The sequence below is a fragment of the Microcaecilia unicolor genome, chromosome 14 (assembly GCF_901765095.1).
Source record: "Microcaecilia unicolor chromosome 14, aMicUni1.1, whole genome shotgun sequence".
NCBI lineage: Eukaryota > Metazoa > Chordata > Amphibia > Gymnophiona > Siphonopidae > Microcaecilia > Microcaecilia unicolor.
The window spans coordinates 42,226,826-42,515,183 of record NC_044044.1 but is presented as its reverse complement, the minus strand read 5'-3'; the positions used below and the strand labels follow the sequence as shown (position 1 = coordinate 42,515,183).

General features: G+C 44.8%; 3 protein-coding genes across 7 annotated transcripts in view; all 3 read right to left on the bottom strand.

Moving 5' to 3' along the window:
- Positions 1–27,749: 27,749 nt before the first annotated feature.
- On the bottom strand, positions 27,750–36,604 carry SF3B4 (splicing factor 3b subunit 4). Of its 2 annotated transcripts, none has more exons than XM_030188030.1 (6): positions 36,486–36,604; positions 35,601–35,729; positions 31,800–32,339; positions 30,684–30,869; positions 28,831–29,001; positions 27,750–28,228 (listed from the first exon to the last, which is right to left on the bottom strand). In XM_030188030.1, the coding sequence occupies exons 1-6, from the start codon at positions 36,517–36,519 to the stop codon at positions 28,041–28,043; spliced, it is 1,248 nt and encodes a 415-aa protein (XP_030043890.1). In that variant the 5' UTR covers positions 36,520–36,604; the 3' UTR covers positions 27,750–28,040. The 2 variants fall into 2 exon arrangements, with proteins under 2 accessions (XP_030043890.1, XP_030043891.1); XM_030188031.1 differs by having other exon boundaries at positions 36,414–36,496.
- Positions 36,605–62,322: 25,718 nt separating this feature from the next.
- MTMR11 (myotubularin related protein 11) lies at positions 62,323–211,733 on the bottom strand. Of its 4 annotated transcripts, XM_030186969.1 has the most exons (19): positions 211,629–211,733; positions 211,283–211,417; positions 178,072–178,138; positions 131,224–131,360; positions 96,264–96,333; positions 95,888–96,030; positions 95,678–95,756; positions 95,020–95,167; positions 94,563–94,650; positions 93,510–93,598; positions 92,516–92,640; positions 91,775–91,847; positions 87,873–87,943; positions 87,559–87,731; positions 76,546–76,716; positions 72,019–72,264; positions 70,810–71,091; positions 63,697–63,860; positions 62,323–62,503 (listed from the first exon to the last, which is right to left on the bottom strand). In XM_030186969.1, exons 2-19 carry the CDS (start codon positions 211,337–211,339, stop codon positions 62,491–62,493), a joined length of 2,196 nt encoding a protein of 731 aa, XP_030042829.1. In that variant the 5' UTR covers positions 211,340–211,417; positions 211,629–211,733; the 3' UTR covers positions 62,323–62,490. The 4 variants fall into 4 exon arrangements, with proteins under 4 accessions (XP_030042829.1, XP_030042827.1, XP_030042831.1 ...); XM_030186967.1 differs by having other exon boundaries at positions 211,283–211,733; XM_030186971.1 differs by lacking the exon at positions 70,810–71,091 and having other exon boundaries at positions 211,283–211,733.
- Positions 211,734–242,272: 30,539 nt separating this feature from the next.
- OTUD7B (OTU deubiquitinase 7B) overlaps positions 242,273–288,358 on the bottom strand; it is a 147,854-nt gene continuing 101,768 nt past the window's right edge. Inside the window, 12 exon segments of the mRNA XM_030186934.1 lie at positions 242,273–245,941; positions 245,944–246,229; positions 246,231–246,410; positions 246,412–246,456; positions 246,458–246,547; positions 246,549–246,602; positions 246,604–246,939; positions 265,819–265,842; positions 265,844–265,903; position 272,266; positions 272,603–272,717; positions 282,438–282,587. Coding sequence (XP_030042794.1) covers positions 245,658–245,941; positions 245,944–246,229; positions 246,231–246,410; positions 246,412–246,456; positions 246,458–246,547; positions 246,549–246,602; positions 246,604–246,939; positions 265,819–265,842; positions 265,844–265,903; position 272,266; positions 272,603–272,717; positions 282,438–282,587 — 1,625 coding nt within the window. The 3' untranslated portion in view covers positions 242,273–245,657.

Sequence of the window (288,358 nt, the reverse complement as noted above, 5' to 3'; positions counted from 1 at the left end):
CAGGCAAGTCCATTGTGAGAGGCAAGGAGGGGGTGAGGGCAGGTCCACCTCAGCAAGCACTACACCAGGGGGAAAGCAGAGCAAGAAGAGCACTCTGAGGACTGCTGCTTCTTCTTTCTTCCTTTTCTTTTAATAAAGAAGGAAGATTAGCAGGATCCGCAGCAAGGCGAAAGGGCTTGGGAGGGAGGTAAACATCCAGGAGTTGACAGCTTTCATTCCCTCTTACCCGATCCGTGCTGCGGTTTAACCCTCTTCATTGAAATGCACTTATGGAGCTGAACGTGACTAATGATGTATTATTAGGCGCTCTCAGCTGACAGCTCCCAGTGGAGGGGGAAGAGGACAAGGAAGGCAGGCAGGCACATGGAGAACAGGGAAAAAGGAAGAGAACTGGAAGAAGCAAGAGAAAAAAAAAATTCAAAGATCAGATAATACCAGTAAAACTCTTTTTAATTTTTTGGAGAAGATGAATAATACAATGATTCCAGAATCCCTGCAACCTAGTGTAAATGATCTGGCTAAATGTTTTGAATCCAAGGTAAATAAAATTAAGGTGCTTTGAGTCCTTTTTCAGATAAATCCAATTGCATCTCTACAGATAGGTTAATGGTGTAGTTTAGAGCAGGTTTCAATTGAGCTGATAAATAAAATTGTGGTTAGATTAACAAATCATGTATCTTGGATAAATGTCCTTCTTACAGGAAGCAGCAGACAAAATCATCACGTAGTTGACAGAGTTTGTAAATACTTATCTTCAATCAGGGAGATATCAGAACAGTTTGACTGACCTGTAGTGTTGAACCCCCCCCCCCCCTTTCCAAAATTAATAGGTGTAGATTTAGCATTAGTTGAAAATGATCACCCTGTGGCTAGCATCCCTTGGATGGCAAAATTACTTGAATTCACAGTGAATGAACAATTACAGAGGTTTATTGAATCACAGGATGTTTTGCATAAGGCACAACATGGATTCTGATCTAGACATAGTATGGAAACACTTCTTGTCCTCACCTCGGAAGTAAAATATTATCTGAGTAGAGGACAACAGATGGTTTTGCTTCAGTTCGATATCTCTGCAGCATTTGATGCCATTAATCACTTGTTATTATTGCTTAGATTAAGTGAATTAGGAATAGCAGATTCAGTGTTTAATTGGTTTGAACAGTTCTTGGTTTCCAGATCATATAGTGTAAAAGATAGACTTGGGAAGTCTTTTAGTTGGAATCCAGGTAGCGGTTTCCCACAGGGTTCTCCAATTTCTCCTTCTCTGTTTGATGTTTACCTGAGATTGTGTAAATATCTTACAGATTTGGATATTTTTGTTTTATCTCATGCTGATGTTTTTCTTTTATGCCCTGCTTCAGGAAGCTTCTCAGAAACTATTGCTATGATACAAAGTTATATCTCAGTTATTGATGAATGGGCAACTACACATTTATTAAAGTTGAATAAACAAAAGACTAAGCTTTTATAGTTTGGAGATTTTGATCATCTCTCAGATAAAATAGTAACATTAGCTTCTGGAGACAGATTGATAATTGATAATCATTCCAAGGTTCTAGGTAATGTATTAGATTCCAAACTATGATATGAAAAACAAATTAATGTACTTAAAAAAACTTTCTTTCAACTTAAACAGTTAACAGCAATTAGGTCCTCGTTATCTCAGAGCAGTTTTAGAATTATAGTTCAGACAGTGCTGCTTCCTCAACTACACAATTGCAGTTCTCTTTGTAATGATATTTCAATTGGACTGTAGAGACGTTTACAGTTTCTGCAGAATATGGCGGCAAGATTGATCTTTGGTTTGAATAGATTTGATAGAATTACCCCTGTCTTGCATGATTTACATTGGTTGACTGTTCAGAAATGTTTTCATTTTAAAACCATTACTTTGATCCAGAAATTCTTATATAGATTAAATTCTGAGGGAGTTGGGGAATTATTGCAGTAAACTGCTTCTCTGGGACTTTTTGTCTGGGTTCATTAAAAAATGTATGTTGTAAGTCTATTCATGATAGTTTACTTACAGTCCAGGGAGCTAGATTTAAAACAAGTTATATCACCTTTTCTTTTCTGGAAACTTTTAAAAACTTAGTCTCTCAAATAACCCCTAATTAGCTGGAAAGTAAACACCTAAATTTACAGTTTATAAACATTTAAGAATATAAGCCATATTTATTAGCCATTTTTACAATAATTCCAAAGTAATGTACAATACATCAGTACAGAACAAATAAAACAGTGCCTTATCTAAGAAACCTGGACAGGTGATCAACAGTTTAGTACCCTTTCCATGCCTGCAGTTTGATGACGGTCGCAACTTTATTGTGCTCCATTTGTTCACACGTTATCCCCCAAATTCTATATAGTGAGACTTGAGTTGTGCGCACAAATCAGCTTGTTTTCTGATTAGCAGGTGCAACTTCATTATCTTAACAAGCAATTATTGACACTAATTGGCATTAATTAGAATTTACATGCACAACTTTCTAAGCATATCCTGTAAATTGATGCGCATAAACTCTAAGACACAGATTGGAAAAGGGGGAGTGGCCACAGGCATTTCTAAAAAATATACGCACTGTTACAGAATACACCCATTCCATGCCTAGCTTAGGCATAGGAATTTACGACTAAATTTAGTTGTGCAGAGAGGCGCTAGGCATATTCTATAAACTGTGCCTAACGAGGTGCAGTTTATAGAATACACCTAGGCAGTGGCATAGCTATGTGGGGCCACGGGGGCCTGGGCCCCTGTAGATTTGGCCCTGGACCCCCCTGCCGACAACCTTCTCGACCCCCCTCCTGCCGCCACACCTCCCCCGCCGAAGCCGTCGGCTACCTTTGCTGGCGGGGGACCCCAACCCATGCCAGCTGAGGTCCTCTTCTTCCGGCGCAAGGTTTTGTTCTGTTTCTGTGAGTCTGACGTCCTGCACATACAACGTGCAGGACGTCAGACTCACAGAAACAGAACGCCTTGCACCGGAAGAAGAAGACCTCGGCTGGCGGGGGTTGGGGTCCCCCACCAGCAAAGGTAGCCGACTGCGGGAGAGGGTTGGCGCCAGGAGGGGGGTCGTCAAAGTTGGTGGTGGTGGTGGTGGTGGTGGCGGCGGTGTGGGGGGGGGGGTAAAATGTGCCCCCTCACCTCAGGCTCTGGACCCCCCCTCCTGTCGAAGTCTGGCTACGCCCCTACACCTAAGTATATATTTTTTTCAGTGCCAAATTTTAAGATGCCATCTATAGAATCTAGCCCTAAGAGGGTAACTTCAGAACTGGTCATGTAAGTGGACAAGGCCGGTGTACATTTAAAAAGCAGCAGTTTTAGAAAGGGAAAATGAACGTATACTCTCCCTGCTATATTGTTGCTTACTGTGTATCTAGTGGTGGCAGGCACACATGTTATCTGCCAGGATTTCCAGGTGTGTATTTTATATAAAAAATGCTATATTGGGTCAGACCAAGAGTCTATCAAGCCTTGCATCCTGTTTGTAACAATGGCCAATCCAGGTCAAAAGTACTAGTAGGATCCCAAAGAATCAGCCATTCCTTGCTATTTATACCCAGAGATAAGCACTGTCTTTCCAAATTGTACCCAGCTAATACTGATTGATTGACCTATTTTCCAGGAACTTTATCTGAACTCTTTTAAAACTCTTTCAGAGTTGTCTGAGAATGGATCAAGTTGTCAGTGGGAATTTTTTTACCATATATTGTTTGGATGTCCTAACCTAAAGTGTTATTGAGATTTGATCTGGAGGAGGTTTACAGAAGTATTTTAAATTCAGGTAGAGCTTACTTATAAAATTGTTATAATGAGGTCTACAATCTTGACCCATCTTTTGCATAAGGCTAAATTGTTTGATGTACTTATGGGGTTGACTATTCAACTTATTTTATCTGGGTGGAAGGATAATACTGAGTTGTCCTAAATTCCACCCAACTCAGCTACAGGAGATACCCAGTAGAACAGCCTAACGCAGTATTTATTTATTTATTCCACTTGCTATACCGCGCAAGGCCTGCTCGTAGATATCTAGGCGATTCACAAAGGTAAGATCAGGATAGTGTAAGAGGAGAAAGAAGAATCAAAATAGTAAAGGAAAAAGGTTGTCATTTAGTCGTGGGTAGGGAAGGATTCAGAGAAAAGATGGGACTAAAGAAGTTTTTTATGTTTCAGTTGTGTTTATTAAATAGTTACAAACAGAATACACATCTTTAGTCCAACATTTCAATAGCTCAAACAATAACCAATCCATGGTGCAGCTAAAAAAACACCCCCTTAAGTTTACAGAGAATGACAACCCCACCCAACCACCCCCCACTCCCCCATATCTACATGATAAGGTTAAGAAAGGATTTATCAATTCAAGAAACATCTATGGGCTGTTGGTGTAAGTGTTGATAACAAGTATTCCCAGATATGTTGAAAAAGTATACCTGGTCTTGATGATAGATCCTGTATTACCAAGCGTTTCATCCACAGGAGAGTAATCATAGTGGAGCACCAAGCCTAAATACTGGGTGCAGTGGGAGTGAGATTAGTATTGTTTTTTTTGTGAGGGGGGTTGCCATTAACACAGGTATCAGGACAACAATAATAAAGCTGTTAACAATAGCAGTGGCGAGAAGTGAATGCATTGAGACCACCAAGTAAAAATCAAAGTCACCAAACCAGAAATAGGCAAACCGGCCTGATGTGTATGACGTGGTGATATATAAAGGCAAACACAAATTTATATTGCAGTTCCCAGCACTGAATTTGCAGACTCCCAGAACACAAGATTTGAGATGCACATCAGTTACAGATTCTTGCAATTCTCCACTCTATGTCCGCCATCCTTACATGATGAAAAGCCAATGGAATTTTAATTTAACAGCCTAAGGTGAGAGCAGTTGATAAATTATCCTGAGCAGCCTCATACAAATCTTCCCATGGTAAACTAGGCACATAATATTTGAATTGAGCATAGGCAAAAAGATCTTTATCAGAGATATTATACTCAGTTTTTAGATCCAAAAAATACTTGACCTTCCTCATTTACTACATGAAATAAATAGTGTATTCCCTTTGCAGCTATCACAGCCTGGCAAAAAATTGTGGATTGTGATGGATAGACATGAAAGGGGTAACTGCAGAAAAATTATGCCTCCTCCAAAGCCAGCATCACACCAGGTGATAGACCCACAAGAAACCATAATCACACAAAATGGCTGGTGCCTTACCCCCAGAAGTATGAAGAAGCCAATTGAAATGTTCCTTCTCTGCCAGGTGGGTCTCAAGAGTAGTGAAATCACTAGTATCTTGGAACCAATCATTAATATGACACATTCCACAGGCTACAGTCAAATATTGAAAGTTCAACAGGCGTAATCCCCCCTGCTCCACTGAAGTTTGAATAATGGCCAAGGGTAAACGTGCGTAAGAAGTTTTTTAAAAGACGCAACTGTGGTTTGAACTTGTTTGCCCCTGGCCCTTTCCCTAGTACACAATCTCCACCCACCTTTTCCTCATATTTGCTGCTGCCATACCTCCATAACAGTTATTCTGTTTACTATCTGTATCACACAATTCAATACGTTTGAGCTATGTGCTGCCCAAATTTCCACCCTATCCTCACATGACCACCATGCAGTTCATACTTACTGCAAGCTATGAGTGCTGGAAGAAAACAGAATTGCTTGTTCAAAAGGGGCACCACCATCAACAAGCCTCTAGAGAAAGTATGAGCCAGCTTGAAGGAGTTGAAAGTGGAGACAGGATAGTGGAGGTTGACAAGGTGTCTGCCACTTTGGTGATGGTCTTGGCTCTCACATTGAACCTTTCTTTAAATAAACTGTCCCCTGCTTGAAAAATAGCTAAGATCTTTAGCCTAATGATTAGAACAGGGAAGCCCAATTCAAATTACACTGCCATTCCTTGGACAAGTCACTTAGAAGCATAAAAAATGACAGCAGATAAAGGCCATATGGCCTGTCCAGTCTGCCCATTAATATCATCCGCTATCTCTTCCTCCCCCTAAGAGATCCAACATGCCTGTTCCATGCTTTCTTGAATTCAGATACAGTCCTCGTCTCCACTGCCATGTCCATGTTCCATGCATCCACCACCCTTTCAGTAAAGAAATATTTCCTTAGATTACCTTTGAATCTACCCCCCTTTAACTTCATTTTAGGCTCTCTCTTCCAGAGTTTCTTTTCAGTTGAAAGAGACCTGCCTCCTGTGCATTTATGCTATGGAGATATTTCAATGTCTGAATCATATCTCCCATCTCTCGTCTTTCTTCCAAGGTATACATATTGAGGTATAATAATGATCTCTTTTATACTCATTTACATGCCTTGCAGTTCATTATTATTTAATGTGTGTTGCATGAAAAAAAAATCCCTCATTAAGCTGCTATTACCAGCAAACAACACACATCACTTCCAATTAATGTGTGTTTATTGTTAAATAATGTGCATTATTAATATAGTGCTGCGTAGTAAATAGACCCCTGAATCTGTAGTGCTCACAGGACCTAATACAGACCTCAGCTAATCACCCTCTTGTCTGAAGCAAAAGTCTCCAGCTATACTCTTGCAGCAGTGGCCAGAGGCCATCCTGGAGCAAGATGGCTGCTGTGCCCCTGCCTGAGGAAACGAGAGCGCTCTCCATAACCCCCTGTCAGATTAAAACTGAGTAACCACATCCAGAGACTGGTATGAAATATTTGGAGCCAGAGCACATCAGTTTTGGAGAAAGTGCCTGCCGCTGCTTTGTCTAAACAAAGCCACATACTCTGCCAAATGTTCAGGGCCTCTGGGGATAGCTGGACACATCGTGTGAAATGCTGTGGCTTTTTTGCTGAGTGCTTAAAGCAGGATTAAGGAAGAAGTAATTAGGATGAAATTATTAAAGTTTAGATGGAACCAGCTCATTAAACTGTTAAGAAGGCCTTGCCAGTTAATCACCATGGAACAAGCCACCAGCTATAAGGCAAGAAGCGATAGGCTGCTAATGTCTTATCAAGAGGATCTGCTCCTTTCAGTGAGATGAAGATCATCATGAATTAATGTGGCAGGAACTCTCAACCACACCTGTATTAAGAAGCGCACTAGCAGTAAATTTAAAATCTTATCCAGCATTCCCTGGTTTAGAGTTTGGTTCATTCATGTCAAGGTATGTAACAAAATAAACCCATCTGGAGAAAGTAGCCTCCTTTGCCGATTGTAAACTCTCCAAGGACAGGGAAACTTTCCTACTGTATCTGAATGTAACTCACCTTGAGCTACCACTGAAAAAATGCATGAGCTAAATCCAAATTATTTTCTTGTATTTTCATTTACATTGTTTCTTTTAAATATGTGTAGGATCACCACTGGCTTTTTGTATGGAAAGACTCTCTGCTGTAATAATCATTGGTTTCAGCATAATAAAACTAGTAATTTTGAACATGATTTCTCCCAGGTGATTTACCAGTTATTATGACATCACTAAGGGCATTTCATACCATCGTGGCATCACATCAGTGAATAGATGGTTTCTCCATGGACAGCTCGGATCCAAACAGCCACACATATGGTGACATCACCGCTGATGGCACCATTGTCGGATTAGTACCAGAATTAATTTGTTTAAAAATGTACTTCTCCTTTCATTATGAAACCTGGGTTTAAAAGAAGCATAGTCTGTGATCGAAAGATGGTTGTTATAGATTCTCATGACCAGTATATCTGATAAATGGCATTTATGTTCTTGTGTTCAAGTTTCAGGTTTATTGGGAATTTACTATCCCGCTTACAATCTAAATTTACAAAAAAATGGGAAAGGAAGGAAAATAACAGGACAGAACAAATAGGATAGGAGGGAATGAACTAAAATTTGAATAGGATAGTAAGCAACAGTACATAAAGAAGAGGAATAAGGTCATTGATTCCACCCAGAGTCATTGAAGACATGTTCAATGAACCAGGGCTTCCCCAGCACTGTCACTCAGTGCAAGGAATGCCTGTTGCTTTGACACTGACTCTTTCTGCACTGAGGGGGAGAAGTTCGATACAAGTATGTGGTTGGAATCACCCTTGAGGAGGTGCTGAAGCAATTCTACTCTCTCTGCATTGACAACAGTTTCTGCAACTAAGAATTAGAAACTGATTTTGAAATGGCATTTGACAAAGGTACCTCATGAAAGACTCCAGAGGAAATTGGAGAGTCATGGGAAAGCAGGTAGTGTCCTATAGTGGATTAAAAACTGGTTAAGGGATAGAAAACAGAGAGTAGGGTTAAATAGTCAGTATTCTCAATGGAGAAAGGTAGATAGTGGTGTTGCCCAGGGGTCTGTGCTAGGGCCGCTGCTTTTTAACATATTTATAAATGACCTGGAGATGGGAGTAACTAGTGAGGTAATTAAATTTGCTGAGGACACAAAGTTATTAAAAGTTGTTAAATCGCGAGAGGACTGTGAAAAATTACAAGAGGACCTTACGGGACTGGGAGACTGGGTGTCTAAATGGCAGATAACGTTTAATGGAGCAAGTGCAAAGTGATGCATTTGGGAAAGAGGAACCTGAACTGTAGCTATATGATGCAAGGTTCCACGTTAGGAGTCACCGACCAAGAAAGGGATCTAGGCATCGTTGTTGACGATACATTGAAACCCTCAGCTCAGTGTGCTGTGGCAGCTAAGAAAACAAATAGAATGTTAGGAATTGTTAGGAAAGGAATGGAAAACAAAAGTGAGGACGTTATAATGCCTTTGTATTAGTCCATCGTACGACCGCACCTCGAATATTGTGTTGAATTCTGGTCGCCGCATCTCAAAAAAGATATAGTAGAATTAGAAAAGGTACAGAGAAAGGTGATGAAAATGATAAAGGGGATAGGACGACTTCCCTATGAAGAAAGGCTAAAGTGGCTAGTGCTCTTTAGCTTGGAGAAAAGACGGCTGAGGGGAGATATGATAGAGGTCTATAACATAATGGAAACTGGAACGGGTAGACATTAATCATTTGTTTACTCTTTCCACAAAATACTAGGATTAGGGGGCATGCGATGAAGCTACAAAGTAGTAAATTTAATAAAACTCAGAGAAAACTTTTCTTCATGCAACGTGTAATTAAACTCTGGAATTCGTTGCCAGAGAATGTGGTAAAGGCAGTTAGCTTCGCAGGGTTTAAATAAGGTCTGGAAAAAGTACGTAGACCATTATTAAATTGACTTGGGGAAAATCCACTGCTATTTCTGGGATAAGCAGCATAAAAGTTTTTGTACTTTTTTGGACTCTTGCCAGGTATTTGTGACCTGGATTGGCCACTGTTGAAAACAGGATGCTGGGCTTGATTGACCTTTGGTCTGTCCCAGTGTGGCAATACTTATGTACTTATGATTGAAGCCCTGTAAGAAGTTTGCTGTTTTCAAACATACACTGAAAAGAGGATTAATCAAAGCTCTGTGTCTTGTTCCTCAAAACGTTCTAACATTTTTAAGGACTTTAAAGGATTTTCTTAAAGAAAGATATGCCACACTAAATATCCCAGTACCAGTGTCTGCAAGTCATAAGAGAAAGAGGATGCACTCCCCTGAATTACTTTCTGGTAGATCTTCACCACTACCAATGCTGAGTAAGCATATCACTTCCAAAGAAGAGGACTCTGACTCTGAGGATATTGCTGCTCAGGGAACCCAGTGTTTCCCTTCAGCTACCCTTGGAACATGTGAGTCACCAGGATTACCATCTGATCCTTCTACACCACTGCCATCTCATGGTTCTCAGCCAGAAGACACATCATATCCGGTCTCTAATTTTGTTGCACTGAAAGGCCAGGACAAACCTGATCCTTGTTCCAAGTTTCTAGGAGCTCTGAAATATTTGGATGCTCCTAAAGAAGAATATATCAATTCCTATTCACAAGACTCTGCTGGATTTGCATAAGATTTGGCAAACTTCTTTATCATCTAAACCAGTGCTTAAATGATTAGAAAGCTAGTAACTGTGACAATTTATTTGGGACGGTCTAAGAAACTGTATCCATGATTAAGGATAATAATTTAACTATGCAATCCTGGCAGCAGATAATATTGATTGATCTAAAGTTTGTCCCTAGCAACAACAATCTTATATTTACAAACATCCATACTATTATTATAGATGCTTACCAGCTCTATGATAATCAATTTAAAAGTCAGGGGGCTGAGTATGGTAGGCCACCTCACCAATATCAACAATCACAAAGACTGAAAGAGAAAAAGTCTCAGAGACCTGTAGCCTTTGCACATAAGGCAGATTTGGGATCCTGACTATGCCAAGAAGATGGAGTTGCTGGTAGGAGGCTGCTTATCACATTTTCAGAAACATTGGAAGGATGTACTGACAGAAAAATAGGTGCTGGGTATTATCAAGCATGGATAAAGGTTGAGACTGGAATGTCTTCCATTAGTAAGGTCCAAGTGCGTGCACTACCCCCTCCTCTGGATCAAAAACAAATTCTTGCAGAAGGGATCAATTCTCTTCGCCATGCGAGTGCAATAGAGAAAGACCCCTCTCAAGACAGAAACAGGAAACTTTCTGATACCAAATAAATCAGGTGGCCACCATCCTGTTCTATATCTTCGGACTCTAAATAAGCATATAAGAAAAGTCAGAATAAACTCCCTAGGCAATGTTCTTCCTCTGATTCAGAGGAACAATTGGTTAGTGTCTCTGGATATAAAAGATGACCCCCCCCCCCGCCCACAACCCAAAAATGTGAATAAAAATATGACTTACCAGCCTCTATGACAGCCTCAGATGTTATAGCCAGGTCTATTAGAGCAGCATGCAGGTCCCTGGAGTTCTTATAATGGCAAAGGTTTCAGAATTGGTGTTTTGGGAATTCTGAAAGCCCTCTCTCTTGTAGCATTCCGATTGTCCTCAATTGTCTCCTTATGTTTTGGGGGCTAGCTGTGTCGTCAGTGAGAGTTCATCTATGTTATTTAGCATTTAAGCATGATTATGTTTCAGACCAGCCAATCTTGAAACAGGCAAATGTTAGTACCTGAAGATTGGAGGGAGGCCAATGTAATGTCAATTTTTAAAAAGGGGTCTGATCCGGGAAATTACAGACCAGTAAGCCTGACTTCAGTGCCGGGCAAAATAGTGGAAACTATTATAAAGAATAAAATTAGGGAACACATAGACAAACATAGTTTAATGAGACAGAGTCAGCATGGGTTCAGCCAAGGGAAGTCTTGCCTCACCAATTTGCTTAATTTCTTTGAAGGTGTGAATAAGCATGTGGCTAAAGGTGAGCCGGTTGATGTAGTGTATCTAGATTTTCAGAAAGCTTTTGACAAAGCTCCTCATGAGAGACTCCTGAGAAATTTAAAAAGTCATAGGATAGGAGGCAATGTCCTTTTCTGGATTAGAAATTGGACAGAAAACAGAGGGTAGAGATAAAATGGCCATTTTTCTCAATGGAGGAGGGTGAAGAGTGGAGTGCCAAAGGGATCTGTACTAGGACTAGTGGTATTTAACATATTTATAAATGATCTGGAAATCAGAATGACAAGTAAGATGATTAAATTTGCAGGTGACACAAAACTATCCAAAGATGTCAAAATACATACGGACTGTAGAAAATTGCAGGAAGACCTTAGGAAACTGGAAGACTGGGCATCCAAATGGCAGATGCAATTTAATGTAGACAAATGCAAATGGGAAGAATAATCCAAATCATAGTTACCTGATGCTAAGGTCCACCTTAGGAGTCAGCACCCAAGAAAAAGATCTAGGTGTCATTGTGGACAGTACACTGAAATCTTCTGCCAGTTTACAGCAGTGGTCAAAAAAAGCCAACGGGATGCTAGGAATTATTAGGAAAGGGATATTAAATAAAGACCAAGAATATTATAATGTCTCTGTATCACTTCATGGTGCGACCTCACCTTGAGTACTGCTTTCAATTCTGGTCACCGTATCTCAAAAAAGATATAGCAGAATTAGAAAAGGTTTAAAGAAGAGTGACCAAAATGATTAAGGGGGTGGAACGCTTCTCATATGAGGAAAGACTAAAGAGATAAGGGCTCTTCAGCTTGGAACAAAAAATATTGATGAGGGAGGATATAATTGAAATCTACAAAATCCTGAGTGGTGTAGAACAGGTAAAAATGAATTGATTTTTCACTCTTTCAAAAAGTACAAAGACCAAGGGACACTCAATGAAATTACATGGAAATAGGAGGAAATATTTTTTCATTCAACAAATAGTTACGCTCTGGAACTTGCTGCTGGAGGATGTGGTAACTGGGTTTAAAAAAAGGTTTGGACAATTTCCTGGAGGAAAAGTCCATAGTCTGCTATTGAGATAGACATAGGGGAAGCCACTGCTTGCCCTGGAATTGGTAGCATGGAATGTTGCCACTATTTGGGTTTCTGCCAGGTACTTGTGACCTGGATTGGCCACTGTTGGAAGCAGGATACATGGCTAGATGGTCATTGGTCTGACTCAGTATGACTATTCTTATATTGATTCATAAAGGGCCTCACATATTAAAACCCATGTTGTCATGGGATCTTTAATTTGAGGCTTTACAACTTGGTTCTGCAGTACATGACAGAAGAGGCTTTTCAACCTTTGTGGCCTGCAAATCAGAGGTTTTTGGCATGGAAAACATTGTTCTTCATAGCAATCACATTGGCAAAAAAAATAAGTGAACTGCATGCATTGATTTATTATTTACCTTATACTCAACTCCTTCCTAATAAGGCAATTCTGAGAACACATCTAAACTCCTATCTGGACATTGATACATACCTTCACAAAGCATTACTGTCTAGATTAGTCTGTAGCTTCTAATTTTGGACAAGCAGTTCCTGCAAGCCTTAGCTAGTAAATAGTCAAATTTGTGGCTGCTCAGATCCTAGCTGTCCATGGAGAAAACAAAGTTGTATACCTGTGATGGGTGTTCCAGGGGCGTAGCCAGACAACAGATTTTGGGTGGGCCTAGGCAAGAAGTGGGTGGGCACCAAATGTTATCCCCCCCCCCACCACCAAAAGACATCTCAGCTGACAGGAAAATGCTTCTTTCCACCTTGGCAGTCTACAGCAGGCATGCACTCAAATCTGAACATGCGCAGGTGCCAGTATCGTGGAGAGTAGCGTTTTCATTACCATTGGGGGAAGTCTTCAGCTGGTAGAGCTTGGGATCTCCACCAGCTACTGCTAAACGTGTGCTGCAGTTGGGTGGGCTTGAGCCCTAAGTGGATGGGCCCTGGCCCACCCAGGCCCACCTGTGGCTACGCCACTGGGGTGTTCTCCATGGGCAGCAGGATACAACAGCTACAAATCCTCACCCATCTTATCCCGGGTTGAAGCTAGGTTTTGACTAGACTGAGCTCTAATGGCTGAGATAAGTGGCTCGAGTGTAGCCATAGAGTTTCAAAATGTAGTTTTAAATACATTAATTCTAGTAGTGACCTGAAAATGGTGCCATTAACATCAGCATATGCGTGGCTGTTGGATCCTGCTGTCCACAGAGAACATCCATTACAGGTATACATGTTTGTTTTTTATCTGGCTGGTATAGGCGTTATAAACATTCTCTCCTCTATTTCTGGAACTCCTCAAGTTTAGCTCCTAAAACTGTTATCAGAAACCCACTTGAATTTCCCACTTAATAAAACCTTTCAGTACAAAGGTTGCCATGAAAAATAAAAGCAAACAAGAAGGGCATTTTAATAAGTGCTCAAATGGAGAGCAATGTCCCAAAGGACCGCTCAAAAGCCTTCACAATTGTACAGGGTTTCAGCCTTTTATTAAAAGGTATGACCATTCTATATATTCCTGTTGGTTATTTACGGCACTCTCAGGAGTAGCTGAGCGTACACTCCCATTATTACATTCTATCCTGCAGTGCTGTCACCAAGCCTGCAATAGGACAGTACATGCTATGCCACACAGGGGTGGGGAGCAAATGTTACATGATTTTGTGTTGGAATTCAAAAGAGAACGTAGTTACAGTTCCTGTCTGACGGTGGTCTTCTTTCCAGACCCAGAGGGAGATTTAGGATAGAATATACCATTTATTTTCCCTCTAGCCTCTAACTAAGCAAACTCCATGTAGAAAATGTCTCTGAGGATATCAGTTATTGATTACACTTTTCTTTTTAGTCTGCATTTAGTTACTTACAAACACACACACACATATATATATTTTTCTAATGAATTTTACTGAAAAAGTTTTTGTTAATAAACAAATACATAAGTAATAACATAAACATACAAAACAAACCAATAAAGGAACCATGCAATGCATAACAAATCAATAATGAAACAGGTCATGTGATTATAACAAGGAACTTTTCGAATAACCTCCCTCTGAAACACAAGTTCAGACAACTACCTGAAATTATGATTATAATTAGGGCCTATATTCTTAGATGTTTATAAATTGTAAATTTAGGTGTTTATTTTCCAGCCTTTTAGGAGTTCTTTCATCATACTAAAAAGCTGTGTTTTTCAGTGCAGATGTCATCGCTGGGTACCTTTTCCAGTGCAATCAAATACATACATTTGTGTAGTTGAGGAGTTGTCAATGCATAAAAGATAGAAAAACAGAGTGGAGGTTCCAAGACAAGCAAGGGAAGCGATGAAAGAGTACCAGGGACATGTTTGAACTGGAGGTATTTTATAGGGATGGCTTGACATTACACATGGAATGTTGCTACTAATTGGGTTTCTTCCAGGTACTTGTGACCTGGATTGGCCACTGTTGGAAGCAGGATACTGGGCTGGATGGAACATTGGTCTGACCCAGTATGGCTATTCTTATGTTCTTACATTTAGTATGTACTTTTCCCGCTAGGTTGCTTACACAATTGTGCATGTGCGAACCACTGCAAATGCACATCCTATCAGGAAATAGTGTGCACTAAGGGGTAGATTCAATAAAGCCAGGCACCCAGATGATCCTCACTAAGCTAGTATTTTGTAAAGGGCGTGTCCGTACTAGCTTAGAGTACATTTAGGCGTGAGCATTTACACATGCCAAAGGTTGGTGTAAATGCTTGTGCCCAAATGATGACATGTAGGTATTCTATAATATTGCATCTAATTTCTGGGAACATCCCTGACCCACCCATGGCCACGCCCCTATTGGAGTTCCACACTATGAAATAGGGCAGATCTGCATGTCAACTCTTAATTACTAATAGTACACAAAATTCACTTTGGGATACATGTTTCACTATTCCTCCTTAAATTATGGCCAATACACACTAAGAATAGATTTTTTTGATTTGTAATAAATGGATGCGCTAATTATTACTCCATAGCTTCATTCTTACAAATTACAAATTACATGTACATATACTTATCAGCACTATTGCCAAACCATTAGAATACCCAGTCGATATTGCTTCGACCAGATATTCCTAATACTCAACCATTCCTTCCGTTGTGCTCTCTGTATTGATCACTGCTGTGTCCATCCAAATCCTTTTAAAATCCTTATAGCTCTTTATGATTCAACATTTTTTAATGATGACAAAACAAAAGAAATACATCCAATTATCCGGATACACATAGACTGAAAATACACATGTACTCCTTAAACCACAATGGTACAATCCGTCATCAAACTTTTTTTTTTTTAATTTTTTGAAGTCTTTATTGATAAATGTTACAAAACGTCTGGTACATAATACATTATGCAAATCGTGTTACAAGCCTTTTAAGTAAGCCAGAATGATCTCAACTATTCACGGTTATGCAACATAGAACACAACAACAATTTCTTTGTATATCAAAAGGAGAAAAAGAAAAGAATACAATATTCTTGTTATGTTGAAATAGCAAATAAAGTAATCAGACTTGTGATTTCAAAACTTCACTTTTCCAGTGTTTTCATTTATGTTCCTAGTCCCTTCCTCTTAACCTCTCTTAACACAGGTATACCCTTCCCACCCTCCCTCCCCATCCCTCCCACCCTTCCAGCACAACCTTAACAAGGAACTTTGGTCAAGTTATACATGAAGAAGAAAAGGGTCCCAGATTTGATGCCATCTGTCTAGTTGGTTACGCCTCTCCGCTAGAAGCCTTTCCATTTCACAGGTGTATCTCAATTTCTGGACCCATCTAGTGATAGGCGGGATCACCGGCCGCTTCCAGTACGCGGCAATTATTACTCTTGCGGCGATTATGGCTTGTCCCACAAATTTATGCTGAGCACTGGGAAGACTCACCGCCCCCCCATGAAATAGAAAGAAAGTTGGGCTCCATGGCAATGGGCTGCCCGTCCACCGTTGTAGCCTGCTATGAATCGATCTCCAATAGGCCCTGACCTTCTTACAGGTCCACCAGATATGACCAGCTGTGCCCCTTACTCCGCAACCCCTCCAGCACAGCCCTGACAATGTGGGATAGATATGCTGTAGACGTTCAGGCGTCAAGTACCAACGGTACAATAGCTTCACAGCATTTTCCTTAAAGGGCACATGAGACGACACCCTCGTAACTGCCCGCTCCATCCTCTCCCATGTTGCCTCCTCAATTACCATACCCAGCTCCCTCTGCCAACTCTTCCTGTGGAGCGTGTAGCTCGGGGAATATCTATTAATAATGCGGTAGAGGCGAGAGATCACCCCAGCCGTAGTGGGTGGGCCGCGTCATCAAACTTTTTAACATTTTAACCCATTTGTTCCCCTCTGTTTTGTGTTTATGTTTCAACGCTTTTTTTTCTTTTATTGATGACAGTTCATAATACATTTAAGTGCAATCAAGATGTACGAACTCGCAGGTATATCAGAACTATCAATTAAATCAATGAACAATAAGCCATCATCAGATTATTAACATGTGCCCCCCTTCCCCACCCCCCATTACTCTCTATTAATCCCCTTATCTATAAACTCTTCTTCAACTAATCTACCCCCCCATTCCCCCCTCTACCTTCCCAACCCTCCCAAAATGGCGATAGAATGCGAGAATTGTCATAATATCCGCCATTCTATTGAATCTATATCTGTGAGACAGACACCCCAAGGAACAGCTTCCCTCGACCTCCTCTGGATGACACTCCGTTTATCTGGCCAGTGCTTAAGTGTGTCACTTCGCAAGAGGCTTTGTTTCTGATAGCCTCCTGCATGCCCTCCGGACCTGGTATCTGCTCCTTGAGACAGGACAAGTATTCCAAAAGGGGGGTTGACGTCTCGCATAATAAGGCCATTTTACCCAAATAATTCCCAAAAGAAAAACCCCCCCTCATTCTGCCTTCTAAGGAGAAAAAAAAACCCATCAAAATCCATTTAGTACCAAATTTTGCGCTTTTGGTGACAGAGATTGAATATAGGGTCTCCAAATTTCCAGAAACCGAGCTCTCCCCCTAGGGGAGGGTCCCACCGCCTTCCTCTCATGCCACAACAGATCATGTAGCCAATTTCTCCATTGCCAGTAATCTGGAGGGGTCACATCCAACCATTTGTTTCCTTATAGCTCTTTAATAACCATGAATCCTTATGATGTTAAGCTCTGTGATTCCTGATATTGTAATGTTCATACATCCATTTTATCCATTGTTACTGTATTGACTGTTCCTCGGAAGTATAAAAGATCAATCTGATGCACTGTTTCTGCTTCCGTCTCTCATACCGCTACAAATAGCTCTACACATACTACTACTACTACTACTACTACTACTACTTAACATTTCTAGAGCGCTACTAGGGTTACGCAGCGCTGTACAAATTAATAACTAAGGACGGTCCCTGCTCAGAAGAGCTTACAATCTAAAGGACGAAATGTCAAGTTGGGGTAGTCTTGATTTCCTGAGTAGAGGTGTTGTGATTAGGTGGGCTTTGAGCAATGATTTGAAGATGGGTAGGGAGGGGGCCTGGCGTATGTGCTCAGGGAGTTTGTTCCAAGCATGGGGTGAGGCGAGGCAGAAAGGGCGGAGCCTGGAGTTGGCGGTGGTGGAGAAGGGTACTGAAAGGAGGGATTTGTCTTGAGAGCGGAGGTTACGGGTAGGGACGTAAGGGGAAATGAGGGTAGAGAGGTAAGGAGGGGCTGCAGATCGAGTGCATTTGTAGGTTAGTAGGAGAAGTTTGAACTGTATGCGGTATCTGATCGGAAGCCAGTGAAGTGACTTGAGGAGAGGGGTGATATATCGGTCAAGGCGGAAGATAAGACGTGCGGCAGAGTTCTGGATGAACTGAAGGGGGGATAGGTGGCTAAGTGGGAGGCCGGTGAGGAGTAGGTAGCAGTAGTCAAGGCGAGAGGTAATGAGAGAGTGGATGAGAGTACGGGTGGTGTGCTCAGAGAGGAAGGGGCGAATTTTGCTAATGTTGTAGAGGAAGAAGCGACAGGTCTTGGCTATCTGCTGGATATGCGCAGAGAAGGAGAGGGTTTAAATTGTACAGCGCTGCGTAACCCTAGTAGCGCTCTAGAAATGTTAAGTAGTAGTAGTAGTAGTAGGGAGGAGTCGAAGATGACACCGAGGTTGCGGGCAGATGAGACAGGGATGATGAGGGTGTTATCAACTGAGATAGAGAGTGAAGGGAGAGGAGAAGTGGGTTTGGGTGGGAAAACAATAAGTTCAGTCTTGGCCATGTTAAGTTTCAGGTGGCGGTTGGACATCCAGGCGGCAGTGTCGGATAAGCAGGCCGATACTTTGGCCTGGATTTCCGCAGTGATTTCTGGTGTGGAGAGATACAGCTGGGTGTCGTCAGCATAAAGATGATAGTGGAAACCATGAGATGAGATCAGGGAGCCTAAGGAAGAGGTGTAGATTGAAAAAAGGAGGGGCCCAAGGACAGATCCCTGAGGAACTCCAACAGAGAGCGGGATAGGGGAGGAGGACGAACCATGAGAGTGTACTCTGAAGGTACGATGGGAGAGATAAGAGGAGAACCAGGAGAGGACAGGGCCCTGGAACCCAAAGGAGGACAGTGTGTCAAGAAGTAGGTTGTGATTGACAGTGTCAAAAGCGGCGGATAGGTCGAGGAGGATGAGGATGGAGTAGTGACCTTTGGATTTGGCGAGGAACACACAGCCTGTGTTTCGCCACTGGCATCTTCAGGAGCTATTAACATGTACCATCATAGCACACCGGTTATTTTTTCATCTGTAGTAACAGTCTCAACACTGCGTGTAGTGTGTATTGGCAACTCTTAATTACTAATTTGAAACTCTAAAACACAGCTTCACACACGCTGTGTATTACAGTGGATACAAGACCAGCTCTACACCAAGCAGTATCAGTGTTTGTTCTTTATTTGTTTTATCTTTTTATCTTTTTAAAGTGGAGAAAAAAGGCTTCAGTATTGCCACCCAGCCAGCCAGAACTCAGCCGACTATAAGGCGTGGGCCTGGCGCACCATCATTTCTCCAAAAAAACTCCGCAATAGTCAATGTATACAAAAGATACTGCTGAACGTTTCTTGTATCCACAGCCCACAGGATTAATGTCAGTATATTCCTTTACAATCAAATGATTAGTGATTACTGCCAGTTACTTAACTTAAATTCTCCTCAGACGGGCCCTGTCACATCTGTCTTCATCCAACAGAGAATCCCCGTTTTTTTGGCTTGCGGTGATGGGTGTGAGTGACTACGTTGCGTATGATTGGTCAATTCAAAAGATGATGTAGAGGTGAATGAGGAATTTTGATAGACCAATAGTTGGAGAGGAGTGGAACTCGCTGATTGAAAAATGGAGGCGTTCGGTAGTGAGCAGTGTTTTTCGTCTTTGGAGTAAAGCAGGCAGAAGTGACACAGGAATGTATAGGTGTCTATGAGCGGCAACAGACAAAAAATATGTAAATCTTTACAAGAATAATGAACCCCTGAAGCAGCGATAGCGAAACGGGGATTCCCTGTTGGGTGAAGACGGATGTGACAGGGCCAGTCTGAGGAGAATTTAAGTTAAGTAACTGGCAGTAATCACTAATCATTTGATTGTAAAGGAATATACTGACATTAATCCTGTGGGCTGTGGATACAAGAAATGTTCAGCAGTATCTTTTGTATACATTGACTATTGCAGAGTTTTTTTGGCGAAATGATGGTGTGCCGGGCCCATGCCTTATAGTCGGTTGAGTTCTGGCTGGCTGGGTGGCGATACTGAAGCCTTTTTTCTCCACTTCAAGAAGATTAAAAATATAAAACGAATAAAGAACAAACACTGATACTGCTTGGTGTAGAGCTGGTCTTGTATCCACTGTAATACACAGCGTGTGTGAAGCTGTGTTTTAAGTTTCAAATTGATAATAATACAAGAGTTGAGTGTATCAGCAACTCTTAATTACTGCCAGATAAGTGCTTTTTAACTCCAATAATTGATTGCTAGCACCTAATTGGCTAATTAGTTTACGCGCGGATCTGGGATTCATGACCTAGACAGAATCCGGGAGTTAGTAGACCCTCTCTGGGAAGAGTGTACATTATTAACGACATTCATGGGAAACAAAAAAAAAAATCCAAACAAAATCAACACAAAAATATTCTGGGTGCTCATTCCCGGTCTTTACTGGTTAAAACCTAGAATCAGAAGCCCTGTGTATAACCATTGCTCTGAGAACAAGAAGGCTATTCAGACCTCACACATGGGCTATATTATCCAATGGAGCCTAGGCTGGAGAAATATGAACAAAGCTCTAAGACAGTGGTTCCCAACCTGTCCTAGAAGACCCCCAGCTGGTCAGGTTTGCCCATAGTGAATATGATTTGCATGTACTGCCTCCACTGCATGCAAACTTCTCTCATGAATATTCATTGCAGATATTCTGAAAACCTGAGAGGCTGAGGTTTGGAAACCACTGTTCTAACAGCTTTCTAGAACAGTTCACGGAAGACATGGAGGACTTACCATAATAGCATTGATGCATAGCGTAATTCAATACTCCTCTTCGTGTGGAGCCCAACAGTTGCCATTTCTTATGCAGGTTTGAACCTGAGCATTATTGTGTTAAAAATTGCTTTTGGCATCAGAACTGCCATTTCTCTCCTATCTTCTTTAGAGAAAATCTATCTATCTATCTATCTATCTATCTATCTATCTATCTATCTATCTATCTATCTATCTATCTATCTATCTATCTATCTATCTATCTATCTATCTTTAGCATGGATGCAGCCTGCACTATCTGTGTATTGAGCAGTCACTGGTTGAAGGGCAGATTGCCTTTCCTATCCACTTTGAGGGGGTTACTTTCTCCCCTGGCTGCAGGTCCAGGACAGAGTTCTCAGTAGCAGGGATAAAAGTGGTTTGTCTAGAGAGTAAGGACAACAACTAGGTGCATATGAAATCCTCTTTTCTCACACACAAATTTAACAAGTTTTGATCAGGTTTCTAAAATGAGACCTAATGAAAGTCAGGGAAGTTACAGTTTTCTTACTTTACTCAAGTGGCATCACTTCACTAGTTAAGGGCCTCTAAAACAAACAGTGTTTATGATTTATAATTAGTTGTCTTAATTAAAAAAATAACAAATGAGAACAGTAAATAACAGAAATAATTTGATGTAGCATTAAGAATTTCTAGATATTAGTGCCTAGTACATCCTTCTCTTTTTTTTTTTTTTTTACTGATAGCATATGAACAGCAAAACACAAAGCCCTTTGTCAGGACACATCCAAATCAACCAAGTTTTCAGGATATTCATGATGTGGACTTGCATATAAAGGAGGTACTGTATGTAAATCTATCCTGCATATTAATTGTGGCTATCCATTGCAAGAAGTCTGTCTAGCTGTGTCCCAAGGACTGGGTTGAGAATCTCTGCTCCAGACAGGTAATGAATTTTATATTTTTATTGATGTATTTAATTCTTGCATTTTTGCTGTAAACCTATTTGGGTTGATGTTTGTTCAAGGAAGGCAGTCTATAAATATAGCATCATGTGTAATTTTGTGCCTTTGGCCTGTTGAAACTCCATATGCGGTTGAGAATCTTGATGTTCATGGGGGCAAAAATCGGCTTAAACTTAGCCAGATTTCAGGGTCACGTGATGCTGTGAGCGGCAGCAGACACATCTTAGGCTGGCTGCTTGGGGAACCTCTCCCTTTATCCCTTTATTGCACTCTAACAATGGTAATTCGATAGCCCATCAATTCCTCCTACCATTTTGGAGTATATGGACACATTTCTAACTAGACCGGAGCACCAGATGTCATCTAAACCACCAAGATGGGGCCAAGATCGGACGCACCTGGGGGATAACAAAATGGCAGCTTCTCCACCCGCGCACTCTCCCTTGGATTTCATTCCAGAGCTGACCGAGGCTGTGGTGAAGGCGCTAGATCTGAGATTTGTACAATTATCTGAACAAATTGCAGGGATTGCTCAAATTACTTCAGAGTTGACACGCAGGACTGGAGAACTCAAATGTCGAGTCTCCGATTTGGAAGAAATGCTTCAATCCCACAGCGAAGGTATGGAATGCTTGGAGGCTTTGATATGCGCTCAACAGCTGAAGATCAAAGACCTGGAAAATAGAGCTCGACGGGACAGTCTCTGATTTGTTGGTTTTCCAGAATCAATCCAGGAATCTTCCCTACCGTCATGGCTGGAGACTTGGCTTTTGGAGCATTTCCCCACAGCAGGGGTTCAGAGAGTAATTCACTTGGACAGAGTACATCATGTGGGGCCAGCTTGTGCAACTGACGACAGGCCTAGAATGGTGATAGCAAAGTTTCATCGCTATTCCCCAAAAGCCTAAATTCTTTGCCTTTATAAAAGCAAAGCAGAGGAGGTACAGTTTGAGGGCTGCCAAATCCAGATCTTTCAGGACTACACTGCAACTCTCTCAACTAAACGACGTGCATTTACTTCAGTTTGCTCCCAACTGGTAACAAAGCACATGTGGTTTTCTCTGCAATATCCAGCCACGCTTCAGTTTCAGCATAATAATTGCTGGCATTCCTTTCCTGCTCCAAAGGAGCCCAGTCCTAGATACAATCTTTGAAGGGCTCCTGAGTCCTGAGTGCCTGGCACAATTTGTTAGTTCATAGAACACTTAAAGACTCTGCTCTTCTGCCTAGATGGTCTTTAGCCTAGGCACTGTTATGGAACTTTATAGTTTGGTAAGAGGATGGTCTTTTGTTGAAAGTTGAGTGAACTGCTCAATTTTATTATCTTGCCTATAGCATCGGTAAAGACATATTGTCCTCTCCCCATTCAGGATTCTGCCGTGTTTTGTTCGAGGGGGTGAATTTGTGGATGAGAGCAATGGTTGAGAAGGAGGGTATGGGGGGAGTTGTTTTTGGGGGGTATGGGTGGTATAGAGTGAGAGAACGACTGTGCAATTTGCGGCTTATCGATGGACAGGAGACGTTGTTTGATGGTTCCTCTGACAAGTGGGGGCACGCATCTCTGGGAGGAGGCTGGGCTCCTGGGGAGGTTTTGTCTTGGCAGGGATAGCTTTTTACTTTTTTCTCTCCTGAAAAGTGACTTTGGTGGGTAACTCAAAACTTCGTATTTGAATTCAGCTCAAACATCATAGAGCTACTATTGCCTGCCTCCAGGAGACTAAATTATCAGATGTGGAGCATATGAAACTTTGGCAGCAATGGGTGGGGGAATGTTATTTTTCATCTTCTGGGAACATACGGAGTGGAGTAGCCATTTTATTGAAGAAAGGCATACCATGCCAGTCTCAGTTGGTGTATACGGATTCTGAGGGCTGCATTGTTTTAATTCATCGTAACTATCAGGGTCAGGAATTTTACCTTTGTGCAGTGTATGGCCCCAACCCTTACAATTCTCATTTTTTTTCAATCACTATCAGCTTTGGGACTCAATTATGCAGATGCTCCTTGGGTGTGGGTGGGAGACTTTAACCAGGTGCTGGATCCAACTTTGGCTAGATCATCCCCCAGGGCTTGTCCAGAGGGGGGAGGGGCCTCCCTTTACTGTGTAAAACTTTAAAATTGGTAGACCCCTGGTATCTCTTGCACCCTACCCTACCCCCCCCCCCCTTTTTTTAAATTAATTTCCAATATGATTTAACAAAGAAAACTTGGAGAAGAGACAGCTGAGGGGAGACATGATAGAGGTATATAAAATAATGAGTGGAGTGGAACAGGTGCATGTGAAGCGTCTGTTCACACTTTCCAAAAATACTAGGACTAGGGGGCATGCGATGAAACTACAGTGTAGTAAATTTAAAACAAATTGGAGAAAATGTTTCTTCACCCAACGCATAATTAAACTCTGGAATTTGTTGCCGGAGAACGTGGTGAAGGCGGTTAGCTTGGCAGAGTTTAAAAAGGGGTTAGACAGTTTCCTAAAGGACAAGTCCATAAACCACTACTAATTGGACTTGGGAAAAATCCACAATTCCAGGAATAACATGTATAGAATGTTTGTACGTTTGGGAAGCTTACCAGGTGCCTTTGGCCTGGATTGGCCGCTGTCATGGACAGGATGCTGGGCTCGATGGACCCTTGGTCTTTTCCCAGTGTGGCATTACTTATGTACTTATGTAGAGTACACCCCTCAATCCAAGTCTCATCAAACTTGGTCACATATTGACTATATTTTTCTATCCCAGGTTTGTTTTTTTCAAGCACGTTGAGCATCTATAGGACCGATGGAGATATCTGATCATGTTCCAATTTGGTCAGACGTGGAATTGGACTCTGCCTCTCATTTTTGGCATTTCCCTTCTTATTTATACCATGATAAGGCCTTTCTAGCTCACATTAGGGAACGCTGGAATTTCTATTAGAATACCAATGAAGGATCTTGTGATTCTCCTATTATTTTTTGGGAGGCTTCTAAGGCTGTACTTCAGGGAGAGGTAATAGCCTTAATGAATGCTTGGACCAAGCGCTTGGCAGTGGGTATCCTTCGGTTGGAACAGGCTTATTGTGTGGCCAAGAAGGCCTTCCTTTCCAACCCTATCCAAAGTCATAGAGACATGTCAGCCGCATTGGTAGCCTTAAATTCCCTTATCCATGATCAAACCAAAAAACACCTACTTGTTTGACGTCTTCAATTTCAACGTTTTTGCCAATAAGGCAGGGAAACTTTTAGCGCAGGTCACCCAGACATGGTTGCCTTGTCAGTTTATTTCCACGCTTACTACGCCGATGGGGGCACGTCTTCATCATTCGGAAGAGATAGTTTCAGCGTTTCATTCTTATTTTGCAAAAATGTATTCCTCGGAACAGAGAGTGCAAGGCCCTCGATTCAGGATTACTTGGCAGATGCTGGTCTGCCAAGCCTGCCTCAGTTCAAACTCAGCTCTCCTTACCTTTGCGGGTCCAAGAAATACAAAAAGTAATTAAATCACTTCTCTTAGGGTCTGCCCAGGACCCAATGTTTTTTCTAATGAATATTACAAAATTTTATCGCTTCAAATTTGTGGCCTTCATATTTCTTTTGATGACTCGGTGGTTGAACGGGGTTTTTTTTCCCCTGACTGAAAATAAGGCCCTTATTACTCTCATTCCCAAACCGGATAAACCGCGTGACTGTGTAGAGTCTTATAGACCAATCTCATTGTTAAATGTTGATTTAAAAATTTTAGCACGTGCACTGGCCGACCGCTTGACTCAGCATATTCCCTTCCTGGGAGTTTAAGAGATGCCTCAATTAATCAGACCTAGAGGGGCATAATCAAACGCGGATGCCCATCTCCATGGGCAACTATCTCCGAGGACGGGTATGCGAAGGGGCGGGACAGACCGTATTTTCAAAAAAGATGGGTGTCCATCTTTTGTTTCGATAATACGGTTGGTGCTGGGCAAATGCATCGGATTTGGGCGGATTTGAGATGGGTGGTATCGGTTTTCAGCGATAATGGAAACCGAAGCCACCCAGCTCAAAAACAAACACATCCAAGGCATTTGGTCGTGGGAGGGGCCAGGATTCGTAGTGCACTGGTCCCCCTCACATGTCAGGACACCAACCGGGCACCCTAGGCGGAACTTGTAAAAAGTAAAAAAAAAAATTAAAATACCTCCCAAGTCCATAGCTTCCTTCCCTTGAATGCTGAGCTCCCCAAACCCACTCCCCACAACTCTACACCATTACCATAGCACTTATGGGTGAAGGGGGGCAGCTAGATGTGGGTACACTGGGTTTTGTAGGGCTCCCATTTACCACCACAAGGTGGGGGTGGGGGGCCTGGGTCCACTTGCCTGAAGTGCAGTGCACCCACTAAACTGCTCCAGGGACCTGCATACTGCTGTCATGGAACTGGGTATGACATTTGAGGCTGACATACAGGCTGCCAAAAAAAATAGTTTTTAAAGTTCTTTTTTTTTTTTGGTGGGAGGGGGTTAGTGACCATTGGGGGAGTCAGGGGTGGTCATCCCCAATTCCCTCCTGTGGTCATCTGGTCATTTAGAGAACTTTTTTGGGACTTGGTCGTGAAAAAAAAAGGGTTGAAAAAAAAAAAACAAGTGGTCTACATTCTCGCTAAAAACGCCCTTTTTTTTTTCCATTATCGGCCGACGGCGCCCATCTATTAGGCACACCCCTGTCCCGCCTTCGCTACCCTTCCAACACGCCCCGGGAACTTTGTTCGTCTCCACAACGGACTGCAGTTGGGGGTGCCCAAAATCAGCTTTCGATTATACAGATTTGGGTGCCCACGAGAGAAAGGCGCCCATCTCCCAATTTGGGTTGGAATATGGGCGCCTTTCTCTTTTGAAAATGAGCTGGCTAGTGTCTCTGTATGGCGATATGTAACACTTCTTGAGCACAAGGGGATGTTTAAAAGTATTTGTAGTTTGTTAATACCAGGAGGGGGCAACACAGTTCAGTAGTAAGGCTTTCTGTATACTGCCAAGCTTATCCTTAATCAGTGCTGTGTATGACTGAATACATAATCATGGACAGTGGCAGCTCTGATTATTTATGAAGAATTGCACATCCATGTGAACTGTCAAATGGAGTGTGAAAGTTTCCTTACTGGAGAGGAGTCTATGATACTTTCCAATTAGCAGATCTGCATGTGTGATACCACTGAATTAGCTGGATCCAGAAAGCTTGAAAAGTGGATGCTGATATTGCTGCACAATAGCACACACACACATCAAAACCTCATAGCAGAGGAGTCAGTGCGAAGCCCAGGGAGATCATCAACGTGCAGCTTTAGACTAAGGACAGCATGGAGGCAGTTTGATAAACTGGCACTTACAGTTACAAGCATCACTGCCAAGAAAATGGGTAGTAAGATGCATTAAATGAGTTAAATAGGTGTGTAACTGGTTTGGTGCATAAGTGCTAGGGGACACCGGACTCTTGTAAGATCCTTGCACATAATAACATTCCAAAAATTAGACCATGTCTAGGAGGCATAACTCATAGCATGTTACATTTTTTTGCATGCCAATGGTAGTGGGCTAGTATTCTATAACAATCTTGGCACCAAGGCCCTGTTACAGAATTGGTGCTCAGCAGGTACCATGGGTGCCAAAATTGCTACACAACTTTATAGAACTATTTTAAAATTCAACTTTCCCCACTTCCTATCAAAACTGTGGTCAGAACTAACCAGTGAAAACACATCTAGTGGCTTTTTTTTTGTTGTTGTTACATTTGTACCCTGCGCTTTCCCACTCAGGGCAGGCTCAATGCGGCTTACATGGGGCAATGGAGGGTTAAGTGACTTGCCCAGAGTCACAAGGAGCTGCCTGTGCCTGAAGTAGGACTCAAACTCAGTTCCTCAGTTCCCCAGGACCAAAGTCCACCACCCTAACCACTAGGCCACTCCTCCACTGCTTCTTGAAACAGCTACATCCCAAAAAGATAATAGAAACAGAAAAAAAAAATTTCAAGGAGGAATGCTGTAATGGCTTTATTTCTTTTCAGCTAGCCTTTCTCCATTTACATAAAAAAAATAAATCTTACTAAAATCCTTTCCTAGTCTCTTATCAATTAGCCAGATAACAAAACAAGCTCCCTGCATTTCTCAAAGAATTTTTATTTTCAAGATGAAATCCATTCAACATTCTACAGTTTCCTTGTCTATTCATAGGAATGTAAACCCTTACCAATATAAAAATATTAAATAAAAAACCTAAAGGACAGAGAGCATGGCAAAGTCTTTCACTGTGGAGATCTTGGGACTTGATTATTGTGGCATAGGTCCTCGGATGGGGCCCCGAAGAGGTGCTGGCATCCTCTGGGCAGGGCGAGGTGGCAAGGGGAGGCCTCGCTGGTAACCATATGGTGGTAGCCTTGGGGGCCCATTGTATCCATGGGGAGGCATCAGCGGAGGAGGACCACGCATCCCAGGGTGTGGCATGTGACCTGGTGGACCTGAAGAAAAGAAAAAGACAATATAATGAACTTGAACATAAAAGGTAACAGGATAACTGTCTTTGATTCAGAGTTTTGGGGTCCACAAATTTCTCTGACTGCATTAACTTGTTATCTACACCCGTTTTAGCTGAAAGTAAGTGGCAATTCTCAAGACTTCTGTTTGGGATTTTCACAATCAATCCTTTCTTCCCAACTGTTCTTAATCTAAGGCTGAGAGAGATCACTGCTCCAAAGCACAGAGACTAAAAGAAATTAAAATATTTCTAAATCCTGTTTTGTGCCATCCAGAGAGTTACCAAGGTACAGTTACTGCTATTTACCTCATGGGCTGTTTGTGTAGAAAGGCCATGTGCAGATGGGGATAAGAGAACACAAGTCATCTATAACATCACCATTTAACTAGACTATCTGTCTGAGAGTGGCTTGTTCTGAAGTCACTAGCAGAGGTCACATTACAAATTGCATTTATCTTTTCCTCTACTTGGGAGAAGGGAACCAGCATGCAAGGGCTGCTTCAGCAAGTTTTGGCACGATATGACATTGTGTAATTCTGCAGCACCTTTCCCAGAACATACTGGAATGTACATGGAATTGCTTACCCATGGGAGATCCAAATGGTGCTCTTGGCGGCATGCCCATAGGTGGAGGACCAGGATGTGGCATCCCAGGAAGCGGTCGTGGTGCAACTTGCCCTCCAGCCCCTGGAGGTCCTGGATGGTGCAGTCCCATTCCTGGGGGCCCATGATGCGGAACGGACATTGGTGGCATTCCTGTGGAAACATTTTTGGAATGTTTTAAGTACAAAATGGTTATAAAGGGAAAGGGACGATATACCACCTTTCTGTGGTTTTTGCAACTACATTCAAAGCAGTTTACATAGTATATACAGGTACTTATTTGTACCTGGGGCAATGGAGCTGCAGTGGGAATCAAACCCAATTCCCCAGGATCAAAGTCCACTCCACTAACCACTAGGCTACTCCTCCACTCCAAGGGACAAAATACATTAAAGCTTCTGGGGAATGCAATGAATTAACACAATGGGCTCAGAGGGAGAAGACGGCCACAAAAATTCAACACAGTAATAGGATAATTATTTGCACTGGATGCTAATGAAAACCACAGACCCTTAAAAAACTTTTCTGCGAGCCTGGAAAGTAATAGACAGCATCATGAAAACACTGAAAATGACAGGAGAGAAAGATCATATGGCCTATCCAGTTTATCCATGCATACCAGCTACTCTACTACCCCTTCCTCTCCCTCATAGATCTTGGGTATCTGAATTCAAGAAAGCATAGGACTCGTCTCTACCATCTCTACTGGGAAGTTGTTTAAAGCATCCATCACCTTTTCCGTAAAGCAATATTTCTCTTGATTACTTCTGAGTCTATCCTTTTTCATGTTCATCCTATGCCTTCTCGTTTGTACATTTATACTATAGAAAAATATAAGAGGATCTTTGAAAATTTAAAAAGTGAGGTGGAAAACCGGATGTTCATTTGTCACAGGGTTTGCTTGCACTTTTGTATTTATCTTGTTACTTTGCACCAAAATGTCATTTGTTAAAAAATGTTTTAATTTACAGAGGTTTATTAGCTACAATTCTGTAAACTAGGCACAAATGTGTAACATTTAGGAGGGTGTCTGCAGATAATGTTGGCATATACACACATAACTTACATAGCATGTATTTGCCAGAGGAGTGTACGTGGGGATGGGAGCATGGCGAAGTTCCAAAAATACACTTACAAACCACTAAGGGTACCCTTTTACTAAAAGGCGTCTGGGGTACCACCGGGCTCACCCAGGAGCCCAGCGGTAGTTCCAGGTCTGCTGCGTGCTGTTTCCAGTGCTAGAAATAGAAGGCGGTAAGGGTTCCAGCAGTAAATGGCCGTGTGTCACTTTTAGCACATGGCCATTTACTGTCTCCTTGGGAAATTCTACGTGCCGATGCCACCACGAGCTACCTCGTAAAAGGGCCCTTAAGTTATGCACATCCATGTGGCACTTGGGCACCTACACCAGCTCTCCTGGCTAGTGTTAAGCGATTGCAACTAAATGCTAGGCGCATTAATAACCAAGTTGGGCTACTATTCTATAAGGAACATGAGCGCCTACAAGGTGCCCTGTTAGAGGATTACCCCTAAATATCTATCGCTTCTCCCTTCTCAAAAAATGTACATAATTAGAACTTTAAGCCTCAAGAGTTCTGGGGAGGAGGTATAAAGCAGAGATTAACAGTTGCAAAAAAATTTAAGATAAACGCTATTATTTTTTTCCAGTTCCACGATTCCTTATACTTTTCCTAACCTGATAGCTTGATTTCATTTGTTTTTCCCGCTGCTCAAACACTATCACTTCTAGGATCATAAAAATGTTAAAAATCGCCACCTTCCCCAGCAGTATCTTGATAGTTATGTTTCATCTCCAGAAGGCCTCAACATGTTACCTGGGTGCATGCCTCCGGGTGGGAAGTGGTGAGGCATTGAGGGGTGTCCTGCTGCAGCAGCACCCTGGGGTGGTCCTGGAGCACCTGAGACTGGAGGCATTGGTGGGGGCGGCATTGCAGGAGGCATTCCTGGGGGCATGGTTCCTGGTGGTGGTCCAGGAGGAAAGGATCCATGTGATGGTACACCTAAAGGAAGAATGGAAAACAATGTTACTACTCAATAAGCATTGAGTAGGGGCCAAGCAGAAGATCTGAATTTCATTGCATTCAGGTCTAATTGGTTGTTCCATGTAAAGTTAACTCTCTTAGCAACACATGTACATAAAGCAAGGGCACAGCCATGGGTGAGCCTGGGTCCTTCCAATTTGCCTCAGGGCCACCCAGCAGTTGGGCACACCATTCACGTAGCTGGCAGAGTATCCAAGCCCTGCTAGCTGAAGAAAGCTAGAGCTAAACCCAGTCAAAAAAGCTTAGCAGTTAGTGGCATCATGCTGAGCTGCTGATGCAAGCACCCCAACCATGCTCAGTTCTTGCAGAATTGAGCATGCTTGGGGTACCAGTGACAGCAGCTCAACGGGATGCCGCTGACTGCTGAGCTTTACTGACTGGGGTGGCTCTAATTCCTTCAGCTGAAAGAGATTGGAGATCTCTAAGGTTTTCTAAATTTTATTTGAAAAGGAGGATAGGGAAGGCAGAGGAAATGGTTTCCTGAGGCAAGCTTATCTCCTTAGAGCTATATATTAAGACCCCTTGTTGCAAAATCTTCTCTCACTGAAAAAGGATCATCTCTTATTCATCATTAATACCTTTCAGGTGTCTGAATATCTTCTCTGGCTCTCTTCTCTCAGTTCTTAAAAATCTAAAACATTTTTACCCATATCATAGGACTTTTTGTAGTAGTTCTCTGGACTACCTCTACGCTGTCTATAGCATCCAAAAGGATAGGCAAGGTTTCTGAACTTCTATTATATGTAGATTTTTCAGCTTGATAAATATCCTCAAAGATCAATACTTTTTTTCTGATAACTTTTCACAGCTGTATATAAATAGCACTTACAACTGCTGCACTGTGCTGTGTACACTGAAGATACTTTGTACAAAACTCAGTTTGCTTACCTTGAGGAATGCCAGGTCCCAGGGTTGTAACAATGGGAGCAGGGGCTGATGGGGGAGGTGGAGCATCAGCAAAGAGCTGATGTGGCCGGTCTGCTTGTGACAGAGGATGCTGTGCGGCAAGCAGCCGCTCTGCTGCTGAGCCATGCCGTTCCCCTTTGGAGTCCTTTTTAAAAGCATAAGATACTGTGATGGGCCTGTTGCACAGGTACTGTCCATTCATAGCTTCGATGGCAGCATCTGAGGCATCAAAACTGGCGAAGTTGATGAATGCATATCCCTTTGAATTGCCTGTGTCTGGGTCACGCATGATCTTGGGGGTCTGGAGGATGACACCAAAAGCACTGAAAGTGTCATACAGCAGCTTCTCATCTATCTCAGGATCTAGGTTCCCAATGAAGATGTTTGCACCAACATCCAAATTCTTGTTGTGGGCTGAGGCCTTGTTTACCCGGATAGGCTTTCCATACAATTTGATCATATTCATAATTTTTATAGCATAGTCTGCATCCTCTTCACTAAGAAACTCCACAAACCCATAACCTATTCAAGGATAAAACCAAAACTTAGTAAATAGTAAGGGGGTGGGACAGCATGGCAAGAGTACCACACAATATGTAAAAAAATACAGAAAGAGAAAATGATGGCACACAAAGATGTTATGGCCTATCCTGTCTGCCCATCCATTTACGCTCTACATTCCTCTTGCAAATTTTCCTTATTTACTGAGAATTTTTTATAACGTCTTGTCCGATGAGTAGGTCCAGGTGGCATATAATCTTAAATTAACCACTCTTACCTTGTATCTAACCCTTGTAACTATCTTAACTCACGTGTTCCACCTCCACTTACCCCTATGCCAGTGGTTCCCAAACCTGATCCTGGAGGCACCCCAGCCAGTCAGGTTTTCAGGATATCCACCATAAGTATGAAAGAGATTTGCATACAGTAAAGGCAATGCATGCAAATATCTCATGAATATTCTTGGTGGATATCCTGAAAACTTGACTGGCTGGGTGGGGTGCCTTCAGGACCAGGTTTGGGAATCACTGCCCTATTCTGTTTTAAGATGTTTTAATCTGTACTGTGTTGACATTGAGGCATATTTTCAAAGCACTTTGGGAGGCTAAGTTCCATAGGTTTCTATGGAACTTTGGGAGGCTAAGTGCTTTGAAAATGAGCCTCATTGTGTACTAATTGTAAATGTCCAGCTTATTCTTGCTGTACACTGCCCTGGCTGAATTTCTCCAAAAGTAGGTAAATAATCCTAATAAGTAAATCCCTTCCTTTCTCACAGAGATTTTCTGTGCCTGTCTGCTCCCATCTTGTTATACAGATATGCCAGTCTTAAATGCGGTTAATTTTTTAAAAATTATTTAAAACAATTTTTACTGAACTTCAAGTGTAATACAAAACAACTTTCGCAACAAACAGTTCAATATTACCAATTAAAAAATTTACCACCCCTAAGGAAATGGACATTGTGATTATGAGTGTACTTATCTTCAAAGCAAGTTTTAGTACAATATCGCTCATTAAAGCAACTACTAAATACCAGAATATGGTCAGGAACCCAAACCACTGCTTTATATGTAACCTATCCCTCCTCCTTTCCATATTCTTGAGGGGGGGGGGGGGGGGAACGGGACAATGATATTGAGTAAAATACCAATAGAAACCCATTTTAGATCTATCACTGCCTCCCTCTCACAGTTCAAAGACTGAATAACTCCCTCCCCCACCACTTCCTATATCCACTACAACCCCTATCCAACCACTCCAGTCAGGATGCAGTTCATTTACTAACTGGCCAGTCTCTGCCATGAGCAAGGTGACCTTGTTTCTTACAGCCCCCAATGCTCATCTTTTCCTCCCCCCACCCTTCCCAGGTACCATATTAGAGTGAGGCCATCATGCTAGTTAAGTATGTAGCCATCAATTCCCACTTACAGCTCATTCATGAGCACACTTCTCACTGTTGGGTTCCCAAATGAGAAGAGTAGCTCTGTACACTAACATACCAAGGGGGACCCAAGTGCAATTCTTGGGTCTGGTTTTTGGTTCCCAAGGTCAATCAGCCCAGAAGACATTTTGAGGTAGATCTTCAAGAATATTCACTAGCCTTCCCTTAACTAAATTTTCCATTAATTTACCAACTCCCACATTTACCTTAATTGGCCTGTAGTTTTTGGTGTCTTCTTTATTACCATGTTTTATGAAGAAGACAGATAACATCTCCCCTCCCCAAAGGTCAATTGAACAAATGAACCATCAGACTTGTCAGAGCTTACGAGCACCATTCATTTCCTAGACCATATCTTATGTAGGCTTTAGTTTTACCTATTTTGTTTTGTAAATGGCGCAGTATGTACCTTTGCCAATTAGCAATGGCTCATTGCTCCTTCTTTAGTGAACGCTAAATAAATGTGTTTAATATTTCAAATACAAATCCCTCATAATGCTTAAACTGTATTAGAGTTGCTTTCACTCAATATCCCAGGCAGAGTGCTCAGAAGAGGTCTTATGTTCTGAGTCTAAGACAGAGATTCTTAACCTAGTCCTCGGGACTCACTTGGCCAGCATGGAATGGAAGTAGTGCATGCAAATTAATCTCATACATATTCACTGAGCACATGTTAAGTGGATCTGAAGATTTTTGCTATTGATGATATATTAAACATTTAGTGTGTGCTATTCCTGCTTTTTGGTCTTCAGTTCAACTGTGGAAGACTAATTTTTGCTCTAGTTTTTAAGAAGGGGGTGGATTAAATTTGATCTGGGAGACTGTTTAATAAATAGGACATCATGAGTCAGTGTTTAAGCTAAGTATTTTGTATTGCTGCTTTAATTAATGCATGATGATTTTAGAATTAAGGCACTGTGTTTGGCTTAATTCTTGATTGTGTATATCCGGGGGTGTATGTGTTTGAATATGTTTTGGTATTGGTGGGGATTTGTGTAGACATTGTTATAATAAAAGATATTAAGTTTTTGGTACATGTATTATATTATGCATATTCTTATATAATTTTCAACACTGTTATATTTCATTCTATAAGCGTATTGTTGATTTATTTTGTTTTTGTAGTCCTTTTATATCTTTATACATATTCATTGTGGGCATCCTGAAAACCTGACTAGGTGTGTCCCAAAGACTAGGTTGAGAGCCCCTGATGTAAAATATACCAGGCTGAGTGACCTAAAGTCAGGTCTAAGTCTGCAGATGAAGAGGAAGTGACCCAGTGTGAAGTGGATCACCTCCTACTCCTGCTGCACAGTCTGTGTGGGGGTGGGGAGAGAGACTGAGCACAGACCTGATGGTGGCTCCTTTGCAGAATTCTGCAAGTTCTGTGGGGGTGGTGAATTATCCACTGAACAGAATTCTCCCAGGAGTAAAAGGTCCATCAAGTGTAGCATCCTGTTTCTCACAATAAGCCACTCCATGTAACTTAAAACTACCCTGCATATCCCGAAGATTAGAGCCATTTCTTGCAGTAGCTTTCCAAGATCTACTTGGCTAACAATTGTTAGGCCAAATTCCTGGAAGAAAGCCCATAAAAAGCTTCTAAACTCGAATTTGCTAAATGCCTTTTGCCATGGCTTCTGGCAACAAATTCCGCAGCTTGATTGTTGTGTGAAAAAAAAATAAGATTGTATCCAATTTGTTTTACGTTTCCTATAAATTAGATTCATGGAGTACACCTTAGCCATAGTATGGTCTCACATACCATGGGCCCATCAAATTCACAAATGCCCCTTTTGTTAGTTCCAGGAGCACAGGAAGCGGTTAGTGTAGAAGCTTACCTTGGTGCTGGCCTGTCACTCTGTCTTTGGGCATGTGTGTGTTGACCACAGGCCCTGCCTGGAGGAAAAGCTCCCATAGTAGCGGTTCACTCACTTTCTCATCCAGACCACCCACGTACACAGTGGCATCTACAAAAGATAAAATGACTAATCACTGTTTTTACTGTTGTATACATTTTGAATGGGCGTATATCAAATTAAACTTAAAAAAACAAAAGGACCTCAGCAACATTTTTTATTCTGCAGTGCTGATATTGCTGAGCCCCACTTTTTTAAAGCATTTAAGGGAAATACTATGGCGAGACTAGCGCATGCAACAGTTTGTTGACTCAAAAACCTCTCTTTTTAACCTAACCATGAGTCTGGCCTTATTTTAAGCCCAATTTTCCTAAAATGTTACATCATAAACAAACTCATAAAATCCCTGCCCTCAGGTTTGGATTTCAGGCTCTCTGAGGCTTGCAAAACAACTAAACCCACCTAACAGTCGTGTTGTAAAATCAGAACCATTTGCAACCCTGACGGACTGAAACTGTGCACATCTTTCTGAACTGGCGGAGAAAGAAAACCCCTATTTTTCGCAGGTTGCTTTACCAAAAGAAAATAATAATGTGTGAGAAAGATAAGATCATCCTTTTAGATAATGTTTGTTAGTCAATAGAGCATATCGTGGACTAGGGGAGCAGACTGTTGAAGTGACAAGACAGGGATATCCTTACTTTCCCTCTCCCACCTCCGGCCTCACTTATTATCGGGGCTCGACGCATCAACGGGGCCCCAGTTACTAAAAGAAAATAGGGCAACATTACATACTGGGAGAAGCCAACGATTTCCCACCATGCCCGTTTCGTCGTTACCGGTCGCTCCCTCCCACTACCTTCTCACCCTGATTGCGCTCCGAAATCGGACCAGCCGCCATCTCTAAGCCGTCCGGAAGTGTCCTGGAAGCGCCCCCGTGATGACGTCACGTCCGCCGTCGGGCGCGTGCCACATCCAACAGCATCGCCAGCTGCTCGCATACGCAATAAGCATCCCACGTTGACGACCTTTTAGAACTAGAAGGAGGCGGGAAACCCAAGGCGAAGCAACTGCTTTAAACTGACGACGGCCGTTTTGGCTAAAGGGGGAAGAAAAAAGAACAAACAGAGGTACTGAAAAAGAAACATTTAATGTTTTTTTTTAATACTTAGAAAACATCAATATGGGATGTAGTTGAAAGATGCAGTGAAGAGCCACCAAAGCGATAAAGAGAGTACAAATAAGTACCTGAGCCGCATTAAGCGGGAAAGCGCGGGGTACAAATAAAAAAAAAAAATTCCTTTATGAAGAGAGGCGAACCTTGCTAGGGCTCTTCAATTTGGAGAAAGCACAGCGGAGAGGGAAAATAAGAGGTTTATAACGTGAATGAGGAGAACACGTGAATACGGCACAACTTGGTTTAAAAAAATAAATTACAGTGAAGTTACCAGAAAAAAAGTGAATGAAAAATGCCACCAAACTAACTGCTTGCAGATTTAAAAAAAAGACATTTTTCAGTTAGCGGTTGCATTTTGATACCAAAACTGTTCACGGTACTGATGAAGTAAAAAATTGAGGTTCCGATAGTTTGTAGATGCCACCGTGCACGTGGGCAGCTCTCCAGGGAGGCCCTATATGGTCAACACACGTGCTGCTGCTGCTAGTGCTAGACCGGCACTACTACAGTAAGCTTTACTACCCCAGCTGCTTCAGCTCCCATGATGACCAACGGGAAGGTGGAGAACGGATTCTTTTATGCAGCTATCAAATTTGGGAATTTCGTACAAGAGGAAGGCGTGAAGGTCAGTAGTGTTACTCAGTTTAAATGTTTAGGCAAATTTATTATTCTCATAAATGGCTCTTTATTTTAATTGTCTCTCTCTACAACTGCTTGATCAAATCCTCTTCTCGTCCTTGATTTCTTTGTAACATCAAGTGTATATTTCATCCTGATATGGCGATGCCACATCAGGTCTTTGTAAGCCACATTGAGCCTGCAAATAGGTGGGAAAATGTGGGATACAAGATTCAGGGTTTGATTAAATGCATTAAAAATGAAATAATACTTCAAAAGAGGAAGTTATTACAGAAAACATATTACTGTATTCATGGGCTATTTGAAAAGTATTGCTATTTATTTATTTGTTACATTTGTATCCCACATTTTCCCACCTATTTGCAGGCTCAATGTGGCTTCCATAATACCTTTGAGGCGTTCGCCTCACCGGTAGAGAAACAAATGCAAAGAGTTGTTGTCTAATAAGGTTCATGTGTTATAGACACATTGGGCATTCGTATAGAGGAAGAGTTGTTTTCACGGCTTTTGGTAGTGCGTTCCACAGTTGTGTGCTTTTGTAGGAGAAGCTGGATGCATAAGTTATTTTGTATTTGAGTCCTTTGCAACTTGGGTAGTGGAGATTTAGGTATGTTCGTGTTGATCTGATTGTGTTTCTTAATGGTAGGTCTATGAGGTCTGTCATGTATTGTAAATCTCTTTTGATACTTAGGGCCCTGTTTACTAAGGCGTGCTAGCAATTTTAGCACACACTAAATGTTAGAGACACCCATTTATTCCTACGGGCGTCTAGCATTTAGCACATTCTAAAAACACTAGGACACCCTTAGTGCAGCTAGTAAACAGGGTCCTTAGCCTCTTGCCTGCAAAGTTAGTAGCTTTTAAACTAGAATGTACTAAGACTAGGGGACACTCGAGGAAGTTGCATGGCAATACTTTTAAAACAAAAGGAGGAAATATTTTTTCACTCAATGAATAGTTAAGCTCTGGAACTCTTTGCCGGAGGATGTGGAAACAGCGATTAGTGTACCAGGGTTTAAAAAGGGTTTGGACAAATTTGTGGAGACAGACATGGGAAACAATTGCTTGCCCTGGGATTTGTAATATGGAGTGTTTCTAGAATTTGGGTTTATGCCAGGTATTTGTGACCTAGCATGGCCACTGTATGGAAAACAGGATACTGGGCTAGATGGACCATTGGTCTGACCCAGTATGGCTATTCTTATGTTCTTATGTATTTTGAAGCCTGGTATCTCGTATCTAAACTAAACTTTAGTCCTCTTAGTTATTTTTTTTTGGATCTCAAGTCCTTTAAGAGAGACATGGGTGAGTTACTGTTGAGTTTAAAGGGGGTCTGGACAGATTCCTGAAGGAAAAGTCCATTGATCGTTATTAAATGTTGGGATTTTGCCAGGTTCTTGGGGCCTGGATTGGCCGCTGTCGGAGACAGAGTGCTGGGCTTGATGGACCTTTGGTCTTTTCCCAGCGTGGCAGTGCTTATGATTGTAATAAATTAATCTAGCAAATTAGAGGGTACAGATGATACAAAAGTGTGGAGGAGTGGCCTAGTGGTTAGAACACTGGTCTTGACATCCAGTGGTGCCCAATTCAAATCTCACTTCTGCTCCTTGTGATCTTGGGCAAGTCACTTGATCCTCTATTGCCTCAGGTATAAAATTTAGATTGCGAGCCCTCCAGGGACAGGGAAATACCCAGTGAACCTGAATGTAACTCACCTTGAGCTACTACTGAAAAAGGTGTGAGCAAAATCCAAATAAAATAAAATATGGCAGCTGGAGTGGTGTTGCTGTCCACCATTTTACTTTGTGTTTTCTTCCAGTTCAGAGACAAGTGATTGTCATGTTAAACCAGTTGGATATTGTTGAGCTACTACTGGAAAAGATGTGAGCAAAATCCAAATAAAATAAAATATGGCAGCTGGCGTGGTGTTGCTTTGCTTTGTGTTTGCTTCCAGTTCAGAGATAAGTGATTGTCATGTTAAACCAGAGGGAAAGTAATACCTCTTTTATTTACTAACTTAATGTATCACCTGCAACTTGGTTGTTGACCTTTATTTCTCCAAGGACAAGCAGGATTATTTATTCTCACAAGTGGGTGACGCGGACCTGTGTTTCCCGGTCCGGGACTTATAACAAGTATAAGTAGAGCTTTGTGGAGTGCAAGACGTGCTCCACCGCGCATGCCTTTCTGCCTGCCGCAAGAATGCAGTTTTCTCAGTTCTTTTTCTACTGTGGTGAGGAGAGGGTGTGTTTTTTTACCGTCTCCTCACAACGCTCGGTTCTAAAGAGCTTTTTTGTGCCTTTTGGCTATTTCTTTTTTCCATCCAAAATTGTTTTCCCAGTTGTGGAACCCCCTTTTATGTCTTATATTTCTAGTTTATTTTGCCCGGTTTTAATTATCCTTTCTTTTATGTCATTGATCGACTGTTTTTAGACCTTGACTTTGGCTGGGCATTTTCTCTTGGCTTTTTGCTGTGCCTTGCTCTTTTTCATGTCTTTAAATGAGATCAGTTCAGTGGACTCTGGCTTCTCAGTGGTATCAACCTACAGGGAGCTTGGACGGTGTCATCCAAGTGTCCCCAGAGCTTGGAAGCTTCCTTCAGTGGTGAACCATTCGATCCAGTTTGACTCTGAGACTTCCATTCCAAATTCCTAAGCCACAAAAAGAGCTGATGAAGGATGCTTCTTTCCTTGGGGGGGGGGGGGGGGGGGCTCATGTATATGGGCTTCACACCCAAAGTGTTTAGTCCACCCAGGAAACATCTTCAGATCAATCTGGTGATCTGGAATGTTCTAAACTCTTTCAGAGATTGTCTCATCAAATTGTACTCATTCAAACAGACAGGTTGCAATGTATTACATCAACAAACGGGGAGCACTGGACCACACCCTCTGTGTCAGGCCGTCCGGATGTGGCATTGGGCTCACCACCACTTCAAGTTCCTTCGAGCCACTTATCTGCCGGATGCAAACAACACCCTGGCCGACAGGCTGAGCAGGATAATGCAACCGCACGAATGGTGTCTGCATATGGGCATGGCCTGTAAGATCTTCCGAGCGTGGGGCACCACCTCGGTGGATCTTTTTGCCACTCAGATCAACCGCAAGGTCCCTCAGTTCTGTTCCAGGCTTCAGGCCCACTGCAGACTAGCATCGGATGCCTTCCTCCTCAGTTGGGGGCAGGTCTTCTGTATGCATATATTCTCCCTTACCTCTAGTGGGAAAAACTTTGTTGAAACTCAAGCAAGACTGCGGAGCCATGATTCTGATCACGCTGTACTGGCTGCGGCAGATATGGTTCTCATTTTTTCTGGAATTATCCTCCAAAGAACTGTGGAGATTGGAGTGTTTTCCGACCCTCATCACACAGAACAAGAGGGTCCCTTCTACATCTCAACTTCCAGTCTCTGGCTTTCGCAGCTTGGATGTTGAGAGCCTAGAATTCACTTTCTTGGGTCTTTTGGAGGTTGTCTCCTGAGTCTTGCTGGCTTCCAGGAAAGATTCCACAAAGAGGTGTTACTCTTTTAAATGGAGGAGGTTTGCCATCTGCTGTGAGAGCAAGGCCTTAGATCCCCTTACTTGCCCTAAACAGACTCTGCTTGAATACTTTATACACTTGAGTCTGGTCTGAAGACCAACTCCGTAAGGGTTCACCTTGGTGCAGTTAGAGCTTATCATCAACGTGTAGAAGGTAAGTCCATCTCTGGACAGCCTTTAGTTGTTCGCTTCATCAGAGGTTTGCTTTTGTCAAAGCCCCCTGTCAAACCTTCACCATGCTTATGGAATCTCGACATCATTCTCGCCCAGTGATGAAGCTCCTTTTGAGCTACTGAATTCTTGCCATCTGAAGTACTTGACCTGGAAGATCGTTTTCTTGGTGGCTGTTACTTCAGCTCGTAGGGTCAGTGAGCTTCAGGCCTTACTAGTGGATACACCTTATACTAAGTTTCATCACAACAGAGTAGTCCTCCACATGCACCCTAATTTCATTCCTAAGGTGGTATCGTAGTTCCATCTGAACTAGTTGATTGTCTTGCGAACATTCTTTCCCTGACCTCATGCCCATCTTGGTGAAAGCAGTTTGCAAGAGAGCATTGGACTACTACATGGAGCTGACAAGGCCCCACATACGGTCTGCCCAGCTTTTTGTTCCTTTTGATCTCAATGGGATGGGGGTCGCCATCGGGAAGTGCACCATCTCAGTTTTACTGGCAGATTGCATTTCCTTCACTTATGCTTGGCTGGGCTGTCCTTAGAGGGTCATGTCATGGCTCATAATGTCAGAGCCATGGCTGCGTCGATAGCTTACTTGAGGTCTGCCTCCATTGAAGAAATGTGCAAGGTAGCAACATGGTCTTCAGTCCACACATTCATGTCTCAGTACTGCCTGAAGCGGGATACCCGATGCGACAGTTGGTTTGGGCAGTCATAAGTACATAAGTATTGCCATACTGGGACAGACCGAGGGTCCATCAAGCCTAGCATCCTGTTTCCAACAGTGGTCAATCCAGGTCACAAGTACCTGGCAAGATCCCAAAACAGTACACTTCATTTTATGCTGCTTATTCTAGAAATAAGCAGTGGATTTTCCCCAGGTCCATTTTATTAATGGTCTATGGACTTTTCCGTTTAGGAAGCCATCCAAACCTTTTTTAAGCCCCACTAAGCTAACCGCTTTTACCACATTCTCTGACAGCAAATTCAAGAGTTTAATTAGACGTTTAGTCCTAGTATTTTTGGAAAGAGTAAACAAGCGATTCACGTCTACCCGTTCCACTCCATTCATTATTTTATAGACCTCTATCATTTCTGCCCTCAGCCGTCTTTTCTTCAAGCTGAAGAGCCCTAGCCGCTTTAGCCTTTCCTCATAGGGTAGTTGTCCCACCCGTTTACCATTTTCGCTGCCCTTCTCTGTACCTTTTCTAATTCTACTATATCTTTTGAGATGCGGTGACCAGAATTGAACACAATATTCGAGGTGCGGTTGCACCATGGAGCAATACAAAGGCATTATCACGTCCTCATTTTTGTTTTCCATTTCTTAATAATACTTAACATTCTATTTGCTTTCTTAGCGGTTGCCGCACACTGAGCAGAGTTTTTTAATGTATCATCAACGATGATGCCGAGATCCCTTTCCCGATTGGTGACTCCCAATGTGGAACCTTGCATTATATAACTATAATTTGGGTTCCTCTTTCCCACATGCATCACTTTGTACTTGCTCACATTAAACGTCATCTGCCATTTAGATGCCTAGTCTCGTAAGGTCCTCTTGTAATTTTTCACAATCCTCTTGCGATTTAACAACTTTGAATAACTTTGTGTTGTCGTCAAATTTAATTACCTCACTAGTTCCATCTCTAGTTCATTTATAAATTATGTTAAAAAGCAGCGATCCCAACACAAACCCCTGGGGAACCCCCACTATCTACCCTTCATTGAGAATACTGACCATTTAACCCTACTCTCTGTTTTTTATCTTTTAAACAGTTTTTATTCCACAATAGAACACCTGCTATCCCATGACTTTCCAGTTTGCTCTTGAGTTTTTCATGAAGTACTTTGTCAAATGCCTTTTGAAAATCCAGATACACAATATCAAACGGCTCATCTTTATCCACATGTTTGTTCACCCTTCAAGGAAATGTAATAGATTGGTGAGGCAAGATTTCCCTTCACAAAATCCATGTTGGTTTTGTCTCATTAATCCATACTTTTGAATATGCTCAGTAATTTTGTTCTGTATAATAGTCTCTACCATTTTGCCCGACACTGACATCAGGCTCACTGGTCTATAATTTCCCGGATCACCTCTCGAACATATTTTTAAAAATCGGTGTTGCATTGGCCACCCTCCAATCTTCTGGAACAATGCTTGATTTTAAAGATAAATGACATATTTCTAACAATAATTCCGTAAGTTCATGTTTCAATTCTATCAGAACTCTGGGATGAATACAATCCAGTCCAGGAGATTTGCTACTCTAATTTGTCAAATTGCGCCATTACATCCTCCAGGTTTATAGAGATTTCATTCAGTTTCTTTAACTCGTCAGCTTTGAATATCATTTCTGCCACCGGTATCACTCCCAAATCTTCCTCGGTGAAGACCGAAGCAAAGAATTCATTTAATCTGTCCGCTATGGCTTTGTCTTCCCTGATTGACCCTTTTACCCCTCGGTCATCTAGCGGTCCAACTGCTACTGTCCTACTATGCTTTCTACAAACTATCTGTTATTGCTGTGACAGAAAATGTAGTTTTAAAACTATGGGGTAAAGGGTTGTATACTATGCACCTTATAATCGAAAGAGAAAAATGCCCATATTCCGACCTAACTCGGGAGATGGACGTCTTTCTTTCGCGGGCGCCCAAATCAGTATAATCGAAAGCTGATTTTGGGCGTCTTCAACTGCACCCCGTCGCAGGAACGAATAAAGTTGTCGGAGGCGTGGCGAAGGCGGAACTGGGGCGTGGTTATTGACAGAGGAGAGATGGGCGTCTTTAGCTGATAATTGAAAAAAAAAAAAAAAGCGTTTTACCACGATTTTGGGTCACTTTTTTGGACCCTTTTTTTTCAAGAACAAGTCCCAAAAAAGTGCCCCAACTGACCAGATGACCACTGGAGGGCATCGGGGCTCACCTGTCCTGACTCCCCCAGTGGTCACTAACCCCCTCCCACCAAAAAAAAACCCACTTTACAAACATTTTTTGCCAGCCTGTATGCCAGCCTCAAATTCCTTACCACCTCCATGATAGCAGAATGTGTTCTATCCTCTGACAGCCTTTCCCTGGTTCTGATGTGGGTCTCGGGTGAGTGTGACACCTTTTCTGTTAAGGGCACTGCAGAGTCACATCAGCAATGCATTGTGATGGGTGTAGGGTATTGGGCTTCGTGATTCCACTAGCTTCTTTTAAATGCTCACGATGTTGGTAGTTGGTAGGCTATACTCCCATGGTGCTTTTCCCTCTGCTTACTGGGTCAGAGTGTGCCCTGTTTTGTTTCCGGTAGTCCATGAGGTAGTGGCCATTTTTGTAAGCCAGTTTTAGATCCTGTTCATGTGTTAGCCACATTATAGCACTTAGTTCTTACCTTGAATGTTGCTGAAAGAGGGCATTGTACACCATTCTGCCAGCTCGGACCTACTGTGAGACTCGTTGCCAGTGGGGCACAACCTCTGATCTGCAGTTAACTGTGAGTAAACGTGCTTATTCAAATAAAGGACATTTTCAGCGAGATTAGTCTTCAGGTGTCAACTGGTGTGCCAAGGTTATACAGCAGCAACAAGCCCTGTCCCTGGAGCACTTTTAGTGGGTACTGCAGTGCACTTCAGGCAGGCAGACCCAGGCCCATCCCCTCCCCCCCACCTGTAACACTTGTGGTGGTAAATGGGAGGTCTCTGAAACCCACTGTACCCACATGTAGTTGCCCCCTTCATCCCTAAGAGCTATGGCAGTGTTGTACATTTGTCCCAAATGGCTTGGATTAGGACGTTTCTGAGCTGGACATTTTTATTTTCTATTATCGCAAAAAAAAAAAAAAAACGCCTAGCTCAGAAAGGACCAAATCCATGGCATTTGGTCCGTCCAAACCATATTTTCGAAACAAAAGATGGACGCCCATTTTTTTCAAAAATACGGTCTGTCCCACTTCTTCACGTACCCATTTTCGGACATAGACGCCCATGGAAATGGGCGTTCGATTATGCCCCTCCATGGAAACTAGTTAATAATGCTTGCTTCTCTCTCAATGCTGTGGCAGAAAATGTAAGTTTTAAAACTATGGGGAAAAGGGTGTGGAGACTAGCAAGTAAAGTTTGCTTTTTTTTTAAAATTTTATTTTTTAATTCTGTATTTTATTCTGTGCTTAGTAACTTAAAGATTGGGGTTAAAAGAGGAAGCCTACCCAAACGACACAATTTAATCCTCGAACTTAGACCACACCACCAGTACTACCCACACTCCAATTTTTTCCCCACATCTTTTACTATTGTCCCACTAGCTATGTTATCTCTGTGATACATTGTACCATACTTTGTATTACCTCTGTGATACATTGTAACATACTTTGCACTGTCTCTGTGATACTTTGTAACATACTTTGTATTGTATCTGTGTTACTTTGTACCATACTCTGTAAGCCGCACTGAACCTGCTATCGAGCGGGAAAGAGCGGGGCATAAATACTACAAATAAAATAAAAAATAAAAAAATGTCACTTACCCGCAGAAACGTCCTTTCATCTGAGAACTTCTCAGAAAGAAAGTTAAGTTGGACCTTTCTTCTCTATATAGTTTGGATTCTAAGGAGAGTGTTTCAAACAAACCCTTTGAAACTAGCCCAGTAATCAGGTTGCCCTTAGTAACTTTTGCAAATGTTCTACTTCCTCACACCTTAATTAACACCTATTTCAGGTCGGTAGCAGTGCTGCCTCTCCAGCAGGCAAGAACGGAAAATAACTTTCTTTTAGGACAGTTTAAGCCTTGCTACTATCTTTTTTTATTTTTTATACTATTGGCAGTTTAATTTTTATCTCTAGAGAATGTTTCAGTTTAAAACTATGGGGAAAAGGGTTGTGCAATATGGAAAGTAGTTAATAATGCCTGCTTCTCTCTTTTATTTTTATTTTTTTTAAAGACTTAACTAGGTCCTACTGTGCCTTCTAGAAACTATCTGTTAATGCTGTGGCAGAAAATTTAAGTTTTAAAACTATGGGGAAAAGGATTATACACGATGGAGCTCATTTTCGAAAGAGAAAAACATCCAAGAAGTGGCATAAACCTGCATTTGGACGTTTTTCTTACAAAAACGTCCAAATTGGTATTTTCAAAACCAATTGTTAGACTTTTTCTATGAAGTCCATCAGAAGTGCTTTCAAATCACAAGGGGGCATTTCAGGGGTGTGTTAAAGGTGGGATCTGGGTGTTTCTAACAGACAGCATGCTGCGGCGAGGAATGCCGCTGGCGCTCCCCAATTGGTGCCTAGTGGTGACAGATGCCCAGGGTCTATGGACACCCGAGGAGTCGGAGAGGTCCATCAACCGCCTAGAGTTGAAAGCGGTGTTTCAGGCGTTTCTGGCTTTTCAAGTGACCCTGGAAGGATTGGCTGTCAGAGTGATGTCGGACAACACGACAGCAGTGGCCTACATAAATCGACAAGGCGGCACTCAGTGCAGAGCTCTAGCCGCGCAGGCCGAACAAATTTGCCACTGGGCCGAGCTGCATCTACAGTTTCTGTCGGCAGCTCACATTGCAGGTCAGAGCAACATGCAAGCCGATTATCTAAGCAGGCATCAGATCGATCCAGCGGAGTGGGAACTTGCAGATGAAGTATTCCTGCAGATATGTGCCAAATGGGGCAAGCCCGTGATGGATCTAATGGCGAAAAGCATCAATGCCAAAGTCCCGTGCTTTTTCAGCAGACGGAGAGATCCTCGCTCGGCGGGGTTGGATGCCTTGGCTCAACCCTGGCCTCCGGGCCTACTGTATATGCTCCCTCTGTAGCCCTTGTTAGGGCGAGTGCTCCTGCGGATTCGGCTGCATCCAGGAGAGGTGGTTCTCGTCGCCCCGGATTGGCCCAGGAGGCCTTGGTATGCGGACCTCCGACAGATGCTCGTAGAGGATCCCCTTCAGTTACCTCTGGTTCCCAACCTGTTGTCACAGGGTCTGGTGACCATGGAGGACGCCGGCCGATTTGGTCTTATGGCCTGGCGATTGAGAGGGTGCAATTGAGAGATAAAGGCTATTCTAATAAAGTAATTACCACTCTCCTGCAAGCCCGCAAGCGTTCCACTTCCGTGGCTTATGCCAGGATTTGGCGCCAGTTTGAAGTCTGGTGTGCTTCCAAAGAGATCACACCCCTGCGGGCTCCTGTCTCGCCGATTCTGGACTTTTTGCAGGATGGTGTACAAAAAGGCTTGGCCTATAATTCCCTGCGGGTGCAAGTGGCAGCTCTGGCCTCCCTGCGTGGCAAGGTTGAAGGCATGTCTTTAGCTGCTCATCCAGATGTGGCACGGTTTCTTAGAGGGGTGCTTCGGCTCCGTCCTCCCGTGCTTGGAACCGGGGGCTAGTGCTGAAAGCCCTTCAGGATGCTCCCTTTGAACCGCTTCGGTGTGCTTCAGAGACAGATTTGACACTGAAGGCCATCTTTTTAGTGGCCATTACTTCGGCGAGACGGGTGTCAGAGCTCCAGGCGCTGTCCTGTAGAGACCCTTTTCTGCAATTTTCAGAGTCCGTGGTTACTGTTTGGACCGTGCCTTCCTTCTTGCCTAAGGTGGTTTCAGAGTTTCACCTAAACCAATCTATTGTCCTTTAGGAATCCGTCCAACCCCTTTTTAAACTCTGCTAAGCTAACTGCCTTCACTACTTTCTCCGGCAACAAATTCCAGAGTTTAATTATACGTTGGGTGAAGAAACATTTTCTCTGATTTGTTTTAAATTTACTACACTGTAGTTTCATCGCATGCCCCCTAGTCCTAGTATTTTTGGAAAGCGTGAACAGATGCTTCACATCCACCTGTTCCACTCCATTCATTATTTTATATACCTCTATCATGTCTCCCCTCAGCCATCTCTTCTCCAAGCTGAATAGCACTAGCCTCCTTAATCTTTCATCATAGGGAAGTCGTCCCATCCCCGTTATAATTTTAGTCGCCCTTCGCTGCACCTTTTCCAATTCTACTATATCTTTCTTGAGATGCGGCGACCAGAATTGAACACAATACTCAAGGTGCGGTCGCACCATGGAGCGATACAACGGCATTATAACATCCTCACACCTGTTTTCCATACCTTTCCTAATAATACCCAACATTCTATTAGCTTTCCTAGCCGCAGCAGCACACTGAGCAGAAGGTTTCAGTGTATTATTGACGACGACACCCAGATCCCTTTCTTGGTCCGTAACTCCTAACGTGGAACCTTGCATGAGGTAGCTATAATTCGGGTTCTTTTTTCCCACATGCATCACCTTGCACTTGCTCACATTAAACGTCATCTGCCATTTAGCCGCCCAGTCTCGTAAGGTCCTCTTGTAATTTTTCACAATCCTGTTGCGATTTAACAACTTTGAAAACTTTGTGTCATCAGCAAATTTAATTACCTCGCTAGTTACTCCCATCTCTAAATCATTTATAAATATATTAAAAAGCAGCGGTCCTAGCACAGACCCCTGAGGAACCCCACTAACTACCCTTCTCCATTGTGAATACTGCCCATTTAACCCCACTCTCTGTTTCCTATCCTTCAACCAGTTTTTAATCCACAATAGGACATTTCCTCCTATCCCATGACCCTCCAATTTCCTCTGTAGCCTTTCATGAGGTACCTTGTCAAATGCCTTTTGAAAATCCAGATACACAATATCAACCGGTTCCCCTTTGTCCACATGTTTGTTTACTCCTTCAAAGAATTGAAGTAAATTGGTCAGGCATGATTTCCCCACACAAAAGCCGTGCTGACTCGGTCTCAGTAATCCATGTCCTTGGATGTGCTCTGTAATTTTGTTTTTAATAATAGCCTCTACCATTTTCCCCGGCACTGACGTCAGACTCACCGGTCTATAATTTCCCGGATCTCCCCTGGAGCCTTTTTAAAAAATCGGCGTTACATTGGCCACCCTCCAATCTTCCGGTACCACGCTCGATTTTAAGGATAAGTTGCATATCACTAGCAGTAGCTCCGCAAGCTCATTTTTCAGTTCTATCAGTACTCTAGGATGAATACCATCCAGTCCAGGAGATTTGCTACTCTTCAGTTTGCTGAACTGCTCCATTACATCCTCCAGGTTTACCGTGAAGTCAGTAAGTTTCTCCGACTCGTCCGCTTGAAATACCATTTCCGACACCGGTATCCCACCCAAATCTTCCTCGGTGAAGACCGAAGCAAAGAATTCATTCAGTCTCTCAGCTACGTGTTTGTCTTCCTTGATCGCCCCTTTTACCCCTCGGTCATCCAGCGGCCCAACTGATTCTTTTGCCGGCTTCCTGCTTTTAATATACCGAAAACATTTTTTACTATGTTTTTTTGCCTCTAATGCTATCTTTTTTTCGTAATCCCTCTTGGCCTTCTTTATCTGCGCCTTGCATTTGCTTTGACACTCCTTATGCTGCTTCTTGTTATTTTCAGACGGTTCCTTCTTCCATTTTCTGAAGGCGTTTCTTTTAGCCCTAATAGCTTCCTTCACCTCACTTTTCAACCAGGCCGGCTGTCTTTTGGACTTCCGTCTTTCTTTTCTAATTCGCGGAATATGTATGGCCTGGGCCTCCAGGACTTTATTTTTGAACAGCGTCCATGCCTGTTGTACAGTTTTTACTCTCTCAGTTGCCCCCCTAAGTTTTTTTTACCGTTCTTCTCATTTTATCATAGTCTCCTTTTTTAAAGTTAAACGCTAACGCATTTGACTTTCTGTGTACAGTTACTTCAAGGTCGATATCAAAACTGATCATATTATGATCATTGTTATCAAGCGGCCCCAGTACCATAACGTCCCTCACCAGATCATGCGCTCCACTAAGGACCAAGTCTAGAATTTTTCCTTCTCTCGTCGGCTCCTGCACCAGCTGCTCCATAAAGCTGTCCTTGATTTCATCAAGGAATTGTACCTCTGTAGCGTTGTGCACTTTTGTTTTGTTCCTTTAAACAGAGTTTAAAGGCGTATTGATGACAATCTTTTCACATTTCCTAATGTTAAAGGGAGGAAAAGGGCAGGTATTTTTGATGGGTTATTTGCAGTTCAGGGAATGCGTCTTTGGAAAGATGTCGCTGGGCTGTCTTTATTTTTAGCTCAATCTTATGTGTCATTTTGAAACCCTGTCTCTTTCGAAAATGTTGTATTTTCACTGTTTTTAATTTAAACTGTTTTGTTCTGGCTGCTTTGTCTGGAACCCGCTTAGAACTGTTGAGGTGTTAGTGGGTTATAAATCCTGATGTAATGTCATGGTGTATCTTCAAAGCAAGGGCAATCCCCAGTGGCTGACATTTGTGACATAGCCTTTCCAGTGTGAATAAGAATATGTTGGTAGGTTGTGCTACTTGGTGTTCGTCTATCATCAATCCTTTTATATATGGTGGCTCTCTGGTCATCTTACTGAAGCAGAATGCGTGACAGACAATGCAACTTAAAAAAGAATAGCATTTTCTAGTGATGTAATTTATTATTCATCTTTCAAAAAAACTGCTTTAGATACTGCTCCAATTTCAAATCTTGCGGTTAAAAATGCACCAGGCAAAAATTGTGTGTATTGGTTTAATGGGTCTTCAAATAGAAACATCACTATAAAAACAGAGTATAAACATTTGTCACACAAAATGCACATTCTAATCCTATGGCAAAATATGCATCATTTTATATGAAAGTAATTGGCATATACTGCAGGTCATCTGTGCCGATAAGTATAGGACATTTTGTTATGCTGCTGTCTGCTCCTTTGCAGAAGAGAATTAAGCATACAGTATACCACAAGCTGAAGCTTCTTTGAAGAAATATGCAAGGGTATTTCCAGGAATATTAAAGCATAAGCCAAAATAGGACCAGCTAAAAAAACAAACAAACTGCCGAATATATAAAACACGGCGTAAAACAGTTTATGAAAAAACAAGAACTCTAGACGTTGAGTTAAGAAAAAAATAAATCCAGGGGCACCCAATACCACAAATGTCTGAATTTATATATAAAAAGTTTCCAGTATTCAGTAACAATTAAAAACATCATTTCATGCTTACATTCAGAATACATAGAGCTAATTATACTGTTTTAAGGGTGTCCACTTTTTGAGCAATGAGATGTTTTCTAGCATCTCCCTATATATAGTAATTTGTAGCCTATGCATGGCATGTTTGTTTTTAGAATTCTTTTTATTGGGTACAGACCATCAGATAGACAATTTGAGTGGAATCTATCAAAGCTTTAGCGCGTGTTAAATGCTAACAAGCTCACAGTTATAAAATGAGCCTCTTAACATTTAGCGCACGCTAATTTCATTAGCTTGTGCTATAACTTTGATGAATTGCCCCCTCTGTGTCACAAATACTTGATGAAAACCAGTTCTCCGAGGACAAGCAGGCTGCTTGTTCTCACGATTGGGTGATGTCCATGGCAGCCCCAGGAACGGAAATCTTCCTAGCAACAAAAGGTTTGCTAGAGCCTTCGAGCGTGCGGGCGCAGCCATCTTCCTGCCTGTCATGTGAGAGTCCCGCTTCAGTTCTTTTTTCTCCACGGTAGAGAGTGACTGCTTGTGGTCTCTGTGTGCCCTGAAAGAACCTTCACTGATTTTTCGGTTTTTGTCTCCTTTTCCCTTGTTTTTCTTTTCATTTAAGTTGTTTCCCTTTAATATAATTAAAAAAAACAAACAAACCCTTTATTTCTTAGTTTTAGGTCCTGTTAAGTTTTCTTTCGCTTCCGACGTGGCCCTCTCATTTTTTGTGCCTTTATTTTTGGCACAATCGAGAATTTTGATTTTGACGCCCCTCTTTTTCCATCCATGTCATCAAGGACACCCAGCGGCTTCAAGAAGTGTACTCGGTGCAACCGGGCGATCTAGGATACTGACCCTCACGCGTGGTGTCTTCAGTGTCTTGGGCCCGACCAACGCCCAGACGCATGTAAGTTGTGTCTTAGCTTGAAAAAGCGGACACAGGCGTCGACACAAGCTCTTCGGGATCGTCTTTTTGGAGCGTCGCCCGGTTCTTTGACGTTGAGATTGGTACCGCAGTCGGCGGCATCGACATCAGGAGCGCAGGTAATGGCTGTCCTGACAACACACGCTGGGAGCAGTGAGCTATCGAGTGGGTCTCCACCTGTCTGGAAGACTCCTGCTAGACAGGCCCACCGGGACCGACCACTCTCGGACCCGACCTTGAGGAGGCGTGTGGATTCCATGTCCTCCTTGTCGGTACCAAGGAGTATCAATGATGTGCTTCGAGCGAAGGCGAAGAAGCTTCCTTATCATCAACAGCAGATGAATCCATTAACTGATGGGTTGTATCCGACTACCCACCTCCCCACTCCCCCTGTTTTCTATTTCTGTTGATGGCTCTCTCATTCTCCCTGTCTCCTCGGCTCGAAACCTTGGGGTCATCTTTGACTCTTCTCTCTCCTTCTCTGCTCACATCCAGCAGACCGCCAAGACCTGTCGTTTCTTTCTTTACAACATCCGTAAAATCCGCCCCTTTCTTTCCGAGCACTGTACCAAATCCCTCATCCACACCCTTGTCACCTCTCGTTTAGACTACTGCAATCTGCTTCTTGCTGGCCTCCCACTTAGTCACCTCTCCCCTCTCCAATCGGTTCAAAACTCTGCTGCCCGTCTCGTCTTCCGCCAGGGTCGCTTTACTCATACTACCCCTCTCCTCAAGTCGCTTCACTGGCTCCCTATCCGTTTTCGCATCCTGTTCAAACTTCTTCTACTAACCTATAAATGTACTCACTCTGCTGCTCCCCAGTATCTCTCCACACTCGTCCTTCCCTACACCCCTTCCCGTGCACTCCGCTCCATGGATAAATCCTTCTTATCTGTTCGCTTCTCCACTACTGCCAACTCCAGACTTCGCGCCTTCTGTCTCGCTACACCCTACGCCTGGAATAAACTTCCTGAGCCCCTACGTCTTGCCCCTTCCTTGGCCACCTTTAAATCTAGACTGAAAGCCCACCTCTTTAACATTGCTTTTGACTCGTAACCACTTGTAACCACCTGCCTCCACCTACCCTCCTCCTTCCTGTACACATTAATTGATTTGATTTGCTTACTTTATTTTTTGTCTGTTAGATTGTAAGCTCTTTGAGCAGGGACTGTCTTTCTTCTATGTTTGTGCAGCGCTGCATATGCCTTGTAGCGCTATAGAAACGCTAAATAGTAGTAGTGGAGATAGAGAACACTAAAAACCATAGTGACTCTGGACGGCCAGCCCCTTCTGCCTCAGTATATCTCTATCTCCCAGCAGGTGTGGATGTCGCTTGATCAGCTCCTGGATCCCTGCCTGGGGTGGCTCCTGTGCTTTGCCAGTAGAGCGGGGGTGTTGTGGCTGGTGGTGCCCACTTTGAAGGCATACTTGGTTTTGTTCCCTGTCCCTGCCTTACCCCATCCCCCCTCCTCCCGGAGTCCCTCGTTTGCTGCCTGTCTCCAACTTTCCTCACAGTGTAAAAGAGTGCGCTTATTCAGCGTGGCTGTTCTGAGGCTTTCTCCAGAGATTCTGGTTCTGTGTAGCTTGACCGGAGCTCGTTGACTCGGTCTTTCAAGGTGACAGTGATGCCCAGCTCCTCTGGGGAGGTTCCCGCGGACAGCGTCCTGTGCGGGGTACGTTGGTGCGAGGCCACCATTTTATTTCTATATTTCCGTCCGGTTGGGCGATGGCTGCTGAAACAGTTAAGCGCGCGCCCGCTGTGGTAAACACAGGTCAGCAGCGGGGCTTTGCAGTACGTGCTGCTTGGATGCTCGTTCTAATACGAGCATGGCGAGCGGTGATTGTTCCCGCTCGATGGAAATGGTAGTGGGCACCATTTTGGAAATGCTGAGTGGCTCGACCCTCGCTGTTGCGGAGGAGTCTGAGTGTGGGGGAATGCCTCGTTCTGAGGCTGCTAGAGAAGCTCCTTCCCCCTCTTCTCCTAATTTGGGAGCGGAGGGCCAGGGTGAGTTTTTCTCCCCTGAGTTTGTGCTGTTGATGCATAAGGCCTTTATGTTAAAAAGAGCTATGCCGGAGGCGTCTGACTCTACGATGCGGACGGGATTACCTCCAGGTTTGGATAGCCCTGTGTTGGCTGCGGAGCTTACTTCTTCCCCCGAGCGTTTGACTGACGCTAAACGTAGATGGGTAAATTCTCCGTCTGAGAGTAGCGCATCTCCTTTTTCCCCCCTGTGGTCAGGATGTGGGGAGTCTGACGGGTTTGGCAGGCCCTCATGGACGGATGATCCAGATGAGGGTACCTGTTTGCTCACTGTGAGGAAAGTTTTTATGTTATGTTGCATTTCTTTGTCACTGCTTTGGAAATTTCATTTACTGAGGCAGAAGGGGCTGGCCATCCAGAGTCACTATGGTTTTCAGTGTTCTCTATCTCCACCTGCTGGTAGGCGGGTACAACCCATCAGTTAATGGATTCATCTGCTGTGACTAAAGAAAAGAAAATTACCAAGGTAAGAACCTAATTTTCCCATCGTCATGGGTCTCCTTCTAAGCACGGTACCGGGAGCTCCAGGGCATCAAAGGATTCGGCACCCATGAAGCGCCGACGCTGGGAGGAGCGCTCATCCTCCATTCAGTAGGTGTCGGTGTGTCGGTCTTCAGACAGCCCAGTACTGCCTCCTCGACCTCAACAGATTCTGGACCCGGTTCCTGCACCGACCCCGCAGCCTTGCTAGACAGCGACTCTGGACGAGCGCATCCGAGCCATTCTTCCCGGTTTGCTGGAAGGGTTGCTGCCTCATTCTGTTCCGGTGCCGGGGGTGCTTGCGCCTTCGGCACCGTTGGTGGAAGCGGCAGCTGGCTCTGGCCCTGTGGTGAGGTCTTCGATGCCGGTACCGCTTGCGGCATCGGCGTTGGCTGCCACCCAGGTCGACTCCCTGTCGACATTGATGGAGGGAGCTTCATCGCCGCCAGCACGGGAGTTGCCTTCTCGGCTATTCCCTTCCCTGTGGTATCTGAGCAGGAGCCCAGGACTGAGATGCTTGAGGTCCTTGACTATCCACCACCTACGGAATCATCCACTGTTCCTCTGCATAATGTCCTTTAAAGAGACATTGCTGAGGAACTGGAAGAAACCACTAACTAACCCCACCATCCCCAAAAAGGCTGAGTCCCAATATCGGATTCATGGAGAACCTGAGTTGATGAGGTTGCAGTTACCTCATGACTCTATAGTTGTGGATTCCGCCAGTGTCATGGGATCTCAATGTCATCCTCACCCAGCTGATGAAGCCTCCTTTTTGAGCCACTGGACTCCTGCCATCTGAAGTGTTTGACTTGGAAGATCAGTTTCTTGGTGGCGGTTACTTCAGCTCGTAGGGTCAGTGAGCTTCAAGCCTTGGTAGTGCATGCTTCTTATCTCAAGTCCACCAAATATGCAGAAATGACCCCTTTTGTGTCCCACACCTCCAACACAACCCTGTACCCCCCGGGTACATTTTCTGTAACCTCTCCAGTGTGTTGTACCATCTTGTTAAAACCTTTTAAGCATTCTCCTGTACCAATACACATACTAACGCTTTATACACTTCCCCACAAATGGTCTCCCACTCTTGTTCCGAGAATGTATAGTGTAAATCTAATTCCCACTCACCCTGAAAACTAAATGGCCTAGGATCACTGCCCCTGAAAAATGTATAAAGCACCAAAATGGGTCTGTGAACTTTTTTCAACAAATTTTCCATGCTTTCTCTTTCCTGGAGATTACCCCCCTCCCTCCAACCCAAAGACCCCACAAAATGTTGAATCTGTATATATGAAAACCTATCAGTCTTCAAAACTCTTCACTTTACCCCCAGGCAGCACACTACGAAAGCTTATTAACCCCAAGCGCTCCCACCTCCCAAATATGTCATTCTCCCTTCCTGCCCCAAATTTTGGCTCCCACCTCAATGATGTTAAAGTAGAGACCTGATCCCTCTGCCCCCACCGCCTCCTAACTGCCTCCCACACGCCCTACAAATGTCTCATAAACGGATTCTGAAACTCCTCTATCAGCCTTCTTCTCCCTTCCGTAGTCCACAAAGATGAACTCAATGATCTAAGAGGACTATATGACTGCTCCACCTGACAAACTGACTTATTATGCCCTATTTCCCAATCCAAAATCATCATCACTGAGCTGATAAATAATACCACTCAATATTAGGGACCACTCGACCCCCCCCCCCCTCCTCAGGAGCACCCAACAAAACCCTGCCCGCAAGCCTAGGATGCTTACCCTCCCAAATAAATTGTGTCACCATCCCTTGTAAATGCCTAATCATTTTTCGTGGGACCTCCAACGGAAGTGTCTGAAACAAAAACAACAACCTTGGCAAGATATTCATCTTTACCACTGCCAACCCCCCCCCCCCACTAGGAAAGCCACAAACCCTTCCATCTCGACAATTCGCCCCTTATTTGCCCCACCAGCTTCCCATAATTAACACTAAACACCCTACTCAGGTCCCTGGGAACCTGGATTCCCAGGTACCTGAGATTGTGCTTTGCCCATTTAAAATCAAACCTTTCGGCCAACCTCTTTTCCTCCACTCCCGATAAGGAAACCCCCAATAACTCACTTTTGTCCATAGTAACCTTCAAGCCTGCTAAACTCTCAAATTCCCTCAAAATCTCCACTATCTTAGTGCGCGTATGCTCCGGATCCGTCACATACAACAACACATCATCCGCAAACAGGGCAATTCGATGATCCCTCCCTCCAACCCTTATTCCCCACACCTCTGGATGCTGATGTATCATCTCTGCTAAGGGTTCCATGTACAAAACAAACAGAAGAGGGGACAACGGGCACCCCTGCCTGGTCCCTCGCCCTATTGGGAAAAAGGTTGTATATCCTCCATTAATTCTAATGCGTGCCTTAGGCTGATCATACAAGGCAGCTAGCGATGCACAAAAGGTATCTCCCAGGCCCATTCGCTGTAACACCGCCCGCAGAAAATGCTAACTGACCCTATCAAAGGCCTTCTTCGCATCAATCGCCAACAAAACCATGTCATCACCCATCCTTTGAGCCTCCCAGATCAAATGCAGGGTGCGCCTGACATTATCTCCTACCTGCCACCTGGGGATAAATCCCGCTTGATACATGTGTACCAATTTCAGAAGTACCCTGGCCAGCTTGTTAGCTATTGCCTTAGCCACTATTTTAACATCTACATTTAGTAACGAAATGGGCCTGTAAGATCCACACAGCGCCGGATCCTTCCCCATTTTAGGTAGGACCACCACCCACGCCTCCGACATAGACTCTGGAAGCTTATCCCCCTCTAGCACTCCATTACCCACTCTCACCAGCAAATCCCCCACTTCTCCCACAAAGCTTTTGTAGAACCTGGCCAAATATCCATCCAGTCCCTGCGCTTTCCCATTAGGCAACCGCCTAATCACCCCCTGTATCTCTCCTAATCGAATAGGCTCCCCTAGGCAAGCCTTCTCCCCCTCCTCTAACCGTTGTAATGGGATACGATCCAAATATTGAACCATATCCTCCTCCGGAACGCGCTCAGAGGTTCTATATAACTCTTTATAATATTTCAAAAAACATTCCCCGATATCCATATCAGTATACTTCCATCCCCCCCCCCCCCCCCCCCCCGTCCCTTATTTTCTGTATATGGGAGCGCCCTTTTCGTGCCTTCAAGTATCTAGCCAACAACGCACTGGATTTATTCGCAAACTCTGGTTCTCATAAATTCAACCTCCTCCATCTGCAGCTGCTTCAAATCCTCTCTCACTTGTTTAAGTTCCTCCCAAAGCCTAGCTCCCGAATTGCATTTATGTTGCTTTTCAATGTACAGCAATCGCTGTCACAACTCCAGTGATCATTGTCCACGCTCTCTCTTCCTGCGCGCCCTCCATTTTATCAAGACCCCCCCCCTCACCACTACTTCAGTGCATCCCTTAATATACCATCTGATACCTCCCCTGTATCATTAAATTGCCTATAGTCTTGAATGGTGCGTCTGATGTCCTCCTGGATGATCTTGTCCCCCAACAAAGTCTCATTCAATCTCCAACTTCCCTTACAACCCTCTCTCCCCCCTTCAGTTTAACCCACGTTGGCGCATGATCTGAAACACTAATTGTTTCTATTTCCGCCGCCTCCACCCCATGCCAATCATTACGAGATATCCAAATCCCATCTATCCTGGAGTAGGTCTGTGCTGCATGGAAGTAGAAAGTATAATTCCTCTCTGTTCCATGGAAAAGCCTCCAACAATCCACCACCCCCAAACTTTGCATAAACCGCCTCAACGCTCCTCTCCCAGGCTTGCTCTGCATCCCTCCACCCTTTGAATGATCCAATCGCGCATCCGGCGCCAGATTGAAATACCCCCCCCCCCTACTATCACCTGTCACCCCACAAATCCCATTAGGTCCTCCAGCTTACTAAAGAAATCCTTCTGATTCCCATTCGGTGCATAAACAGTAATCAATGTCATTTCTTTACCCTGCAACCACCCTCTAACCGCTATACAGCGCCCTTCTTTATCTCGGAATACTTGCTTTGAGACAAACCCACAATTATGTTGAATCAAAATGGGCACCCCACCCATCTTCTTGGACTCCACCCCTTGATGCACCACCACCTCTTTATACTGTTTGCGTTGTAACAAATGTGTATCCCGCGGCCTCAAGTGGGTTTCTTGTAAAAATGTAATCCCCCACTGCAACCTACCCAACTCCTTAAACACCCTACTCCGTTTCCCCCTGTTATTCAGTCCATTCACATTCCATGTTCCCAAAACCAAAAACTCCCCTCTCCCTCTGACCCCTCTCCCTGCCCCTGTCTTCCCCCTATAATCCCCACCTTTCCCCCCTTCCGCTAATTTGCCCGTTCGCAGATCAGCCATATCCAAGAAAGTGACTCACCCCTCCAGGGCTTTTCCCATGCTTTCCACCATTATATCTTTTATTCCCCACTTGTCCCTCCCCCTTCTTCCTCAAAAGACCTTCCATAAAGCATACCCTGCCCATCCCCCTTAACTCCACTCCCCCTCCCATAACTAACACCCCTCTGCTTTCCACTCTTCCCCTCCCTACCTAAATCACCACAAGATCTCCCACCCTTCAGTCAATACAACGTCCAGCCCTCTGTGACAAGAGCCTGCCAGCCTCAAAACCTCTCCATTCTACTGGCAGACATCGCACTGGCCTCTTCCGCTGTCAGCTCCTGGACTTCCACCCTCCATCATTCTTGAACCCTTCTAAGTCCCTTGGCCTTCTCTCGCTCCTGCACCGGAACGGGAACCTTCCTGCATCCCAGTGCCCGCAAGGCTAACCACACTTCTTCTGGGTTCTGCGACTTGCCCTGTACAGTTAATCACATGGCAAAGAGCAAAAGCCATCTATATCTTATCCCCTTAGATCTCATAAACTGAGTGACCTCTCTGAAGGACCTGCGCTTCTGCAAAGTTGTCCAGGCCAGATCCTGAAACACTCCAATCTTGCAATTCTTCCACTTGATCTCCCCCATTTGTTTCGCCTTGGCCAGTATCCTCTCTTTCAAAGGAAAATCTGCAGAGCATACCACAATGTCTCTTGGATTAGAATCCCGGTGTGGCCCCGCCACTCGATGCGCCCTCTGGATATTAAATTCCTGCCTTGCACCTTCTCCCTCAGGGTGTAGTATGTACCCACACAGCTCTTGTATTACACCAGCACAGTTTGCAAAGATGTCTAGCTCAGGGATCCCTTTGAAGCGCAGATTGTTCCTGCGGGACCTATTTTCCAGGTCCTCCAACTGATCCTTCACCCCTTGCCAGTCCTCCTCCTCCTTTTTGAAATCTGTTTTTAACTTCTACATGTTTCTTAAGGCTTTCCACTTCCTCCTCCATTTCTCCAACCCTGTAGCCCAAGTCCCTCAGTTCAGCACGGAAATCCTTCATAGCAACCTGAATGTCCCTCTGGACCCCTGCAAATTCTGCCGTTACGTCATTAAACCATTTCTCCATTTCCTTGCCTGCCATGTCTTCCCTCACAGGCTCTCTCTCCACCACATGCATCTCTCCTTTGCTAGGCCTCGCCTCCTCCCTTCCACCTGTGCGCTCCTCCAACCTGCTCTCCACTGATAGTTGCACTTCCTCCATAGCACACAGCACCTCCATCACGCTGGCTCCTTCCTCCTGATCGTGTTCCACTGCACACTCCGCTCCTGCGCTGCTCAGAGGCGCCGCCATCTTGACCGCCACTCCACATTCCGCTCCACCTCCAGCCCTCTGCTCAGCTCTGGTGCCACTATCTCCTTCCTGGGACTCCCGTCTTTCTGATTCCGCCTCTCTGCACTCCCCGTTCTCCGTTCCGCCTGAGCCTCCACCGTCTGATCTGCTCTCCGCTCCGGCCCCGCCACCTCCGCCACTTTCCTTCCCGGAGTGGCTGTAAACTTAAACTTTTCAAGCCCCTTTTTCGCGGGCATGGTGTGGCCGGTGTCCGCTCACTTTTCCTCCCTCTAGACAGCGTTTGCACTGAAGATATTCGCTCTTTTAATCAGCGCCCTGATGGAGCTTCATTCTCAAGCTGCCATCGCGTCTTGTTACGTCACTTCCCTCACATGCTCCTTATCTCAAGTTTCATCACAACAGAGTAGTCCTCAGCACTCACCCTAAGTTCCTGCCGAAGGTAGTGTCGGAGTTCCATCTGAACCAGTCAATTGTCTTGCCAACATTTTTTCCCCGTCCTCATACCCGCCCTGCTGAACGTCAGTTGCATACATTGGACTGCTAGAGAGCATTAGCCTTTTATGTGGAGCGGACAAGCCCCTTCAGACAGTCCGCCCAAATGTATGTTTCTTTCGATCCCAACAGAAGGGTAGTCGCTGTTGGGAAACGCACCATTTCTAATTGGCTAACAGATTGCATTTCCTTCACTTATGCCCAAGCTGGGCTGACTCTTGAGGGTCATGTCATGGCTCATAGTGTTAGAGCCATGGCAGCATCGGTGGCCCACTTGAAGTCAGCCACTATTGAAGAGATTTACAAGGCTGCGACGTGGTCATCAGTCCACACATTCACATCTCATTACTGCCTCCAGCAGGATAGCCGATGCGACAGTCGGTTTGGGCAGTCAGTGGTGCAGAATCTGTTCGGAGTTTAGAATCCAACTCCTGTTCCAGGCTGCACTCTCAGTTAGATGTTCTGCTTCGTAGGTCAATCCTTGTTATGTCCTCGCCGTTGCGAGGTCCAATTGACTTTCTTTGTTGTTTTGAGTGAGCCTGGGTGCTAGGGATACCCCAATCGTGAGAACAAGCAGCCTGCTTGTCCTCGGAGAAAGCGAAGATGCATACCTGTAGCAGTTATTCTCCACGCACAGCAGGCTGATTGTTCTCACAAACCTGCCCGCCTCCCCTTTCGAGTTGTCCTTTTTATTTGTTATTGCTTTATATTTAACAGAAGCGGGACTCTTGCGCGACAGGCGGGAAGATGGCCGTGCATGCACAGTGCGCGCGCCCACGTGCTCGAAGGCTCTAGCAAACTTTTTGTTGTTTGGAAGATTAACGTTCCTGGGGCTGCCGTGGACATCACCCAATCGTGAGAACAATCAGCCTGCTGTCCTCGGAGAATACCTGCTACAGGTATGTATCTTCGCTTTCCTGAAGGGAAACTTTTATCTGGCCATGTGGGTTATTTATTTATTTTTTTTAACTTACACCCCAGTGAAATTGAAGTGCCTGTGACTTCCATTTGAAATTAGCCACAAAGAATACTAGACTGGATTGGGAGAAGATGGGAAAGGATATCGGCAATTCAAGGCTTGATTTAAACAAAACAAAGCAAAACCTTCCCTGCATGATCTGTTTCACTATACCTCTATCATTCTAGTGGAAAACCTAATAACAGGCCATTGAATCCCCTACAGTCCTATCCCTGCCGCAGCCTTTGGACAAAATGTGGCCGTGTCAGGTGCTTTTCTTTTTAATAAACCGCACTGTTCTTCAGGTCTGCTGGTCTGTTCTTTGTTTTGCTGTATTTGTTGATTTGCAGATCACCGCCTCTTCTTGTTTTACCCAAAATGATAGGAAATATTCCTGTATCCTTCTGCCAGTTCAAGGACACTGATGATTTTGATTTCTCTGTGATCTTGACACCGCACTCGGAAGGAGTACGATGGAGGTGCACTCTGGTGTCTGTCTGATGTCCATCATCTTTGTTCCTTGATTTGATGAAGATGAGCATGTATCCTTCCTCTTCCTTGAAGGTTGAGGATAAGTTGAGTGATTGAAACACTCTTGATGTTAATGTGTTCCCAGTCTTCGATGCAGCTCTGTGAGCCATGGAGGCTGATGCCTCTGATGTTGATGGTCCAGACTTATTGGTGCCAAAAATTCATTTGTGGTGCTTCTTATGACCATGAATCCCTCTCCCTTATTTATTTATTTATTTATTTTTGACATCTGTGAAAACAGAACATGACAAGAGGGATCGTGATCAAGACTCAGGCACTGCAGGCACCATGACTGGGTATCTGTTAAGGATGTGGTCATGCCACACTGGTAACACTTCTTAAAGCTATTGGGAACTTTTTTCTGGGAGATGTCTGGTAAAATATCTGCAGCAAAATAAACAATTTGATGATAAAAAAATACTTGACCAAGTGCTTGAGGCCTCCTGGCTGGCACTGAGCCAATGAAAAAAGAAAAAAAACTTAAAACCACTGCAATACTAAGGTAGCTATTGGGAGGGAGAGAGGATACCACTGCATGACAATGACATGATTTTCTCAAAGGAAAATAGCCAATCGGGCTAAAAGAACACTTATTTAAAATTTTCACAGGTCATGAGCTGGGGGAGTATACAAGAAAGTGTGACCACTTAGCTCTGTGTAAAAATGGTGCCTGGCTAGGTCCTGCACAACAGCAGTAGACGGGAAGATGTGCGTGCATGCATGACGAACTCAAAAATTTTTACAAAGCTTGGAAAGCTGTTCCTGCGCAGGGTCTGTCAGATGACATCACCCACATGTGAGAAGATGATATCCTGCTTGTACTCGGAGAACTACATAAGCCACCACTCAAGCCAGTACCATTAGGAAATCAGAAGTATAGCTAACACTTGTCTCCTTTAGGGATATAGACGGCATATAATGTCAACAGAAAATGAAGCACTTTCAAATGGTCCAGTCAAAAACTGAAGACATTCAAGCATGGCAGTTAACTAGACATCTGTAGCGGAAAACTAGCATTTGTATGACTGGCTTTTCACTGTCAAATTTCTGTCATGCTCATCTTCTCCTTTTGCAAACAATACAGGACCCCTTCATACCAACTGATATGAATGGGGTACTGCAGTCTCCATATAGAGATCAGCACCAGAATTCTATGGTAAGTGTGATCAGCACAGGGTTAGAATACTGTGAATTCTTTGCAGTTCATTCAGGACCCAGGAAATGGATTATAAAATCACCCAGTGCTGGCTTCTGTTTTTCCCCTAGCCCATAGCCAGTCGTTGTGGGCTATGGTTTGTTAGTGTATAGAATGTCAAAAAAACCCAAACAAACAAACAAAAAAAACAGTGGCATTGATGGATAGCTATAAGGTGGACCATACTCATTGGTTGCCTACATATAAGGTAGCAGGTGTTTACTTATGTCCGTCCACTTTTTTCAGTGGGATGGCAGGAAGGGACTCTCTGTTTTCGGCTGCTGCATCCTGTCTGGGTGTGATTTCTAGTCGTGAACTCATGACTCATCTTTTCCTGGAGCAACTTCAGTTCCTCAGCAAGACTGCTGACAGTAGGGGCACAGATCCCAACCTGGCAAACCACAAAAGGACCCAGAAGTTACTCCTACATTGCCTACATTATATTATTCCTAAGTAGTATAATTTGACCCTCTAACTTTTTCTGCCATTCTCATTCATGAAAGAAGTATAGTATAGGGGGTGAATGTCATCTGTGCTTGAAAGAAGAGTGGGGCCTAGGGGTGATTGTATCTAATAGTCTTAAGGTAACAGCAAAAACCAGGATGCTTGAGTGCATAAGGAGAGGAATGGCCTGCAGGGTTTTCCTGTCGGGAGTTTTTGATGGGCTGTGGATAAGTGAATGTTGATTGTTTGGCGATTATCAGAGAAGATGTGTAGTTTTTTTATAACTTTTTCTTTATTAATACTTCATAGCCTGTTTTGAATTTTTCCTGTGTTTTTTTTTTTTTTGTTGTTGTGTGATTACAGCTTTACACTCTGCCTGTTAAAGTATTGTAGTGGAGTTGTTTTCTTGACCTGTGATGGTGGAAGCCTTTAGCTCTATACGTTAAGAGTATAAGCGTGACTACTGAAGTCTTTTTTTTTCCTCTCTTTTTCCCCTCCACGTTTTGTAATTCTACTAACCCTTTTTTTCCTTGTCATCAACAGGAGATGAATCCATTAACTGATGGGTTGTATCCGCCTACCAGCAGGTGGAGATAGAGAACACTGAAGAACCACAGTGACCCTTGGACGACTAGCCCCATCTGCCTTCAGTATTTCTCTATCTCCCAGCAGGTGTGGACGTAGCTTGATCAGCTCCTGGATTTCTGCCTGGGTGGCTCCTGTGGTTTGCCAGTTGAGCAGGGGTGTTGTGGCTGGTGGTGCCCACTTTAAAGGCATATAGGTTCATCCTTTCCCTGCCTTACCCATTCACCCCTCCTCCCGGAATCCCTCTCTTGCTGCCTGCCTCCAACTTTCCTCACAGCAGTATGCATAAGATGGCCGCTACCAAGAGGTCACGGAGCAACTAGCTCCGAAGACCCTGGCCAGAAAAAAACAGCTGAAATCTAGCTAGATACTGGCCGAAAGATCACCAAATGAACTATCGGCTGACAGGGAAGAGCTGGGATTACTGCCGAACCTGGTAGAGACGGCGAGACTCTCACCTGGAGCACTGAATAACCTGAGGAGTCCTCCCGACCGGGTCACAGATTGGGTTGCGAGCCGCAGGTCACAGACCGGGCTGCAGAAAGCAGCCTTGAGTAGACCACGGCTTCCTCCTGGTCCTTAAGGCCAACTGATTCACTGCCGCGACCCATCAGTCTAATATCGCCCTCGAAGCCATCGGAGTATAGAGGCCGCAATAGCAGCGCACCAGAGGGTCGGAAGGACGACCCGAGCCACACCTGGATAGACCGTGGCTTCCCCATCGCCTGGAAGGCCTAACGACTCACTGCCGGGCCTTGTAGCTCAACATCGCCCTCGGAACCACCGGAGTACACGGGCTCCTGAGGCAGCGCACCTGAGGGTCAGACGGAGAAGGAAACGTCCCGAGTCATCCAGCCGATCCCCACCATCCACGGACAGGTAGCTAATTGTCTCCGGGAACGGAATACAGTGGAGGCTGTAGTTGGGGAACTCGGCGAGACCGGTTACTCCGACCGCAGTGACAAAGCAACGGAAACCAACTAATCTCAGCCGCACCGCCACATTGGCCTCAGAAGGAGCAGCAGCAGATAGACATCAGCTGCGGAGACGTCCGAATTACGTGAAATCACCAGGTCCGAAACCCCAACCCGCGGAGAGCCACGTGGAATTCGTCGCGAACAATTTGCCACATTCACTGTGGTAGGAGCGCAATCAACCCAGTGTACAACGATCGCATACTGAGCAGACCTCACGAGACACCTGAAGAGATCCAAGGTGGAAAGTTACCACCTTATACAATCCCAGCCCCGCACTGAAAGCAGCAGGTAGTGAACAATAAAAGGATTTATAGTCTTAGATACTGACTCTTCGCTATTAGGCATATGATAGCACTATATTGAACTGTAGCAGGTCTCTGTGCCGTGCACTCTATCTCTATGCTTTCTATGCAGCTCATTGCAGTATGAATGATGACTCGTCGCTCACTCTGCATTTGATCACATTTTAATGAACTGTAATAGATCTCACTGTTGTGCATGCTCATACTATGCTTGCTAAGCAGCTTGTAGCAATTTATTGAACTATAGTAGGTCTCATTGTTGCGCTTGCTCATACTGTGCTTTCTATGTAGCTTGTAATCAATTTAATGATAGAACCTACAACCTACTACCCTGTTGGCTGACTTTATGCTTACAATGTATCCATAGTTCTATAGCAAACTGTAATAAGACCTTCTGTCTTGTTCACCCTCAAGACATCCTATAGAATTATACTGAACTGTAGGAGAACTATATTACAGACCCGGATGCCGGACGCACTGCTTGCATTGCTTTACTAGTGTACTGCTTGCATTGTACCGATTGCATTGCTCTACTGTTGTATTGCTTATCGAAACGCTGAACGAATCTTAATCTATAAAGCCTTCAATTGCTTTTATACATCTCATAATACCTTACCAAATCACCCTAACCACTCTCTTAACTCCACTCTGCACTACACTGAATAACACTACAAAGTGTAAGCATACACACTGACTACAATCCTATCAATCACCACTACAGAACACAGCTAAACACTAATATATACTAACGACATCATGAACCACAAACAAACTACTCCTAATTATCTACTGCCTCTCCCTGATCCATCACGCACTGACAACTCCTCTTACAGAGAATAATCTACCCACAATAAAACACCATGCACACATCCCATAAACAACACACCAACCCAAAAGATCAAAAATGGTATGGAAAAACCACCACCACGGAAACAACCAACAGAAAGAAAAGAGGGGACAAAACAAAATCAAATATCAAGAGGATAGACAACTAATAAAATCATCACAACCTCGAACCCTACTGAACCACACCAATCAATGCGATTGGATTATGTAAATGCCAGATCTGCAGTTAACAAAACTACTACAATCACAGATTGGATCACTATAGACAACCCAGACTTTCTACTTATAAGTGAAACATGGATCCATGACCCCAAAGATCCCATAATCTTAGAACTATGCCCCCCAGGGTACGAAATCACCCACTGGACAAGGAATGGAAAAAGAGGAGGAGGTATAGCTATAATCTACAAAACCCAATTCACCGTCACAACAACAGCCGAATCAATACTCCCCCAACTGGAAATCACATCAGTTAGAGTCAGTCACCCAACCCTACAAGACCACCTAAACCTTATCCTGTTCTATAGACCTCCAGGCAACTGGCAAGACTGCCAAACACATTTATGGACTTCATATCGAAACACATGTCTCTCTGCCCAAAACTTGCTTATAGCAGGAGATATCAACCTTCACCTTGAGGATAATAACCTAACAAATGTAACTGAATGCAAGGACTTCCTCTAACTATGGGAGCTCTAACGGCCAAACACACAACCCACTCATGATAAAGGACACACACTAGACATCATTACATACAAATTCTCACTAGAACTAAATATCACACTAAAAGACATAACATGGACAGCCATACCATGGTCTGATCATTACAAAGCAAGCCTCTCCCTCCACTGGCGAAAAAAAAACTTCTCAACACAAGCAAGAACAACTAATCTATATCACGAGAGGCAAAATAGACCCACCAATGTTTTGGCAACAACTCTATAACAACGAATGGACGACACCAACAGAGTCAACCCAATTTCTTCACGAATGGGATAACAGATGCAGAATCATACTAGACCACATAGCACCACTTCAAACCAGAACCTCACACAGGAAAAATTCAATACCATGGTTCAATGAAGTACTTAAAGAATTAAAAGCACAAATTAGAAGATTTAGAGCGTGCCTGGAATAAGAAAAAAAATGACTCTGCATTCAACGACTGGAAACAATTACAAAGAAAATACAAATACACCATCAGACAAACTAAAAGATCTTATTATAAAACTAAAATTGGACCAGGCTATAAGGACACAAACTCTTCCAACTCGTAAACAAATTACTGAATACCACTCCGGTCACCGCTAACGACACAGACACCCCATCAGCAGAAAACCTCGCAAACTACTTCAAAGAGAAAATTATAAAGCTACGACTCGCGATACCCAGCAACACAACTGACTACATTAACCTTCTTGATTGTTTAGACCCAACACCTGGGGAATATCCAGCAGATCGATCATGGACTAACTTAGACATACTACCGCTCGACAGCATTTCCCAATTGCTTAAAAAGTACGCCAAATCGCAATGCAAATTAGACATTTGCCTGAGCAATCTTATAAGGTCTGCCCCTCCACAATTCAAAGTAGACCTCATGAGGCACCTGAACTACATGCTACAAAGGGTCTCTTCCCAAAACATAAGGAAATATCCTACTCACTCCTTTACGCAAAGACGCAAATAAAACTGCAAGTGACATAACCAATTATCGCCCAGTAGCATCGATCCCGCTGACAACCAAATTCATGGAAGGCGCAGTGACGAATCAGCTCAATAACCACCTAAACAAATATTCAATTCTACATAAATCTCAATCAGGATTCCGATCGAACTACAGCACCGAAACAGTACTAATATCTTTAATGAATAAAGTTAAACAACTAATTCTCCGAGGACAAGCACGCTGCTTGTTCTCACTGATGGGTGACGTCTGCGCAGCCCCTTGAATTGGAGATCTTCACTAGCAAAGACGTTTGCTAGCCCTCGCGCGCGCATGCACACCGCGCATGTGCGACCATCTTCCTGCCCGAACTCGCTCATGTTCGTCAGTCTTCTTTTTTACGCGCTCGGGACGGCTGTGTTTACCGTCGTTCTGTGCCCTGAGGAGACCCTCGTGCTTTTCTTGCGTCCTTCCGCGTCTTTTATTTCTAGTTCGCTTATTTAGAAAAAAAAAGAAAAGAATTCCTTTATTTTTGAGTGTTTTTCCCGTCAAGTTTACTTTTGCTTTCGTAAGCGGCCCTGTTGGCCGCCCATACAGCTTTTATCCCTTATTATTTTTGGTGCCTTCGCCATCATCGCAAATTTTGACTTTGCCTGCGTAATTTTTCCGCCCATGTCATCGAAGCCTCCCAGCGGCTTCAAGAAGTGCACCCAGTGCAACCGGGCTATCTCGCTCACTGATAGGCACGCTTCGTGCCTTCAGTGTCTGCGGGCTGGGCACTGTCCTCAGGCCTGTACTCTCTGTTGTTTGTTAAAAAAAGAGAACTCAGGCGGCGAGATTGGTCCAGTGTTCTGTACGGGGCCTTGCCTGGTGTTTCGACGGTCTCAGTATTGAGGTCATCGGCCGGTCTTGCTCATGATGTAAAAAGACTAGATGTGGTCCAGAGGAAGGCAACAAAAATGATATGGGACTTGCGCCGTAAGACGTATGAGAAAAGACTGGAAGACCTAAATATGTATAGCCTAGAGGAAAGAAGGGACAGGGAGATATGATATAGACATTTAAATAATTGAAAAGTATTATTGTAGAAATGACTCTCTTCTAGCGAAGGGGAAATGATAAAACTAGAGGACATAGCTGAGGTTGCGGGGTGGTAGACTTAGGAATAATGTCAGGAAATTCTTTTTCACGGAGAGGGTGGTTGATGCCTGGAATGTGCTCCTGAGGGAGGTGGTAGAGACAAAAACAGTGATGAATTCAAAAAGGCATGGGATGAACGCAGAGGAACTCTATTTAGAAAATAGATGATAGAAAAGAAAAATAAATTTTAAAAAAGCCTTAGATGGCTGCAGGGGGGTGGATATGTCAGTCACACTTGGACGACTACGCCAGCGGTAAAGAACTAAGGCTGGTGCCAGGCAGACTTTGTAGGTCTGTCTATATATGGCAATCCGGTTTAGGATAACCTGGAAAGGGCTTCAATGACAACTTCAGTAGCTGGAACCAAGGACAGTGCTAGGCAGGCTTTTATGGTCTGGATCCTGCAAATGATAAGACTGATTTGGATAGGCTGGCGTGAGCTTTGATGGCAACTCCAGTAGGTGGAACATAAGGATAGAGCTCAGCAGACTTCTACGGTCTATGTCCCAGAAACTCCAAAGAGAGACTCGTGTTAAATTATATATCACATTCATTGTTGATTTAATCATGAATTGATAATGAGTGTGATTGTTGCGCAGACTGGATAGACTGTTCAGGTCTTTATCTGCTGTCACTTACTATGTTAAGATCTTATATGGTTTTTGTCCTAATTATATGATGGTCTTTAGTCCCATGTAGACCCAGGTGGCATTTGCACACTTCTAATTATGCAAAATATTGTTTTCTTCCATGGCACCTACCTCTGGAATTTTCTGTCAGCGGAAAAGTGGGTTTAACAAAATTATACTAAGTTACATAAATTACTGAACTCAATGGTTGTTCAAATATCTATCTTTACTTTTTAGTTCTTTCTTGTAAACTTTAAAAACATTTTTATTGTGTAATTAGATGTCATTGATTTGTTGTAAATCATCTAGAACTCATGGTTTTGATAGTATTTAAGACTTTTTGTTATTAGCAAGCTCTTCAGGAAGAGAAATTTAGCCTATTGTACCTGAATATAAGTTGCTTTCAACTATGATGTAAAGGGATGAGCTGAATCTTTGAACTACTACATAGGCAAGCATATATGATCTGTGAAGGAGAGGAAGAGATTATACAGCTGATTAGTTGGTGTAGTTGATCAGACTGAATAGGCTATATGGTCTTTATATACCATTATGCTCTATGTTTCTACATATGTGTCTGTGAGCAAGAGACCTCGGTTAGGTTCTAAATGTGTCTCTTTGCATACATTTTATATAAACTCATGCTCATGCTCCTGAAGATGAATTGCTGATGCGCCTCACAATAATCTGATTTCTTGATTCTGTCTATTACTATTTTGTGTACTTTTGTCATAAGAACAGCTCATCAGACCTGATTGTATGAGCTACACCGGAGATAGCATCGGTGCCAGAGATGTATCCAGGGGCCCATGAGAAGGGGTAGCAGCTGTTGCTTGAAGGATCTAAGATGGGTTCTGCCAGATTTGCTGCTGGTCAATCTCTCTGGTTCTACCAGACTTTCTGAGGACTGGGCCCTGCGGGTGCCTTTTCTGAGGGCTGAACTATTCTTCCAGGGCAGGAACTGGGTCTGCAGTGTAAGGAGCCCTTTGCTGAGGAGATACACACTGACATTTGCTGAAGGAGTAGGATCTAGCTGAAATAAAAGAGAGATGGATGATGCTGGGATCTTCTGCAGGTAAAGAAGTAAAGCACATACTAACCAAACACTTGCTTTAAAGAAAGATCATTTGCACTACATTCTACAGTCCAGGATCTTGGTCTTGGAAGAGGTGCCCAATGTCAGGAAGCATACTTAGGAACTGTGTACTTAATTCCTGCAACAAGCGGTACATATTTTTAAACAATCCAATGCAGTTTTATATACCCCCTTTTCCCTGAAAAGGTCAAAGTTGTTAGTGAAAAATCAGGGTTATCTTTATCTGATATACCGCTATATCTTTAAATAATGTCAAAGTGGTTTACAATTAAATGTAATAGAAAAAAAGATGTAAAGAAAGGAGAATGAAATAAAAGAAAACTTAGGTTACACAGTCATAAAAGTAATAGTTTTAAAAAGTTAATTAGATAAAAAAATTAATACCTAAAAACAAAAAAGGGAGGTAGGAATAAGCAAACATCCAACACAAAACAAGACAATGCTGGTCACCATAGGTAAGAGAGAACGCGAGAGAAGATCAGCCTAGAAAAACATAAAAACATAGCATATAAGCAAGATTTGCATCCGGAGGGCATATGGTGGCAGAGAGAAAATATTATGAATCCATTTCAGAATCCTGTATCATGGCCCTTGAATCAAAGGATCAGGTGTTCCCCCCCCCCCCCCCCCCCACTTAATGAGGACCACCGGAATACACTGTTTCTGTAGCTTCTCCAGCTGACCCATGGTGCAGAAGGCTGTACCTGGGAATTGAATCATGGACCTTTCCATGTGGTAGTGTGAGCTACTGGACCAAGCCTGCCTGCCTGTCTTTAGTGAACTATGGTTCAACCTTCTGTCCGTGCAGTAAGTATTCATATGCACTGAACCTTTCATTCACCAGCAATTGCTGGCTTCCCTTACCTTGTCTGTGGTGTGAAGAATGGTGTAGTTGTTTAGCACTGCATGGTTGCTGCAGCTGACATATACTGGGTTCTTGAACTGTGCTTGTTGTTGGTGGCTGTAGTGCAATGACCATTCCCAGATGCTGGGAGGGTAGGTACTCTCTTCCTGTATTGCTGTAGGGTACATCCCTTTGAGCAGGTGCTGTTCAGTAATGAAATCACGCCAGCCGTTGACTGGGGTATAGGTCTGGCTGAGTGACTTATGCTAAAGACAAACAGAAGAGCATTAGATATTTGGGCAGACTCCTTGGGTTAATCCTGCATGTATGGAATGTTGTCCCTCCCTCCTGTGTTTGAAATAAATGTAGTTTGTCCTTTTTATAATATCATAAATGTCATGCCCTGCTGGCAGTCTTCAAAGGAAAATTATAAGGGTATTCAGTCTGTTGCTTTTCTCTAAGCAGGTTCTGCTATACCTGAGGCAGATGGATATCAAATCTGATTTTACAGAGCAATGTTATAATTATTATTCTCCAATGCGGAACGCTTTTATAGCGTAGTATATCTTTGAGCACAGGATAATGCCCCTGCCGCGCATGTGTGAGTGTCTTCCCGCCTGCTTAGAGAGCACAGGACCACCAGTCTCTCTTCATCTGCTGATCGCAGCTTCTCACAGTGTCTGGTGCGTCAGATTTTTTTGAGGTTTTTTGTGCCTTCCCTACAGTCATTTTTATCCTGTTTTTTTTTTTTTCTTCCCTTTTTTTCTACTTTCTCTTTAAAGTTTTAGTTCATTTTTCCCTCCGTTTAAAGTTTTCTTATTTTTTCTCATGCTCACGAGGCACTCTTAGGCCTGAGCTTTGGTTGGGATTTTTCCCTCCATTTTTCTTGGTGATTTGCCCCTTTTTATGTCACCATTGAGTCGTTTGATTTGGCCATGTCTGTTTTTCTTTCCTGGTGGCTTCAAGCGCTGTGCTCAGTGCAACCAGACCATCTCTGGGATTGACACTCATTCCTGGTGTCTCCAGTGTGAACTGTGTTCTTTGCTTGCATATGCAAAAAAGAACTTGGCTATCCAGAGAGACTTGGAAAGAGAAAATTTTTGGAGCCAGGTCCGGATTGTCGATGTCTGCATCGACATCATCATTGGCGCAAGCTCCAGCATTGGGTGCATTGGTTCCCATGTCTGACACTGGGAGTGGGCATGCATCGAGCAGTCTGCACCTGCCTTGGAGCCATCCGTTGTGCAGGATCTGTCAATATCTGACCCAACACCGAGGAGGCGTGAGAATTTGACATTGTCTTTGTCAGCACTGAGGGATGTTGAGGTTCAGCACTGGGTAAAACCCTAAAAACACAAGCATCTTTCCCCTTCAGTGCATGGTGCTGGGAGTACTGGGGCACTGAGAGGTCCGATACCCGAGAAGCATCGGCACTGGGAGGAACGCTCCCCCTCCATCGAGGAGGTGCCGATACAGGGGTCTCCATGTAGCCAGGACCAGGGAGCGTATCTGGACCATGCTCCAGCAGCATGCATTGGTATCAGGGGTGCTTGTGCTAGCCACGCCTTTATCTGCTGACTCACATGGCCCTCTGCTTATGGTGAAGTTACACATACCAGTGCTGTGTGTGGTATTGGTGTCCACAGCCTCCCATGCGGGTACCCCCTCAACGTCGATGGAGGAAGCTTTGCCGGAGTTGAGGGTGGAACCTGCATCTCAACGCCATTCCAGGTAAGAACCAAGTTCCTCATAGTCAAGGCAGGTGGTCACAGCCCTCCCTTGAAGAGCTCTTTGCTGACACTGATATGGAGCACTCATGGGCGTCTGAAGATTCAAGGTACTTATTGGAGAAGGAATCCTATGGCATTCCTTCAGACCCCTCCCCACCAGAGGAGAGGTGAAATTCTCCACCTGAGAGCTGCTCCTTCCTATTCATTTGGAGATGGAGGACAAGCCCAGCTGAGATGTTCGAGGTTGGGGCTACGACTCTTCTCCTAGAGAGGCTGTTATTGTCCTGCTTCACAAGATCGTGCATGATGTTCAGGTGAAGAACTGGGAGTACCCTCCGTCTGTCCATCCCTGTCCTCTCCCCCCCCCCCAAAAAAAAAAAAAAAAAAAATTATTTCATGTATCAGATCTAGAGTTCCCCTGGATTTAATAAGTCACAGTTGCTTCATCATTCCCTGGTTGTGGAATCTGTGCTTAAATGAGCCAGAAGTTCCAGAGACTTTGGTTCGGAACCTCCAGGCAGAGAATCTCGAACTCTGGACTCCTTTGGGCAAGAGATGTATCGGGCCTCAATGCCCATCTCCCGTATACAGTCATACCAGCTCTATACGAGCCTCTACTTGTGGACCCTGGTGTGCAATATGACTGATTTGGTGGATTCTCTCTCACCAGAGCAGGCCAAATCTCTTCACCAGCTAGCTAAACAGAAGGTGTGTTGTAAATTCCTAGTCAGGGACACTTATGATGATGATACTTTTGATGTGGCATCCATAATCTTTTGGAGAGAAGGTGGAGGAGGTCATGGACCTCATAAAAAAAGCACACTGATACCATCAATACCGCTCCCGCTAGATGCCTTCTGCACCCTTCTCATTCAGGAGGTTTTCGGGCAAATCGAAGAGGGATCCCTACTACTCACAGAGTCATAGGTACATTCCTTCTTTTGCCCTTCTCAGCACACTTGGCTCCAACACGCTCATTCTTGTCGACAATGTGCACCTAAGGCCCACCCAACGCACCAGTCAAAACAACAAGTTTTTGACTAGATCCAGCAGACCATAGCCACCATAACAGTGACTGTTCTGAACAACCTACCAGTAAGAGGGAGATTGTTTTTTCCAAGAAAGGTAGCTGATTGTAACCTCCAACTGGTGGGTTCTTTAATTAGTCTTTCTCGGTTATGCCCTGCATTGGCGTCAAAAACCACAAAATTGCCCTCAAAGACCACCAGATTGCCCTCTGAGAGCATCTTGCTTCAGCTTTCACCATAAGGACATACTTGCAGAGGAACTCTCCAGCCTTCCAAAGGCCAATGTGGTTGAGCCCGTTCCACCAGGGGAAGAAGGGAAGGAATTCTATTCCCAGGTACTTCCTTGTCCCAAAGAAGAAGGGGGATGCTTCCCTTCCTAGACCTAAGGGCCCTGAACAAATTCCTAGTCAGAAGTTCAGGATGTTTTCCTTGGGCACACTTCTTCCAATGATTCAGGCTCAAGATTGGCTATGCTGTCTGAACTTGAAGGATGCCTACATGCATATCCTGATATTTCCAGGCCACAGGAAGTATCTCAGATTTCAGGTGGGAATACATTACATTCAGTACCACGTGTTGCCATTTGATCTTGCAACAGCACCTAGGGTTTTTCACGAAATGTCTAGCAGTAGTTGCAGCATCACCACACAAACTGGGAGTCCATGTGTTTCCGTACCTGAATGACTGACTGGCTGTGAAGAGCACGTTGAAGAATGGTTCTCAAGAGTCCATGTGGAGAACTGTTCAGGTGCTAGAGCAACTAGGGTTCATTTTAAACTATCCAGAGTCCTATGCTCCTGTTTCTGCAATTGGAATTCATTGGAATTCTGCTAGACACGCAGCAGGCATAAACTTTTCTCCCTGTGTCAAGGGCTGATGCTCTTGTCGCACTTGCCACTCGAGTTCGAGCCAGCTAGCAGGCCACAACTCAGCAGGTGTTGAGGTTGCTAGGCCATATGGTCTGGACTGTGCATATCACTCCCTTCGCATGTCTCCACATGAGAACTGCCCAGGGAACTCTAGCTTCTCTGTTGTGTCAAGCCTACAGGAACCTAGCGGATGTCACCTGGATAACACAAGAGTTGGTTCGTTCCCTCCTCCGGTGGAGAATTTGATCCAATTTGACCATGGGATTTCCATTCCAAATTCCTCAGCCCCAGAAGGTGCTGACGACAGATGCGTCACATCTGGGGTGGGAAACTTACTTAGATGGGTTTCACACTCAAGGTGCTCGGTCTGCTGAGGAGACAGATTAACCTGCTGTAGCTAAGGGCAGTCTGGAACACTCTAAAGGCTTTCAGAGATTGGCTGTTCAACCAAATTGTACTCCTTCAAACTGACAATCAGGTTGCAATGTATTACACCAGCAAGCATGTGTGTGGGGGGTACTGGATAGTGCCCTCTCTGTCAGGAGGCCATCTGGGTGTGGCAGTAGGCTGTCCACAGAACAGGATTGTTATCAGAGCTATGTACCTGGTGGGCAAATCCAACAAACTGCAACTGCAGGAAAGCACTAATGCATGTGCGACAGCGGTTCTGTTGCATGCTCTTAAAGATATGCTGTGCTATAAAAGCATTCCACATCAAGCTCACATATGAGAATTGCTGGCCTGCTGGCCTTGGAGAATACCTGCTAAAGGTAAGTATCTGTGTTCTACTCAATTACACAAACTCTTAGTTTAGTGCTTTAACCACTGGCCTGTGCCTTCTGCCAAGCATGAAATGGCGCTCTGTAATGCTGGACTCTCAGGGCTTTTATGTTTTGGCAAAGAGGATGCTCATGGCTCACCTGGTTCCTTCGGCCTTGTTCCCACTGGTTGTTGAACAGGAAAGTGCAAAAAAATGGGACATAGGTGCTGTCATGCAGAGCAATCAGGTAGGCTTCTGTGAACTCGAAGGCTGTGGGGAACTGTTGGAGCAGCTGCCACATACAGTCCAGAAAGAGCAGAAACACTGGTGACTGTAAAATATTAGGAAACAAAATTCTGACTCTGCAGAAGATGAATCAAAACATGTACTGTTCAGGTAGAACAAATAGCAGGCAAACATGCACAAGATTCTAATAAATGAAAGAGAAGGAAAAACACTTCGGAACCTAACCCCAGCTGTCTTCCAAACAATGCAACCAGGGATTTGATAACTTCATCAGCATATTAAACCTTCTCCAAAATCATAGTGCTCTGTGCAATGCAAATTCTCAAAAGGAACTTTACAATAAGGAGATTTATCTGCAAGAATATGGGTTCCAGTCCAACCACCCAAGGAATTTAATGGGTGTGTCTATCATTAGCATGCCTACAGCGCGGCTTAGTAAACACGGTCTTATATATCCTTGTCTTTTAGTTTACACTGGACAGACCTCTCGTTCATTTAAAACTCCTTTAATGGAACATAAGAGTTGCTTGAAATGTAATTAATTGCGAGCTCAGTTAGTGCAACATTGTTTGTAATTGATTGAAATCATGATTTCTTCACTCAGCTTAATTAAACTCTGGAATTTATTGCCAGAGAATGTAGTAAAAGCAGTTATCTTAGTGGAGTTTAAAAAACGTTTGGATGCCTTCCTAAAGGATAGTCCATATACCATTATTAAAATGGACTTGGGGAAAATCCACTTCTTATTTCTAGGATAAGCAGCATAAAATGTATTGTACTGTTTTGGGATCTTGCCAGGTACTTGTGACCTGGATTGGCCATGGTTGGAAACAGGATGTGGGCTTGATGGACCTTTGGACTGTCCTAGTATGGCAATACTTATGTACTTATGTCTGCTTCTACCCCTGATTCATTAGCTTCCTGTTTTATCTCCATCTGCTCACAACACCAAATCAAGAAGAGGGTACTGTCCAGCTAACGGATATTAGTGGATTGTTTTACACTTTATCAGAATTTAATTGACTATTGTAGGAAATAAACCCTTGAATGTACGAACAATTAGCAAGAGGCACGCCTATCTAAAATCAGTGAAATATGATTCATTGTATTTTGTTCATCATGATTTTATGCCTGTACCTTTTGGTTATGTTAATATCAGATTGGTGGGGAAACAGATTATTACTGTTGCATGAACTGATTTCTTTCCCAGGATTTAGGTTTTATGTTTTTAACTGAAACCTGGTTGTCGGACGAAGAAAGCCCTCTTATTCCTCACTTCTGTCTGCTAGGTTATTCTCCTTGTGTGGGCAAGAAAGGTGGGGGTTTAGCCATTGTGTAGAAGAGTTTTTTAAAGTCTAACTTTGTGAAATCCACTGTACTATCTGAATTAGAATTTAATATGTAGACTTCAGTATGAATTGGTCTCCCCCTCTAACTCTTGGACTATTACTTATTTTTTGCACTCCTGGCTCATGGACAAAAGTTATATTATTGGAGGTGATTGCTAACAATATATTAACATAGTTGATGATGGCAGATAAAGACCTGTATGGTCCATCCAGTCTGCCCAACAAGATAAACTCATTACATATGATATGTGATATAAGTACATAAGTAATGCCACACTGGGAAAAGACCAAGGGTCCATCGAGCCCAGCATCCTGTCCACGACAGTGGCCAATCCAGGCCAAGGGCACCTGGCAAGCTTCCCAAATGTACAAACATTCTATACATGTTATTCCTGGAATTGTGGATTTTTCCCAAGTCCATTTAGTAGTGGTTTATGAACTTGTCCTTTAGGAAACCGTCTAACCCCTTTTTAAACTCTGCTAAGCTAATCGCCTTCACCACGTTCTCTGGCAACGAATTCCAGAGTTTAATTATGTGTTGGGTGAAGAAACCTTTTCTCCGATTTGTTTTAAATTTACTACACTGTAGTTTCATCGCTTCACATGCACCTGTTCCACTCCACTCATTATTTTATATACCTCTATCCTGTCTCCCCTCAGTCGTCTCCTCTCCAAGCTGAAAAGCCGTAGCCTCCTTAGTCTTTCTTCATATGTATACCTGATCTTGATTTGTCCTTGCCATTTTCAGTTCATAGACTATAGAAGTCTGCTTGGCACTGTGGAAGAATAGCCTAGTGGTTAGTGCAGCGGACTTTGATCCTGGGGAACTGGGTTCAATTCCCACTGCAGCTCCTTGTGACTGTGGGCAAGTCACTTAACCCTCCATTGCCCCAGGTACAAAATAAGTACCTGTATATATGTAAACTGCTTTGAATATAGTTGCAAACTACCACAGAAAGGCGGTATATCAAGTCCCATTTCCCTTTCCCTTTCCCCCTTGTTCTAAAATGGCTGAAGTTGTCATCAGAGCCCCTGAAATGCTCTTCTCCAGTCCCTCCTATTCAGCCACGGCCAGGGCACAGACCATAGAAATCTGCCCAGCACTGCCTTTGTTTCCCAATCACTGGTTTTACTACCTAATCTCCGCTAAGCTTCTTTGGATCCATTACTTCTAACTAGGATTACTTTGTGTTTATCCTGCACGTTTTTGAATTCCGTTACTGTCTGCATGTCCATCACCTCCTGCAGGAGGGCATTCCAGATATCTACTACCCTCTTGGTGAAAAAATTACCTCCTGATATTGTTCCTGAGTCATCCCCCTTTCAACCTTAATTCATGTCCTTTAGTTCTACCACCTTCCCATCTCTGGAAAATGTTTACGGATTAATACCTTTCAAATATTTGGACGTCTATATCATATCACCCCGGTTTCTCCTTTCCTCCATGGTATACATGGTCTGGACAGCTTCCTAAAGGAAAAGTCCATAGACCATTATTAAATTGACTTGGGGAAGATCCACTGCTATTTCTGGGATAAGCAGCATAAAATGTGTTGAACTTTTTCAGGATCTTGCCAGGTATTTGTGACCTGCCTGGATTGGCCACTGTTAGAAACAGGATGCTGGGCTTTGATGGCAGCCTCTAAAACTAAACACAATATCCTGGGTGATTTTAAATTTACATTTGAAGGACGATTCTGATCCTAATGTTATAAATTTTAAAGCTTTTTATAAAGTTCCTGGGAATTCTTTTCTGATAATGGTCCCTACTCATGAAAAAGGGCATACCCTAGATGTTTTAGGTATTTACCCTTCTTATTTAGTTGATTCTATAGTTTGGAGAGCTGTTCCTTGTTCTGAACACTTCCAGCTGGAAGCTATTTAACATATCTATCTGGGTAAGTTTGTCAGTGTCGATCTAGAATGATTGTGTCTAGAGCCAAAATTAATAGAGATGCTTTCTGGTCAGAAATGTCTCGGACCATTAGCTCAATCCTTTGGAGTCTTTTCTAATGAAGTCTCACTGGGACTCTTTATCCACATTAGTCCTGGATGGATTAGTTTCACTGAAGACTAGGAATTATTTTAAGAATGTTTCTTGATTTGCTTCTAACTTACTGGTTCTGAAAAGTGGCTGTTGCCACGTAGAGAGGGCATGGAGGAAAAGCAAATATCTTATTGATAAACTGACTTGGAAATACTACTACTACTACTTAACATTTCTAGAGCGCTACTAGGGTTACGCAGCGCTGTACAGTTTAACAAAGAAGGACAGTCCCTGCTCAAAGGAGCTTACAATCTAAAAGGACGAAATGTCAAGTTGGGGCAGTCTAGATTTCCTGAATAGAGGTATGGTGGTTAGGTGCTGAAGGCGACATTGAAGAGGTGGGCTTTGAGCAAGGATTTGAAGATGGGCAGGGAGGGGGCTTGGCGAATGGGCTCAGGGAGTTTATTCCAAGCATGGGGTGAGGTGAGGCAGAAATGGCGGAGCCTGGAGTTGGCGGTGGTGGAGAAGGGTACTGAAAGGAGGGATTTGTCTTGAGATCGGAGGTTACGGGTAGGAACCTAGGGGGAGATGAGGGTAGAGAGGTAGGGATGGGCTGCAGATCGAGTGCATTTGTAGGTTAGTAGGAGAAACTTGAACTGTATGCGGTACCTAATCGGAAGCCAGTGCAGTGACTTGAGGAGAGGGGTGATATGAGTATATCGGTCCAGGTGGAAGATAAGATGTGCAGCAGAGTTCTGAACGGGGATAGATGGCTAAGTGGGAGGCCAGTGAGGAGTAGATTGCAGTAGTCAAGGCGAGAGGTAATGAGAGAGTGGATGAGAGTTTGGGTGGTGTGCTCAGAGATGAAAGGACGAATTTTGCTAATGTTATAGAGGAAGAAGAGACAGGTCTTGGCTATCTGTTGGATATGCGCAGAGAAGGAGAGGGAGGAGTCGAAGATGACTCTGAAGTTGCGGGCAGATGAGATGAGACGGGGAGGATGAGGGTGTTATCGACTGAGATAGAGAGTGGAGGGAGAGGAGAAGTGGGTTTGGGTGGGAAGACAATAAGCTCGGTCTTGGCCATGTTCAGTTTCAGGTGGCGGTTGGACATCCAGGCAGCAATGTCGGATAAGCAGGCCGATACCTTGGCCTGGGTTTCCGCAGTGATATCTGGTGTGGAGAGATAAAGCTGGGTGTCGTTGGCATAAAGATGATATTGGAAACCGTGAGATGAGATCAGGGAGCCCAGGGAAGAGGTGTAGATTGAAAAAAGAAGGGGACCAAGGACAGATCCCTGAGGAACTCCAACAGAGAGCGGGATGGGGGTGGAGGAAGAACCATGTGAGAGAGATAAGAGGAGAACCAGGAGAGGACAGAGCCTTGGAACCCAAATGAGGACAGTGTGGCAAGAAGTAAATTGTGATTGACAGTGTCAAAAGCGGCGGATAGGTCAAGGAGGATGAGGATGGAGTAGTGGCCTTTTGATTTGGCAAGGAACAGTTCATTGCAGACTTTAGATAGTGCCGTTTCTGTCGAGTGTAGGGGGTGAAAGCCGGATTGAAGCGGATCGAGGATGGCATGAGAGGAGAGAAAATCAAGCTACAGCTATTTTTAAATACTAGGAAGTTTATTTACTTTAATTAGAAGTCTTGATGTCTTCCTTCGTTGAGCCTTTAAATCAATCTTTGCATTCTCCGAGGACAAGCAGGCTGCTTGCTCTCACTGACGGGTTACGTCCATGGCAGCCCCCTCTGGTGTCTACCTCCAACATAGACACAGCTCCCAGGGTTGCAGAGTCTCTGTGCCCTGGGCAACGCATCCGATCACCAGACTGTGAGTAAAGTGCCTATTATATTTCAAGATATTGAGACTTTTCCAACTGACAAGGCTTGAAAGGCCTGACAGTAAAAACCAAAGTAAAAACTGAATAATTGCTAGTGAACTGAAGACACCTTCAGCAGGACGGGCGTGCCTGAGAAGGAGCTTTTTGCCCTGCATTTGATCAACCGGAGAAGGCAGGCTTGTGAGGAGAGCAGATTGGGGCAACACGGTCTTAATAGTAACCACAGGAAATATATACCATAATGAATACCCTCAAACTACTCCTAATAATCTACTCCCTAACACTGATCCACTTAATACTAACCACCCCACTTGCAGAAAACAACATCATACCCATACTACACAATCATCATAGATTGATCAAATACACCACACCTCACCAAACTGTTAACAACCTAAATAAAGGAAGAACACTCACATGCGAACAACCACAACAGAAGGGAAAGAAGGGCCCAAACAAACTCACCTCAACAAAGAAACGACAACTAACAAAAGTCCACTTAACACCAAATACAGAAGACCCATTCCAAACAATCCAAGTGGGCTACGTCAACACCAGATCCACTGTAAATAAAACAGCAATACTAACAGACTGGATCATGTCAGAAAACCTTGACCTACTGTTCCTCACTGAAATTTGGATCCATGACCAAAAGGACCCTATAATCCTAGACCTGTGCCCTCCAGGATACAAAATCACACGAGGCAGAGGCATAGCACTAATCTATCAGTCTCACTTTACCACCGAAACCACTGCCGAGTCCATAACACCTCAACTTGAAATTGCCTCAATCAGAATCCACAACAAAACCCTACACGATCATGTGAATTGTGTCTTGTTTTACAGACCTCCAGGTAATTGGAATGAAGGCCAGACCAACTTCATGGACTTCATTTCAAACACATGTGTAACCAACTCCAATACACTAGTACTAGGAGACATCAACCTTCACTTAGAAGACCCGAACTCTATCAATGCACGAGAATGTAAGGAATTTCTCCGTTTATGCGATCTCAAATGGCCACAAATGCAAGCAACCCATGTCAAAGGACACACACTTGATCTCATCTCACACAAACTCTCAACAGACCAGAACCTAACAATAACAAATATGAAATGGACAGAGACACCCTGGACCGATCACTACAAACTAAACTTATCCCTACATTGGTTGGAAGAAGGGTATACAACGGATACTAGAACACACATCCTACAGCACAAGAGGTCAAGTAGACACGAAAACATTCTGGCAATTAATATACAATAACGAATGGGCAGCACAAACTCCATATACTACCTCATAGAATGGGACAAAAGATGCAAAAACATACTAGGTGAAATTGCGCCCTTACGAACAAGAACCCCACGCAAGCATAACTCGACACCATGGTTCAACGATGAACTGAAAAAGTTAAAAACACAAACCAGGAAACTCGAATGAGCATGGAATAAAAAGATGACCATACACTCAACACATGGAAACAAATACAAAGAAAATGCAAATACGCAATAAGCAGGCCAAAAGAGCATACTATAAAACCAAAATAGGGACAGATTACAAAGACATGAAGAAATTATACCAACTTGTGAACAAACTCCTAGACACCAACTTGGTCACTACCACGAATACAGACATCCCATCTGCAGATAAGCTTGCAAAGTACTTTAATGAAAAAATAGTAAACCTACGCAACACGCTACCTCAGAACAACACTGACATTGAAAACTGTGGAGAAGTAGCCTAGTGGTTAGTGCAGTGAACTTTGATCCTGGGGAACTGAGTTCGATTCCCACTGCAGCTCCTTGTGACTCTGGGCAAGTCACTTAACCCTCCAATGCCCCTGGTACAAAATAAGTACCTGAATATATGTAAACCACTTTGAATATAGTTGCAAAAACCTCAGAAAGGCGGTATATCAAGTCCCATTTCCCTTTCCCCTTAATGAATTGAACCCAGCCATTGTAGAATACCCGGCAGATCGGACCTAGTTAAACTTTGCCCTCCTTACTGTCGAAACAGTTACCCAGGCGATTAGTAGGTTTTCCAACACTCACTGTAAACTAGATACCTGTCCCAGCTACCTAATGAAATCTGCCCCTGACCGCTTCATAGCAGACCTCACATCCCACCTAAATTACATGATTCAGCAAGCTCTCTTCCCTAAGGAAAATGGCAATATCTTACTCACCCCAATACCAAAAGACACCAAGAAAAAAAAACAAGCAACATCACTAACTACCGTCCAGTAGCATCTATCCCGTTGGTGGTCAAACTGATGGAAAGCATGGTAACCAAACAACTTACAGACTACATAAACAAATTCCCAATATTACACGAATCACAGTCAGGCTTTTGCCCCTCCACAGCACGGAAACAGTATTACTCACTCTTCTAGCCAAATTCAAGCAGGAAATAGCAACAGTCAAAAACATCCTTCTCCTCCAATTCGACATGTCTAGTGCATTCGACATGGTAAACCATAATAAATAAGATCCTATATAATAATTCTCACCTCCAACGTTCTAAAGTAGCTGCCTGTGTCCGTGGCACCTTCAGTGTTCCTGAGCTAGGCTCCGTAGCCATGCTGACATCACTCACTGCAGGACACCGCGCTCAATTACAAATGTCCTGGTGATGCCTCCATCCATGCCGCTACCCTCCCCCCTCCGAATCTGGCCCCGCTAATCCCCCTCCGTGCACGTCGCCCCCCCCCCCCCCCACTCCACATTCGAAGGCTGAAACCGACGGCTGCAAGGGGAGCCGAAGGAGAACAGCGGAGATCCTCTGCATGGATTACAACCATGCTTCTCGCTGCTGGTTCAGGCCCTGGGCTCTTCGGGAGACTGCAGGGAGAGACTGGATCTGACTGAGCCAGCAGCTGAGAAGAGGCATCCGGGAGGAGCAACCCGACGAAACACCAACCGATATGTGAGGGCTTGGCCAGGGAAAGACCGACGTCACACCACCATGCTGACTACGGAGGTTGCGGTAGGAGCAAACAGGGAAAAAGCCAGAACCCCGTAGACAGGATGTAGAAGTGGCCCAGCGCCGTGGAGCACATGTCGTGCTTCCGTCATGGCACCTAATCCCTACTCGAGCAGCACTCACACTGACAAACTCCGGACCTATTCCACTGCTGCTGCCTCCTCCAGCTGCTGATTGAGGAGTTTCTCTCTCCCACACACATTTTCTTTCTTTCTTTCTTTCTGACAAACACACATTCTCCTCCCCCCCCTTCCGAGTCTGGCCCCGCTGATCCCCCTCTGTGCATGTCGACCCACACCCCTGCAAAATCGCTACGTCCACCCCTACCCCTCTGCCACACACACATCAAACTTCCTTGCAATGCCTACACCCGTGCTGCTACCCTCCCCACCCCTGACTGGCCCCGCCGATCCCCCCCTCCTCGAAAATCATCTACCCCGCACTCCACCCTCTCTCTGACTCACAGACGCATTCTCTAACACACACACACTCTGAAGGTATCTCACACCCACAGTGAATCACTCTCTCTCTCTCACAGCCTCGCTGTGTCTCTCTGTCTATGACACACTCACAATCAATCAATCAATCGACATTCTGTCTTTCTCTCTCCCACACACTAAGTCGGCCCACACACACACTCTGTCACAGTCTATCTCTCACTCACACACACACACACACACACACACACACAGTCTCTCTCTTTCACACACTTACACACACACACACTCGCACATTCACTCTCTCTCTCTCACACACACACACACACACAGTCACTGTCAAACACACTGTGTCAAACATACACACTCAAAGGAAAACCTTGCTAGCGCCCGTTTCATTTCTTACAGAAACGGGCCTTTTTTACTAGTTACTAGATAAGTTTGGGATTGGTGGAAACTTACTTAACTGGATCAAGGGCTTCCTAACATATCAAGTAAAATCAAATTCAAACAGATCATTGCCGTGGAAAGCAGACTGTGGAGTACCGCAAGGATCACCGCTATCACCGATCCTATTCAACTTAATGATGACCCCACTTGCTAAGTCCTTATCCAACCATGGCCTTAACCCTTTCATATACGCAGACGATGTCACAATATACATTCATTACAAAACCAAACTGACAGAAATCACCAAAGAAATCAAGCTTGGCCTGAACATCATGGATTCATGGGCAAATGCATTTCAACTAAAACTCAATAAAGAAAAAACTAATTGTCTCATCCTCTCATCCCAACACAGCGCGGACATCCCCACAAGTATCAACACCCCAGATCACACCCTTCCTATCTCAGACAGCTTGAAAATCCTCGGCGTTACAATGGACCGTAACTTAACACTAGAGAGCCAAGTGGCATCCACAACAAAGAAAATGTTCCACTCAATGTGGAAACTCACGTGCGTGAAGCAATTCTTCCTGAGGGAAACATTTTGCAACCTGATACAATCAATGGTACTAAGCCACTTAGATTACTGCAATGGAATTTATGCGGGATATAAAGAACAAACCTTAAAGAAACTTCAGACCGCTCAAAACACAGCAGCTAGGCTTATATTTGGTAAATCGTGATTTGAAAGCGCAAAACCCCTCCGCGAAAAACTACACTGGCTCCCAATCAAAGAACGCATTGCCTTCAAAATCTGCACCCTGGTTCACAAAATCATCTACGGAGAAGCCCCGAGTTACATGACAGACTTGATCGACTTACCAATTAGAAATACATCTGAATCAACGATCTTATCTAAATCTGCACTACCCAAGCTGCAAAGTATTTAAATACAAAACAACTTACGCATCTAGTTTTTCCTACATAAGCACACAACTGTGGAACGCATTACCAAAAGCCTTGAATATGACGTATGACCACCTAAACGTCCGGAAATCATTAAAAACCAACCTGTTTAAAAAGGCATACCCTACCGGTCCAACTTAAATGCCTAATCTCTGCAGCACAACAAACTAAAGCATGTAATGGACATAACACAACTCTTCCTTTCTCCGATTCCCTAATGTGGCTTGATCTTACCACAACATCACACTGTATTTGTTCACACTGGAGCCTGCAAAGGCCTCTCTGGTACTATGTAAGCCACATTGAGCCTACAAATAGGTGAGAAAATGTGGGATACAAATGTAACAAATAAATAAAATAAATATTGCCTCAAGAAACATGGAATTGCTTTGTTCCAGCGCATACAGCAGGAACCCTCATTGCTTTGTTCCATACCTGTTTTATTGCATTAAAAAATGGGTTTCAGTTTAACAAGGGTATTATGCTACATACATGTAATTTTCTTTATTATACTTGGTTCGAAATGTGCTCCGCACTGAAGTGTGTAATATGTTTCCCCTTCTTATGAGAGAGTTGCATATCATCCAGATCTGTCTTAACAGGCTGATCTAGTCCTGGTTTTCAGCATTACATATGTAGAAATGCCCTCTTTTATTTTTAAATAATTACTACAGTACTATTCTTTTTAAGGAAATCAGAAATACAACTACTGCAATCCTGTGGGGGCAAGCCAGGACTTGTATATTCTCTATTTGAGTTGACATAGTTGAGATGCCAACTCTACAGAAACAGCATACCTGGAGTAGAAATGAAGGGGAGATTTTGATAAGGAAACCTGATGATGTTGCTGTAAGGACTGCTGGTCATCTGAGCCAGCAAGAGTGCCATCTGATGTAAGGAATGAGGGCATAAGCTAGTGTGTGGAGTATCTTACTAGGAATCAGGAGAGCTGAGGTTAATAGAAACTTACCTCCTCTTTGTCTGCTTCTTTCAAGAGGTTGATTCTCTGCTGAAATGGATGTCCTGCAGCAACCCACTCCTTCTGAACCAAGCTCTGGAAGCCAGAGAGAGTTCGTGAATGGGGGTCTAGCATCACCTGTACTAGGGATGCAACCAGACAATTCAAGTCTCGATCGTCTGATTCTGAAAGCCAGGGGAAAATGTAAAAAGAAAAAAAATCATCTCACCAGAAGGAAGGACAGAATGAGACTATGCTGAAAGACATTTCTCAGTGCAATGTGAAGATTGCCTGTAAGGAAAGGAATGGAATGAGGTGAAGTATACCCTGAAGGACCACAGATCGACACCTATCCACAAGGAGGGAAGACACTTCACTGGCCTTCTTTAGGCAGGACCTGTAGGAATGATAGAAGACTAGGTCAGAGCATCCACTTTGGGTGAAAAACAACCCCCCCTCCTGGCACATACTTTCAAAATAGTTTCTCTCTTCATCCCACTACACCGGTCCAGGCAGATGGTTTTGTCACCCACTCTCTATCTCAGTTGATAACACCCTCATCCTCCTCCCTCTCCTTCTCTGCGCATATCCAGCAGATAGCCAAGACCTGTCGCTTCTTCCTCTATAACATTAGCAAAATTCGCCCTTTCCTCTCCGAGCACACCACCCAAACTCTCATCCACTCTCTCATTACCTCTCGCCTTGACTACTGCAACCTACTCCTCACTGGCTTCCCACTTAGCCATCTATCCCTGTTCAGAACTCTGCTGCACGTCTTATCTTCCACCTGGACCGATATACTCATATCACCCCTCTCCTCAACTGCACTGGTTTCCGATTAGGTACCACATACAGTTCAAGCTTCTCCTACTAACCTACAAATGCACTCGATATGCAGCCCATCCCTACCTCTCTACCCTCATCTCCCCCTACGTTCCTACCCGTAACCTCCGATCTCAAGACAAATCCCTCCTTTCAGTACCCTTCTCCACCACCGCCAACTCCAGGCTTTGCCCTTTCTGCCACGCCTCACCCCATGCTTGGAATAAACTCCCTGAGCCCATTCGCCAAGCCCCCTCCCTGCCCATCTTCAAATCCTTGCTCAAAGCCCACCTCTTCAATGTCGTCTTCAGCACCTAACCACCATACCTCTATTCAGGAAATCTAGACTGCCCCAACTTGACATTTTGTCCTTTAGATTGTAAGCTCCATTGAGCAGGGACTGTCCTTATTTGTTAAACTGTACAGCGCTGCGTAACCCTAGTAGCGCTCTAGAAATGTTAAGTAGTAGTAGAAAACTAAATTTGTGATGCCATCACCATAAGAAGTGGTGCAGTCTTGGAATTTGCCAGAATTCTCTGCTTTCAACAGATGTTCGCAGTTTGAACTGCTGCAGCAGGATCCTTGTTGGCCCAGTTCCCTAGGATGCTGATCAATGTCAGTGGCCCAGATATTGAGCTCCCCCAGGCATGTTCATGGCTCTTAGGGATTAGTCTGCAGACCTTTGCCCTGATCCCAAATGATGATGATAACCATTCCTTGCCCCTGTGCTATCTTTTTGCAGTGAGAGTTACCCTTCTACTGCCCTGTCAATTCTTTTCACACTCTTCTGTACCTTTTGTGTCCTTCCATGATTAATTATATTTTAGTTTTTGTCTAGATTTGTATTAATTTCCCCATGTAATCCCACACCCTTCGTTTCCATCTTCACATTTCAACCCCTATAATTTTTGATTTGTAAACCCCTTCGAGGACAAGTGGGTCATATTAATTTCGCATATGGGTGATGTCATCCACAGGGCCTGGTGTGGAAATGCTGCCCAGTGTACTTTCCCTTTAAAAGTTTAGGGCAGCGCTCCTACCATGCATGCCTGGGTGCCTTTCCGCCCAAATCGTGAGCGCGGGACTAGCAGTTTTTCTTCATCCGAGGTGAAGAGAAGTTACATTTGTTAAGAGTTCTCTTTAGTGAGGCATTGTTTCTTTTTCAGGTGCCTTCCCTCGTGGGATTTTTTGGTCCTCTTGTTTCAGATTTTTCTTCTTTTACGAGGTTATTCCTTCTCATAAACTTTTTTATTACAGTTTTTCCCCCCAGTTTTAAGTTTTCTTTATTTTTCAACTCTGAGGCTTTCGTTGGCCTAAACACCATTGACATTTTTTTCAGGTGAATGTTCCCTTTTTTCCTTCACCATTGAGCCATTCGATTGTGCCATTTTCCCTTCCATGTCATTTAAGGTTCCCAGTGGTTTTAAACGCTGTGCCAGTGCAGTCGGACCATCTCAGGGGCTGACACCATTCCTGGTGTATCCAGTGTTTGGGGCCAGTCCATAACCATCTATTCTTTGTTTGCATATGCAGAAAAGAACTTAGAAGTCTAGAGAGGCTCAAAAAGAGACGAGTTTTGGAAACTGGTCCAAATTGTCGGCATCGAAAGCATCGGTCCCAATGGCTACCAGATCCATCTCTGACACTGGGAGTGGGCATGCATCAAGTGGGTCTCCACCTACCTTGATGCAGACTACTGTGCAGGACCTCTGGGACTGTTCAGTATCAGAGCTGACAACGAGGACTCGCGGTCATCCTAGTCGGCACCGAGGGGTGTCAGTGCTTGGCATTAGGCGAAGGCCAAGAAGCACAAGCATTACTCCCTCAACACACAGTGCCAGGAGCTTCTGGCCATCAAAGACTTTGATATCCAAGAAGCGTCGGTGCTGAGAGAAACACTCTATTGAAGAGGTGCCTTCACACCGGTCTCCAGGTAGCCAGGACCTAGTCTCCGCCATGGCACCAACTGCTCTGCAGGCTGTCTCCGAACTGGCGCCCCAGCATTTACCAATGTTGGCCTTCGATAAACAGACCTGGGCCATGCTCCAAGAGTACTTGGTGGAGTTTCTTCAGGCACAGAGTCAATTAGCTTCGGGGGCTGTTTGATCAGCTATGGCTCTATCTCTGCCTGCCTTGCAGGGCCCTTAGCAGGGTGATGATTTAGTCATCACTGCTCTCCTTTTGCCAGACATCATAGGTTAGATGTCCATCTTTGAGGATGGCACCTTCGAGAAAGTTGTTCTGGGGTGGAGGGGGTGGGGCTTTGTCTTTTGTTTGGGGTCCTGGAGCCTAGGTGTGTTCCACTGGTCTGGACTGATTTAGCAGGATGATAAGGAAAGTGAAATTTGTTCTTACCTGCTAATTTCTTTCATTTCTGCTTAGAGGGTGACTGAAACTAGGGTTTTTGGTTTTGACTGAAACCGAATCAGCAGCTGAAATTTGCCACTCAGTTTTGACCGAAACAGAAGCCCTTAATGAAAATAGTGCCCCCCCCCCCACTCTTCAGGGAGCGGGTCTAAGCGACTTCTGCCGCACCTTCCCCCCACCTCCGGCAGAAAGTGGGTCCTCCCATGCTCCCCCACCACCACCACAACCCCTACCGCCTTCCCACCACCCAAAGGCCCTTCGCGGGCCTACCTTTAAATGCCCTGGTGGTCTAGTGGCATTTTCCGGGCAGGAACGATTCCAAGTTGCTCCTTCTCCCACTGGTTTTTCAGTAAAAAAAAGCACTGGTATTTTTGGCCAAAACCAAAGCATGACCGAACACAGGTTTCGGGCTAGTTTCTGTGCCAAAACCAAAGTTTGGTCAGCCTCTATTCCTATTAAACTAGTCCAGGATCCATTCTGGAAGATTAAGGTTTTCAGGTTATTCTCAATTCTCGGAACCTGTATCTAATTATTGCTGTTCATCCTTGCAGAGGATTTTGGGAATAATTCTTAAACCTGTTGGAATTGGTTGATATTTAGAGTTCCCTTGAAGTGTTTTTTTAGCTTCTGCTGGGGCAATAGTATACTGGCAAGTTCCAGGGCTGTACCTCTTCTTATACTGGTGACGATATCATTAAAATCAGTGCTCTTTGCCTCTGTCAAATGGGTGCCAGTCACTGGTGTGGTTTAGCAGGAATCATAGAAAGGAAATTAGTGGGTAAGTACAAATTGCACTTTTCTTAATGCTCCTTCTTTCAGTTGGTGCAGATCTTTGACATCTACCAGAGGAAGCCTTCATGACTCAGACAGGATTGACACTTTTTCCCACAGGTTTACCAGAAAAATGTTTTAATTCATGTTTTTTTTTTTCTGTGGGATATCAGGAAATAATTACAAACCCCAAAAGGTTGTCCTCAACAGCAACACAGCACATTTAAACCTATTCTAAACACAAGCACCAGCCACTGACAACTTTTACCTCACGTAGTCCAACCAGCGTGTGCTCTCCAGTGTAGAAAACCACTTCTCATCAGAAACTGTTAGATAGATATCTGTATAATAAAACAAATCAAGTATAGAATTACCTCAGGCTTATTCATGCAGAAGGTTGGTGGAAGAGATGCTTTGTTCCTGGAAGAGCTGGTGCACTCATGAAGAGGATGACAGATGCTAGATTCATATTGAAAATATAGACTACATGAGGCTATATGGAAATCCTTTGATGTGTTTATGCCTAATAGGAATTTCCTTTATTGTCCATGCCAGACTAGTTCAGAGAAATACTGAGGAGCTGAAGGCAGCACCCTGTAAGGAGAATGGAGTCAGCTCTGAATTTTCTTTCCTCTGGCTCCATCTGCTGGTAGGGGAATATAACCCACTTGTCTGGACTAGTCTGACAGAACTCAAGAAAAGGAGTTAACAGGCTAGTTTAAATTGTTACCATATGGCAAAAGATTATACAGAAACAAGTCAAAGAGCTCCAGCTTTTACCAGCATGCAGTCTTCCAACTGAAGAACTCTTTCATATTAAGAACAGTCTATTGTAATAATGGAGGGAGCTGGAGCACGGAAATGTGTTTAGTATTAGTACAGAGAGTAAAATGGGTGAGAATAGAGGATTATTGGTATGGAATTTGCACAGCAAGCCCTAAATCTGTTTTTTTTTTTCATTTTTTTATATGTATGTTTCAAAATTCATTGTAAGGGTTGAACATAATACCATTAACACAGAGTGCTCGCAGTTTTAGGTAGGACAGTTGGAGATCCAGAAGGTTGGGCATGTTATCCATGGTGTCCACAATCACACACTGAGAGTGATTTGCAAGCATCATCACTTCTACTGTCCTAGGAGAGAAGGAAGCAGTGTCAGTATGTTGGACCTTCTGGGTTGCACCAGCAAAATCAGTCCTCTTCAATGCAAAGCCACTGAGTGGAAAGGGACATGTTTAGTCTTTAGGTTGTTGTTATCAAATGTAATACAACTCTTGTATATTAATGGGGTTGTCTTGTTCTGTGGTTTGAGATATCGCTTAATGACTGATATCAGCTTTGATCTGTACTTGCATCAGTATTTTTGGATGGTCCTCTTAATAGCAATATTTGCAGAAACCTCTGCTCCATGAGAAATTTCGGTCTGAAAGTTCTTGGCCCATGACACAGACCTTGGTTGCCCAAGATCTTGATAATCCTTTAGATACTGCAGTATAACTAAGCTGCAATGCCATTTGGTCAGGAGGTGCTCAAAATAGCAATGACATTTCGAGAGAAGTAGACAAGGTAGTCACTGGTAAAGTTTTAATGCTACTTTGAGTCAAGTGGCACCAAGGGTAGGGTAGAGGAAGCATACTGCCATGATACAAAAACCTGCCACATCTGAAAGTCGGAATGTAGAATACATGATAATGAGGATCAAATTCTGAGCAAAACTCCTGCCATGTTGGAGATGTGTCTATATAATTATATATGTTCGGTTCTATATAATTAAGGACATCCATCATTTTCCCCCAGATAAAGCAATCGGCAACATTTTTCACAAAACAGATTAAAATGGTGATGCTGAATTGCTTTGCCAGTTTCCTGCCTGCTATTACAAAGTTGTGGCATAGAGAAATGGCAAAGGGTGCCAAGGAGTTTGCTTGTTGTTTAGTAAAATTGTTGGCCTTATTCACAGTGACTCTCGTCCCATTTTCATACTGACCACACCAGCTGTGTACCTGACATCTTCTTTTTCTGGGTCTGTATCGGGCTGGAAACCAGCTACTCGAAGCAGATCACTGCCACAGGGATGGTGCCAGCACAACCTCTGGAAGGAATAAAGCACCCCTGCATGAGAAGCTTTCAACTGTGGATACAGCCCCCTCACAGTGCCCAAGCATAACCCTCTCCCCTGTCCTGGGCATAGCCCCTCAGAGTCCTAGCATATTATTCTTGAAGTGCTCATGTTGTACATAAGTACATAAGTATTGCCATACTTGGAAAGACCAAAGGTCCATCAAGCCCAGCATCCTGTTTCCAGCAGTGGCCAATCCAGGTCAGAAATACCTGGCAAGATGCCAAAAAAGTACAAAGCATTCTATACTGCTTATCCCAGAAATAGTGGATTTTTCCCAAGTCCATTTAATAATGGTCTATGGACTTTTCCTTTAGGAAGCTGTCCAAACCTTTTTAAAATTCCGCTAAGCTAACCACCTTTACCACATTCTTTGGCAACGAATTCCAGAGTTTAATTACATGTTGACTGAAGAAATCTTTTCTCAGATTCGTTTTAAATTTACTGCATTGTAGCTTCATCACATGCCCCCTAGTCCTAGTATTTTTGGAAAGCATAAACAGACGCTTCACATCTACCCATTCAACTCCACTCATTATTTTATAGACCTTTATCATATCTCCCCTCAGCCGCCTTTTCTCCAAGCTGAAGAGCCCTAGCCGCTTTAGCCTTTCCTCATAGGGAAGTCGTCCCATCCACTTTATCATTTTTGTCGCCCTTCTCTGTACTTTTTCAAATTCTACTATATCTTTTTTGAGATGCTGCGACCAGAATTGAACACAGTATTCAAGGTGCGGTCGCAACATGGAGCGATACAAAGGCATTATAACATCCTCATTTTTGTTTTCCATTCCTTTCCTAATAATACCTAATATTCTATTTGCTTTCTAACATTTCTTCTAGCACCTGGACATGATGTCGCCTTTTCTTTCAGGCACAGCCCTCTCTACTGCCTAAGCATAGCCTTTTCTTCATAGTTCCCAGACAGTACACTTACCGGAATCCGACCCTCGCTGAAATGTGCAAATGTTCTCTTCAGCTCTGTGTCTAGAAGCCTGCTTGGGACCGTGAGGTATTTAGGAAGGCTGAATGAGAAAATTCAAGGAATCACAAGAAGTTTATTGTAATAGCGTATTCCTAATTAGTGACAACAGGATATGTTGTTTCTGCATCATCCCATTTCCTGAGTGCCCAAGGATCTAAACTGGATCCCCCTGCAAGACTACCACTGATCCAGTGGACCAGTACTCTATTTTGTTTTAGTTAAAGGGAACGTTAAGCTCTTTTCCTGCCTTGCAGATGTTAGTGAGATAAAGTAAACTTGAACCCCTTGATTTATTTACTACTTTGGAGTAGCACTAAACTAAATGCTGGGACTTTCACACAGTCATACCAAATGTCCCCACTAACAATGGGCGTGGCCTTCTTCCAGGCCTGCTTTCAACCATCATTACCTGGTGGACATGTCAAATCTTTCGTTGATGGGGCTAACCCGCCAATTTGAGGCCCCAGTACGTCTCAGCTCACTTTCCCAGTCCAGGGAGGAGTTGAAAAATATTGTGGGAAACTCCTTCTGCATTTTGCCCCTGACCTGCCCATTCTCTGAAATTCCAAAATACATATATTAGTTCTAGCAGCCTTTCCTGGGTCATAGAAACAGGATTTTTTTTTAAAACTCTGATTGTAGAATGTCTTTCTCTAGTTACAATATTACTGTGTAGCACTAAATGTAATGTTTCTGCAATGGTTATATTGTTTCACTGTACTTTTTTTTTCTAGCCATATTACTACTGAAGTACTATATTCTCTCCTCTCTCTCTCTGCTGTTACATTCTTCATTGTAGCACTATATTTTCCTGTGACTCGTGCTCTATTTACATTGCTATAGCACTATATTTTGGAATTCCCTTTGGTTACATTATTGTTGCAATACTATGTTTTCTTCTATTCTAGTTCTATTCTGTAGTACTATATCTTCCTATGTCTCTCTGTAATTGTATCATATCATTACTGTAGCTTTTTCTAGTTGCATGGTTGATGTAGCACTGTATTTGACTGGTTTTCTCTCTCAGTTCAAATCTCCTTACACTCATAGTAAAACCAACCACTTACGCACATCTTGGAGAGCTGCATTCTCATAGTGTGCCATCCTGCCAAAGTCTTGGTGTGCTTGTACAATAGCCATTGTTATCTGGAAGACATGATTAACAAATGAAGCTGCCACAGTAATTCTGCCAAAAAAATAAAATAGCAAAAATGCTTGGAATATGTATGCAGCTTCTATAGTTGTAGCATGTAGTTGTTTGCTATGGTGTCTCTCACCCTTAACGCTTGCGGCTCCAACCCACTGTCATTAAAATGGAAGCGCATGATACGGAAATCCTTGCAATAGATCAGCAACCCCTCCGGAATAAATTTCAGGGTGGAATGAGCAGTCAAGACTTTGGGCTTTGCCACGCTGCTTACTGTAAACAGAAACCAAAAAGAAAATTCTAGGCAGGGGGACATGACTTGCTGGAAGAGGGTCTTCTAATAGAGAGAAAATCAGAGAAACACTACAGCAGAGTAGATTGTAGCTGTGGAGGGGAATCCAGGATTTCTAGAAGAAATGAACTATGGTGCACAGTCTAGGGAAATGTTCTTAAAAAAAAATCAAATCCATGGCTATTTTCACTGTCCACAAAGATCTACTACTTACCAGCAACTATTCTTTCAATGCAAGGCAGAGCAACGTCATTGTTAGTATTCAAGATTTGACACTGGTAATTCTGGGAAGAAAGAAAGAGATTCCTATCAGGAATAACACTCTTAAAAAAAATTGAAGGATTCTCCTCACTGGTTGAAGAAGAAAAGTGAAAGCCCATTGCCCCCACCTCACTCCTGAGAATATGATGACACTAATTTGGTGATTATATACAATGCAGAAAGAGAGAGAGAGATTTCAAAAGCACTATAAAGGTTTTTGGACAAAAAGGAGTTACAGGGATCACTTGGCCCTGTGTGCTCAATGTAGATTTTAAGTAGCTGAAATTTACTTGCACAGAAAAGGGGCATTCCTGCTATAGATATGACCAGGCAAGTGGGTTGTACTTCCCAACCAGTAGATGGAGGCAGAAAACAGTGACTTCAGTGTTGACATCACCAGTATAAGGATTGGTGCAATCCTGGAACTTGCCAATATTTCTCTGCCTCCAGCAAATGGTGCGCAGTGGACTGGTTGAATAGGATTTTTCTTGAGGCCTGGCTTCCTGGGGTGCAGGATGTGGTTGAGCCTGCTAGCCATGTATCAGTCTGTGGACCTTTGTCCTGATTGAGCACGATGAAGAGCATGGTTTTTGGCTTGGTGAGATCAGTCTGGCAGTGGTCCTCTGGGGCCACTGCTGGCTGGATGAATAATCCATGCCCCCCCCCCCCATCCCCTGGACTCTGAGCGGTGGGGTTCAAGTCCTGTTGGACCTGTGGCAGTGTGGTCCTGCGGGGACCACTGCTGAGGTGGTAAGTAATGGTCCTTAGGAGTCTTCTGGTTCTCCGAGAAGAAGCAGGCTGCTTGTTCTCAGATGTGGGTTGACGTCCGTGTCGGCCCAGGAATGGGGCGGCATTTTACAAGCAAAATATTTAAAAAGTTTTGCCAGAGTCTTGTGGCGTGCGTGCACGGACTGATTTCCTGCCCATCGCGTGAGCGCGTTCCCTCATCTGAAAGGATTGCTGTGCCAGTCTGCTTCGGTGTTGGGGATGTTTGTGCGTTCTGCACCGTCTGCTGCAGCGGCATCTGGCCCTTTGCCTGTGGTGAGGTCCCCGACCTTGGTGCTGCCTGCGGCATCGGAGTCGGCTGCCACCCAGGTCGACTCCCATTCGACGTCAGTGGAGGAAGCTTCACCAAAGCCCAGGCGGGCGTCGACTTCTCGGCACCGCAGTCAAGGACGTCGTTCCTCAGCATCGAGGCAGGCTCAGTTTCAGACTGCTTTGAGGGGATGTCTTGTCCGATACTGAAGCTTATTATTATTATTTGTTGCATTTGTATCCCACATTTTTCCACCAATTTGTAAGCTCAATATGGCTTACATAGTACCGGAGAGGTGTTTGGAGACTCCGGTGTAAACAAATACAAAGTGATGTGGTAAGATAAAGTTCATGTGGCACAGCCACATTAGGGAATCATACAACGGAAGAGTTGTGTTATGTCCATTACGTACTTTAGTTTTGTTGTGTTGAACAGATCAGTCATTTATGTTGGATTGGTAGGGTATGCCTTTTTAAACAGGTTAGCTTTTAGTTTTTTTCCGGAGGTTTAGGTGGTCGTACGTAGTTTTCAAGGTAATGCGTTTCACAGTTGTGTGCTTATGTAGGAGAGACTGGATGCGTAAGTTGATTTGTATTTGAGTCCTTTGCAGCTTGGGTAGTGCAGATGTAGGTATGTTCGTGTTGATTCGGATGTGTTTCTAGTTGGTAGGTCGATTAAATCTGTCATGTATCCCGGGGCTTCACCATAGATAATTTTGTGGACCAGAGTGCAGATTTTGAAAGCAATGCGTTCTTTGATTGGGAGCCAGTGTAGTTTTTCGCTGAAGGGTTTTGCGCTTTCAAATTGTGTTTTTCCGAAGATAAGCCTAGCTGCCGTGTTTTGAGCGGTCTGAACTTTTAAAAAAAACTGAGATAGGGAGGGTGTAATCTGGAGTGCTGATAATTGTGGGGTTGTCTGCATTGTGTTGGGATGAGAGGATGAGACTGTGTGTTTTTTCTTTGAGTTTTAGTTGGAATGCTTTTGCCCAAGAGTCCATGATGTTCACGGTGATCTTGATTTCGTTGGTGATTTCTGTCAGTTTAGATTTGTAAGGAATGTATATTGTGACATTGTCTGCATAGATGAAAGGGTTAAGGCCATGGTTGGATAAGGACTTGGCTAGTGGGGTCATCGTTAGGTTGAAGAGGATCGGTGATAGTGGTGATCCGCAGTCTGCTTTCCATGGTGATGACATTTATTTTTATTTGTTGCATTTGTATCCCACATTTTCCCACCTCTTTGCAGGCTCAATATGGCTTACAATACATCATGAATAGTGAGAATACATGAGAAAGTATACGTTTAGTAATAACAGAAGGATTTTGGGTAACATAATCATAAAACATGATAGTATTTTAGCAAGCAATCATAGTAAGAAATATTTAAGAATTATATAGAAAATGTGCATTTAGTAATAGTGAAAAAAATATGATAGTGGTTTGGCAGCAAATATTGTAAGGGCGGTTCTGGATATGTGTACAGGAGTTCATATTTGTTGATCCTTTTTGTATGCCTTGTTGAAGAGATGGGTCTTCAGTAGACTTCGGAAGTTGGCCTGTTCATAGATCGTTAGTTGAGTTCCCGTTTTACACCAGAATACCTGAGGACGTAGGTGCACTCCCCAGAGAATGGGGAAGAAAAAAGGCAAAGCCGTGGTGTTGTCTTCCTCGAACATGGCTGGCGTTCCCACCACTTCTCAGTCTACTTTGGAGAGATTCGGGGTCATAACGTCGGGGATATCGGTTCCTGCTTCGGGGACAGCAAGGCTTTATCACCGAATCTCAGTGGAGAGAGAGTGACTTTGAGTCCTCCTGTTGGCATGACCTCTCCAAGACCCGGAAACAGTAACGCTTCGCTATGGAGGTCGACAGTGGAAATGCCCGAAGTGGGTTAGGATTCTCACGCGATCCGAGGAGGTCCTGGCGCAGCATTGACTCCGGATAATAAACCAACTGGGGGATTGGAGAGTGAGCTCTTCCCCCCGAAGATATCTGGAGCGGTTTCTGTGGAGAAATTGGACTTGGTGAAGCCAAAAAATGTCATAATGGACGCACTATGGGAAGTGCTGCAGAGTGTGAATAAAGAGTAGTTACTTACCTGTAACAGGTGTTCTCCGAAGACAGCAGGCTGCATATTCTCACAAGTGGGTGACGCCACGTCGGCCCCGGAGGACTTTAAAGCAAAATCTCAAAATCTCTTTACGGCGTTCCGACGCGCGAGCGATCGCACTGCGCATGCGCGCACACCTCCTCCCGCTCGCCGTGCGGACACGCCCCTCAGTTAAATCCAAAAGATGGAGGAGACAACTCCAAAAGGGGAAGGTGGGAGGGTTTGTGAGAATATGCAGCCTGCTGTCTTCGGAGAACACCTGTTACAGGTAAGTAACTACTCTTTCTCCAAAGACAAGCAGGCTGATATTCTCACAAGTGGGGTATCCCTAGCTTCCAGGCTTACACAACACAACAAACAGTGGTCAATTGAGTCTCGCAACGGCGAGGCCAGAATAAAATTGACCTGAAAAGAAGAAATATCTAAATGAGTGTAGCCTGGAACAGAACAAAAATGGGCTTAGGAGGGTTGGAGTTGGATTCTAAACCCCAAAGAAGTTCTGCAGCCCCGACTGCCCAAACCGACTGACGAGTCGGCTATTGCTGAAGGCAGTAGTAAGATGAAAATGTGTGGACTGATGACCACACCGCAGCTTTGCAGATCTCTTCAATAGTGACTGATCTTAGATGAGCCACCGACTTAGCCATGGCTCTAATTTTGTGAGCCGTGACATGGCCTTCTAGAGTCAGTCCAGCTTGGACAAAAATGAAGGAGATGCACTCTGCTATCCAAGAAGAAATTATGCAGTTTCCGACAGCAACTGGCATTAAAAGAAATAAACAACTGGGCGGACCGTCCGAGGGAGCTCGTCTGCTCCACGCAAAAAGTGCGGAGCTTGCTTTTGCCAGGGTTTGCAAGATGAGGGAGAAAGAATGTTGGCAAGGCAACTGACTGGATCAGCTGGTACTCTGATACCAGCGCCAGTAAGAGCTTTGTCTGCATGCAGAGAACTACTCTGTTAAGATGAGAAGTAAGGTAAGGCGCTTGAGCTACTAGAGACCGAAGCTCACCGACCTTACGAGTTGAGGAACAGCCACTAAGGAAAACGACCTTCCAGGTCCAATACTTCAGATGGCAGGAATCCAGTGGCCCGAATTGAGCTTGCAGCAGCTGGATGAAAACGACATTGGGACCCCAAGATACTGGATAAGGAGTGATAGGAACTCTGACCGAAGCATAAGAGCCAACTGTCAAAATTATTGTGGGTGCTAAGCCCAACAGAAATAATCTCCCCTAGACACATACAAGGAATTCTCTCAATATTGGGGGAGAGATAAACCTCTCGTGAAGTGGACAGCTAAAGGCTGACCTTTCACACGTTGATGATAAGCTCTATTGCACAAAGATGAATACTGACAGAGTTGGTCTTGAGACCAGACTCAGACAGGTGTAGAAAGAACTCAAGCAAGGTCTGTATAAGACAAGATGCAGGATCTAGGGCCTTGCTGTCACACTAGACGGCAAACCTCTTCCATGAAAAAGAATAACACCTCTTTGTGAAATCTTTTCTGAAAGCAAGCAAGAGTCGGGAGACACTCTGGAAACTCAACGAAACCCCACTCTCAACATCCAGACCGTGTGAGCCAGAGATTGGAGGTTGGGATGTAGAAGTGCCCCCTCGTTCTGCGTAATGAGAGCTGGAAAACATTCCAACTCCAGAAGAAGAGGGAATCCTATCTGACGCAGCTAGAAAAGAGCAATCCGAATCATGGCTCCACAATCTTGCTTGAGAAACAGCAAAGTCTTTTCCACCAGATGTATGGGAGGATACGCATACGGAAAACCTGTCTCCCAAAGAAGGAGAAAGGCATCCGATGGTAGCCTGCCGTGAACCTGCAGCCTGGAACAGAACTGAGGGACTTTGCGATTGGACTAAGTAGCAAAAAGATCCACTGAGGGGTCTTTCGAACTATAGGCATGCTCAACTGTAGCATTATCCTGCTCAGCCTGTCGGCCAGACTGCTGTTTACGCCAATTAGATAAGTGGCTTGGAGAAAACATGCCGCATTGCGGTCCCACCGCTACATCTGCATGGCATCCTAACTCAGAGGGCAAGATCCAGTACTCCTTTGTTATCGAGTACATCACAACCCGATTGTTTGTTGAATTAAAATAATTTGGTTGGATAGCCAGGAGGGATGCAACCTTCGTCAGCAGCTTTTGACTGAGTAAGATGCCTCAGAATCAAAATAGAGAGAATTAACCACCTCTGAGGGGAATACCGAAGACTGGCGAACAGTCGGGTTACATCCTCTAGATACCCTAAACTTGATACCACTGGGAAGCTAGGATGCACTGAGCGGATGTCATGTGCAAAAGTGCCATGGGAGTTACATGAACTGCGGAAGCCATGTGTCTAGAAGTCTCAATATGTACTGTGCTGTAATCTGTTGAGACGGGCAATCATCGTGTTAAGGGAACACATGCACTCCCAGTCCATGAAGATACGCTGCAACAACAGCCAGGCACTAGGAAAAAAACATACTCTGGATGCAAAGAGAGTATAAGTATCCTGTAAATCCAGAGAGCATAACCAATCGTTTTCCTGAAGTATGGGAAGAAGGATGCCCAGGGAAAGCATCCTGAACCAAATCTGTTTAGGCCCCTTATGTCTATGATGGGACGCAACCCACAAAGAAAGACCTGGAATAGAATCTCAACCCTTCTTGCCCTGGTGGAACGGGCTCGACTGCATTGGCGCTGAGAAAAACAGAGAGTTCCTCTGCAAGTACTCACTTTTGATGGAAGCTAAAGGATTAAGCTTCCAATGAACAATGTGGAGGGTTTGATTCCAGATTGAGAATGGCTATACTGAATTGGAGCCAGTCAAAAACCCCTCTGTTTCCTGGGGAATAGCTGCAGGGGCCTGATTAGGTGCACGCCGCTGACTAGAACGAGCGTGCTGAGGCATAGCCCGAACCGGCTGTCGAGAAGTAGGAGTATAGGTACGACCCCTTAAGGCACAAGGAAAACTACTCCTCTCTCTAAAGAACTTCCAAGATGAGGAAGTGTATGTACAGCATATCTACAGTTTTCTGCTGAGTCTCCTCCTCCAGGAGAGAGGCACACAGTCATGAGAGTCTGCGCATCACTGTACCTAGAGCAGAAATCTAGGTGTTACATTACAAGTGTCGAAAATGCCCTTGGACAGGAACCTGCGACACACCGTGTGCTACCTGACCACTTGGTGAAAAGGTCTAGCCTACTCCGGTGGAAATGCTCGTAAAGATCTGACAAGACTTGATTTGGGATGCGATCATGCCAGCCTGGTACGCCATTCTCCAAAAGAGGCTAAGGATGTATGCTCTGGCCCCGGGGGCGCCAAAGTAAGTTCTTAGAACTCCTATCTGTTCTGAGTGCAGAAGACTCAGGTGAAGATAGTAGTCCAGGACCTCTAGCATCTGGGCATTGGGATTCACAATCTCCTCTGTAATGTCAGATGACCATCATTGAACTGAACTAACTACTCAAACAGAGCAGCTCAGATCCAAACACGTCCGATATGGAGGCTACTATGGGTCGAGAAGTTGCCCCAGTAGGGTGCGAACACCCATACCAGAGGCAGCATCAGTGAAGGAGACCAGGTGAAAAGCCAGATGCCGCAGGAGGCGGTAGCACCCATGGCATCCAATGGTACCCATGGTCCCGAAGCCAAGGACAAAGTCTGGAAATGCAATGGGAATCGAAACCAGACTGCAAGACCATGGCACCGACGGTACCGATGATACTGGTACTTGGTACCGATGATAGTCATGGTATCTGGTATCGATGGAACCTATGATACCTGGTACCGATGGTAACCATGACATGTGGTACCAATGGTACCCCTGATATCCGACACCAACAGCACCGACGGTACCGATGGTACGCATGGCACCGACGGTGCTCATGACACCTGGTACCAATGGCACCCATGGCACCGATGGTACCTGGTCATGATATCTGTCATGATACTCGGTACCGATGGGCGATGATACCTGGTACCGATAGTCGATGGTGCCCATGATACCTGGTGCCGATGGTGCCCATGATTCCCGGTACCGACAGCACCCATGGCACCGATGACACTCGGCATCAACGGCACCCATGGTACCGATTGATACCCGGTGCCGACGGGACCCATGGTACCGATGATACCCGGTACCGACGGGACTCATGACACCGACCATGGTACCAATGTAGTTGGCATCGACACTCCTCGGTACCGACGCACCGATGATATTCGGTACCGACAGTACCCATGGCACCGATGATACTCGGTACCGACGGCACTCATGGCATCGATGATACCCGGTACCGACAGCAGCCATGACACTGATGACACTCGGCATCGACGGCACCCATGGTACCGATGATACCCGGTGCCGACGGGACCCATGGTACCGATGATACCCGGTACCGACGGGACCCATGACACCGACCATGGTACCAATGTTCCTGGTATCGATACTCCTCGGTACCGACGCACCGATGATATTCGGTACCGACAGTACCCATGGCACCGATGATACTCGGTACCGACGGCACTCATGGCACCGATGATACCCGGTACCGACAGCACCCATGGCACCGATGACACTCGGCATCGACGGCACCCATGGTACCGATGATACCCGGTGCCGACGGGACCCATGGTACCGATGATACCTGGTACCGACGTACCGGTGCATCGACGTCCAATGCCAGGATACCTCCATAACAGAGGGAGCAACGCTCTCGGCACCGACTGATGTCTGAAGCCCGGATACCTCCATAACCGAGGGAGCAAAGCTCTGGGCATCTCCTTTGGGCATCCCTGGCAGAGTAGAATACGTCTCGTTACTTTGAGACACTACTTGCGCTTCACAGGGAGATGATCCGGCCCAAGACACATCCGCCGATGCGCCCGAATGACCTGCCAAGCAGGAGGCGCCGAGGCAGGTGGAGACCTATTCGATGCATAACTATACCCAGCGTGCATCGGTCTCTGTCGGACTCCAGAATGATCTCCTTTGGGCATCCCTGGCAGAGTAGAATACGTCTCGTTTCTTTGAGACACTACTTGCGCTTCACAGGGAGATGATCCGGCCCAAGACACATCCTCCGATGCGCCCGAATGACCTGCAGAGCAGGAGGCGCCGAGGCGGGTGGAGACTCACTTCAAAGGTTACACCACTGATATTTGTGTCACCAGGTTGCCCATTCAGTGGCTGACCAGGGATGCACCTGCTTAGGTTCCTGGTTTTTCCTGTGACATACACCTTTTATGGGGCTTAAAGACAGTGGTGTGCTGGAGCAGGCTGTCACAGCTCTGGAGAGCCGTTTGTAAAGTTTTAATAAATGGATCATAAAAATGTGGGCTTGTTTAGTTTGCTGGCTAGAGAGAGCCCACAGATAACAATATACCAGCACTATCAAGAAAAAAGAAAAGAAAAGCTTATATGCTTTGTTCAGGCACAGCCCCTTGTGACTCTGGCAATTACTTAAATTTTTTCTTGCCTCAGGTACACAAAAAATACCTGTATATATAAGCCACAATGAGCCTGCCATGAAAAGTACAAGTAAAAAAAAAATAAAAAAGAGATTTAACTCCGAAGACCTGAAGAAAACACGAAGCCCTAACGAACTCCGTGTCTCCTCAGACGCGGAAAAAGAAAAACTGAGGGGCGTGTCCGCACGGCGAGCGGGAGGAGGTGTGCGCGCATGCGCAGTGCGATCGCTCGCGCGTCGGAACGCCGTAAAGAGATTTTGAGATTTTGCTTTAAAGTCCTCCGGGGCCGACGTGGCGTCACCCACTTGTGAGAATATCAGCCTGCTTGTCTTTGGAGAATTCTCTTCTTCAGATGTCAAAAAATTTTCAGGAATAAATATGTGATTATCTCAATACTTATCTAACAAAGTGGAAGTCCAAGATATAAAAATAGAGACTTTGATTACGGAAATGGTTTCTCTACGAAAATCAGTTAATCTGGTAATGAAGGACAGTCATGTTTCTTGTAAAAAAGTGGAACTTCTGGAGACCCAATTAAGGAAAAATAACTTGAGAATGATAAATCTTCCTAATATACCCTATATAGAGAGTTATATTACTAGTGACTTTTGCCTTTGATTTTGATAAGAACAATGTTTTGAAATTGTATTTCTGATACATGGCTGATAGTTTTTTGGGTTCAAAGATAAATATATTTCCTGATATATCAAGGGAATCGCTCCTAGAGCGATTCCCTTGTAAGTGTTTTATTTCCTTATTACTTATTTGTTGAACCCAAGAAATTACAAGAGTTTGTGGAGTTAAAAGAACAGATGAAGAACCCTCTGCAGCAAATTCCTTTAGTTACCACTGTACCGGGTGCAATTACCGATTAACCTTCCTCCCTCAGAAAATATGAATTTGTAAGATTAATCACTTGGTGTTTTTCTTATTTTCTTTACTACTACTACTACTATTAAACATGTTTCTTTGAGATTGTTTTCCTGATCTTGGATCCCCCAATTGTGGACAATTATATATATTGTTGAGAGAAAATGTTTTTTCTTTTTCCTTATATTAATTTCTGTTTTTCCTTACATTTATGTGATAAATGTGAATGTAATTAAGTAAAATGATAAATAAAAAAATAATAACAATTTGGGAAGTGAAGATTAAGGAATGAACGGGATGATTTTTTAGCATTCCTGGGTGGTAAGTCTATCAGGTCTGACATGTAGGCTGGTGCGTCTCCGTGAATAATTTTGTGATTATTTGCTCTTTGCAGCCGGCATAGAGTGTGTTGCAGTAATCTAGGTGACTGAGTACTATTGATTGTACCAGGTTTCGGAAGACAGTTCTTGGGAAGAAAGGTTTTATTCTTTTTAGTTTCCACATTGAGTGGAACATCATCTTGGTTGTGTTTTTCGCGTGACTCTCAAGCGTTAGGTGTCGATCAATGGTAACTCCAAGAATTTTTAGGGTGTCCGAAATTGGAAGATTCAATTTTGGTGTGTCAATGGTGGTGAATTTGTTCGTGTTGTATTGCGAGGTGAGTACTAGGCATTGGGTTTTCTCTGCGTTGAGTTTCAACTTGAATGCGTCCGACCATGTGTGCATGATGTGTAGGCTTTGGTTGATGTCATTAGAGATTTTCTTTAGATCTTGTTTAAATGGAATATAGATCGTTACGTCGTCTGCGTAAATGTACGGGTTAAGGTTTTGGTTTGATAATAGTTTCGTCAGGGTATCATCATCAAGTTGAATAAAGTCGGTGAGAGGGGAGATCCCTATGGAACTCCACATTCAGGTATCCATGTAGCTGATGTGGTCGAATTAGATGTCACTTGGTATGATCGTGTGGTTAGGAACCCCTTGAACCAGTTGAGAACATTTCCTCTGATTCCAAAATATTCGAGGATATGTAATAGTATTCCATGATCAACCATATCGAAGGCGCTAGACATGTCGAATTGTAGCAGTAGTATGTTCTTGCCAGTTGCAATCATTTGTTTAAATTTATTCATGAGAGTGACTAGTACTGTTTCCATGCTGTGGTTCAACCGAAATCCTGATTGGGAGTCGTGTAGTATTGAGAATTTGTTTAAATAATTTGTGAGTTGTTTGGTTACCATCCCTTCTGTTAGCTTGGTTATTAAGGGTATGGATGCTACTGGTCTGTAATTGGTTAGTTCACTGGCACTTTTCTTTGCGTCTTTGAGTATAGGAGTGAGTAGTATGTTTCCTTTTTCCTTCGGAAAGAGTCCAATTTGTAGCATATAGTTTACCTGATTCGTGAGGTCTGTTATGAATTGATGAGGGGCAGATGTCATAAGGTTATTTGGGCATATATCCAATTTGCAGTGAGATTTGGCAAATCTTTTGAGCGTTTGGGATATAAGATCCTCTGATTGTATCTCGAAGTTGGTCCAGGTTCTGTCTGCTGGGTATATACCAGGGTCTGGATCTAGACAGTCAAGGAGTCCAGCGTAATCGTTGGTGTTGACTGGTATTTTAAGTCGCAGTTGTACGATTTTCTCTTTGAAGTATTTCGCGAGATTGTCTGCTCCTGGTGTATCTTTGTTGTTGGTTGTGATTGGTATGGTATCTAGTAATTTATTCACGAGTTGGAAGAGTTTGTGTGTGTCTTTGTAGTTCGATCCGATTTCGTTTTTATAAAATAATCTTTTAGTTTGCCTTATGGTATATTTATATTTTCTTTGGAGTTTCCAGGCGTTAAGTGTTGGGTCATCTTTCTTTTTTTTTTGCACGTACGTTCTAACCTTCTTACTTGTGTTTTGAGGTTTTTTTTTCAGTTCTTCATTGAACCATGGTGTTGAGTTCTTCCTATGTGAGGTTCTGGTTTGAGTTGGGGCAATATTGTCTAGTACTGTTTTGCATCTGTCGTCCCTGTCTAGGAGGAATTGGTTTGTGTCTGCTTTTGTTGTCCATCCGTTGTGGTAGATCTGTTGCCAGAAAGTTACCGGGTCTATTTTTCCTCTCGTGATGTAAGTTTTTCGTTCTTGTTTTTTAATTGTGTCTTTCGTTCGCCATTGGAGGAAGATGTATGCTTTATAGTGATCTGACCACTGTGCGGGTGTCCATCTTGTATCTGTTAGTATAAAGTTTGAGTTTGTATCGAATTTGTGTGTGATAATGTCTAGTGTGTGTCCTTTTATGTGTGTTGGTTGTGTATTTGGTGCATGAAGATCCCATAGTTGTAGGAACTCTTTGCATTCTTTGGTGCTTGTTAGGGTGAAATCTTCAAGGTGCAGATTGATATCTCCTATTATGATAAGGTTTGAGGTAGAAACACAAGTATTCGAGATGAAGTCCATAAAGTGTATTTGTGAGTCTTGCCAGTTGCCTGGCGGTCTGTAGAGTAGGATTGCGTTGAGGTGTTCTTGCAGGTTTGGGTGATTGATTCTTACCAAGGCGATTTCAAGTTATGGTAGAATGGATTCAGCTGTGGTTGTGATGGTGAACTTGGATTTGTATATTATGGCTATTCCACCTCCTCTTTTTCCATTTCTTGTCCAGTGGATGATTTTGTATCCTGGCGGGCATAGATCTAAGATTATGGGGTCTTTAAGGTCATGGATCCAGGTTTCAGTGATGAATAGAAGATCAAGATTGTCTGTAGTAATCCAGTCTGTTATAGTCTCTGTTTTATTTACTACTGATCTGGCGTTTATGTACCCCAGTTGGATTGAATGGTAAGGATTAGTTTGGGGTGTAGATGCGTTGATTTTTATTAATTGCCTATTTTATTATTTTTTTTTTAATTTTTGTTACATTTGTACCCCGCACTTTCCCACTCATGGCAGGCTCAATGCGGCTTACATGGGGCAATGGAGGGTTAAGTGATTTGCCCAGAGTCACAAGGAGCTGCCTGTGCCTGAAGTGGGAATCGAACGCAGTTCCTCAGTTCCCCAGGACCAAAGTCCACCACCCTAACCACTAGGCTACTCCTCCACTCCTGGTTTTGTTGTTTCCTTTTTTCCTTTCTTGTTGATTATTTCCATGTGTGCTTGTTCTTCCTTTTAGTTGATTGTTATGCTTTTGGTCTGATGAGTAGTAACTAGGTTGTCTGTAGAGTTTGTGTATTGTGGGTAGATTGTTGTTTGTATTGGGGGTGGTCCATGCATGGTAGATTAGGGGAAGGAAGTAAACTATCATGAGTAATTTTTTGATGTTCATGTTGGTTGTGGTTCGTGGTGTTTGGTTGTGCTTGAGGGAATTAGTGAATGAGATTACGTCTGAACATTAAGCAGTGTCCGTATTAGGCAGTGTCAACATCAAGCATTATTAACAAATAAGTAATGAGTGACTAGTTTTAAGCAGTATCTCTGTTGAGCAATCTTATCGTCAATTGGTGTTAGCATTAGCAATATTAACAGTTAAGCATATTCGATAAGATAAGGTACATAGGATGAGAGTCTCACTTATAAGCTACCGTCATCCAGTTCGTTTAGAAGCAGGTCGTGTGATCCTGTCAGCTATTTTAAGGAGGTTTTAATAGGCTGTAGTGGAAGTGAGTCTGTCTAGTTCGTTATAGCAGGTCAGCAAAACAAAGCAGACAAGCGAAATCACAGGCAGCCTATCTAATTCATATTAGCAAAATAAAATAAAACAAAACAAGCAAGCAAAATTACAGCTAGCTAGCGGCAGCCTCTCTTATCGGGACCTTTTTGTTTCCGTTGCTCTGTGTATCCGTCATCGCCAGTGCACACAAAACGAAACAAAACAAAACAAAATAGAGTAAAACAAAACAAGCAAGCAGAATTGCAGGCAGCCTAGCGGCAGCAGCTCTCATCAGCAGCTCTCATCAGGTCTCCAGGTCTGTGTAGCTGTCATCTCCAGTGCACGTAAAACGAAACAAAGCAAAGTAAAAACAAGCAGGCAGAGTCACAGGCAGCTTAACTGCAGCAGCTCTCATCAGGTCTCCGGGTCTGTGTAGCCGCCATCTCCAATGCACACAAAACGAAGCAAAATAAAACAAAGCCAAACAGCACAACAAGCAGAATCGCATGCAGCCTAACGGCAGCAGCTCTTATCAGGTCTCCTGGTCTGTGTAGTCGTCATCTCCAGTGCACACAAACGAAACAAAACACAACAGTGAAATAAGACAAGCAACAGAATCGCAAGCAGCCTAATGGCAACAGCTCTCATCGGGTTTCTGGGTCGATGGTATGGGTTGGTCCTAGTTGGGGAGTCCACTCACCCGATCTCGCCTCAAGCTCCAACGTGCAAGCAGGCTGCATCCGTGTGGGTTCTCCGCATTCCCCGGGCTCCGATGTTCCCGCTGGCTGTCCGGGCCCCGGGCTGTGGGGAGTTTGGAGCGTTCGTGGGAGGAAGAGGAAGATCCCAGGTACTTTTCTTCTGATGAATCCTATGGGATTCCCTCTGAACCTTCCCCTCCACCAGAAAGGAGACTTTCTCCACCGGAGAGTCTATCCTTTACCTCCTTTGTCCAGGAAATGGCTGCGGCTATTCCCTTCCCTATGGAGGTTGAGGAGCCCAGGGCTGAGATGCTCAAGGTCCTGGATTATCCTTCTCCGCCTAGAGAGGCTGCAACGGCTCCTTTGCATAATGTACTGAAGGAAGTCCTTATGCGAAACTGGTCGTTCCCTCTGTCTAATCCCGTGATCCTTAAAAAAAACAATCCCAATATCTGATCCATGATGAGCTTGGATTGATGAGGTCTCAGCTACCTCACAATTCCATGGTGTTGGACTCCGCGTCAAAAGAGCCAAAAGCACTAGGGACTATGCCTCGGCGCCCCTAGGCAGAGAATCTAGAACCTTGGACTCTTTTGGGAGAAGACGTATCAGGCTTCTATGCTCGCTGCCAAGATCCAAACATACAAGCTCTTGACGAGCGTCCACTTGCGGTCTCGGTGAGGTCCAGCTTGGTTGTTGCACTCTGTCCGGAGCAGGCCGAGCCTTTTCGCCAGGTGGTCAGGCAGCAGAAGGCGTGTCGTAAATTCCTGGCCAGGGGTAAGTTTGACACTTTTGATGTAGCATCCAGGATCGCTGCCCAAGGTATAGTGATGCGCAGACTTGCCCTCTGTGTCAGGAAGCTGTTCAGATGTGGCTTTGGACTCGCCATCACGGCATGTTTCTCCAAGCCACTTATCTGGCAGGCGTAAACAACAGTCTGGCCGACAAGTTGAGCAGGATAATGCAACCTCACGTGTGGTCACTTATCATGGGCATAGTCTGCAAGATCTGCCGAGTGTGGGGCACCCCCTTGGTGGATCTTTTTGACACTCAGATCAATCACAAGGTCCCTCGGTTCTGTTCCAGGCTTCAGGCCCACGACAGACTAGCGTCAGATGCTTTTCTCCTGCATTGGGGAACAGGCCTGTGTGTGTATCCTCCCATACCTCTAGTAGGAAAGACTTTGCTGAAACTCAAGCACGACTGCGAAACTATGATCCTGATTGCACCCTTCTGGCCATGTCAGATTTGGCTCCCTCTTCTTCTGGAGTTGTCCTCCGAAGAACCGTGGAGAGTGGAATGTTTTCCAACCCTCATCACCCAGAACAAGGTGTCACTTCTACATCCCAACCTCCAGTCTCTGGCTTTCACGGCCTGGATGTTGAGAGCTTAGAATTCGCCTCCTTGGGCTTTTCAGACGGTGTCTCCCGAATCTTGCTTGCTTCAAGAAAAGATTCCACGAAGAGGTGTTACTCTTTCAAATGGAGGAGGTTTGCCGTCTGGTGTGACAGCAAGGCCCTAGATCCTCTTTCTTGTGCTACACAGACCCTGCTTGAGTACCTTCTACATTTGTCAGAGTCTGGTCTCAAAACCAACTCATTAAGGGTTCATCTTAGTGCGATTAGTGCCTATCATCGCCGTGTAGAGGGTAAGCCTATCTCTGGACAGCCTTTGGTTGTTTACTTCATGAGAGGTTTGCTTTTGTGAAAGCCCCCTGTCAAACCTCCATGGGAGGTGTCATGGATCTCAATGTCGTTCTCACCCAGCTGATGAAAGCTCCTTTTGAGCCACTGAATACCTGCCATCTGAAGTACTTGACCTGGAAGGTCATTTTCTTGGTGGCTGTTACTTCAGCTCGTAGGGTCAGTGAGCTTCAGGCCTTGGTAGTACATGCACCTTATATCAAATTTCATCACAACAGTGTAGTTCTCTGCACGCACCCTAAGTTCCTGCCGAAGGTGGTGTCGGAGTTCCATCTGAACCAGTCAGTTGTCTTGCCAACATGCTTTTCCCGTCCTCATACCCGCCCTGGCGAAACCCATTTGCACACCTTGGACTGCAAGAGAGCATTGGCCTTTTATGTGGAGCAGACAAAGCCCTTCAGATAGTCCGCCCAGTTGTTTGGTTTTTTCGACCCCAACAGGAGGGGAGTCGCCGTCTGAAAACGCACAGTCTCCAATTGGCTAGCAGATTGCATTTCCTTCACTTATGCCCAAGCTGGGTTGACTCTAGACGGCCATGTCACGGCTCATAATGTAAGAGCCATGGCTGCATCAGTGGCTCACTTAGTCAGCCTCCATTGAAGAGATTTGCAAGGCTGCAACGTGGTCATCAGTCCACACATTCACATCTCACTACTGCCTTCAGCAGGATACCCGATGCAACAGTCGGTTTGGGTAGTCGGTACTGCAGAATCTGTTCGGGGTTTAGAATCCAACTCCACCCCCCTAGACCCATTTTTGTTCTGTTCCAGGCTGCACTCTGTTAGTTGTTTATGGTTTCAGGTCAATCTATGTTCTGTCCTCGCCATTGCGAGGCCCACATGACCAATGTTCATTGTTTTGAGTGAGCCTGGTTGCTAGGGATACCCCACATGTGAGAACAAGCAGCCTGCTTGTCCTTGGAGAAAGTGAAGATACTTACCTGTCGCAGGTATTCTCCGAGGACAGCAGGTTGATTGCTCTCACAAACCCGCCCACCTCCCCTTTGGAGTTATTTGTTTCTCTTTATGCTTTTTGATTTAACTGAGGGAATGCGCTCACACGACGGGTGGGAAATCAGTCTGTGCATGCGCGCTGCACGCGTACCAGAAGACTGTGGCAAAAGTTTATTTTATATTTTGCTTGCAAAATGCCGTCCAATTCCTGGGCCGCCGTGGACATCGACCTACATGTGAGAACAATCAGCCAGCTGTCCTCGGAGAATATCTGCTACAGGTAAATATCTTTGCTTTTCTGCCCCACTTCTGCCTCCTTTCCCGGAGTTCTTTGGTCTTTTGTTTCTGTTCCCTTCCCTCGTCTGCGTATGCTGGAATAATGTTTTATTAGGAAATAAAAGAAAGAAAAGGCTGCAGGGCAATAGAGGCAGCAGCAGTGAGAAGCAAGCAGAGGAGCAATTTCAGGAGAGATTTGGAGGGTTGAAGGGGGCATTGGCCTGTGGGTGGGGGAGCAAGGAGAGCCACATTTGGTGTTTTTCGTGATGCATGATTTTCTCAGGGTTGCCTCATGGGTAGTATGGTTAACTACCTTTTAACCCTGCCAGCATTAGAGGGTTGGCAGAATTGCTGGTGGAATCACAGGTTTTACAGGTTGTGGGCTTGAGTGCAGTCTGGGCCCGTGATGTCTGCGCTGTCCATGCTTCTTCCATTGGCAGGAACAGTGGCCATTTTGTTCACTGACTGCATGTTTCCAGTGCACCAGTCAGGGAGGGCCATTTGGGGTTCTGAATGCAAAAAGGCCTTGCAAGGTCCCTGTTGCTTTGTGTTCCCCTCTAGAGCAGCAGTTTGTGGGGCTGTTGCAGATGTTTGGGTGATCCAGAGCCACTTCCTCAGTAGCTCCTCTCTGGCTTGAGTCCTACTATGGTAATGCTGGGCATGTTACTTCCAGCATTTGGGGACTCTCAGGATCCCACTTTTGCTGTTTCCCTGGAATGGGACTAGGGGGTATGGAGGATATCATATTTCTCTTGGGAAGCCTCTTTTGTAAAGAGTAAGGAAGGCCCTTGAAGCATAGCACTAAGGAATAGGAATTCACAGCCTTGATTCTGCAGTGCAGCTGGTTTCTGGGGAAGCTTGATCTGCACCTGCAGTTGGTGCATCATCCCAGAGTGGATTCCCTGGTGATAGCTGTAGCCAGGAAGACTGTCACTGTGGTGGAGGGGTGGGGGGATTATCTAGAAAGTACTGCCTAGTCAGCTCTCCTATCGGTGGACAGCTACTCCCTTATAGGAATGCCATCAAAATTCTAGGTGTCATGTTTGATTCTCGTATGACATTCAAATCGCATATTGTACCATTAACGGCCTTTTGCCCTTCAGAAAAGCATTGAAGACCCATCTCTTCAAGATAGCCTACCCTAACGACCCAACTTAACCAAAGCTTGTCCACATGATTCTTATTGACAATAGTTATACATTGACCATGTTTCCCATTATCCTTTTGCCATCCCATATCCATTCCTTTCCATCTTTCTACGCCTACCTCCCAACGCACATTTCCTTCCGAACCCAATAATGAGGGTCCCAAAAAACAAGGCAAGGCAAACGATCTGCAAAATCCAATATGGGAAAGAAAGCCAGCAGATCAATATCACAACAAAAAGATTTTATTGAAGATACCGTGTATGAACAAATCGCCTGACACAGGCCGTGTTTCGCCCACCTAGAGCTGTGTGAGGGGCTACAATGAACAAATATATAATAATTATCATAGATCATAGTAAATAAAATATAACACACATCTCTATATATAAAAGGCACCTCCAACGTTCTAAATTTGTAGTTGCAAGATCGCACGAGTGTCTGCCCCGCCCCCGCGTCACAACGTGATGACGAGGGCGGAGCAATGACACTCAATAAATTGGATTGTCATTGGGTAATCTTGGTTTCCACTCCCCAATGCAGCCGTCATTCACACACACTCAAAACCAACCAAAATAGGCGCTGGACCCCGTCCCCCCGCTCTCACATTGTGTCTCACATACACACTTGCACACACTCTCATTCTCACAGACAACACTCGCACTCAGACTCACACTCTCTCTCTCTCTCTCACACACACACATTCACTCTCTCTCTCACACACAGTCACTCTCACATACACTCTCTCAAACATACACACTCCAAGGAAAACCTTGCTTGCGCTCATTTCATTTGTGTCAGAAACGGGGCTTTTTTACTAGTACGAGCATAATATATCAAATATATAAATTGACAAAAAACAAATAATAAAATATGGAATATTACTAAGTATACATAGAGAGTATACTAGAATAATTACATGAATAAGCATATCGCTACGTACTGTCCAATATATGTACATAAAAGGAGAATATATAAGAAAATATATATAATTTTTCTTTTTCCTTATTTATTTTTAATTCTTTTTTTTTTTTTTTTTTAGTTCAATACATACTACCCCATTTTTCATTTTTGGTAACATAGAGTATTGATTGTGTCCATGTTCACTTTTTTATAGTTGCCTCTTTACGAAGGTTTCAAATTAGGTATATGCCCTTTTATTAACTCATTTATAAAAAATTTTAGACATATTTGTATTGAAGTTCGTAACCTATACCAGTGCCCTTGCTTTGCTGTTATGTGATGTCATATTTTATTATGCTTTTATATGTATGTTTATATGCACTGTCATACAATTGTTGCATTACATACACTTTTTTTATATATATACTAGTAAAAAAGCCCCGTTTCTGATGCAAATGAAACGGGGGCTAGCAAGGTTTTCTTGTTTGTGCATGTGGGAGTGTGTGTGTCCCTGCCCTCTGCCCTCTCTCCCCTCCCCCCTCAGAGTCCTTCACTGTTACAGAGAGAGCGATTTAATTTCCTGCTTTGCTGTGTTTTCCTTCACTGTGTTACATAGAGAGCGAGGGCGGGGCAGACACTCATGGGGAAACCGGATATCTCTCCCCCTTCACACTTCCAGCTGGAGGCTTCATAGAACGTTGGTGGTGCCTTTTATATAGAGAGATTTTCTTATATATGCTCTTTTATGTACATGTGTGTGTGTGTGTGTATATATATATATATATAATTTATATTGGACAGTGCGCCTAGGTGGGCGAAACACGGCCTGTGTTGGGCGATTTGTTCATACACGGTATCTTCAATAAAATCTTTTTGTTGTGATATTGATCTGATGGCTTTCTTTCCCACTTCCGAACCCAATTCCTCTACTACTACTATTTAGCATTTCTATAGCGCTACAAGGCATACGCAGCGCTGCACAAACATAGAAGAAAGACAGTCCCTGCTCAAAGAACTTACAATCCTCCTATGTTTACTTACTTATCCGTTAGCCCCATTAGTTTTGCGTTTACCACAAACTGTATATTCTTCTTACGACTTTGTAATTCTTTATATTGTTACTTTGTAAGCCGCATTGAGCCTGCCATGTGTGGGAAAGTGCGGGGTACAAATGTAATAAATAATAAATAAATATCCATTCAGTTATACTACAGGGCTGTGGAGTCGGTACAAAAATCCTTTGACTCCGACTCCTCAGTTTTTAATATGTATTTTTTTTTGCATGTTTACTGAAAGAGTACAGCATGCAAGGCTACATGTTAATGTTTGGGTTTAAAATCTATGTCATTGTGACTTTTTATTTTATTTATTAAAGAAACTATAAATATTCATTAATCCTAAAGTTTAAACAAAAAAACACACATAAAAAAAACAATGATGTGGTTTTTGAATTTTTCTGGTGTCATTGTTATAGTAACTTTGTCAGCTGTAAAAAATCTTGATAGTTGTGTCTGGCCTCCAGTAGATTTCTGATCTTTTATTGACCCTGAAGTAGATGGAATGTTTTCATTGCTATCTTTCTCATTCACAGCTTCTAACACTTTAGGATGGAAACGCTGCAAGTGTCTTTTTAAATTTGATGCTCTTGTAGGTGCATTTTTTTCATAACCACTGAAACTGCTAATTTTTGCATGACATGCTTTTTCACCATCATCATCTTCTATAATACATTGACATACATAATGTTTCCCATCTGTTGATATTGTAACGTGTTCATAAACAGCAGACTTTGTCATGTTTCCTGACATTCTTTTTGCCAATGTGAATGGTGTGCCACTTCCACTAAAATATAAAGCTCTTCTTGCAGAGAGAGAGGAAGTTGGGTGGAGTCTCTCTGCTGCCTTATCTGTGTGTGCTGAATGATCTTCTCTTGGAGCTTAAGTTCACTGTGGGGTCAGAGAGGAGGTGCTCTACAGCAGGTCAGTAATTGCAAAGGGAGACTGAGCAGAGGGAAGCTCTCCAGCAAAATAGTTCAGCTGGACTTCACACTAGTGAAACAACTAGGTACTAAGCTTTATTCACAGCAGAGAAGTACTTTATTCAAATGTATGAGGAGTCGGAGTCGGTACATTTTTGCCGACTCCGACTCAATGTACCCAAAATTGCTGCCGACTCCACGACTCCGACTCCACATCCCTGGTTATACAGACATCTTTCATCATACCCGTGTGGTTAGACACTTCCTTTCACTCTCTTATCCTTAGCCTTGTAATACCTTATCTAGATTATTGTAACTGTACGCTCTGAAGTGCTTCCAACTCATTCAGTCAACCACAGTCAAACTTCTCCACACCTCTTACCGCTTTGGTCATGATTCCCCCCCCCCCCCCCTCCCAGGCTAAAGTCAAAATAGTGGCTTCCCATCTCTTATCGTGTTTAAATTTAAACTCCTCACCTTAGTATTCAAGGGCTGCTAACCATGTTCCCCTCACTATACTATGTACCTTTTTTTCCCCTCCATTCCCAACGCTCTGGCCAGCTAGTCTTTCACTCTCGCTCATCATCTTTCCACCTAAATATTTCCTGCAACACCAATCTTTGCTACATAAATCCAAAATTCTGAAACATGGCTCTCCTGTTATCTATGGCTTTGAACCCTCCTACCCAAAATGCAAATCCTTGCTTAAAATGTTACTCTTTGCTGAGATCTTTGGTATATCAACATGAATCCTCTCTCTCTCTGTTCTCTTCTCGCTCCTAATCCGTCCCTGATTCTCTCTCCTCCCGTCCCTGATTCTCTCTCCCCTTGACCATCCTCCCTTCCCTTCTGATTTTGCTTTCTAAGTTTAACTACCTAGACACCATCTCTGGCCTTTTGTGGTATATCAAGTTATTGTAAATAAATACACACAGAAGTCAAAGATGAGGATTTTCCCAGAGCAGGCTTCTTCATTCTCAGTCCAGTAGGGTTCAAGCATTCAAGACTTATGTAGTCTGGGTTGGATCTGGGGCTGTTATCTCTAAAGAGACAACATGGAGTGGCTGAGGGCTCTACTGTAGGCCAACTAGTTCAGTCTGCTTAGTATGGCCTATTTTGCTAATTTCCTTGGCTGAATGGCTGTTTGGAGTATTCCTTTCTGATTAAACACTAGGTTTGGTGGGCCTCTTGCTAGCGCTTTGTGGTATCTCCAGGACAGGAGTATTGGCTTCATGCTGCATCAGCTCCTTCATTGGGGAGCTATCTGGCTCTTAGGTCTTTGTGGAGCCAATGCTTCTCTGGTTCTGCATGCAGATCTAGTAGTCAGTGATAGTGGCAATCTCATCTGAGGCATACCTCCATATTCATTCTGAAGGAATCTCCAGGGCTTCTCTGCTCCTGGATACCTGGCAAATGCACTTAAGTGGGGTTGGTTTATAAGTACATAAGTATTACCACACTGGGACAGACCAAAGGTCCATCAAGCCTAGCATTCTGTTTCCAACAGTGGCCAATCCAGGTCACAAATACCTGGCAAGTTCCCGAAAAAGTTCATTACATTTTATGCTGCATATCCAGAAAAAGCAGTGGATTTTCCCTGTCCATTTAATCATGGTCTATGGGCTTTTCCTTTAGGAAGCTGTCCAGACCTTTTTAAAATCCTGCTAAGCTAACCTCCTTTACCACATTCTCTGGCAACAAATTCCAGAGTTTAATTACACATTGAGTGAAGAAACATTTTCTGCGATTCGTATTAAATTTACTACTTTGTAGCTTCATTGCATGCCCCCTAATCCTAGTAGTTTTGGAAAGAGTAAACTAAATGATTCACACCTACCTGTTCCACTCCACTCATTATTTTCTAGACCTCTATCATATCTCCCCTCAGCCGTCTTTTCTCCAAGCTGAAGAGCCCTAGACGTTTTAGCCTTTCCTCATAGGGAAGTCATCCCATCCTCATTATGATTTTCATCCCCCCTCTCTGTACCTTTTCTAATTCCACTACATCTTTTTTGAGATACGGCGACCAGAACTGAACACAGTATTCAAGGTGCAGTTGCACCATAGACCGATACAAAGGCATTATAACATCCTCATTTTTGTTTTCCATTTCTTTCCTAATAATACTTAGCATTCTATTTGCTTTCTTTGCAAATAGACTCCTTTCTTGGTCGTTGACTCCTAACATGGAACCTTGCATTACATAGCTATAGTTCAGGTTCCTCTTTCCCACATGCAGCACTTTGCACTCGTTCACATTAAACGTCATCTGCCATTTAGACGCCCAGTCTCATAAGGTCCTCTTGTAATTTTTCACAATCCTCTTGTGATTTAACAGCTTTGAATAACTTTGTGTTGTCAGCAAATTTAATTACCCCACTAGTTACTCCCATCTCTAGATCATTTATAAATATGTTAAAAAGCAGCAGTCCCAACACAGATCCCTGGGGAACCCTACTATCTACCCTTCTCCATTGAGAATACTTACCATTTAACCTTACTCCCTTTTTTCTATCCTTTAGCCAGTTTTTAATCCACAATAGGACACTACCTCCTATACCATGACTCTTCAATTCTGGCATTTATGTTCTGCTTAACCATCAAGTTCAAGGCAGAGAACAATCACATATTATGAGCAGGTACTCGCTCTGTTAGAGGGTTCACAATCTCTGTGTTTGTACCTGAGGAAATGGCGTGTTCAGTGACTTGCCCAAGGTCACAAGGAGCTGCAGTGGGAATCATTAGTACATAAGTATTGCATACTGGGAAAGACCAAAGGTCCATCGAGCCCAGCATCCTGTTTCCAATCAAACCCAGGACACCAGGATCAAAGCCCACTGCACTATTAGGCCGCCACTCAGCATCATTTCTGGCAGCTCTTTCAACGGTGCAAGGGGAATTCAGACTCTTCTCATTGGTACAGTGGGCAGTTCAGAGATTGGAGCCAGAGTGCCACAGGAGTTGGGAAGTGTGGTGCTCATTTGTTCTCTTGACAGTTTGTAGACTTGGTTCCATTTCAGTCTTGGCAAGCTTCCTGTTGTGAGATAAGAGAGCCTAGAGGCTCTTACAATGGCGGGTGTTCTCTTCCCAACACTGAAGATTTTGGGCATTTGCTAGAGTTGGCATGCATGACCTCTCTTTAATGGGCCAGCTGGTCAGTTGGTCATTCTAGTTGCAGTAGGTCTTCAGTTGGGTGCCTCACCTGTGATAGTTAAGAGTGCACTCCTTTAACAGCAAAATCTTTGTCACCTGCCAAAGGCATGACTGGGGAATCCCACATTATAAGAAGTAGTGTGTTTTGAGGCCAGTCCATAATGCTGGAGGAGCCCTACTACTACTTAACATTTCTAGAGCGCTACTAGGGTTACGCAGCGCTGTACAGTTTAACAAAGAAGGACAGTCCCTGCTTGAAGGAGCTTACAATCTAAAGGATGAAATGTCAAGTTGGGGCAGTCAAGATTTCCTGAATAGAGGTGTAGTGGTTAGGTGCCGAAGGCGACATTGAAGAGGTGGGCTTTGAGCAATGATTTGAAGATGGGCAGGGAGGGGGCCTGGCATATCATCTGACCCAGCCCTCTGCCTGGGTCAGATGATATGGAAGTCCATGAGTCCTTTAGGGCTTTTATCTGGCTGTTCAGAACTATCCAACAGGTGCTAAAAAGGTTTCTTCCACTGATTGTGAGGGTAACTGTCCAGGGACTGGCTGTTGATGTTGCCAGAGTGGCTTTTCATTGGGTAAAAAGTTGCCCAGAGCACAGCTGTAGCATCAGCGTTTAATTGGCGCTACCAGTGGGCATAGTGTTGTCTGAAGATGGTTTCAGTAGCCTCCATAGCTGGCATAGAGGAAGTTTAGATGGTCTTCCTCAGTTGGAGATTTAGTTCCAGTGGATTAGCGGCTCTGTTCCTAAGCATTCTAGAGGATGGTGAAGCTGCCTAGTCTTCCACTTGTTGCTTCCTTGATGAAAGTGGCCTGGTTTGCACTTGTCATCTCCTCTGAGGGTTGGTAGGGGCTGTTTCACCCCCATTTTGTCTGAGGACATCTCGCCTTTTGTCTTCAATCAAGTAACGTGTCTCTGGCCTTTGCTTGCATCTAGCAGAGGTCCATCAAATTTTTGTTGAAGGTCTTATTTGGATAATTTAAGGTACCATCTCCCATAAGACAGATTGTAGGTTTTTTTTTCTTCTCTTCCAGTCAGTGGATCGTTGAAAGGTGGGAACATCATCTTAGTCTATGGTATCCTGTTAGAGGAAGGCGGCCCTTCACTCAATACACCTATTGTATTTAAGCCTTAGAATTATCTTTTATAGGAGAGCAGGGTTGGCCTGGATAGAGTCTGAAATGGTGGTTTCTCGGTGGCCAAGATGATGACACATTAAGTTTGGTGGTTCTTACCTCTCCTAGTGCTGGTTGGTGTGTTCTGGTTTCTTCTATGATGATTTCTCATATTAGGAGGAAGGGAGTTCTTAAAGTTGTTTCCTCTCTGGCTAGAACGTTCTCACTGGTTCAACAAACACTGGAGCACTATTCCACCAAACAACCCCAGAAATCGCTGAGAGAAGTGGGCCCTGCTGTGAATTTGGACGATAAAGTATGTTTTTTTTTTTTGTTCTAGCACAGCTTAGAGCCTTTTTGGACCTTAAGAAGATTTCCAGTGGAATCAATATTTAGTTGGTGTTATAGTCTAAATTCTAAGGAGTTATGTTGTGCTTGTTGTTTAATGTGGATTTTTTTTTGTCTATTTACCTCTTAAGATCTCCATAGATACATAGGCTCCCTTTTTTGTGGTCTTATGAAAAGTTTAGTGTGTTCTTATCTTTTTTTTTTTTTTAATTTTATCTGAATTTATGATTCATTCTCTGTTTTTCTGTAACGAGTGATTTACTTATTTGTGACTTACATACAAATAAAACCAAATAAATGAAATGGTGGTCTTTGAAACTAGTTACAGAGCAGCAATGTATTTTTCTTTGCTTTTTTTTGCAAGTGTATATTCATGCTAGGGAGGTAGGCACCTAAGGGAAGACAATTCTTGGGGTGGGGGAGGGGAAAAGGACCTTGTCTTCCTCTCTGCCAGGGCTTTGGCACATCCCACTTGTCCGAATGATCTAGCAGGATGATAAGGAAGGTGAAATTTTGTTCCCACCTGCTAATTTCCCATTTTCTTGATTCCTGGTAGACCAGGACAGTGACCCACTGGGGGAAGACGAAGAATCTTCAGATCAGGTCCATCAGTTTCTCACAGCAATTTCAGTTGGGATTCAATCTTTGCAGGTGGGTCGGGTGGATTGTTTCCTAATTGCATTTGGTGTTTTGGTTTGTATGTGTTTCACAGTTTTGTTTGTGTATTTTCAAGTTTATGTAAAAAATTTAATATACTGCCCACTGGAAGACTGCCTGAGTGGTTTGCAATACTAAACATTCTGTAATAGTGAAAAGAACTCAATATTTGTCCAAAAAGGAGAGAGAAGAAAAAAAATAATAGAGAGAAAAACTATGAGCTATAAAATAGTCTTAACCTAAATAAAATCTTAATAGATAAAGATTAGTTCATATCTAGTGGTGCCCAACCCAACGTCCAGACCATGTCCAATGAACATAGGATCACCTTAAAAAAACCAATATTCAAAAGGCATCATGAAATAGGAACGCTTTTAACTGGGTTTTAAGACTTTTGCTGCTAGAGATGATTTCAGACAGTGTTGAGGCAGAGTATTCCAAATAGTAGGCCCTGTAACACTAAACGTCTTTGCTCTAATAGAAGCATAGAAATATGTTTCTATGACGGAAGATAAAGGCCAAATGGCCCATCCAGTATGCCCATCCTCTGTAACCCCTAACTCTTCCTTTTCCTAAGCGATCCCACATGCTTATCCCATGCCTTTTAAAATTCTGACACAGTCCTCGACTCCACAGCCTCCATCAGGAGGCCATTCCAAACCTCTACCACCCTTTCCATGAACTATTACTTTCTTAGATTACTCCTAAGCCCATTCCTTAACTTCATCTTATGCCCCCTCGTTCTAGAGCTCTCCATTTGAAAAAGGCTCACTTCCTGTACGTAAATGCCCATGAGAAATTTAAACGTCTCTATCATATCTTCTCTCTCGCTCCTCTCTTCCAGCGTATACATGTTGAGATTCATAAGCCTGTCCCTATATTTTTTTGTGTTCAAGACCACTTACTAATTTTGTAGCCACTCTCTGGACTGACTCCATCCTGTAGGTGCGGTCTCCAGAACTGCACACAGTACTCTAAATGGGGCCTCACCAGAGACTTAGACAATGGCACTGTCGCCTCCTTTTTCCTTCTGGTCATCCCTCTTTTTATGCACCCAAGCAGCTTTCTGGCTTTGACCGTCGCTTTTTCTACCTGTTTGGAAGCTTTAAGGTCATCAGACATAATCACCCCCAAGTCCCGTTCTTCCTTCGTACACTGAAGCACTTCACCCCCTATACTGTACTGTTCCCTTGGATCCTTTCGACCCAAATGCATAACCCTGCATTTTTTGGGATTAAATCTTAGTTGCCAAATATTGGTCCATTCCTCCAGCTTCGCTAGGTCCTTCCTCGTGTCATTCACACCTTCCAGGGTGTCCACCTTGTTGCAGAGTTTGGTCTCATCCGCATAGAAACAAAGCTTACCAGACAGCCCTTCTGCAATATCCCTCACAAAGACTTTAAAAAGAGCTGGCTCAAGGACCGATCCCTACGGTACTCCACTGACAACATCCTTTTCTTAGGAGCAAGTTCCATTTACCACTACTCTGTCTCCTTCCATTCAACCAATTTTTAACTCAATCAGTTACTCTAGGTCATATACCGAGGGCACTCAATTTATTTATCAGTCGCCTGTGTGGAACCAAGTCAAAGGCTTTGCTGAAATCCAAGTATACCACATCAAGCGCCCCTACCATGTCTGTTTGGTCACCCAGTCGAAGAAGTCAGTCAGATTCATCTGACACGACCTGCCACCAGTGAAGCCATGCTGCCTCAGGTCCTGCATTCCATTCAGTTTGAGAAATCTTACAATCCTCTGCTTTAGTAGCATTTCCATTAGCTTACTCACCACCGAGGTCAGACTGACTGATCAGTAATTCCCAATCTCCTCCTTAATTCCAATAGTATCCAAAATTATATGATGAAGTGTTGGGACCACTAACTGATTTGTGCTGCTGCTCTGAGTGATCTTATAAAGTATTAAAAATCTAAGGGGCCCTTTTACTAAGGCACACCCAGTGGCCTGTGCTAGTGTAGGCACGTGTTTTGGACACACACTGGTCCATTTCCTGAGCGCGCCTGGAAAAAGGATTTTTTTTATTATGCCAGAAAATGGACGTGTGGAAAAATGAAAACCAGCTTGCGTCCACTTTCGGCCTGAGACTTTAACATCACCCATTGATTTAGTGGTAAGGTCTCATGCGCTAAACAGGCAGTAAGTGTCCAGTGCATGCAAACTGCTGATTACTGCCAGGTAAGTGCCCTGTGGTAGAAAATAGAAAATATTTTCTACTGCGTGTTTTGGGCGTGTGCCAAAAATGGAAATACCATCCGGGGCATGTGGTATCCGGGTGGTAGTTCCAATTTGACGTGAATTGGATACGTGTAGGTGTCTGTGCGCCTTAGTAAAAGGGTCCCTAAATAAATAAGAGAGAATGCCCGAATGACATATTTTATGAACTAAAAATAAGATCTTAATGTTATCCTGTGTTGCATGGGAAGCCTTTCGGAGTAACTGTGTAACATGATCAAATTTTGGGGATTTAGTAAGCAGTTTGTTACATTTTGAACTATCTGAAGTTTTTTGATATCCAGTAATTGAATACTATTAAAAAGGGAATTGCAGTAAATATTCCTCTCAACATATACCTCCTATTAATAAGATCTTTTTTCTTCCTTCAAAAAGAAACCAAGGAGACAATCTGGTAGGATTGGAACAAGAAAAATCCGATGAACTAAAGGATTTATCCTTAATTTTGGAAGACTCATTGTCTGAGGTAACAAATAGAGCTACTCTTTTGATTTCTTATGTCTTTGAACAAGACTATAATGCAGTCCTAAAGTTATTCTTTAAAAATATTCACCAGAAATTCTGTGGTCAAAAACTATGGATTTTTCCTGATGTTACCAATAGAAATCAAACAAAATAAAACATGGAAAAGAAAATAAGATGATACCTTTTTTATTGGACATAACTTAATACATTTCTTGATTAGCTTTCGAAGGTTGCCCTTCTTTGTCAGATCGGAAATAAGCAAATGTGCTAGCTGACAGTGTATATAAGTGAAAACATTCAAGCATTACTATGACAGTCTGACAGATTAGGAGAAAAAATCCACAGACAGAATCCCCCTTGTAGTGACATACAATCCAGAGCTGGAAAAACTGAGGAAAATCATAAGAGATCTACAACTTATACTCCAGGAGGATGAATTACTGAAAGAGATATTCCCATCCCCACCAGTACTGGCCTTCCGACAGCCACCCAACTTAAAACACAAGCTAATCAGAAGTAAACTTCCATCACAGACTGAAAAGGAACAGAAAGGCACACTTCCCTGTAATTTATCCAGTTGCAAACTATGCCAAAATATTTCACAGGACCCCACAGTCATCCACAAAGGAAAGATTTTCAACATAAAGGAATCTTTCACTTGCTCATCTTCCAATGTGGTATATATCATTCAGTGTAAAAAAATGTAACGAAGGATGCTATATTGGAGAAACAGGCCAGATGCTTAAGACAAGATTCAATTTACATAGACATCACATGAACAATACTGGTGCCAGTAGGGCTCCCACCCCTGTTGGTCAGCATTTTACAGGACCAGGACACTGTACCAGTGACTTCACAGTGAGAATCCTGAAAGGTAACTTTAAAACCATACAAGAACGTAAGACCTTTGAAGTCAGAATGATTGAATATTTTAACACCCAACAGAAAGGACTTAACAAGGATCTGGGGTTCCTAGCCCATTATAAACCATAAAGCTGTATTTCTCTGTTGATCACCCCACCCCTCACCTATCCACACCCATCCTGTTAGAATATCAATGATATGCTTTGATGTCCCCATGCATACCTCCTACCCACCCCCATCCTCCCACCCTGTCAGACTGTCATAGTAATGCTTGAATGTTTTCACTTATATACACTGTCAGCTAGCACATTTGCTTATTTCCAATCTGACGAAGAAGGGCAACCTTCGAAAGCTAATCAAGAAATGTATTAAGTTATGTCCAATAAAAAAGGTATCATCTTATTTTCTTTTCCATGTTTTATTTTGTTTGAATTCTATTGATAACCTTAAGAGTGGACTAACACGGCTACCACACTCCTCTACTCCTGATGTTACAAAAGTAACACAAGAAAGAAGGAAAACATTTCTGGAAATGAGAGAAGAGACGAGGTCCTTGGGTGCATCCTTTTTACTCGCTTACCCATGTAAATGTATTATAAAATATTTAGATATTAAGTATGTTTTCATTGTACCGAAACAATTAAGAGATTTCATAGACCTGAAAAAGATAGTCAAGTGATAATAGAACTACAGCTTATAGAAGAAATAGGTGGTTTAAAGGTGTTTAGCCTATTCTTTAAGTTTTCCTATTATTTTCTCTGAAATTTCTTTGTCTCCCCCCCCCCCCCCCCCCCCCCACACACATTATGTGGTCTAAGGAAGACATTTATGTATGTAACAATATGGGTTTTTTTTTCTTCTTCTTTTTTCTGTTGTCTTGTATTGCTTGTAACAAGATTAAAGCTTGTGTAAAAAATTAAAATCACTTAAATAAAAAAAAAGGGAATTGCAGTAATCCAATTGGCTAAGTATAAAAGAATGTCAGCACATGAAGGTCCAAAACAGAGAAAAGATTCCGAACAGAATAAATCATTCTTAACTTATAAACATTACAATGTACAATTCTAGAAATCTGCATCCGAAAAGTCAAATTATGGTTTAATAATACTCCAAGAATTTTTACAGTAGCTTAAAATGAAACCCAGAAAAACCTAAGGGTGTGCTTTTTGCCAGAACTGGGAACACCTCAATTATAAACTCATCTGATGATAGGGAATAGAAAGATTATTTTTAACTATGAGAATGAAGCCAAACAGCTAGCTTGGATATACGTCAAGGTCTGCTTGATCAAGTTCCAGGCTGCTACTGATGATGTCATCACTGTTCTCTGTCTTCATCTCCTGGCTGGGGAGCACAGCCCACTTATCTGGACTGGTCCTACAGGAATCAAGGAAAATAAATTAACAGGGCTGTGGATTGATCATGTTAACTAACATGATTAAGGTATTAATTTTTTCCTTGATAAATTTTAATCAAGTCAACTGCCTGGCTATTCTCTCCCTTCCCTTTCCGAACTCCCATGGGTCCACTATTGTATCGCATCACTGTACCTGCCTTCCTCCGACAGTCCCAGAGCCTCTCTGTAGCTGTATACTGCCACCTGTGATGCAACTTCTTGTTTCCACAAGGGTGGGACACAGCTGCAGGAAGGCTCTGGGGGCCTGCAGAGGAAGGCAGGGACATTGATGATGTACAATTATCCAATATTTGTAAAAATGAGAGCATCTTATTCCCATAACAATGGTATAATGAAGGTTTTGATAAGCAATATAAGATATCCACATGAAAAAACTGATGTGTTCAAAAATGATTTGAAATGGAGGAAAAGCCTCAAATGCAGAGGGAGTGCTCCGTCGTTGATACAACATAAGGGAGGTCCCTTAAATCATCATGGGCAAAAACCTCCTATATCAAAAGTTAAGCTAATATGTTGTTCTAACCATGTATTATGAACCAACTAAACGGTCAAAAAATGCACTTATCTCTAAATCTTGCAGTCGAAGTGACACCTCCCACGGCCCAACTTCGGCCCAAGTTGCGAATTCTGCCTCAGGGTCCATGGTGTCCGACTGAAGAGATTTACAAAAAGAACAAATGTAGTCACATCATTGTAATACTTTTAAACATAAACCTCATCAAACGTTCTCAAGTTTCTCTCACAATGTGCACGCTATCACCGGCTTTAACCTCTGACTGCCGGTTTAAATGGCCGCGGTTTTTAAAGTCTCACGTCAGACGCTACCAGGGCAAAACCCACCCCGAGAAGTGTCAATCAAATGACATCACACTTGCTAAAAAAATTGATTCCATTCAATCCTGGTGTTTATCCCATATAGATGCAAAGTGTGTAAACGAAAAATCCAACGTTGTTCTTGTCTCAATAGGAGTAGTTTCTTGTCACCAACTCCAAAGTGCCATTTGACTTGTTGGAGCACAATGCATCTCAGGCTCTCAAAAGAATGACCTTCCTTAATACAGTGAGCTGCCAGAGGTGCCATAGTTTTATTAGTATTAATATTGCTTTTGTGCTCAATAAGTCTGGTAGATAATTTCCGGGACGTCTGACCTACGTATAGTTTATTACAGGCGCATCTAATGCAATATACAACCCAATCGGATGAACAAGAGGTACTGTGATGTAATCTGTATGTCTTCATAGATTGAGGATCTACAAATTCTTTAGCATTCAACATAATACCACACATTCTGCATTCTCCACATCCTCTATGTCCTTCTTCATCTGTCTCCTGTATAGAATGTCTCAAGGCTGACGGTGCGAGAATGTCTTTGAGGTTACGTCCCCTACTAAATGCTAATCTCAACTTCATATTTTCAAAGCCAGGTAACGTTTGTATTATGTGCCAGTTATTCCTAATTATACTGGCAAACCTGTTGGCTGTAGTGGAATGACGCACCACGCAAGTTAAAGTTTCTTCATCCTCATCGTTATTTACCTGCCTGGGCAAAAAAAGATAATCACGATTATTGTATTTGGCCCGTCTATAGGCTCGATGAATAACTTTCTTAGGATATCCTCTGTTTCTCAATCTGGAGCTCAGTTCTCTGGCTCTGCTGAGATATCAGAGCAAATGCGCCTAAAATGCAAAAATTGAGAGAAAGGTAGACTGTCCTTCAGCTTTTTCGGATGTCAGCTATCATAATCCAGGAAGGTGTTTCTGTCAGTTTCTTTTTGGAAAATAGTGGTGTGGGATTTATTGTTCCTCTTCATGACTAGGACATCCAAAAATGATACTGTATGTATGTCAAATTGCATAGTGAATCTCAAAGAAGAATGACAGTTGTTCAGGAACATGACAAAATCTTCCCAAGTTCTTCTTTAGTCCCTGTCCAAAGACAAAAAATGTCATCTGTGAATCTCAACCACAGTTTGACTTTGTCAAACCAGGGTGAAACATAGATGTATTTCTTCTCAAAGTCTGCCACAAATAAATTCGCTACTGAAGGTGCGATAGTGACGCCCATAGCAACCCCTGTTGTCTATTTGAAAAGTCTACATTCAAATTGGAAAAAATTATTTTTAAGTGCTAGAGATGCTAATTCTACAATGAATGATGTAGGTATTTGACAATCAATTTTGCGATCTAGCACATCCCTAAGTATAGTAAGCGCTTCTTCTTGTGGAATAATTGTATATAAACTGATCACATCCATAGTGACCGTGAACCAGTTATCTTCTGGATTACTAATCTTCTGAAGCTGAATCAAAAAATCTGTAGTACCCTTAATGCACGATCTAGATTGTTGCACAAAGGGATGTAAAAAAGTATCAACATAAATAGTCAACGGTTCCAGCAATGAATCATTGCTAGAAATGATCGGATGCCCTGGTGGGTTGTCTTTTATTGATTTTAGGCAAGGTGTAAAAGACAGGGGTGCGTGGGTTTTTTAAATTCAGAAATGCAAATTCCTTTTGCGTGATGAAACTCCTGGAATAACCCTTACCTGTTTTCTATGTTTAAAAGTATTACAATGATGTGACTATATTTGTTCTTTTTGTAAATCTCTTCAGTCGGACACCACGGACCCTGAGGCAGAATTTGAAACTTGGGCCGAAGTCAGGCCGTGGGAGGTGTCACTTCGATTTTGTGATATCCTTGACAGCTCTGTTTTGTGATTTAGATAATGAAGGTTTTGTCATCCTGTTAATTAAAAAATGACAATTTGGATGGTATCAAGTCACTCCCTGAAATGTATAGCAGTACTTGTATAAAGATTTGAAGCAAAAACCTGCTGCCCTATCAGCAACTAACACAGAGGGGTTAGAAGAGGTCACACATGATTTCTTGACATGTTGCATTATGAGGACCTTTTACCAAGCTGAGGTAAAAAGAGCCCTTTGCTAGCGGCAGGGCTCATTTTTGCATCATGTTGCAGCCCTTTTTACTGCAGCGGATAAAAAGGCTGAAAATAGCCATGGCCATGCGGTAAGATGACTGTCCAGGGGGGAGCACTTACCGCCACCTATTGAGGTGGAGGTAAGGGCTCCTGTGCTAATCTGGTGGTAACTGGGCAGCACATGGCACTGCTCGATTACTGCTGGGTTATCGCCACACTACAAGATATGGGCTGATTTTCCCTAGTGTGGGAAATGGTGCGTGCTGGGGCTGGAATTACCACCAGTGCCCGCGTTGGGCTGGCGGTAGCTCCAGATTAGCATGTGGTAATACTGTGTTGGGCTTACCGCCACTATATGCTCATAAAATCGCCCAATTTCAGTCCCTCACATACTTCTTACTCCAGCTTCAACAGTAATTTTTGTTTGTATGCTTAACTTTTACAGATAACCATGTGCCATATTCTTAAATTGGATAAAGCAAGCCTATCATTTCAAAAGCAATTTCATCATAAAATAATCCTGTTTTAAAGATGCTGGAGAAGAAAGATTGAATCAATTCAGTTTGCAGTTTAACTAATGTCTGTGTCTGATCTCTCCCTCTTGACTAAACCTGTGTTTTGGAAATCTGATCTAATTATATTCATAAAAGAGTGCTCCTATACCCTATACCCCATGCAGTATGGTGAACTCAAGATTATTTTAATTGTCAGAAAAATTGTAATTAAAATTTGTAATTGTCCAGCAGCCCTAGAAATTAACAGGTAAGAACAAATTTCACATTTCCTAATGTTGTCCAGAAAGAGCAGACAATTTGTACGCTTTTGCCTTTTTTTTGTGCTAGAGATAAAATTAGGTGTGCATATTTTACTGTGCAACAACTTGATGGAAATTGCTGGAACTTTAGCCCAGAATATCCATGAGGATGTACCTCTATCTCTGGAGCCTGGTGAGGTATAAAGGAAGTTCTTAGGTTGGTACAGTACAGGGTGCCATTGATGTACACCACCTCATCTCTGCATGTCACACTCTTCCTCACATGGATCGCTTCTTCATGGATGTATTCACCTGAATGGAAGTAGGGAATGGGGTGGTAAGGCTGAGAGTTTCCAGGACATAGAATTACATCAGCAGCCCCAACTTTATTCCATAGGTTATGAGGGGAAGGTCACGGAAAAGCCTTCTGTAAACAGCTATTTTTTAATGGAAGAAAAAAAGTATTTCTAGGATCTAGATTGGTCCTCTCATGGGATTGCCACCTCTTCTCAAGTCAACTGAATAGGCGGGTTCAATCCTGGTTTTGCCCTGTTTCCTGCTCTGATTGATTTTTCTTAGGGGAATCTATAGAAAAATCAAAACCACAAATCTTTGCATGCAGTGGGGGCAAAGTCAGGACCAATCAGGCTTTGGTTTGCTTCGGTTGATATAGTGATCCTATCATTGTACAAAAGGTTTCTGGAGTCCAAGATTGCAAAGATAGTAGTTAACAGAGGAAGGAATAGAACGGAGCCACGGGAAGATTGGCAGTACTAGATAATACAAAATGTGAAAGAGAGCAAGTCGTAACTGGACACCTTTATCCTCCGTTGCAGGTAGAACCCCTCAAAAATAAAAACAAATGCATGGGAAAATAGCTGTGTGGCAGGTAGTTCCCTAGCAACCCTGCTGGGTAGACCAGATAAATTATATTGGTCTTTTTCTGAGGACAAGCAGGACATCACACGTGTATGGGTGATGCCATCTGATGGAGCTCGGTGTGGGAAAATCCTCAGCTTCTTTTCCAGAAGCTTTTGGGAGTCCCAACGTGCATGTACAAATGCCTTCCCGCCCACCGACACCACGCAGGACCAGCCAGTCTTTGTTCTTCTACAGAGCAGTAAAGATGTGCTTGCTCACATCTGGTTTCTCACAATTTTTGTTTCTTTTTGTAAGTGCTGTGCAGGACCCATATTACTTTCACTGTGCCCCTTTTTATACTCAGTTTATTTATTTATTTATTTATTTATTTATTTATTTATTTATTTATTATTTTGCACTTTTAAGTTTCCTGTATTTTTCCGCAGCTCATTGGCCTTAGTGTTCCATTCTAGATATCTTACTTTTAAAAATGTTTTTCATTATTTTTCCATCATTGAGCTGTTTGATTTCGCTGTGTCTGTGTTCCCTGACATGTCCCAGAAAACTTCCAGTGGTTTCAAATGGTGCATTCTGTGTGGCAAGACCATATTTATTTATTTATTTATTTGTAGCATTTGTATCCCACATTTTCCCACCTATTTGCAGGCTCTATGTGGCTTACATTGTTCCGTAATGGTGATCACCAATTCCGGAAAAGAGAAATATACATATTTAAGGTAGAGGAGACAGAATGGCTTGAGAACCAATCTTCATAATCGGTGCTTGCCATGCTTGGGACCCAACCATGATGCTTTCTTGTCATCTCTCTTGTTGCCAGATATCCAAGAGAAAACCTCTAATGGTATAACTTTCTTCTTTCTGCATCTATTTAGTTTTGAAGATGTAACTGTATATTTTGCTTTCATCTTTTTTATTATTAATGTTATTTGTGAACTGCTGTGACGGACTGTCAAACTGCGGTATATCAAATATAAATAAAATTAATCCTAAGGAGCTGAGAAAAGTACAAAAGTATTTTTGTGCTGATAAGTGCGGTTCATCAAAGTCTGCATCGGTTGCTGTGGACCTGGGAGTTGTAACGGACACTAAGGATGCGTCAATATTAGGGAGGTCTTCACCTGCTCCAGCATCAAGCACTGACAGGGCTCACTGGATCTAGGCATCTTTGGATCCAGCATTGAGGAATCATAAGTACATAAGATACCCATGTGCTCTTGGCACTGTGTCTCAAAGGGAACCAATTTAGGTGTTTCTTGGCTTTGCAAGTGCAAAGTGATGCATGTGGGAAAGAGGAACCCTAATTGTAGCTACGTCAAGCAAGGTTCCATGTTAGGAGTCACAGACCAAGAAAGGGATCTAGGTGTCGTCGTTAATGATACTTTGAAACCTTCTGCTCAGTGTGCTGCTGCGGCTAAGAAAGCAAATAGAATTCTAGGTATTATTAGGAAAGGAATGGAAAACTAAAATGAGGATGTTATAATGCCTTTGTATTGCTCCATGGTGCGACCACACCTCGAATATTGTGTTCAACTCTGGTCGCCGTATCTCAAAAAAGATATAGTGGAATTAGAAAAGAGAAGGGCGACGAAAATGATAACGGGGATGGGACGACTTCCCTATGAGGAAAGGCTAAAGCAGCTAGGGCTCTTCAGCTTGGAGAAAAGGCGGCTGAGGGGAGATATGATAGAGGTCTATAAAATAATGAGTGGAGTGGAACGGGTAGACGTGAAGCATCTGTTCACGCTTTCCAAAAATACTAGGACTAGGGGGCATGCAATGAAGCTACAATGTAGTAAATTTAAAACGAATTGGAGAAAATTTTTCTTCACTCAACATGTAATTAAACTCTGGAATTCATTGCCAGAGAATGTGGTAAAGGCAGTTAGCTTAGCAGAGTTTAAAAAAGGTTTGGACGGCTTCCTAAAGGAAAAGTCCATAGACCATTATTAATGGACTTGGGGAAAATCCACTATTTCTGGGATAAGAAGTATAAGATGTTTTGTACTTTTTGGGGATCTTGCCAGGTATTTGTGACCTGCATTGGCCACTGTTGGAAATAGGATGCTGGGCTTGATGGACCTTTGGTCTGTCCCAGTATGGCAGTACTTATGAAGCAATCCCTAGCTTTACCATGGATGAGTTAACAGGAGGTCTGGAACTGTCGGTTCTGACAGCTCCATGCCTCCTGTTAAATTAGATAAAGACAACACCATTAGCGTGCTCGAAATGACCACATCTGCTGTCTTAAATTTGAATTCCAACATTGCAACCATCGGGAGCCATGCACATTATCATTTCAGCATAAAGAAGGAAGAGGTGCAATGCCATTAATACGGCCTTGTCAAATTCCCTCCCTGATGTTAAGAAGCTCTGTTCAGCTTCTTGTTTCATCCAATGCTTTCTTCTTATGATGCAATATGCACGAGAATCCATTAAAGGCAAAAATCTGTGCTCCAAAGAGGAACCTGCATGGGCAGTATTGGCAGTTGAGCTGTGGGTCATGTTGCTTTGCATGGGGTTAAACAGATACATCTGCTTATATCCAATAAACACCTCTGCCAGTGACTGGTGAAATGGGCAATTTTATTCTGGCTTTTTCTTTGGGGGGGGGGGGGGGGGAATCCCGTTATAGCTCCTCCTGCAATAGCAGCTGACTGTCTGCCTTGCACTCTTGCCAGTGATATCAGAGGCATCCATATTTTTCTACCTTAGTTTAATGTTTGATTTTGAATTTAAAAAAAGCTACACCAGCTCTCATATACGCAGCTTGTCTGTATGTGTGAGAGCTGTCTGTAGCATTCACATATGTGAACTGCATATTGGACGCACTTTTGTTTCCATGTAATAGAACAGTGGAAGATGAGACCACTTATTAAAAGGGTAATTGTAGGTTTGCACTGTTGGTCTGCTTTAAACCGTACTGGTGACACATGATTTTGTTCTGTGGCACTGATTAGAAACATAGAAAACAGTGTTGAGCCCAGGGAATTTCATACATCCATTTGAACAGCATTTTGCACAGTGATATCGGAGGCATCCATATTTTTTGTTTAATGTTTGTTTTTGAAGAAAAGCTATGTCTGCTCTCATACACGCAGCTTATCTGTGTGTATGAGAGCCATCTGTAGCATGCACAGAGCAGCCACGCTTAGCGATGGGCTGCTCTGCGCATGCTCAGCTAGACAACTGGCTTCCCTCATATCGAATGCAATGAGCTGGGTTGCAGAAGCAATGAGCAGCTCATTTGCATGCAATTCTCTTTGTGAATCCATCTATATTTCCAAATTGATAATTTGTTTCAACATTTTTTATTGATGACATAAAAAAAAGATGACACCGATCCCTCAGAAACAAGAAAAGCATAGTACAAAATCAATCCTGCTAGATCAGTGCAACAAACTTATCACATCATCAACATTTTAACAATTTCTTCCCCCCCATACCCTTAAACCCACCCCTCCTTCCAACCCTCCAAACATCCACTTAGAATAAACATGAAACAGCACTTTCAACATATATCGTCCGTTTATACAATCCCAAAGACTAATAGCCAGAAGGACATAAACAACGCGACCACCTCTGTCCAGCACTTGCCGGTAATCTGGATGCTGGATAACTGTATAGCCTCCCCTGTGCCGGCCATACCGGACTTATAGACCAACAATGTGTGAGATGGTTCTCTAGAAAGCGATCTATATTAACACTGTGGTCATACCGCCATAATGCTCCCCTAAGGGGGCCCTTCCACATGGTCCCCCGTTCTCCACAGGATCCCCCCTCCATCTACCACCCTCCCCTACCTCCCTCTGCCCCTCTACCATCCCCCTCCACCCCGAAAAGAAAAAAAAAATCAGAAACCATTTAACACTAAACTTCGCGCTCTCGGAGACAGAGATTGTATGTAAGGTCTCCATATTTTCAAGAACCAAGCTCTCCTTTTGGGGGAGGGTCCCACCGCCCTACGCTCATGCAACAAAAGATCATGTAACCTGTTCCTCCAGTGCCAATAGTCCAGCGGAGCCACATCCAACCACCTGTTCATAATCAATTTCGTATGAATTGTTTATGTCCCCTACTTTGAAGGGCAAAGAGCTCATATTTATCCAAAATAATCCCCATAGGGGTGATACTAATCCGGGACCGTACGAGACCTTCCAGATAGATGATTACCCCTTCCCAAAAAGCTTTTATCAGGGGGCACTCCCAGAGACAATGAAAAAACGTACCCTCCCTCAACTGGCACTTGGAACAGAGTGGATCAGGCTCTCCCCCCATCTTAAACACCTGCGATTTGGTCATGTAGGCTCTATGCAAGATTCTAAACTGACATTCTCTAAGATTTGCATTAACCGTTAGCATAGGTATCCTATAGTCTAGCTCCAGATTGGGTCTCTGCAAGTCCAGCGCCCAACGGGCCGTAAGAGCCGTCATGTCTTTGTTGGGTCCTATTTTCCACAGCATCTTATGTAGTCCTGATATCGAGAGCCTTTCTCCTAGCACTGCCTTGAAGAATTCCCTAACCTTCCTCCCGTGCCCGCTATTCAACTTTTCCAAACTCAGGGTCCGGACATAATGCACCAATTGCTGGTAAGCAAACTCATGTCTAAGGTCTATACCAACCCCCAACGCACCCAAACTTAACAGGCCTCCTCCCGTTCCCAATACATGCTCCACTCTCGTGATCCCCAAGGTCGCCCAACTGTGAAACACTTTGTTGTCAGAGCCAAGCGAGAAGGAGGGATTACCTTGCAATGGCAGAAGGTCTGTGACATCCTCCACCAACCCCCAATATCTATTCAGATCCCTCCAGACCTCCCTCATGGGCCCTAATAACAAGCTGTATGTGAACTTATTCGGCACCATTCGTCTCGGCCCATGGAGCAAAAAGTATGAATGAAACGGCGCAAAAAAGTCCTGTTCCATCTTCCGTGGTGTAAAGTCCCGCCTATCTAACAACCAGTCACCTAAATGCCGCAACAGACATGCCTGGTTATATCTTTTATATCTGGAACTCCCATGCCTCCCTCCTTCCATGAGCCTAACAACACGCCCATCGGCATCTTTGGCTTCCCCCCCCCTCCCCCAAATAAAGAACCGTAAGTACTTATAAAATTGTTTTAGGTCTTTATTTCGCAGATGCAACGGTAGAACCTGGAGCACATAGAGCCACCTAGGGAATTCTACCATACGGAACAGCTGAATCCGCCCATGTACCGTTAGTGGCAATGCTGCCCATTTACGTAGCCTCTCCCTCATATGATCCAACAACCTGGTGAAATTAAGGGTATAAAAAGCCGACGTCCTCATAGCCACCTGCATACCTAAATACGTAAAGCTCTGGAACCTGTCCCCCCACTCCTCCTTCACACTATCCATAGCCGTCAATGCCAAAGATTTAGAGAAATTAATTTGGAACCCTGCAAAATCCCCGTATTCCCGGAACAATTCCAAAAGTTCTGCCAGAGATTTCTTAGGATCTGTGAGGTGAACCAAAATGTCGTCCGCGAATGCGGAAACCTTAAATATGGACGAACCCCATGTAACCCCTGCCACCTCCGGGTGCAACTCGATCTCTCTAATCAACAGATCCAACGCAAGAACAAATAAGGGAGAAAGAGGACACCCCTGTCTCACCCCCTTCTAATCGGAAATACCGCAGACCTTTCACCATTAATCCACAGAAACGCCTGAGGGTCCGAATAGAGGGCCCCGACAGCATCCCTAAAGAAACCCTCTATTCCCACTTTCTGCAGAACCGCGAACAGAAAACGCCAAACCACCCAGTCGAACGCCTTCTCTGCGTCAGAACTGACTAGCAAAGAAGGCCTTTTTTGCTCTTCCACCCTCTCCAACGAGGCTATAAGAGCCCTCACATTGCTGACCACTGACCTTCCCTTCACGAACCCTACCTGCGGGGATGCCACCAAATTCGGAAGCACCCGGGCCAACCGATTTGCTAAAATTTTTGCATACAATTTAACATCGCATTTCAACAGGGATATTGGCCTGTATGACCCTATTTCCTCCGAGTCCTTACCCTGTTTCAACAAGACAATCATTCTAGCTGTGTGAAAGATCTCAGGCACCGGCCCCTGACTCGCCACGGAGTTGAATAGCTTCAACAAAGGCGATGTCACCTGTTCTTGCAACAATTTATAGAATGCCATGCTATACCTGTCCGGGCCTGGTGCCTTATGAATATCGCTCTGCTGCAGTGCCAACATCAGCTCTCCTTCTACAATGGGAGTATTGAGAAATTTTTCCTGCAAAGCTGAAATCTTCGGGAGTTCAGTGTTGTTCAAAAACACTGTACTACCGTGTTTCCCCGAAAATAGGACATCCTCCGAAAGTAAGACCTAGTAGAGGTCTTGCTGCAATTTGAAAATATAAGGCCTCCCCCGAAAATAAGACCTAGCAGGGGAGGCCTTATTTTTCGGGGAAACATCGGGGTCACCCCCCCACCTGAGATCGCCGGCTCCCCCCCTCGATCGGCGGCTCCCCCCGCCCTCAATCGCTCCCGGAACTAACCTCTTAAACACTTCCTTTCACCTTCGCACTCGCCACAAGCAGCAGGGCTGGCCACTCCTTCCTTCCATGTCCCGCCCTCGCCTGACGTTACGTTATGTCAGGTGAGGGCGGGACACGGAAGGAAGGAGTGGCTTGCCCTGCTGCTTGCGGCGAGTGCGAAGATGAATGGTGAAAGGAAGCGTTTAAGAGGTTAGTTCTGGGAGCGACTGAGGGCGGGGGGAGCCGGCGATCTCAGGTGGGGGGGGGGGGGGGGGGCGACCCGATGTTTCCCCGAAAAATAAGGCCTCCCCTAAAAATAAGACCTAGCAGGTCTTGGGGAGAAAAATTTAATATAAGACGGTGTCTTATTTTCGGGGAAACAAGGTATCAGACATTATCCCAGTGGGCTCCTTATACAATCCTGCATAGTACTGCTGAAAGCCCTCTACTATATCCTGTGATGCCCTGAGCACTTTACCATTAAGGCCCCACACTTGCAAAATACTAGATGAGCTCCCTTTCCCCCGGCCCAAGTGGCTTAACAGGGCTCCTGCCTTGTTCCCATACCTGAACAGCTGGTATTTGTAATACAAAATGGATTTCTGTGCCCTCTCGTGTAGGTCGAATTCTCTCTTGGAGGTCAGATATGACAACTTCTGCTCTCCTGTCGGGGATGTCCCATATTTTATCCTTTGCAGCCTAACCTCTTTCTCCAATCACAGTATCTCTTTATCCCTCATTTTATTTATTTATTTATTTTATTTCAGGTCATTTATACCCCACCTTTTGCTGCAGTTTTGCAGCCCCAAAGCGGCTTAAAATGAACTATTAAAATAAATACATTACAGTTACATTTCATTAGTTAGGAGAACAAGGTAAGAAGGGAAAGGGCAAAGATGGACGGCAGAAGTCCAGGCAGGCCAAGAGGGATGATGGAAATCCAGGCTGACACGAACAGGTCATTTTCCTTGCCCACACCCTATAGGCAATGATCTCTCCCCTCAGAACCACTTTAGCTGTTTCCCAGTATAGACAGGGCTGCTCCTTGTGCTCTCTATTGTAATACTCAAAGTCCCGCCACTTTCCCTGCAAGAATTTCCAGAACTTTGTATCTCTTTGTAAATGAAACTGAAATTTCCAACCCCCTTGCCCTCTCTTCCCCCCTGCTGCCTCCAGCGTCAGCCATATCATAGAATGGTCTGAGATCTCACACGCTCCAATCTCCACTTCTAAAATTTTTGAGAAAAGGGGGCCCGATACGAACAGATAATCTATGTGAGACCATGATGAGTGGGCCCGAGATAGATGGGTGTAGTCCCTGCACGTTGGGTGCAAAACTCTCCACACATCTATCAAATCCAAAGTGGTACACAAAAAAGGCAATCCCCTCAAAAAATGCCTCTGGCCAGAGCCCACCCAACTTGTTTTATCTACTAATGGATCAAACACCATGTTGAAATCTCCCCCAAGGACAACATTACTCCCCTGGTATGGACTTAACAGTGCAATGATCTCTCTGTAAAAGGTCTTTTCGTACACGTTGGGCGCGTATACATTACATAACACATATGAATTCCCTCCCAACTCCACTTCTACTAATACATATCTAACCTCGGTGCTCCTCTTAACCGATTTTATATGCACCTGAATCCCTTTACGGAACAGTATCAATACCCCTGCTCTCTTATTACAGGCCGGGGATCCCACCACACTGCCACCCAGCCTTGCTGAAATTTATTATGCTCTGTGGAGGTCAGGTGTGTCTCTTGGAGGAACACTATGTCTGCTGCATGTTGCTGCAGCGCCTGCAAAATTTTTTACGCTTTACGGGCGATGAGACTCCCCCCCACATTCCAGGATATCAGCTTAACATGCCCCTGCAGTCCCGCCTAGAACATGGAAGACCCTTGTGTTTACTTATACAATGTTGAGAGCGCACCTCCCAGCCCTTAGGTGCCCCCCCCCCCCCCTATTAACCACCTTGCTCTCTGCCGTCTCCAACCAGCACACAGGAAAAAAAAAGAAAACAAGAAACTCAGTAAAAGAAACCCATACAGACAAAGTGCCTTCCCCCCCCCCCCCCCCCCCCCCCCTATAAACAGCCTAACATTGTTCTCACTAGAGAACTAGTCAGGTGCCTGCCCTGCCCCTTCCCCCTGCAGCCTCAACTCTCACATTGAAAATTAACCCACCACATACTGCAGCCTTACACTGTTGTGTCCCATGACTCCAAGAACAAAACATAAACATTACCATCAAGACCCCCTCAGTCTTCAGCAATATACCGCACTTGAAGACAATCCCATGGATAAGCCCTCAACCATTTGTTACCCAACTTATCTTGTCCAGGTGTCTCCTAGATTTTACCAGCACATGTCCCATTCCGCACACAACCCCGGTGGGTCTGGAGCTCCTGCTGCTCTTCCTGTACATAGCACTCTCGATTAAGTCCCAGCTTAGCTTCTGCATGCCAACTCCTCCGCGCCATTCTTCATTCCGCCAGCGATCTGCTTGACCAGCTGCAACGCCTCCATTGGTGAGTTGAAAAAATGGGTCTTACCATCATGATGGACCCTCAGCCGGGCCAGATACAACAGGGCAAACCGGACTTGCTTCTTAAATAGTTCCGAGCACACTGCCACAAACTGCTTACGTTGCGCTGCCACTGCTGCTGAGAAATCTTGGAAACACAACACGCTATGGGTTTCGTAATTCACTTTTCCAAGCGAGCGCCAAGCTCTCAAGATCTCCTGCTTGTGGGTATAGTTTAGTATTCTACAGGTTACCACTCTCGGGCGCTGTGCGTCTGGTCTCTGCTGTCCCAAGCGGTGCACACGTTCTATTTTCAAAGTGTTTTGCAAAGTTTTCAGCTTCAGCGCCTTAGGTAGCCAGGACTCGAGAAATTCTCTCAGCCCCACCTCTCTGACGACCTCAGTGATCCCCACAAGCCTAAAATTATTCCTTCGTCTCCTGTTCTCCAGATCTTCTAATTTCAGTTCTAGTTGGGAAATCCTCTTTTGCCACTCCTTATGTTGGCCCTCCTGCTGTATACTCCGGTCCTCGATGTCTGATAATCTCTGCTGAAAACTTGTCATGTCGGTTCGCAGTCCTTCCAACTTGCCATCCATATTGTCCAGCTTCTCAGATATTTTCTGTAGTTTCAAATCCACCGATGATTCCAGCAGCTGCGGAGCTCACAGTTTCATCCGAGGGGCTGGGATCCGCCATCTTGCCGTCCCCAGCTCGCCCTCGTGCTCCGTCTTTTCGCTGTGTTTTGGAGGTCATTTTGCAAACTTTTATTTTTAATTTCCACCTGCGTGCTCCACTATTATATTCCGCTCCAATGTTCGCCACTCGTGGGTCACTAAAACACCGTTTCAAGCTGCCGGGGGATAGATGTTAATTCAGGGGCTTCAGAGCTCAGTGCTTGCTGCGGCGTCCTACCCCTAACCTAGCATCACATGACTCCACCAAATTGGTAATTTTTACTGATTATATACGAATAGATTCTTAACAGGGATCTTAGTGCATCTGGGTCTTGGTTCTGTACTGCCTCTAGCCAGCCTCAACAACACCCCATAGGCTATACATGGCTGGCAGCTGCCTGCAGCTATGCTCCCTCCCGTGGCATTAATAACTTATTTGTAGTTTTGCACTTTATTTTTTTTTTTTTACACCAACTTGCCTTTGGTTTGGAACTCGGTGGCTCCACAGAATTTCAGGGACAGTCTGGAGAGGTGGCAGCAAGCAATTGCTGTTGAGTCAGCATTGCGGTCACTGACTCACGGTGGCTCGTGGCTGTATTAGTCTGTGCTGTGTCCAGTTCAGACAGGCAATGAATGATGCTGGCTGGCTGGCTGCGTCTGCTGCCATGGCCCGCCTATGCAGAAGTAGGAAGTTACATCAAAGAGGCGGGCTGCAGCAGCCGAGGTCCCCTGGCTGGCTGGAGCCCAGGGAGAGAGGAACTTGGAATTTAAAGCAACGAGCACCCTATAAGTTAAAAAAAAATAGCCTATGTGGATGGAGGTGACAGGGGAGAAGGAAGAAAAGGGAGAGGAGAAAAGGGAGGGTCTATTCTAGGCTGAGCTGACTGAGTGATGGGTGGCCCACCTGACTCCTGAGTTGGATGGACATCAGGGCAGCTGAATACCAGTCATTTGGGAACCCTGGCCCAGCGCCATGATCTTGAGAAGAGGTAAGAAGATCTGTTCATTGCAAGAGAGGGTGGAGGAGAGAGCAGTGCTGAGTTACTGTGAATTCCAGGGGGTGGACGATTATTGAAGGAATAAAAATTTGGATGTATGACTTTAAAGGGTTTTGTGGCCTTTAAATGGGGGGGGGGGGGGGCACGATTATTAGACACAATACAGTATGTTGAATGAAGAAATATGTTTTTCAGATTTGTTTTAAATGTACTACTTAGTAACTTCATTGTGTACCCCCTAGTACTTTTGGCAAATGTAGACAAGCCATTCAAGTCTACCTCTTCCTTTCCACTCATTATTTTATAGACTTTTATCATGTCTCCTCTCAGTTGTCTCTTCTCTAATCTGAAGAATCCTAACCTGGTTTCCTGAAGTAGGCTGTGGAAAACCTCTAGCTTTTCTTCATAGGAAAATCATTCTATCCTCTTTTTCATTTGGTTACTCCTCTTTATCTACAAGGTGAGGCAAAAAAAAAAAAAAAGAAATCCTAGAGTTTTTTTGCTGTTTTTTCAGCAAATACTTTGAATTTCAGTGAGACATTTATGTACTTATTTAGTTATCATACTTCCGTATTACTGCTAAACAACATTTAATTATCTTAAGCTATGTTGTTACTGACATTTTAGTGTTACTACCTAGTGTTTTTTGCATTTTAAAAATGTTTGCGCTAAAACATAGTAAAATAATGTTATTCAAATAATACAATTAACAATGTGTCAGAATTTCACAGTCAGTGTAAATGCTCAAAATGTCCACCCACAGCTTTAATACAGGCCTTCATTCTCTTTGGGAGGTTCTTAACAGCCTTGTTGATCGGTCCCTGTGGCAGGCTGTCCCAGATCATCTGCAGCGGTTCAGTCTTTCCATGCTTTATTTTTTCTTCCTGTTTGGCAGCAGCTTGTTCGGTGCTCTCTGGTCCTAAAACTCCAGAAGCCCTCCTGCTCTTGCTTTGCTGACACCAAGAAGGCCTTCCTTTGCAGTATGACTCAGTTGAAGTTCATATCGTGTACTGCACTCTGAAACGCCAAGGGGAGGCCAAAACAGTTGTGAAGTGATAAGTCAATATATTTTGATTCTGATAAGTTCACGTTTTGATTTAATTTTCAATAGAGCACTAAGGTGTTAGGCAATAGCACATACAGAAAATTAAGAGAGACCCGATGAAAGAAGTGCTATACCACTTGGCAAACAAATATATTGCCTCTAAAAAAAGTGTTTTTTTGCTGAGGGCTCTCTTTAGCACATATTTATATTTAGAAAAGTAATTTTCTAAAAAAAAGCAATTAACATTGTTGCTGTATACCATAGGAGACATCTGGACCTGTATTGCAATTAGCCAGGATTTTAAGCAGATAATGAGTCTTGAGCCTTTTATACAAGCATAATGATATTTGGCAACTAAGGTTTAATCCAAAAAATGCAGGGTCATAAACTTGGTCGCAAAAATCCGAGGGAGTGGTACAGTATAGGGGGTGTAGGGCTTCAGTGTGCGAAGGAAGAGCGGGACTTGGGGGTGATTATTATTATTATTTGTAGCATTTGTATCCCACATTTTCCCAACAATTTGCAGGCTCAATGTGGCTTACATTTGCCGTAATGGTGGTTGCCTTTTCCGGGTAACAGAATTACAAATGGTAATGTGTTAAGTTGCATACATACATGGTAACATACATGTAACGTACGTGAACAGATCATGGTATAGATATATATCATGTGCATATACAGTGGGGGAAATAAGTATTTGATCCCTTGCTGATTTTGTAAGTTTGCCCACTGACAAAGACATGAGCAGCCCATAATTGAAGGGTAGGTTATTGGTAACAGTGAGAGATAGCACATCACAAATTAAATCCGGAAAATCACATTGTGGAAAGTATATGAATTTATTTGCATTCTGCAGAGGGAAATAAGTATTTAATCCCCCACCAACCAGTAAGAGATCTGGCCCCTACAGACCAGGTAGATGCTCCAAATCAACTCGTTACCTGCATGACAGACAGCTGTCGGCAATGGTCACCTGTATGAAAGACACCTGTCCACAGACTCAGTGAATCAGTCAGACTCTAACCTCTACAAAATGGCCAAGAGCAAGGAGCTGTCTAAGGATGTCAGGGTCAAGATCATACACCTGCACAAGGCTGGAATGGGCTACAAAACCATCAGTAAGACGCTGGGCGAGAAGGAGACAACTGTTGGTGCCATAGTAAGAAAATGGAAGAAGTACAAAATGACTGTCAATCGACAAAGATCTGGGGCTCCACGCAAAATCTCACCTCGTGGGGTATCCTTGATCATGAGGAAGGTTAGAAATCAGCCTACAACTACAAGGGGGGAACTTGTCAATGATCTCAAGGCAGCTGGGACCACTGTCACCACGAAAACCATTGGTAACACATTACGACATAACGGATTGCAATCCTGCAGTGCCCGCAAGGTCCCCCTGCTCCGGAAGGCACATGTGACGGCCCGTCTGAAGTTTGCCAGTGAACACCTGGATGATGCCGAGAGTGATTGGGAGAAGGTGCTGTGTTCAGATGAGACAAAAATTGAGCTCTTTGGCATGAACTCAACTCGCCGTGTTTGGAGGAAGAGAAATGCTGCCTATGACCCAAAGAACACCGTCCCCACTGTCAAGCATGGAGGTGGAAATGTTATGTTTTGGGGGTGTTTCTCTGCTAAGGGCACAGGACTACTTCACCGCATCAATGGGAGAATGGATGGGGCCATGTACCGTACAATTCTGAGTGACAACCTCCTTCCCTCCGCCAGGGCCTTAAAAATGGGTCGTGGCTGGGTCTTCCAGCACGACAATGACCCAAAACATACAGCCAAGGCAACAAAGGAGTGGCTCAGGAAGAAGCACATTAGGGTCATGGAGTGGCCTAGCCAGTCACCAGACCTTAATCCCATTGAAAACTTATGGAGGGAGCTGAAGCTGCGAGTTGCCAAGCGACAGCCCAGAACTCTTAATGATTTAGAGATGATCTGCAAAGAGGAGTGGACCAAAATTCCTCCTGACATGTGTGCAAACCTCATCATCAACTACAGAAGACGTCTGACCGCTGTGCTTGCCAACAAGGGTTTTGCCACCAAGTATTAGGTCTTGTTTGCCAGAGGGATTAAATACTTATTTCCCTCTGCAGAATGCAAATAAATTCATATACTTTCCACAATGTGATTTTCCGGATTTAATTTGTGATGTGCTATCTCTCACTGTTACCAATAACCTACCCTTCAATTATGGGCTGCTCATGTCTTTGTCAGTGGGCAAACTTACAAAATCAGCAAGGGATCAAATACTTATTTCCCCCACTGTATATGTTAAGGAAGAATAAATTATGGTAATACATGAAAGTTCCTGAGTACGAAATTGGGTTGTATCATTCTTTAGGTCATCGACTATGGAGAGACCATATTCGACATAGAGATTGAAGTGGTTATGCTTATTCATTAGTGATAAGGAGGTTGATCAGTCAAGTGATAAGATTTCAATTATGTCTATGTCGTGTAAAGTCTTATTTTTTGGTGTTTAAGATGGGTGTTTATGGTATGCCTTCTTGAACAGATCTATTTTCAGTAGCCTTCGGAAGATAGTTAGGTCTTGCATTATTTTTATGGCCTTCGGTAGTGCGTTCCATAGCTGCGTGCAGATGTATGAGAAACTGGTCGCGTATGTGGATTTATATTTTAGTCCTTTGCAGTTAGGGTAATGGAGATTGAGGAATGTGCTTGCTGATCTCTTTGCATTCCTGGTAGGCGTCTATAAGGTCTGACATATAGGTCAGGGCTTCCCCGTGAACGATTTTGTGGACCAGGGTTCAAACTTTGAACGCAATTTGTTCTTTTAGTGGGAGCCAGTGTAGCTTCTCTCTTAGGGGTTTGGCGCTTTCGTATTTCGCTTTCCCAAATATGAGTCTGGCTGCTGTATTTTGAGCGGTTTGAAGCTTCTTAATGATTTGTTCTTTACATCCAGCATAAATGGCATTGCAGTAGTCTAGATGGCTTAGCACCATTGATTGTACTAGGCTGCGGAATACTTCCCTTGGGAAGAAAGGTTTGATTCTTTTAAGTTTCCACATTGAGTAGAACATTTTTTTTTGCTGTTTTTTTCACATGATCTTCAAGTGTGAGATTTTGGTCGATTGTGACTCCCAGAATTTTTAAGCTGTCTGAGACCGGGAGGGTGTAGTCCGGTGTGGTGTGTTTATGGTATTGGGTTTGTTTGTATTATATTGTGAAGACAAGTTGAGACGTTGTGTTTTTTCTGCGTTCAGCTTTAGTTGGAATGGAGACTGTGTGTGATTTCATTTGTGGTTTTGGCTATATCTTGTTTGAATGGAATGTATATCGTAACATCATCTGCATAGATGTACGGGTTGAGTCCTTGGTTGGCTAGCGATTTGGCTAATGGTATCATTATAAAGTTGAAAAGGGTCGGCGAGAGCGGTGATCCTTGTGGTACTCCGCATTCAGGTTTCCATGGTGTTGACGTTTTTGAGTTTGATATCACTTGATAGGTTCTTGCTGTTAAGAAGCCTTCAAACCATCTAAGTACATTTCCTCCAATCCCGAAATAATCCAGGATGTTTGAGAATATTTAGTGGCTGACCATGTCGAACGCGCTGGACATGTCAAATTGTAGGAGGAGCACATCGTTTCCCGTTGCAATTAATTGTTTGAATTTGGTTATGAGAGTAGTTAGCACTGTTTCGGTGCTATGATTGGATCAAAATCCTGATTGTGATTCGTGCAGTATGGTGAATTTGTTTAGGTAATTGGTAAGTTATTTGGTTACCATACTTTCCATTAGTTTGACTACCAGGGGGATTGATGCTACTGGTCGATAGTTGGTTGTGTCGTTTAATTTTTTCTTTAGGTCTTTGGGTATCGGGGTAAGAAGTATATTTCCTTTGTCCTTGGGGAATAGTCCGTGTTGCAACATGTAATTCATGTGTGATGTAAGGTCTGTTATGAAGCGTTGGGGGGCGAGCATTATTAGGTTGCTGGGACAAATATCCAGTTTGGAGTGAGTTTTGGAGAATTTATTGATTGCTTGACTGATGGTTTCTTCGTCAATAGATCGAAGTTATTCCAGGTTCGATCTGCTGGGTATTCACCGGGAGTTGGGTCCAAGCAGTCCATAAATTTTTCGTGATCATTGGTATTTAGTGGTAACGTGGATCGTAGTTTTATAATTTTCTCATTGAAGTATTTGGCAAGGTTGTCTGCTGATGGGATGTCTGTGCTGGTTGTGGTCACCGGTGTGGTGTCTGTCAATTTATTCACGAGTTGGTAGAGTTTATGTATGTCTTTGTAGTCTGGTCCTATTTTGGTTTTGTAGTATGCTCTTTTGGTTTGTCTTATTGAGTATTTGTATTTTCTTTGCTGCTGTTTCCATGCGTTAAGTGTATATTCGTCTTTCATTTTTTTCCATGCTCGTTCAAGTCTCCTAACTTGTGTTTTTAGTGATTTCAGTTCTTCGTTGAACCAAGGTATTGAGTTTTGTCTACGTGTAGTTCTTTGTTGTAGTGGTGTAATTATGTCTAATGTGGTCTTACATCTGTCATCCCAATTTGATAGATAATGTTTGGAATATGTGTATCCAATCATTATTGTACATCTGTTGCCAGAATATTACTGGGTCAATTTGGCCTCTCGTGGTGTAGGTTTTGGGTTCTTGCTTGAGGTTCGTACCTTTTTTCCTCCACTGTAGTGTGGAATTTAGTTTATAGTGATCTGACCAAGGTGCGTCCGACCATTTTGTTTCTGTTAGTTTTAGGTTTAGGTTTGAGGATAGTTTATGTGTGATGAGGTCAATTGTGTGTCCTTTGACGTGAGTGGCTTGTATTCTGGGCCAGCTAAGGTCCCATAGTTGGAGGAAGTCCTTGCATTCACGTGTATTGGTTGCCTTAGTGTCTTCGAGGTATATATTTATGTCTCTGATTATAAGTAGATTGGGGTTTGAAACACAAGTATTCGATATGAAATCCATGAATTGTGATTGGCATTCTTGCCAGTTACCTGGTGGTCTGTAGAATAAGACAATGCTTAGGCTGTCACTCAGGTTGGTATGGTTGATTCTGACTGAGGCGATTTCGAGTTCTGGTGTTATGGACTCAGCAGTTGTTATTACGTTGAAGTGAGATGTGTAGATTAGTGCTAGACCTACGCCTCTATTTTTTCTTTCCTTGTCCAATGAGTAATTTTGTATCCCGGGGGGTGGGGGGGGGGCAGAGTTCCAGAATTATGGGGTCCTTGAGGTCGTGAATCCAGGTTTCACAGATGAGTAATAGGTCGAGATTGTCTGCTGTGATCCAATCTGTTATAATTGTTGTTTTATTGACTACTGATCTGGCGTTTATGTATCCTACTTGAATTATTTGGTAAGGGTCCGTTTTTGACGTGTTGATTTTGATTAGTTGTGGTTCCTTTATTTTAGTTGGATCCTTGTTTCCCTTCTGTTGTGGTTGTCCACGTGTTGGTGGTTTTCCTTTGTTAGAATTGTTGTCGGTTTGGTAATGTGTATTGTTTCGTATTAGTCTTTGGTGTGTGTGTAGTATGGGTATCCTGGTGCATTCGATGAGTGGATTGGGTATAGTTGTGTGAATCAGTGTTATGAAATAGAATAGTAGGAGTAGTTTGTGTGTATTCATCAGGTCAGCTTCCTCAGATTAGCGACAGGTCATGGAGGTTTAATAGACTGAAGTGAAAGAGAGCCTGTCAAGTGATTTTTTTTTGTTAGTCTCTGTTTCCACTCTCCTGTGCAGCCGTCATTGGTATACACTCAAATCATTATCAGGAGGTTTGATAGACTGGAGTTGGAAGTAAGTCTTTCTAGTCTATACTAGGCTTTTGGTTGATCTCTTTTTCCACTCTTCCACTCATCCATCATTACCCTAGACTCAGATCAAGCAAGCGGATCTCAAAGCTGTTCAGCATTTTATGGAGTGGAGGTGAGTCCTGCTGGGGAAAAGGTTCAATATCTTCTCTCTGCCATGGGAGATGAAGGCGGTTTCGGTTTTTGTTTTCGCGATTTGGCTGCTCTAGTCGTCACTCCGCTCAACTTGTAAAGTTTACTTCTCGGTGATATTAGCACTGGAGCTGGGCTACGATGAACTTGCTGGGAGCCTGGGGTTAACGCCGAAGATCGGAACTTAGGGGTGACTTGTTCGGTCGCCATCTTGATGTTCCGTCTTGGTCGTGCCCTCTGGTCTTCCTTTGCCAAATCTGTGCTCTGGTGGGGTCATCTGACTCCACCCGGGCTCTGCTCAACTCCGGTCCGGTTCTGGGCCCGTATCGTCGTCAGGCCGACCTGTGTTCCGGTCAATAGGCGACCTTGGTTCGCAGAGCTAGTCGCTCACGCAACCATCCTGGTCAGCAACCGGAAGTATCCTGCTTCAAAGTTTCTGATCAATTCTGCAATAGTCACTTAAGCTAATTTCATTTTTTAATCCTTCTTATGCTTGCTTAAAATGTTAAAATCTTCATAGATTTGCCAATACAAAGCAGTTTTCCTCCTGATGACCTTAAAGCTTTCAAACAGGTAGAAAAAGTGACGGCCAAAGCCAGAAGGATGCTTGGGTGCATAAAGAGAGGCATGACCAGCAGGAAAAAGGAAGTGATAGTGCCGTTGTATAAGTCTCTGGTGAGGCCTCATTTGGAGTACTGCATACAGTTCTGGAGACCGCACCTACGGAAAGATATAAACAGGATGTAGTTGGTCCAGAGGGTGGCTACAAAATTAGTAAGCGGTCTTGAATGCAAAAATTGCAGGGACAGGCTTAGGTACCTCAACATGTATACGCTGGGAGAGAGGCGACATGATAGAAACGTTTAAATATCTCAAGGGCATTTATGTACAGGAAGAGAGCCTTTTTTAAATGAAGGAGAGCTCTGGAATGAGGGGACATATGACAAAGTTAAGAGGGAATAGGCTTAGGAGTAGCCTAAGGAAGTATTATTTCACAGAAAGGGTGGTGGAGGCGTGGAATGGCCTCCCGGTGGAGGTGGTGGAGTCAAGGATTGTTCCAGAATTTTAAAAGGCATGGGATAAGCATGTGGGATCGCTTAGGAACAGGAAGAATTAGGGGTTACAGAGGATGGGCAGATTGGATGGGTCATATGGCCTTTATCTGCCGTCATGTTTCTATCTTTCTTTCTATCTTCTGTTTTCACCATTCCTTTTGTGTTTTGTCCTGCACTAACAGTGAATTAAGAAAATATTTACTCTGAAGCAAGAATGGGTTACAACATCATGCTCTATCAGGTGGAAGAACTGACAATAAGATAGAAGAAGAGGTCCTGCTCTGTTGAGAATATCTCCAGTACTGTGTACTGCAGCTAAGTTCTTCAGCCTTTAGAGAAAGGACATCCTGCAGCATTAAGCCTTGACTGCCTGAACATTCACCTACCCAGACCAGACAGAGGCCTGTTAATGAGCTGTAAAAAAACCTGGTGAAAATGCAAGAGAAGAGAATATTCAAAGCACTGAGCTGTAAACAACTGGCACACTTTGATGCTTGCAGTTAACAACCAAAGATATTTATTCGTTCATTCACATTTGATATACCACCACCAACACCAAAAGGTACAACATAGTAGTTTAAGAACAAACAAAACAATAGGAAAACAGAGTTAATGGCAGGAGAGGAAAGGAGCCAGAGAAACAAGAGAGTGAACAGAAGGGAACAGAGATAGGAGGAGAAGAGAGATCATGGGTGTACAAACACCTGTTAAAAATCTGAGGTTTGGCAAGATTGAAAAGCTAGGCTTTAGCCAATTTTTTTAAAACATTCGGAACAAGAGTATTTACTACAGATGTGGAATGCGAGTAAACTCCAGAGATGACGACTCAAGTATGCAAAACCTGAGTCACTGAAAATCTTATTGGATTTGGAAGTCAAGATTCTTGAGAGGAATGAATGGAGAGCGTGGATGGGTCCATAGGTTCTAAGCAGGGATGGTAGACAAGGAGGGATACTGGGAAAACAGTGAACTGTAGTCCAGGATCAAGATTTCCAAATTTAGTTAGTGTTTTTTGACTGAGAGAGGAGTCACATTATCATAATGCCGGGCATTATGAATCAGTTTGACAGCAGTAGATTGAATAGTCTCTAGACATTTCAAACAAGTTAGTGGGAGTCTGTTATAGACTGGATTATAGTAGTCGGTGTGAGAGATAAGTGAAAGAACAAGTGCCCTAGGAAAATGGGGTGGGTTTAGCCAAGTGGATATGATGCAAAGTGAAAAATAAAAAGCTGCGATCTGGGCCTTGAAAGTAAGCTTAGCATCTAGGAAGAAATCTAGAATACAGCTTCATCTTTAAATGGAAAGATGACATTCTACACTTTGGAAGGGGAAAACTGTAGGGCATAAGGGCAAGGAAAGTGGGATTGCCTTGGATTTCATTGAATTAGAAAAGGTGATTGACCCTGAACCAGCTGTCTACTGAGTGGAGAGATGAGCAAGGAGGAGGCAGGTACTGTGAAGAGGATTTGTATATCATATGCATAGTGATAAAGACGTGCAATAAGTGACTGGATAAGATCTAGGAAGGAGTGGGGGAACCAGGAGAGAGCCCTGGGGAACCCACAGGTAACTAGGCAGGGAGGAGAGAGTGTTCAACCACTGGAGACTTGGAAGGAGAGAGTGTTCAACCACTGGAGACTTAGAAGGAATGACCTGAAGGGTAGGAAGAAATCCAATTCACGACAGTGCAATGAATACCAAGATCATATAAATGGTGAAGAAGAAAGGGAGAGAGAATGGGACTTGATATATATCGCCTTTCTGTGGTGTTTGCAACTACATCCAAAGTGGTTTACATAGTATATAGAGGTACCTATTTGTACCTGGGGCAATAGAGGGTTATGTGACTTGCCCAGAGTCACAAGGAGCTGCAGTGGGAATTGAACCCAGTTCCCCAGGATCAAAGTCCGCTGCACTAACCACTAGGCTACTAGAATGATCCACTATTATTTTTCTCTGTTTCAAAATGGTTTGTATAAGATAAGTCAGAGAAAGAAAGAAATGAATGACATGAAAAAATATTTAACCATCCTTGACCATAATTGCATCATAAACCCCCAAAGGGTGAAATGTTATCAAGTTTTTCTAAAATGTAAACAAAATAATCTCCATTCTCAAAACATAATTATTTTATAATCTCCTAGAGGAGAAAAAAATGAGTCTTCAACTTTTTATAAAATGTTAAGTTGATCTCTGGTCTCAGTTCAAGGGGCAATGTATTCCAGCATTCAAGTCCCACTATACTAAAAGCTCTTGTTCTCCACATAATTTTCTGACATATCATTTTCCCTGGGATTTCAAAGAAATTTCCATGGGCAGGCAGACTCGATAGCTGCTTAAGTAAATAAAATTTTATTTTTCAAATAAATCAGTCTCAGTATGGAACGGTTTTAATAAGTCAATGCCTCTCATTAATAGGGAGTCAGTGCAGCTTAGATAATAATGGGTACATTTTGAACAATTTGATTTTTTTTTTTAAATATGTGTAGACAATCAACTTACGTGCAGAACGTTACAATAGTCTGATGTACTCGGCAGTAACAATAGGGTCTTTTCTTCTAGAAAAGATTTCAGTTGCCAGATTAGCCTTAACTTTAAAAAGGCATTTTTGGTCACAGAGATCACTTGTTCCCTACCTATCCCATCTGAATCCATCACAACCCCTAGTTTAGCCCCATTGCATGGAAGGACTTTAGCTCTTTTTTTAAATCTTTATTTATTAAATTTTACATTTATATCTATGAAACATAAATGTAGCGGCAATTTCAGAATTAAGCACTGTTAGGTAGTACATAATACCCATAATTCTTTAAAGGAAAATTTTTCATAACATTTGTCCACAAAATTGAGAATCAAGAACTAAGAAATTATAACATAGGAAAAATATTTATAATTATAAACTAATCAGCAGACAGGAGATACGTACATCCACAGCCGATTTTAACAGCATTCTCATAAACGGGTTCAACTCCAGAGGCGGAACACTTTTTTCCTTTGATTCAATAAAATCTAGCAATTTCTTGGGACTAAAGAAAAGGCAGTTGACCAAATCAAAGGTAATACAACACTTACTGTGAAATTTCAAAATAAGGGTACCACCTAACTTTAAGACCCTAGATTTATACATCAAAAATTCTTTTCTTTTCCTTTGAGTGGCTCGCGCCAGATCAGGGAAACTTGTATCTTTTGTCCCTTGAATAAATCATTTATGTGCCTGAAATATGACCTTAGAATATTATTACGATCAGGCTCAAGTGCGAATGTTACCAATAATGTCCTTTCGGAAATAAATTCAAGAGAAGTTTCCAAGAGCTCTGTCAAATTTAATTCATTGGAAGGAGCTGCCTGAGATTTATCTTTAGGTAATCCAGACAGTCCTGTAATGTATTGGGTTCTCGTTATTTATTTATTGCATTTGTATCCCACATTATCCCACCTATTTGCAGGCTCAATGGGGCTTACATAGTTTTGTTATGACATTAAGCCTCCTCCGGAATCCCCAATACATCCTTGAAATATATATATTTTTTTTTAGTTCCAATATTTTTATTGTGTTTTATAAATGATAACAAATGGCTAAAATAAAGCAATTAGCCAGCTTAACAAGTTAACAGTAACAAGCATCAGCATACATGTTCAAGTTAGGGCAAGTCCGGGATTATTTCGATAACAGATCATAATCATAAGTCACAGGAGTAATACATAATTTCAATTCTGACAAAGGTTATTACGTAGTGAGTTTAGTAAAGGAGACCATATTTCATATCTCAAGTTGTTTCTTCGTCCATTATTTTCAAGATAGTCTAACTTTCTATCCTGGATTTCTCTTTCTTTAATTAAAGCCTCTGTAAGATTTTGTAATTTCTCAATTTCTCCTTCATTTTTTAAAATCTTAACATTCTGCTCTTGAATTTGTTAAGAGAATATCTGGTTATATTTTTTTAAATCAGTTATTTCATTTTTAACTGAAGTGTTCATCAAAAGCAAAGTGTTGTTCACCCCCTGGATGGCGTCCCATAACGTATTCATAGTAACTACTGCAGGTCTCTTTAACCCTCTGATACTCACGATCCCGATCTCCTGGGCAATTGAAGCAGATGCCCGAACAGAATCCTGCATCGCTGTCCCTTTGCCCGGGGTAGAAGTACTCATGGGTCCTCCATCAGACGCTGAGGGTCCGGGAGATTCCAAGGCCTCCATACGCTGTGACCCCACGAGTAGCAAATCGCCTCCAGGTCGCGGAGGTGCAGTGTGGGAGGGAGCACTCAACGTCGCTCCCTCGATGCTGCACTCGGTCCTCGGAAGGGTTGAGTCAATCGAAGTGGGTGTGCGTTCTCCAGGGACCCCAGCCCGAAAACTTTCCAAAGTCGTCTGGCGTGAGGAGGGAATTGACTGCAGAGCCACGGAGGTAGGAACCGCTGTTTTCCATTTTCTCTTCCCCATCGCTTGGTCAGAGAAATTAATCTTTCATCAAGGCGCTTGTGAGAGGTTCAGGAGGTGCAGGTCCTGATATCCGCTCTTGTCGCCATCTTGATTTCTGCTCATTAGTTGGAAGGACTTTAGCTCTGACCTGAGGATGACTGCATGATAGAAGTGTATAAAATCACTGGCAGATGCTCGGAAAACATTTGCTGTGATGCCAGTATTGCCAAGCCCACCCCCTAAACCCATCCCAATCACTTATATCTCTCCTCTCTAACACACTCACTCTCCCTCCCCCAAACATTCTGTCTTGATCTTTTTTCACCCAGTATCTTCATTTTTCTCCCTTCTCTGTTTCAGGCGCTCATTCCTACCTCTCTTCCTTCCCTGCAACCTCCTCTCAGGTGCACATACACACAATTTCTCTGCCTCTTCCCCTCCCCATTAGGTTCACTCTGTTCTCCCACCTCGACAGTTCTGATGGTGCCACAGCACACCACATCCCATGGTACCCCATGCTCCAGTGACAGGCACTACTTCCAAGCCACTAAATACCATCTATCTATCTACTAGGGCTGCACATTTAACTCGTTGTTAAACATTTAGCTCGTTAATCACGTTACTGTGTGTTAAAAATTTTAACATGTATGAACAACAGGACTAGCTCCCTCATCCACTGCTCCCTTTGCGGGTTTACTTGGGCTGCAGAGACTAGCTACTGGTTCCTGGTCTGGTTCGGCCCTGCTGCTGTGCTCCCAAATGGTGTGGGGAAGGTGGAACCATACCCACAACCTGGAAATAACTGTGGAGGTATGTCCACTGCACTTCAGGTCCGGGGGTAAGAGTGGTGAAGCTCTAAGCAGCAGTGCTGGGGCCCAGAAGAGCTAAACCACGATTTCTCTCTCCTTATTCCTGCTCTCGGCCCTCCGACTTTGCCTTCAGCGCTGCAGTGCTGAAGGCATGCTGCTTCTTTCAGCTGCCTGAAGCTTCTCTCTGTTTCATCCCACTGTGAAATAGGAAGTTCCATAGCGTCTCACAGATCAATCCAGAGACGAGTGGGTTATGTCCCCTAACCAGCAGGTGGAGATAAAGAGAACTTCAGAGGTTTACTATATGTGGACATGTGCAGCCATCTTAACCTCAGTATTCTCTCTATCTCAGCAGGTGGATAGACATATCCTGTGCAGCTCTTTGGACTGGCCTTGCTCCTAGCCTGTTCCCTCAGGTTTAGTTGAGCATTAGGTATTGGCTAGGCCATGTTGGGGGTACACCTGGTGGTGCCAGGTCCCTTCCCCGCCACCCCTCCCAGCCCTGCATGCTTCCCTTGCAGCAGACCTTAGTTCACTAGCCCTCCTGCCTCTTAAAAAAAAAAAAAAGAAGAGGTCTGCAGGATGGAGAAACAGTTCTCTGAGCTATTCTACCAGGGAATACTTGCTCATTCATAAGGAAACCGCAAGTGTGAGGCTCTCTGTTTGTTCTATCAGGTTCTGCCAGCATGGGAGTTTTTTCTGACAGCGAGCAAATCTCTGCCATCAGGTTCCAAGCTCCGGTATCAAAGTCAGTGCTCGTTTTGTGTTTGATTTTCGAGCATGGATTTACATATGGTTTGCATGTAGGCTTGCAGGGACTGGGGCGCTTTAAATGATGAGTGCTCTCCGGGTAGGTACAGCGGTTCACCGTCTGCGGGTCTGGAATTACATGGGGCTTACAGGGGATTTTCTCGGAGGTTAACCATTCTGCTCGAGGATGGAGAACCGGGCATTTTTGGCGGGCGCGCTAGTGCTGGCAGTTGCTATCTTGTTTCATGCTCCGGCGTGGTTTTCTCTCCTCTTGGTTCTTGCTTATTTTGCTTCCTTTGCCCTCCGGGACCTGTTGCTTCCCTCCTGCTTGCACGATATAGTTTTCGAGTTTTGCTGTTACTTCACTGCAGTTTCGGTTTTCCCGTGCTTTTTACAGTGGCCGTTTATTTCCCCTTGAGCATCATAGACTGTAATTTGTTTTAAAGCAAGGGGGACAAGCAGTCCTGCAGCTATTTGGGTTGGGTTTTCTCGCCTTTCTTTTTTGGTGGCCGTCATAGGGAGAGTTTTCGGGAGCTTAAAACCTGGGCTATTACAGGTAATTTCCCTTTTTGGATTGAGTTTACCATCGGCCACTGTTTGTTGACTATGTGGAATCCGGCATGGTGTATTCACACCTAGCTTTCTACTGCTTAGCGCAGGTCCTTGGAGTCTTAGCGGCTAACGTCACCTTCGTTTTGGTGAGGGCTGGATTCCGGGCTGCCTTAATCTCGTGGGACAGTTTCTGTGGGGAGCTTCTGGGGGCTTGGGTTGCTGAACCCCATAGCTCCGTAACATCACTTTTATGGGCACGATGGTGCTCGCACCATTATTTCTCTGCTCCATATAGCTCTCATTCATTCTTAGCTATGCTTGGCAGTTTCTGTGCGCAGCCGATCCATAACAGCATAAGGTACATGGGAATAGCTGTTCTGGGTCTACCATTGGCCCATCTGCATCAGTATCATGCTTTTGGCAGTACCCAGGTCAGGTCTCAAGTTCCTGGCAGAACCCCAAGGCTTGCATGGGCTGTTCTGCAACCAGGACAGTTTGTCTACTCATCACGCCGTTTTTTTCTGGCACCCTCTGCAAGAAGTTAGAGTTGCCTTCGGCATTGGGCAGCAGAATTGTCCTCCAAGACACTGTTAGCAGGCTCGATTCTTTAGTTCTCTGGTGACTGCAGAGGGTCTTCGTCTCCAGCTGCTGGCCCTTCTGCCGTTTCTGGGTGTTGGGACTGGCTCCGTCTTCAGATGTAGCACCTCGACCCTTCAGTGGGAATCAGTTCTGGCTCAGTCTTGGACATTGGGCCTGGCTCTGTCTCTGGTCAGCAGGCCTTGCCCCATAATGGGGGTCAGTCCCTGCTCAGGCTATGCGCATAGATTCTTGTTCCGTTTCTGGTTCTCGTCCTCTGATCCGGCTCTAGCTGGCAATCATGTCTCCGTCTCTGGATGGCGAGCCCTGCTCTGGCTCTGGACGACAAACCCTTACTGGCCCCTGTTTCCTTAAGCCAAGCCCTGCTTCGTCTCCAGGTGCAGGGATGCTGGCCTTTGCCTTCCTTGATCTGGTTCCGCCTATTCTGGTGGTTTTCTCATCTTGGGCTGTTGGGGCATTGCTTCGGGCGATCGTCCTCCCATTTGTGGGGTCAGTAGGTCGCTCCTGACTCAGACTCCAGCCCGTTAGTCTTGTCCTGAGGCTGGTCAGCTAGCCTTTCCAGATGTAGAGGCATCAGGTCTTTTCTCTCTCCGTCGATGGACGGCTTTTGAGCCTAGTTTGATTTCCTGACGTTGAGCTCTGCTCCTTTTCTGTGTGGACCCGCCTTCTCACATTGAGCCTGGACCTATGTCTACGCGGGAGCTTCTCTGTAAGTCCATCGAATTTTGCTCCGCCTCTGCATCTCGAGCCTGGATATGGGTATCAAGTATTCTGTCCTTCGGTGCGGCGTTCATTGATCCTTCGCTGGGGGGCGAGCCTTGTCAGACTCTGCTCTGTCTTTGGGGTCGAGCCTCACCAAAACTGGCTTCGTTTCTGAACGTCGAGCATTGCCAGCCTTTGGTACTTTAGGGGCATCAAGCATTGTGAGTGTTACTCCGCCTTGCTGTGTCTCTGGATTCCGAACCTGATCGTTGCTTGACCCTTCTCTGGATATCAGGCCGGGTTGAGCCTAATTCCGGCTCTAGGCTCGGTGCTGGTCATGCCTTGCTCTGCCTCTAGACATCGGGCATGGCCGGCCTTTGCTCCGTCTCTGGATGTTGAGCCCTTTTAGCCTTTCCAGGTCTGGGTTCGTCCTGAGTTGAGGCGCTTTGGGCTGCCTCTGGCACTAAGCCTGGTAGTGTTTTGCTCCATCTCCTAACTTCAAGCCTTGGGGGACTTGCTCGGTCTCTGGACGATGAGTTGTGTCGGGCTTGGCTTCATTGCTGGACATGGAGTCTGGTTCAGCCTTGTTCCATCTACGGACGTTGAGCTTTGCTCAGTCTACGGACGTCGAGCCTTGCTCCGGCTACGGGCGTTGTGCCTTGCCACGGCTATGGCCGTTGTGCCTTGCCCCGGCTATGGACGTCGAGTATTGTTGGGCCTTGCTCCGGCTACAGGCAGCGAGCATTGTTGGGCCTTGCTACGGGCGGCGAGCCTGGGCATGTCTGGCTCCGTCTGCGGGCGGCAAGCCTGGGCATGTCTGGCTCCGTTTGCGGGCAGTGAGCCTTGGCATGTCTGACTCCGTCTGCAGGCGGGGAGCCTTGGCATGTCTGGCTCCGTCCACGGGCGCCGAACCTTGCTCCGTCCGCGGACAGTGAGCCTTGTCGGGTCGGACTTTATCTTTGGTCGGGCTCCGTCTCTGGACATCGAGCTTTTCTCCGTATACGAACATCGAGCTTTTATTCGTATACGGATGTCGAGCCTTTCGCCGTATACTGACGACGAACCTTGCTCCGTCTCTGGATGTCGAGCATCTCGAGACTGGCTCCGTCTGTGGACATCGAGCCTCATTGACCCTTGCTCCGTCTCTGGACGTCGAGCCTCATCGGATCTTGCTCCATGTCTGGATGTTGAGCCTGGTCGAGCTTTGATCAATGTCTGGCCGTCTGGCTTTGCTCCGTCTCTGGGCGTCGAGTCTTGTGTGGTTTTGCTCTGTCTCGATCCTCAGGCTTTCTGAAGCCCTGCTCTGGCTCTGCAGGTTGCGCCCTGTTCTAGCTGGCTTGCAGGGAGCGTTTTTTGGCATAGAGCCTTGCTCCCTCAATGATTGTCACAGGTAGCACTGTCTGTCGGGCTGACGGCAGGGGCGGTTGTCGGAGTGTGCCTCTGGGGTTCGAGATATGCTCCTCACAGAGAGGCCCAGCCTTGATCCATTTCTGATGGAGGGGCATAGTTCGAGTCTGGAGAATGGGTCTTCCTCCATCTCTTTGGAGTATAGAGGTTCCCTCTGAGATGGTGCGGTCATGTCCTATTTGGAGCATGCGCCTTGTTTCTATGTCTGGGGGTTGAGTGTGGTCTCTACTGCTCTCGGTGGACTCGTCCTCGAGATTTTTCTGACCCCGGAGTTTGGTTCAGATTTGGTAGGCTGAGCCTTCTTGCTGCTGACTGTTTGGTCTGGCAGCGCTTCTATGGTCCCACCCGACTGGATGACTGCTTTGGTACATCCCACTCATCTCTGGATTGATCTGTAGGACGCTATGGAAGGTAAAATTATGTCTTACCTGATAATTTTCTTTCCATTAGTCCCAACAGATCAATCCAGAGGCCCGCCCTAGGTTGAGTATTCTTTTCACTCGCTCGGATCTGTTATTGTATTTCTCCTTCACTTCTCTGGGTGACTGGAAGAAGGTTTCCTGCAGATGTTTCCCTCCTGTGGGGTCGGTGGAGGAGAAGCCTGCATGAGCTTTATAGAGTTAGGAGGGGCCTACAGTTTTGGTTTCCTCTTTTAGCTTCCACAGCTTTGGTATCGACAATGCTGAGGTTAAGATGGCTGCACATGTCCACTTATAGTAAACCTCTGAAGTTCTCTCTATCTCCACCTGCTGGTTGGGGGACATAACCCACTCGTCTCTGGATTGATCTGTTGGGACTAATGGATAGAAAATTATCAGGTAAGACATAATTTTACCTTCCATACCTTCTGTCAAGAGGAGGCAGGACACTACAGAGGCTTCAGGTGGCTGAAAAAAGCAGCATGCCATCAGCTCTGTAGTGCTGAAGGCAAAGTCGGAGGGCCGAGAGGAGCAGGTATAAGGAGAGAGAGAATGCAGAACATGGACCACTGTGTGTGTGTGTGTGTGGGGGGGGGGTGTTCAGGAGCAAAAGATTTGGGAGAAAGAGAGAGAGGGAGAATGGGGAACACAGGAGGGGGGAGGGTTCAGGACACAGGAAGATTTGTTGGGAGAGAGAGAGAATGGGGACCGTGGGATGGGGGGAGGGTTCGGGAGCACAGGAAGTCCATAAGCCATTGTTAACATGGACTTGGGAAAAATCCACTGCTTATTCTAGGATAAGCAGCATAAACTGTATTGTACTGTTCTGGGATCTTGCCAGATACTTGTAACCTTGATTGGCCACTGTTGGAAACAGGATACTGGGCTTGATAGACCTTCTGTCTGTCCCAGTATGGCAATGCTTATGTTTTTATGTTATGCTGGGAAATATTGAGAGAATGGGGACTGCAGGGAGGGGAAGGGTTCAGGAGCACAAGAAGATTTGCTGGGAGAGGGGGGGAATGGGGAAGGAGGAGTGTTCAGGAGCACATGAAGATTTGTTGGGAGAAAGAGGACAGAGAGAGAGAGATGTATTTCAGAGCAGGGTTGCCAGGTGGAAAATTTTTTTCCCACCCAAACGAGCCCAAATCCAGCCCAAAACCCACCCAAAGTCAAACCCCGCCCCTGACACCCCACCCCGCCGTCATGAACCCCGCCCCCACTGTCATCGGCCCCGCCCAAAACGTCACTAACCCCGCCTAAAACGCCACTAGCCCCGCCCCCGCGGCCAGAAAAAACACTTAAAAAACGCCCAAAAGACCCAAAACAAGCCCAAAAAACTGCAACCCGCGGCGGGCAAAAATTTCCCGCGGTGGGTCGCGGAAAACCGCCCACCTGGCAACACTGTTTCAGAGGGACACATGCTGGAAATAGGTGATGGAAAAAGCAAGGGAGATGGTGATCATGGAGTAGAGGGGAGGGAACAGATGGTGCCCATTGAGTGGAGGGGAGTGAAGAGACAGTGCCCATGGAGCGGAAGAGAAGGGGAAAGAAGTTGGTGCCTGTGAAGGGGAAAGGAAAGGGGGAGAAGAGAGACAGGAGGAGTTGGTGCCCATGAAGGGAAGGGAAGAGATGGAAACTAGACAGATTTGAAAAGGAGGGAAAAAAATGGATGAAAGTTGAATGTGAAAGATGGATACAGGGCAGGATGAGAAAGAGGAGAAAAAAAAGAAATAGTGACTAAACAGGAGGCCCTGGATGCAGAGCACAGGGAAGCAAAACTAGAGACAAGAAATGAGATGATTGGAAAGATAAAATCACCAGACAACAACATTTTTAGTTTATTAATTGAAATATGTCAGTTTCTATCTACATATTGCACTGTACAGGAGGAAATGTGAGGGAGACATTTTATACGATTAATCGTGCAATTAGAATTTTTTAGCGGTGTGTAGCCCTACTATCTTATCTACTTACCGTATTTTTCGGACTATAAGACGCACTTTTTTCCCCCAAAATTTGGGAGAAAAATGGGGGGGTGCGTCTTATAGTCCGAAGGTAGCGTTTTTGGACCTCCGTTGTGTACTTACAGGATTCCATGTTCCCTGGTGGTCTAGTGACGTCGGGGCAGGAAAGAGCCCCCTCTTTCCTGCCCATCGCGCTGCTCTCTGTGCTTCTCAATGCTTTCTGACGGTCTCGGCGAGATTCAAAATGGCCGCCGAGATTCTCGGCGGCCATTTTGAATATCGCCGAGACCATCAGAAAGCATTGAGAAGCACGGAGAGCAGCGCGATGGGCAGGAAAGAGGGGGCTCTTTCCTGCCCCGACGTCACTAGACCACCAGGGAACATGGAATCCTGTAAGTACACAACGGAGGTCCAAAACCCGGACAAGACGCACCGGAGCACCTAGGTTTTAGAGGAGGGAAAGAGGAAAATTTTTTTTTTCCTATTTCCCTCCTCTAAAACCTAGGTGCGTCTTATGGTCCGGTGCGTCTTATAGTCCGAAAAATACGGTATCTTTATTTACAGTAGTTTGCATTTAATCATGTCTTGTGAGTTTTTTTCAGTATGCTGTTTCAAATATATTTTTAGCCACAAGATTTGAAAATTTTGTTTTAATTTTAGTTTTCAATCTGTTTTTAATTTCTTTTTTTTTTATTTTATTTATGATTTTGTTCATAGATAGAACTACTGAAGCAAGCATTTATTTGCTGAAACACTGCACCATGTCGAGTCTGATTTATTTTATCGAACCTGTGGGTATAAATAGTAAATATTTTTCCTTGTCATCAGCAGCAGATGAATCCATTACGAATGGGTTGTGTCCACCTACCAGCAGGGGGAGATAGAGAACACTGAAAACCATAGTGTCTCTAGGACGGCTAGCTCCATCTGCCTCTCAGTATTTCTCTATCTCCCAGCAGGGTTGGACGCAGCTTGTTCAGCTCCTTGAAGATTCTGCCTGGGGTGGCTCCTGTGCTTTTGCCAGTTGTAGCAGGGGTGTTGTGGCTAAGTGGAGCCCACTTTAAAGGCACATAAGTTCGCCCTTTCCCTGCCTTACCCTTCCCCCTGTGTGGATGCAGGCATATAGGTTCGCTCTTTCCCTGCCTTTCCCACCCTCTTCTGCCTCCGGTGTACCTCTGTAGCTGTTTGCCTCCAACTTTCCTCACAGCGTTAAAAAAAAAAAAATCGCGCTTTGATAGTGTTGCTTTTCCTGACTGTGCAGCGTGACCGGAGCTCGTTGACTCGGTCCTTTGAGGTAAGAGTGGTCAGGCCCGTGCCAAGGGTCTCTGGCGCCCCCCTGCAGACTATCAGTTGCCCCCCGGACCTGCCTGGCTCCAAGGCGCATGGAAGAGTGTGAACAGTGTACATTATATTGCTTTTGTCATAGCCATGCTAGTGGCGTAGCCAGACTGCCAATTTTGGATGGGCCTGAACCCAAAGTGGGTGGGCACAAAATTTTCTCTCTACCCCCCTCCTCCAGCAAAATTTAGTCACACTAATCAGATGCATTTGTCACACATGGTAAAGTGCTGCTTTTCAGTGCATCAGATTTCAGAAAATTTATTTAATAGCCTAACACCCTTTTCAGTGAGCTTTCAGAGGCCTAAACCTCCTGCCTCAGGTCAATATAATGCTGTTACGGTATCCTCTCCTGACCTAGGGAAGGAAGTATTGGTCTCTGAAACTTTATTAACACAGGTACCATATTACTTTATCCTAAATTAAAAATAAAATTCTTTTCTTTACCTTTGTTGTATGGCCATTTACTTTTTCTCATTGTGTTGCTCCCAGTCTCTAGATTCTGCTTTCATTCATTTTCGCTTAACTCTTCTGCCAGGGTTTCCTGGCCATTTGTCATTTTGCTCTCCTTTTTCTTTGCTTTCTTCAATATTTTTCTGCCTCTCTCTCTGTCTATCCAGATTTAATTCATTCTATCTATTCTTTAATTTCCTTCATCTACTTATGGCTTTTCATCTTTTTCTCACCCTTGTTCTCCCCATGCCCCTTCCTCTTATTCTCCAGTCTTTCACTACTCCCCTTTTCCATGCAGCAGCTCTCCTCTTTCTCTCCCCATCCTTCCAGTGTCTCCCCTCTTTCGCCCCATCCTTCCAGTAGTCTCCCCTCTTTCTTTCTACATCCTTCCATCCAGTGTCACCTCTTTCTCCCTACCCTTCCATCCAGCGTCTTCCCTCTTTCTCTCCCCATCCTTCCACCCATCTACCCTCTCTCCTGATCCTTCCATCTAATGTCTCTCTCTCCCTCCTTCTAACCAGTGTCTCTCTATCTCTCTACCCTTTTCTGTTCAGTGTCCCTTCTCTCTCCACATCCATCCAGTCTCTCCCCTTTCTCTCTGCATCCTTTCATCCATCTCCCCTCTTTCTCTCCCCATCCTTCCATCCAGTGTCTCTCTCTCCATCCATCCGTTTTCCCTCTTTCTCTCCCATCCTTCCATCTGTTTTCCCTCTTTCTCTCCCCATCCTTCCATCTGTTTTCCCTCTCCCGATTCTTCCATCCAGTGTCTTTCTCTGTTATTAGTACCTGGTTTTCCTCCACACCCGCCCAGCGCGCCAGCTCCTGTAGGCCACTGCTGCTTTTCCTGTTGAGCAACAGGGCCGGCGCTACAAAAAGAAGAAGCGCTCAGCTGACTGATGAGCGCTAACGACAAAAAATGTTTAAAAATGGTGCATTGGCTGCTGGCTCTGCAGGTTCCTCCAGTCTCTTACGTCACTGCCCCTGGAGCATCAATAGAGAGGGCCTGTAAGGCATCAGGAATAAGTACATAAGTACATAAGTAGTGCCATACTGGGAAAGACCAAAGGTCCATCTAGCCCAGCATCCTGTCACCGACAGTGGCCAATCCAGGTCAAGGGCACCTGGCACGCTCCCCAAACGTAAAAACATTCCAGACAAGTTATACCTAAAAATGCGGAATTTTTCCAAGTCCATTTAATAGCGGTCTATGGACTTGTCCTTTAGGAATCTATCTAACCCCTTTTTAAACTCCGTCAAGCTAACCGCCCGTACCACGTTCTCCGGCAACGAATTCCAGAGTCTAATTACACGTTGGGTGAAGAAAAATTTTCTCCGATTCGTTTTAAATTTACCACACTGTAGCTTCAACTCATGCCCTCTAGTCCTAGTATTTTTGGATAGCGTGAACAGTCGCTTCACATCCACCCGATCCATTCCACTCATTATTTTATACACTTCTATCATATCTCCCCTCAGCCGTCTCTTCTCCAAGCTGAAAAGCCCTAGCCTTCTCAGCCTCTCTTCATAGGAAAGTCGTCCCATCCCCACTATCATTTTCGTCGCCCTTCGCTGTACCTTTTCCAATTCTACTATATCTTTTTTGAGATACGGAGACCAGTACTGAACACAATACTCCAGGTGCGGTCGCACCATGGAGCGATACAACGGCATTGACTACTGCAATCTGCTTCTTGCTGGCCTCCCACTTAGTCACCTCTCCCCTCTCCAGTCGGTTCAAAACTCTGCTGCCCGTCTCATCTTCCGCCAGGGTCGCTTTACTCATACTACCCCTCTCCTCAAGACCCTTCACTGGCTCCCTATCCGTTTTCGCATCCTGTTCAAACTTCTTCTACTAACCTATAAATGTATTCACTCTGCTGCTCCCCAGTATCTCTCCACACTCGTCCTTCCCTACACCCCTTCCCGTGCACTCCGCTCCATGGATAAATCCTTCTTATCTGTTCCCTTCTCCACTACTGCCAACTCCAGACTTCGCGCCTTCTATCTCGCTGCACCCTACGCCTGGAATAAACTTCCTGAGCCCCTACGTCTTGCCCCATCCTTGGCCACCTTTAAATCTAGACTGAAAACCCACCTCTTTAACATTGCTTTTGACTCGTAACCACTTGTAACCACTCGCCTCCACCTACCCTCCTCTCTTCCTTCCCGTTCACATTAATTGATTTGATTTGCTTACTTTATTTATTTTTTGTCTATTAGATTGTAAGCTCTTTGAGCAGGGACTGTCTTTCTTCTATGTTTGTACAGCGCTGCGTATGCCTTGTAGCGCTATAGAAATGCTAAATAGTAGTAGTAGTAGTAGTGGCATTATAACATCCGCACACCTGGACTCCATACCCTTCCTAATAACACCCAACATTCTATTCGCTTTCCTAGCCGCAGCAGCACACTGAGCAGAAGGTTTCAGCGTATCATCGACGACGACACCCAGATCCCTTTCTTGATCCGTAACTCCTAACGCGGAACCTTGCAAGACGTAGCTATAATTCGGGTTCCTCTTACCCACATGCATCACTTTGCACTTGTCAACATTGAACTTCATCTGCCACTTGCACGCCCATTCTCCCAGTCTCGCAAGGTCCTCCCGTAATCGTTCACATTCCTCCTGCGACTTGACGACCCTGAATAATTTTGTGTCATCGGCGAATTTAATTACCTCACTAGTTATTCCCATCTCTAGGTCATTTATAAATACATTAAAAAGCAACGGACCCAGCACAGACCCCTGCGGGACCCCACTAACTACCCTCCTCCACTGAGAATACTGGCCACGCAATCCTACTCTCTGCTTCCTATCTTTCAACCAGTTCTTTTTTTTTTTTTAATTTCTGGAAGATTTTATTGAACATTGACAAATGTACAAACATCAGCAAAAACCATCGAACAAATTCAGCACATAAAATCCAACGAGAGCTTATCTCCTCAGCCCGAGGAAAGTATTTGGTGCCAAATGTCAACAAGATACCCTGAGCAGTCAGTATCTTCAACTTTTTCAACAGTTTTAGAAATATCCCTACAACCCTTACCCACAAAATCCACCCCCCCCCCTCAACACCCCACACCCCTCAGAGCATCAGAACCCCACTAACCTTGTCGTCTCCTCGTTCCCCCCACCCCGCCGGGCCTATTAACAAGAACAGTTCTTCAGGAAGGGCTCCCACAGGCTCTCCCACTTCGCCACAGTACGACTTTGCTCGGCACGAAGTCTCTCCCGCTCACAGATATACCACAGCTTATTCAGCCAACGCACTTTTGAAGGGACCTCGGGAGCCTTCCAGTGTGCTGCCAGTACCACTCTCGCCGCCAACATGGCCTGCCTGGTCAATAGCCCCTGAGATTTGGTGAGGCCTGGTGGTTTTTTAGAAAAGAGAAAGTACTCCGGAGACCACTTAACCGGCCTCCGGAACCAGCGTTGTAATCTATATTGGATGGATTTCCAATATGCCCTAATTTTTGGGCAAGACCACCAAATATGACCCATGGTGCCTCTCTGGCCACATCCTCGCCAACACAGGGGGGATGCATCCGGGAACATGTGGCACAGCCTCGCAGGTGTCAAGTACCATCTATAAAGCACTTTTAGCACATTTTCCTGAAAGGGAACAGCAATCGATACCCTCGCCCAGCCGTTCTCCCATTCCGCCCAATCAGCCTCGTCAAAGGTAACCCCTAGCTCTTGATGCCAGCGCTCCCTATGAAGTAAGCTGGGGCGAAGTTGCTGGCTCAGGTGAGAATAAAGGCAAGTAATGAGACCTCTGGTAGTCCGAGAATCTTCGCAAAGATCTTCAAGAAAAGAATCATCTCGCAAAACTATCGAGCGAATCTCTCGAGAGGACAGAAAATGCCGTAGCTGCGTATACGCAAACTGGTCTTGGGGCAGAAGCGAAAACTGTTCCCTGAGTGAGTCAAATGAAATCAAGCGATCATCTTCAAAAAGCTGGCCCCAAGACACCAATCCCAGGGAGGCCCAACGAGTAAAAGGCCCGGGCTGAAGCCCGGGGGAAAAAAGCGGGTTATTAGCTATAGGCGAAAACCGAGAGAGCCTCCCCTCAGACTTAGTGAAAAGGCCATCCCAGTAATAAAAGGTGGACGCGATGGAAGGACTCAGATCGCCACCCAAGCCTCTAAACCTGTTAGGAAGCCATATCAAGGAGCGAAGAGAGCGAGGTCCTATCTCGGCCTGTTCCATATGTACCCACAACTTTTGAGGGTGAGCCTGAAACCACTCTAGGGCCGATCGCGCCTGAGCAGCCTTGTAATACCACAAGATGTTAGGAACGCCCAACCCTCCCTTCTTCCGTGCCCCATACAACAACGCCCTAGGCAGGCGTGGACGCTTATTAGACCAGACGAACCTAATCAACCGATCCTGCAACTTGGATAAGTAGCTCCTGGAAATCCGCAACGGTAATACCTGAAAGATATATAATAATCTAGGCAAAACATTCATCTTTAGCGAAGCAATCCTGCCTAGCCAGGATAAATCAGTGTTCTCCCACCTATCCAAGTCCCTATAGATGGATGTTAACAAAGGAGGGTAGTTGGCCGAAAACAAGTTCTCGAGACCAGGCGTAATGGTAACCCCCAAATATTTGAGGCCTTTTGTAACCCAACGAAAAGAAAAATTTGCTTTTAAAGAGTCCAAGACCGGAGACGCAATCCCCATAGCCAAGGCCTCAGTTTTACTCATATTTAGTTTAAACCCCGAAACCTTAGAGTAGGCACTCAACTTCTGCATAAGGTTCGGGAGGGAAAGCAAAGGCCTAGTCAAAGAGAGCATGACGTCATCCGCGAAAAGGGCCAATTTGTACTCCTGATGACCCACCACAATTCCTGTTATATCGGGATCCAAACGGATAGAGACCGCCAGAGGCTCCATCACCAAGGCAAACAGCATCGGGGATAGCGGGCATCCCTGTCGAGTACCACGGTAAAGTGAAAACCCCTGCGAATTGCCACCGTTTATACGGACACACGCGCTCGGGAGATGATAAAGAGCCTCCACCCACCTGCGAAACCCCGGCCCCACCCCAAACCTATCTAAAACCTGGAGCATGAAAGGCCAGTGAACGCGGTCAAAGGCCTTCTCTGCATCCAAGCCCAACAAACAGACCGGGAGTTTATTCTTCTTTGATATATGGATCAGATGGACCATACGACGAACATTATCCATAGCTTGTCTACCAGGGACAAAGCCTACCTGATCTGGATGTATTAAATAGGGCAGGACCTTTGCTAGTCGGTTGGCTAACACCTTCGCTATGATCTTTACATCAGAGTTTAATATAGAAATTGGACGGTAGGATGCACATTCCTTCTTGTCCTTGCCAGGCTTTGGGAGCACCGCAATCCAAGCTTCCCGCATGGAAGAGGGAAAGTCCTCTCCCGATAAAGCTGCATTAATTAGCTCGGTCAGCAAAGGAGCCATCTCCCCCCTGAAGGTCTTGTAAAATTCGTTAGGCAGGCCATCAAGACCCGGTGATTTCCCAGATGGCAAAGCTTTAATAACCCGCGACACTTCCTCCACGGTGACCTGACCGTCCAATCCTTCTTGCTGAGCCACAGATAGTTGCGGAAGGGAGTGGGCCAAGAGAAAGTTACTCATCTCCTCCATAGACGGATTAATATCAGGAGAGTACAGCTCTTGGTAGAACTCCTGGAAGCGCTGACGTATCTTTCCCGAGGAAGACACATATCCACCCCTGCCATCCCCAACTTTCAAAATAGTGCGATCGGTTTTTCGCTGTGCCAACTTGATTGCTAAAGCCCTACTGGGTTTGTTAGCCTGAACGTATTGGGAGCACTGATACCTGGCATTAACAAATTGCAATTGAGTGGAATAAATGTGATCTAATTTTAACCGAAGACCCTGAATCTCTCTTAATGTGTCCACCGAATGTGAAGTCTTGTGCTGGTCTGAAAGAGTTGATAAACGGGACAAGCACCCCGCCACCTCAGCCCGCTGTTGCCTAGCCCTAGAGCCAGCCTTCTGTAAGAAATACCCCCGTGAAACAGCCTTCAGGGCATCCCAGACCACTCCCAAGGCCGGGCCCGAATTAATGTTAAACTCTATATACTCCTTGAAGAGCCGTCTGTAGCCCCCAAGTATCTCTTCATCCTTCAATAGGGTGGTATTTAAGGTCCACCTCCTATCCCTGTCCTCCTTCCCAAGGGAGGGTAAGCAGGTCCAAACTGGAGCGTGGTCCGAGAGAGTGCAAGTACCAATGTCCGCCTCCCATCCAGCATGAGTTAATGAAATGTCCAGCAACACATAGTCAATTCGCGAGTACGTGTCGTGGGAGTGGGAAAAAAACGAATAATCCCGAACTCGTGGATGTATAACCCGCCATACATCAACTACTCCAATATCTCGCACAAACTGATTAAAGGCGTTAGATAATTGACTATCCACTGCAGATGACTTACCCGACCTATCAAGGTCTGGATGTAACGTAGCATTAAAGTCCCCCCCGACAATCAGCTTACCCGAAGGACATGAAATGATACGACCCACTATCCTCTTGAAAAAACCCCCTTGACCCTCGTTCGGAGCATATAAGGAAACCAGATTAAGAGCCTCATTATCAATTGTAAGATGTACAGACAAATATCGCCCCTCTGTATCCCTCTGCACCTTGCCCACTTGGACCTGCAAAGACGAGTGTAACAATATCGCAACTCCCCTTTTTTTAGAGCCATCAGATGCAGAAGCGCAAAAAACCGTCGGGTAATAAGGTGAGGTCAGGTACCGCTCATGATCCCTTCGCAAGTGCGTCTCCTGGAGGAACACCACATGGGATCCCAGATGCACCAATTCCCTGAAAACTTTTTGGCGTTTTTGAGGCGAGTTAAGGCCTTTGACGTTGTAAGACAAAAACTTTAAGGCTTTACTCATGAGTATGGTCTACTCGCTGCCAAGCAAAGCAACTGCAAAGAACATGTGGAACTAGCAAAGTGAGAGCAACATAAACAGTGAGAGCCCCCCGGACCCAGCCAAAACCAAAGCCTCCGACGAGGGAGGATCCCCCCCCCCCTGCTATCTGCCGTACCCCCTCCCCTCCCCCCTCCCCTCCCCCCAAGTCCCCCCCCCCTTGACCGCTACCACCAGGCAGAGAACCCAACTTGTCCTTCTGCCTAGGAAAATGGAGCAAGGAGCCACAGTACCCCACGGCACACTCAAACCACCCCCCCCACTCACCCCCACATCTCTCAACACTTAACCGCCTCACACACACCACTCCTAGCATTTACGCTGACCCAGCCTTAAAGTCTAACTCAACATCATCCCCATTACGTATACTTCAAGCCCATTCTATAACAGCAATCATACATAGCATTGAAACCCCCACTCACTCCACACAAGCCCCCTCCCTCCTATGAAGCTGTTTAAACGATCTCCATATCCCTTCTCCCCCCTACCCCAAACACATTTTCTAAAACAGATTATGAAAACATCAAGCAAAGCTACAAAAAGGGGGGGGGGGGAAAAGGGGAGAAACAACATATGATAAGTCCAAATGTTAGAGCGCCCACAGGCCTTGCTAACTGAAAAGTCACAGAGTAAAGGACTTCAGATTGATAGTACTGTTCACTTCCCCCTACGAGAAACACGCTTCCATCGCTGCAATTTCTCCCTAGTATCAGACGCGAGTTCCACAGGAGGCGAGGCATGCTGCGTCAAACCTGCTTCATGTAGCTTCTTCCAAGCCTCTGCCACCTGTCTCACCCGACATGCTGCCCCTTTAACAGTAAAACAAAGCGCGAAGGGGAAAGCCCAACGATAGGAAATCTTTTCTTTAATTAGAATGTCAAGTGCTGGCTTCATAGCTCTTCTTTGTGCCAGCGTGAATAACGAGAGGTCCTGGAACACCCCCACACGAGCCTCGTTGTATTCCACTGTGCCCGCCTGACGAGCACTTTGCAAAACTTTTTCTTTTAAAGGATATGAAGCAAATCTGGCAATTATATCCCGAGGGCGATTATCCTGTTGTTTTTTCAAAGCCCTATGTGCACGTTCTATAGCGATTTCACGAGGGTCCAACTCGGCTCCCATCAGCTTGCCACACAAAAGATTCACAATGGCGGGAACGTCTTCGCCATCTCGCGCCTCCGGAACTCCTCTGAAACGGAGATTCTTACGGCGGCCACGATTCTCCAAATCATCGATCTTGTACTGTAGATCATCGCAAGCTGCAAACACCTGGGTAAGCCTTGTTTCCACAGTGCTAAGCTGCTCTCCTTGGTCGTCGACGCGGGCCTCCAGTTCTTCCACTCTGCCTCCAAGCTCGCGAATATCCACATTCATGGCATCGATCCTTTCCAGGATCTCCTCCTTAGACGATTGTATTTCTGCCCGGATTGCTTCCAAACTTTTCGCTAAGTTATGGGAAGCTCGCTGTTTGGGACTCTGCTCCCGCTGTTCTGCATGAGAAAGTGCCGACTCCGAATCGGACCCTGAAGGCCCCGCCGGCGACACGTGGCGCTGCGAGCCCCTTCCCTGTTGTCGAGCGGAGTGGCGCTCACCATCCCTTCTGGATGCAGCCCCCGATTTGCTCATGGCTCCCGCTGCTGTTCCCTTATCGGGCACTCGCTTTATCTCGCTGGAAAGCGGCCAAAGTTAGCGAAATTCTGGGGGAAGAGTGAGGAGCTAAGAATTCAAGCGGCCATCAAGCACCGTGACGTCACTTCCTCTTCTTCAACCAGTTCTTAATCCATAATAATACCCTACCTCCGATTCCATGACTCTGCAATTTCTTCAGGAGTCTTTCGTGCGGCACTTTGTCAAACGCCTTCTGAAAATCCAGATATACAATATCAACCGGCTCCCCATTGTCCACATGTTTGCTTACCCCCTCAAAAAAATGCATTAGATTGGTGAGGCAAGACTTCCCTTCACTAAATCCGTGCTGACTTTGTCTCATCAGTCCATGTTGTTGTATATGCTCTGCAATTTTATTCTTAATAATAGCCTCCACCATCTTGCCCGGCACCGACGTCAGACTCACCGGTCTATAATTTCCCGGATCTCCTCTGGAACCCTTCTTAAAAATCGGAGTAACATTGGCTACCCTCCAGTCTTCCGGTACTACACTCGATTTTAGGGACAGATTGCATATTTCTAACAGTAGCTCCGCAAGTTCATTTTTTAGTTCTATTAATACTCTGGGATGAATACCATCAGGTCCCGGTGATTTACTACTCTTCAGCTTGCTGAACTGACCCATTACATCCTCCAAGGTTACAGAGAATTTGTTTAGTTTCTCCGACTCCCCCGCTTCAAATATTCTTTCCGGCACCGGTGTCCCCCCCAAATCCTCCTCGGTGAAGACCGAAGCAAAGAATTCATTTAATTTCTCCGCTACGGCTTTGTCCTCCTTGATCGCCCCTTTAACACCATTTTCGTCCAGCGGCCCAACCGACTCTTTGGCCGGTTTCCTGCTTTTAATGTATCTAAAAAAATTTTTACTATGTATTTTTGCTTCCAACGCTAATTTCTTCTCAAAGTCCTTTTTTGCCCTCCTTATCTCCGCTTTGCATTTGGCTTGGCATTCCTTATGATCTATCCTGTTACTTTCAGTTGGTTCTCTTCTCCACTTTCTGAAGGATTGTTTTTTGGCTCTAATGATTTCCTTTATCTTACTGTTTAGCCACGCCGGCTGACGTTTAGTCTTTTTTCCCTTTTTTCTAATACGTGGAATATATTTGTCCTGAACCTCCAGGATGGTGTTTTTAAACAGCATCCACGCCTGATGCAAGTTTTTTACTCTGCGAGCTGCTCCTTTCAGTCTTTTTTTCACCATTTTTCTCATTTTGTCGTAATCACCTTTTCTATAGTTAAACGCTAGCGTACTTGATTTCCTAGTTTCACTTCCTTCAATGCCAATATCAAAACCGATCATATTATGATCACTGTTATCAAGCGGCCCTCGTATCGTTACCCCCTGCACTAGATCATGAGCACCACTAAGGACTAAGTCTAGTATTTTTCCTTCTCTTGTCGGCTCCTGAACTAGCTGTTCCATGAAGCTGTCCTTGATTTCATCAAGAAATCTTATGTCCCTTGCGTGTACAGATGTTACATTAACCCAGTCTATATGCGGGTAATTGAAATCCCCCATTATTATTGTGTTGCCCAGTTTGTTTGCGTCCCTGATTTCCTTTAACATTTCCGCATCCGTCTGTTCATCCTGGCCAGGCGGACGGTAGTACACTCCTATCGTTATCCTTTTCCCCTTTACACATGGAATTTCAATCCACAGTGATTCCAAGACGTGTTTTGTTTCCTGCAGAATTTTCAATCTATTTGATTCAAGGCTCTCGTTAATATACAATGCTACCCCTCCACCAATCCGATTCACCCTATCAGTACGATATAATTTGTACCCCGGTATGACAGTGTCCCACTGGTTATCCTCCTTCCACCAGGTCTCTGAGATGCCTATTATATCTAATTTTTCATTTAGTGCAATATATTCCAACTCCCCCATCTTATTTCTTAGGCTCCTGGCATTCGCATATAGACATTTCAAACTATGTTTGTTGTTCCTAAGTACATCATGCTTAGTACTTGACAGTATTAATTGGCAATCTTTTGTCTGATTTTTATTGTTATTTAAAGATACCCGATCTACTACAATCTCTTTTGCAATAAGTGCTGGCAGCTCATCGCGGTGGAAAATTTGAACCACAGTGGGATCATCCCGATCCAGTGGCAAACCGGCACCTTCCTCTGGCTCCTCAGACCACGAAGGCCTGCCAGATCCCTCAGAGTCCCTCCCCCCCCCCCCCCCCCGTGGTCGGGCTGTGGGGACTCTGAGGGATCTGGCAGGCCTTCGTGGTCTGAGGAGCCAGAGGAAGGTGCCGGTTTGCCACTGGATCTGGATGATCCCACTGTGGTTCGGATTTTCCACTGCGATGAGCTGCCAGCACTTATTTCTGATGCCTTACAGGCCCTCTCTATTGATGATCCTGTTAAAGGCGAGGCCTCCTCTGGTGTTCTGAGGATGGCGAGTAGTAAGAAGCCTGCTCGAGCCTTTCCTTTGCATGACTCCATCCAAGAGCTTATTTCTGCTCAATGGGCTGACCCTGAGGGGCCCTTGAAGTGGCCAGGGTGATGGGGCACCTTTTCCCTCTGAGTGAGGAGCACTTGGCCCGTTTTGGGATGCCTAAAGTGGATGCCTTAGTCACGGCGGTGACAAAAAAGACCACCCTCCCAGTAGAGGGAGGGGTCGCCCTGAAGGACATTCAGGACAGGCGGCTGGAATCAGCGCTAAAACGGTCCTTTGAGATTTCGGGCCTAGCCTTAAGGGCGTCTGTTTACAGTTCTTATGCTGCTCGAGCCTGCCTCTCTTGGTTACAACAGGCAGTGGAACAGCCCGTGGATGGTGCAGAGTCCTTCGCTGAGGTTGCACCGCGAATGGAGTCGGCCTTGTTGTTTTTAGCTGACGCCCTCTATGGTCTGGTCAGAGCTTCGGCTAAACAGATGTCTGTGGTGGTGTCTGCCCGCTGCCGTCTATGGCTACGGCATTGGGCGGCTGACATGGCCTCTAAGCAAAGACTGGTGAAGTTGTCCTTTCGGGACCTTCTGTTATTTGGAGAGGAGTTGGAGAGAGTTGTTAAAGACCTGGGGGGATGCTAAACCCCAGAGGTTACCTGAGGATAGGCCGCGGCCTTCTTCCAAGGGTCAGGTGGTTCGCTCCTCCTCCAGACCTCGCTTCCATGAAGCTCGAAGGTATCGCCTGGGGTGCTCTGCTGGGTTTACTCAACATGCCCGCAAGCATTTCACTTCCATTGCATATGCTCGGATCTGGTGCCAGTTTGAGGCTTGGTGTGCTTCTAAAGCCCTCACACCCACACGGGCTTCCGTCTCGCCAATACTTGACTTGTTGCAGGATGGTGTACAAAAGGCTTGGCCTATAATTCCCTGCGTGTTCAAGTGGCAGCCTTGGTATGTTTTCAGGGGAAGGTCTCTGGCCTCTCCCTGGCTGCGCATCCGGACACTGCACGGTTTCTTAGAAGGGTGCATCGGCTCTGGCCTCCCATGCGGGCCTCTTGTCCAGCCTGGAACCTGGGGCTAGTATTAAAGGCTCTTCAGTGTTCGCCCTTCGAGCCACTGAGGCGAGCTTCGGAGAAGGATGTGACTCTTAAGACAGTCTTTTTGGTGGCCATTACTTCAGCGAGACAGGTGTCTGAGCTCCAGGTGCTGTCTTGTCGAGACCCATTTCTGCAGTTCTCAGTGAAGGTACGTATGGTGCCCTCCTTCCTGCCTAAGGTGGTATCAGCGTTTCTCCTGAACCAGCCCATTTTCTTGTCCTCCTTTACCAGGGAGGAGTTTCCGGAATCTTTTGGGTAGTTGCACCTTCTGGATGTGCGCAGGGATCCGTTGCAGTATCTGCGGATGTCAAATGCTTTCAGGACCTCTGATCACCTTTTTGTATTGTTGTCAGGTTCTCACAGAGGGTCTCCAGCATCTAAAGCCACTATAGCCCGTTGGCTTAATGAAGCCATTTTTTTTCTGCATATCCGCTATCTGGCCGGCCTCTGCCTGATGCCTTTAAGGCACATTCCACAAGAGCGATTTCCTCCTGTTGGGCTGAGACGGGAGCACTCTCTCTTCAAGAGATATGTAGTGCATCTACTTGGGCTTCTAAGCTATCTTTTGCCCGTCTTTATAGGCTGGATGTGGCTGCCAGGAGGGATGTGCTTTTTGGAGCACAAGTGCTTGCGCGTGGTGTGGCTCGTTCCCGCCCTATCTAGGGATTGCTTTGATACATCCCATTCGTAATGGATTCATCTGCTGCTGATGACAAGGAAGGGAAAATTAGGTTCTTACCTTGGTAATTTTCTTTCCTTTAGTCATTAGATGAATCCATGATCCCTCCCTGATTGACTCTTTTTTGTGTTCAGTTTTTCCTGCAGACATGTTCCCTCATTGGGAGAAGTTGGAAACCAGTCTTCAGGATTTCTGTTCTACTACAGGAGGTTGAGTTCGTCCCTTCTTTTGTGTTATTGCTCCTGTTCTGGGGCATTCGTTCGCTGTGAGGAAAGTTCATGTTATGCTACTTTGCGGTTTAACACTGCTTTGGAAGCTTCAAAATACTGAGAGGCAGATGGAGCTAGCCGTCCTAGAGGCACTATGGTTTTCAGTGTTCTCTATCTCCCCCTGCTGGTAGGTGGACACAACCCATTCGTATTGGATTCATCTGCTGTGACTAAAGGAAAGAAAATTACCAAGGTAAGAACCTAATTTTCCCTTAACCACCGCTTTGACTCACGGCTATATCTGGCCCACGGTTGGAGCCTGCCAGCGTGTCCCTACTCTCCTCTTTTAATTGGCTGTTGGAGTGTTTCTTAGGGATTTACATTTTCTCTATCTTTTTTACCTTCATTACATCCATGAATGTGTAGTTCTTATTTCTCTAAGATAGACAGGACTTCACTTATATAGGCATAGTTATGTTATGTTACATGATTCTTCTATTCCACAGTGGCTATTAATAGTCTATGCGGATCACTTAGTCAAGACCAGTCATGCTGGAATTACAAAAGCATATAGTTACATAATTATATTAAATTTTTTTTACAAATAAGTATGTTTTTAGAATTTTGTGGAGTATTATATAGTTTGATATAACTCGAATCAACAGTAGTAATGAATTCCATACATTAGCAGCTTGATAATACAAAGAAAAGTTAAATATTTTAAAGTTTTTAAACCTGTTTAGTTGATAGAAAACAGAGTAGCAGTTGATTATGAATCTTGCTACAAGCACTGTGGAAAGAAGTGTTACCCAATTGACTAAATATAATGGGGCCTCGCTATATGAAATAAGAAAAACTAAAGTGCAAAGTTTGAATTGTACTCTGGCATGTACAGACAACCAATGTAGAGCCATCTCAGCCTATTCAGAGGACAAGAAATCTGTTGTTCACTTTCAGACCCCCACTCCATAATTATCACCTACCTGAGAGACACTTCAGTGAGAGTTGCCTGGCCTTCTTATTCATTTCATGGACCTCTGGAATGCAGAGCTACAAGGAAAAGATAACACATTAAGGATATAGATAAAAGGGATACTAAGGTGGAAAGCTCAGGTTCCTTCCATAGAATGTTTAGAACTCCAATATATTTCTTTGGGTTTTCCCCAAGGCTCTGTTTCCAAGCGGGATACTAAGAACACACCCTTCCATATCATCAAGCTGATCAATCCATAGACTGGTGGGTTGTGTCCATCTACCAGCAGGTGGAGATAGAGAGCAAACTTTTGCCTCCCTATATGTGGTCATGTGCTGCCGGAAACTCCTCAGTATGTTCTCTATCTCAGCAGGTGGTGGTCACACATCAGCAGCAGCTCTGGCTAGGCCTCCAAGCCTAATTTTTAGGTTTTGTTGAGTGCCTGGGGTTGAGGGCTCTTTTGAGCAAGGGCAAACCTGGTGGTGCCAGGTCCCTCCTTTTCTCCCCCCTCCCGCTGGCTCCGTTAAAAAAAAAAAAAAAAAAAAAAAAAATTTGAACGGCCTTAAAGGCGTTTATTTCGACGTTTATTTAAGCGTCTATTGCAGCTACTCACTGAGACACCAGGTCGTTACGACTCGGAGCGGACAGCAGGTAATTTTTACCTTTTTATAGCGGGCGGGGGTTCCCCGATTCTTCTCCTCGTGGCACATGGCGTCGGAGGGCGAGGGCGCAAAGGGTCGCTCCCCGGGTCGCTCGAGCGCTTCTAGAGGGGATGCGGGGGTCTTCAAGCCGGATTCGCCCTTGGTGGGTGACAGTTTCGCGACCGATGCATGTCCCGGTCCTTCCTCCGGCGTGGCGGTTTTTCCCGCCATAAACGCCCATCCCCCGCTCCTCGCCTCCGCCATCTTGGCCGGCCACGCGGCTCGGACAGCTTCTTCTTGGGCCGCCCTTGAGGTTGGAGACATTAATGCCATGAACGCCCTTAATTTGGGCGACGGCACAGAAGCGGCTAAAGTTAAGAGCCGTTCTTCCCGCGCGGCTCCTTCGCGGAGTTTCGCGCCGGACGCCATTTTGGATGCGCAGCATGTCTCTCCCCCGCTGTTGCGAGCGCCGGTTGAGAGAGCGCCTAGGGCTGTTGCCCAGGCTGCGGAAGTGCACAGTCTGGGGGGTTTCTCCCCCGAGTTTGTTTTGCTGCTGCATCGGGCCTTCCTCCTGCACAACGCTGCCCCCGCTCCCTCCTCTGGTAAAGAGGTTGAGGTTCCCAGAGGTAAACGCCCTCGGGTTGATTCCCAGGCCTTGGAGGAATTTGTCTCCTCCGATGTAGATGAGGGCAGCGTGTCTGGGGTCTCCCAACGGTCCTTTGCGGATTCCTTGGAGGAGACGGATCCCCGCTCGGATGGAGCGGATGACCCCTCTGCAGCGCGGCTTTTTCACCCGGAGGATTTGCCCAACCTGTTGTTACAGGCCATGGACACTTTGAAGATTTCCTCTCCGGAGGACGTCTCTCCCTCAGCCCCTGTTGGCTCTGCCATTATGCTGGGGACGAAGCGCCCGCCTAGAACCTTCCACGTGCATGATGCCATGCACACCTTAATTTCGGCTCAATGGGATGTCCCAGAAGCGAGCCTTAAAGTGGCTAGGGCTATGTCCCGCCTCTATCCTTTGGCTGTGAGTGAACGTGAGGCCTATCTGTGGCCTACCGTGGATTCTTTAATCACTGCGGTGACTAAGAAAACGGCATTGCCGGTGGAAGGTGGCACGGCCCTAAAGGACGCCCAAGACAGGAGATTGGAGGCGGCCTTAAGGTCGTCCTTTGAGGCGGCTGCTTTAAGTTTGCAGGCCTCAGTTTGCGGCTCCTATGTGGCCAGGGCGTGCCTGACTATGGTGCAGCGGGCTTTCCCCTCGGATCATTCCTTGAGGGATGATTGGCCAGCCCTGGAATCGGGCCTGGCCTATTTGGCAGACTTGCTGTATGATGTCTTGAGAGCCTCAGCTAAAGGCATGGCTCAGACTGTCTCTGCGCGGCGGTGGCTTTGGCTGAAACATTGGTCTGCTGACCACGCCTCAAAATCCCGCCTGGCTAGATTGCCTTTTAAAGGCAAGCTGCTCTTTGGGGTCGAGCTGGACAAAGTCGTGACTGATCTCGGCACGTCTAAGGGCAAGAAGTTACCGGAGGTCAGGGCTCGGGCTAGTGCTCGTCCCGGTACCTCCAGAGGACGGTTTCAGGAAGCCCGTCGGTACCGCCCGGGCAGGTCGGGTGCTTCTGCCCCCTCTTCCTTTAAGAGGAAGTTCTCCCCCAAGCAGCATTCCTTTCGCAGAGACCGCCGTCCCGGAGGTGCTCCCTCCGGTCCTCCCCCAGGGTCTCGTACCCAATGACGGGGTATTGGTCCACGCCCCAGTGCAGATTGGAGGACGGCTGTCCTCGTTTCTGGGCGAGTGGACCACAATAACTTCAGACGCTTGGGTGCTGGAAGTCATCAGAGACGGCTACAAGCTAGAGTTCTGCCGACCCTTAAGAGACGGGTTTGTACTCTCTCCCTGCAAGTCTCCGGTCAAAGCTGTGGCAGTGCAGCAGACTTTGGACAATCTGATCCGCCTGGGTGCGGTCGTTCCGGTGCCAGAAAGTCAGCTTGGCAAGGGGCGTTACTCCATTTACTTTGTGGTACCAAAGAAAGGAGGTTCTGTCCGGCCTATCCTCGACCTCAAAGGGGTCAATCGGGCCTTGAAAGTGCGGCACTTTCGCATGGAGACTCTCCGCTCTGTTATAGCGGCAGTGAAGGCAGGGGAGTACCTGGCATCCTTGGACATCAAGGAAGCGTACCTGCATATTCCCATCTGGCCTCCTCATCAACGCTTTCTGCGTTTTGCAGTCCTGGGCCGACACTTCCAGTTCAGAGCCCTCCCGTTCGGGTTGGCTACTGCTCCGCGGACCTTTTCCAAGGTAATGGTGGTCATAGCGGCCTTCCTGCGAAAGGAAGGAGTACAAGTCCATCCTTATCTGGACGACTGGTTGATCCGAGCCCCCTCTTATGCAGAGTGCGGCAGAGCTGTGGACCGGGTAGTTGCTCTTTTGAGCTCCCTGGGATGGATCATCAACTGGGAGAAGAGCCAGCTGCGCCCGACTCAGTCCCTGGAGTATCTGGGAGTTCGATTCGACACCCAAGTGGGCAGAGTGTTCCTGCCAGACAATCGGATTGTCAAGCTTCAGGCTCAGGTGGACCAGTTCCTAGTAGCCTCTCCTCTTCGGGCTTGGGACTATGTGCAGCTGTTGGGCTCTATGACGGCCACGATGGAAGTAGTGCCCTGGGCCAGGGCTCATATGAGACCACTACAACACTCTCTGCTGCAGCGCTGGACTCCGATGTCGGAGGATTATGCGGTGCGTCTTCCCTTGGATCCAGCAGTGCGCAAGGCGCTGAGCTGGTGGATGCAGACAGACAAGTTGTCTGCGGGAATGCCTCTGGTGTCCCCAGAGTGGATTGTCGTCACGACGGACGCCTCGTTATCGGGCTGGGGAGCCCACTGCTTGGGAAGGACAGCGCAGGGGCTCTGGTCTCCTGCAGAGGCAAAGTGGTCTATCAACCTCCTGGAACTCAGGGCCATTCGGTTGGCGCTTTTGGAGTTCATCCCGGTACTGGTGTTGAAGCCTGTACGGGTCCTGTCGGACAATGCCACGGCTGTGGCCTATGTCAACCGCCAGGGAGGTACCAAGAGCGCCCCTCTAGCCAAGGAAGCTATGAGTCTATGCCAGTGGGCGGAAGCGAACCTGGAACAGCTGTCAGCGGCCCACATTGCCGGAGTCATGAATGTCAAGGCGGACTTTCTCAGTCGCCATACCTTGGAGCCCGGAGAGTGGCAGCTATCTGCTCAGGCGTTCTTGGACATCACGAAGCGCTGGGGCCAGCCGAGCCTAGATCTGATGGCGTCATCGGCCAATTGCCAAGTGCCGCGCTTCTTCAGCAGAGGACGGGACCCTCGATCCCTGGGAGTAGATGCTCTTCTCCAACAATGGCCGACACAAGAGCTTCTCTATGTGTTCCCGCCCTGGCCCATGTTGGGCAGGGTACTAGACCGGGTGGCAAAGCATCCCGGCAGGATAATCCTGGTGGGTCCGGATTGGCCCAGGCGTCCCTGGTATGCGGACTTGATCAGGCTCTCAGTCGACGATCCTCTGCGGCTGCCAGTGGAGCAGGGCCTGTTACATCAGGGTCCCGTGGTGATGGAGGATCCCTCCCCCTTTGGTCTTACGGCCTGGCTATTGAGCGGCAGCGTCTGAGGAAGAAGGGCTTCTCAGACAAGGTCATCGCCACTATGCTGAGAGCGAGGAAACGCTCTACTTCTACTGCTTACGCCAGGGTTTGGCGTATCTTTGCAGCGTGGTGTGAAGCAGGCTCTCTTTCTCCTTTCACTGCTCCAATTTCTTCAGTGTTGGCGTTCCTGCAAGAAGGTCTGGACAAAGGCCTGTCGCTCAGTTCCCTTAAGGTCCAGGTAGCGGCTCTGGCTTGCTTCAGGGGCCGCCTGAAGGGTGTTTCCCTGGCTTCGCAGCCAGCTGTGGTGCGCTTTCTCAAGGGAGTTAATCACCTGCGCCCTCCTCTGCACTCAGTGGTGCCTGCGTGGAATCTCAACCTGGTGCTGAGAGCATTGCAGAAGCCGCCGTTTGAACCCTTGTCAAGGGCATCTCTGAAAGACCTGACGTTGAAAGCAGTCTTTTTGGTGGCTATCACTTCAGCCAGAAGAGTTTCCGAGCTCCAGGCGCTCTCATGTCGAGAGCCTTTTCTACAGTTCACTGAGGCAGGAGTGACTATTCGCACAGTGCCTTCCTTCCTGCCCAAGATTGTTTCTCGCTTCCATGTGAATCAGCAGCTATGTCTCCCTTCCTTTCGTAGGGAGGACTACCCAGAGGAGTACTCTGCTCTTAAATATCTGGATGTGAGACGAGTCATCATCAGATACTTGGAAGTGACCAATGATTTCCGGAAATCGGATCATCTGTTTGTCCTGTATTCAGGTCCTCGTAGGGGTCTGCAGGCTGCTAAGCCTACAGTGGCAAGATGGGTCAAGGAAGCCATTGCAGCGGCTTATGTGGCCGCGGGGAAGGTGCCGCCTATCCAGCTGAAGGCTCACTCTACAAGAGCTCAGGCGGCCTCGATGGCAGAGGCCGGTTCCGTCTCCTTGGAAGAGATATGCAAGGCGGCAACTTGGGCTTCGGCCCATACATTCTCCAAGCATTACCGCTTGACTGTGGCTGCTCGGGCGGAGGCCCGGTTTGGAGCTTCAGTGTTGCGGTCAGGGATTTCTATGTCCCGCCCTGGGTGAGTACTGCTTCGGTACATCCCACCAGTCTATGGATTGATCAGCTTGATGATATGGAAGGTAAAATTATGTATAATCATACCTGATAATTTTCTTTCCATTAATCATAGCTGATCAATCCATAGCCCCTCCCAGATATCTGTATTGTTTTTATTCTGGTTGCATTTCAGGTTCAAGTTTAGTCTTCAGTTACTTCAGAAAGACTTCGTGTTCAAGTTTTTTCACTTGGATTCTTCAAGAGTTAAGACGAGTTTGTGTTACAGTGAGCTGCTGCATTCCTCTCCCCTCCGTTTTACGGGGCTGGATTGAGACTTAAAATTCTGCCGGCACTCCCTCCCGCTTCGTGCGGCTGTAGGGCAGTTTTGTACCCCTCCCGCTTCGGCGGTGTTAGGGTCAGTCAGCTCCTCCCGCGGTTGCGGTTGCAGGATAAGCCAGATCCCCCCGCATCGGCGGGTGTGGTGTCCCTCCCCCGCTCCGCGGGGATGAGCTGGACGGATTCCCCTCCCCCACTTGTGTGGGGATGAGCTGGGTTAATTCCCCTCCCCCGTTTCGGCGGTGGTGAGCTGGGCAGAGTGTCCCTTCGTGGGTGTAATTCTCTAAGTGCTGAGTCCTGCGGATGGAGCTTTGATATCGACATACTGAGGAGTTTCCGGCAGCACATGACCACATATAGGGAGGCAAAAGTTTGCTCTCTATCTCCACCTGCTGGTAGATGGACACAACCCACCAGTCTATGGATTGATCAGCTATGATTAATGGAAAGAAAATTATCAGGTATGATTATACATAATTTTACCTTTTCTTCCTTGGAATATACTTTGCAGTCCAGGCTTCCAAGTTGCTGCTGGTCCCACCAATCTCCTCCTCAACCAAAGTAGCTCTTTTGATAAAATAGACTTGGTCTCATTGAGTTTAATTGTGGGTGCAAGCAGGCTACAGGAAATAAGGAAAGTGTTTGTGGTAACATAACTAAGGAGAGTGGAGTGGAGTGGAGGAGTGGCCTAGTGGTTAGGGTGGTGGACTTTGGTCCTGGGGAACTGAGGAACTGAGTTCAATTCCCACTTCAGGCACAGGCAGCTTCTTGTGACTCTGGGCAAGTCACTTAACCCTCCATTGCCCCAGGTACAAATAAGTACCTGTATACAATATGTAAGCTGCATTGAGCCTGCCGTGAGTGGGAAAGTGCGGGGTACAAATGTAACAAAAATAAAAAAATTTAATAGGAAAGATTACTACTACTACTTATCATATGCAGCGCTGTACACCATACACAAAAAGACAGTCCCTGCTCAAAGAGCTTACAATCTAGATAAGACAGGAGACAGACAGAACAATTAAGGGTAAGGGAATAAAGAGGTGAGGATAAAAGGTGCAAGTGAGCAGTGGTAAAGAGGTGGGCATGAAAGTTTGGACTTGAAAACAGCTAAAGAGGGGGCTAGACGTACAGGCTCGGGAAGTTTATTCCAGGCGTGAGGTGCAGCAAGGTCTATAAAATAATGAGTGGAGTTGAACGGGTAGATGTGAAGTGTCTGTTTACGCTTTCCAAAAATATTAGGATTAGGGTGCGTGCGATGAAGCTACAATGTAGTAAATTTAAAATGAATCGGAGAAAAGTTTATTCACTCAACGTGTAATTAAACTCTGGAATTCGTTGCCAGAGAATATGGTAAAGGCGGTTAGATTAGCGGAGTTTTAAAAAGGTTTGGACGGCTTCCTAAAGGAAAAGTCCATAGACCATTATTAAATGGACTTGGGGAAAATCCACTATTTCTGGGATAAGCAGTATAAAATGTTTTGTACATTTTGGGGATCTTGCCAGGTATTTATGACCTGGATTGGCCACTGTTGGAAATAGGATGCTTCCTACCACTTCACCTTCTATTTAGTGTCAGCACTGCAACTACAATCAAATCACAGGCATTGTGTGGTAACACCAGGATGTGCTGGTCTGTGACCACTTACTTTGTTGTTTGTTGTTTTTCAAACCTTTATTTAAAATAGAGTCAAATTTAACAGTAGTAACCAGAAAACTAAGGGGCCCTTTTACTAAGCTACGTTGGTGCCTTTGTGCATCCAACGCACATCAATTTGGAGTTACCGCCTGGCTACCTGCTGAAATCAGGTGGTAATCGTCATTCTACACACGTAGATGATTACCGCGTGACACTTTACCATTAAGTCAATGGGTGGAAGTAAGGTCTCAGACCCAAAATGGACATGCCAATTTTTATTTTACCGCATGGCAATTTTCAGCAAAAATTTTAAAAAGGCGTTTTTTACAGGCTTGCTGAAAAATGGATCTGCTCATGCCCAAAACACGCACCTACACCAGTGCAGCCCATTTTTCGGCATGCCTTAGTAAAAGGGCCCCTAAGTCTTAAAGAATCAACACCCCTTCATCCCCTCCCTCCCTCCACCCCCTTTCCCCCCCCAACTGTGACCACTTATTTTGAAAGTGCTCACAGTGCTGTCATTGAAGAGAAGGTAGATCAGTGAAGAACCACAACTCAACAAAATGTTCAAAAGGGCAGGGCAAGATTGTGGGGTAGGAACGAGGAGCTAGATACTAGAAGGAGAATGAGAAGAATGAGATGCTAATGAATACTGAGGAAGGGAGAGAATGGGGAGATGCAGGGAGTAGATGATGGGGAAGAGTGAAATGGAGGCTGCTTGTGGTAAGGGGTAAGATTGGGAAAGGAGAGAGACCCCTCTTCTGCTCACTTAGAAACAATATGGGGATAACAGTGGTACCGGGATGGGTACATTGCACATGGGGAGAGAGGCAGAGGGAGTTGCTGGGCAGGGGATGGAGGAGATTATGAAAGGAGGATATACTTCTATGTTGAGAGAAGATGTTTGTGTTACCCAGTTCTCCGAGGACAAGCAGGCTGCTTGTTCTCACACTTGGGTCGGTGTCCACGGAGGCCCAGGAACGGCAATTTTGCAAGCAAAATAAAAAGTTTTGCCAGATCCTTCTGGTGTGTGAACTGCACGCACTGTGCATGCGTGGCCATCTTCCCGCCCGTCGCGTGAGCATTCCCGCTCAGTTTTTCTTTTTCCGCGGTTGAGAGTGGCTGCTGTGTCAGTCTATCTTCAGGCCCAGAGAAAGAGTCGTCGACCTTTTGGAGTTTTTTCTTCCCCTTTTTCTGTTTGTTTTTGTTTTGTTTTCCCTTAAAGTAAAAAAAAAAAAAAAAACCCCAAAAAACTATCTTTTAATTCTTAGTTTCGCCCTCTTAAGTTTACTTACGTTTTCATTGCAGCCCTCTTAGGCCGAGCGTACGAGTTTTCTCTTTTTTGTGCTCTTCTTTTAGGCACAATTGCGAATTTTGACTTCGCCGCTGCTATTTTTCCGTCGATTTCATCGAAGACTCCCAGCGGCTTCAAGAAGTGTACTTGGTGCAACTGGTCGATCTCGGTTACCGACCCCCACGCGTGATGTCTTCAGTGCCTTGGGCCCGACCATCGCCCAGACGCATGTAAGTTGTGTCTTAGCTTAAAAAGGTGGACACAGGCGTCGAGACAAGCTCTTCGAGACAGACTTTTCGGAGCTTCGACCGGTTTCTTGGCGTCTACATCGGCACCGGGGGATGGCATCAACTTCAGGAGCGCAGGTAATGGCTTTCCGGAGACCACCACACGCTGGGAGCAGTGAGGCGTCAAGTGGGTCTCCACCTGTCTCAGTCTCCTGCTTTACAGGCCCCACGGGACTGACCAGATTCGGACCCGACCCCGAGGAGGTGTGTGGATTCCACGTCCTCCTTGTCAGTACTGAGGAGTGCCGATGGCATGCATCGAGCAAAGGTGAAGAAGCATCGTCTTTGGTCTCCTTCCAAATACGGTACCGAGAGCTCCGGGGCGTCGAAAGATTCGGCACCCGTGAAGCGCCAATGCCGGAAGGAACGCTCACCCTCCATTCAAGAGGTGTCGGTCTTCGGGCAACCTGGTACCGCCTCCTCGACCTCCACAGATTTTGACGCCAATTCCTGCAGCCTTGCTCGACGGCGACTCTAGACGAGCGCATCCGAGCTATTCTTCCAGGTCTTCTGGAGGGGTTGCTGCATCAGTCTGTTCTGGTGCCGGGGGTGCTTGCGCCCTCCGTACCGTCGGTGGAAGTGGCAGCTGGCTCTATGCCTGTGGTGAGGTCCTCGACGCCAGTGCTGCCTGCGGCATCGGCGTTAGCTGCCGCCCAGGTCGATTACCCGTCGACATCAATGGAGGGAGCTGCATTGCCGCCGACATGGTCGACCTCTCGACATTGCGATCGAGGACATGGTTCCTCGGCGTCGATACGGGCCCGGTTTAGGACTGCAGTCAAGGAACTCTTGTCCGACACAGATGAGGATGCTTCGTGGGACGAAGGGGAAGATCCCAGGTATTTCTCTTCTGAGGAGTCTTGTGGTCTCCCCTCTGATCCTACTTCCTCACCAGAAAGCAAGCTTTCTTCCCCGGAGAGTCTTTCTTTCTCTTCATTTGTCCTGGAAATGTCTGTGGCTGTTCCCTTCCCAGTGGTACCTGAGGATGAGCCAAGGTCTGAGATGCTCGAGGCCCTGGACTATCCTTCGCCACCTTAAGGAGTCATCCATGGTTCCTTTGCATGATGTTCTCAAGGAGACACTTATGCAGAACTGGATGAAACCATTAAGTAATCCCACCATTCCAAAGAAAGCTGAGTCCCAATATCGGATTCACGGTGAACCTGAGTTGATGAAGTCGCAGTTACCTCACGACTCTATGGTTGTGGATTCCGCTCTCAAGAGAGCCAGGGGTTCTAGAGACTTTGCCTCGGCGCACCCGGGAAGAGAATCTAGAACCCTGGACTCTTTTGGGAGAAAGGCGTATCGGGCCTCTATGCTCGCGGCGAAAATTCAATCTTACCAGCTCTACACGAGCATTCACTTGAGGAACACGGTGAAACAACTGGCGGGCTTGGTTGATAAGCTCCCTCTGGAGCAGGCCAAGCCTTTTCAGGAGGTGGTCAGGCAGCAGAAGGTGTGTCGAAAATTCCTGTCCAGGAGTCCTTACGAGACTTTGGTGCTGTATCCAGAGTCGCTGCCCAAGGTATAGTGATGCGCAGACTCTCATGGCTGCGAGCCTCTGACCTTGGACAATCGAGTCCAGCAGCGGATTGCGGATGTCCCTTGCCGTGGGAATAATATTTTTGGTGAGAAAGTCGAGCAAGTGGTTGATCAGATTACGCAGCGGGAAACCGCTATCGAAATCTCTCCTGCCAGGCGCCTTCTGCTTCTACCTCATCTGGAGACTATTTTTCCGGGGAAGGAAGAATGCTCCCTATGCCTTTAACAGGTGTAGGTACAATCCTCCTCGACAGTCTTCTGAGGCTCATCCCCAACGCGTTTGTTCTCATCAACAGTGTGCGCCAAGGCAGGCCCCTGCAGCTCCCCAGCAAAAGCAAAAGACGGGCTTTTGACTGGCTCCAGTTGAGCATAGCCGCTGAAAAAGTGTCCGTGCCGGACGACTTGCCAGTCGGAGGGAGGTTAAAATTTTTTCACCAAAGGTGGCCTCTCATAACCTCCAATCAGTGGGTTCTTCAAATAGTCCAGTTCGGATATTCTCTCAATTTGATATCCAAGCCTCCAAATTTCCCACCGGGAGCTCAGTCTTTCATCTTTCAGCACAGGCAGGTACTTGCAGAGGAACTCTCTGCCCTTCTCAAGGCCAATGCGATCGAGCCTGTTCCACCAGGGCAAGAAGGGCTGGGATCCTATTCCAGGTACTTCCTTGTGCAAAAGAAAACGGGGAATGCGTCCCATCCTAGACCTAAGGGCCCTGAACTAATCCTAGTCTGAGAAAGGTTCAGGATGGTTTCCCTGGGCACCCTTCTTCCCATGATTCAGCAAAACGATTGGCTATGCTCTCTGGGCTTAAAGGATGCTTATACACACATCCCGATACTTCCAGCTCACAGGAAGTATCTTCGATTTCATCTGGGAGCGCTGCACTTCCAGTATTGTGTACTGCCCTTTGGTCTGGCATCTGCGCCCAGGGTCTTCACAAAATGTCTGGCAGTAGTTGCAGCGTCGCTACGCAGAATGGGAGTGCATGTGTTCCCTTATCTCGACAATTGGCTGGTGAAGAGCACCCCAGAGGCAGGGGCTCTACAGTCCATGCAGATCACTATTAAACTGCTGGAGCTACTAGGGTTTGTTATAAATTAGCCGAAGTCCCATCTTTTACCAGTTCAGCAACTGGAATTTGTAGGAGCTGCTGGACTCACAGACAGCTCACGTCTATCTCCCCGAGGCGAGAGCAGACAATCTTCTGTCTCTAGTTTTCATGGTCAGAGCGTCTCAGCAGATCACAGCTCGGCAGATGTTGAGACTTCTAGGCCATATGGCGTCTCCAGTTCATGTGACTCCCATGGCACATCTTCACATGAGATCAGCTCAATGGACCCTAGCTTCCCAGTGGTATCAAGCTGCGGGGGATCTAGAGGATGCAATCCAACTGTCCACCGATTTTCACAGTTATCTTCAGTGGTGGACAATTAGACCCAATTTGGTCTTGGGACGTCCCTTTCAAATTCCACAGCCACACAAAGTGCTGACAACGGATGCATCCCTCCTGGGGTGGGGAGCTCATGTAGATGGGCTTCACACTCAGGGACTTTGGTCCCTCCAGGAAATAGGTCTTCAGATAAATCTTCTGGAGTTGCAAGCGGTCTGGATCTCTCTAAAGGCTTTCAGAGATCGGTTGTCCAATCAAATCATCCTAATTCAGACAGACAATCAGGTTGCGATGTACTACATCAACAAGCAGGGGGGCACCGGATCTCGCCCCCTGTGTCGGGAAGTTGTCCAGATGTGGCTTTGCGCTCGCCGTCACGGCATGTTTCTCCAAGCCACTTATCTGATAGGCGTAAACATCAGTCTGGCCGACAGGTTGAGCAGGATAATGCAGCCTCACAAGTGGTCGCTCAACATGGGCTTTGTACGCAAGATCTTCCGAGAGTGGGGCACCCCCTCAGTGGATCTTTTAGCCACTCAGATCAGTCACAAGGTCCTTCAGTACTGTTCCAAACTTCAGGCCCATGACAGACTAGCATCAGATGCTTTTCTCCTTCATTGGGGGTCAGGCCTTCTCTATGCATATCCTCCCATGCCTCTAGTAGGGAAGACTTTGCTAAAACTCAAGCAAGACTGCGGAACCATGATTTTGATTGCTCCCTTCTGGCCGCGTCAGATTTGGTTCCCTCTTCTGGAGTTGTCCTCCAAAGAACCGTGGAGATTGGAGTGTTTTCCAACTCTCAGAACGAGGGGGCGCTTCTGCATTCCTGCCTCCAATCTCTGGTTCTAGCAGCATCTCACTATGCATGCACAGGTGCCTTCCCACCCAACACACGAGTAGGGGTCCATCAGTCTCTTCCTTTCCACTGAGCTAAGAGGACACATCTTTATGGTCTCTCCTCAGTACATTTTTTCCTATCGTTTTGAAGTGCCTTCCCATGCAGTTTTTACCTTTTGTGACGAAACAGGGATTTATGCCTGTAACCTGTAATGCAAAAGTATGACATATTTGTTCCCTAGTGCATTTCCCTTGTTTGGCCAGCAGATGGTGACTGCCATTTTTTTTGTATAGCTGTTACAGAAGTGAACGTTTTTTTCCCCACCTAAATTCTGAGGAAACCTTTAGTGTCAGATAGGGAGAAGAGAGAAAAAGATCTCTTCACTGAGCCCCTTTGAGCAGTTATATTTTATATTCTGTGTGCAGCTATATTTCCTGAACTCCCCAGGTACTACTCGGGTAGTAAACACATGTTTAGTTAGTTTTAATATTGATACCTGTTTGATTTATCTGTTGTTCATATATTTTCAGGATTTTTTCCTCTTACCGTTCACTGTTCAGTTTCCTGACAATAAACCTTATTAGTTTATTGACTCTGCTGTCCTGGACTGACTAAAAACCCTGGTGGTTTGTGTTTTGGTCTGTGGGTGCTTTCCGGGAACTGTGGGACCCTTGGGATTGTGGCCCCAGTGTCCTTAGAAACCACTGGGGAAATAATTTGCGGGTGGGAGACTCACACAGAGATGAGTGGGACCCAGCAGGCGGCTGGAAGGGTATGCCAGTGTAAAGCACATTCACAAGTGTAGAGGACAAGCGCAGATGGTAGCGGACCTGCACAGTACTGGGACATGCCTTTTAGGTGGCTGCAGGGTTAACCCCCCAGGTGGGCTCTATGCATCTCATGACACCTCTTTTTGCTTATTTTTCTTTTTAGTACCTTTCCCCATTGAGTCTTAGTTATTTTCAGCCCTTCAAATTTTCTTTCTTTATCTTGTTGCTCTTTAGGCACGCTTAGGCCTGAACACTGGCCTCAATTTGAGTAACCCCTTTTTATTCTCAAAAATTGAGTAGTTTAATTTGACTCTGATTCTTTTCTCGATGTCTGAAAAAACAACCCTCACTGGCTTCAAAAGGTGTGTCCAGTGTAATCAGGTGAGCTTTATCATGGACCTGCAGAATTGGTGCATCGAGTGCCTAGAGCCTAACTACCAGATTGATTCTTGTTCTCTCTGTTTGAAAGTACAGTTGAGGACATTGTGTGTCGGGTCCAGTGGGATAAACGCAGTGGCGTAGCAAGGGGGGGGGCGGGAGGGGTGGTCCGCCCCGGGTGTCAGCTCGGGGGGGGGGGGGTTGCTCCCTGCCAGCTCCCCCCCGCCCCCGGGTGCAGCACGATGACACCCCCCCTCGGCGCATCAACACCCCCCCCCTGACCAGTGCCTACCCTCCTCAGCTCCCTCCGGCTCCAACCAGCTCCCGCATCCTTCGTTTAAAGACATTTCGGAAACCATGGAGAGGCGAGGCGCAGTGCCCCGCGCCTGCATGTAAAAGAAGCGTGGATCCTCATCGGGCCTTCCCTCACGCTGTCTGTCCCGCCCTCCGCTGACGCAACTTCCTATTTCCGCAAGGGTGGGACAGACAGCATGAGGGAAGGCCCGATGAGGATCCACGCTTCTTTTACATGCAGGCGCGAGGCGCTACGCCTCACCTCTCCATGGCTTCCGAAATTTCTTTAAAGGTAGGGTGCGGGAGCTGGTTGGAGGGAGCTGAGGAGGGTAGGCACTGGGTCGGGGGGGGGGGGGGTGTTGATGCGCCGAGGGGGGGTGAAACGGCGAACCGCCCCGGGTGGCAGCCCTCCTTGCTACGCCACTGGATAAACGTTTTGGCTACTCAAAGGCTAATTCATTGACATCGGAACTCTAGCAACTCTGGGGAACTATGATCATCATACTAGCTGAGACAGATCTGTCTCCAACTTCTTTTGGAGTTACCCTCTGAAGAACCGTGGAGATTGGGGTGGTTTTTTACCCTTATCTTGCAGAATGATGGGTCTTTTCTGCACCCCAGTATGGTTATTCTTATGTTATATTATGTACATCTTTCTAGTTGCTCGATTCATGAGAGGTTTGTTGTTGACAAATCCTCCTCCTGTGGCATTCGATCTCAGTGTCATTCTCACCTAGTTCCTTTTGAGTCACTTGACATATGTCATCTGAAATATCTAACCTGGAAAGTTGTGTTTTTTGGTGGCGGTCATCAGCTCGCAGAGTCAGTGAGTTTCAGACCCTAGAAGCTTAAACACCTTACACAAAGTTTCATCACAACAGAGAAGGTCTTCGCGTGCATTCTAGGCTCCTTCCTAAGGTGGTGTCAGAGTTCCATCTTAACCAGTCAATTGTTATACTAATAGTTTTCCCCCAACCTCATACCCATTCTGGTGAATGCACACTGCGGGACCAGAGCTTGAGAGACAGGGAAGGCCGAAGGCGCGTCGAGCGAAGCACGCCGCCTTAACCCCGACTGAGGAGGTACGCTTTTTAAATTTTAGGAGGGGGGGGGTTCCTGGTGCTGGGAGGACGGACGGGCGGGCGGCCTGATGCTCGTTGGGTTGGAGGGAGGGCGGGAGGCCGGCCTGGTGCTGTCTGTGTGCTGCTGGGTGGGCGGGAAAAGAAGCCTGATGGTGGGTGCTGGGTGGGAGGGAGGCCTGATGGTGGGTGCTGGGTGGGAGGGAAGCCTGATGGTGGGTGCTGGGTGGGAGGGAAGCCTGATGGTGGGTGCTGGGTGGGAGGGAGGCCTGGTGCTGGGTGCTGCCGGGTGCTGGGAGGTAGGGCAGGGGGGAGAGGAGGGCTGCTGGACATTTGTGGCTGGAGGGGAGAGGATGGTTGCTGGACATGGATGGAGGGCAAGAAATGAAGAAGAAAGGAGGAAAGTAAAGAAATCAATGGAAAGGAAGCCCTGGAAACGGAGTTATGAGAACAGATAGAGAGCAGCAGAATCAGCGACTAGAACCAATATGGATAGAAAAACAAAATCACCAGACAACAAAGGTTGGAAAAATCATTTTATTTTCATTTTAGTGTTTGGAATATGTCGAATTGGAGAATTTACATCTGCTGTCTTATTTTGCACTGGGCATACTGGAGCTGTAACAGCTTACAGAAATGATTTATAATGGAAGAAAATCATGTTATTTTTTTCTCCTACACTAGTATAATATTTTCAATGATGTCTGTTTATATGCGCCATGGCTGGTGTAAGGGGTGTGGCTATCATAGGGGTGGAATCATATGTGGTGACCCCGCCCATAATGAGTACCGGCACTTTGCGATAAATAATTCGGTTTTGGGTTGCTGTTTGGGCACTCGGTCTCTAAAAGGTTCGCCATCACTGCCATAGACAGTCTGCCCAGTTTTTTGTTTCTTTTGATCCAAACAGGATGAGGGTAGCCATCGGCAAACACACACTTTCCAGTTGGCTAGCAGATTGCATCTCCTTCGCATATGCCCAGGCTGAGCTGACTCTTGAGGATCCTGTCACAGCTCATAATGTCAGTGAAATGACTGTGTTGGTGGCTTTCTTGAGATGAGCCTCCATCAAGGAGATTTGAAAAGCTGCGATGTGGTCTTCAGTCTACACATTCACATCACACTACTGTCTTGAGCAGGGTACCTGATGTGATGGCCAGTTTGGTTAGTCCTGCAGAATTTGTTTGGTGTCTAGAATCCAACTCCAGCCTCATAGGCTCAGTTTTGTTCTGTTCCAGGGTACACCTTCATATAGTTTCAGGTTAATCAACTTCAAGGCCTTGATGTTTCGAGTTCCTGTTGTCCTCACATTGTTGTTGGTGAACCTGGTAGCCAGGGATTCCCACTTGGGAGAATACATCTGGCCTGTGTGTTCTTGGAGAAAGCGAAGTTAGTTACTTGTAGCAGGTGTTCTCTGAGGACAGCAAGCCAAGTATTCTCACATACCCTCCCACCTCCCCTAGGAGTTGTCTTCTTCATCTCTGACTGATTGACCCATGCTCGCACGTCAAGCAGGAAGACACCTGTGCATGCGTTGTGGGATGCTCTATAAAAGTGACTCCTGGTTTCTCCTGAATCATTCCAATGCTTTAAATCCTAGATCATGCCCCCTGTACCCATCACAGTCTTGCCCAGCTCCCTCCAAGGCCCAACAGTCTTTCTCTAACATTCCTCTCCCAGGCCTAACTCCACCTTCTACCTATTCTGTCCTCACCTTTGGACTGTGGTAACCTGTTCACCGTGTATGCACTCAAGGGAGGGACACTATGTATCCATAGCAATGGGGCCCAGGGCTGCCCCCCACTCCCACTTTGGGAGAGAGGAAGACGTGAGCTTGAAGGACAGGGGAAGTAAAAAGAAGGGGGAGGCTTGTAGTGAAAGGCACAGTAAAACTAAATGAAATTTTTATCTGAGATGCTTAACCGTGAAGTGACACTTTAATAAATTGAGATTAATTTTCAATGTAGTATCAGATACTTTTTTTCACATCTAGTGTTAAATTTCTTTTTTAACGGCTACTTCTAAAAGCAATGTGTTGTGGCTCATGTTTGAATTTAAACTATTGCATATGCAGCAAGTTAATGGTTAACAAGATACTTGATGAAAACAAAGTGCAACAGTTGTATGTACAGTTAACAGGAGAGTACAAAGTTCTCAGAAGCAGAAGGGCTGTTCCTGGCCTGATCTGGGTTAGGCATTGTGGGCAGCTTTCCTCGGAAGTAAGACACTGGGTTCAAACTTTACTACTGATAGCTGATGGTATCTTGATATGATTTCTGTTAACATTACACTTATGAACTCCAGAAGGAAGCATTCTTTGAAACAATGCAAGTGTTGAGGTGATCTCAGTCTCTCAGATTCACTGCTAATGCTCACTCAAATGTACCCTGGCATAGACATGAGGTTAATTTCTCATGGTATGTGCAAAATTACTGTAGTAGAAATGTGACGGCTTTCCAGAAAGAGAACAGAATTGGTGGCTTGCATATCTCCATCAATCAGGGACCCAGCTACTAAATTCATCTGGGTGAAAACTTGAGAATTCTGCCAAAATTACTGACTTCTTGAAATGTTCTCTCCTACTGCAGTGGGGGAAAATATGAAATATTGTCTTCACTGGGTTTTTAATATCTTTTTTGCCAGGAGTTTTAGTTTTTATAGTTATATAAAAAATGGCAAGCAGATATGACTTAATTGACTCACCCAGCCTACCTAGCCGGGTAGATGAGCATACACATTTCCTTTACAAACCACCTGCTCTCCCTATGGTATTTTCCACCTAACTTTTAATCTCTTCCTCTAGCTATTCCATGCATGTCCAAAATCTGGCAGAGCTAGCCTTCACAACCTCTGCTGCTAGACCACTTGAGGTACTATCATTTTCTTCTTTGATTTTTACAAGACTAACACTGAATCCAACACCTAAGTCTTCTTCCATCTCTCATCGTATTACTGAGTTCCCAGTGGGGTTAAGTGGCAGGACATTAGCAGCCAATAGTTTATAGATTCTCACTCAAAAAGCCAAAACAGTACCATCTTTAGCTCCTGGCTCATACCCTTGTACTTGATCTTAACCAAAAAAAAAAGGTTAAAAAAACAAAACAGTATAACTGATTTTGGTAATCAAGGAATGTATATTATTGCTTCTCTGTCTTTTTGCTAAGATCATGTGTAGACAGTATTACAGGGAGGTAGCAACATCAACACATCTTGTTGCAGACAGTCCTTTGGAGGTAAGCATATTTTATACATGGTTTCCAAAAGTCATAATATATATCTGGCCCAATATCTCTTTCTGAAGAGTGTCGGAGGTGAGCTTATTTTAATAGGGCTTCTAGTTGAGAACCAAGTGAATCATCCATAATTACAATGTAAACTGTTGGGGGAAGTTATGGATATGAACATGTAATTTGTTTCTGACTGTGTGTATACCTTGACAGTGTTGTATGATCATAACATGATTGCAAAAGGTTCTGTTAGAGGGTCTTAACTGTGGTTCTCATAAGTGTCCAGTGTACACACAAATCCTTGTTTCATTTAGCAAAATATTTCTCTGTAATACCAAAGGTAAAATATAAATATGAATAAACTGTAATATCAAAGATAAAATATAAATACGAATAAAAAACATAAAGGTAGTCCTCTGTACTCAAGTACGAAATTGTGAACAGTTTATAAAGGGCACCACATGTGTGGCAGTTTCATGGCACACTGTTAGTGATGTAGTTCTTGCAGCTGTCTGGATTGTGGTGTGTCTGAGTTTGCTCGATCGATAATTCAGCCAGATTGCTGTGACTTTCTTAAGTTGGTTTGCCCTTGTCTTCTCCAATCACTTCAAACCTTCTTCCCCCAGGTAAGGCTGGCCACTCATTTACTGACCAAAAGTAGATGGATGGCTAAACTGGCCAGAGGCTAGTTACCAGATAGAAATCCCAGTATGGTATTCAAATTCAGGTTGCAGGTGCATTAGGAAAGTGACCTATCAATTGCACCATCCTTGTCATCAAAGCTGCACCGTTCTGAACATGTGGGTGTTATCTTACTCTACCAGCAGATGGAGGTAGAGAAAAAGCTAGGCTTTTCCAGTGAACTCACTGGTATAACCTGCTGGCGCACTGAGAAAGTTCCAGTATTTTTCTCTTCCTCTAACACCTGGCATGCTTCCCAAACGTACAAACATTCTATACATGTTATTCCTGGAATTGTGGATTTTTTTCCCCAAGTCCATTTAGTAGTGGTTTATGGACTTGTCCTTTAGGAGACCGTCTAACCCCTTTTTAAACTCTGCCAAGCTAACCCGCCTTCACCACGTTCTCCGGCAACGAATTCCAGAGTTTAATTACGCGTTGGGTGAAGAAACATTTTCCTCCGATTTGTTTTAAGTTTACTACACTGTAGTTTCATCGCATGCCCCCTAGTCCTAGTATTTTTGGAAAGCGTGAACAGATGCTTCACATCCACCTGTTCCACTCCACTCAATATTTTATATACCTCTATCACGTCTCCCCTCAGCCATCTCTTCTCCAAGCTGAAAAGCCCTAGCCTCCTTAGTCTTTCTTCATAGGGAAGTCGTCCCATCCCCGCTATCATTTTAGTCGCCCTTCGCTGCACCTTTTCCAGTTCCACTATATCTTGCTTGAGATGCGGCGACCAGAATTGAACACAATACTCAAGGTGCGGTCGCACCATGGAGCGATATAATGGCATTATAACATCCTCATGCCTGTTTTCCATACCTTTCCTTATAATCCCCAACATTCTATTTGCTTTCCGAGCCGCAGCAGCACACTGAGCAGAAGGTTTCAGTGTATTATCGACGACGACACCCAGATCCCTTTCTTGGTCTGTAACTCCTAACGTGGAACCTTGCATGACGTAGCTATAATTCGGGTTCTTTTTTCCCACATGCATCACCTTGCACTTGCTCACATTAAACGTCATCTGCCATCTAGCAGCCCAGTCTCCCAGTCTCGTAAGGTCCTTCTGTAATTTTTCACAATCATGTCGCGAGTTAACGACTTTGAATAACTTCGTATCATCAGCAAATTTAATTACCTCGCTAGTTACTCCCATCTCTAAATCATTTATAAATATATTAAAAAGCAGCGGTCCTAGCACAGACCCCTGAGGAACCCCACTAACTACCCTTCTCCATTGTGAATACTGCCCATTTAACCCCACTCTCTGTTTCCTATCCTTCAACCAGTTTTTAATCCACAATAGGACATTTCCTCCTATCCCATGACCCTCCAATTTCCTCTGTAGCCTTTCATGAGGTACCTTGTAAAACGCCTTTTGGAAATCCAGATACTGAATATCAACCGGCTCCCCTTTGTCCACATGTTTGTTTACTCCTTCAAAGAATTGAAGTAAATTGGTCAGGCATGATTTCCCCACACAAAAGCCGTGCTGACTCGGTCTCAGTAATCCATGTCCTTGGATGTGCTCTGTAATTTTGTTTTTAATAATAGCCTCTATCATTTTCCCCGGCACCAACGTCAGACTCACCGGTCTATAATGCTGGAACCTTTTTTAAAAATGGGTGTTACACTGGCCACCCTCCAATCTTCCGGTACCACGCTCGATTTTAAGGATAAATTGCATATCACTAGCAGTAGCTCCGCAAGCTCATTTTTCAGTTCTATCAGTACTCTAGGATGAATACCATCCGGTCCAGGAGATTTGCTACTCTTCAGTTTGCTGAACTGCCCCATTACGGCCTCCAGGTTTACCGTAAAGTCAGTAAGCTTCTCCGACTCGTCCGCTTGAAATACCATTTCCGACACCGGTATCCCACCCAAATCTTACTCGGGGAAGACCGAAGCAAAGAATTCATTCAATCTCTCCGCTACGTCTTTGTCTTCCTTGATCGGCCCAACCGATTCTTTTGCCAGTTTCCTGCTTTTAATATGCCAAAAAAATTTTATACTATGTTTTTTTGCCTCTAATGCTATCTTTTTTTTCGTAATCCCTCTTGGCCTTCTTTATTTGCACCTTGCATTTGCTGTGACACTGCTTATGCTGCTTCTTGTTATTTTCAGACGGTTCCTTCTTCCATTTTCTGAAGGCGTTTCTTTTAGCCCTAATAGCTTCCTTCACCTCACTTTTCAACCAGGCTGGCTGTCTTTTGGAGTTCCGTCTTTCTTTTCTAATTAGTGGAATATGTTTGGCCTGGGCCTCCAGGATGGTATTTTTGAACAGCGTCCATGCCTATTGTACAGTTTTTACCCTCTCAGTTGTCCCCCTAAGTTTTTTTTTCCACCGTTCTTCTCATTTTATCATAGTCTCCTTTTTTTAAAGTTAAACGCTAACGTATTTGACTTCCTGTGTATAGTTATTTCAAGGTTGATATTAAAACTGATCATATTATGATCACTGTTATCAAGCGGCCCCAGTATCATAACGTCCCTCACCAGATCATGCGCTCCACTAAGGACCAAGTCTAGAATTTTTCCTTCTCTCGTCGGCTCCTGCACCAGCTGCTCCATAAAGCTGTCCTTGATTTCATCAAGGAATTATACCTCTCTAGCGTGTCCCGATGTTACATTTACCCAGTCTATATTTGGATAATTGAAGTCACCCATTATTATCACATTGCCCATTTTGTTTGCATCTCTGATTTCTTTTATCATTTCTGCGTCTATCTGCTTATCCTGGTAAGGCGGACGGTAGTACACTCCTATCACCGTCCTTTTCCCTTTTGTACATGGAATTTTAACCCACAATGATTCAAAGGTGTGATTTGTGTTCTGCTGAATTTGTAATCTATCTGAGTCAAGGCTCTCGTTAATATACAATGCTACCCCTCCACCAGTCCGGTCCACCCTATCTCTACGATATACTTTGTACCCTGTTATGACAGTGTCCCACTGGTTATCCTCCTTCCACCAGGTCTCAGTAATGCCTATGATATCCAATTTTTCATTTAGTGCAATATATTCCAACTCTCCCATCTTATTTCTTAGACTCCTAGCATTTACATATAGACATTTCAGAGTATGTTTGTTGTTCCTATTTGCATGATGCTTAGTACTGGACACTACTGATTTACCATCTTTTGTCTGCTCTTTAGTTGTATTTAAGGGCACCGGCCTACCATGGTCTGTTGTGCAACCTCACTATCCAAAAACCCTATCTTCCCTGTTTGTGAGGTATCTTTGCAAGCTACCTTATCCCGAACCATGCGCTTTTGAGCGACTGTTGGCCTTCCCCCCCATTTCTAGTTTAAAAGCTGTTCTATCTCCTTTTTAAATGCCGACGCCAGCAGCCTAGTTCCACCCTGGTTAAGGTGGAGCCCATCCTTTCGGAATAGGCTCCCCCTTCCCCAGAATGTTGCCCAGTTCCTAACAAATCTAAGACCCTCCTCCCTGCACCATTGTCTCATCCATGCATTGAGACACCGGAGCTCTGCCTGTCTCTTGGGCCCTGCGCGTGGAACAGGTAGCATTTCAGAAAATGCTACCCTAGAGGATCTGGATTTGAGCTTTCTACCTAGGAGTCTAAATTTGGCTTTCAGAACCTCTCTCCCACATTTTCCTATCTCATTGGTACCCACATGTACCAAGACAGCGGACTCCTCCCCAGCACTATCTAGAATCCTATCTAGGTGACGCGTGAGGTCCGCCACCGCACCAGCAAGCAAGTCACCAGGCGATCCTCACATCCACCAGCCACCCAGCTATCTATATGCCTAATGATCGAATCACCAACTACAACAGCTGTCCTAACCTTTCCCTCCCGGGCAGCACTTGAAGACATACTTCACCAGGGTGATGCTGTCTTTCTAGGAGACCTCCCTCCTCCAAGGTAGCACAGGGGCTACCAGACTGGAGGTGGGACTTCTCTACAACATCCCTGTAGGTCTCCTCTATGTACCTTTCTGTCTCCCTCAGCTCCACCAAGTCTGCTACTCTAGCCTCAAGAGAACGGACACGTTCTCTAAGAGCTAGGAGCTCTTTGCATCGGGCACACACATATGACATCTCACCAACTGGGAGATAATCATACATGTGACACTCAATGCAAAAGACTGGATAGCACCCCTCTCGCTGCTGGACTGCTGACTCCATCTTAGTGTTCTTGAGTTTTTCAATAATTTAAAACTTGCTACAGTATTAAGGATATTAGCCTAATATAAAAGTGTCTTTTTATTTTTGTTACATTTGTACCCCGCGCTTTCCCACTCATGGCAGGCTCAATGCGGCTTACATGGGGCAATGGAGGGTTAAGTGACTTGCCCAGAGTCACAAGGAGCTACCTGTGCCTGAAGTGTGAATCAAACTCAGTTCCTCAGTTCCCCAGGACCAAAGTCCACCACCCTAACCACTAGGCCACTCCTCCATTCTTTTAGTTTATATAGAATATTTTATGATTTATTTAGTGTTTTCTTCTTAGATGGTAATGACATGTATTTAAAACTCTGTAAGAGCACTCCTTGCTTGTTACTCTAATTACAATAACTGACTATAAATGAAGAGTTGTCCTAGGGGTGGGTGGAAATACTAAATTAGATCCTGCAGTGGCTGTTAGATTCTATCTGTTAATGCTGTGGTACAAAGCTTTTAAAACTAAGTGGAAAAGACTATGGAGATTAGTTGTTCAAATTTGCTTTTCATATTTTTATTTTTGCCTAACACTAACCTACAATTCCTCCTTTAAACCCCAATCTTTAAGTTCCCAAAGCACAAAGGTACTTGATCCCCAGATTAGACCTGGTTGAGCACGGAGCCTTGCTCTGCAGTCTCCAGATGTGCTTTTTAGCATCAACTGGGCAAGGTCCTGGGGGTCCCCATCTCCCACAGTTGTACACCGTGTTCAGGTGTCCTTTCCTCAGGCTCTCCCTTCAGCTTCCAGCTAGTTTAGTTTAAAAAAAAATTCCAATTGGTCCTGCCTAATTAGCTTTATTCATCTTTTAAGGGAAATAAAGCTATTTGAGTTTAAAAAAAATCAGCTGAGAGCAGAGGAATGGCTGAGACACCAGTTCCCTAGACTAAAGTCAGCTTCAGCAGGAAGTCAGGTCTATATGTGTTTGCTGTGTGGTTGAACATATATGCAGGCAGGCGCTCAAGAGATGGCAGCTTAGTATGGCTGCCAGCTCTGTCTGCCCCTCCTGTGATGGGCTGTTTCCTACTTCAAAAACAGCCTGGGGAGGGGATCGCTGGAGCTGAAGGCTATTTTTCCCACACTGAAGTGTCGAGACCTGCAGTCCTGATGTCTTCAGCGGGATATGCAGCCGTTTTGTGAGATTTAACCCTTTCCTCTCATGCTGCTTTTTTTGCAGCAAGAGAGTATGTAGCCCCTTTGGGGTGAGGGGAGGGTTCTCCCTCAAAGGAGGAGGAAGAGCATTCCCATGTGATTTGCCTGTTCTGGCAAGAGGAGCTTTCTCGTATTATTGACAAAGTTACTAAAGCTCTGAGTATATGCTCTAGGTTCTCTGAGGGGATCCTCTGTTGGTGGGTCTTGCTGGACCCCTGAAGCATTTTCCTCTTCACAAGGTCCTCACCTGCATGATGCTGACGGAATAGGACTCGCCTGATGGCATTTTAAGTGGGCCAGGGCTCTTGAACTTTTGTACATCTTTACCCCCAAGGAGGTGGAGAGATACTGGATAATACCCTAAGCTAAACATAGTGCTCACAGCAGTAACAAAAAAAAAAAAAACCCAAAACAGCAGCTTCATGCATTGAGTGTCACATGTATTATTATCTCCCAGTTGGTGAGAGGTCATATGTGTGCTTGATGCAAAGAGCTCCTAGCTCTCAGAGAACGAGTCCATTCTCTTGTGGCTAGAGTAGCAGACTTGGAGTTGCTGAGGGAGGTAGAGGAGGCCTACAGGGATGTTGTAGTAGAGAAGTCCCACCTGTACTCTGGCAGCCCCTGTGCTACCTTGGAGGAGGGAGGTCTTCTAAAAGGAGAGCATCACCCTGGTGCAGTTGGAAGTAATCCTTTAGCCAGGACCAGCACACCAGGGGATACAATATCCTCTAGCACCGAGGATGTGTCTCCAGGAGCTGTTGTCCTGCAGGGAAGAGTTAGGATGGTTGTTGTATTCGGTGATTTATTAGGGGCATGTAGATAACTGGGTGGCTGGTGGACGTGAGGATCGCCTGGTCACTTACCTGCCTGGTGCTAAGGTAGTGAACATCACACGCCACCTAGATAGGATTTTAGATAGTGCTGAGTAGGAGCCGACTCTCTTGGTACATGTGGGTACCAATGACATAGGAAAATGTGGGGATAGAGGTTCTGGAAGCCAAATTTAGGCTCTTGGAGGGTAGCATTTTCTGAAGTGCTACCTGTTCCACATGCAGGGCCCAAGAAACAGGCAGAACTTCAGAGTCTCAATGCGTGGATGAGGCGATGGTGCAGCAAGGGAGGGTTTTAGATTTGTAAGGAACTGGGCAGCATTCTAGGGAAGGATGAGCTCCACCTTAACCAGGGTGGGACCAGGTTGCTGGCATCGGCATTTAAAAAGGAGGTACAGCAGCTTTTAAACCAGAACCTGGGAGGAAGGCAGACAGTCGTTCAAAAACGCATGATTTGGAACAAGATATCTTTCAAAGATATCACCAAAACAGGGAAGATAGGGCATCCCAATAGTGAGGTTGCAAAAGAGACCATAGTAGATCAGGTGTCCTTAAATAAAAAGACAAAAGATTGCAAATTAACACTGTCAACTGCCTAGCAAGATGTAAATAGGAACAACAAACATAATTTGAAATGTATGTATGTGAATGCCAGAAGCCTAAGAAATAAGATGGAGTCTCTAGGCTTCTTTTATGCATTCATCTGACTTTTTACTCTAGCGCTGCAGGCAACAATTTGGAGCTCTACATGGCCAGAGTTACTCTACAGGTTATGGCTCACTCATGTCTCCTGACTGAGTTATATTTCTGTAAGAGCCATACTGCAGGTTATAGCTCAAGCCACATCTTTTGACTTCGTGAAATCATCATATATTACACTAAATGAAAAATTAGATATAATAGGCATCTGAGACTGGTGGAAGGAGGATAACTAGTGGGACACTGTCATACCTGGGTACAAATTATACCGTAGTGATAGGGTGGATCAAATTGGTGGAGGGGTAGCTTTGTATGTTAAGGAGGGCCTTGAATCAAATAGATTGAAAATTCTGCAGGAAACAAAACACATCTTGGAATCCCTATGAATTGAAATTCCATGTGTGAAGGGGAAAAGGATAGTGATAGGAGTGCACTAAGTCTACCTAGCCAGGATGAACAGACAGATGTAGAAATGTTATCAGAAATTAGGGAGGCTAACAAACGGGAATACAATAATAATGGGTGACTTCAATTACCCCGATATTGACTGGGTAAATATAACATCAGGGCATTCTAGGGAGGTAAAATTCCTTGACGATATCGAGGACTGCTTTATGGAGCAGTTGGTACAGGAACCACAAGAGAAGGAAAAATTTTAGACCTAGTCCTTAGTGGAGCACATGATCTAGTGCTGGAGTAATGGTGCTGGGGCTGCTTGATAACAGTGATCATAATATAATCAGAATTGATATTAGCCTCGGAGTAAGTACACAAAGGAAATCCAATACGTTAGCATTTAACTTTCAAAAAGGAGACTGATAAAATGAGAAGAATGGTGAAAAAAAACCTTAGAGAAGCAGCTGCGAAGGTCAAAAATGTACAACAGATGTGGTTGTGGTTCAAAAATACAATCCTGGAAGCCCATGCCAAATATATTCCATGTATTAAAAAAGGAGAAAGGAAAACAAAAACAACGGCTGGCATGGTTAAAAAGTGAAGGAAGCTACTAGAGCTAAAAAAAATCCTTCAGAAAATTGAAGAAGGAACTGACTGAAAATAATAAGAGCATAAGGAATGGCAAGTCAAATGCAAAGCACTGATAAGGCAAAGAGGGTCTTTGAAAAAAAGATTGCGTTAGAGAGATGCAGAGACAAAAACACATAGTAAAATATTTTTTTAGGTATATTAAAAGCAAAAAGCTAGCAAAAGAATTGGTTGGACCGCTAGATGACCAAGGAGTAAAAGGGACAGTTAGAAGACAAAGCCATAGCAGAGAGATTAAATGAATTCTTAGCTTCAGTCTTCACCAAGGAAGATTTGGGAGAGATACCGGTGCCAGAAAAGATATTCAAAGCTGACGAGTCAGAGAAACTGAACGAAATCTGTATAAACTTAGAAGACGTAATGGTGTAATTTGACAAATTCAAGAGTAGCAAATCTCCTGGACTGGATGGTATTCATCCCCAAGTACAGATAGAATTGAAAAATGAATTTGTGAACTATTGTTAGTAATATGTCATTTATCTTTAAAATCAAGCATGGCACTGGAAGATTGGATGGTGGCCAATGTAACGCTGATTTTTTTAAAAGGTTCCAGAGAAGATCTGGGAAATTATAGACCTGTGAACCTGACATCGTGCCAGGCAAAATGGCAGAGATCTTATAAAGAACAAAATTACAGAGCATACGTCTGGACCAAGAAAAGAGGGAGAGAGGCGGAGGAAGTAGGAATAGGCTTATATCAAATTCAAGCTTTCTGCAGAACTCTTATCCTGGAACCACTGTGCCCCAGCTTGAAATTGTATCAATCAAACTTTCCAGCTCCTTGTTATATGATCACCTAACCGTCATCCTATTCTATAGACCTCTTTCTAACTGGAATGACAACCAATCCACCCTCATGGATTTCATATCAAACACTTGCATCAATAACTCCAATGTACTACTGATTGGGGACCTGAACCTACACCTAGAGGACCCTAACAATACCCACACTCAAGAATTCAAAGAACTCCTTCATCTCTGCGACCTTGACCTCCCTCCCATACAACCTACCCACAACAAAGGTCACTCACTAGACATCATCTCTTACAAATTCTCCACAAACCAGAACATCCACATTTCTGATATTAAGTGGTCCGCCACCCCCTGGTCAGACCATCACAAAGCAACTGAACCCTATTATGGCGGAAAAAAGGTCAGCTTATTAAACAAGACCCAATAACAATCACCACTAGAGGACGGATCGACAAGGAAAGGTTTTGGCAACAAATATATAACAACAATTGGTCTACACAACCTAACTCAAATCACTTCCTCACTGAATGGAACAACAGATGCAAAACTATACTAGATGAAATAGCCCCATTACGTACAAAAACCCTACACAGACGCAACCTCACACCATGGTTCAATGACATACCCTAAAATCACAAACCAGGAAACTAGAAAAGGCATGGAACAAAACTAGAGATACACACACCTACAATGCATGGAAACAGTCACACAGGAAATACAAAAATGCCATCAAACACGCAAAAACAGATCCTACTACACCACAAACAATTTCTAAACAGCAGGTTACAGACATAAAAAACAATTCCAACTCATACAGAATCTTATTAATACCAACCCCAGTCACATCATCCTCACAAACTGCCGATCAGCTGACCAGCTGGCAAATTAGTTCAATACACAAATCACCCAATCTTTGCAGCACAATTCCACAAGACTGTACTAACATTGATTCCTTTCTCGACGAATTGGACCCCATATGGAGATGAAATTCCAGCCGACCGTTCATGGACAAACTTCATCCTCCTTACTACGACAAGAAGTCTCTGTGGCACTCACCAAACTTTCCAAATCTCACCTGCCATCTCGACCCATGCCCCAACTACTTAATGAAAAATGCCCCAGAACGCTTTATCATAGATCTCACCTCCCACCTAAACCTTCTGCTACAGCAGGGTTCATTCCCCACTGAACATGGCAAGATACTGCTTACATCAATACCAAAAAAATTCAAAGAAACCAGTGAGCGATGTCACCAACTACTGCCCCATCGCCTCCATTCCTCTACTAATTAAATTGATGGAAAACAGAGTGACCTCTCAAATCAACGACTACATACAAAAATTCTCCATTCTACATGAGTCACAATCAGGCTTCTGTCCAGCCCACAGCACAGAATCTGTCCTACTCACCCTAGTATCCAAATTCAGACAAGAAATTGCATTTGGAAACAGCATCCTCCTTCTACAATTCGACTTATCCAGTGCATTTGACATGGTAGATCACAACATACTAACCAAACTATTGGACAAACTTGGAATCGGTGGTAACATTATTAACTGATAAAAGGATGAAGGGGGGCAGACTAAAAAAAAAATGTCAGGAAGTATTTTTTCACGGAGAGAGTGGTGGATGCTTGGAATGCCCTCCCGCGGGAGGTGGTGGAGAGGAAAACGGTAACGGAATTCAAACATGTGAGGGATAAACATAAAGGAATCCTGTTCAGAAGAAATGGATCCTCATGAGCTTAGCCGAGATTGGGTGGCAGAGCTGATGGTGGGAGGTGGGGATGGTGGTTGGGAGCCAGGGATAGTGCTGGGCAGACTTATACGGTCTGTTCCAGAGCCAGTGGTGAGAGGCGGGGATAGTGCTGGGCAGACTTGTACGGTCTGTGCCCTGAAAATGGCAGTTACAAATCAAGGTAAGATATACACAAAAAGTAGCACATATGAGTTTGTCTTGTTGGGCAGACTAGATGGACCGTGCAGGTCTTTTTTCTGCCGTCATCTACTATGTTACTATATAGTTGCAATTAGTTGCTTAAATTTGATTATGAGAGTGGTTAGCACTGTTTCGGTGCTATGGTTGGATCGAAATCCTAACTGTTATTCATGTAGTATTGTGAACTTGTCCAGGTATTCGGTGAGTTGCTTGGTTACCATACTTTCCATTAGTTTTACTGTCAGGGGGATGGTTGTTACTGGTCGGTAGTTGGTTGTGTCATTTAATTTCTTCTTTAAGTCTTTGGGAATGAGTGTAAGTAATATATTTCCTTTATCTTTGGGGAAGAGTCCGTGTTGTAGCATGTAATTCAGGTGTGATGTAAGGTCTGTTATGAATCGTTTGGGGGCACACCTTATCAAGTTGCTGGGGCAAATATTCAATTTGGAGTGTTTTTTGGAAAATTTGTTCAGTGCTTGAGTTATGGTTTCTTCAGTTAGCAGATCAAAGTCATTCCAGGTTCGATCTGCTGGGTGTTCGCCGGGAGTTGGGTCAAGGCAGTCCAGAAATTTTTCGTGATCAGTGGTATTGTGTGGTAGTGTGGATCGAAGTTTTATAATTTTCTCATTGAAGTATTTGGCCAGTTGGTCAGCCGAAGGGGTGTCTATGCTGTCTGTTATTACCGGTGTGATAATTTGTTCACGATTTGGTAGAGTTTGTGGGCGTCTTTGTAGTCTGGTCTTATTGTCTTATTGTGTATTTGTATTTTCTTTGCATTTGTTTCCAAGCTTTGAGTGTATGGTCATTTTTCATTTTTTGCCATGCACGTTCGAGTCTCCTGACTTGTGTTTCAGTTCTTCGTTGAACCAAGATATTGAGCTGTGTCTTCGTGTGGTTCGTGTTTGTAGTGGTGCAATTTCGTCTAGGATGTTCCTGCATCTGTCGTCCCAATTTTGGAGATAGTGTTTGAAATCTGTCTGTGCTAGCCATTCGTTTTTGTAGATCTGTTGCTGATGTGTCAGTTTCTCTGACACATCAGCATTGAATACCATTTCTGGCACTTGTATCTCTCCCACTCAAAACATAATGGTCCCTCATATTATACTACGTTATTCTTATTCACATGGTAGGAAAACACTTTAGAGCAGTGCCCCTACCAAAATAAATAGTAAACAGGAAGATGCTCAATATTCAACCATCATAAGTTGAAAAAACCTTCATGTTTTTTGTAGCCAAACTCAGTAATAAATTTCCAAATATAATCTTTGTGCAAATTATAGTGATTTCAAGCAGCAAGCAGTAAATATGATAAAAGGAAACAGCGGCCCTTAGCTGAAGGGTCAACGTTCAATGGAGCTGACTGTTTCACATGAACGCTTCCTCAGGAGCTGCCTCTCACAGCACGCTGTATTCAATGCTCCCACAGGATCAGTCGTAGAACAAAAGTATATACTACTTACTACTACTACTTATCATTTCTAAAGCACTACTAGATGTACGCAGTGCTGTACACTTGAACATGAAGAGACAGTCCCTGCTCGACAGAGCTTACAATCTAATTAGGACAGACAGATCAAACGAGATAAGGGAATATTAAAGTGAGGATGATAAAATAAGGGTTCTGAACAAAGTGAATAAGGGTGAATAAGGAGTTAAAAACAAAGTCTGGAGTTAGCAGTGGAGGAGAAGGGTGCAGATAAGAGAGATTTACCCAGTGAGCGGAGTTCCCGGGGAGGAATGTAGGGAGAGATGAGAGTGGAGAGGTACTGAGGAGCTGCAGAGTGAATGCACTTATAGGTCAATAAGAGGAGTTTGAACTGTACGCGGAAACGGATAGGAAGCCAGTGAAGTGACTTGAGGAGATGGCTAATATGAGCAAAACGACACTGACGGAATATTAGACGTGCAGCAGAATTTTGAACAGATTGAAGAGGAGAGAGATGGCTAAGTGGGAGACCTGTGAGAAGCAAGTTGCAATAGTCTAAGTGAGAGGTGATAAGAGTGTGGATGAGGGTTCTGGTGGTGTGCTCAGAAAGGAAAGGGCGAATTTTGGTGGTGATATAGAGAAAGAAACGACAGGTTTTAGCAATCTGCTGAATATGTGCAGAGGGAGGAGTCGAAGATGACCCCAAGGTTATGAGCTGATGAGACAGGAAGGATGAAAGTGTTATCCACAGAAATAGAGAATGTGGGAGGAGAAGAGGTTGGTTTAGGGGGAAAGATGAGAAGCTCAGTCTTGGTCATGTTTAGTTTCAGATGGCGCTGAGACATCCAGGCAGCAATGTCAAACAGGCAGGCTGATACTTAGGCCTGGATTCCTGCTGAGATTTCTGGTGTGGAGAGGTAGATCTGGGAGTCATCAGCGTAAAGATGATACTGAAAACCATGGGATGAGATCAGAGTACCAAGGGAAGAAGTACAGATGGAGAAAGAAGAGGTCCCACTTCCCTCTCTCAACATGGATTTACAAGTCTGAGTACATTTGCTTGAAAATGTAGTCCATTCTCAAGACCATACCTTAACCAACCAACTGAGATTGCACTAAAAATTCAATGCACAACTTCTGGACATTATAGAATATGTAGGCGTCATTTAAGTCCACAGTAGCTAGTATTAAACTGTGGCTCTTGATGGCAAAGGACCAGTATTTAAAAATGGAAATATTAAAGCACTTAAAATTGTATCATGATTATTTTTTATAGCTACCATAATCATTTGCTAAACATTTTGCTTAAGAACATTGACTCTTAATGGAAACAGGTTGCTGTTCTTTACTTTTATTTCAGCCTCTATGAAATGAGAAGCTTGTCTCAGCACTATGCACATCACCACCAGGACTAGCAGTTGCACTATCACATTCAGCAGAGTGGTTGAGGGGAAAGCTTATTTCTGTACCTTTTCTACACTGTGCCTAACTGTAGAAGTATCTAGCTCCTTCAGCACAAAATTAAATTCACATCAAATGAAAATAATAACACTTCTCCCTCATAAAAACCCTTCTCTGTCTCTGAATTCAGAAGGTAATTTTTTTTTCATGACACTCTGTAAAGTATGCTGTTCTTGTCTAGCCCTGCTTGTCTAATCCTGAGTTTAACCTGGAAACAATAATCTTATTATGCTGGGAACACATAGAGGGAGAGACTAGCTTTCAGTTTTGGAAGTAAACATGACCAACGTTCTCAGACAACTGAGAAATTCCAACTTCAATGCATCTTTACATTCTATGCCAAACTTACCCACATCAGTAGCACTGTAACTAGCCTTTAATATAAACATATTGTGCTTGCTTTTCATCTGGCATATTAAATATCGGAGAGCCATGAACCAGATGTTTCTGTCTCATAAATAAATGCAGAGAGGACTTATGTTGAAGAATAAGAGTTCTCTAGACTACAAGGCTGGAAAACAGGTTAGAAACAGTTACAGAAAATAACTCTAGCAACTCTGGTAATACTAAAGAAAGAGGGGTTTGTTGGAAATATAACATAGATGGGAAACATGCTGATCAGATTATTTTTTTTTTTGTGCATCTCTCTTACTGTCTCCTGTTTTATTGATTGCTTACCTGGGGTTCGTGAATATCCTGTTTCAGTTTAAAAGAGTTCTTCGATCCAGATAACATCTTGAAGAATCTTCGTGCCCAGGCACAGGAATAACTGGACAGGAGTGGACCAGGTAGATCATATATATTTACACAGGGCTAAAAGAAAATTAAAACCAAAATCAATCTTGCAGGCATGCACAGAAGGTGTTGCACTTTGGATCCTGGTTGTTGAACGGTCTGTTCTTCTTTCTTAAGTAATTCCCCTAGGATTATTGGGGGGAGGGGGGTATTACACTCAGCTGATCTGAAGGGGCTTGTCGTGAGGTTTCCTTTGTAGGTTTTAGCTCCACATATTACTTGTCCCCACCCTGCTCACAGTTCACGCTCTCATCAGTCCTCATTTCTACAGCTACAGCTGGAGGCTCCTTCTTCTCAGCCATCGCCATAGTGAAACTGACACGGAGGAGAGCCAAAGGGGTGGTGGGTGGGTGTAGAGTGAAACTGACACAGAAACGACATGGCTCCAGCTCTTAAAGGAGAAGGAGCCCTCCACCACACATCCCTCCCTCCCTCTTTGCCACGCAGTTGGTCAGAGCATAGCATTGTTTTCAACTTTTGCAAGCAGAAAAGTAGCATGCTTTTTGTAATGGAAACTCAAAAGCTGGCAAAAAAAAAAAAGGAAATATCTGACCTCTTCAAGGTCACATATCAGAAGTAGGATTTGAACTCGGGTCCCCTGCTTCCCAACACTAACCACAGAGCATGTAGATAGAATTCAGGAATTTGCACATTATAGCAAATGCTAGTATGTGGTTAGTCAGTTATGCTGATCAGTTGGGGATTGCACATCTGTTGTGTGACTGTCTCATCAGGCCTGTCCTCCAAACATCTATATATGGACAGAATAGGGAAACAAGGGGAAGGACTCTGTATGGCATGGCAGTGCATTGCAATATTCTACTTCCCCCACGTGGGCCCACTTGCTAATTCAGATGCCTTGGTTCAGATAAAAGGGATTCCTGTCTTGTATTTATTATTAATATACCATCCTTATCCAAGAGTACCCCAATGTTTAATGTGTGCACGTGCAAAGTGATGAATGTGGGAAAGAGGAACCCGAACTACAGCTATGTAATGCAAGGTTCCACATTAGGAGTCACCGACGAGGAAAAGGATCTAGGTGCATCGTTGATATGTGTGAAACCCTCTGCTCAGTGGCAGCAATGGCTAAGAAAGCAAATAGAATGTTAGGAATTATTAGGAAAGGAATAGAAAACAAGAATAAGAATGTTATAATGCCCTTGTATCGCTCCATGGTGCAACCGCACTTGAATATTGTGTGTAATTCTGGTCATTACTTAAAAAAAAAAAAAAGATATAGTGGAATCAGAAAAGGTACAGAGAAGGGCAACAAAAATTATAAAGGGAATGGGACGACTTCCCAACGGTATGCTTGAATTGAATACAGTGTTGCACCAAGGGGAGCACCCAAATTCTGTGCCAAAATATGCGACCTATGCTCCATCATATGCACATGCAAAGATCTTGTAGATTTACCTATATAAAGTTTTGAACACGGACAACGTATCATGATACGCTATACCAGTTGTCCTAGGATAAGCAGCATAAAATGTATTGTACTGTTTTGGGATCTTGCCAGACACTTGTAACCTGGATTGGCCACTGTTGGAAACAGGATGCTGGGCTTGATGGACCTTTGGTTTGTCCCAATATGGCAATACTTATGTAGTCTGACTGAGAGGCATATTTTCAAAGCACTTTGGGAGGCTAAGTTCCATAGGTTTCTATGGAACTTTGGGAGGCTAAGTGCTTTGAAAATAAGCCTCTTAGTGTCTATCTCAGGGTTTCTTAACCAAACTCTAACAGGGGGAAAAGGAATGGAACTTAATATACCGCCTTTCTGAGGTTTTTTGCAACTACATTCAAAGTGGTTTATATATATTCAGGTACTTATTTTGTACCAGGGGCAATGGAGGTTAAGTGACTTGCCCAGAGTCACAGGAGCCTGCACTGGGAATCGAACTGAGTTCCCCAGAATCAAAGTCCACTGCACTAACCACTAGGCTACTCCTCCACTCAGGGGGTTGAGAGTAATGAGGTTGGGGTTGAGAGTAGTAACACCAAACATCAGAGCTTCAAGGCCAGCCCTTACTGTCTATTCGTCTCTTGTCAGTCACACATCGTTATCTCACGCCTGGGGATAATCTTTTGGAGAGAAGTTGAGGAGGGTCGCAGACCAAATCAAGAAACATACGGTTACTTTTTCTTCTCACACCGGGCGACCTTCTGCATCCACCACCTCATCGAGGAAGGATTTTGACAAGCCACGGGAATGGTCCTACTATTATTATGGCATGGGTACAGTCATTCGGCTTGTCAGCGTACTCAGCTCCAAGCGCGCTTGTTTATGTCAACAGCCGCACGCCTAAGGCCCCTGCTGCTCCCCAGTCAAAGCAAGGGACGAGTTTTTGATGGCTACAACAGATCATAGCTGCAGTAAAGTGTCCGTCCCTGGATGTGAACTTGCCCCGGTCAGGGGGAGGCTAAAAGGTTTTCACCAAAGGTGGCCTCGTATAACCTCCAACCGGTGGATTCTTCAAATAGTCCGTCTCAGATATGCCCTCACTTGGCTCTCCAAATTGCCCATCGAGAGTTAATTTTTTTTCAGCTCTCAGCAGAGGCAGGTACCTGCAAGGAACTCTTGCCCAGTGGCGTACCAAGGGGGGGGGGGCGGTGGGGGCGGGTCCGCCACGGGTGCACGCCGCTGGGGGGTGCCGCGGGCGTGCCTGACGGCTCCGAGTTCACTAACTTCGCTCGTTCGCTGCAGCTCCCTCTGCCACGGAACAGGTTACTTCCTGTTCCGGGGCAGAGGGTAGCTGCAGCGAACGAGCGAAGTTAGCAAACTCGGAGCTGAAAGGCGCGCACCGCGGCACCCCCCCCCCCCCAGCGGTGTGCACCCCGGGGGGGGGGTCATTTCGTAGGGGGGGGGCACATCGGTGATTCCGCCTCCGGGTGCCATCCAGGCTAGGAACGCCCACTGTCTCTGTCCTTCTGAAGGCCTATGCAGTCCCTGGCCGTTCTTCCACCAGGGACATTGGTTCCCTCTTCTTATGGAATTATCCACTAAAGAACCGTGGAGATTGGAGTGTTTTCGGACCCTCATCTCTCAGAACGAGGGGTCGCTTCGGCATCCCAACCTCCAGTCTCTGGCTCTCACGGCCTGGATGTTGAGAGCTTAGAGGTTGCCTCCTTGGGTCTTTCAGAGGGTGTCTCCCGGGTCTTGCTTGCTTCCAGGAAAGATTCCACAAAAAAGTGTTATTCTTTCAAATGGAAGAGGGTTTGCCGTCTGGTGTGACAGCAAGGCCCTAGATCCTCTTTCTTGTCCTACACAGACCCTGCTTGAATACATTCTACACTTGTCAGAGTCTGGTCTCAAGACTAACTCAGTAAGGGTTCACCTTAGTGCGATTAGTGCTTTTCATCGCCGTGTAGAGGGTAAGCCTATCTCTGGACAGCCTTTAGTTGTTCGCTTCATGAGAGGTTTGCTTTTGTCAAAGCCCCCGGTCAAACCTCCGCCAGTGTCATGGGATCTTAATGTCGTTCTCACCCAGCTGATGAAAGCTCCTTTTGAACCACTGAATTCCTGCAATTTGAAGTACTTACTACTAATTACTCATTGTTTCTATAGCGCTACTAGACGTACGCAGCACTGTACACCTGAACATGAAGAGATAGTCCCTGCTCGACAGAGCTTACAATCTAATTAGGACAGACAAACAGGAGAAACAAGAGATAAGGGAATATTAAAGTGAGGATGATAAAATATGAACATGTGAATAAGGGTTAGGAGTTAAAAGCAGCATCAAAAAAAGTGGGCTTTTAGCTTAGATTTGAAAACAGCCAGAGATGGAGCTTGACGTACTGGCTCAAGTCTATTCCAGGCATATGGTGCAGCAAGATAAAAGGAACGGAGTCTGGAGTTAGCGGTGGAGGAGAAGGGTGTAGATAAGAGAGATTTACCCAGTGAACCGAGTTCCCGTGGAGGAATGTAGGGAGAGATGAGAGTGGAGAGGTACTGAGGAGCTGCAGAGTGAATGCACTTATAAGTCAATAAGAGGAGTTTGAACTGTATGCGGAAACGGATAGGAAGCCAGTGAAGTGACTTGAGGAGATGGCTAATATGAGCAAAACGACACTGGTGGAATATTCGTCGTGCAGCAGAATTTTGAATAGATTGAAGAGGAGAGAGATGGCTAAGTGGGAGGCCTGTGAGAAGCAAGTGCAATAGTCTAAGCGAGAGGCGAAGAGTGTGGATGAGGGTTCTGGTAGTGTGCTCAGAAAGGAAAGGGCGAATTTTGGTGATATTATAGAGAAAGAAACGATAGGTTTTAGCAATCTGCTGAATATGTGCATGGAAGGAGGGGGAGGAGTCGAAGATGACCCCAAGGTTACGAGCTAGTGAGACAGGAAGGATGAGAGTGTTATCCACAGAAATAGAGAATGAGGGAGGAGGAGAGGTTGGTTTAGGGGAAGATAAGAAGCTCAGTCTTGGTCATGTTTAGTTTCAGATGGCGCTGAGACATCCAGGCAACAATGTCAGACAGGCAGGCTGATACTTTGGCCTGGATTTCGGCTGAGATTTCTGGTGTGGAGAGGTAGATCTGGGAGTCATCAGCATAAAGATGATACTGAAAACCATGGGATGAGATCAGAGTACCAAGGGAAGAAGTATAGATGGAGAAAAGAAGAGGTCCCAGGACAGATCCCTGAGGTACACCAACTGACAGTGGGATAGAAGTAGAGGAGGATCCACTAGAGTATACACTAAAGGTACGCTGGGAGAGATAAGAAGAAAACCAGGAAAGAACAGAGCCCTGAAATCTAAGTGAGGACAGCGTATCAAGGAGTAGGCTGTGATCAAGTGTCAAAAGCAGCAGATAGATTGAGAAGGATGAGGATAGAATTGAGACCTTTGGATCTGGCCAGGCACAGATCATTGGAGACTTTAGCAAGCACTGTTTCAGTTGAATGAAGGGGGCGAAAGCCAGATTGAAGTGGATCAAGAATAGCTTGAGATGAAAGAAAGTCAAGGCAACGGCGGTGAACAGCATGTTCAAGAATCTTGGATAGGAAAGGGAGGAGGGAGATGGGGCGATAGTTGGAAGGACAGGTAGGGTCCAATGAAGGTTTTCTAAGGAGTGGTGTGACTACGGCATGTTTGAAGGCATCAGGAACAGTCGCAGTGGAAAGTGAAAGATTGAGGATATGACAGATAAAAGGGATGACAGAAGAAGAGATAGTGTTAAGTAGATGGGTGGGAATAGGATCAGAAGAACAGGTAGTTAGTTTCGAGGAGGAAAGAAGATGTGTAGTTTCCTCTTCAGTGATTTCAGAAAAGGAAGAAAAGGAGGCAGGGGTTGGAGGGTTGAGAGAATGGACTAAGGGAAGGAGAGATGGAGGTGACCTGGTTGAGAATTCAAGTTTAATCTTGTGACATCATGAAAGTACTCAGCCAGAGTCTGGGGGGAAAGTGAAGGGGGAGTTGGAGGTGAAGGCACTTTGAGTTCAGTGTGGCAAAGAGACGTTGAGGGTTTGAGCCAAGAGAATTTGTCAACTGGATGTAATAGTCCTGTTTGGCAAGTAAAAGAGCAGACTGGAAGGAGGTCAGCAAGAATTTGAAATGTATGAGGTCAGCATGGGCACGGGATTTCAGCCAAAGGCGTTCTGCAGAGCGGGCACAGGAACGTAGGTAGTGGATTCTAGAGGTCAGCCAAGGCTGGGGTTTGGTACGTTTTACAGAACGGGGAATGGGAGGAGCGAGAGTATCCAGAGCAGAGGAGAGAATAGTATTATAGGAAGAGACAGTCTCTTTGACAGACTTGGATAACATAGCGGTAGAGAAGAGATTTGAAACACTGGAGGACAGAGTAGAAGGGTCAATAGCCTGAAGATTCCTAAATGTATTGGTTAAGATTGGATGGTACTGGGGAGGAGGGTGTTTAAGTGTGAAAGTTATCAGATGATGGTCAGAGAGGGGAAGAGTTGAGGCACAGAAACTGAAGAGTGAGCAGTTTGAGAAGAGGATAAGATCAAGACAGTGGCCATTCTGGTGAGTGGGGGCGGTGGAGCACAGTTGAAGATTGAAAGAGGATGTTAAAAAAAGAAACTGAGAAGCATAAGAGTCAGAGGGATCATTAGCATGAATGTTAAAATCCTCAAGAATGAGGGAAGGAGATGAAGGTTCAATAAAGAAGGAAAGCCAGGCATCAAAATCAGTGAGAAAGGAAGAAAGGGACTTATCAGGGAGTCGATAAATGACTGCTACTCGGAGAGGCAGAGGAGCAAATAGATGGATGGAGTGGACTTCGAAGGAAGAAAAACAGTGAGACTGAGGTGGAAGAAGAGGTTGAAATCTACAAGAGGGTGAAAGTAGTAGCCCGACACCAGCTCCGCGGCCAACCGGGCGAGGAGTATGGGAGAAAAGATAACCTCCATGGCATAGGGCCACGACTGAAGCAGAGTCTTCAGGGTAAAGCCAAGTTTCAGTTAGGGCAAGCAGATGGAGAGTACGAGAGATAAAGAGGTCATGGATGTAGGAAAGTTTGTTACAGACAGAGCGGGCATTCCACAGAGCTCAAGAGAAAGGCAGGGAAGAAGCGGGGGGTGGGGGGGTGGGGGAGGAGAAGAACAGAAATTAGATTGGAGATACCACAGTGTGACCTGCACAGATAGGATGAGAGTTGATGTGGAGGACCAGGATTGGGATTAATGTCCCCAGCGGAGAGAAGGAGCAAGAGAGTACAGAGAAGAGTAGGAGAGGTATGACAACAGCGACGAAGGCGAGATGTATTCAGATAGAAAGGAAATGGATGAATGGAAGGAAGGAAATGTTGAAGGTTGAGAGTTGAGAAAAAGGAAGAGGAAAAAAGAGATGGTGAGATGATGAATACAGAGGGTGGACACTGTCCAATGTGTTCCTGCAGTGTACAGTGGTTTCAGATGGAGAAACAGATTAGAAAGGGACAGTACCAAGAAGAAAAAGTGTACTGGAGCCATAAGTAGTAATTGGGAGAAAAATAAATGTAAAGAGAAAATGCCTCAAATACAGCTGTGAGGATATGCAGAAGGGCTGCAAGTCCTCCACAGCACCTAGTGGGAGCGCTGGGCACCTAGAGCGGAGGCCCTGAGTGGATTGGAGTGGACCTGGGAGTCACCCCGGAGAAGGCTGTAAGGATATGCAGCTATGTCCTCCACAGCACTGAAAGGCAGCCAGAGGTAGAGCTGGGCACCTGTCAGCCAAGGAAAGGCTTACCAGGGGTTAGGCCGAAGCCAACATTCATCCCCCTGAGGGTCACCTGACATTAGCCAAAAAGCACCTGGAAACCCTGGGCACCTGGAGCGAGGGCCCTGGGAAGATCGGGGTGGACCTGGGAGTCATCCGGATACAGCTGTGAGGATATGCAGTACTTGACCTGGAAGGTCATTTTCTTGGTGGCTGTTACTTCAGCTCGTAGTGTCAGTGAGCTTCAGGCCTTAGTAGTACATGCACCTTATATTAAGTTCCATCACAACAAAGTAGTCCTCCGCATGCACCCTAAGTTCTTGCCGAAGGTGGTATCGGAGTTCCATCTGAACCAGTCTTTCGTCTTGCCAACATTTTCCCCTGTCCTCATACCTGCCCTGGCTAAAGCAGTTACATACCTTGGACTGTAAGAGAGCATTGGCCTTTTACGTGGAGCGGACAAAGCCCTTCAGACACCCAGTTGTTTGTTTCTTTCGATCCCAATAGGAGGGGAGTCGCCATCGGAAAACGCACAATCTCAAATTGGCTAACAGATTGCATTTCCTTCACTTATGCCCAAGCTGGGCTGACTCTAGAGGGTCATGTCACGGTTCACAGTGTTAGAGCCATGGCTGCGTCAGTGGCTCACTTAGTCAGCCTCCATTGAAGAGATTTGCAAGGCTGCAACGTGGTCATCAGTCCACACATTCACATCTCACTACTGCCTTCAGCAGGATACCCGATGCAACAGTCGGTTTGGGCAGTTGGTGCTGCAGAATCTGTTCGGGGTTTAGGATCCAACTTCAGCCCCCTAGACCCATTTTTGTTCTGTTCCAGGCTGCACACTCAGTTGTTTATGGTTTCAGGTCAATCTATGTTCTGTCCTCGCCGTTGCAAGGCCCAATTGACCAATGTTCATTGTTTTGAGTGAGCTTGGTTGCTAGGGATACCCCACATGTGAGAACAATCAGCCTGCTTGTCCTCGGAGAAAGCGAAGATACTTACCTGTAGCAGGTATTCTCCGAGGACAGCAGGCTGACTGTTCTCACAAACCCACCCACCTCCCCTTTGGAGTTGTTATTTATTTCTCTATATGCTCTTTGATTTAACTGAAGAGAAGTGCTCACGCGACGGGCGGGAAATCAGTCAGCGCATGCGAGGTGTGCGCTGCATGTGTGCCAGAAGACGCTGGCAAAACTTTTTAAATATTTTGTTTGCAAAATGCCAATTCCTGGGCCAACTCGGACGTCGACCCACATGTGATAGCAATCAGCCTGCTGTCCTCTGAGAATACCTGCTACAGGTAAGTATATTTGCTATATAGAGGGCTAAGGAGGGGAGAAAGGGAATTGAAAGGGGAGTGAGAATGTTGCTGTAAAGAGCTAGAAGTGTCTGAAAGCTTTATCAGGTTTGTGAATAAAAAATAAAGAAGGTTCATCTGGATCACCTCATCCATTTACACACTCTCCCGTCTGTCCTGTGAGTCACAGGTGGGTGATATAATCCATCTCTCCAAAACTCCGAGCTCCTGCCTGCAGCTGAAATCTCCTATCTGCTCAGGGCTGTGTCTGAATCTCCAGCACAGTTGGTGCTGCACTGATACCATCTCGTTGCAGGATCAGTCCTGGAAAAACCATGAACCTCTATGTTTTGCTGTCCCATGAAAGGCTGGCACAGGCTAGCCCCTGAAGTCACTGTCCCCTCAGTATAGTGCCAGTGTTTCTTGTCTGATTTCTGTTCAGACACTGGAGAAGATCAGGCGTTTGGAGTAGGGCTGCACCTTAGTCAATATCACCTGCCAGGATTAAAATGGTTGAAGTAGAGTTATAGTCTACTGAAACTCTGATTACAGAAAACTTTTTATTATTGGTTTTAAAATGTCATTCAGTACAAGAGAACAACTTACTGGCTTTTGCATTTTAGTAATTGTAATGTCTTAAAATTTTGGGGTTTGAACCCTTGACTTCCTGCATTTTAGTAGTTGGATTTTTATCTCTGAGCCCCCAGCAGCTCCTGAGCGTTAGCTTGTATCCAGATGTTCTTCTCTACCCTGCACAACTCTGAGCCCAGATGAGGGGTTCTGAAAAGCTCCTAGAGTGAAAGACTTGCTGGCCTAGAGGTTGGGTGCTGGCTTTATATCAGTGAGTCTGTGGGTTTGGATCCTACTGGCTCCATGCTGAAGGATGTTTGCTTTTTTGGAAATGTCCATCTTTTCATTTTGTACTTAGAATACGGAAGAAAATGTATTTGTTACTTTACCAGTATTTTTACTGCTTATAGAATGTGGCTTTCTTGGAGGGGGAGGGAGGGGAAACACGGTGACTATTTGGCATGGGCGGGCGTGGCGGGGCATGGTGGGGATGGGGACACAACTGGTGTGTAGGTGGGGGCATGGTAGGGGTATGATGGGATGTGGTGTGAGGGTGGGTGCCTGGTTGGGGGTGTGATGGGGGTCATGGCGGGGATGTGGTATGGTGGTGTGGGGGCATGGCAGGGGCGTGGTGGTGTGGTGGGACCTGGTGTGCATGGTGTGGTAAGGATAGGGGTGTGGTGGGGGCATGGCAGGGCAGGGCTTCCTTTTGTGTCATCCTTTTTGTCACAGCAGTGCTGCAGCGATCACATCAGAATTCAAGAATGCTTGGCAAAAGCACAAAGGATTCCTATATGGAACGAGAATGGAATCAAAACAACTTAGCTGTGCTGAAGCAGCAAATCCAGTAGTTAAGAAGTAAGGTTAGTGCCAGGCAGACTTCTACAGTCTGTGTCTCGATTATGGCTAGATAGATCTGGTTGGGCTTGAGTGGGGTTTGACGGCAACTCCAGTAGTTAAAAATTAAGCCAGTGCCAGGCACGCTTCTATAGTATATGACCTGAAAGTGGCAAGGACAGCTGAAGATCAAGTATGCATATGTTACCTAGTTTATATTGTTTGGCATACTGGTTGGACCATGCAGGTCTTTACCATTATCTACTATGAAATAGCTGGGTATGTGCGCTGATGCAGAAGTTAACCGGGTACCGGCCCATATTCAGACCGGTGCCTGATTAACAGCCTTTTTGCTGTCCTAACTTTATGCACTTATTTATTTATTTATTTATTATTTTTGTATCCTGCACTTTCCCACTAAAAGCAGGCTCAATGCGGCTTACATAATAATAGGTAACAGAATTTTGTTATGTAAAGTAGGAAATTAAGTATAACATAATAGAAGGATGGATGGGTAGTAATAGGATGGGCAGGTAGGTAGAGACAGGTGATAGAGAGAGGAGGGTAAGGTGTGAGATAGATTCTGGGTCAATGTCGTTTTCTTTTCAGTATATGTAAGGTAGATGGGTTCATGAGATTAATCTGGGTCTTTTGGGTAGGCTCTCTCCTTCCCCTCATTCCCTTTCCTCCTTTCCTGAAGTTACTATTGAGGAAACTACACTTCTCCTTTCTTCCTCAAAATGTACCACCTGTTCCTCTGATCCCATTCCCACCCACCTTCTTAATGCCATCTCTCCTGCTCTTATTCCTTTTATCTGTCACATTCTCAACCTCTCACTTTCCACTGCGACTGTCCCTGCTGCCTTTAAACATGCTGTGGTCACACCTCTCCTTAAGAAGCCTTCACTCGACCCTACTTGTCCCTCTAATTACCGACCCATCTCCCTCCTTCCCTTTCTCTCCAAATTACTTGAGCATGCTGTTCACTGCCGCTGCCTTGATTTTCTCTCCTCACATGCTATTCTTGACCCACTACAATCTGGTTTTCGCCCTCTCCACTCAACCGAAACTGCGGTTACTAAAGTCTCCAATGACCTATTACTGGCTAAATCCAGAGGTCTCTATTCCATCCTCATTCTTCTTGATCTTTCCGCTGCTTTTGACACTGTCGATCACAGCATACTCCTCGATACCCTGTCCTCACTTGGATTCCAGGGCTCTGTCCTTTCCTGGTTCTCTTCCTACCTCTCCCTCCGCACCTTCAGTGTTCACTCTGGTGGATCCTCTTCTACTTCTATCCCTCTGCCTGTCGGCGTACCTCAGGGTTCTGTTCTTGGTCCCCTCCTCTTTTCTATCTACACTTCTTCCCTTGGTTCATTAATCTCATCCCATGGCTTTTCCTACCATCTCTATGCTGATGACTCCCAAATCTACCTTTCTACCCCTGATATCTCACCTTGCATCCAAACCAAAGTTTCAGCGTGCTTGTCTGACATTGCTGTCTGGATGTCTCGATGCCACCTGAAATTAAACATGACCAAAACCGAGCTTCTCATTTTTCCCCCCAAACCCACCTCCCCACTCCCCCCGTTTTCTATTTCTGTTGATGGCTCTCTCATTCTCCTTGTCTCCTCAGCTCGAAACCTTGGGGTCATCTTTGACTCTTCTCTCTCCTTCTCTGATCTTATTCAGCAGATCGCCAAGACCTGTCGTTTCTTTCTTTACAACATCCGTAAAATCCGCCCCTTTCTTTCCGAGCACTCTACCAAAACCCTCATCCACACCCTTGTCACCTCTCATCTAGACTACTGCAATCTGCTGCTTGCTGGCCTCCCACTTAGTCACCTCTCCCCTCTCCAATCGGTTCAAAACTCTGCTGCCCGTCTCGTCTTCCGCCAGGGTCGCTTTACTCATACTACCCCTCTCCTCAAGTCGCTTCACTGGCTCCCTATCCGTTTTCGTATCCTGTTCAAACTTCTTCTACTAACCTATAAATGTACTCACTGTGCTGCTCTCCAGTATCTCTCCACACTCGTCCTTCCCTACACCCCTTCCCGTGCACTCTGCTCCATGGATAAATCCTTCTTATCTGTTCCCTTCTCCACTACTGCCAACTCCAGACTTCACGCCTTCTGTCTCGCTGCACCCTACGCCTGGAATAAACTTCCTGAGCCCCTACATCTTGCCCCATCCTTGGCCACCTTTAAATCTAGACTGAAAGCCCACCTCTTTAACATTGCTTTTGACTCGTAACCACTCACCTCCACCTACCCTCCTCTCCTCCTTCCTTTACACATTAATTGATTTGATTTGCTTACTTTATTTTTTGTCTATTAGATTGTAAGCTCTTTGAGCAGGGACTGTCTTTCTTCTATGTTTGTGCAGCGCTGCGTACGCCTTGTAGCGCTATAGAAATGCTGATTAGTAGTAGTAGTGCTTTTCTGAATGGTAGGTGGTCATGGATTTCTCGGATAGGTCTAGGGAGATCGTTCCATAGACGGCTGCCTAGGAAGGAGAAATTGGATCCATAATAAGTTTTGTACTTGAGACCTATACAGCTGGGGTAGTGCAGGTTGAGGTACTTTCGTGAGGATACAGACATGTTTCTTGTTATCTGGTGAGTGGACCAAATTTGAATTTGATGAACAAAGTGGTGTTTTTGGAGCATAAGGGATGCCGCATATGTGAATCTTTTGAACCAATGGAAAGTATCTTCTGTGTATTCCAGTGGACTAGCATGGCAACCACACTACTTAACCCAAGGACTCATGGGAAACATTACTGCTTAGCAGTTTCTTTTTTTTTTTTTTTTATTTTGCATTTATAAATATTACAGATCAAGTATTACACTTGCACAGCAAAGTCAGATGAATATGAAAAAAGCTATGCAGCAGGGGTGGTCCAACCATTAGGCAAGACTAGGCAGTTGTCACTGCAGTAGCTTTTTTAGGGGGGGGGGGGGGGGAGGAGGCAGTAAAGTGCAGCTGCAGCCAAAGCAAAACAATAGGTCCTGACAGCCACACAAACTCAAAGATCAATTAACACGTTAGCCTGCATCTTTTAGGTTGGGTGTTTGATAATTATCATTGTTATAATGTGCCAGAGGCTGCTTACCTTGGAGACCTGCTGCAGATATGGGTAAGGGCCAGTGTAAGATTTTATACCCTCTCCTCTCGTTTTTCAAGGGCCAGGATTTCAGAGTTTAATTATCAAAATCTTGAGGGTGGGCACCTGAAATTTAATTGAAGGGGTGTAACGAAGGTTCACCTAGAGTGCTCACCACCCTTGCACTGGCTCTGCTACTCAGGTTTTCCCACTGCCTTAGTAGTTGAGGAGTAGGTAAGAACAGGGGAAGGTCAGGGAGTCTTAATGACAATCTGTTTATTTATTTCTTTTTTAGGTTATGATATGTTTCCTGGACTATTGCAAGGATAATTGATCCATACTGTAGCACACAAACTAGAACATTAGGACAATGAAAAATATCTGCCTTAAATGAATCCAGATTTCTACAAAAATCATACAGTTACTAGAGAGTTGCTCTATAGTGAAGTACAGAAAAGATTATACATCATTAAACAGATCTGAAAAACTTGCTAAGCATTAGTCCAGACACTCCATTTTTTATTCCTAAGATTCCAGTGAGAAATGGCTCTGGACCAGAAGGGTAATCTTACTCCAAAATTTTCCATCTAAGCTATTTCACAACCTACCAGTGGGAGTGATTCTAAAGAACAGCGACTAAGTAAGGGTTAGAAAACTTCCTGACAAAATAATGTATATATAAATAAACTGGCTACTCAGTAAATAGTTTTGCTTTCACTGATCAGGAGTAAGAGGGAGAGGACTTTGTAAATCAGCAGTAGTGAAACTGAGTTTGTTGCTGACACCTCGCTGAAGTGAGCAAGAAAAATTTGCTCTTCACCTAAAAGCTATTTTTTTTCCAGTTCAGCTCCTCATAAAATATTATAATCCAGGGAATGGAAATGGATGGTTAAGGCGTGTGCCTCATTTCCCTCATCAGAACTTTCCCTCCCTTTTCAGAATGTTAAATGTTCAGTGAAAAGGCAGCTTAGATACTTGCACATGGGACAGGTCTCCTGATTTGTGGCAGTCCACAAGCAATTTTACACCCCAAGGCCCCACCAAACATTTATTTTTTCTTTGTATTCTCCCTCTCTTCACTCAGTACTTGTATACTCTTCTCCAAAAGAGAAGGTTCTTTTCAGGGGAAAAGGATATCTCTTCATGCCCCAGGCATAAATGTCACCACAACTGTGCAGAGATATGAGATGTTCTAGCTGACTTTACAGAAATCTCTTGCAGAGCCCTCTGTTCTGGTCCCTCTTTCCTACTCATAGGTCAAATGATGCGCATGATAGGAAACCACCCTGGCTTGGTCACTCTTGTAGCTCTTGCCAGGCTTTGCAGGCTGTGTCATTGTGGATCTCATCAGGCTTCTAGTGGATTCCCCTCTGCTGCTGCCTTTTTGTGGAGAACCCAGCTCCCTCCTGGGTAATGGCTTGGCCTTTCAAAGGGGTAAGTTAGTGTGTTCAGGAGAGTGGCAACCATGGCTGCCAAATAACCCTTTCACACGAACTTACCCCTTTGAAAGAGTGAACAAGTGATTCATGTCTACCCGTTCCACTCCACTCATTATTTTATAGACCTCTATCATATCTCCCTCAGCCGTCTTTTCTCCAAGCTGATGAGCCCTAGCCACTTTAGCCTTTCCTCATAGGGAAGCCATCCCATTCCCTTTATCATTTTCATCGCCCTTCTCTGTACCTTTTCTAATTCTTCTATATCTTTTTTGATAGGTGATGACCAGAACTGCACACAGTATTTGAGGTGCAGTCGTACCATGGAGCAATACCAAGGCATTAGAATGTCCTCATTTTTGGTTTCAATTCCTTTCCTAATAATGCTTAAGATTCTATTTGTTTTCTTAGCCACCATCGCACACTGAGCAGAGGGCTTCAACATATCATCAGTGATTTATTAGGATTTATTTACCGCCTTTTTTAAAGGATTCACTCAAGGCGGTGTACAGTAAGAAAGGAAAGGGAAATGGGACTTGATATATACCACCTTTCTGAGGTTTTTGCAACTACATTCAAAGCGGTTTACATATATTCAGGTACTTATTTTGTACCAGGGGCAATGGAGGGTTAAGTGACTTGCCCAGAGTCACAAGGAGCTGCAGTGGGAATTGAACTCAGTTCCCCAGGATCAAAGTCCACTGCACTAACCACTAGGCTACTCGTCCACTCAGAATAAATCAAACATGAGCAATAGACAATTACAGCAGTAAAAATATTCAAATAATACAAAGTTTGGCATAGTATACTACTAACAATGTCAACACAATAAGTAATAAAACATTTTAATTGACAGTATAGGGTATAAGTAAAGATGAAACATTTATATTAAAGTAAGAGTAAGAAGAGTTAGAAAGTAAGGTGGCTAAAGAAAGTTGCATATGAAGTCAGAGAGATGGTTAACATAAAGATAGGTAAAAGAGTAAAAGGATTAGAAAGGACCCAGATTAATCTTATGAACCCATCTACCTTACGTATACCGAAGAGAAAACGACATTGACCCAGTCTATCTTCCTCTCTATCACCTGTCTCTACCTACCCATCCATCCTATTACTATGTTTATACTTCATTTCCTACTTTACATAACAAAATTCTGTGTTACCTATTACTATGTAAGCCGCATTGAGCCTGCTTTTAGTGGGAAAGTGCAGGATACAAATGTAATAAATAATTTAAAGAGAAGTGCACACGATGATACCTAGATCCCTTTCCTGGTCGGTGACTCCTAATGTGGAATCTTGCATCATGTAACTATAGTTTGGATTCCTCTTTCCTACATGCATCACTTTGCACTTGCTCACATTAAACATCATCTGCCATTTGGATTCCCAGTCTCTTAAGGTCCTCTTGCAATTTTTCACAATCTTTTTGTGATTTAACAACTTTGAATAACTTTGTGTCGTCAGCAAATTTAATTACCTCACTAGTTACTCCCATCTCTAGATCATTTATTAATATGTTAAAAAGTAGCAGTCCCAGCACAGACCCCTGGGCAACCCCACTATCTAACTTCTCCATTGAGAATACTGACCATTTGACCCTACTTTCTGTTTTCTCTCTTTTAACCAGTTTTTAATCCACAGTAGAACACTACCTCCTATCCCATTCCACTCCAATTTCCGCTGGAGTCTTTCATGAGGTACTTTGTCAAATGCCTTTTGAAAATCCATACACACAGTATCAACCAGCTCACGCTAGTTGAAGGTTGTGAATTGGAAATTGGATGATCTTTGCATCCTGTTCAGTGAGCCATGGAAGGGAATTGAGTTTGAGTCTTCCATATTCTGTTCAATTAAAAAGGCTTTCAATTCAGTGTATTTGTTGATTAGGAAGCTCTCATTCCATGGGAGCTCAAGCATTGTCCTAGTCAGGGTCTTCAGAGAACATCTGCAAGGCTGTGCTTTGCTCATCTTTTGTACTCCTTTGTTAAACATTACAGGTTGGACTTCTGTGCTAGGGAGGAGAGCGCATTTGAGGAAGCAGTTTTTACAGGAGTCTCTTCTTCCTCCTGCCTGAGGTCCTGAAACTTGGATATATCCCACTTGTGTGGACTGATCTTGTGGGATAAAAAGAATGGTAAAATTTTGTTCTTACCTGCTAATTTCCTTTCCTTGATTCCTACTAGACCAGACCTGGAAGACTAACCAGCTGACATTCAAAATGGCTGCCCACTGGTTAAATTACTTGCTCACAGCTATGCGATCACTTAGCATCGATTTCAAAAGCGGCTAACTTGTAGGCATTCCAGAGGTAGAGTTGGGTTGAGTGCCGATATTCAGCCCCTCACTACATAAGAGCTGCTTAAATCGGGCTACATAAACAGTAATCCTATACTTACAAAAGAGGCCAGTGAGACACCATTCTTGCTAGGAGCCAGAATGCCTTCGCCATGTTCCACATTCACCTCGGTTTGTACAGCTTATAGACCAGATGACCATGTGATTGAAGTATACACCAGGTGCAAACTTTGTGTGGTAATGGGAGGAAAATTCTATATTTGGTTCTTACATTTAACCTTTGTATTTATTTATTTGTTACATTTGTATCCCTACTACTACTACTACTACTATTTAGCATTTCTATAGCGCTACAAGGCATACGCAGCGCTGCACAAACATAGAATAAAGACAGTCCCTGCTCAAAGAGCTTACAATCTAATAGACAAAAAATAAATAAAGTAAGCAAATCAAATCAATTAATGTGAACGGGAAGGAAGAGAGGAGGGTAGGTGGAGGCGAGTGGTTACAAGTGGTTACGAGTCAAAAGCAATGTTAAAGAGGTGGGCTTTCAGTCTAGATTTAAAGGTGGCCAAGGATGGGGCAAGACGTAGGGGCTCAGGAAGTTTATTCCAGGCGTAGGGTGCAGCGAGACAGAAGGCGTGAAGTCTGGAGTTGGCAGTAGTGGAGAAGGGAACAGATAAGAAGGATTTATCCATGGAGCAGAGTGCACGGGAAGGGGTGTAGGGAAGGACGAGTGTGGAGAGATACTGGGGAGCAGCAGAGTGAGTACATTTATAGGTTAGTAGAAGAAGTTTGAACAGGATGCGAAACGGATAGGGAGCCAGTGAAGGGTCTTGAGGAGAGGGGTAGTATGAGTAAAGCGACCCTGGCGGAAGATGAGACGGGCAGCAGAGTTTTGAACTGACTGGAGAGGGGAGAGGTGATTAAGTGGGAGGCCAGCAAGAAGCAGATTGCAGTAGTCTAGATGAGAGGTGACAAGGGTGTGGATGAGGGTTTTGGTAGAGTGCTCGGAAAGAAAGGGGCGGATTTTACGGATGTTGTAAAGAAAGAAACGACAGGTCTTGGCGGTCTGCTGGATATGAGCAGAGAAGGAGAGAGAAGAGTCAAAGATGACCCCAAGGTTTCGAGCTGAGGAGACAGGGAGAATGAGAGAGCCATCAACAGAAATAGAAAACGGGGGGAGCGGGGAGGTGGGTTTGGGGGGGAAAATGAGAAGCTCGGTTTTGGTCATATTTAATTTCAGGTGGCGTTGAGACATCCAGGCAGCAATGTCAGACAAGCACGCTGAAACTTTGGTTTGGATGCAAGGTGAGATATCAGGGGTAGAAAGGTAGATTTGGGAATCATCAGCATAGAGATGGTAGGAAAAGCCATGGGATGAGATTAATGAACCAAGGGAAGAAGTGTAGATAGAAAAGAGGAGGGGACCAAGAACAGAACCCTGAGGTACGCCGACAGGCAGAGGGATAGAAGTAGAAGAGGATCCACCAGAGTGAACACTAAAGGTGCGGAGGGAGAGGTAGGAAGAGAACCAGGAAAGGACAGAGCCCTGGAATCCAAGTGAGGACAGGGTATCGAGAAGTATGCTGTGATCGACAGTGTCAAAAGCAGCGGAAAGATCAAGAAGAATGAGGATGGAATATTGACCTCTGGATTTAGCCAGTAATAGGTCATTGGAGACTTTAGTAAGTGCAGTTTCGGTTGAGTGGAGAGGGCGAAAACCAGATTGTAATGGGTCAAGAATAGCATGTGAGGAGAGAAAATCAAGGCAGCGGCAGTGAACAGCACGCTCAAGTAATTTGGAGAGAAAAGGAAGGAGGGAGATGGGTCGGTAATTAGAGGGACAAGTAGGGTCAAGTGAAGGCTTCTTAAGGAGAGGTGTGACCAGAGCATGTTTAAAGGCAGCAGGGACAGTCGCAGTGGAAAGTGAGAGGTTGAGAATGTGACAGATAAAAGGAATAAGAGTAGGAGAGATGGCATTAAGAAGGTGGGTGGGAATGGGATCAGAGGAACAGGTGGTACATTTTGAGGAAGAAAGGAGAAGTGTAGTTTCCTCAATAGTAACTTCAGGAAAGGAGGAAAGGGAATGAGGGGAAGGCGAGAGAGGGGAACGGACTAGTGGAGGGGAGAGGTGGTGAGGTAGAGAAAGCAAGGTTTATCTTTTGAACCTTGTTGTGAAAGAATTCAGCAAGGGTCTGAGGAGATAATGAAGGGGGAGTTGGGGGAGGGGGCACCTTGAGGAGAGAGTTCAATGTGGTGAAGAGAAGTCGAGGATTAGAGCCAAGAGAGTTGGTCAGTTGGATATAATAATCCTGTTTGGCACGTAAAAGAGCAGATTGGAAGGAGGTCAGCATGAACTTAAAGTGTAAGAAATCAGCAAGGGCCCGAGATTTCCGCCAGAGGCGTTCGGCGGAGCGGGTACAGGAACGTAGGTAGCAGATATTAGAAGTCAGCCAAGGTTGGGGTTTTGTACGCCTTACAGGGCGGGTCATCAAAGGTGCAAGAGTGTCTAAGGCAGAGGATAGAGTATTGTTGTAAGAAGAAACAGCCTCGTTGACAGACGTGGATGGTGCCACAGTAGAGAGGAGGTTTGAAACATGGGAGGATAGAGATGAAGGGTCAATATCGTGAAGATTCCTAGATAAATTAGATAGGATAGGACGGGACTGGGAGGGAGGAGATTTAAGTGTGAAGGTTATAAGATGGTGATCAGAGGAGGGATGATCAGAGGCAAGGAAACTAGAAGGTGAACAGTTGGAGGAGAAGATGAGATCAAGACAGTGAGCATTTTGATGAGTGGGGGAGGTGGAGCATAGTTGGAGATTAAAGGACGATGTTAAAGCGAGTAACTTGGAAATATAAGAGTTGGAAGGATCATTAGCAGGAACATTAAAGTCACCAAGGATGAGAGAGGGGGAGGAAGGATCATGGAAGAAGGCAAGCCAGGCGTCAAAGTCACTGAGAAAGGATGAAAGGGACTTATCAGGGGGACGATAAATGACCGCTATTCGAAGAGGCAGAGGAGAGAAAAGGCGGATAGAGTGGACTTCAAAGGAGGAAAAACAGTGAGATTGAGGTGGAAGAAGGGGTTGAAATCTGGAGGAGGGAGAGAGAAGTAGTCCAACACCGCCCCCACGGCCAGCAGGGCGAGGAGTATGTGAAAATATATAACCGCCATGGCACAGGGCTGCGACTGAAGCAGAGTCATCAGGGCAGAGCCAGGTTTCTATTATGGCGAGCAGATGGAGGTGACGCGAGATAAAGAGGTCCTGGATATAGGGGAGTTTGTTACAGATAGAGCGGGCATTCCATAGGGCGCAAGAGAAGGGCAGAGAAGAGGAGGGGAGTAGAGGAATAGAGATGAGGTTAGAGAGGTCACGGTGAGATCTGTAGAGTTTGGATAATAGTTGGTGAGGAGGGCCAGGATTGGGATTGATGTCACCAGCTGAGAGTAAGAGAAGGAGTAAAAGAGAGCGGAGGAGAGTAGGAGGGGTGTGGCCACGAAGGCGTCAAAGGCGAGAGGTATTTAGGTGGAATGGGGAAGGCAAAATGGAGGGAAGAAAGAGACGGAGATTAAAAGCCAAGAGGGAGGAAGAGGGTAGGAGAGAAGGTGAGGTGATGAAGTCAATGGATGGGAAGTGAGTTCCTGTAGCGGGGAGAGGTAGGGGGTGAGGGAAAAGATTAGGAAGGGACAGAGCTAGGAAGAGAATGTGAATAGGGGCCATAAACAATTAAGGTACTTTAGCAACTGGAAAAAGATTAGATACAAAGAGAAAAATGCCTAGGGCGGAGGCCCTGAGTGGATCGGGGTGGACCTGGGTGTCACCCCGGAGAAGGCTGTAAGGATATGCAGATGAGCTGCAAGACCTCCACAGCACCTGAAAGGCAGCCGGTGGTAGAGGTGGGCACCTCTCAGCTGAGGAAAGGCTTACCAGGGGTTAGGCTGAAGCCAGCATTCCTCCCCCTGAGGGTCGCCTGATCAGGAATGGCTGATGGTCACATTTTCCCACCTATTTGCAGGCTCAATGTGGCTTACATAGTACTGTAGAGGCATTTGCCAGTCCAGTAAAGAAACAAATACAGGTGGTATTATGGTTTGTATGACATCTGTCCCACCATTTAGTCTTTATCAGCCATCATTTACTAGGCTAAGTGGCAAAATTAAACAAGAGAAGGAAACAGTGATATACATCAACATACATGTCAAACATTAATGTTCTGTTGGGATTGAACGTGTCCCTAGCAGACAACAAACTAGAAAAACAGGGAGACCAAGCAAGTTAAGAATAAATAACAGGGGGAAAATAACTACAATTATTCTGGTTCTAATCATAGATCATTTGGAAGGCATGAAAATTTATTTTGTCTTCATTCTTCCGTGTTCTATAGCACTCATTTATAGTTCTACTGTTCTTCCTTAACATATGAGTAGCTTTCCAAAAGAAACCTGAGCCAACAATCAAGGAACTGATAATGCAAAAGCATGCCGGCATTGGTTGCTGTTGGAGACAGTACCCTTGACTTGATGGGCCATTTGTCTGAAGCAGCCTGCTACTTTATATTCTTACATCTAGAAATCCTGAGTTCTAGCCTGGCTACTAGCTGGTGAGTGTGAAGCAGGTATGAAAAAAAAACCCAGCAGTTATTTTTCTAGAAAAGTCAAGTGTTTTGAAAGGGAAAAAGAGTGCTAACTTTAAAGCTGGAATCACTTATAGCTGCCTGTAGAAAATGCAGTCAGATTCCAGCCATTCCTGAGCCAGAATTTGGATATGCTAAATCCCTGTGTTAGAAATCTGGCAACTGAAAGCTGGAAAAAAACCAAAATTCTATTTCTTGTAGGGTTATAAACAAGTGCACAAGGGAAAGAAAATAGAAAAGGATGACTCATTTTAAATAGACAGAGCAAACCAGACCTAGGGCTTTTGGCAGAGAGAATGGAACATTTTTCTCTGTCATAGAATTAACCTACTGTATCACAAATGCCTCTAAGGTATCTGAATATTAACCCCAAATGAATCTTGTAATTCACATTTGCATATTTTAATAGACCTGATGAAAAACAGCTCTTCCAAAACAGGCTTGAAATGTATAGATTTAAACACAGAGCCCTGTGGAATTTCACTTACTAAAAAAGGTATTGGGGGTGAGGTCTTTAGAGAAGACGCAGAGAAAAGAAAATAACAACTATTGTAAAAATCTAACACAACAGAAGACTTCAGTGTGACGTTTAAGATTGTTATATAACATTCTACTAGAAATTAACATAAAAAAAGAATAATGATATAGAAGTATGCTACACTTTTTTTTTTAATAGAAAAGAATGTTTGAAATAAGATAAAATTGAGAGACATGAGCTCCCTCATGGAAGGGTTGGGGGTGTGTGAAGAAAGTTATATATAATTGAGAGCTCATGTCAGGTTTTTTCAGTGGTGTGCTGGAGCCGGCTCTCACCGGCTCTGCAGAGCCGGTTGTTAATTTTTGAACAATTTAGCGAACCGCTTGTTCTGCTCTCAGCTGGGACTTGAATGGGGTTTTTTCCCCACAAATTGCAGCAGGAGGCTGGAGGCACGCATGCCCAAACACACCAGCTGTCACCTGATATTGGTGCATGCGTGATGTGTGGCAACCCTGCCTCCTCGTGCTGTACTGCAGGCAAGAGGTTCGTGTGCATCGTCCGTCCAAGTTCCTGATTCTCTCTCCCCTGCTGCTGCCCTTCCCACTGCCCCATGCATTGAACTTTGTTTCTTCCCTCCCTATATGCTCCCTCTCCCTGCCTCCCTCCTTCAACCTCTCCCCCCCCCCATCCCCCACCGCAGTTCGGACCGGATCGTTACTTGCAGGCAGTAGGCAGGACGCAGGAAAAGGACAGTCAGGACCAAGGAGGTTTGACGTGATGAGCTGCAGGCAGCTTATCTACTCCAGGGTAAGCAAGGAAACCAATTTGTTTAATCTTTGTTTTCACTCCCCTGCACAGCTGTCCTCTAGTGAACTCTCAAACCAAACAAAGCAATCAAACCTGTGAGCTGCTGCATCCACATTCTCGTTTTTTTTTTTTTTTTTTTTTATTCTTGGTCCATCTTTAACAAGTCTAAAGCTGTTTCAATTGGATAGGCAGTGCCTTAAAAGGAGGAGGACAAAAGTTTTTGTTTCGTTTTTTTTGTTTTTTTTTACTTATTGGAAAGATTTTTTATTTATTTGAAAGCTTCCCATAATATATAAATATCTTGAAATAACAATTGAATATCACTAAAACATCTTTAAAAATTATTATAGCTGGTAGAAACAGCAATCTTTAAACTTTGTATTTTGTGCTCATTTTTCTACACTAAAATAAATAAATAAATACACTGTCTGTATACAATACAGATGGCCAAATTTCAGTGAGGATATCCTGTTTCCTGATGGGTTCATCTTAACTGTTGTTGTAATCTACCTTGGGAAGCCTTGTGTTATAAAGATGATGATGGAATATATTGAAATTAAATGGAAGTAGAATTAAACTCTCCTTTCATTGAGGCACATGGAATCAGATCTTAATCTGTTTTGTAGAAGTTTACCTTTTAGATACACAAATGGATTATTCTGTTTTGAACATGTTTCAGGGGCAAGTGGTTTTATTAGTCAAAATAAAAATATTTTGTTTCTTGCAGATTTCTTTTGTTTAAACATAAATGGGCCATAAGCCCCTAATGCAGCCCATTGGTTTTCTTATATTTTGTTCTTGTGATAAATTATACTGTGTTAAAACTGAAAACTCTTGTCTCTATCTGGTCGATAATAAAAGGAGCTCATTGTGAACACTATCCATCCTAAAAGGTTGTTTTGTGGCTGTACATGACAAATTATGATATTGACTAAATACGTGTATGTGTGTGTCCCTAGTCCTGCATCCTAAGTTGATATAATCCTTTCAAGAAATCCAGTTAATCTTTTAACTTATTAGTGGAGCATAACCGCAGAGTCAGTCTATGGTCGCATCTTCAATATCATAATACTAGTGCCCATCTAAGGAACAGCCAGGCTATTTTGAGTTAGTCTTCACTTGCTTTCCTTGTGCCATCACTATCCAGCAGGTAGGCAGTGTCTTAAAAGATGGAGGATAAAGGATTTTTTTTTTTTTTTTACATTAAAAGAAGGTAAATTTGGATGTAAGGATTGTTTGAAAGCACGCTCTCTCCCCGGGTATAGCCAGCTCTGCAAATGGTTTTTTTTTTTTTTTTTTTTTTTTTTTTGGCGGGGGCGCAGAGGTGGACCAGGGAGAGAGCCTTTTGTTAAAAATTTACCAGCACACCACTGGTAAACTTCTGTTGCAGGTTTTACTAGCAAAGAACACCAACAGTGAGCTGAAGTAAGAATAGCCCTTACATGGAGTCTGGCTTTCATTTGTTTATTCTGATCCCAAAAAGATGAAAGCTGGGGTATATCTAGTTCTACTTCTGAGGACTACCAAGACACCATGGGATTGTCCATAAGTTCTGGCTTCCCAAACTTGTCCTGAGGACTCCGCAGGCAATCAATTTTTCAGGATATCCATGATGTATATACAAGGGGAATAATGCACATGCACTGGAGAATACATACGTTCAATTTAATCACATTTAGTAGGCCAAACAAACCAATCTCTGGCCCCACCAATAAGCTCTCTAGTTGCTGGTGCTGTTTTGGGCAAAATGACAATTGGGTCATGGCCTCAGTAGCCCACTCCATTCCATTACCTATGTGCATATTAATTAGGAATATCCTGAAAATCAGACTGACTGTGGGGTCTCCAGGACAAGTTTGGGAAAACCTTCCCTAAATGCATCAACTGCAGATGTGGAAATGGTGACAGCTTTTCTCTTTTTGAAGGCATTTTTATTGTGTACTCAATTTGCAAAGACAACTACACAAACACATGTTAAAACTATCCATACAGTCTATAACCTTCTTATTCAAATGTCAAAGGTGGAACAACATGTATACTTGTGAAACTGTCATGTGTGAATGCCCAAACGCTTTCATCTTTTAGTTGCGCTTTTACTAAAGATTTGGTGCACAGCAACAGGCTTTCCGTACACCAATCCTGAACCCGGCAGTAGTTCCCACACCTAGCGCACGCCATTTCCAGCACTACAAAAATACTTTCTGGTGGTAATCGAGCATCACTGTGCTGAGGGGTGATATAAGAGGTCTGTTTTTTCTTTACAGACCCTTATCTGGACAGAGACTTAATTGAAGATATCCATAAGAAGGTAGTAAAGGGGAAGTTCTACTGATAGGTGATTTTAATATGCTGGACATCAATTGGGGCGTCCCTGCTGCAGGGTCAACTAGAAGCAAAAGGATCTTGGATTCTCTACAGGAAGAGTTGTTTCAGCAGTGGGTGATGGAACTGACGCGATTGGAGATGTTCTAGACCTCATGCTTACAAATGAGGACATTGTTTCTGATGTTACTGGGGGAGATCATTTGACATCTAGTGATCACCGAATGGTACATAGTTCAGTATTAAGACAAAGCGGGAGAGGGCTTATTCGAGATTGAAGGTTCTAGATTTCAAGAGAACTAACTTTGCTGAGATGGGGTAATTTCTCAAGGAAGAGTTGGTTGGATAGAAACAGCTGAAGGAAGTAGAACATCAGTGGGCAAAACTGAAACGAGTTAGAAAATTACATAAGAGTATGAGAAAAAGAAGGCTGCTCTGGTTCTCGAACACAGTAGCTGAAAAGGTAAGGGAAAGAAGCTTAGCCTTCACAAGTTACAAGAGGACTCAGAAAGAGAAAGACAGGCAAAAATACCTGGAAAAGCTAAGAGAAGTTGGAAAAGCTGTCAGGAAAGCGAAGAGACAAATGAAAGAAAAGATAGCCGATACAGTAAAATGGGGGCCAAGATGTTCTTCAGATATATAAATGACAGGAGGAACTGCCAAAATAGCATTGTGAGGCTCAAAGCTGAGGGGGAGAAATATGTAGAAGCTGATAAGGATAAAGTTGAACTGCTTAACAATTATTTCTGTTCTGTGTTCATGGATGAAAGACCGGGGGGTAAGACCACAGAAAACAAATGCTTTTAAGGGGATGGATGTGTGGTAGATTGGGACCGATTCTTAGAAGAGTGTGTTCGTGAAGACCTAGCTAAACTAAAAGTATACAAAGTGATGGGGGGCCTGATGGGATACATCCGAGGATGCTCAAGGAACTTGGACATGTTTTGGCGGATCCGCTGTCTGACCTTTTCAGCGACTAATTACAGTCTGGAGTGGTCCCTGAGGACTGGAGAAGGGCGAATGTGGTTCCTCTGCATAAGAGCAGAAGTAAGGAAGAGGTTGGGAGTTACAGACCTGTCAGTCTGACCTCAGTGGTGACCTCCGTTCCAGGTTGCTCCAGTCCATCTGTTCCAGCTTGTTCCTGTCCGTCCATTCCAGCTTGCTCCAGTCCATCTGCTCCAACTTGTTCCTGTCCGTCTGTTCCAGTCCATCTGTTCCAGCTTGTTCCTGTCCGTCTGTTCCAGCTTGTTCTAGTCTGCCCGTTCCAGTTGTTCCAGTCCATCTGTTCCAACTTGTTCCAGTCACATTGCATCAGCCCCTGCCTTCCTGCTAGCCCATCAACCAACCTGCCTGCTTGTCAGCCCATCAACCAACCTGCCCGCTTCTCAGCCCATCAACTTGCCTGCCCGTCAACTACCTGCCTGCCTCAAGCAGCACATCTACCTACCTGCCTGCCTTCAAGCCTGCATATCTGCCTGCCTGCCTGCCTGCTAGTCACTACTTATGGCCCCTTTACACATTCTCTTCCTTGCCCTGTCCCTTCCTAATCTTTTTCCCCTTCCCTAACTCTGTCTAGCGCTCGAACTCACTGCCTATCCATGTCCTCTCCCATCCTGCTCACTACTGCAATACCCTTCCCACCCCTGACCTACTACTACTACTATTACTACTATTTAGCATTTCTATAGCGCTACAAGGCATACGCGCTGTACAAACATAGAAGAAAGACAGTCCCTGCTCAAAGAGCTTACAATCTAATAGACAAAAAATAAATAAAGTAATCAAATCAATTAATGTGAACGGGAAGGAAGAGAGGAGGGTAGGTGGAGGCGAGTGGTTACAAGTGGTTACGAGTCAAAAGCAATGTTAAAGAGGTGGGTTTTCAGTCTAGATTTAAAGGTGGCCAAGGATGGGGCAAGACGTAGGGGCTCAGGAAGTTTATTCCAGGCGTAGGGTGCAGCGAGACAGAAGGCGCGAAGTCTGGAGTTGGCAGTAGTGGAGAAGGGAACAGATAAGAAGGATTTATTCATGGAGCGGAGTGCACGGGAAGGGGTGTAGGGAAGGACGAGTGTGGAGAGATACTGGGGAGCAGCAGAGTGAATACATTTATAGGTTAGTAGAAGAAGTTTGAACAGGATGCGAAAACGGATAGGGAGCCAGTGAAGGGTCTTGAGGAGAGGGGTAGTATGAGTAAAGCGACCCTGGCGGAAGATGAGACGGGCAGCAGAGTTTTGAACCGAGGCAGCAGAGTTTTGACCCTCACCACCTCACCATCTCTCTTGTCCCCCTCCTCCTTCCTAACTCTCAACCTTCAACACTTCGTTCCTGCCATCAACCCATCCCCATTCCTCCTAAGCCCATCCCGTCTTCGTTGCCTTTGACGCCCTACCTCCCCCACCCTCCTCCGCACTCATTCCTTCTCCTGCTATCTGCGAGAGACATCAATCCCAATCCAGGTCCCCCACACCTGTCCTCGTCCTATCCATGCAAACGTTTCTGGGATGTCTCCAATCTCATCTCTATTCCCCTCCTCCCTCCCCTTCTCATGTGCCCTGTGGAATGCCTGCGCGGTCTGCAACAAACTTTCCTTCACCCACGATCTCTTCATCTCCCGTTCCCTTCAACTGCTCGCCCTAACTGAAACCTGGCTCACCTCTGACGACTCTGCCTCAGTCGCGGCCGTATGCCATGGAGGCTATCTTCTCTCCCACACTCCCCGCCCAGCTGGCCACGGAGGAGGTGTTGGGTTACTACTCTTGCCCTCCTGTAGTTTCCAACCCCTCCTACTGCAGTCTCACTGCTTCTCATCCTTCAAATTCCACTCCATCTGTCTATTCTACCCGCTGCCACTCAGAGTTGCAGTCATTTACCGCCCCCCTGATAAATCCCTCTCTTCTTTCCTCACCGACTTCGATGCCTGGCTTTCCGTTTTTCTTGAACCCTCATCTCTGTCCCTCATTCTTGGAGACTTTAACATACATGCTGATGACCCATCCGACTCTCACACTTCTCAGTTCCTCAACCTGACCGTCCTTCAACCTCCAGCTGTCCTCCACCACCCCTACTAACCAAACTGGCCATTGTCTTGACCTCGTCCTCTCCTCTACCTGCTCACCCTCCAATTTCTACACCTCAGCTCTTCCTTTCTCTGATCATCACCTGATCACCTTCACACTTCATCACCCCCCCTCAGCCCCGCCCAACACTAACCACTACTTCCAGGAATATCCAGGCTATTGACCCCCCCCCCCCACCTTATCCTCTAGTATTTCTAATCTCCTCCCCTCCATCATGTCCTCCGAGTCTGTTGACAAGGCTGTCTCCGCTTACAATGCCACTCTCACCTCTGCTCTAGACACACTCGCAACATCCATCCCCCGTCCCACAAGGCGTACTAATCCCCAGCCCTGTCTGACCCCTTGCATCTGATACCTTCGCTCCTGCACCCGATCTGCTGAACGCCTCTGGAGGAAATCTCGCACCCAGACCAATTTCTTTCATTACAAATTCATGCTATCCTCCTTCCAGTCCTCCCTATTCCTTGCCAAACAGGACTATTACACCCAATTGACTAATTCTCTCAGCTGCAACCCTCGTTGTCTCTTCACCACCCTTAACTCCCTCCTCAAAGTGCCCTCCGCTCCCACCACTCTCTCCTCAATCACTGGCTGACTAATTCTGCGACAAGGTGCAGAAGATCAACCTTGAGTTCACTACCAAGCCAACCTCCTCCTCTTCACCCTTCAACCCACTCCCCTCAACTAACCAACCCAGGCCTCCTCCTCTTTTCTGATATCACCGAAGAGGAAACCACCCACCTTCTTTCCTCCGTCGAAATGCACAACTTGTTCCTCTGATCCCATCTCCACCCAACTTACTTAACACCATCTCTTCTACTGTTACCCCTCCCCCCCCCCATCACCAGTACCTGACATTAGGGGACATGGAGACCTCATCGATGCCAATGCACTCCCAGTGTCAGGTGCAGCCCTGGTAGCGATCGGGGTCAGTGCTTTCAATGCCAATGACCAGACTTTGAAGAGCCAATATTTCCTTCTGGCAGCCCTGACTCGCTTTGTGTGCTTTTCTGCATTTTTTTAAACAAAGAGCATAGTAGTTGGATCATGGGTCTGGCCAAGGCATCCTTACACACCAACTGTGCGCACCAGTGCTTGAAAATCACCAGTTTGCTTTGAAGCCACTTGGGGGGGGGGGGGGGGGGGTCTTCTCTGCCATAGGAAAAGAATACTGGCTAAATCAAATGGACACTGATGGGGGGGGGAGGGGGACAGCTTACCTCCAACTGAGGCATGTTCCAGCCTAAGAGGGCCTTAGAAGCCGGGAAAAAGAAATAAAACTTAAGTGCTGAAACAGACGGAAGGGATGGCAAAAAAAAAAAAACTTTGAGGGAAAAGGAAAGGAAATAAAGATACCTGCAGAGGAAGACACAAAACGGTGGGAAAAAAACATCGCTGAGGAAAAGATCACAGAGATGCAACCTTCCTACTCCACAGAAAGACTGAGGCTGTGCTTGTGTGCTGGGGGTAGGAAGCGACTTGCAAACATGTGGTGCTGGTGCTGCTGCAAAAAGCCTCTTAAAGATACAGTGCACTGGGTTTCATCACAATGACATCACATGTAGGAAATATACTGCTGTCCTACTTATCCTCAACGATCCTTTGCTTTACATACAACAGCAACTTTTTCCACTCATGTAGTTTTCTTGCTAAATGGTGAGGGGGAAAAAAAACCCTACTTTAATGTTACTAAAGAGAAACACCACTCATGGAAAGCAGGGCCTTGCATGTACCAAAGTCAGAGATAACTTTTTTTGTGAGGTCAAACTGCTTTTATTTAGTAATATTTATATCAAGGCATCTTTAAAAAGCATTATGCAAAAAAAAAAAAAAAGTTAAAGAACTGTATGTTAAACAAAACCAACAAAAACTCAATCAGGTTTTTATACAAAGGCTTCCCAAACTTTTCCCGGGACCCTACCACATGAATACACACATGAAATCAAGTTGCTGCAGTTAAGGATTCAGAATATGCAAACTGATCTTACACAAATTTATTGTGGATATCCTGAAAACCCAAGTAGCTGTGAGGTATTCAGAACAGTTTGGGATGCCCTGTTTTATACTGTTGGGACACCTGTCTGAAAGTAAGCAATAAACCCAAGGGTCACAGCTACCAGAATACTCTCCAACAAAAGCAGAAATTGTGAAAAATGCAGGTTTCCCTGACTTTCTTGGTAGCCATAATCATCATAAACAATGAATGAAGTGCAACATTACTAACACAATCAGACAGGTAGGTATACACAGATAGTAAAAAGTGGCCAGAAATGTTTAACAGTCAGGAACAATTCACTGGCCCCTCTAGATCTGAAGTTGGCTGCTAGGCTCCTTTCTCAACATTAAAAAGTGTCATTTATCAGCCTTAATAGAAAAGTACAGAAAAGATGACAATAGCTATGTGAGATTGTCGCAATTCTATGTTATCTGCAAGTCTTCTCTTAAATACATCATCACAATCTTCTTAAGCAGAACGTCTTCCAAAGCACAAGATATTAGGACTCAACAAGTGAGAATTTGATAAGTACACTTTAATCTTCTTTACACCCAGACTAACAAGTTGAGCTTGACATTTAACATAATTGCATAGTTCTGGTATTTAACTGAAAACTGGTTTGTTTTTAAAGCTTTCATTGGAAAAGAAAAAAAAAAGTAAATGGTTTGCTTGGTACCAATCTATTAAACCCTGTACGGCTGGAGTGACTAGTTTGTGCTCTACACCTAGAAAGGTTTGTGCAAACACTGCAGAAGAAAGCAAATCCACCTAAGTATATCTCTGCACACTAACAGGAGGTGGAGTCTATGGATCTAAAATATATACACAATTAAAACAGAGGTTTAAGTCGGCAGCTAATTTAATTTCTTTAATAGGTGCAGAACGTTTTCCAAACCTGCTTTATTGTTTCTTCAAAATTTCAGGCTAAGCTCAGACAATATAAAAAAATATTTTTTTTTAAATTTTCTGTTACATCATGCCTAAAGGTCAAGTTAACAAAGACTCAACAAAACTGAGCCAAATGCTTTCAGCAAAGAGGTAGTGTGGAAGTAACTGCAAGCCAAGCAGAACTAAACAGATTACAAGATATTTAACAGCAGCAGACTGCTTAGTTTATTTCTGCTTTCTATTTTTTATTCCGTTCCAGTTCTGCAAGGATGCTCTTTTGCCGACTGTACTTGTCCATGCTAAACATTATTGCTCTGTGTGGATCCACTGATTCAGCTTCAGGGTATGTTTGACTATGCCAAACAATAGACTTTTCCCAGTACTTCCGTATGAAAACTCCAAACACTCAGTATTGCTTACTTTATTTTTCTTTAAATTAAATTCTATTTTTAAAAAGTCTTCAGAGAAGAACCATTACCCTTAAATCAACTGTGAAGTGGCATGCTCAGAAAACAGATTAGTAAGAAGGGATGTTCACCTAAGCAGTAAAATAATACTCTTTCCAGACTCAGCATCAAAACCAGCACTAAATGTGCAAATGTATTCTCCTTCAATTAAAAAAGTAAAATTTTAGTGTTCCTCTAATGTTAGTCACTTGGGCAAACGCATTCATGTGTGTAACTTCTGATTCATGTCCACTCAGTGTACTAGTAAAAATAGTTCTCCCTTTTACTTTGTTGTCACAATCACTAACAGTATGTTTAGGTGCATAAACAGATTTGCACCCTCCACTGAACACTATACTCCATTCTCAAAGAAATTAGTTTATTTAAGGACACAGACGGAAGCCGTTCAGCTAAATATTCAAGATCTGCAACCCAGGCTCTACATAGATACTTAAAACTTAGTCATCTCTCATGTCCTCACTTTCTTATTCTGTCTTCCAGACTAGAGTAAATATTGACTTCAGACTTCAAAATTTATTGTGCAATAGCAAAAAAAAACAAAAAACTGAAGATTAAGGAGTAATGAGATGAATAGGTTAATTTTGTGCATACCATGACCCTTATAAACCTCATTGCTATGCCAAAGTATGTGGAGTACTATCTCAATAGACAAAGGAGAAAGGCTCAGAAGAAATATTTCTTATTGAGGTAATCCCTAGAGCAGGTGGCAAGAATGAAAGTGTGACAAAACTGAAGAATAAATGTTGGGTTATACTTTGCAATCTAAGGCCTAATCCACATTCAGTGCTTTGGCTGCATAGGAAGATTTGCTTAGTTGAGGATCCTGAATTCTGCTGGCCAAAATATGGATTTCTGGTTGTACCCATGGACCTTGCAACATTTAGCGTTGGTGCCTGATCCCTGCTAGCACTGACAGATTCACTTAGTTCTATAATTTATCTCCTTCCAACTCTGCATTCTGAGAACCAAAGCCAATTTTTCTATTAAAAAAAATAATTAAAAAAAAAAAGAGGTTTAAGTAAATCCAGGAGGAGACCAGCCTGTGCATGATATGTGAAGGCACAGTGCTGTATACAGCCAAAAGGATTTTTTATTAAGAGGCACTACAGAAATAAAGCTTTTCATTGACAACAAACCCTTTACAACCATTAGATGTACTTAAGTACCATTTTAAAAAAAACGTGCTCCAAATTATTTTATTTCTCTTCTTCCTCGTTTTAAATCAGCAGCAAAGTTTATATGATAAAGGTAAGTGAGCACACATGGATCCAAGTTCTGCTTTTGATCTGATTGATTTGTGTGTGCTATTAGGGAGATGGAGATCATGTCTTGGGGGTGTAGTATTGGAGTGGTTTTCATCATTTTGCAGTTGCAATAGGATCTGACAAGTCAGCATCATTTACACTTAGATCAGGGGTTCCACAGGGATCGGCCCTATCCCCAATTTTGTTTAACATTTTTCTAACAGTAATTCAGGATTTTGGTACCAGTTTTTATTCTATATGCAGATGATATTTAAGATCTGTCCGCTTAATTTAGATTTTACAGTATTACAAAATTATCTTGTAGCCCTTCATTGGTTACAGGTACATAGGCTTGTTTTAAACACCTGAAAGACTTGCTGGTTAACTGGTCACTTAGAACCTTCATCTGTGTACCTCTAACTTTTTGGAGCTCCAGTGAATCTAGTAACAGTATTTGGGCGTTATGGATTCTCAGTGAACAAATTATAATTAATGTAAAACATCTCAAAGTGTTTTGTGGTATCTAAAGGATTTTTCTCTCTTCATTGTGTAGGACAATCTCAAGAGGCTGCAAACCTGTCAAAATGCAGGCATATGCTTAATTGGTAAAGTAAATTTGATAAGAGTGACTCCTTTATACCTAAAATATCACTGGTTGCCAGTTCAATATAGGTCTCAATTTAAGTTACCAACTCTTGCTCCTAAAGCATTATACAATCATATTAGCATGTATGGTGGTGATACCGTGTATTCTCAGGCAGACGGGCTGTTAGGTCTGCCTCTTTCAAAAGCACAGTAGGAGTGTATTAGAAAAAAGGCATTCTTATGATTATTTCCTGTTCTGTGGAATCAATTGCCAATTGGCCTAACAGCAGAAAGTTTTCTTTTAAGACATAAGTTATATTTTGTCGCTGGGTATTTCAATGCTGTGGATGCCTCTCCTGAGAGGGGTTGTGGGGTTTTTTGTATGTGTGGTCTTGTGTGTATAGGTCTTTCCTATCAATAATTAGAGTTCTTTTCTTATTTTTTGTTGTAATTTTATAAACCATTGATATAATTTTATAAAACACTTTGATATGTTTTACATTTAGCAGTATAGCAAATTTTAATTCATCATAATCATGTGGGCAGTAAGAAGTTTCTAGCTTAGCAGTTACTCACTTCCTTATTTTTTACTCACAATGTTAGATCAAAGAAAGTTTTATTGCAGTAGTACTCGGTCACATTTACATCTAGCTGAATCTGGCTAAATCATTTTACCTAAAATGTAGCTACAGTACTGTAGTTTTATATTATTTTGAACCTGCTGCAGTGTGGGAGGCAGCACAGAACAGTGCTTTAATCACCCCAATCTCTTCTGTGTATCTGAGCATGCCCCTTACAATGGCTTGCAAATCTTTTAGCAATCCCCAGTCTGTCAGACATACTCCCCCTCATGTACTCTTCACCCTCTGTGAGGTGTTTCTTTGGACTGCCACCACTGAAGCACTATAGTGGAATCACTCTTGTCACTCACTCAGCCAACCCCTTTAGAAAGTAGAGTGGTTAGGAAAGGGCAACAGATTATTGCATTTCCCATACATTATGGGTCTCAGAGTTCAAAGTTATTGCCTTTCACCTTGATCCTTCAGAACCTATGTATTAGCGCCTCTCGTTCCCTTTCTTTCCGTTTCAGTTCCTCCCGGTAACAACAGGAGCAGAAGTTCCCAGTTTCAGGGCGTCCATAAAAATTGCAATTTGGGTGCTTGCATTTTGTCTGCTGCACATGACAAAGTATTCGATTTTTGCTTTTGTCTATGTTGGCTGTCTTTTGCAAGCTGTCCTGCTCACTATATTCACTGTAGCCATTGCAAGAAGAGCCATCACATTTCTACTGAATAACCTGGGGTACATCCATCTTTGGGTGTGAAGATTTCCAAGGTGAATTGGGCTGGTTGGATAAGGGTGTGGTCGCCCCTGTGTGCAATGGCGTGGAAAAGTAGCATAGGAAGGCAGAGTGTTGCAGGGCCCACCCGCAACCTGCCTTCTAGAGTCTTGATAGGTGGGAGGCTGCAAACCATCTGAAGTGTTCATCATGGAGGGTCTTGGTATTGTAAAGACTCCAGAGCAGTTCGAAGGGATATGCGTTACTTTAGTTCCTATGGCTAACTCTGTGTTTTGAATACTGTAACTAGGTGTTGGCTGGGGATATGAAGGATTTCACAAGCAGATCCTCTGCTTTGGATGGGCTGGTCTCCTGTTCTGGCTTTTTTGCCAAGCCACAATTTCCTATATTCTTCTTCTCAGTCCAGTAACGCTCCTCAGCATCTGCCAAGTACCTCTGGATCATCTCTTCCTGGTAAGGATGCCGGTTGCTGGTTTTGAGGAGGCTGGCAAAGATGGAATTTGCGCTCTCCTTGCATGGCAGCCCGCAAGATGCTTAGGCCTCAGCTTCACATCACTGCTGTATTTGTAAGGGTCAGCTTGCTGCTTGTCAGTTGACACCTTTCCAGGGCAAGCCTTTTCAGCCAATGCAGCCCAAGTCACTTTGGGAAGTTTCCTCTCTACTCCCTTTCCTCATTCTGATTGAATTTTCTCTTTTTTCTGTCCACAGCCTCACTTGGTCCATTGCTCATTCCTCCTTTCCCACTTTTACTGTGCATCAAACCTCCCACATTTTTCTTCAGCTTACTTCCTATGCTCTTTCCAAAACTTCCCAACTTGTTTGCAACTGAGTCTGTCCTTTTCTTTTCCTTCTCCTGGTCTTTTTTTGGTTTCTCATTTTCTTTGTCCTTGCCAATCTTGCTGCCCCCGTTGCTTGTAGAACTGCTGCAGATGGATTCTTTATCAGACTCTCCTGATTCAGCAGCTGAACGGGTATCATCTCCAGCAGAAGCAGTGGGGGACTCTGGTTGGGCAAGAGGCGCTTGCTAAAAAAAAAAAAATAAAAGTTACAGTGAGTCTCAGAAATTAGACATTAATCTTTCTAAACTGGGTAATACAGTCCTTCTTATAGTTCTATAATCAAATTTGGCAAGGTGATTGAGACGTGGTCAATAAAATACAACCTGGCTCTAACAAGGCTTCAGTGCAAAGTTTTTAAAACATTTGTTCTCGGAGGACAAGCAGAGATGATATTCTCACATGTGGGTAACATCAGCCACGGAGCCCGGTGCGGACACTGCCATAGTGCGCTTACTTTAAAACCGAGGCACTGCCTCCACCAGACACTTGAGCATGGACCAACAGTTTAGCATTTTCCACGGAACAGAGGGGTTGGTTTTCTAAATCTTCTTTCAGTTCATCGATTTTGGTGCCTTCCCTTTTTGTGGGCATTTTTTCTCTTTGTTAATTTTAATCAAATTATTGATTTTTCAAATATTTTTAATTTTTCACCCTTTGAGGCTACTGTGCCCTTTTTTTTGGCCGGGAAGCATCGACCATTTTCAGATACAGAAATACAAGCGCTCCCTGGGCTACTGAGCCTTTTCACCTTTTGTCAGCCATTTTTCCTTCCATGTCAATGAGGGCACCTGCATAGACAGTCTGTTTCTGGCTTACAGGCTGCTTGCGCCAGCCTCAACCCAGCCCGTTGATGCAATATCAGGCATAGACACCCTAACTGGTGTGTTCAGTGCTTAGGTCTGGAACAGCAGGACAGAGTGTGGTCTCTATCTGCATATGCAACCGTGGACACGAAGCCCACAGAGTCCATCGTGGAAAAACCTTTTGGTCATAGATGGCAGAGGATTCAGCATTGGATGCAGAACCTGCATCGACATTAGGTGCACCAACACAACACAAGAATGTCCGACATCGGACTTGGTACTGCAACTATGTAAGGACTCCTCGCACCAGATTCTACCGTAACAGGGTTGGTCCTCCGAACCTACCCCAAATTCTTCCCTAAAGTGATATCGAGTTCTACCTCAGTCAGTCCATTGTAGTTCCTGTTTTCTTCCCTAAGACATACTCTCATCCTGGAGAAGCAGCACTGCATACCTTAGACTGCAAGCGTGCTCTAGCATACAATATGGAGCATACAAAATCTCATAGGAAGTCCTCTCAGCTATTTGTATCCTTTGACCCAAACAGATTAGGGATTCCCATCACCAAATGTACTCTTTCTAATTGGTTGGCCGAGTGTACCTCCTACACATATACTCAGGCTGGGGCTGACCCTTCATAGCTGGGTCAGTGCTCACAGTGTAAGAGCCATGGCGGCTTCAGTAGCCATTTCCGCTCTGCCTCCATTGAAGACATCTGCAAGGCGACTACGTGGTCTATCATACCTTCACTACTCAGTACTGTCTACAGTAGCATTCTAGGTGGGATAGCCAGTTTGGACAAGCAATCCTGCAAAATCTTGTAATCTCTATTGAATGGCAGCTCTGCCCTCTGGCTCTTTTTTTTCTACCAGGCTCACTAAAATTAATTCATGTTTTGAGCTTGGTAGCTAGAGAGTTCCACATGTGAAGATAGTATGCTTTCTTGTCCTCAGAGAAAGCGAAGATAATATGCTTTCTTGTCCTCAGAGAAAGCTAAGTTACCTGTAGCAGATGTTCTCCAAGGACAGCAGGCATATGTTCTCGCAACCCCTTGGAGTTGTCGTCTTAGTAATGTACTGGTGGTCTCACGCTCGAATGGCAGGCGGAAAGGCACATGCACAATGTGGGCACTGCCTCAAAGATTTAAAGTGACAGTGCAGTTGGCAGTGCCCGTACCATGCATCGTGGATGAAGGTCACCCACATGTGAGATATATGCCTGCTATCCTCAGAACGCCTGCTATACGTAAGTAATTTTGCTTTATTTTAGTAAGATCTTGCACAGTAGAGGCCCGGTTTATTTGTATTTGAATTTAAATCACTATTCAACCAAATACGAATAATGTATTCAGGGCATTATTCGGGGCCGAATCGAATATTCAGTACAGCTCTACTCTCACATACACCGTCATTCGCCACACACAATTACAGCCCATACCACCCAGCTACCTAAACAATCACTGCTATCCTACCAAGGTGCTTTATTATAACTGGAGGAGGAGGCCTAGTGGTTAGGGTGGTGGACTTTGGTCCTGGGGAACTGAGGAACTGAGTTCGATTCCTGGCACAGGCAGCTCCTTGTGACTCTGGGCAAGTCACTTAACCCTCCATTGCCTGCCGCATTGAGCCTGCCATGAGTGGGGAAAAAAGCGCGCGGTACAAATGTAACAAAAAAAATAACTCTTCCTACTCAGTTGTCCATTAATCCATGTCTGAGTCTGCAAATGGAGGAAGGGGACATGCATCATTTTTTCAATTTTTGTTAGCTGGACACACAATTATAAGCTGATAATATGCTGCATTAGCAGGAGACAAATGACTGGTGCAGTATTGACGTATAGGTTCTGTTGGTCTTTCTGTTGCTAATTGAATAGTGCACACAAGTATTTTTCAGTAGGTTTTTTTTTTAAAGCATATTTCTTGATGCTTAGATAACTAACTTATTTTCACTACCTTCTTTCTTTGACAGATCGTCTGAATTGGTGGGCTCATGCAGATCCTAACTGCCAAAGACTTCTGCCATTGGCAACAACAGGAGATGGAAATTGTTTGCTTCATGCTGCTTCTCTTGGTAAGGGCAAAATGGAGCTGTAGTAGGTCCAGGTTCTTAGAATTACAGCATATATTTACAGTTATCTTGGCAGCAGGGTGTGCTGCCAACAGCATGAAGATCACATAGAAGTAACTAGATTCTTCACATTGTGATCCCTTCGTGCTTTAGAAGGATTTATAGGATTTATTTACCGCCTTTTTGAAGGAATTCACTCAAGGCGGTGTACAGTAAGAATAGATCAAACATGAGCAATAGGCAATTACAGAAGTAAAAATATTCAAAAACAATACAAAGTATGGCATGGTATACTACTTACATTGTCAACACAATACGCAATAGAGCATTATAATTGATGGTGAAGGTAAAAGTAACATGTAAGTAGGAAGAGTTAGAAAGTAAGGTGATTGATTTAAAGAAAGTTGCACATGAGGTCAGAGAGATGGTAACTGTTAGCTAGGGTAGGAGTGGATAAACATGTCCTGCTGCAGTATATGTAGCTCGAGTCACTCCTTGTGTGTGTGAGTGAGACTCGCAAGTTAGTTACTTCTTCTCTTCCATTAAAGGCCTGGTTGAAGAGTCCAAGTTTCACTGGCTTCATGAAGTAGAGATAGTCTTGTGTTAAGCAGAGCCTTTCAGGCAGTGCATTCCAATGTGGGGGCTACTCCAGAGAAAAGCTCGCTTGTGGTTATCACATCATGTAATGTCTTTTGGGAGGGTGTGGTAAGTGAAAGCCCTTGGGGAGGACCTTAGTGTTTTAAATGCTTTATTCTCCGAGGACAAGAAGCAAATCCGCTTCACCTAGTCTGGTATTTACCATAGCTAAATGAGAGCGTTATGGAGTGCGATACACAAGCACCTTGCTGCAAGAATATGGTCTCAGTTCTTTTTCCACATGAGGAGAAGGTGCTTCAAGCGCTGCACCTGGTGCAATCAGACAATCTCTAGGAAAGACACCCACCCATTCTTGGTGGATGCAGTGTCTTGGCCCCACCATAGCCCCTGCTAACTGTGTTCTATGTCTTCCCAGAGAGGGCTCAAGGAGAGAGGATTTTTGGAGCCAAATCTGGTTGCTTCAAGGTCAGAGACTGCATCGAGCATCACACCGGCATTGAGAGTGTCGGTAGCATGGCTGCTACTAGACTTTAGGACAGTGGGAGCAGTGATCAGGTCTCCACCTGCCTCGAGGCCTCCTGCTGTGAAGGGCCCCCGGGACCGTCCCATCATCGGACATAACCCCAAGGTGACATATGGATTCGCCGAGGAGCCTTGGTGACATTGCTTCATGCTAGGCCAAAAAGCATTGTCATCAGTCACCCTAGACATATGGTGTTGGGAGCTCTGGGGCATCGAAAGATTCAGCACCCGAGAAGCATTGGTGCCAGGAAGACCGCTCCTGCGTTGACCACAGCGGTTCTGCAACCTGCGCCTCAGCTGGACCACAGCTTTTCCTGATGTCAGCCCTCGATGAGTGCATCCGGGCTTTGCTTATTTGTTGCATTTGTATCCCACATTCCCCCACCTATTTGCAAGCTCAATGTGGCTTACATAGATTTGTTAATATGTTCATTTCAGGATATCAGATACAGTTAATATTGTGTAGCTATTAAAGAAGGGAAAAGAAGAGGAAGAGAGTGGTTAGGGTAGATATAGGAGGTGGGTGTTCATAATTGACTGGACTGGCGAGGTGACTTAGTGAGGCTGTAGGTTCTCATTTAGGCCTTGTTTGAAGAGGAATGTCTTCAGAGATGTTCGGAAAGATAGCTGTTTCGTTGATTGCTCTCAGTCTGTAGGTGCATTCCATAACTGCGTTAGAGAGTTGCACAGGGGACAGAAACCTTGCCTGTCCCCGCTGAAATCTTACCCATCCCCACCCGTCCCCGCTGGATTCTTACCCATCCCCATCCATCCCCGCAAAAATTAAACCCATCCCAACCCGTCCCCACAAGAATTTAACCCCATCCCCCCCATTCGCCATAAGAATTTAAGGGTACATAAAAGAAATTCCAGTCAGCTCCCGCGGCTCTCTCTGGATTTGAGCCACAGCACTGTAGGCAAGGAAGGAACGGAAGTTGGAACACTCTGGTGCGCACATGTAAGACTTGTCTCCGATTCACTTGCACTGTGTGCTGAGAGGTCGCCACATGTACACACCCAGTAGGTCAGGTGACATCTGATTTTCGTTGCCTGTGTCAGAGCTGAGGTCTGTGCACCAGCCTGGTAGCAAAGAGGATTAATAGTAACATAGTAAGTGACAGCAATAGACTTGAACGGTCCCATCCACTCTGCCAATAGTCACACTCATGATCAATTCATCATTAAATCAACGAGTGTGATATTATATACTTGATTATGGTCTTTCTTTCGTGTTTCTGGAACAAAGACCACAGAAGTCTATCTGCCCTATCCTTATGTTCCAACTACTGGAGTTGCCGTTTGAAGCTCACTCCAGTCTATTTGTCTTCTCATTTGTGGGACACAGACTGTAAAAAGTCTGTCCAGCACTGTCCTCATGTTCCAGCCACTGGAAGTTGCTGTCTAAGCCCTTTCTAGCCCATCCTAAACCAGATTGCCATGTATGAGCCACAGACCTACAAGTCTGCCAGGTATCAGCCCTAGTTCATCACAGCCAGAGTCGCCATCTAAACGTCACTTGACACATCCACACACATGCAGCCATTTCAGGTTAGGTTTTATATAACTTCCATTTTCTAATTAGAGATCCTCTGTGTTCATCCCCACGCCTTTTGAATTCCATCATCATTTGTGACTCTATTTATTTTATTTATTATATTTGTATCCCACATTTTCCCACCTTTTTGCGGGCTCAGTGTGGCTTACAATACATTATGAATCATGGAAATACAATGTGTTACAACTTGGTTATGGATTACATTGTGATGAGTTGTTTGAGTCAAAGTTAAAGTATCGATAAGGAGTATAATCATGGAAAAAGCACTGAAACATTGGAAGGAACAAGGGAGACAAAAGGGGCAATATATAATAACAGGAACACACTTGGTATACATTTTCTGTTGAGTAAAGTATGAGTGTGGTATGATTTCGGGGGATGAGAATACAGGAGTGGCTGTCTTGATGCATGACTGAACAATGAGTGTGGGCTTTATGTGTTTTAGTTCTTTCCGTAAATTTTCTCAAAAAGATGGGTCTTCAATAATTTGCGGAAGGTGGTTTGTTCGTAGATCGCTTTCAGGTTGCGTGGTAGTGTGTTCCAGAACTGCGTGCTCATGTAAGAAAAGGTTGACGCGTGCAGCGCCTTGTATTTCAAGCCCTTGCAATTAGGGAAGTGGAGGTTGAGGAAAGTTCGTGATGATCTTTTAGCGTTTCTGGGTGGTAAGTCTATTAAATCAGACATGTAGGCTGGGGCTTTCGCCGTGAATGATTTTGTGGACTAATGTGCATACTTTAAAAGTGATGTGTTCCTTGAGTGGGAGCCAGTGTAGCTTCTCTCGAAAGGGTTTTTGCACTTTCATATTTTGGTTTTCCGAAGATGAGTCTGGCTGCTGTCTTCTGGGCTGTTTGAAGTTTCCTCAGTATATGCTCTTTGCAACCTGCATATAGTGAGTTGCAGTAGTCCAGATGGCTGAGTATGAGGGATTGCACTAGGCTGCGAAAGACGGATCTTGGGAAGAATGGTCTTATTCTTTTCAGTTTCCACATGCTGTAGAACATCTTTTTGGTAGTGTTGTTTGCATGAGTTTCGAGTGTTAGGTGGCGGTCGATAGTGACTCCAAGGATTTTTAATGTTTCTGAGATTGGAAGGTTTAGTTTAGGTGTGTTTATAGCGGTGAATTCATTCGTGTTGTACTGGGAAGTGAGTATCAGGCATTGAGTTTTTTCTGCATTTAGTTTCAAACGAAATGCATTGCCCATGTGTTCATGATGTGTAGACTTGGTTGATTTCATTGAAGATTTCTTTATTGTCTTGTTTGAAAGGGATGTATATTGTTACATCGTCGGCGTATATATATGGGTTGAGGTTGTGGTTTGATAGGAGTTTTGCAAGGGGGTCATCATTAGGTTGAAAAATGGTTTGTGAGAGGGGTGATCCTTGTGGTACTCCACATTCAGGTGTCCATGCAGCAGACGTTGTTGAGTTCGATGTGACTTGATATGACCGCTGGGTTAGGAACCCCTTGAAACCAGTTTAGGACATTTCCACCAATGCCAAAATATTCGAGTATGTGTAATAGGATTTCGTGGTCAACCATGTCGAAGGCACTTGACATATCAAATTGTAGAAGGAGGTAATTGTTGCCGGTTGCAATCATTTGTTTAAATTTAGTCATGAGAGTAATTAATACTGTCTCTGTGCTGTGATTCGATCGGAATCCTGATTGGGCATCATGCAGTATTGAGTGTTTGTTTAGATAGTTTGTGAGTTGTTTAGTTACCATTCCTTTGGTTATTTTGGTTATTAGTGGTATGGATGCTACTGGTCTGTAATTGGTTTATTTCGCTTGCGCTTTTCTTTGTATCTTGGGTATTGGGGTGAGTAAAATTTTTCCTTTTTCTTTAGGGAAAAGTCCGTTTTGTAGCATGAAGTTTACGTGATTCGTTAAGTCTATTTTGAATTGTTGAGCTGATTGCATGAGGTTGTTTGGGCATATGTCTAGTTTGCAGTGGGATTTAGCAAATCTTTTAAGTGTTTCAGAGATGAGGTCTTCTGATATTAGTTCAAATTCGGTCCAAGTTCTGTCTGCTGGGTATGTTCCGTCTTCTGGGTCTAGACAGTCTAGAAGTGTGGCATATTCAATAGGGCTGGCGGGTATTTTAAGTCGTAGTTGTATAATTTTCTCCTTGAAGTATTTCGCAAGGTTGTCAACATCTGGGATGTTTTTGCTGTTGTTTGGTAACTGGTGTGGTGTCTAATAGTTTGTTCACAAGGTCGAAGAGTTTATGTGTGCCTTTGTAATTTGGTCCTATTATTGTTTTGTAATGTAGTCTTTAGTCTGTTTTATAGTATATTTGTATTTCCTCCAAAGTAGTTTCCAGGCATTTAGTGTTTGTTCATCTCTCTTTTTGTTCCATGCGCGTTCTAGTTTCCTAACTTGTGTTTTAAGTTTTTTTCAGCTCTTCGGTGAACCATGGGTTTGGTTTTTTCCTGTGTGATGTTCTGGTTTGGATTGGGGCAATTTTGTGTAATGTTGTTGTACATAATTCGTCCCATTCTTGGAGGAATTGGATGGTGTCAGCATTTGTTGACCATTCGTTCTGGTAGATCTGTTGCCAGAATGTTATGGGGTCTATTTTCCTCTCGTGGTGTATGTTGTTCGCTCATGTTTTATTGATTGTGTTTATATGTGTTTTTCGCCAGTAGAGAGAGACATTTGCTTTATGGTGGTCTGACCATATTGTGGGTGTCCATCTTGTGTCAGTAAGTATGATAGTAGAATCCGGGTCAATTTGTGTGTTATGATGTCTAGTGTGGTGTCTCCTTTTTTGTGTGTTGGTTGCGTGCAGGTCCCAGAGTTTTAAGAATTCTTTGCATTCTCGTGTGCCTGTTGAGGTGTCGTCTTCAAGGTGTAGGTTGATGTCTCCTATTATAAGGATGTTGGAGGCAGATACACATGTGTTCAAGATGAAGTCCATTAGTTGGTTTAATGGAAGACTTTCCACATTTGTGCTGTTAAAGCAAGGAAGAAGAAGAGGAGGAGAAGACAGCACTCAAAGAAATTGGTATTCGGTAGATGAGAGGCTGGTGCAGATGCAGCTTACATTTCTACGAGAAGACCGCAGAACTGCTTCCATCCCCCCCCACCCCCCCCCCCCCCCCCCCCCCGGAAACCCCGCAGGAACTGCCTCCGTCCCCACGGGAACCCCGCAGAGCTGCTTCCATCCCCGCGGGAACCCCGCAGGAACTGCCTCCGTCCCCGTGCAGCTCTCTAAAACTGCGTGCTCATGTAAGAGAAGGTAGTGGCATGCATTAGCTTGATTTAAGTCCTTTGCAGCTGGGGTAGTGCAAGTTGAGAAAATTTGCGCGATGATCTTGTGGCGTTTCTGGGAGGTAATTCTACGAGATTTAGCATGTAGATTGGGGCATCTGCGTGAATAATTTTGTGTACAATCGTGCAGATCTTGAAAGCAATGCGTTCCTTAGTGGGAGCCCAGTGCAGTTTCTCTCTTAGGGGTTTTGCACTTTCATATTAGTTTTTCCAATATGAGTCTGGCGGCCGTATTCTGGGCAGTTTGGAGTTTTTTGATTGTCTGTTCTTTGCACCCGGCGTACAGTGCATTGCAGTAGTCAGATGACTTATTACCATTGGACTGTACTAGGGTACAGAAGATGTATCTTGGGAAGAAGGTTTTACTCTTTTAAGTTTCCACATGGTGTAGAATATCTTTTTCGTCATGTTTTTCACATGGGTGTCAAGAGTGAGGTTTTCGATCTATGGTGACTCCCAGAATTTTCAAGTTTTGTGAGACAGGAAGAGAACAGTATGGTGTGATTATGGTGGAGAAGTTTTTGTGTTATGTTGTGAGGTGAGTACAAGACATTGTTAAGTTTTAGTTGAAATGCATCTGCCCAAGTGTGCATTATTTGGAGGCTTTGGTTGATCTCGTTGGTGATTTCATTTAGATCATGTTTGAATGGGATGTAAATTGTGACGTCATCTGCATAAATATAGGGGTTCAGGTTTTGATTGGCTAGTAGTTTGGCTAGAGGTATCATCATTAGGTTGAAAATGGTGAGAGAGGGGATCCATGGGGGACTCCACACTCAGGTATCCAGGGGGGTGATCTGTCCACGTTCGTTGTTACTTGGTATGATCTTGTGGTCAGAAACCCTTTGAACCACTTGAGAACTGTGCCTCCTACTCCGAAGTATTCTATTATATGTAGTAGTATGTCATGATTAACCATGTCAAAGGCGCTAGACATGTCGAATTGCAGGAGGAGGATGTTGTTACCATTCGCAATTGTCTGTTTGAATGAGTTCATTGCGGACACTAGTATAGTTTCGGGCTGTGCTTCGACTGAAATCCTGATTGAGACTCGTGTAGAATTGAGTATTTGTTTAGATATTCAATAAGTTGTTTTGTTACTATGCCTTCCATGAGTTGGTCATGAGTGGTATAGTTGGTTAGGTCCATTGTGCTTTTTTTTTTTTAGCATCTATTTGTAGTGGAGTTAGTAGGATATTTCCTTTATCCGTGGGAAAGAGTCCATTTTGAAGTCTGTAGTTTGTGTTTCGTGAGGTCTGTTTGAATTGTTTGGGAGCGGATCTTATTAGACTGTTAGTGGGCAGATTCTAATTGCATTGCGATTTGGCGTATTTTCCGAGCCGGTAGGACATTTCATTTGATGAGAGCATGTCAAAGTCGGTCCATGATTGATCTGCTGGCATTCTACGGGTTTTGGGTCTAGGCATTCAAAGATATTAGTGTAGTCGTTGTGTTGGTGGGTATCATGAGTCGGAGCTTTATGATTTTCTCATTGAAGTAGTTTGCAAGTGGTTGCTGATGGGGGTAATCTTGAGTTGTTGGAGGGAGCCTTGTGGTATTTAGAAGATTGTTTACGAGTGAGAGAGTTTGTGTGTATCCTTGTAGTTTGGTCCTATTTTGGTTTGTAGTAGGTCCTTTTAGTTTGTCTCATAGTGTATTTGTATTTTCTTTGTAGTTGTTTCCAGTCTTGTGTGTGTTTTCGTCTTTTTTCTTGCTCCATGCTCTTTATAATCTTCTGACCTGTGTTTTTAGTTCTTTCAATTCTTCGTTAAACCATGGTATTGAGTTTTTTTTCTATGTGAAGTTCTGGTTGAAGTGGTGCTATATTGTCTAGTATTGTTCGGCATTGTATCCCATTCTTGGAGAACTTGGGGTGAGTCTGTAGTATTGTCCATTCGTCAGTTGTAGAATTCTTGCCAGAATGTTAGTGGGTCTATTTTTGCCTCTCGTAGTGTATGATTGTTGTTTTGTTTTTGTTATGTCTTTTTTGTTCTCCAGTGGAGGGAAAGGTTTGCACTGGTAGTGGTTGGACCATGGCCTGGCTGTCCATTTTGTGTCTATTAGTGTGATGATTAGGTTTCTGTTGAGAGTTTTGGTTGATGATGTCTAGTGTATGTCCTTTGTTTATGGGTGGGTTGTATGTTTTGGCCATTGGAGCTCCCATAGTTGCAGAAGTCTTTGCATTTGCGTACATTGCTTGAGTTAGTATCTTCAAGGTGAAGATTGATGTCTCCTGCTATGAGCAGGTTCTGGGTAGAAATACAGGTATTCGATATTAAGTCCAGAAGGTGTGTTTGTGAGTCTTGCCAGTTGCCCGGAGGTCTGTAGAATAGGATTAGGCTTAGGTGATCGCGCAGATTGGAGTGGCTGATTCTGACAGGCTATTTCGAGTTGGGGAAGAATAGATTCTGCTGTCGTTGTGACTGTGAATTGAGATTTATAGATTATTGCTATTCCTCCTCCTCTTTTTCCTTCTCTTGTCCAGTGGGTAATTTTGTATCCTGGAGCTCTAGTATTATTGGATCTTTGGGTTCATGGATCCAGGTTTCGCTGATGAATGGAATGCCAAGGAGGAATTCCTATTACTATCCTAGGCGAGAGTTCATTTGTTCAGCTCTCAGCACAGGCAGGTACTGGCAGAGGAAATCTCTGCTCTTCTGACGGCCCCTACAGCCAAACCCATTTTATCAGGGGAAGAAGGGCAGTATTCTATTCCAGGTACCTTCCTTGTGCAGAAGAAAACAGGGGGGGGGGGGGGTGCATTCCATGGTCTTCAACAAATTTCTAGTCCGAAAAAAAGTTCAGGATGGCTTCCCTGGGCACCCTTATTCTCCCAATGATTCAGAAAAATGATTGGCTATGCTCTCTGGACTTAAAGGATGCATGGACTCACATCACCGATACTTCCAGCCCACTAGAAGTATCTTCAATTTAGGCTGGGAACACATCACTTTCAGTACAGCATGCCTTTTGGCCTCACTCAGCAACCAGGGTCTTCACCAAATGTCTAGCGGTAGTTGCAGTTTCACTATGCAGACTGGGAGTCTATGTGTTCCTGTATCTTGACGATTGGCTGGTGAAGAGCACCTCGGAAGAAGATGCTCACGAGTCCATGCGGATGGCTATTCGGGGGCTCGAACTACTAGGGTTTCTTTTAAACTACCCCAAGCCCCATCTCAACCCTGTACAGCAATTGGAGCACATAGGAGCCCTCCTCGAGACACAAAAGGTTCAAGCCTACCTCTCGGAGATGAAAGCAGATAATCTTTCTTCACTTGCGACCAAGGTTCATGCCTCTCAGCAGGTCACAGCTCGGCAGATGTTGAGATTTTTTGGGCCACATTGCTTCCACAGTGTATGTTACACCCTGACACGTCTTCACATGAGATCAGCTCAATGAACCTTGGCTTCTCAGTGGTACCAAGCCATGGGAGTCTATAGAGATTCATCCAGGGTGTCCCCAGCGCTTGGTATGCTCTCTTCAATGGATGGAACCATTCAATCCATTTGGCTCGGGGACTTCATTCCAAATTCCATCAGCTGCACAAAAATACTGATGATAGATGCATCTCTCCTATGATGAGGAGCTCAGGTAGATGGGCTTCACAGTCAAGGAGCTTGGCCCTCCCAGAAACAAATCTTCAGATCACCTCCTGGAGCTTCGGGCAATCTGAACACTCTAAAGGCTTTCAGAGCTCACCTATCTCATCAATTGTTCTCATTCAAACATCTGAAGGTCCATTATCTTGGTAACTGTTACTTCAAGCTCATAGAGTCAGTAAGCTTCAGGCCTTATTAGTGGATGCACCTTACACTAAGTTAATCACAACAAGTAGTCCTTCGCATGCACCTTAAGTTCCTGAAGGCGGTGTTAGAGTTCTATCTGAACCAGTCGTTATCTTGCCAACATTCTTCCCCTGACCTCATGCCCATCCTGGCGGAAGAAGCTTGCACGCCTTGGATTGCAAGAGAGCACTGGCCTCCTACATGGAGCAGACAAGCCTCACAAACAGTCCACCCAGCTTTTTGTTTCTTTTGATCCAACAGGATGAGGTTGCCATCGGGAAATGCACCATTTCAATTTAGCTGGCAGATTGCATTTCCTTCACTTATGCCCAGGCTGGGCTGGCCTTGGAGGGGCATGTCACTGCTCAATGTCAGAGGAAATTTGCAAGGCTGCATGTCGTCTTCAGTCCACGCATTGGACATCTCATTACTGCCTTCAGCAGAATACCCAATGCCACAGTCAGTTGGGGCAGTGTTGCAGAATCTGTTTGGAGTCAAGAATCCAACTCCACCCTCCTAGGCCCATTTTAATCTGATCTCACAAGCCCTCTTAACCTCCCCTTGGAGTTGTGTCCTTGGTTATTTTTACTGTTAATATTTGGGTTAGTATTACACTGAGGCCGTGTTCTCGCAATGCACGGAAAGGCTCGTGTGCATGTGCGATGGGAGCATGGCTTACACTCCACAAAGCTCTCTTTTTAGCTTGGGCAACATGGATTGGCATCACACTTGTGACAATATGAAGCCTGCTGTTCTTGGAGAATACCTGCTACAGGTAAGTATCTTCACTTTCTTGTATACAGCATGAGAATGCAGCCCACTTTTTTCTCTCCTGCCATCATCCCCTCTCTTATGTTTTCTGACAAATTTTACTACACTTTGGTATGGGACTGGAGAGGAGAGCAGAATGTTTATTAGCATAGGAAGATATGTGCATGTTCAGAGACCCTTTAATTAAAAGGTTCTCTGAGCTATAGGAGAGCTCTGCACACAGGGTCTCTCCGGAGGACGTCAACAGTAGGGTGTGGCTACATTTCCCTGCTGTCTAAGGAGACCACCAATTACAGGTAAGCAACTACACTTTTTTTTTTTTGGGGTGGGGTGGGGCGGGGAGGGGTGGAGAAGGAAAACGTAGCCTTGTTCCTAATTCATCATAGATTTTTACTGTCATGGAGCTCTTTTTTTTTTGGGGGGGGGGCTCTCTCTCCCCCTTATGGCATAAACTGCAGCAGAAAAAAGCTCTCGTGTTGCAACAGAGTCTCCTTACAGTTGAGCAGTGAATTGAAGTAGGCCTTATTATTTCAGGCAGTCTTTGATGGGTAAAAGCTGATCTGAGGTAGCTGGGAGGTATTTATTATTAGGGGCTGCACATTTTAACATCATTAAATATTTTAACTTGTTAATCACATTACACCCCTGCTCCTTGCCCCCACTACCTGTGTCTCTTTCCGTCTTCTCCTCTTTCAGCTTTCCTCCTTTCTCCTACTTCCCCAGCCCCACCTCCTCCCACATGCACATGCTCTGTTATCACCCTCTCCCTCCCAGCTTGCCTTTACTGTCTGTAGCACCAAGAAGGTATGCAGCCAAGGAGAGCACCTAGTGCACACTGCTTCTCATCGAGCCATGAGCCCTCCCACTGTAGCTCCTGCCTCCTCTGACAGACCTTCTTGTTTCTTATCAGCGAGATGCTGTCTAGTGCTGCAGACAGTAAAGATAAGCAGGGAGGGTTAGGGGATGCTTGAGTGCAGAGGGAGAGAACAGGCAGATAAAGATGCTGGGACCCGTGGGAGAAAACGGAGACTGTGGGGTGGGTAGTAGGAGAGTGCAAGATTCCAGGCAAAAAGGGGAGATGCGGCCAGGCAAAGATGCCCAGGATCTGAAATAGGGGATGGGATAAATAAGGGAAATAGTGCCCATGGATTGGGAGTGTATGGGGGGTGGGGGAGGGGAGATAGTGCCCATGGAGGGGTGGAGAACAGAAGGGGAGGAAGAGAAGATTGTGCCCATAGAGAGAGGGAACAGGAGAGGAAAGGAGAAGAGAGGGTGCCATGGAGGGGGAGGGGAAGAAAGAAGAGATGGTGTCCATGGAGAAGAGGTGAAGGGAAAAAGAATAGATATAAACTAGTATAGATTTCAGGAATAAGAAAAAATGGAAGAAAGTTGAACTTGAAAAGATGAATATAGGACAGGAAGTGGAAGAGAGAAAAGAAATAAATGAATGGATAGGATAACCTGAAACAGAGCTAGACAGAGGCAAGCAGACCCAGAAGCAGGGAACAGCAGCAAAAGGTAAGAAAAAATGATGTTATTTTCAGTTTAGTTAATTGAAATATGTCAGTTTTAAAGGAATTTACATCTGCTGTCTATATTTTGCACTGTGTAGAAGGAAGTGTGAGAGGGACCCTTTATGCAATTGATCATGCAAAATTAAAAGAGACCTATTTATTATGTATATCTTATTCACTGTGTTTTGTTTTAAATTGTACGCCACAGACAGGAGCCATTATCTGAATTAACATATATACTTTGTCTGTAAGTCAGTCTCAATCATAGCACTCTTGCTATTATTAGCTTCCTAGAAGTATGGTAGACAGAAGCTGGCTGTGCATGAAGTTAGAGAACAGAATCAGTGCTATATATGTCCCTGGGTGGGAAGAACTATTAATTCAGATGAGTTTGTACAGTGTTCAAATTTAAGAAAAGAGGTTTTTAGGAGGTACCAAGTGGACTAGAAAGTAATAAAAACTAAATAGTAGCTATTGTTTAAAATCTGTAAATGTTCTGGCTTGTTAAAGTTTGCACAGAGTATGTACATTAAGAGGAGTGCATGCAGGAGACCTGGAAACAGCTAAAGTACATAAGTAGTGCCATACTGGGAAAGACCAAAGGTCCATCTAGCCCAGCATCCTGTCACCGGACAGTGGCCAATCCAGGTCAAGGGCACCTGGCATGCTCCCCCAAACGTAAAAACATTCCAGACAAGTTATACCTAAAAATGCGGAATTTTTCCAAGTCCATTTAATAGCGGTCTATGGACTTGTCCTTTAGGAATCTATCTAACCCCTTTTTAAAACTCCGTCAAGCTAACCGCCCGTACCACGTTCTCCGGCAACGAATTCCAGAGTCTAATTACACGTTGGGTGAAGAAAAATTTTCTCCGATTCGTTTAAATTTACCACACTGTAGCTTCAACTCATGCCCTCTAGTCCTAGTATTTTTGGATAGCGTGAACATTCGCCTTCACATCCACCCGATCCATTCCACTCATTATTTTATACACTTCTATCATATCTCCCCTCAGCCGTCTCTTCTCCAAGCTGAAAAGCCCTAGCCTTCTCAGCCTCTCTTCATAGGAAAGTCGTCCCATCCCCACTATCATTTCGTCGCCCTTTCGCTGTACCTTTTCCAATTCTACTATATCTTTTTGAGATACGGAGACCAGTACTGAACACAATACTCCAGGTGCGGTCGCACCATGGAGCGATACAACGGCATTATAACATCCGCACACCTGGACTCCATACCCTTCCTAATAACACCCTACATTCTATTCGCTTTCCTAGCCGCAGCAGCACACTGAGCAGAAGGTTCAGCGTATCATCGACGACGACACCCAGATCCCTTTCTTGATCCTAACTCCTAACGCGGAACCTTGCAAGACGTAGCTATAATTCGGGTTCCTCTTACCCACATGCATCACTTTGCACTTGTCAACATTGAACTTCATCTGCCACTTGCACGCCCATTCTCCAGTCTCGCAAGGTCCTCCTGTAAATCGTTCACATTCCTCCTGGCGACTTGACGACCCTGAATAATTTGTGTCATTCGGCGAATTTAATTACCTCACTAGTTATTCCCATCTCTAGGTCATTTATAAATACATTAAAAAGCAACGGACCCAGCACAGACCCCTGGCGGGACCCCACTAACTACCCTCCTCCACTGAGAATACTGGCCACGCAATCCTACTCTCTGCTTCCTATCTTTCAACCAGTTCTTAATCCATAATAAGACCCTACCTCCGATTCCATGACTCTGCAATTTCTTCAGGAGTCTTTCGTGCGGCACTTTGTCAAACGCCTTCTGAAAATCCAGATATACAATATCAACCGGCTCCCCATTGTCCACATGTTTTGCTTACCCCTCAAAAAAAATGCATTAGATTGGTGAGGCAAGACTTCCCTTCACTAAATCCGTGCTGACTTTGTCTCATCAGTCCATGTTTTTGTATATGCTCTGCAATTTTATTCTTAATAATAGCCTCCACCATCTTGCCCGGGCACCGACGTCAGACATCACCGGTCTATAATTTCCCGGATCTCCTCTGGAACCCTTCTTAAAAATCGGAGTAACATTGGCTACCCTCCAGTCTTCCGGTACTACACTCGATTTAGGGACAGATTGCATATTTCTAACAGTAGCTCCGCAAGTTCATTTTTTAGTTCTATTAATACGCTGGGATGAATACCATCAGGTCCCGGTGATTTACTCCTCTTCAGCTTGCTGAACTGACCCATTACATCCTCCAAGGTTACAGAGAATTTGTTTAGTTTCTCCGACTCCCCCGCTTCAAATATTCTTTCTGGCACCGTGTCCCCCCCAAAGTCCTCCTCGGTGAAGACCGAAGCAAAGAATTCATTTAATTTCTCTGCTACGGCTTTGTCCTCCTTGATCGCCCCTTTAACACCATTTTCGTCCAGCGGCCCAACCGACTCTTTGGCCGGTTTCCTGCTTTAATGTATCTAAAAAAATTTTTACTATGTATTTTTTGCTTCCAACGCTAAATTTCTTCTCAAAGTCCTTTTTTGCCCTCCTTATCTCCGCTTTGCATTTGGCTTGGCATTCCTTATGATCTATCCTGTTACTTTCAGTTGGTTCTCTTCTCCACTTTCTGAAGGATTGTTTTTTGGCTCTAATGATTTCCTTTATCTTACTGTTTAGCCACGCCGGCTGACGTTTAGTCTTTTTTCCCTTTTTTCTAATACGTGGAATATATTTGTCCTGAACCTCCAGGATGGTGTTTTTAAACAGCATCCACGCCTGATGCAAGCTTTTTACTCTGCGAGCTGCTTTCAGTCTTTTTTCACCATTTTTCCTCATTTTGTCGTAATCACCTTTTCTATAGTTAAACGCTAGCGTACTTGATTTCCTAGTTTCACTTCCTTCAATGCCAATATCAAAACCGATCATATTATGATCACTGTTATCAAGCGGCCCTCGTATCGTTACCCCCCTGCACTAGATCATGAGGCACCACTAAGGACTAAGTCTAGTATTTTTCCCTTCTCTTGTCGGCTCCTGAACTAGCTGTTCCATGAAGCTGTCCTTGATTTCAGTCAAGAAATCTTATGTCCCTTGCGTGTACAGATGTTACATTAACCCAGTCTATATGCGGGTAATTGAAATCCCCCATTAGTATTGTGTTGCCCAGTTTGTTGCGTCCCGGATTTCCTTAACAGATCCGCATCCGTCTGTTCGTCCTGGCCAGGCGGACGGTAGTACACTCCTATCACTATCCTTTTCCCCCTTTGCCACATGGAATTTCAATCCACAGTGATTCCAAGGAGTGTTTTGTTTCCTGCAGAATTTTCAATCTATTTGATTCAAGGCTCATCGTTAATATACAATGCTAACCCCTCCACCAATTCCGATTCACCCTATCACTACGATATAATTGTACCCCGGTATGACAGTGTCCCACTGGTTATCCTCCTTCCACCAGGTCTCAGAGATGCCTATTATATCTAATTTTTCATTTAGTGCAATAGATTCCACTCCCCCATCTTATTTCTTAGGCTCCTGGCATTCGCATATAGACATTTCAAACTATGTTTGTTGTTCCTAAGTACATCCATTTGATTGGACGACAGCTCAAGCAGTAGGCTCAAAGAGGAAGTTTAGCTGAGAGGTTGGCATGCAAAGAGTTGGTGAGCAAGTTGCGATTTTCTTTTATGAACAAATAAACAGGAGTGTGGTTTAGGTGCTGATAAATACTGATTCTTGAATAAAACAATTCTTCTTGAATAGGAAGGTTGAGTGATTTGTGAAAATACAGAGCATTTTGCTTTAGTAACCTTGCCAGTGTCTAGAGAGAGAGTGTGAGTAACACGGAATTGAAGACTTAATCAGTGAGGGATAAACATATAACCCTCACATAGTGAAATCTGATTATTTAGCTTAAAGCCAGAAGGAGCCGTCCTTTACTACCCCTGTTGAAATCTGTGAATCCTTGGGCTGTAGGAAGGGGGTGGCTTGGGAAAGGCAGAGGAGATAGTGGAGGGGAAGGGGAGAGAGAAAGGAAGAGATGGAGAGGAGTGAGAAGGGGAGCAATGTGGGACCCAGCCTCAACTTGTACATGAAATAGACTTATAGTCGAGTGTATCAATAGTGGCATATACATTTTCATACTTACAAGCTTAATGTAAGCTGGATGTTAAAAAGAAAACCACTTATTCCTTACTTGTACATCACAGGGTAAACTGAGGCCACTTTACAGTCATATAACTGTGCAGCAAATGCAACTTAGCTTCCATGATAAGGTTACACTGCAAGAGAAAAATAACTAAATATCAAATCCCATCATCATCATATGCTACAATTAGTTTATTTTGTGTACATTTGACCCCACACTTTCCCACTCATGGCAGGCTCAATGCGGCTTACATGGGGCAATGGAGGGGTTAAGTGACAGAATGGAACAGAAGAAATTTCACCACATCTGGCAATCCTTCCCTTCACTTGCATACACTGAGATCACACACACTAATGCGCTTAATCTGGGTAAACTCAGTAGAAACGCTCTTTGAATATGCCCGAGAAGTAAAGTGTAACAGAATAGAATGCATGAGAAGGCAAGTGATTAGAATAAGAAAAACATTACTGTCCCCTGTACCAGGATAAACATTAATGCAGCCAGAGCATTATAGCTAAGCTGATGGGTTTTCAGTCTCTTACAAGCTTTTGCACTTCACCTAAACAAATTTGGGGAGGGATTCTTTTTTCCTTTACATTTATTCTAATTTACACTTTACACTAAGAAGAACACTGAATATGTCCAAACACAAAGCAAATTTGATTACCTGTAACAGGGGTCCTCCCATCACCAGGAAAATGCAGCCACACTCAGAGGTGACGCCATCCAACAGAGCCTTGGGGTGCCACTGTTTGACAAGTCTGAGCTATTCCTGTGCCGTTCAGTTTCTCCTCCTCCCCCTCAATTTATAACAAATCTGATGTCATTTATTTTTCTTATTTGAGGGTGGTTTGGGGGAAGGAGAGTGTGGCTGCATTCCCCTGATGTCTATGGAGAACCCCTATTACAAGTACGCCACTTTGCTTTCTTCGTAAACTACCAGGGAAATGCAGGTACTCTCAGTCCCAAGCCATGGGCCACCTAAAAATTTGCTTCAGTTGGCCCAGGAATAGAAAACAATGCAGGAAAAGAATAAAAAAAAGAGGAGTAGTTTTAGGCAATCAGGTTTTGAAGAACTGCTTGGCCAATGAGGCCCATGTGACTGCTTTGCACATACATATAACAGAACCTGTTATATGTGGGAGGACCTATATGGCCTGGTAGCATAGATTATTCTGTATAATAAAAGGAAAGTACATTTGAAATCCAATTGGATAGTGTCCACGTGGATACGGGTGAACCTGGATTTTTTTTAGGTTTTAGCAAATAAGCTATGATCACCACCGTGGAAAGCAGACTGTGGAAGTCTCCCTGAACATTTAGTAACCCTGGCCATGTGAGCCGCTGAAATAGCTACCAGATGGACCTCCGACCACTGAAGCAGAATGGACGCCTCTCTCTCCAATGGCAGGCTCCTTGTCCCTCCTTGTCAATTGATATATGTGACTGCCGTGGCATTGTCTGACAGTACTCGGACTGCTCGGCCTCTGAGCAAATGTAAGCTCTGAAGCGCCAGACAGATCGCTCTGGTCTCTAACAGATTGATTGAAAAGGACGTTTCCTGGCGAGACCAGAGACCCTGAGGCGACCTGTCCCTGACAGTGAGCTCCAAAGCCCTGGAGACTGGCATCCGTTGTTACCACCGTCCAGCTGGGCTGCTCTAGCGGCATACTCTTGGTTACGTTGGCCTCTCGGAGCCACCATCGAAGACTGGTCCTCCCTGGAGCGAGAATGGTAACCTCAGAAGAAGCGAATCAATCTGGGACGACCATCTCGACAGAAGAGATCTCTGGAGAGTCCTCATGTGAGCCCTGGCCCAGGGCACTGCTTCGATTGCTGCCGCCATGGATCCTAAAACCTGAAGATAGTCCTCGCCAACGGGGACGGAAAGTTGCAAGAACTGATGAATTTGAGTCTGCAACTTGAGAACACGACCTTGCTGTGTGTTGAACAGAACTCCCAGATACTCCAACAACTGAGAAGGCTGAAGACGGCTCTTCTGTACGTTGACTACCCAAGCTAGGGACTGCAAAAATTCTACTACCCGAGCTGTTGCCTGAACACTCCTCGTGATACGATTTTGCCCGGTTCAAACCAATCATCTAAGTAAGGATGGACCAAAATGCCCTCCGTTCTGAGAGCTGCAGCTTGAACTACCATGACCTTGGTAAATGTACGAGGGGCCGTCGCCAGGCCAAAGGGAAGAGCCCGAAACTTAAAATGGCAACCAGCACTGCAAAACGAAGATAACGTTGATGCGCTGGACGAATCGGAATGTGGAAATAGTCTTCTGTAAGATCAAGCGAAGTCAGGAACTCCCCAGACTGCACCGCAACAATGACGGACCGCAAAGTCTCCACACGGAACGAGGGCACTTGACAGCTTGATTCACCGCCTTGAGATCTAAAATTCGGTCGAAAGGAGCCCTCATTCTTGGGAGCCAGAAAGTAATGGAGTAGCGGCCTTGCCGCTGCTCCTCCAAAGGAACTGGACAAATTTCTCCAAGGTGCAGAAGCCTGTTGACAGTATCCTCCTGACGGCAGCAGCCTTGATGCGAGAACGGCAAGGGGAATCCACGAAGGCATCTGACAAAGGATGAGCAAACTATAATGCGTACCCTTCTCGAATAACCTCTAAGACCCACTGATCCGAAGTAATGCCGGGCCCACCTCTCTTGAAATTGTGCCAGCTGAGCACCCACTGGAACTAGAGGCTGGGCCCGCAAACCTTCATTGTTGAGGACGGGAAGAGGAGGCAAAGGAATCTCCTGCCTCTCGCCCCCCCCCCCCCCCCCCCCCCCCCCCATGAGCTCCTTGAAAGGACTGAGTCCTTTGGAGAAATCTGGAGTGCTGTCCCTGAACAACTCTGCCTGGCCGAAAACGACGAAAATCCCGGCCTCTAGCGCGACCAGAGAAAGAGCCATGATCAGCCCTAGGACGATCCTCCGGCAACCGAGGAACTTTAGCTTCACCCAAGCTATGCAGCAACTTGTCTAATTCTTCTCCAATCATTTAAGTCTGGTCCAACACTCTCTCTGACCAGCGGAAACAAGCTCTCGCTACCAGGGACCCACAAATTGCTGCCTGCAGCGCAAGCGCAGAACCATCAAAAGAATTTTTTAAACAAAGTTTCAATACGACGATCCTGGGGATCTCGCAGAGCCGTACCACCATCCACCAGAACTGTATTACACTTGGTAACCGTGGAAACAACCGCATCCACTACCGGAGGGCGCAAAAGGTCCTTATCTAAGTCAGAAACCGGATACAGCCGGACCATAGAACGAGCAAGCCTAAAAGCAGAATCGGGAAACTGTCACTGAGCCTGAATATCATCTCTAATATCCTGATGCATAGGAAAAGACTTACCTTCTTTGCGAATACCCTTGACCAACAAATCCACCTTCCTGGGCTCGGACACCTGAGGCTCCTGATCATCAAAACGCAAGGTAGAAGAAACCTGCAAGATAAGCTCTTGAGATCATCTTTATGAAAAATTCTGACTACCGAAGAAGAATCTTCTCACATAGGAACAGATTCCTCACCCTCTGCTGAGTGCTTCAGCCCCTCCGCAAACTGTTCCTCAGGAGAAAACACCTCCTCATCTAAGGCAGCCATCTCCTGATCCGGAAAATAAGAAAAATCTTGTTCCTCTTCAGAGAACCTGAAATGCCTTTGAGCCATAGAAGCACCCTCCATAACACCCCTGCCAGGAGGGACTACAGGTGCAGCCTTGTGCAAGAGAAAGGCTTGGTACATCTGTACCACAAATTCAGGAGGAAAACCTCCTTCCTCCATAGGCAAAACGGCAGCCTGAGAAATAGAAATAGGCTCAGCAGGCAAAGGAGCCAGAGAAGTAAATGACAACGAGGCATCCAAGATGGCGGCATTTCCTGCCAAAATCGGCACCGAAGGGGGAGGGGACGGAACCGCTGACAAGACTTCGGCATCAGGCCCCCCAGACGGCGAAACTAACGATTTCCCCGGCCCTGCACTCTGATCTTCCCTAACTGTGCAGTACTTACAAACCCCACTGACACCGAGCCCCGACAAACATCACAGCGGCGAAATTTCTCCGACATCGGGGAAAACAGCTGATCAACAAAACAAACCGCGAAGGAGCTACACTGCTCGGTTTCTTAAAGAAAAGACCCAAAATGGCTCTGCCAAACCAGCAGACCGAGGGGTCTAAAATTGTTACTTCTCCTTCGAAGTGGCTGCCTCTCCCCACCTCCAAAGCACCTCCTTTGAGGAGCTTGAGGAAACTTTTCTCTTTTAGCTGTATCTTTAGTAGAGGAGTGTGGTAGCCATGTTAGTCCACTCTTAAGGTTATCAATAGAAATCAAACAAAATAAAACATGGAAAAGAAAATAAGATGATACCTTTTTATTGGACATAACTTAATACATTTTTATTGATTTACTTTCGAAGGTTGACGAAGAAGGGCAACCTTCGAAAGCTAATCAAGAAATGTATTATGTTATTTCCAATAAAAAAGGTATCATCTTATTTTCTTTTCCATGTTTTATTTTGATTTCTATTGATAGCTGTATCTTTAAAATGCCAGCAATAAAATCTATTGGGAAAAAATTTAAAACAGCCAGCAAGCAAGAGATATGGGGGAGGGACCCGGCCTCCCGAGTGTAGCACCCCCGAGGCAATAAGAAGCCCCCACGGACCTCTGCCTCTACAGCAGGTTTTTTGTTTTTAAAGACACAGATGACAAAACACATTAAAGAATAACCAGACAATAAGAATTAAGCAATAAAGAACTGAGACTAAAGGGCTCACCACCTTCCACCTGCTGGAGACTGAGCTTACTGGATCTTTCTCTAGCTGGCAGGGGCTCTTATTGGCTGGCTAGAGTCACAGTTTTTTTCTTAGTCTCCACCTGCTGGAAGGCGTGCACAACCCATCAGTCATATCTGGGCCGGTCCGGAGGAACGCTAAGGAATATCCCACATGCTAAAGCAGTAGAAGATGCAACTTATGATCTGAGAAGCTATTTAAAAAATAGTTTGAAAATTTTGTAACCTTCCAAACTTCTTAACAGAAATTTAAACAAAGACAACCTCAAAACTCCCAGTAGGGACAGATACATCATCAAGCATTATAAATCCACTATCAAAAATGGAAGTCTATACAGAAAAGAGAGAGGAGGGAAAAAAGAATCAGCTGCAAAAACTCCCACCTATGGAGAAAGTCAGCAGATTAAAAAAAAAAAAAAAAAAACCCACCCCAACCACTCTCCTATCTCAGAAGAAGTGAATGATCATACAAAATGTATACTAAAATGGCAAATCCTGAAATCAGTACTCTATTAACAAAAATCAAGCTATGACCCAGCAAGTCAGCATACTGCACTTAAAAGAAAAAACACAGAGTCAAAAACAAACCCCCAAAAGAGCATGGCCAGCCCAAAACACTTAGCTGAAACTGTCGCAGGAGCTTTACTGGAACTGCCGCTCCTCTAATATCTGGCTGTCACTCCATAGAACCTCCGAATGACTCCAACTAAATAGGCAGTGCACTGCAAGATCCCCTTGACAATTAGATCCAAGTCTTCACAAGAGCGCCTTGTTTCGCTATTTTCCACGCTGCATCGTGAAGAAACAGTGTATTTGCAAGGAGTTGCTCACTACCATCACTGGCTTAAAGATGGTGTTTTTTTGTGTATGTGTAGAAGCCTTCATCCATCACTACTTTTTCTTTGCTTTGTCTTATGTTCTTAGGTATTTAAGAGTTTTCCATAAGCTCTGTAAGGTCTGGCATATCAAGAGAGACTTTTGTGACAAGGGCTACTGCCCTGAACCATCTTCCTTTTTCTTAAAGCTCAAAGATAGTAAGTTTACCTGTCCTCCCCTTCCACTGTTGATAAATGGGCATTTCTCCCTTGTTGTTGCTGATTTTATTTCTCACCTATTATCTATTGTTTTTCTTATGTTTGTCGTAAACTACCTGGATAACTGGTGTAGAAAGTTCCTAAATTAAATATCACTGGCACAATCTTGTCAGATTTGAGAACATGTCATTCAAACACCTTCAATGAAGTAACAAACTTCAACGTAGATAAATGTATTAAGTGGATAATTTTACCTCCTAAGTACATTTTCCATTATCTCTAGCTTGTCATGAAGGAATCTATTTCCATTGTTTAAATCACTGCTTGCAATTCACAATTTTAACTTTTGTGTTAATATTTTCCATAATTTGTGCCTTTATTAAAAAAAAAAAGTGGATTATTGGTCTAGACAGTGGCACTGGCCTTCCAAATTACTTCTAAATTTATAAGGTTTCAGTCGTTAGAAACCTGTGGTTGTAAAGATGGTATTGGAATTTTCGCCCAGTGTTTTATACCCAACAAAAACCATAGGAACACTAGGATCGACCTGCTCTTCCTGTCTAACTCATTATTCCCCAGTTCAGGCCCTCACCTTTGAGCAGCTCTGTCATTCCATTGCCCATCAGCTTCACCACCAATGTTGCCTAAAGTCACCCTAGCCCCAGGGCCATACCTGTACTGATGGTATTAGCTGGTGCCATGAGCAGTTCCAATTCCCTTTGGCTAGCTTTGGAGAGGGAATGTGATGCTTGGGACTCGATCCAAGTCCAGGGATTGTGGCTGCACACCTTCTCCTATCACAGTTCAAGATCTCTAATTCTTAGGCATGTCTGGCGCTGCAACTGGACAACATAAGCATCCACTGGTCCCAGCTAGGATTATTGTATGCTCAGGCCACTTTTTCTTCTTGAGTTTTCTGAAAGGTAGCTTTCAGTTTTTGACTTAAAGCATCACAATCTATTAACTAGCTACTTAACTACCAAAAATTCACCTGGCCAGTTTGACGTTATCCATATCATCTTTACCCCATTCCCAGTCTTTCCCTGGATCGACAGCAAAATGCACAGGGAGCAGCTTGTGTTCGGAGTCTGTCAATGGAATCACTGCTACCAGGGAAACATGCAACAAAAACAAGAGAACAGAGTAAAACAGACTTATTCTTGCCTTATCCCTTCCAGCATTTTTTGGTCATAAAACCATTACACATTGTTGAATGCTTTGATCTGCACTAGGCCCTTCATTATTTTGCCCACACCTATAATACAGTTCTAAATTCTATAAAAAGCACGCACAGTTACACACACAATTGCGCATAGAGCTATAGAACAGTACCACTTACACGAGTTATCAATTAAGCACCAAGTAATTATCTATAATTGGCCTTAACTAGCACTAAGTTGCATGTGAGTTACAATCCTATTCTCTTAAGTGCATGAATAAATTGTCTACTGCATTAATTGCAACAAAAGGGGCCTTTCCATGGGAGGGTCATGGGCATTCCAACTATTCTAGCATGCACATTATAGAATGCTATCTGTTATGCACACAAGGTGCTGCACTTAGACACGTGCGTTTTCACCTTTTACTTTAACCATATTTGATAACAGCCATTCAGCAAAATAGACCTGCTGAGAGGCTCGAACCTTGGACGCGAGTGCGACTAGATTGTCCGCTCTTGTGTCCGGGAGGTAGGCTTGAACCATCTGAGTATCAAGCAGATCTCTAATGAACTCTAATTGTTGGAGAGGGCAAAGATGGGACTTGGGGTAGTTTAAAATAAGCCTAGTGGCTCGAGCACCCAAATAGTCATACCGCATGGACTCCTGAGCTCCGTATGGAGAGGATGCTGCTTTTAACTCCTAATCCTAATTCACTTGTTCAGAACCCTTATTTATCATCCTCACTTTAATATTCCCTTTATCTCTTGTTTGTCCTGTTTGTCTGTCCTAATTAGATTGTAAGCTCTGTCGAGCAGGGACTGTCTCTTCATATTCAAGTGTACAGCGTTGCGTACGTCTAGTAGCGCTTTAGAAATGATAAGTAGTAGTAGTACTGTTCACCAGCCAGTTGTCAAGATATCGGAACACATGGACTCCCAGACTGCGTAGCGATGCTGCAACTAGTGCAAGACATTTGGTGAAAATCCTGGGAGCTGATGTGACGACAGAAGGCAACATGATACTTGGAAGTATTGAGATGCGAGTATCTGCATCCTTTAAGTCCAGGGAAACCATTCTGAATTTTTCTCGGACAAGGAATTTGTTCAGGGCCCTTAGGTCTAGGATGGGACGCAATTTCCCTGTTTTCTTCTGCACCAGGACGTACCTGGAATAGAATCCCTGTCCTTCTCCTGATGGAACGGGTTCGAATCGTATGGGCGTTCAGAAGGGCGTAGAATTCCTTTCAAGTACCTGCCTGTGCTGAGAGCTGAATGAATGAGTTCTCTGGGCAATTTGGAGGTTTGAGATGCAAATTGAGGGCGTATCCGAGACAAAGTAACATAGTAAATGATGACAGATGAAGACCTGAATGGTCCATCCAATCTGCCCAACAAGATAAACTCATTGTACATGGTATGTAATACTTTATATGTATATCTGAGCTTGATTTGTCCTTGCCTTTCTCAGGGCACAGACCGTAGAAGTCCGCCCTGCACCAGTTTTATTCTCCAAATACCGGCGTCACAAGCCAATGTCCGCTAAGATTCCAAAGATCCAGTCCTTGTAAACAGGATTCCTTAGTGTTTATCCCACACATGTTTTAATTCCATTATCGTTTTCATCTCCACCACCTCCCGCGGGAGAGCATTCCACATATCCACCACCCTCTCCGGACTATTTGAAGAACCCACCGGTCAGATGTTATAAGAGGCCACTTTGGTGAAAAAATTTTAACCTCCAACCCACCAAGTCGACCGGGAAAGACACTTTTACTGCGGCTATGCTCTGCTGGAGCCATTCAAAAGCTCAGCCCTTGCTTTGCCTGGAGAGCAGTAGGGGCCTTAAGCCCATGCTGTTGATGTGAATGAGTGCGCTGGGGTTGAGCCTGAGTAGATAAGCGAGCCGAAGAGTTGTACTTACGCCTCCTTGGTTTTCCCCAAAAGTCCTCCTAGCTGATGAGGTTGAAGCAGAAGGCGCCTGGCGGGAGAGAGATGGTATCTGTGAGTTTTTTGATTTGGTCAGCGACCTCAATCTTCTTTGCAAAAAGGTTATCCCCCAGCAAAGTGCACCCGCCAACCTCTGCTGAACAGAATGTTCCAAGTCAGAAACACACAGCCATGAGAGTCTGTGCGTTGCTGTACTTTGAGCAGAGATCCTGGATGCCATATCAAAAGTGTTGTAAGTGCCCCTGGCCAAGAACTTTTGACACACCTTCTGCTGCTTGACTAACTGGGGAAAAGGCTTCGCCTGCTCTGGAAAGAGCTTCTTAAGCATGTCCAACAGCTGACACACCAAGTTTTGCAAGTAGATGCTCGTGAAGAGCGGGTAAGATAGTATACAGGAAATGAGCATTGAAGCCTGGTGCATTTTCCTCCCAATAGCATCCAGGATTCTAGTTTTTCTGCCTGGGGGGCACCGCAGCATAGTCCCTGGAACTCCTGGCTCTTTTGAAAGTGGACTCCACCACCATGGAATTGTGAGGCATCTGAGGCCTATTAAAACCAGGTACACTGCGGAGCCGATACTGGATGTCAATCTTCTTGGGCTTGACAGGGACCGAGGGAGGGTTCAGAGGGAATCCCATAAGACTTGTCTGAGGAAAAGTACCTGGGATCCTCCTCTGAATCCCATGTGCGCCCCTCTTCGGTGTCAGAAAGTCGATGAGATTGTCGGAGGCTGAGGGCCAAGTGGGACCACAATGGGAAACGGTATGCGAAAGCACCCCCGATGCTGATACCATTCAGCAGCTCAGGGAGAAAGGCCTAGATGCGCTCATCAATGGCTGACACCAGGAAAAGCTGGGGTGCCAGCTGAGGTGCAGGTTGCAGAACCGCTGTGGTGGACGTAGGAGCTGGATCTCGGCTGTTAGGAGACAGGCACATCAGCACTTTCTGTATGGAGGGGGAGCGGTCCTCCCGGTGCCGACGCTTCTCTGGTTTAGAATCCTTCGACGCCCCGGAGCTCTTGGCTCCATATATTGAGGGTGACCAATACCTTTGCCTGACGTGTGTGATCAAGGCTCCTCAATGCTGATGAGGATGACTTCAAATCCTCACATTGCCTCGGGCCGGGTCCAACTTCACCCTCCTAGGCCCATTTTATTCTGTTCCAGGCTGCACTCTCATTCAGATTGTATATAGTTTCAAGTTAATCTGTGTTATGTCCTGGCTGTTGCGAGGCCCAATCGACCAATGTTTGTTGTTTTTGGTGAGCCTGGATGCTAGGGATTTCCCCACTTGTGAGACTTATAAGCCCGTTTGTCCTCTGAGAAAGTGAAGATACCTGTAGCAGGTATTCTCCTAGGACAGCAGGCTTTGTATTCTCAGAATCCCTCCCACCTCCCCTTGGCGCTGTCTCCTTTCTTATTTTTACTTTATTTTTTGCTTTAGTATTAAATTGAGGAGACCGCGCTCGCTTGACAGATGAGAAGGCGCTCATGCTCCACAAAGGGTAAATTAGACCTTACCTGCTAATTTGCTTTCCTTTAGTCCCTCCGGCCCAGCCCAGCATATGACTGATGGGTTGTGCACGCCTTCCAGCAGGTGGAGACTGAGGAAAAAAAACTGTGATTCTAGCCAGCCAATAAGAGCCCCTGCCAGCTAGAGAAAGATCCAGTAACAAAGTACCAAAGCAGAAGGAAATGACAGAAGAAACATATATAACCTGAGCAGCCACCAGCACTTTGCCAACATAGGGTGAGTGCCTGCAAACATAACATGGTCCTGCAAAATAGGACTCGTTATTAAACATATATATATATATATATATATATATATATATATATATATATATATATATATATATATATATATATATATATATATATATATCCTTTGTTTTTCTTTTCTTTTTTTTTAAGCAAACTAACAACAATACAGCTCCAAAACCGCATACTGACAAAACATAGAAAAATCTGAAGGGAGGGATCTGGGCCGGAACGGAGGGACTAAAAGAAAGCAAATTAGTTAAGGTCTAATTTACCCTTCCTTAGCATTCCTCTGGATCCGGCCCAGCATATGACTGATGGGAAGTAACAAAGCAATAAAATTATGGGAGGGACCCCAGCAGCCCCGCTGACAAAATGCACTCCCTGAAAGCAAGCTGCCAACGACTTGAGAACATCCAAGCGATAGTGCTTTGAAAAAGAATGCAAAGACGACCAGGTCGCCACCCTACAAATGTCTTCTGGAGGTACTAGACAACGCCCTGCCCAAGAAGCTGCCTGACCCCTCGTAGAGTGAGCGTTAACATGTTCTGGTACAAATTTCCCCGAAAGGAGATAAGCTGAAGCAATCATCTCTTTAAGCCAGCAAGAAATAGTGGGCTTAGAAGCCATGAACCCTTTGCGGGAACCTCCAATCAAAACAAAAAAAACCGATCAGATCGCTGAACGACATCAGTAGACTTGATATAGTGTTTCAACACCCGCTTGACATCCAAACACTTCAAATGCCGCTGCTCTTCAGAACCGGAGAAGGAACCTAATACAGGCAAAACCACCGGCTGAGAAAACATGAAACCGGGTCACAACCTTGGGAAGAAGGGAAGGAACTGGCCGTAAAACTACCCGATCATTACAGAACTCCAAAAACGGCGATCTACACAACGCCTGTAACTCCGAAACTCGTCTAGCCGAAGCAATGGCCACCAAAAACACTGTCTTAAGAGTCAAATCCTTCAGAGTACAAGACAAGTGCTCAAAAGGAGGTTTAGTAACAACCGAAAGCACCAAATTCAGATCCCAATGAGGAAAAGAAGTGCGAGACAGAGGATGAAGAAGATTAACTCCCCTAAAAAAAACATACCACATCTGGATGACTAAAAAGAGACTTTCCTTGAACACGACCACGAAAAGATGCCAAAGCCGCAATCTGCACTCGAAGAAAAGCCAAAGCAAGGCCCTTGTCAAAACCTTGCTGCAAAAAATCTAAAATTTGTGGAACCGAAGTACGAAAAGGAGAAAAACATTACACCAGTCCTCAAAAATCCTCCAGATGCGCACATAATTCAAAGAAGCAGAACAGCGCCAAGAGCGAAGCATAGTAGCAATGACCTGAGCCGAAAAACCTCTTAGTCAGCTTAGCCCTTTCAAGAGCCAGGCCGTAAGAGAGAATCGATCCGGATCTGGATGAACAACCGGACCCTGCGACAACAGATCTTTTGTGACCAGAAGCCGGAAGGGAACATCCACCAGAAGACGCTGAAGATTGGCGTACCACGTGGCCTGTGGGGCCAATCCGGCGCCACCAAGATCAGACGTCCCCTGTGAGCCTCGACCTTCTGAAGAAGACGCCCTATCAGAGGCTACGGAGGAAAGGCATACATTAGACCAACCGGCCAAGATTGAAGAAGAGCGTCTATACCCTGCGCTTTGGGATCCTTGTGACAACTGAAGAACAGAGGAAGCTTCGCATTGCCGGCTGAGGCAAACAGATCCATCTCGGACAAACCCCAACGATTGACCAGCTGCCGAAACGCTACTTCGCTTAGTGACCACTCTCCAGGATCGAGCCAGTGACGACTGAGAAAGTCTTCCTGAACATTTAGCACCCCTGCCACGTGAGCTGCTGAAAAAGCTACCAGATGGATCTCTGACCACTGAAGCAGAAGGAACACCTCTCTCTCCAACGGCATACTCCTCGTCCCTCCTTGTCGATTGATATACGCGAACGCCGTGGCGTTGTCTGACTGCACTAGGACTGCTCGGCCTCTGAGCAGATGAAGAAAACTCTGAAGCGCCAGACGGATCGCTCTGGTCTCTAACAGATTGATTGAAAAGGACGCTTCCTGGCGAGACCAGAGACCCTGAGCAACCTGTTCCTGACAGTGAGCTCCCCAGCCCTGGAGACTGGCATCCGTTGTTACCACCGTCCAGCTGGGCTGTTCTAGCGACATACCCTTGGTCACATTGGCCTCTCTGAGCCACCATCGAAGACTGGTCTTCACCTGGAGCGAGAGAGGTAACCTCTGAAGAAGCGAATCCATCTGCGACGAACATCTCGACAGAAGAGACCTCTGGAGAGTCCTCATGTGAGCCCTGGCCCAGGGCACTGCTTCGATTGCTGCCGCCATGGATCCTGAAACCTGAAGATAGTCTCTCGCCGACGGGGACGGAAACTGCGAGAACTGACGAATTTGACTACAACTTGAGAACATGAGCCACTGGAAGAAAGACACGACCTTGCTGCATGTCAAACAGAACTCCCAGATACTCCAACAACTGAGAAGGCTGAAGACGACTTCTGTACGTTGACTACCCAACCTAGGGACTGCAAAAATTCCACCACCTGAGCTGTCGCCTGAACACTCTCGTGATACAGTTTTGCCCAGATCAACCAATTGTCTAAGTAAGGATGGACCAAAATACCCTCCGTTCTGAGAGCTGCAGCTACAACTACCATGACCTTGGTAAACATACGAGGGGCCATCGCCAGGCCAAAGGGAAGAGCCCGAAACTGAAAATGGCAACTCAGCACCGCAAAACGAAGATAACGATGTGCTAGACGAATCAGAATGTGGAAATAAGCTTCTGTAAGATCGAGGGAAGTCAGGAACTCCCCGGACCGCACCACAACAATGACAGACCGCAAAGTTTCCATACAGAACAAGGGCACTTTGAGAGCTTGATTCAACGCCTTGAGATCTAAAATCGGTCGAAAGGAGCCCTTGGTCTTGGGAACCAGAAAGTAAATGGAGCAGCGGCAAGAAGGAACTGGACAAATGGCCTGAAGTTGCAAGAAGCCTGTTGACCTCATCTAAGGCAGGCATCTCTTGATCCGGAAAATAAGAAAAATCTTGTTCCTCTTCAGAGACCCTGAAATGCCTTTGAGCCATAGAAGTACCCTCCATAACACCCCTGCCAGGAGGGACTACAGGTGCAGCCTTGTGCAAGAGAAAGGCATGGTACATCTGTACCACAAATTCAGGAGGAAAACCTCCTTCCCCCACAGGCAAAACGGCAGCCTGAGAAATAGAAATAGGCTCAGCAGGCAAAGGAGCCAGAGAAGTAGATGACAACGAGGCATCAAAGATGGAGGCATTTCCCACCAAAATCGGCACCGAAGGGGGAGGGGACAGAACCGCAGACAAGACTTCGGCATCAGGCCCCCCAGACGCCAAAACTAACGATTTCCCCGGCCCTGCACTCTGATCTTCCCTAGCTGTGCAGTACTTACAAACCCCACTGACACCGAGCCCCGACAAACATCACAGCGGCGAAATTTCTCCGATATCGGGGAAAACAGCTGATCAACAAAACAAACCGCGAAGGAGCTACACTGCTCGGTTTCGTAAAGAAAAGACCCAAAATGGCTCTGCCAAACCAGCAGACCGAGGGGTCTAAAATTGTTACTTCTCCTTCGAAGTGGCTGCCTCTCCCCACCTCCAAAGCACCTCCTTTGAGGAGCTTGAGGAAACTTTTCTTTTTTAGCTGTAAATTTAAAATGCCAGCAATAAAATCTACCCTGTTTCCTCGAAAATAAGACAGTGTCTTATATTAATTTTTGCTCCCAAAGATGCGCTAGGTCTTATTTTCAGGGGATGTCTTATTTTTTCATGAAGAATTCACATTTATTGTTGAACAAAAAAATGAACATTGTCTGTTTTTGCTCAGGGGTGTGGCATTGCAACTTAGGCTCTCCTCCTTTTTTTTTTTTTTCTTTTAACATCTTTCAACACCACCTCCAACCAGTCCTGCTTGTTTCGAAGCTCCACCCACACCCCTCCAACGGGAGTTGCAGATTCCCCCGTCCCTTCGATTTCAACCCCCCCTCCACGTTACTGACCCCTTGCCCCCCCGTGACGTTTTTTTTTTAGCAGCGCGAGGAACTGAGTGAGTGACACGGCGCGAGGGGCGGGAGGGCGGAACAGCGCGAGCAACTTTGTTGTGATCAGCTGTGCTCCGAGTGGAGGGCGGAGCTATTACGAAGTTGACGAACACTTCAGGGCTTCAGGCTTCACTGCAACGCTGGCGGCTTCAGAACGTTGGATGTGCTTTTTATTAGGTAGGATTATTTCGTCTTTGGGTTGCAGCGAAAAATTAAGGTTTCTGTGTCCATGTCCCATCGGGGCCAAACAAAAACTTTGCTAGGTCTTACTTTCGGGGGAGGCCTTATATTTAGCAATTCAGCAAAACCTCTACTAGGTCTTATTTTCAGGGGATGTCTTATTTAAATACCCTGTTTCCCCGAAAATTACTACTACTAATGCTAAATAGTAATAGTAGTAGTAATTTTCGGGGAAACAGGGTATTTAAAACAGCCAGCAGGTTTTTTGTTTTTAAAGGCACAGATGACAAAAACACATTAAAGAATAACCAGACAATAAGAATTAAGCAATAAAGAACTGAGACTAAAGGGCTTACCACCTTCCACCTGCTGGAGACTGAGCTTACTGGATCTTTCTCTAGCTGGCAGGGGCTCTTATTGGCTGGCTAGTCACAGTTTTGTTTCTCAGTCTCCACCTGCTGGAAGGCGTACACAACCCATCAGTCATATGCTGGGCCGGTCTGGAGAGACGCTAAGCTCTCATTTAGCTTTGGTAAATACCGGGCTAGGTAATGCGAATCGGTGTCAGCCAATTGTGAGAATATAAAACCTGTTGCCCTCGGAGAATATCTGCTGCAGGTATCTTTGCTTTATAGCCATTTAACACCAATAAGCGCCGAACAATTAAGTTACGCGCATAACTAGCAGTATATAGCCAGCGTGTGCAATTTTGCACACCAAGCACAAATATGGTTGCAGAAGATAGTTAGGGAGAAAATACTTAAACATAGCTGGACTGCAACATATAGAATTTTTTTTAATCAATTGGCCACACAGCTCATAGAGCAAGCACTTGGTAACAATGTACTTTGGAAGTGCAGGAAAATCCAGAGAGGAAATCACCAATAACCTCAGTAAGTTCACACACAGAATTGCTTTATTTATTTACATGTTTATATACTGCACTTTGTCAACATCAAGGCAATTTACAACGTAATTACCAGTAAATCTCTGGTTTCTCTCCAGACCAAATAAATCTTTCACCTTTACTAAATTAGAGAAATAGGAAAAGAAAAAGAAAAAAAAACCTCAAACATCTTCTCCAACCACAGAAACGAAAAAGGAAAGGAAGAAATTCTGTAAATAAAAATTAAACTTCGTGCATGAGAACTATTTCAATAATAGAAGCAGCATTACTCAAAGTGGGGAGAGGGAAGGGAAAGGATCCAGCAGCCTCTAATGGTCCAAGAATGAGCAATGAGAGGTTTTTAAATCTTGAGGATCCACGTGTGTGTTCTTTTAATGACAAACCATTATACTTGATTTAGGTATGTTAAATCAAAAAAAAAAAAATCCAAGGAAACAAAATGTAGTGGCCTATTGACTGCTATGGGGAATAAAATTCAGTCCCTAATGTTGCTGACTGTCCAATAGCACACAATGATGCTCATTTTCAAAGCACAAAGTTACATAGTAGTCTATGAAATTTTGTAAGTCTATAAAGTCTATGTGCTTTGAAAATGAGCACCTACAGCTCTTCAAGTAGTCCAAACAAAACGCTGGAAGTAGAAGTGGGTCTGAAGTAATAGAGGGATTACAATACTACCAGGACAAAGTGACACTCAGTGGAAGGTTCTAACAAAGCTTTAGTGCAAACTAGTTGTACTATAAACAGCTATACCTTGTTCACCTGTGGGCTCCTTCTGCTCCATGGACACTAGCGCAGAGAAATGGGCTTGATCATAGGCCAAGACCAGTGGAGACTGATGGCATTTGCTTGCTGGGACTTCAAGAGGAAGATAGATGCCTCCAAAAGGTATTGGAGCAAATGCTACAGGGAAGAAAAAAAAATCAAAATTGAACCAAGGTTATATTTTTACCAAGACAGCATAAAAATAAATATTTTAGGAAGATGTACATTTCCTTGGTTTACCCCTTAAACATTCTAGTACATTCAGAACAACAAGGACAGGCAAGTGTGTCAATTTATAATGAACCCATTCCCATGCATAAAATACTATCTTCCTTGTCATCAAGCAGATGCAGCCATTACATATGGGTTGTGCCCATCAACCAGCAGAGGGAGATAGAGAGCACACTTTTTTCAGTGCCTCATACCAGCTTGCTCCACTGCCTCTCTTCAGTATTCTCTATCTCCCATAGCAGAGTGGCTGCAGCTTCTTCGAGCTCCATCTAAAATCTGCCTGGAGGTTGCTCCTGTGCTTTTGCCAGTTGTTAGCAGGGGTGTTGGAGGCTATAGCAGCTTCACTTTAAAGGCACATAGATTCGCCCTTTCCCTGCCTTTCCCACTCACCTGAGCCTCCGGAGTTCTATTTACCTCTGCTTTCCTCACAGCGTTAAAAAAAAAAAAAAAGTTGTGTCGCGCTTTGGCGCTTAGACGCTGGAACAGAGGTTTTTCCTTGCCTTTTTCTGTGGGACCGGAGCTGTGATACTCGGTCCAGTGAGGTAAGAGTGTTTTCTGACTCCTCCGGGGTGGGCCCATGATCGGGGCGATTTTGGCGCGAACTGCCATTTTGAATTTTACCGCCATTTTTGGCGATGGCTGCGGAGACAGTAAAGCGCTGTTCCAAGTGTGGCAAACGCAGATCAGCAGCGAGGCTCTGTAAATCGTGCTGTACAGACGTTAGAGCCAGCCCGAGCATGGCGAGCGACGATTCTTCGTGCTCTGAGCTGGCAGTGGGCGCCATTTTGAATTTACCACATGGCATGACCTCCGCTGAGACGGAGAGTCCTGAGCCCGAGGGGAGGCCTCGGAGTGAGGCTGATATGGGAGCTACTAGCCCCGGCAGAGATCCGGGTGCCCAGGGTGTTTTTCTCTCCTGATTTTGTCTTATTAATGCATAAAGCATACATGCTTAAAAGAGCTCTCCCACAAAGCCCTGCAGGGGCCTCTTCTAATGCCCCCCCCGGTGGATTCTAGCCTGGGTATGCCTCTGAGGCGTTATTCCCTGATAATTGGCAGAATATGAAGCGCAGAAGGGCTCTTTCCCCTTCAGAGAGTGCGGCCCCTCCTTCCCCCCCCCCCCCGTCAGGTTGCGAGGATTCGGAGGACTCTGGCAGGCTTTCATGGTCTGAGGAGCCAGAGTCTGGTGCAGAAGTGACTCAGGATCTGGACGATCCCTCTGCGGTGAGGATTTTCCACCGTGATGAGCTGCCAGCGCTTATTTCTGATGCCCTGCAGGCTTCTCTCTATTGAGGACCCTGCCAGTGGCACAGCCTCCTCTGTGAATCCTAGGATGGCTAGTACCAAAAAGCCTGCTCGAGCCTTTCCTTTGCATGACTCCATCCAAGAGCTTATTTCGGCTCAATGGGCTGACCCCCGAGGGACCTTTGAAAGTTTCCAGGGCTATGGGGCAATTATACCCTCTGAGTGAGGAGCATATGGCTCGCTTTGCTATGCCTAAAGTGGATGTCCTAGTCACAGCTGTGACAAAGAGAACTACCCTCCCTGTTGAAGGAGGTGTTGCCCTGAAGGATATTCAAGACCGTAGACTGGAATCAGCACTTAAACGGTCATTTGAAATTGCAGGTCTCACTATTCGGGCGTCTGCATGCAGTTGTTATGCTGCTAGAGCCTGCCTGGCTTGGTTGCAACAGGCAGTGGAACAGCCCGGTGATGGAGCGGAGCCCTTTTCAGATGTGGCTCCGCGGATGGAGTCGGCCTTGTCATTTCTTGCTGACACCCTTTATGATATTGTCAGAGCTTCGGCTAAACACATGGCAGTAGCAGTGGCGGCTTTCCGTCTTCTTTGGCTACGGCATTGGGTGGCGGACATGGCCTCTAAGCAAAGGTTGGTGAAGTTGTCCTTTCAAGGCCTTCTCCTGTTTGGTGAGGAGTTGGAGAAAATTGTGAAGGGCCTGGGTGAGGCTAAACCCCAGCGCTTGCCCGAAGATAGGCCTCGGCCTTCCTCTAAGGGTGTGGCGGTCCACTCCTCTGACAGACCTCGCTTCCGTGAAGCTCGAAGGTACCGCCCGGGGCGTTCTGCTGGGTTCACTTCTCGTGCCCATTTTCAGCAGAGGAACTCCTTTCGCTCGGACAAACGTTCCACAGCCACTGGCTCAAGGCCTGGAGTTCAGGGGCGACCCTCTCAATGATGGTGCGCTGGCCCTCTCCTCGAGTCCTGTCATCGGAGGACGTCTTTCACTCTTTGCTGAGGAGTGGGTCAACACTTCCTCAGATCAGTGGGTCTTGGACCTGATCAGAGACGGTTACAGAATAGAATTCGACGCCCCTGTAAGAGACGTGTTTGTGGAGTCCCGATGCGGTTCTGCCGCCAAACGGGCGGCGGTAGAGGAGACTTTGCAAGGTCTAATTCAGATAGGGGCCGTGTCCCCGGTACCTCCTGCCGAACACGGCTGCGGCCGCTACTCCATCTACTTTGTGGTGCCGCGAAAAGGAGGGTCTTTTCGCCCTATTCTGGACTTAAAAGAATTAAACAAGTCCGTGAGAGTGCGGCATTTTCACATGGAAACCCTGCGCTCCGTCATTGCGGAGTTTCTCACGTCTCTGGACCTGAAAGAAGCTTATTAGCACATTCCAATTTGGCCCTCCCACCAGAGGTTTCTGAGGTTTGTGGTGATGGGAAAGCATTTCCAGTTCCGGGCCTTGCCTTTTGGCCTCGCCACAGCTCCCCGCACCTTTTCGAAGGTTATGGTGGTAGTAGCTGCCTTTCTAAGGCGAAAGGGTATTCGGGTTCACCCGTACCTGGACGACTGGCTCATTCGAGCAAACTCTGCTGCAGAGAGTCAGCATGTAACAGCCAGAGTGGTCTCAGTACTTCAATCTCTGGGCTGGGTCGTCAATTTGGCCAAAAGTCACCTGACCCCCTCGCAGTCTCTAGAATATTTGGGGGCCAGGTTCGACACAGTCTCGGGGTATGTGTACTTACCCGAGCAAAGGCGGTGCAAGCTTCAGAATCAGGTCCGTCTGCTCCTGAGGATGCCCCGCCCACGAGCTTGGGACATTGTCCAGCTGCTTGGATCGATGACGGCCACCATGGAACTGGTGCCCTGGGCGACAGTGCACCTGAGACCTCTACAGTATGCTCTACTCCAAAGATGGTCTCCAGTATCTCAGGATTACCAATGCAGACTCTCTTGGCTCCCTGCGGCCCGACTCAGCATGGAGTGGTGGCTCTCAGACAGCATGCTGCGGCGAGGAATGCCGCTGGCGCTCCCCAATTGGTGCCTAGTGGTGACAGATGCCAGTCTGAAAGGCTGGGGCGCACATTGCAAGGGGAAGCATGCCCAGGGTCTATGGACACCCGAGTCGGAGTGGTCCATCAACTGCCTAGAGTTGAAAGCGGTGTTTCAGGCGCTTCTGGCCTTTCAAGTGACCCTGGAAGGATTGGCTGTCAGAGTGATGTCGGACAATACGACTGCAGTGGCCTACATAAATCGACAAGGCGGCACTACTACTACTACTACTTAACATTTCTAAAGCGCTACTAGGGTTACGCAGCGCTGTACAATTTAACATAAAAGGACAGGCCCTGCTCAAAGAGCTTACAATCTAACGGACAAGTGAGTAGACGATACGATGGGGGCAGTCAATTTGGGGCAGTCAGGATATCCTGAAGGTAAGAGTTAGGTGCCGAAGGCAGCATTGAAGAGGTGGGCTTTAAGCAGAGACTTGAAGATGGGCAGGGAGGGGGCTTGACGTAGGGGCTCAGGAAGGTTGTTCCAGGCATAGGGTGAGGCGAGGCAGAATGGGCGGAGCCTGGAGTTGGCAGTGGTGGAGAAGGGTACTGAGAGGAGGGATTTGTCCTGTGAACTGAGGTTTCGGGTGGGAACATAAGGGGAGATGAGGGTAGAGAGGTAGTGAGGGGCAGCAGATTGAGTACATTTGTAGGTAAGAAGGAGGAGCTTGAACTGAATGCGGTATCGGATTGGAAGCCAGTGAAGTGACCTGAGAAGAGGGGTGATATGAGTATATCGATTCTGGCGGAATATAAGACGTGCAGCAGAGTTCTGAACAGATTGAAGGGGGGATAGATGGCTAAGTGGGAGTCCGGTGAGGAGTAAGTTGCAGTAGTCAAGTCGGGAGGTAATGAGAGCGTGGACGAGAGTTCGGGTGGTGTGTTCAGAGAGGAAAGGGCGAATTTTGCTGATGTTGAAGAGGAAGAAGCGACAGCTCTTGGCTATCTGCTGGATGTGTGCCGAGAAGGAGAGGGAGGAGTCGAAGATGACTCCGAGGTTGCGGGCAGATGAGACGGGGAGGATGAGGGTGTTATCCACTGAGACAGAAAGTGGAGGAAGAGGAGAAGTGGTTTTGGTGGAAAGACGATGAGCTCAGTCTTGGACATGTTCAGTTTCAGGTGGCGGTTGGACATCCGTGTAGCAATGTTGGTTAAGCAGGCCGATACCTTTGCCTGGGTCTCCGCGGTGATGTCTGGTGTGGAGAGATACAGCTGGGTGTCGTCCGCATAGAGATGATACTGGAAGCCATGAGATGAGATGAGGGAGCCCAGGGAAGAGGTGTAGATTGAGAAGAGAAGGGGTCCAAGGACAGATCCCTGGGGAACACCAACAGATAGCGGGATGGGGGTGGAGGAGGATCCATGGGAGTGAACTCTGAAGGTGCGGTGGGAGAGATAGAAGGAGAACCAGGAGAGGACAGAGCCCTGGAACCCGAATGAGGACAGTGTGGCAAGGAGTAGATCATGATTGACAGTGTCAAAAGTGGCGGATAGATCGAGGAGGATGAGGATGGAGTTGTGGCCTCTGGATTTGGCAAGGAACAGGTCATTACAGACTTTAGAGAGTGCTGTTTCTGTCGAGTGTAGAGGGCGAAAACCGGATTGAAGCGGATCAAGGATGGCATGAGAGGAGAGAAAATCAAGGCAGCGGCTGTGAACGGCACGCTCAAGTATTTTGGAGAGGAAGGGTGGGAGGGAAATGGGGCGGTAGTTGGAGGGACAGGTAGGGTCAAGTGATGGTTTTTTGATGAGAGGTGTGACTACGGCATGCTTGAAGGTGTCAGGGACAGTTGCAGTGGAGAGAGAGAGGTTGAGGATATGACAGATGGAGGGGGTGACAGTATGAGAGATGGTGTTAAGTAAGTTGGTGGGGATGGGATCAGAGGAACAGGTAGTACTTTTCGAGGAGGAAAGAAGGCGAGCGGTTTCCTCCTCGGTGATGTCCGGAAAGGAGGAGAAAGAGGCCTGGGTTGGTTGGTCGAGGGTTGAAGGGTGAAAGGTTTGGTAGTGAACTCAAGGTTGATCTTTTGCACCTTGTTGCGGAAGTAATTGGCCAGTGATTGAGGGGAGAGTAGGAGCGGAGGGCACTTTGAGGAGGGAGTTAAGGGTGGCGAAGAGACGACGGGGGTTGGAGCTGAGAGAATTGGTCAGTTGGGTGTAATAGTCCTGTTTGGCAAGGAATAGGGAGGAGTGGAGGGAGGATAGCATGAATTTGTAGTGAAGGAAATCTGAATGGGTGCGAGATTTCCTCCAGAGGCGTTCGGCAGATCGGGTGCAGGAACAAAGGTAGCGGATGCAAGGGGTCAGCCAAGGCTGGGGATTAGTACGCTTTGTGGGACGGGAGGTGGATGGAGCGAGGGTGTCCAGAACAGAGGAGACAGTG

Coding starts and splice junctions, on each gene's coding strand:
- MTMR11 (XM_030186967.1), bottom strand. CDS start 211,339: ATGTTATCTGGATCGAAGAACTCTTTTAAACTGAAACAGGATATTCAC. Junction 96,031..96,263: donor CATTGAAAGAATAGTTGCTG/GTAAGTAGTAGA, acceptor TTCTGTTTACAG/TAAGCAGCGTGGCAAAGCCC. Junction 93,599..94,562: donor TCAGCGAGGGTCGGATTCCG/GTAAGTGTACTG, acceptor TATTCCTTCCAG/AGGTTGTGCTGGCACCATCC.
- SF3B4 (XM_030188030.1), bottom strand. CDS start 36,519: ATGGCGGCTGGTCCGATTTCGGAGCGCAATCAGG. Junction 35,730..36,485: donor GATTTCGGAGCGCAATCAGG/GTGAGAAGGTAG, acceptor TATCTTTTGTAG/ATGCCACTGTGTACGTGGGT. Junction 32,340..35,600: donor AGTGACAGGCCAGCACCAAG/GTAAGCTTCTAC, acceptor ATCCTTGAATAG/GTTATGGGTTTGTGGAGTTT.